Source organism: Pristis pectinata, chromosome 8, assembly GCF_009764475.1.
Source record: "Pristis pectinata isolate sPriPec2 chromosome 8, sPriPec2.1.pri, whole genome shotgun sequence".
NCBI lineage: Eukaryota > Metazoa > Chordata > Chondrichthyes > Rhinopristiformes > Pristidae > Pristis > Pristis pectinata.
Genome location: NC_067412.1, coordinates 85,489,668 through 85,778,025, shown reverse-complemented (window position 1 = coordinate 85,778,025; position 288,358 = coordinate 85,489,668). Strand labels below are relative to the sequence as shown.

The 288,358-nt window shown below is 40.4% G+C and overlaps 2 protein-coding genes across 4 annotated transcripts in view; one reads left to right on the top strand and one right to left on the bottom strand.

Annotated features, from left to right (window-relative positions):
* LOC127573620 (transmembrane protein 164-like) overlaps positions 1-90,492 on the top strand; it is a 91,887-nt gene extending 1,395 nt beyond the window's left edge. Inside the window, exons 2-6 of the mRNA XM_052022005.1 lie at positions 31,384-31,433; positions 39,157-39,223; positions 48,461-48,539; positions 73,646-73,746; positions 86,073-90,492. Coding sequence (XP_051877965.1) covers positions 31,384-31,433; positions 39,157-39,223; positions 48,461-48,539; positions 73,646-73,746; positions 86,073-86,279 — 504 coding nt within the window. The 3' untranslated portion in view covers positions 86,280-90,492. The remainder of the gene's footprint in view (positions 1-31,383; positions 31,434-39,156; positions 39,224-48,460; positions 48,540-73,645; positions 73,747-86,072) is intronic.
* Positions 90,493-97,182: 6,690 nt separating this feature from the next.
* Positions 97,183-253,238, bottom strand: LOC127573621 (nuclear protein AMMECR1-like). Of its 3 annotated transcripts, XM_052022006.1 has the most exons (8): positions 253,196-253,238; positions 232,135-232,455; positions 180,583-180,940; positions 146,779-146,889; positions 124,206-124,320; positions 116,266-116,356; positions 115,920-116,016; positions 97,183-102,045 (listed from the first exon to the last, which is right to left on the bottom strand). In XM_052022006.1, exons 3-8 carry the CDS (start codon positions 180,873-180,875, stop codon positions 101,931-101,933), a joined length of 822 nt encoding a protein of 273 aa, XP_051877966.1. In that variant the 5' UTR covers positions 180,876-180,940; positions 232,135-232,455; positions 253,196-253,238; the 3' UTR covers positions 97,183-101,930. The 3 variants fall into 3 exon arrangements, with proteins under 3 accessions (XP_051877966.1, XP_051877968.1, XP_051877967.1); XM_052022008.1 differs by lacking the exons at positions 232,135-232,455; positions 253,196-253,238 and adding an exon at positions 194,550-194,595; XM_052022007.1 differs by lacking the exons at positions 232,135-232,455; positions 253,196-253,238 and adding an exon at positions 181,288-181,356.
* Positions 253,239-288,358: the final 35,120 nt, after the last annotated feature.

The following is a 288,358-nucleotide window of genomic DNA, read 5'->3' as shown; positions in this document are numbered from 1 at the left end:
TGGTCTCCTGTACTTTATAACGAAACCCACTGTAAGCTTGGCAGCTAGAACAGATGAAGGGTCTCAACCCAAAACACCTATGTTCAGTCCAGATGAAAGGTCTTTACCCGAAATGTCAACTATCCATTTCCCTTTGCAGATGTTACCTGACCCGCTCGGTGTTTCCAGCATTTTCTGTTCTTGTTTTGGATTTCTGACATCTGCAATTTTCAATTTTCCTTTACTATACATAAAAGCAAGCCTGCCTGTCCTTTTTAATAGAAGTCCACTAAGAATTGGATCTTCGGTCTGAATGGGTCAGTTGAAGTTCAATGGCCAGAGTGGCTGTACTTCACATTAGTGTGGGATGAGTCCATCAACTGATTTTAAGTAAGTTTTTTTCCACAGCCTTGGATGCCCCTCTGTGCTTTACAGCCAATGATGATAGGAATAGGTTGAGGCTATTCTGGCCAATCAATATATTAAATCCATCTATGTGCCTTGATTCCATAACAGTTACTTAATAAACTCTATTCAACACAGTTTTAAAATTTTCAATTGAATACATGCTTCAAAAACTCCTTGGATGAGAGTATTCCAGACTTCCACTACCATTTGTCTGGAAAAAGTTCTACCTGCCATCACTCGCATCAGCATAACTCTGATTTTAAGGTTATTCCTTCCTAGCTACTCTCCAGTAAAAATAGTTTCTGTCTTTACCCTGTCATCACCTTTAAGCTCATTCTCTTGATTTTCATTAATCAAGGGGATACAAGCTTATTTTGTTTCCTGGCCTCTTACATCAACTCTTTTGGACCTGTATCATTATCAACTCTGGTCTCCTTTGAGGATAATATTCTTCCTGAGGTGCCGTTAACATAACACTATTATAGCGCCAGTGACCCAGGTTCAATTCCGGCCACTGTCTGTAAGGAGTTTGTATGTTCTCCCCATGTCTGTGTGGGTTTCCTCTGGGTGCTCAGGTTTCCTCCCACATTCCAAAGGCGTACAGGTTAGGAAGTTGTGGGCATGCTATGTTGGTGCCAGAAGTGTGGTGACACTTGTGGGCTGCCCCCAGAACACTCTATGCAAAAGATGCATTTCGCTGTGTTTCGATGTACCTGTGACTAATAAAGATCTCTTATCTTATGAGTTCAGTATTCCATGCAGAGTGTAACCTAGCTCTGTATAACTTATGTCGTTTTACATTGCAGCATTTGAGAAATGGACCAATGTTCTCAGCCCTGTCACTTATTTTGCACCCGTCTATTAGTTTTTGGATCTCTAAAACTTTGCTTGACCAGAGGTTCAAATCTATCATCAATGTTGAAATGTGGCAGCAAGTTTCTACAGAGCGAATATGGCAAGATAATCCCTTCATTGATTTTTTTGGGTGAGGAAAAAATATTGTCTGGAATTTCCCTGCTTTTCAAAATAGTGTCAAAAATCTTATTTGTTCATCTGAAAGGGCAAATTGGAGTCTCAGTTTAATGTCTTATCCAAGACATTGTCTTTGACAGTACAGCATTCCCTTAATATGTGGGTGTAGGACTTGAAACTCTGTATTCTGGAATGTTTTATGGTTAGTATTCATGGACAACCTCGACCAGGTACAGTATTGTACCTTCTAAATTCTTAACACAATCCATGTGTTCTTGCTTTATGAAAACAGTACTTTATTATTGGCAAGCAAAAGTGTTTACTATTTTAATTGTTCAGAACTGCACACCTATAGGTTTTAATCAAGATAAAAAATAACAAGCATTGCAATAGCTACTTGCTCCTTGACAGTAAGATATCTTTATTAGTCACACGTACATCGAAACACACAGTGAAGTGCATCTTTTGCATAGAGTGTTCTGGGGGCAGCCCGTAAGTGTTGCCAACACTTAGTCAAGAGAAGTGAAGGGGAAAAAGTTTGGGAGTAGTGTCTGAAGACCAAGTTAATGTAAGGTATTGAATGTGACCAATGTGAAAAGATTTGGGAAGATCATTCTAGAGTGCAGGGCTAAATCAACCGGATGTCATTGTCATGTGTAGAGGAGGAAGGCAATGACAAAATAGAGGTTGGAATTGGATGAGTGTCGTCCTGATGGGTGGCAGAAGAGGGAGTGTTCCTAAATAATGATGAGGATTTTGAAATTATTGTATTAGAGAAGGATTGTATTCAGTGATGGCAGAGGCAATGACAGAGTACAATGTAGTATGAGATCAATGGTGTTGTTTTGGATGATACACGTTCTCGTTGGTGTAATTCAGCAATTGGTAAGTAGAGCACAAACAACTGAAATAAAGAACTTGAAATACTTAGTGGGAGTATCTCTGGAAGGTGAACCAGTTAATGCTTCAGGTCAGGAATGCTTTGGGGAAAAGGCAATTAGCGAGCTAAAGTTATTCCAGAGATGCTGCTTGCACTTTTGAGAATTTCCTCCTTCTGTTGAAAGCTTCCAGTACATGCAATAGTTCTCTTTGTCACCTCCAAACTTGATTATTCCCACAAAAACAAGATGTAGGGGAGGGCTTAATTGTTAGAAGGGCTGTTGATAGGCCAAGGTAAATATAGTGGTTAGGCCATGGAGTTTGCAGCCCTTAGTTTTTGGTCAAGCAGGATGTACTTGATGCAACAGCCATTTGCAGGAAGTAGTATTGTGCCACATCGGTGGTTAATACATGTTGATTTTCCATGTTAATAACTATGGTAGTAGTTCAGTATAGTGGTTAAGTCACTGGGCTATCAGACAATATTCTGTAGAAGGGATATGAATTTGAATCCCACTATGGGAAATTTAAATAGTTAAATAACTATGGAGTTTAAGTAGTCTTACTAATGCTGTTTTCACCCAACCTTGCCTATGTCTGATTCCAGACCCACCCACAGATTGGGGATAGACAATAAAATCTTGCTTTGCCAATAATATACACATTTTGTGAGTAAATAAATAAAATGTTAGCATTTAAAACATCAAGATGACCTGCAAATACCCTCTCTGCACTTCTGCCTCCAATCTAATTTTACCTTTGATCACCTTCACATATTACCGTGTTTTCTGTAGCCACTGATTGCTTTTGGTTTAACTTGGTAGCAGTTAAATCGCTTGGGGATTAGGCTATTCTCCCAGGAAGTATCAAATTCTCAAACTTAATCCTGTCCTAGACCCAATGTTCACACAAACACCCTTTCCAAAAGAGTACTTGCATAAAAATCGGACATGGATGGGAACAAAAATAACTTGTGCTTTTTCGTTTAGAACCATTGTTACAAGTATTAACATGTCAACTAAGTGCTAATTGAATCAAATTAAGAATAAACTATTGACCACAGTTTGTAATGAAGGAGTGAGAATGTGAGCCAGAGTTGTAGACCAGCGGTGGGGGAAATGCTGAAATCCAACATCAAAGGCATAGTAACGGGGCATGAGGAAAAGCCCTATGATTATGCAGAGTCAACCTTGCATGAAAAGGAATGATATTCAACCGGTAGCTTTTGAGGGTGAAACTGCAGGGTAGATAAGAGAAAACAGAGGGCAGTATACACAAAGTGCTGGAGGAACTCAGCAGATCAGGCAGCATCTATGGAGGGAAATAAACAGTCGATGTTTTGGCAAGAGACCCTTCATCAGGACTGGAAAGGAAGAGGGCAGAAGCCAGAATAAGGAGGTGGGGAGGAGCACACGTAGGCAGGTGATAGGTGAGTTCAGATGATAGGGGGAAAGTAGGTGGCTGGGTGGGGGAGGGGGGGGAAGATGTAATAAGCTGAGAGGTGACAGGTAGAAGAGGCAAAGGTCTGAAGAAGAAGGAATCTGGTAGGAGAGGGCAGTGGTCCAAGGAATAAAGGATGTAGGAGGAGAGGAGATGGGCAGGTCAACAAGGCAGGGGAAGGGAGCCACAGAAATAAGGGAAGACAAAAGAGTTGGGGGGGGGGTGGGAAGAAAAAAGAAGGGTTGGGGTTATCTGAAGTTAGAGAAATCGATGTTGAGGCCATCAGGTTGGAGACTCCCAAGGCGGAATATGAGGTGTTGTTCCTCCAACCTGCATGTGGCCTCAATGTGGCAATAGAGGAGGCCGTGGATAGACATGTCAGTATGGGAGTGGGATGTGGAATTGAAGTGGGTGGCCACTGGGAGGTCCTGGCTGTTGCAGTGGACGGTGCAAAGGTGCTTGACGAAGCGGTCACCCAATCTGTGTTGGGTCTCACCGATGTACGGGAGGCCGCACCAGATGCAATCAATGACACCCTCAGACTTGCAGGTGAAGCGCTGCCTCACCTGGAAGGATTTTCTGGGACCCTGAATGGTGGTGAGGGAGGAGGTGTAGCACTTAGTGCGGTTGCAGGCATAAATGCCAGGGGGGTTATCAGTGGGGGGGGGGGCAGAGTTAACAAGGGAGCCGCAGAGGGTGTAGTAAATTTGGGTTTTCAAGCATTCAGTTTGTTGCACATAGAGCTGGTTGGATAAGGTTAGACTGAAGGGATGTGAAATTAGCATGGATTGGTGAACTGGCAGAAATCTGTAAGAACCTGTTTCAAGGTAGATGGGTGTTCCTAGTGAAGCTCAGCAAGAATCAGTACATAGCCTTCAGTTATTAACAATTGGCATTAATGAGAGATAAGTGCAATATGTCCATGTTTGCTGACAGTACAAAGCTATGAGGAAGTTTAACTGAAGGGGAAAACAGAGCTTGCAAAAAAAGATACAGATTGTGCAAGAAGATAATAGATGGAATTGTTTACTACTTAGGCAGCCCGTCAGAATGGAGAATGACTTGCTTCCACTTTGCTTTTTGTGAGTTCTGAGGTATCCCTTTCACAGGGTAGTTTGTGAGGCGGTGCACTCCTGCCATTTATCCAAGGCTTCTGTGTGCTTCTGATTCATGGACTCCATGTTCTCAACACTATCCCAAATGATATTTTGCAGCCAGGTTGATGGAGATAATATAGTGGATTAGGCAGGGGTCAATCCCACAGTCCGGCATCTGTCATGGCACAGGCAAAATGGACATTTTTGTTGTCCCTTGTGGTGATACAGCCTAACTAGTATCACTGCTTGGATGGATTGTCTTGTGCTTGACCCTCTGATGAAACTGTTTCATTATGACCATGGTTTGGTGTGCATTTGGAGCCAGGGATCAGGAATGTGGATAGGTTTGCGGCTGGAGACGAGCGTTTCCTTAAGAGAAAGAACCTACTGAAGTTAGCCTTCTTACTCCTTCCTTGCTGATCGTGCCTTGCTAGAGGTTTGTATCCCTTCCCATCCTGGTATTGAAGTTGCCCAGATAGGTCAGTCCGTGTACCTTTGGGATACGGAAGTGGATGTTTTATGGTTGGAGCAGAAATCCTCCTTGGCTTCATCGAAAGCTTCCAAGATTGGGTGTATGCACTGATAACTGTAGTGTGTTGAATTTGTGTTGGTGAGACAAAGGATCATAACTCGTAGACTAACTCGCTGAGATGCCAGACTAGTTCATTCGTGATGGCAAAGCTCACTCAGTGAGGGCCACACTTCTCCAGACCTGTTCTTTAAACTGTTGTCTCCTGCCTGTCATTTTTCAGTCAGTGCAGGAATGTCAATAACAAAGCATTTGATTTAGAATCATAGAGTCATGCAGCACAGAAACAGGCCATTCGGCCCAAATGATCCATGACAACAAAGATGCCCATCTAAACTAGTCCCGTTTGGCCCGGATCCTCTAACCCTTTCCTATCCATGTACCTCTCCAAGTGCCATTTAAATGTTGTAAATGTACCTGCCTCGACCACTTTCTCTGGCTGCTCATTCCAAATATGTAAGTGTGAAAAAAGTTGCCCCTCAGGTTCCTACTAAATCTTTCCCCTCTCACCTGAAACCTATACCTTCTAGTTCATGATTCCCTATCCCAGGAAAAAAAGACTGTGTGTGCATTCACCCTCTCTTACAGTGATGATTTTAGATAACCCTATAAGTTCACACCGACATTCCAATGAATAAAGTCCTAGCCTGCTCAAATCCCAAGCTACAGTAGTAGGGTGCCATCCAGGCCTGTAGTGTTGGGATTGTCCATGAGGGTCTTGATATTCCAGGTCCCAAACTTCACATTGTGGAGTGAAAGTTGCCTGTGTATTGTTTCTTTTAATGTGGGATAGCCCTTGTACACCAGCTATTCCACAGGCTTCACAGAGCAAGCTCTTGATCCAGCAGCCTGGGAAATCAAGACGACTTGAGAACAGTTGGTGCTTCATGCTGATTAATGCTCCCAGGTAGGTGGGCACAAGTTTGGTGCCACCTGGCACATGCACTTGCTCTATGGCACCTGCATGCATACATGTGGGCTTTCACAGAGGAACCCTTGTGCACTGCCTTCCTCCTTGCTTCTCACCGACCCTACCCAACCTCCCATTCAAGCTCCTAGCTACACTCCAGTTTGCCCAGTCCCTGGCTCCAGCCACAGACCTAACTAGTGTTCCTAATGCTTGGCTCCAGCTGCAGACCCAACCACATTCCCACTGACTGGCTCAGTATGACGTGGAGAAGGATTAAAATGTCTGAAATAAAAACAGAAAATGCTGGAAAAACTCAGCAGGTCTGCTAGTGTCTGTGGAAGGAGAAAAAGTTAATGTTTCAGGTCGAAGATTTCCATCAGGACCCTGGTTTACTTTCTAAGGTTTAGGAGTTCTGATGAAGGGTCTTCTACCTGAAACATTAACTGTTTCTCTTTCCACAGATGCTGCTGGACCTACTGAATTTTTCTAACATTTTCCATTTTTATTTCAGATTTCCAGCATCTGCAGTTTTTTTTGATTTTCATAAAAATATCTGGTTTGGCAGAAGAAACTGTTTTCTTAAAAAAATGGTTTGAGGCTTGTTCTGGGTGTTTGTTTTACACACATCTTCGCAAGTCAACATGTACACAAGCAATGAGGAAGGCAAACAAATGGAAGTTCACCTTCTTGCAAAATGCTTGCGGCATCAGAGTAAGGAAGTTTGCTGCAGTTGTATAGAGGGAAGTAGATGCGAGCACACCTGGAGTACTGTGTACTGCTTTGTTCTCCTTGCAGTAGAAAGGATGTATCGGTCTGGAGGGAATGCACTGAATATTCACTTGAGCGATTCCTGGGTTGAGAATGGAAATGGATACCCGACGTGAGCCCTGGTTCCTTGGATTGGGTTCAGATTGGGCATGTCCAGGTTGGATTTAATTTTATACCTGAGCAGACCTCTACCATTGAGAACGAGTCAAGTGGACTTGAAGCTTTGTTCAGGTACAAAATTAGTTTGGAAGAAAATTCTTCATTTAGTTAATACATCTTCAATGTGTGCCAGACACTCGTTGATACAGTTTAAGGTAGTCCACAGGACCCATATGTCCAAAGATAAGTTAGCTCGTTTTTATAACCATATAAATCCTATATGTGATAGATGTAAATTGAATGTGGCTTCTTTGACACATATGTTTTGGTCCTGCTCTCATTTGGAAAAATATTGGAAAGACATTTTTAACATTATTTCAAACGTATTGAAGATTGATTTACAACCTCACCCTATCACTGTGATTTTTGGATTACCAAGGATAGAGTCTGGCCATTTATCTGCTTCCACTAACCGTATGATTGCTTTTGTTACATTAATGGCCAAATGATCCATTTTGCTTAAATGGAAGGATCCAATACCCCCTACTACTTTTCAATGGTTTTCTCAAACTATATCATGTTTAAACTTGGAAAAAATTAGGAGCAGTACTGTTGATCCTTCGCTTAAATTTGAAGATATTTGGAGTCCATTTATTCAATATTTTCACATGATGTAGATCCCCTTTCAATAACTTTCCAACTTAGAGGAACAGAGTTGATGACATAATATTGCTCTGTTTCTACTGAGAAATTTTAGCCCAGTTTTTTTTTCTTTTTTTTGTTGTTTTTTTTGAAATTTTTTTGTTTAGTTTAGTTTATATTGTTTACAATTTTTCTTATTGATTTGTTTTTTAAAAAATTTATATAATAAATCTTTTTCTTTCCTTTCTCTTATATTATATTCATTTACTAAGAGATCGTTGGATCTACAGATTTTTTTATATTTTATTGTTCTTTATGATTATCTATGCCATGATTGTTATCCTGATCTCTTTGTATTATATGTATAAATATCGATGCTATATATCAATCTGTATTACTTTGAAAACTAATAAAAAGATTGAAAAAGAAAGAAGAAAGAAAGAAAATTAAAACCTGACCTAATCGTGGCCAATCTGAACCCAACTTAAGCCTGAGGACTATTATTTTGTTTCTCCTTGCACAACCAAACCCAGATGCATTTGCAGATATCCTGCCTTGTTGCTGATACTGAATTGGACTTGACATCCACTCCTGAAAAGGCCTCTGAACCTGGGTGAGGTCCCTTTCTCACCCCACCATGGGTGGGCATCAGTCCTGTCCAGGGCACTGAGGCAAACATGAAGTTGATGCTTGGCAAAGCTCTCCCCAGTCCCAGGCAACGTTCCCTGCCAAGTATCACATCTTGTCACTGACACGATTGTTCTTGAAATTAACACCAGGTATTCTCCCTTCCATACTGGGTCAACTCCCTGGCTGTGTCGAGCCAACCCTATCAACTCTTTGACTCATCTATACCGAGAGGAGCTGACCCGGATAAAGTGCTGAGCAAAGTTTGGATAGTATATCCGAACCTGAGCTGAATGTAAAAATTAAAATGCGATCCACTGGAAACACTCACAGGTCAGACAGTGTCTTTAGAGAGAGGAGCAGAGTTAATGTTTCTGATCAATGACCCTTCATCAGTTTATGACCTAAACCTGTCTAAATTAGCAGAACCTGGACTTGACCTGACCTGATCCTGACACATATAGTCAGAGTGCGTCATGTTCCGGTTAGGTAGCCAAACTCTTACTAGGTTTGTGTTCTAAGGTTTAGAGGAAAAATAAATGATTGCCTTGAAACTTTGTTTGTTTCCTCTGGCTGGAAAATGTCAAATTAAGAGTTGGTCCAGGGATAAAATGTTGGCCTTTTAGGACTGCGATGAGAAGTTACTTCTTCACCAGGAGGGTTGTGGAGTTCTCTACCGCAAAGGAATTTGTAGTTGTGTAGAAGTTGACCATATTACTTATTAAATGGTGGAACAGGTTTGAGAAGCTATATGGTGTCCTCCTGTTTGTTCTTCCTGATCTGTATCCCTTAATATTACCCAAAGCAGTGCCATAATAATGTTTGACCAGATTTATGTGATGTGCACTGTGCCACTTCTCCAGTTCTTGTGCTGAAGACTGCCATAGGCAGAGTTTATAGGTTTAAGGAAATCTTGGTCCATATGAATGGGAATAGAATGGTTTGTTTATGGACACGTGTTCACCAGGGTTGTTACAATGGAGACTTTAGGCACCCCCCCTCCCACGCCCCCCCCCCACCCCCCCACCAGCCCCCCACCAGCAGAGCAAAGAAGTATACAGGAAGTCCCCGACTTACGAACGCCCGTACATACGAACTGACTGTGGTCTTAACGACCTTCGGTTCATAAGCGGGCCCGGCCCCCGATCCTACCATAGCGGCGGTACACCTTCTTTGGCCCAACCCCGGGCCAAGTGCGCATGTGTGGACACTGTTCCGAGTTGCATACAAAATCGGGTTACAAACAGTCTCAAAAATGGAACTCGTTTGTAACCCAGGGACTTTCTGTAATTCAAAGTCCTTGCAAAGATCTGAGGGAAATTTCACTCTTACTGCCAATAGAGAGGATGTGATCCACGTGTTTCTGGGGCAAGAAGCTTAGACTTAAAAAAAATCTTTTAAATTAAAATACTAATTAACACAGAATGTTAGATTTTTCTGAAGCTTTTCATTTTAAAGAGTTAAGAATGCACCAATTAACAAAAAAAATCTTTAGGCATTTAAGACCACATTGATTTTAAAATATTGGGCTAAAGTTTGCCAGGGTACACCTAAATCTGTTGGTACGACGATGCTGTCTGGGCAAATTGGGCACTCAGTTGAACTTACTGCCAAATAATATCAGTGATGTGTGGAACATGGGAAAACCTGGTATCTGGACTGTCTGCTCTGCTGTATGTATGTATGATGAACTAGATGAACCCAGCTGTTGAGTTAGCAGAAGTGCACTTACCCAACAGAATAAGACAATGAAAGGAACATAAGTGTTTTTAATATCTACCCTGTTAAGTTATGAGGAATCTAGTAAATGGAAAATGAAGCCTGCCCTAAGAAATAATCTTGTTGCTTGTTTTACCTGCTCTGGTGTTTGGCTCCATTTCCCTTTAAATGACACAGCTTGGGGCATCCATTATTAAACGTGTGCATTAATAAATACATTATTTATAGTGTCTGTAGTGTTCCTTTTTATTTCCAGGGCCTCTTAATAGTTACTGAAGTGAGCATTCTTTTTTAATGAATATTAATGAGCATGATAGCACAGTGGCTATTTTAATGGCCTAGTAATCTAGACATCTGCAACGAGACTGAGTTCAAATCCCATCATGAAATTGGGCAAATTTTAAATTCGGTTTCTTAAAATAAACATATGAGAATGTGTATAAGGTATTTGGGGGTGGGGAAGACTAGAGATTGTCATAAGTACCTGGTAAGTTTAGTAACGATTCTGTAGGGAAGGAGACTTGCTGCCAGTACCTGATCTTGCCTATAGGCAACACCAGGCTTGCATTAGAATGATAGACTCTTAATTTTGATCTGAAATTTACAACAATATAAATACAGACTACAGGGTTTTGTGGTGAGGTCCCACCACCTTCAGGTTGGACAAGGGACCAAGGTGCATTGATATCATGGTGCAGAATTCTGGCACATTAATAAGATATCTTTATTAGTCACATGTACATCGAAACACAGTGAAATGCATCTCTTGTGTAGATTGTTCTGGGGGCAGCCCGCAAGTGCCACCACGCTTCCAGTGCCAACATAGCATACACAGTGAAATGCATCTTTTGTGTAGATTGTTCTGGGGGCAGCCCGCAAGTGCCACCACGCTTCCAGTGCCAACATAGCATGCCCACAACTTCCTAATCCGTACACCTTTGGAATGTAGGAGGGAACCAGAGCACCTGGAGGAAACCCACACAGACACGGGGAGAACAGACAGTGGCCGGAATTGAACCTCGGTCACTGGCACAGTAATAGCATTATGCTAACCGCTAGACTACCGATCTCCATTTATTGGTGCAGCTCATGTTGCAGCTTTATAAAACTCTGGTTAGGCTGCATCTGGAGTATTGCATTCAATTCTGGTCACCCCATTATAGGAAGGATGTGGAGGCTTTGGAGAGGGTATAGAAGAGGTTTACTAGGATGCTGCCTGGATTAGAGGGCAGGTGCTGCCAGGAGCGATTGGAGAATCTAGGATTGTTTTCTCTGGAGTGGCAGAGGCTGAGGGGAGACCTGATAGAAGTTTATAAAATTATGAGAGGCATAGAGTAGACAGCTGGTATATTTTTCCCAGGGTCGAGATGCCTAATACTTAGAGGGCATGCATTTAAGGTGAGGGGGGTAAGTTCAAAGGAGATGTGCGGAGCAAGTTTTTCTACACATTGTGTGGTGGGTGCCTGGAATGCGCTACCGGGGGTGGTGGTTGAGGCAGATACGGTAGAGATGTTTAAGAGACTCTTAGATAGGCACATGAATATGCAGAGAATGGAGGGATATGGAGCACGTGCAGGGGGAAGAGATTAGTTAGGCATCATTAGCTTAATTAATTCAGCACCACATCGTGGGCTGAAGGACCTGTTCCTGTGCTGTCCTGTTCTATGGTGGGCAGACTTGTGGCATTTGATCCCAAACTTGTCCTTACCCAACATCCACATGTGGAGTGATCCAGATGTGGTGGTTTGATAGCAAGCAGCAGTCTGAAATGGGTCTGATGCGTCCTCAGTGTGGGTCTTCTAAAGCTGATTATGCCACACAAGTACAGTGATTGAGGTCAGCTCATTTTGTATGGATCAGGGATTAAACCCCTACCTTCTCAGTCTCGCTAAACGCTAGGCTGTTCCACAGTTTCAGTGCTTCAAAATAAATGTATAAAAAAAACCCTTTCCCAAAATACTACAAATTTTATGCCAATGTATAAAACAAAGCAGTTTGAAATCAGTATTAGTAAAACAGATACAGATGAATGTGCACCAGTGAAACATGGCTTAAAAATTCATGAAAGGTCTCTTTGTAAATGCATTTGCCAAGTCTGTTCTCAACTTTTTGGAAGCATTTGTGATAATGCAAACCACGTCAGCATTCACCAGTGAAATACGCTAGGTCTGATTTTAAAAATGACCTTTTTTGTTTCTTTCAAGAGTTTTTAAATGAAGATTTGTGTACTTTTTTTATATATTTGTCTGAAAATGTACGTTCTATAATGATGTGATTGGAGTAATCTACAATAGTATTTTTTAACATCTTTAGCAGATGCATTATAGTTTCTCTTGCAACAAGTTTGTGATGAATACCTAAGTGTGAGTTATGGTGTAAAGTTTGAATACTGTTTTTTCAAAATTCCCAAACTTGTAGGAACATAAACTGTTGAACAGTGAAATTTCACAGACCACATACTATTTGCATTTATCTTGCGTGCAGGACGCGTGGATGTGCATCAGGATATAGATCTGATGGGAGTGATTAATTCCAGCCTATTTGCTCCAGTTCCCTCCTCATGTGGAAGCATGCAGTGAATTTGTGTTGTTAACTCCATAGGTTTATCTCACTCTGTGTGATTTTAGGTGTTGGGCCTTTCGAACTGGGGAATATGGCTGAATACTTTAAGCCATTTAGTTCTAAATCTAACACATTTCCATCATATTTCGAATTCGTATTCTTTTAGCAAAGCTATATATTTTTTTTGAAAAGCATGATGGCCAATCATTCTTTGTATCTTGACATTTTATGTGCTGTTGTATGTGCTTTTATGTGCCCTGTTGACAACCATCTATAATTTTGCAACTAGTTAAAAATACTGGGTGTGAGGAGTAGTATTGTGTTCATAAACAAGAGCACAACAGGGAACGTAATGATTGATCTGAAATAAGATGTCTGTTTTATAGAAATATTTCAGATACTGTTTTCCATTAAATGGGCATTTGAATGCTAGCATATCAATATGCAACAGCAGTACGGATTGTTCTTTTCAAGTAGGCGAACAGATGTTATCTCTAGCTGCTTTTTATGCAGCATGAAGTGGTACAAATCAATGAGCAATCCTGATTTTAATGACTTGTAGTATAAGCCCATCATTAAAACAAAAGAACTACTCGGGTCGACTAGTACCAGAGCTATTGTGTTGAGGTTATTACTTCAGTATGGGAATTCCTCCTAGAAGCCGGCAGTTCTGTTTGGAACGACCAGGTTTTTCCTGTGTTACTCTGCAGATGTTTGTGGCTCCCAACTGAAGCTCTCAACCTCAGCACCATTGATGTAGACAGGTGCATGTACCCCGCCCCCTTTCCTGAAGTCAATGGCCAGCTCTTTTGTTTTGTTGACATTGAGGGAAAAGTTGTTGTCATGACACCATGTCACTAAGCTCTCTATCTCCTTCCTGTACTCTAACTCGATATTTGAGATACGGCCTACTACGGTGGTATCGTCTGCAAACTTGTAGATGGAGTTAGAGCAGAATCTGGCCACGTGGTCATGAGTATATAGGGAGTAGAGGGCTGAGGACACAGCCTTGTGGGGCACCAGTGTTGAGAATAATCATGCTGGAGGTGTTGCTGCCTATCCTCACTGATTGCAGTTTGTTGGTCAGAAAGTCAAGGATCCAGTTGCAGAGGGAGGTTTTGAGTCTCAGGTCTCGGAGTTTGGTGATGAGTTTGTTTGGAATTATAGTATTGGAGGCGGAGCGGTAGTCAATAAACAATAGTCTAATGTGGGTGTCTTTACTGTCCAGATGCTCCAGAACTGAGTGTAGGGCCAGGGAGATGGCATCCACTGTAGACCTGTTTCGGCAATAGGCTTAATTGCAGTGGGCCGAGATTTTCCGGGAGGCTGGAGTTAATGCGTGCCATGACCAGCCTCTCGAAGCACTTCATGATGGTGGATGTCAGAGCCACCGGTCAGTAGTCATTAAGGCATGTTACCTTGTTTTTCTTCAGTACCAGGATGATAGTGGTCTTCTTAAAACAGGTGGGAACCTGAGATTGAAGCAGGGAACGGTTAAATATGTCTGCAAATACCCCCGCCAGCTGATCAGCACAATATCTGAGCACACGGCCAGAGACATCATCCAGAAAATTGATCTTACATCCTCGCTGGTGACCACGGGTTCAGTTGCATTGGAGGCTGTTAGGGTGGGTGGTGACAAACCATTCCCCTTCTGTTCAAAACGAGCATAGAATGCGTTAAGCTCAGCGGGAAGGGATGCTCTGTTGTTGACTGTGCTGCCCGACTTCGTTTTGTAGCCTGTTATAGCATGTAAGCCCTGCCACAACTGATGGCTGGTCTGGGACTTTTGAACTGGTATTGTCTCTTGGCATTCCTGATATATTGCTGCAAGACTGTACATGGGTCAATTGGGTAAAGACCTGAGATCCTCATACAGCAGAATGGGGATTAACATATCAAACAGAATTGAGAAATAGCAGAAATTAAAATGTTACAATGCTGCTTACTATATTATAATCCTTTCAATATGAGGTAACTTCTATCCAAAAAAAATAAGGAGCTGGTCATTCTCTTTGTGTGGGTACTTACGGATATTGTGAAATAGCTTATTTTGATTTCAGGCTTTAATAATATGACGTGGGTTTAACTCCTTTGCCAAACAATGATTATAATTCACTTTTTGAATTATTTTTCAGGAATTTCCTTGCATTATTTAATTAATCTGTAAAACTGCCTTTTGGTGGTTAGATGGATATAGAATTTTTGATCAGATCCAATGATTTTATGCGGCCAATATTCTGTTTGAAAAATGTGGCTAGATTTTGTAGCTTGGAGTTATGGTTGTGCTTTATGGACACTGCACCTCAGATGTTATTGAACTGGATTTCCATGTTTGATAGAAAACGTGTCACCCAATGTTGAGGTTGGGTGGTTTGGGGTGCTGTTGGCTGGGGTCTAGATTGGTTTGGGTAACCAGATGGGGGTTTTAGTTGTCCAGGGTGGGTCTGGAAGGAGGAGCTTGGGGGGTGGGGTCAACTAAAGGGCATCAGAGAGCTTTCAGTAGGATCTATGGGAATGACATCGGGCTGGGGTTCGCTGATAGAAGGGTGATGGGAAGGTTGGTAAGGTGTTGGTTGGCCAAAGATATAGTGGATGTCACTGATCAGGATTGAGATAGGGATGTGGAATGGAGATGGGGGCCTTCAGTGGGCTCAGGGTTCTTTGGCGGTTGGTGGATTGGGAGATGGGACTTGGCTCAGGAAAGTGGGTGGCTGGAGGGTTGGTACCAAATTGATGGGGATGGGGGAGATGATTTAATTTAATGCTTGTCTGCTAGGAAATCACATCAGACATGCAAGCTCATGCTAGGAAGGGCCTAGAATTTCTGAATTGCCAGGAAATGACCCACAAATGATTGCTGCAACATTTCACTCCATGGTTACTACATTTCAATGATGCAGCACTTGGAATAGTGCTGTAAAATCTAGCTTCTCCTTGTACGCGTAGAGGCTGAGTGAAAGTCCAAATCAGTAGCCTAATGGAATTGCTTGTTTCCAATATCTTATGGTTTTATTTTATATTCAAAGGCTTGAGGCATGCCTTTCTTTATAATATTTCTTACTGGTTACACCATCTAATACCATGAATTACAAAAATAAGAAACACAGAACTGGAATTGGGATCTTTTAAGAACACACAATTTAATTTAAAAAAACATTTCTTTTAAAACCCTTTTAATGGGATACTTTCCATGATAACGTAGATGATTGTTAACCTGTTAAAGTATACTTAGGACTGTGTGGGAGAACCATTGCAAATAAAGCAGATATAATGTACACTGTCCTATACTAGCTGGTCTCTGGCTGTTGAGTTGAGAAGCGACTGAATGTATCTCCCCTGGGCTACCTGATTACCACTTGCATTTGATTTGCTTGATACCCATTCATCCATTTTAGCAGTTAATTTGGCCCATTTGGTGTTGCAAATCTTCTGAAACTGTGGAAAGACAAGTAACTGTTATCAAATTTCGATGAAGTATTCTGACCGCATTTCATTAGAGCTTGCCTCTGGAGTGAATTGCAAGGTACTTCCATGTAGGATGTGTTCTCTTGTTATTCAAATATGCTGAGATGAGTTAGAATGTATTAAGTTCTTGTACTCTTTGTCCGCTTCACTGATTGATGTAACTTAAAAATGTGTACAGGTTCACACCTTGGATGGTGAATCTAGGGAAGGATCTTTGGCCAAGTACCCCCCAACCTGATTTGCAGTGGTTTAATTATCATTTCACCCAAGAGAGAAGTCTGGAAGTGCACTACTTCCTGATGGTCAGATAGCAGCTTGTACCTGTCACTGCTGCTGTGTTCTGTGACATTGTACTCACTGTAAATTCCATGTCTTGAACAAGCTGATTCAAGAGCAAAGTATTAGAGAGGACCAGGGGAGGAGAGTGGCTTTGGTAAATGGGAGGTTTGAAGGATTTGAGTGGTTGTGTGCCGGGGTGAGTGCAGAGGGAAAACATCTCTGAAGTTAGAGCAGGAATTGAAAGGGTAAATTGTCTCTATAGAAGAGGATGGGTTTGGAACAAGAAAGGGAAATTTGCTTCAAACAATTTGATAATTTGAATTGGGAGGGGTGTCTCAGAGTTGTGAGGAGAGATAAGGAGTGAATACAACTCTGAAGAGTTGTGGAATAGGAGGGGAGAATGTTTCAGTTGGAGGAATGTGGAGAGAGGCAGTGTGAGGAGTTAGAGAGGGAAAATGTCTTCCTTTCGTGAAGGAATTACCTAAAGGTTGTAAATATTTTTGAAATGTACTTGATTTGGAGGGGTAGTGACTCCACCAACCTGGAGGCTGGAAGAAGAGAGTTTCTTGAGAGTTTGGGGTATTTTTTTGGAGAGAGTTTCTGTACTTTGATAAAGCGGTGAGGAAAATTTGACACGTGTTTTTGGATGCCACATATACCATTTTTTTAGCACTCTTCAGGCTCAAAATGTGTTTGAAGCTTGTAAAAGGGTTAGAGCATATGTGCCTCATGTCTCCTGGGGGTATGCAGAGATCACATCAATGCCAGTACTTAAAGTTTGCAGTTCCACCCTCCAGCAAACTCCCCCTCTAGGTGTCCCAGCTTAACACCAGTTCAGCAGTGAGAAAGGTGCTTCTGACCAGCACTGTTTAAACTTGCAGTCTAGTTACTAGTTGGTATTTTTTCCAGTTGTTTCTGAAATTCTGGAAGTTTTTGGTGCTTCTCATGGTCATTTAAAGTTGACCTTAAATGACCCTGGGCACCTACATAAACCAGATGTAACCAGGTGTGTTAGTGGGTGTGTGCTTGGAATTCTGCATGACTTGGAATTTGAACAGAGGTCATTAGTGTAGGACAAACTTTAGGAGATGGAAGAGGAAATGGACAAGGACTTGGCAGGAGTCAGAGCCTCCTCCAGTATTTGGGGAGAAATGTTTCTACTTAAACCTTAGTTAAAAGCTCATGTCTGAGATTCTCTAAGGAGATTGTCACAGAAACAACTCCCAGCTTCAGTGTTGGATGTATAAATGTTCACAGCCATTGCAATGTCCTTGTCCAGCTTTGAAGCTGGGTGATATCAGCAACATCTTGCTGTTGACTCTCCACACCTGCAAAAGGGATGTTCCTGAAGCTTTTGTGATTTTCTTTCCTTGCTATAATACAAGTAAGTCCGGTGGACCTCTTTATTTTTTTGGATGGGAAACCTACAATGGTTGCTTGAGTAGGCCTCAGAATTTGAGGATGTCAGTGATCTGCTACAAAATCCTGTAACCAGATGAAGGAAGTAGAGCAGGGTGCAAGGAAGAAGAGGAAATGGAAGGGGGAGGGAGGCTGCAACACAACCTATTCTGGTAGTCAGTCTGCATAGAAATACTTCCTTTGCAATATCTATAATTTCATCCCATTCACCAACAGTCCTTCTTTCTTGATGAGCATTACATCTTTCTCGGCACCATTAGGCAAGAATATCAGCCAATACAAAATATTCCAAACAAAAAATGGATTTAATCTTGCCTTTATTGCATATAAAATATAGACATTGCCCCAGTGCTCGTCTTCTCAATGCCTTTTCCTGTCCCGAAGCGGAGATACCATCCATCAGCTACTGCCCTGTGTTGGATCCATTGGTGTTCATGCTGGAAAGGAGGGAAAATCTCCATACAAGGCCCTGTGCCAACTTGGTGCTGGAATCATGCATTGAATGTAAAGAATTATTCAGCTTCCTGGTGGACTTTCCATTGCATTACATATTTTGTTGAATCCTCAGAAGCCTTGTTCTGTAACCTGGCTACTGAAGTCATCATCTGAAACCTTTGCAACCCTTTTTCTTTCAGCTTTCCCAGATTTATCCTGTAAATTGGTGCATCAGTACTTAAACTAGTGGTTCTGTGTGTGTGTGAGAGAGAGAAATCAAATGGCTGCATCATCTTCATCATTGTTTTGCTGGCCAGGTTGCTGTTCATGGATATCTGAAGTTACAACCATATCGCTGTCATTTTTTAATGTAAGAGAGGGGAAGTGCAATCCTACATTGCCTGCAGTTTGTGGATCAGAAGGGAAAGTGGGATGTGAGAAGGTGGTTGATTGACAAGTAGATGATGCCTTCTCACTGGATTTGGCACATCATGGGCTTATGGCCTGAGCATTGGCCTTTTCTCCATGAAATTTTGTTTTCTCCATGGTTCTGAGGACACAGTCATGTCTCTCCTCATCTGATTGGGCTTGAAAGTGAGAGGAAAGTGCTCACGTGTTGTTCTTTGGAGGAATGGGGTGGTTTAGTTTGAATGGCTGACTTCTTATGTGCAGGCACTAAGATGTGGGTGTGAGGCTTGTGACAGTGACAGAAATTCCCTTGAACATCTCCCCCCCCCCCAAAAAAAACATCCAGCACTGTTGTCCAGCACTGTTGTTGAAAATTTTGTTCACCTGGAGTGGAGCAATTTTGCACATATTTCTGACTGTTCTGCAGTAATAATGGCTGAAAATATTATCTGATAATATTGCAAAATATTTTTTAAGAGAATGTTAATATTCCTTTGAAGTGACAAGGCCAATCTCATAACCAAATGTAGCCAGAGATATTACAACAATAGAAGTATTTGTAAAGCCTATGCTTAGAATCTAAAGCTGGACCAGTGTACTGTAATTTTACCGTGGTGATACTATCCAATATCTCAAAAATCTCATTGATTTCAGTTCATAATTTTCTTGTTTCCCAATCAACTAACAGTTTTAATCACCTAAAATCATATCTAGCTACAGACCTGCAGCGAAGGTGCATTTAACTCCAAAAGAAACCACAATTGAAGTGGTCAGGCAGATGCACAGTGGCCTTCACACAGAAAGTAGGCAAACTTCACATGCCAGTGTACCTGAGGAACTAAGGGAAAGTCCTCCTTCTGGGGCTATGAAATTATGAATTCCCTTTCATTCACACAATTCAGCAGAAATCTGGAGCACTTTGCCACCATCCGCCTCCCTTGGATTGGTTACAATTTTCAGGATTGGGTTGGAATTATTGTCGTGGTTATCTTAGGGATGTGGAGTCATGAGCAGAATACTGTTATCTAATTGAGCGGTGGGGCAGACTTATTGGCTGAGTACTCCAATATTCATATGGTAAGCCACACACTCCATTATTTGAAGCAGTCAGTATCAAGAATGCAAATCAATCCATCACTGACAAAGGGACCCTCAATGCCAGTTCTTGTACAACAGGCAGATGGAAGGAGTACAATTTACCCAATTTACACCCCACTCGTATGCTTGTGAGGCTCCCAACTGGTAAATACTGTAAAGAGGATACACTGTTGTGACCTAGGAAATTAAGCCAAGCTAGAATTCCCCAATGGAAAGGTAGAAGCCTATTTAATTAACTTGTGTTTCAACAAAAGCATAAAATGTTTTTGTTTGGTTAGGACTTGCACTAATTACAACATCTGGTACCTGAGCTGCTTAACCTGCTCAACAGTGACAGTATTTACCCCTGAGGAAAGTTATGTTTATGATGACAAGAACAATTCTTTCTATAATTAGTAAGTGGCGCTCTCCTGGTGTCTTTAGTGGTGAAGGAAGTGCTTGGCACACTTGCCTTCGGTCAGGGCATTGAATGCAGGAGCTGGGATGTCATATTACAACTGCACAAGTCATCGATGAGACCAAATTTGGAGTATTGTGTACAGTTCTGGTCACCCTGCTATAGGGAGGATGTCATTAAGCTGGAAAGGATGCAGAAAAGATTCATAAGGATGTTACCAGGGCTTGAGATGTAAGGAGAGGCTGGGACTTTTTTCCCCTGGAGTGTAGGAGGCGAAGGGGTGACCTTGTGGAGTATATAACATCAGGAAAGGGATAGATAAGATAGATGGACATGGTCTTTTTCCCAAGTTATGGAGGTCCAAAACTAGAGGGCATAGATTTAAGGAGAAGGGAAAGATTTAAAAAGGAACCTGAGGAGCAACTTTTTGACACAGAGTGGTGGGTATATGGATTGAGCTGCTAGGGGAAGCTGTAAAGAGGGTACAATTACAATGATTAAAAGACATTGGACAGGCACATGGATAGAAAAAGTCTAGAGAGATATGGATCAAACACAGGCAAATGGGACTAACTCAGATATCTTGGTCAGCATGGATGAGTTGGGCCAAATGGGTTGTTTCTGTGCTCCATGGCTCTGTGACACTTAAGTCCCAACATTCTATCTGAATACTGGTGAATTGACTCCGCAATCTTAAATTTTAAATAGTGAATAAGATATCTTTATTAGTCGCATGTGCATCGAAACACACAGTGAAATATATTATTTTTTTTGCGTAGTGTTCTGCAGGCAGTCCGCAAGTGTCGCCACACTTCCGGCGCCAACATAGCATGCCCACAACTTCCTAACCTGTACATCTTTGGAATGCGGGAGGAAACAGGAGCACCGGAGGAAACCCACGCAGACACGGGGAGAACGTACAAACTCCTTACAGACAGTGGCTGAATTTGAACCTGGGTCGCTGGCACTGTAGAGCGTTACGCTAACCACTACACTACCGTGCCTATACTATGCAATACTAAGCAGCACTGGAGAAGAAACATTTTTAAAAATCAAAGTTCCCTCCTGTTTCAGCAGCTGTTATCTTGCTTCACTCACTGGTCACCCTTTGGTATATCACAGTGTTCCTGTTCTTCCTGGACAGTCTTCTGAGGCAGAGGTTGTGGGTCAGATCACTCTCCAGGGGTGTGAACACACAAATCAAGTTAAGGAATGAGGGAGCATGGCATTGTTCAAAGTGCCTCTTTTTTTCTGGCCGAGACGCAAAATCAAAACTCTGCCTGTTTTCTTGGGTGAATGTAAAAGACCCTTTAGCATTATTTCAGAGAACATAATTCTGGTTAATATTTATCCCTTAATCAATATTACTAAAACAGATTGGGACAAAAAAACTGCAGAGACTGGAATCCTGGAAGATACTGGAAGCAGGTCAGGTACATTCAGTGGGGAGGGAGATAGAGTCTGCGCTTTGGATCGAATACACTTTATTAAGCAACCTTATTATCTCTTTGGTGTTTGTGGAATCTTAAAGTGTGCAAGTTCATGACTGATTCCCACATTACAAGATTGACCTGCCTTCCAAAATCTTCATTGGCTGTGAAGTGCTTTGGGATGCCTTGAAAGGGGCGTGATTGGTCCCAAATAAAAGCAGGCGTGTGTACCTTTGCACGCCCATGAGCAAAGCCAGCTGTGTTCACTTTGTGATTGACAGTGAAAGCAAGCCTAGTGTTTATTTTGGCCTCTTCACTCATCTGACTGGCTCAATGTTGCTTTTACAATTTTTATTGAGGTTGGGGGGGGGGGGAAATGTGGTGCTTAAGATTTGAATAACTGTAGAAGTGAAAGGGTCTGTTGTTGTTAGAGTTAACTGCACAAGTCTATTTTTTTGGGAAACCAGGGATGTTGGTCTTTTGGCAGATGGAAGGAAGACCCAGGTTCTTGCCAGCTATTGTGTCAAATAAGATGCAAGGTATTGTAATGATCAATTAGTGCCTGAGCAAACTGCATGGGTCATGGGCTTTGGCTGCAAAGACTGGCATTGATCTCTCAGTACTTCTCATTCAGGACGAGAGTGCTGGTTTGAGGAATTGTCCCACAATGAAGGTGTTGTGGCAGTGGTTCCAAACTTGAATGATGCCTTGCTGCTGGCGGGGAGAAGCTGGTTTTTGAGATGGTCTGTTTTAGGTGATTAGTGGGTGATGTGGGGGAGGGGTAGAAATAGCTTTCTTTTTGTACTTGGGGCAAGATCATGGAAACCTTGATTTTTAACACCGTGTTGGGACTTTGGGCAGGAACTGATAGGAAACGGGTTGAACAATGAGTCGACCTTTGGCTCAATTTTTTTTAAAAACTTGAATTTTTAAACAAAGAACCTAATATTTGCAGGAAGTTGAGGAAACTGAAAATGCTGAATTGGGCAAGAAGTGAGGTTGTGATTGGAGAAATAGTGGAGAGATGGTGTTTCATCTCTCCAAACAATTTGCTCCCCAGTGACAAGTGCTCCAATTTGTGGGTACGGGAGAACTATCTAAACTCCTGACAATGCTTGAGTTGTGAGGAAGCATTGGAGGATTTTGACCATGTGGATATGCAATGTAGTGTTGTTTTCCCCCTTTTCTAGTGTGCTGAGCCCATTCTGTTCTGGATGGTGTAGCCTAATCCTTATGATTGACTTCATTGTCTCGTGTGAGAAGTATTTGTGCCTGAACTCATGCCAAGGATCTTAAGCCAAGTGGTGTGATGGAACAATCCCTCCACTTATTTTGGTTTGGGAGTAGGATGTTATATCTGATGACCGGTGCCACAGATGTCACTATTTGCTTTTACTTTCCAGGAAATGTTTTGAAGACATTCCCCATGGAACAGCAGAAACAGGTCTTTGAAACATTTCCTGGAATGTGAATGCAAATAGTGACATGTGTCACTCTCCCATTCCATTATCCCTACCCTGTGACAGCTATTAGAGAAGTATAGCATTCCCAAGATGCCTGATGAGTTTTTTTTGTGCCAGGCCATGGGATTCCAGGGACAGGACCTTATGGATACCTCGTAGCTAATGGCATGGAACAGCACATGAAGAGTGCAGTTTTTGTAGTGTTTAGATGTGCTTTAGAACCAATGAAGTGCTTTCGCAGTGCAGTCACAGTAATGCAGCTAGCATCGCAGTTTACTTGAATACAGAAATGTGATTATGGCCACACAGTCTGTTTTCGGAAATGTTGATTGCAAAGGAAATATTGGCCAGGACACTGGGGCTAACACTACAAGTAGGAGAAGGTATGAAGCCATTGTGTAACATTGCACCTGGAATACACTATCCCTGACAGGGCAGCACTCCCTCAGACCTGCACCATGGAGTCGCCCTTTATTGAGCTACAGTCAGCAAAGTAGGACTCAAACCAGGAACCTTCTGTATCTGAATCAAGTGTCTCTTCAACTGAGCCACAGCTGATACTTTAAGCCCTGTGGTGTTTGGAATTGTCCCATGAATCTTCTGATGACTTCATGCATGTTTCCACTATGATACAATGGATGTCACCAATAGGCAGAAAGTCAGTGGAAATGGTTAACCAATGCAAGGGCATTCTCACCTCATCGCTCACCTCCTCACTTGCATCCTTCTATCCAGCTGACTACTTTGGATATTATTCACTGTAGTTTTAATCTTTCAAGGACCAAATATTTATACTGAATGATTATCAGCTGGAAATGTTGACACTTTCTCCACAGATGCTGCCTGAGCTGCTGAGTATTTTCAGCATCCTGTTTACTTTTCAATTTCCAGTATTTGAAGGTGTTTTGCTTTATGACCAAATATTTCGGTTGGGTGTTGCAGGAAATGCAAAAATAACTTTTAATAAAATTGAACAGAAGCAGTAAGACAACATCAGGGTGCCACGTGCACCAGGTCAAATAACAATTGCATTTGGTTTTGCACAAGCCTCGCCTAAGGGAAGATCACTGTGGAATGCACAGCAAAATGGTGGCTGGGAGAGGGTGGTCAAGGGGGAAGGCGATCCAGGGATTGGTGGGGATGGATTGGGGCTGAAAATTGTTTGGGAAGTGGGGCTGGGTGAGAACAGTATGGAAATCAGTGGTTGGAAGGACATGAGTGGCAGGTCAGAAATTTTTGGGGTGATAATGTCGAGAAGGTGTAAGTGGGTTGTAGGGAGTGACCAGACAGACGGGTATTACCATGGGTAAGTATGTTATTTCAAGGGGGCCTACCTCAGGTGGTTTCCCAGTGCTGGACTCCATGAGCTGAGATGCACTTTGGCAGGTCCCATTTACGTGCTGCTGAAGTAAGTCTTAAGCATCACAAAAGCCTGTTTCTGATTCAAAATTCCGGACGTGGGATCCAGGGATTTGTCACGGGCTGTTTGTCACCACTGTGTATCTGGGCTATTCTTCGTTAGCAAGTCGGATGTGTAGAAAACCTGGGAGGAAAATCTTGGTCCCTCTTTATCATTTAAAAAAAAGCTCACAAAAAGCTGGTACAAGTGTGCTCCAGTTTCCAGGGATATTGTTTATAGTCACTGGAGCCTCCACCAACTTAAACTTGTCTCCTCAATAAAATTTTAATATAGGTGGGAATGTTGTCTGTCAGTAGATTTCTGGACTGATCCCTCCATGACTCCCTGGTTCATTCTCCAATCTCCACTCCCTTTCTCACAGCACATTCTCATGTAGTCATAGGAATACCTTTTACCTCTTCCCTTCCCACCAAGGACTCAGATATTTCCTCCAGGTGAAATAACGAATGGTTGTACTCCTACCAATTTAGTGGTTTGCATTTGGAGCTCATGATGAAGTCTCCTCTGCAAGCTGGGTGACCCCTTTGCAGAATACCTCCGCTCAGTCCATAAGGATAAGATGTATCTTTTTTAGTCACATGTACATCGAAACACATAGTGAAATGCCACTTTTTGCATAGCGTTCTGGGGGCAGCCCGCAAGTGTCGCCATGCTTCCGGTGCTAACATAGCATGCCCACAACTTCCTAACCTATACCTCTTTGGAATGTGGGAGGAAACCGGAGCATCTGGAGGAAACCCACGCAGACATGGGGAGAACGTACAAACTCCTTACAGACAGTGGCAGAATTGAACCCTGGTTGCTGGCACTGTAAAGCATTACGCTAACTGCTACCTAACCTTCCAGTTGTCTGTCACTTGAATTCTCCATTCCACTCCCAGTCTGATTTCTGTCTTGGGCCTCCTCAACCTGTTCCAAAAAAGCCCAACATAAGCTTGAACAATGAAAAACATGATGATGCTGGAGGAACTCAGCAGGCCAGGCAGCATCCGTGGAGAAAAGCAACCGGTCAACATCTTGGGTCAGGACCCTTCTTCAGTACTGAAGAGAGGAAAAGGGGAAGCCCAATATATAGGAGGGAAAAGCAGAGCAGTAATAGGTGGACAAAAGAGGGGAGGTGGGGTGGGCACAGGGTGGTGATAGGAGGATGCAGGTAAGAGATAGTGATAGGCAGGTGCACGGGAGGAGGGGAGAGCAGATCCACTGGGGGATGGGTCAAAGGTAAGGAGAGAAGAGAGGAGAAAAGGGGGATAGAGGAAAGAGAGGCTAGGGAAGGGGCGTGGGGATTACTTAAAGTGGGAGAGTTTTATGTTCATGCTGTTAGGCTGCAAGGTTCCAAGACAGAAAATGAGGTGCTGTTCCTCCAGTTTGCACTTGTAATTCTCCTGGCAGTGGAGGAGGCCAAGGACTGACATATCTGTGATAGTGTGGGAGGGGGAGTTAAAATGATTGGCAATGGGGACATGAAGATCAGCACCTCATTTTCTGACTTTGTAATCCCCACACCCCTTCCCCACACCCCCCTCCCCAACCATGCTGCTTCTTTTCTTCCCTTTCCCAGCCTCTCTTTTTTTTCCCCACCCATTTCTCCTCCTTGCCTTTCCACCATTCCCTGGTGGATCTGCTCTCCCCTCCTCCCCCACACCTGCCTATCACTGTATCTTACCTGCATCCTCCTATCACCACCTTGTGCCCACCCCGCCTCCTCTCTTCTGTCCACCTATCCCTGCTCTGCTTTTCCTTCCCATATATTGGGCTTCCCCTTTTCCTTTCTTCAGTCCTGAAGAAGAGTCCTAACCAGAAACGTTGACCGCCTGCTTTCCTCCATGGATGCTGCCTGGCCTGCTGAGTTCCTCCAGCATCATCGTGTTTTTCATTTAGATTCCAACATCTGCAGTCCTTTGTTTCTCCCTACAAGGTTGAGCAACAGCATATCTTCTGATTGGCACATTATAAATCTCCGAACTTAATGTTGGGTTCCCCATTTTCAGGTAATCGGTCTTTTCAGTTTATATCCAAGCTGGCCAGTTCCGATGAAAAGTTGTCAACCTGCGAGGTTAACTCAGTTTTTTCCCTTTCTGATAGGCTGGGTCTTTTCAGAATTCAGTTTTTTTTTTATTTTCAGATGTCCAGCATCTGCAGTGTTTTGTACCTCACGAATTTGAGTGTTATTTTTCCTCCTCTCCTCTTCTTTCAAAAATCTCCAGAGATCCGATGTGATTATGAAACCTTCACTGCCGCCTCAGCTAGCACTACCGCCTTTTGTGTCATTCACTCTCTTGGTCTCCACCCTTTCACAGACATTTCCTCAGTTCTCTCCATTCCCCCCCTCCCCACCCCCCCCCCCCCCAACCCTTCTCTGCCATTGAAAGCTCATTGACCTGATATGTCAACTCTGAGCAGACAGCATCTGTGAAGAATATATCCAGCTGTTTCCGCTTTTATTTTGGATTTCCTGAAAATTTAGTTCCAAAGCTATTTTGCATGAAATGATTGACCAATGCTCATCTTGTTTTCTTTTTCTGAGGCCTTTTTGATGGCTTAATTGGTGGACCATTTCAACATCCATAAATCTTTTCATTCTCCCACTGTTGACCAGAGAGGTGGACCATTGGAGGAAGGTCAGAAGTTTGTGCTCTGTGGTTGGGAGTCTAATTCTGATCGCAGTTGTTCAGGGATTTCTGGAGGTAAAGGAGCAGTGACTTTGAATTCTGAATATGTTTGAGGAAAAAAATGTAGTTAATTTCAAAGGGATCTGAGAAATGTTTTGGGCCTAGGTTTCATTCCATCTATTTTTGAACAGTTTGTTGGCATGTGGCTAGGACAGCAGAAGGATAGAACAAAAGATCATTGCATGGAGAAGCCTCTTCTGTTGAGCACTACTTTATTGTCTGTTCATTGTGGTTAGAGCTTTCCATATCTTGCCCCTACTTTCTGCATAGTTGCCTAGCAACACAATCAGGTGGATCAGGAAAGACTTCCTTTTTCTGTTTGCTACCTTTCCAGGCTTATTAGAAATATCGAGTACAACAGCTCTTAAGTTGTTCAGGATGTCACAGGAATGCATAAGTCTTTTCTTTCTGCACTCCCGCTCTGTCTCTGAAAGATGCATTTTTATTGTGGAAGAGGGGAAGATTGGGGATTTCAGAATCAAATCCAATAGCTGAATATTCTTCTGGGTCTTGCTATTCAGGCTCTTGTATAATAAACACTACTGGAGAAATGATGGGAAGGGTCAGGGGAGCAGGATTTGGAATGGGAAACCCCTTCTGGAAAGTTGTCCAACCTGTTGTGAAAGCAGATTCTGAAGTGTGCAAGCTCCATAGTGTTCTAATCCCAGAACCCAGTGAACATTTATCATGGTGACAACAGATGGGGTTTCATTTTGCTATTTTAATTATAGTAATGTTCTACCTCACCAAAATCCTGCCAACAATATTGCAGTCCTGCTTTAGCCTTTTAATTTGGCCAACCATGCCATATCTTATGTTGTGGACTTGTGTGATGGATCAACAAACTTAACCAGTTGGAATGTCATATCCATTATCTTCAGCTCCAAACCCTGTCTTTGTGGGTCTGAGTGTGGGTCTTCAGGCTCCTGTACCACCACCCCGATGGTAGTAACAAGAAGAGGCCATGTCCTGGATGGTGATGGATGCTCCCTTCATAACGCACCGCTTCTTGAAGATGTCCTCTATGGTGGGGAGAGTTGTTCCCTTGATGGAGCTGGCTGAGCCTACAACCCTCTGTAGCCTTTTGTGATCCTGCGCATTGGAGGCTCCATACCAGGCTGTGATGCAACCAGTCAGAATGCTCTCCACTGTACATCTATAGAAATTTGCAAGAGTCATTGCTGACATACCAAATCTCCTCAAACTCCTAGTGAACTAGAGCCACTGGCGTGCCTTCTTTGTGATTGCATCATTGTGTTGGGCCCAGGATGTTGACATCCAGGAACTTGAAGCTGCTCACCCTTTCCACCGCTGACCCCTCAATGAGGACTGGTGCGTGTTCTCCCAACTTCCCCTTCCTGAAGTCCGCAGTCAATTCTTTGGTCTTGCTGATGTTGAGTGCGAGGTTGTTGTTGCAACACCAATCAACCAGCCGATCTATCCTCGTCACCATCTGGGATTCTACCAACAACAGTGGTGTCATCGGTGAATTTAAAGATGGTGTTTGCGCTGTGCTTGGCCACACAGTCATGAGTGTAGCGAGAATAGAGCAGTGGGCGAAGCACGCATCCTTCAGGTGCGCCTGTGTTGATTGTCAATGGGGAGGAGATGTTGTTACTGATCCGTACTGACTGGTCTCCCGATGAGGAAGTCGAGGATCCAGTTGCAGAAGGAGGTGCCGAGGCCCAGATTTTGAAGCTTGTTGATTTAATACTGAGGGGATGACCTCATTGAATGTCGAGCTATAGTTGATAAACAGCAGCCTGTGGTATGTTTTGCTGTTGTCTAGGTGCTCCAAAGCCAAGTGAAGAGTCAGCGAGATTGTGTCCGCTGTAGACCTGTTGTGGCGGTAGGCAAATTGCAGCAGGTCCAGGTCCTTGCTCAGGCAGGAGTTAATTCTAGACATAACCAACCTCTCAAAGCACTTCATCACAGTAGATGTGATTGCCACAGGGTGATAGTCGTTGAGGCAGCTCACCCTGCTCTTGGGCACTGGTATGATTGATGCCCTTTTGAAGTGGGTGGGAACCTGTGACTGCAACAGTGAGAGGTTGAAGATGTCCTTGGAGCCAGTTGGATGGCACATATTTCCAGTACCCTGACAAGTACACTGGGAGCCTAACTCTTTTCGAGTGTTCACCCTCTTGAAAGATGTTCTGACGTCAGTCTCCAAAACAGAGATCACAGGGTTGCCGGATGCCGTGGGGATTCGGACAGGTGTCGTGTTATTCTCCCTTTTCAAAGCCTGCATAAAAGGTGTTGAGCTCATCGGGGAGTGAAGCATCACTGCCATTTATGCTGTTAGGATGTGGATGATATTTTGGATGGAGATTTATCCTTCCAAATTAAGGTTTTGTAACACCTGTGTAAATGCTTGATTTCACACATAGATGACATGAAAGTCAATATCTGGGATTTGAGCGTTTACAGGACATTCAGTGATATGAGCAGAACTGATGATATTGTAAACTGTTCCCTACAAATAAGCTTTTCTTTTGATCTTGTGATCTGAATATATTTCAATTAGGAATGAGGGAAGGAATGCTCCCAGGTAGCCATGTTAAATTAATAGAAGGATCATGTGTGTGCTGGGGAAATATGAAAGCATATCTGTTTTGATTGTCAAACACAGGTGTTATTTTGTGTTAATCTTGTAGCCACTCTTTAACTAACCATTGCGTTGAGAAAACTCGGTGCACTCTGCTGCTTAGGGCCTGGAAGAATGGTTGGCCCAGGACTTGAGTCTAGAACGGTCCTCTACTGTCTGAGCTGCAGTGCTCTGTTCATGTTTGTGTTGCTATACTGTTGTTCACTGGGTCTATCAGTGACCAGTTAAGTTTTACCACTGCCTATGTTTAAGTAGATACATTTTATCCTAACTGTGCATCCAGTTGTCTGCATGAATAATTAACATCTCGGGTGGGAAATGAAAAAAATAGAATATGAATGCCGACTATGGTGCCCACCCAGCTAGCCCTAATTTCCTGCATTCGGTCCGTAATCCCTCGAAGCCCTGCCCCTCCATGTACCTATCCAAGTGCTCCTTAAGTGACGCTATCGTACCTGCCTCAATCACTTCCTCTGGCAGCTCGTTCCATATACTCACCACCCTCTGCATGGAAAAAGTTGCCCCTCAGGTCCCTTTTTAATTCTTTCCCCTCTCATCCTAAATCTATGCCCCCTAGTTTTGGACTCCCCTATCCTAGGAAAAAGACTGTTATGGTCCACCTTATCTATGCCTCTCATAATTTTAAACATTTATAAGGTCGCCCCTCATTCTCCTACGTTCCAAGAAATAAAGACCTAGCCTGGCCAACCTCTCCCTGTAATTCAGGCCCTGTAGTCCTTGCAACATCCTCGTAAATCTTTTCTGCAATTTGGTTTTCTGCAATTCCCCAAAATATCATGTTGATATTTTGGGGAATGTCCTATGCCCTGCTTCCAATCCATGCTGCTGAGTGGCACCACTCAGGCTCCCTGCACCAAGACCTGGCTACCCAACTAGGCCCAACAAGACCCACTTCTGTTGTATCTGGTTTCAGGTTGGGTGATTTCTCTGAGATGTTTGGGGTTGGGTTAGACTATTGTGCTGTGCGATCCATACTGACTTTATCTGGGTCAGGATGATAGATATGCTAAGCATTACCATGTGTCCTCATTTCGTGATCAATATTTGGTATTTCATTCTCAAAATATGCTACCAATGTCTATGTTCATGGCAATGGTTGGGGGCGTGAAGAAAATAAGAAGGAGCTGGGCTTAGATTTGGATTAGCTGTGGCCTGGTAGGGTCTTAGATTTTTACCTGAGCAAACCTCTACCTTGCACTAGGATGCTCTGGAAGATGGGGCCCTAAATGAAATATAAATGCCACAAACCAATTTTAACCACTGTCACAAGGATGTGTCTGAGTGAAAACGGGTCACGGGAGATCCTGACTCCTGCCAGGCAACAGTGTGTTTGGAAGAGGATGTGGCAAGTGTTGTTCAACCTCTTCCAACAACCCTCACTGGCCTTCGTATCATTCCTACTCCCTTCTGACAGGGATGGGATCACTAAACCCCTAAAAGTTAGAATTGGCTCGCTCAGAGTGTGCTGGCTGTCCAGACTCGCTTAGCACAGCACCTGCAGAGTTAAAGTCCATTCCTTAGAAACTGTTCCAGTAAAGTTATTGTCCATAAGGAACAAAAAAGGATTGCTATAATGAATGCTCAATAAGGTTTTAAGAATGAAAGGAACATTAATCACTTTGTTTCAATTACAGATATTTCTCCTTGCATGTCCTCCCTGTAGAATTGCCGTAATTGTTTTCAGGTAAGGAATGTGCTTCACTTACTTATTTCGAGCATTTGTAGCCATGAGTAAAGTTTTAGATGTGAGATGTGACACACGTAGATAAATGTGGAATTATTAGAGAAAATTCCAAAGGTGTACAAAGATAGTAGACTTGAATTAACCAAATAGAATCCTACTAATAATTGGTGCCATTCAAAATGTTGTGAAAAAACGTGAATGAGTTGTAACAAAGTGAACTCCTGCTGATTTTTAGATGTAATTAGGGGAGCATTGTTGCTTTGTTGGACATGTCAGCTGGAGATACTTCAAATTATTATTCCTTCTGTAGGGAAATGGAAAGTTTGCCCCTGCTTCCCAATTATGCTAACTCATTCTGTAACCCTGACTGCAGAAATGTAAACTTGTGCCAAGCATGTTGTGAAACTTTTTTATGGAGGGACTCCTCATGGAATTTAAATTGATGAAAGAGAGTGCCATTCTCTTTGCTTTAACTCACCTTTGTTAATCCTAGATTTCTTCTAGCCCCAGTGTTGTGCAATAGTTTGTTCACCTTGACTTATGTGCATTATACTTGGTCGTTGCTTGCAACTAGCTTCAGGGATAGGTTACTATGTTCTTGAAATTCCTGTTACTGAGTGCAAAAAAGGGACCTCTGTTACATCTGTGTGGAAAAATACTGGTTAAATTTTTGTTCCAATTCCAGGCACCCAATATAAGAGTCCACCCAGGGTGTCCTCCTTGTACTCTGGGTGGAATTGGTATTTTCATTTGTTTCTGTTTAATATTCTATAACTATTTTAAATGTGTAGTTGCAAACTCCCTCTAGCTCATATCGCAAACACTAAACAAATCAGAAGCAGCTGATTGAGTTGAAGGAACAAAATGTAATTTCCTATGGTTACAAAAATGGAATGTTTTAAGTTAAGCTAATGTAATTTGCCTACACAGCCCAAAGTATCCTTATCCCTGCTGCTGCTGGTACAACCACCGTCATTAGCCCCATTAGGATTGATGCCATAATTAAATAGATAGTGTTCCACACAACCATTCTAATTGCTTTCAAGTCAATGTGGCTCCCTCTCTGAAGATGGTTGGTTACATTCTTTTAAGATGGATGTTACTGAATACTTCCAATAACCTGTGGTCAAAGATTTTTTTGAATGCAGCTGTTCCTAAACCTTTTTATTTTGACAAAATAATCACCACAGCAGTAAACCATGGCGGAATTCAGAGCCGTAGTTCGGAGTGTACTTCTGTATTCACCCTGACTGCCTACCACCCTTCGGTTCAATTAGATATAATTGGAATTGACAAACTGCTGGTGTATTTTCTGCACAAGTGACGTTTTGAAATCTCAAGATTGTCGAAAACTGACATGTAATTATACTGTAATCGATTATTCTAAATTTTACCAATTTTGTTAATCAAAGTGCATTGACTTTGTGTAGAGTATTTCTACATATTCACGTAAATAAGTTATGCAGTCAGGTGATGTGATATCGTTGCATCTGTATGTGATGTAAACACCACGTGTAGGCAGTTCTTTGCAGCTAGAGTTGGAATAATTATCATTATTCAGAGGTTCTGTATCCTTTGTTACAATAAGTAGACCTACTAGATCTCCAACAGTATGCTAGATACATCCTGGGATATGTTGCAGTTTATCTTGGGAATTGAAAAGATTTTTAAAAGAAAAGCAGCTTTGGACCTTTTTAAAAATGATTCTTGTGGATCCTGCAGATGTACTGGCCATGAATATTTGTCATGTCTTCTCCTTTGCGGAACAGTCTGCAGACGTGTCGATCCACATGTAGGACGGCTTTTCACCAATCAGGTCAATCTCATTGCAGCCTAGTATGTGCACTTGTATGCTGACACTGAAAATCCCAAGCAGTGCCATTTGTCTGCTGGACACAGCACTTGAGTTTAAAGTCTCAGTAATTACTTGTAAAAGGAAAGCAAGGTAGACAGTGTAGTTTACAAACAGTGGCGAAAGATTGGAATATTACATCACTGCTCTAGCCGGGGAAAATAAATGGGAGCTCAAGCAGGCTTGACAGGCAACCCAGGGGTGAATAGTAGGGAGTGTGGATTGCTTGCATCCTCTGTGGAAAGCTGGAAACATTTCTCTTGGCCCGTGATGTTGTTGAGATGGAATTCAACTCCTGTGCAACTTCAAAGTGCAGTGAGGGAATGGCAGAACGCGTGTTTAGTTACGGATACTGGCTCTGAGGTATGATGCTCATTCACTAACTTAGCTACTCCACAAAAAGCTGCCGGTATCTCATCTGCAGGGGTAGTCTAAAGGTTGGAAGAACTCTTCAATCCATTGTTGTTTGAGTCCATAAATTCAGAACCAAAATCTAGGGATAAACTGAGTGATTACATTATGGTACTCGAAAGACTTATTAAGGATTCAGAATTTTGCAGAGTTTGTAGGTTGGTACACTTGGAGACCAGTCCAAGAGATGAAAAGATCTATTTGAGGCACTGAAGCTCTTGCAATTGATCTGACATTTAGAATTGTGATTTGTATAGAGATGGCAGCCAAGAATACCAGGGGAATTCCATCCTATCCTAGTCACAGAGTAGTAGCCTACAGTCAAAGTAAAACTCCCAAAGTTTTGGTGGCATCGTGTGACTGCCAGTGGTGCAATCACTGTTATAGATGTACCCACGGTTATTCCCCACAAAACTGTTCTTTTAAAGAATACAAGTGCTTTTAACATCGAAAGAAACATGAGAACAAGTAGGAGTATAGCCGTGAATATAATATTAGTTTCTCATGGGAAGTCACAAGTAAAGTCAGTTGTTGCTGGATATTACAACTGTAGATGAGACAGATATTACTTTATACTAGCTAAAATGTGAGGCAATAGGGCTTTTTGACTTGATTGGTGAAAGGCCATCCTGCATGTGGATCGACACGTCTGCAGACTGTTTCGCAAGGGGGACAGACATGAAAAATATGTAAATCATCTTCCCTTAGTAAGGAAATAGGCTAATCTTAAAATTTATTCAGGACAAGTTTTAAAATTCTTGGGACAGATGCAGTGTAAAGCATGTGATGATGGCCAGTGTCTGAAGTTAACCGTAGTTGTAGTGCACTACATTGAACAAAATTGGTTATCAGGATTGGAAATAGATTGGGCAGAAGTGTTTCCCTGGTTAAAGTGATGCCCTGACCAGTTTATATTGATAGTAAAAGTTCTAGTCTTTGCACCATAACCTGTGTTTGAGGATTTGTCGGTAACTGTCACTGAGAATGTTCATTCAACTCAGCAAGAAAATTGTGCTGACCTGCACGCTAAGGGTTCTTGTTCAAAGAGCTTCTAGGGAAATATTTCTTAAATGAAATAAAATGGACTAATGGGAGCAGACGTCAAGCATTGATGGAAATGTCAAGCCTTTACTAGATTTTTAGTATTTGCATAAAGCAATTAGCTGGTTCGGCTTTTATAACACAGTGAGTGAGGTATTGCAAAGATGTATGAATTAAAAATTTTTGCATGACTGCACGGTGGATATGGATTTGCTAACTAAGGAGGGGGGGAATATCTGGTGGTTTGGTTGATGGCTCAGTAGTTCCACGGTCGAGGAATGTTGTGTCCTGTGAGACAGACTAATCCTATTTTGCCATCCTGCATTGATACTTGCAGAAAACGCTCCTTTCTTAGTTTTGCTAAAATCTGGAGAGTAAACAACAGCTAATGAAGGAATTAAATATGCAAATCTATTAGTGAGCACTTAAGTTATGATGAGAATAACCTAACTAACTCGCAAGGAGAGCCCGACATTGACCACTGAGTCACCACCTCCATTGAACTGTAAGAAATAGAGTTATAACACCTGCCAGAGGCTCTCAAACATCTTCCGAAGTACTTTAATGTGGGACAAATGATTTGTGGTGTAGAAACTGAATTGTAGGAAAATGGACAGTGAGTTTTAAGACATTACTTGTTTTACTTGCCCTCCATGTTGAATACCCTGAGAATATGTTGATGGATTGGCAGATCTCCTTGAAAACATTCTTGTTTCCCAGATCAATATCAGAAGATAATGTAAGGGATAAATTGTGTGTTCTACTCTTTTGATCCTTAAACTGGAGAATTTTAACATATATAGACTTATCTCTGTACTGTTAGTGTTTTTACCTGTACTACATCAATGCACTCTGTACTAACTCAATGTAACTGCACTGTGTAATGAACTGACCTGTACAATTGGTATGCAAGACAAGTTTTTCACTGTACCTCAGTACAAGTGACAATAATAAACCAAAACCAAAATCTAAGCTGTTGTATTAGTGGTGGACAAACACCTCTTTGCAAAGGTAGGCCTGAAGGAAACCTGTGGCGATAGAACATGAGAGTGGGATAAACTGGTTAGCGGACATGCATAGTGGACTGAATATCATCTTGCTGTGAGGCATGAAAGGGTGGTAGGTGGCAATGCCAGGCAGGAGGGAGAGAATTGGCATCTTATCTCACCTTTCCCCTGACTTGAAGCAATAGAAAACAAAATTGAGTGGAGTATAAAACAAGCAGAATTACTGTTAAGGACAGACTTTCACTTCGGGGTGGCTTTCTGTCCCAGACGGTTCCTCAGTTGTGCTGATGTATGATGTGATTTATGAGTATACTGGTTCTATTATTAAATCTAGTCACTAAGCCGCTGACCTTGTACTTGGCTTCTGTGAAACTGGTATTTGTGGTGCTTTGGTTGTAAATGACTTCATTTTACCTTTATAAATATTTATTGAGGAAAATGATCCTAAACCTTCCAGTTGATAAACTGTAAAAGAGGCAATTATCTGAGCAATAACCCCCAGCTACTATCTGCAGGGTGTACCATTTCTTCTCTATAGCTCACCTTGACCTTGCAAGCAGAATTTAAGCTTAGTCAGCAAATAGAACCGGTTTGGAAGGAAGCCTTGTGCTAGGAATGCATTTATAATTAGATTTTTTTTGTCATTCTCCACTCATTTCCATCGCTGAGTTTGGGCCATGGTTGTATGAGTCACTGATTCGTGTTCCTCTTGCCCAGAGGATTGCAGAGTGAGGAAAGGGTATTTGGAGCTCTGGTTCTTGGGATTTCCTTGATATTCCTCATCACTTTAGATGAGATGATCAGTAGAAGTCATAAATAACCTAGTTGATTGCCATATGAGATTTCTGTAGTTATCTCTGTTAAAACCCAGCATTCAAGAGAAGGCTTTTTTCTGCTGGCTTGTACCTAGCTGAATTGAATTGCCATACATTTTTAGAGAAGTTGTCATTTCAAAATTCTAATTATTTTCCTAAAGGTCTGACTAGTGTAAAAGTGAGCCCCGATGGTTGACTACTCATGTTGTAGGGCATGTTTATTTCTAATGTGACCTTCCACCATTAACGCTTTGCCCATGTACTGACAACAAAGCAACTCTAAATAGAAAAGCCGTATATAACTAAATCATTCTGCCAATGTTGTGGTGTCTGAGATGCCTTTGTATATTTTTATACAGGCTTTTAGCAAGTGGAGAAAAATCATGGGCATTGCCTAGAAGAAGGGATGGAGTTGAGAATGTGCTCTTTATAATGTTTAAGGGTCCTTGATCTATCTGACCTTGACCCACAATGCCAAGTCTGGTTATTTGGCTTTCTGGAATAATGATGCAGTTGTTGTATTTGGGTGTTGCTAAACCAAACCTCACTCAAGCTAGAACTCATCCTGTCACAGAGCTTGTGATGCAGTGACTTCCGTAAGGAAAGCAAATGGAGCAAATTTGGAAGTTGCTATGAAGAATTATAAGGCTATAATTTTTGGTAGCATTGCATTTGGAAAAAAACTGTTTAATTGCAATGACATTTTGTTGCAAGTTGTTAAGTGTGGGCTGATTACTTTGCAGAAAAGGGGATTCCTGACATTTGGACAAAAATGAACTGGATAAGCACCTTAACAAATTAGATTGTAGGGTTATCAAATGTAACAACCACAAGGCTGAAAAGGAACTGAAGTACGAATTTGGTGATAAATCTGATACAGGAATGGAAATTGTAAAGAGAAAATGGATCAAGAAGAAAGAGGCAAAGGAAAAGTTTTAAGAAATTTGAGGTTATCTAACAATTAAGGCCTTGCTGTAATTAATTTTAGTTTCCTGACAGGTCCATTGGGATTAATATTCCTAAAGCAGAGCTAATTCAGACTTGATTAAATGTGCATGGACCTCAAACGTCATCGAGACAGACTGCATCTCTTCAGATCTGCTCTGACTCTGCGCCAAGTTTGATTTGTATATGCCAGGACATTAGTGACTTCATGCCATTCATTGGGTGGGAAACTGCAAAAAGCAGTGGAGTGAAGAATCTCAAACAACCAAAGACCTGGACTGTTAATCTGCTGAAGAGTTTGAATCCAACCACCAATAGTTTAGCTTCTGGGGGAGGGGAAGGAAGCAGTGGGGGGTGAAGTGGGGGGGGGGGGGGAAGCAGGGTGGTGTGGGGGGGAAAGGGTGAGCAATTGGAGATAAGAAATAAATGCTGGCTTTACCAGTGACATTCTCATTCCATGAACAAACTTTTTAAAATGTGAATAGCAGCTAATCAGAGTGTTGTGTGATTAAGGTGGAATTGCAGACTTTAACGTAAATTTCCATTTCTACATCAAACTAGACGGTTTGTGACTTGAAGAGACTTGCCCAGTGGAACCTTTTTGCTTTGAGGTTTGGGTTAGCAGCACCCAAGTACAACAACTGCATAATTTGACTAGCAAACGTACTTCTGTGAATATTTTGGAGGCAGAGACTTCCTTGTGCAGGCCATTGGGTGTCAAGCACTGGAGTCTGTGTATTTTAATAGACTCTTGCATAGTCTTTATGCCCCTCAAACCCAGGTTTAGCATTCATCTTGACTGAAGGTCTGGCCCACCTATAACTTGCCAAAAAAGAATTTAATCACATTCTCAGTGAATGTTGATTCTATGCCCACAATACCTTTTTAATTGACAACTTTGTACAAACGATGTTCATGTGCACAGAGGATTAACCAGAAGTTGACCGCAAGCCAAAGGGGGAACTATTGAGAGGAATGAGGAAGAGCTAGGTCAAATATGTGGCATCTAAGATGGACCTTAAAGGAAGAAAAAGATGGAGAAGTGAAAGGATTAAGCAGGGGAACTTAAGAGAATTTGACTTCCCTCCATTTAGTTTTTTACTAAGTTTATCTAAACCTTCACAATCGAATTTAAAGATGATTAATGCCCATTTTGTATGGGCACCCTATTTTCCACTTGCAAGGTAGATTGGGTTGTGATCCCAACCTAATCCACCTGGAGTTGTCACAACCAGTTCCAACTTCTTCTCTTGTGATGACAGGAACTGGATTGTGGCAGAGCTCGTATGCAGCTTTTGCACTTGTCCCAAAGCTAAACATGAAGAGGCCACTTGAACTGCTTCCAATTCAGTGTCTGCTTTGTCCAAACCAGAGTAACCGAATGTTGAACATTGTGCATTCCAGGCTTTTTATGAGGAAGAGGAATAGTAGGAAAGTGGTGAGTTAATGGTGGGTGTCTAGCCAAGATTTGCTGAATCACAGTTATGGTACAGAAGGAGGTAAAATATCATAAGAACAAATCAGGAATGCAGAAAACTCGGCACTACAGGACTTATTCACAACTTTCCAATTTAGGAGAATAATTATTGTAAATTAGGTTGGTACTGGGCAAGAAAATATAACCATTCTTTTCTGTTGATCTGTCTTGGCAGGTTGCAGATGCACATGTTAAATGGAGCATTACTGGCATTGCTATTTCCTGTTGTTAATACCAGGCTGGTGAGTATTTTTTTTTTGCCTGTCTGCTGCACTCATAACTGGCTGAACCTTTTGGTCCTTCAAATCACTTCGTAAATATACTTTGTACACTTTAGCAGTGAGGGTGCTACCGCTGCTCAGCTATAGCAAGTAAATCTTATCACTGGCATTTTTTTAAACCACAGCTGTATGTATAGTACATAAATGCATGCATTTTTACCATGTTCTTAAAACACAGTTGTTGTCCTCATGTTTTGCATTAAAGTAGTAGCTGTCAAAAATGTTCAGTTAGTATCCCCAAGTTAAGACTTCTCAGTCTGACCTTTGTGATTTTGATTGAAGTGGAATTTTAGAAAAGGCACTGGGGATTTCTCTGCCTTTCCTTCTTTCAAAAATACCATAACTTAAGCATATTATTAACAATGGGTCATTATCTTACAGGGGAAAGTCATTTAGAGCATGCTGTTGATTTACTTTGGTTATGAGCTTAAATCTTTTGATATGGGTGCTTGAGCCTGCATCTTTCTGATTTGGAGTTGAATGGTATCAAAAGAATCATGATAAGTACAAATATCAAAAGCTTTCAATTTGCCTTGTAACTGGATGGATCTTGCTCCTATGTAATAACTGTATTAGTTTTATTCATTTTGATGCTATTACCCCTCTATTAATACCAAACCAGAATTAAAACCAGAAAGCTAGTTAATCCCAGGAAGTGTGCTCTTTCATTAAATTATATGTATTTCAAAGTGTTTGTTTGTAGCTGAGAAGAATCTTCTCCAAAATATTTAAACCAGTGATGGCTCTGTGAAGATTCCAATTGTCTTTCAAAGAGTGCAGTCACTGTCAGGTTCTTTACCAGGAATGATGTCATTGTGTTCACAATGAAAGCTTGTGGCACTTGATGGAGTAACCACAAAGCAGCACACTATGGTGGCTTTTGAATGTTCACTAAAAGAGTTCCACTGTCACTGTAATGTTGTAGATCCTATCAATGCACTTTAGGGACTGAGTTGAAACTATCCTTTGCAAGTGCTACAAGCCTGTGTGTTTTCTCCTCAAACGAGTATTAACTCCTAACATGCATCGGTCACATTTGCTAAGATTAAAAAAAATGGTATTGCAGAAATGTGAGGCTTGAAAGAATTCTTTACAACTGTCTATGCAAAGACTTAATGCCCTTTGATTCTGTAACTATTTGGTTAATACTTCTTCCTCTTTTAATTAAATTCTCAAAAAACAATGCTTAAAACTTGTTTAATGGCAACTTGACATAAATTGCTATTTGTTTTGATGGAATGAATTTACATTTTTATATACTTTAAAATTCACTGAGGAATTATCTATTAATAACCTAAATCCTAGATTTCTCAAGTACTCTGCTGGTGCATTGGAGTTGTAATTTGTGTCCTGATATGCTGAGCTCCCTCTGCCCCTTGTCATAGAGTTATACAGCATGGAAACAGGCCCTTTGGCCCAACTCATTCATGCTGACCAAGTTGCCTACCTGAGCTAGTCCCCTTTGTCCGTGTTTGGCCCATATCCCTCTAAACCTTTCACGTACCTGTCTAAATGTCTTTTAAATGTAATTGTACCCAATTCTACAGTTTCCTCTGGCAGCTCATTCCACATATCCACCACCCTGTTTGTGGAAAAACCTGCCCCTCGGGTCCCCTTTAAATCTTGCCCCTCTTACCTTAAAAGTTATGTCCTCTAGTTTCAGACTCCCCTACACTTGGGGTGGAAAACAAAACTGTGACCATCCACCTTAACTAAGCCCCTCATAATTTTATATACCTCCACAAGGTCTGGGGCAGTGGGTAGGGGAAGATAAGTTGCTTATCCTTGAATGGCAGAGGCTATTTTTGGGATTGGTCTGAAAACCAGCATTGACTCAATAGGCTATGAACTCGGAAGATAAGGATGGCCCACTTCAAACCTACTCAACACCAGCAGGTAAGCTTACTTTTTGCTCAGGAGGTGGGGAATCCAGCTGTTCAAGTCTTAGTTTGGTTACAGTGGGATAAGTTATCAAAGGGAACAGTGCAAGGAATAAGGAGACACAGCAGACTGCAGATGCTGGAAATCTGGAGCAACACACAAAAAGCTGGAAGAACCCCTCAGTGGGTCAGGCAGCATCTGTGGAGGGACATGGACAGTTGGTGTCTCAGGCCGAGACCCTGCTCTTCTGAATTTTATCACTACTGAAGAAAGTCCAAGTTAATAGGACAAAGGAGAAATGTTTCAGCAGTAGGAACGACGAAACAGTTACAAATTCTACTTTTTAATGTGCTTTTTGACACATGGGTTTGTGGCAGAGTCATTACCAAAAGCTTAGTTTATGAAGCAGACTACCCTGGAAAATGTGTGCTACTTTCTATAACTTGGGGGCCACCATGCAGCAAAGGCAGGCATCGATGGTGAAATTCACCATTGCTTTATTGGTTGTAGTATGACAGGCTAGGGGTCGGATGACAGTGGCAACACTACTGACCCCCATGGTCGGATGATGGCATTGCCCATCAGGTTGGAAGCTACACCACTGTCAATCAAGGGTCCAGCTCCGCCCCCGCCCCACCCATTAAAGAGCACACCTGAGGATTGGCTCGTAACCCACCTTTGTTCTTGACCTTGAATCATTGGCTTGCTTCACCTGAGCAGGCTCCAGCCCGCTACAGCCCTATAAAAGATGGTACACGTGGGCTCTCTTTCTCTTTTCCGATTGCTGCTGGGGTCGAGACCACAGGTGAGAGGGTGCACTTCCTCAGGGGTTTAGGAGCGTCCTGAGTAGATTCCCAGTAGCGTAGAGCCGTTGTTTGCCCCGATTCAGGGGGTCCAGACAACATTTTTTTGTTCGTTCCCTGATCGTTTGTACTAGTTTGTTGTGCGTGTGAGCATGTGTGCACTTCACCCCTGTTGCGACTCCCCCCACGTTTCGTGATCACCCTAGTGTGAGGGTGCATTTGTTCCTTCGCATTCTGTTCCCGTGTCGATCTTTGTGAATAAAATCCTCCTTTTAAGGTACAAAGACTGTGTGTCCAGATACCTTTATCTTTAAGATACCAAAAGAACCTTTCTCATAACATTGGTCAGCACAGGCTGGCAGAGGAAAAGAGGGTTTGAACATCAAGACCTCAAACCAGCACAAAAACTCCTGTTCTACGTGGCAGCAATGATCCCTGCCCTTCAAGTCGAGAACGAACCAGAGCATTGGAGAGAGAGAGATCACCAATGCTGTCTCTGTAAGAAGCCTCCAAATCCATTAGCAGGATAAATGAACTAAGGTTGGTATCTTCTCCCAGACCAGTATCCCTCACTATGGGACCTTGATCGCATTCACTTGGCACTGGTAGGAATCCCAGGTAATTCTCATACCTGACACCAGACCTTGGGCACCCAACTCCAAGCTCCGTAACTGCTGAAGATTATCAGAAGAACAGAGGAAATATTCAAGAATGTGCTCCTTGTGGAAAAGTGACACATCCTTACCGACTCCTGGGAATCCCTGATCTAAGACCCCTCAAAGTGGAGAAGGAGCAATCAGTTGACACTGAGGACTAAAATTCCAAATGTTAGATGCATGTAGAAGCCCAGTGAGGAAGCACAGCACCTCCCATTCTGTCCACCTACTCACCCTCTCCAGCGCCAGTGTCTGCAGGTCCCACATTAACCTCATTCATCACCTTGGAACCCATAGAACTGGAGTGGAGGAAAGTCATCTTTGACCCTGAGGTTCTCTCTCTTCCCTTAAGCAGTCGCTTAATTCAATTCTCATTGTGTCTTACTGTCTGAAGACTCATCTGCTGATGGATGAGAACAGCCATTCTGCTGGTGTTTGTATCACTGTATTGTGATGTAAATGAAAATTAAGGCCAGTCTTTGCTCAGGAAGTCTGACCCAAGATGCATCAGAATTATTTCCTGACATTTCATACTTGAAAAGCATCGGAACCAATTTGGAGAAAGGAACCAGATTTGCATGCATTTTTATAGAGACATTTGTCTACACACAAGCTGACAATCTGCCTGTAAAATTTTCAGGAATTGTCTGGAAGTTGGGTGGGATCTGCTTGTGCTTGGTTCTCGGGAGGGGAATAAAATTCCAGCTGACTCTGATTTGTTAGATTTCTAAGCTTCTAACTTTTCAGACATGGTATTTAACCTTTTCACTTGCGTTCAGTTTGCTTGCATCCGTTTTTTTCCCACTTGTTTCCCATGCACATCCACTTTCCAAAAAAAGGCACGGTTTCGGGTTGCTCATGGTTCTCGGTTGTGGGGTAGGCCAACCCTGCACTGCCACGGTGCTAAAACACTGTCCTTCCTGGGCAGAGCATTAGATTGGTGTGAATAGATCCTACTGATGTCAGCAAGGTGAAGAATAATGCCAGAAATGAGACGTGCATAATGTTGAGGTTTATTTCAGGATCTGGCTATCAGTGGTCATGCCTAATTGGCCTCAAAAAGATGGTAATGGAGAGCCACTGCCTTGAACCACCACAGTCCTTCCTGTGAATGTGCCCCAATTGTGCTGTTGGGCAGGGATTTCCAGAATTTAGACCCAGTGATGGTGAAATAACAGCAACATGTTTCCAAGCCAGGATGGTGTGCAGCTAGGAGGGGATCCTGCCTGTGTGAATTCCTTGCTTTTCATGGTGCTAGGGACTGAGAGTCTGCAAGACACTGTTTCGGAGTATGTTAGGCAAGTAACTGCGGTGCATTTTCTGGATTGTACACATAGCAGCCATTGTGTAGCCAGTGAAGGGAATGAATGTGGAGAGTAGTGGGCTAAGTGCCAATCAAGCTGGCTGTTTTGTCATGGATGGTGTTGTGCTGCTTAAGAAGAGTTAGAGCTGCACTCGTCAAGCCAAGAGTGTGATGGAATGCACTCTTGGCTTGTGCCATGTGGAGTGTGGAAAGGCTTTAGGGCGTCTGCAAGATACGAAGCCTCTTGACTTCTTGTAGCCATAGTATTTAAGTGCCTGGTCTGGTTGAACCTCTGTCCAGTGGTAACTCTGGGATATTGATGGCTGGGGTCTTGGTGATAATAAGGCCAGGTAGGCTGGACCTCCTTGCTGGAGATGGGCATTGCCTGGTACTTGTGGTTCAAGTGTTACTTGCCACTTATCAGTTATAGCCTGAGTGTTGTCTTGATGTTGCTGCAAGCAAGGTTGTGAAGCTATGATTGGAATTGAACATTGCGCCACCATCAATGCACATCCCCACTTCTGACTCTGTGATGGAAGGAAGGATCATTGATGAAGCAGCTGAAGTTGGTTTGGTCTCGGTCATTGCCTCAATGAACTCCTACAGTTGGACTGGAATAATTGACCTCCAACAGCCACAACCATGTCCCTGTGCTTGTGGTATGACTCCAACTCCATCCTCTTGATGTACCTTGATGCCACACTTGGTCAAATGCTGCCTTGATGTTAAGGGCAGTCATTCTTACCTGGCCTCTGGAAGTTAGCTCTTTGATCCAGGCTGCGATAAGATCTGTAGCTGAGTGGTCCCGGTGAAAGCCAAACTGGGCACTTTGTTCTGCTTCCCTTTCATTGGGGGAAATTTCAGAACAGGTTTTGTGAAAGCTGCATATAAAATTGGAAGGGGGATTGTGTGCAGAGGGAATGGAGAAGTGTCAGCAAGATGATTCATACAGTGGGCACATCTGAGTGTCCTAATGGCTGTGTTGTCGAGTAATCTGGAAAGCAGAGTGCCCAAGCAGGAGACGTTGCTAAATAACTCTCAATAAAAATCCTAACTCCCCAATACCCTTCAGGAAAGGAAATTTGGCCCATGTGTTAACTGCTGTGTAGAATGGCATTCTATACCATTCACTTGTATTAAGGGTGTTGTTACATTAAAACAGATGCCTTGCAGCTGTTCAAGAAGCTTGCTTGCCTCTACGTTCCTTTGCCAGCAAACCCAGCTCCTGTAAATGAGTAAAAACAAGCTACATAAGTTTCACTTCCAGTGCCTGTTTGTTCTGTTCCAGCTACTTTTCCCCAGTCTACTTTCAGAGCTGGGCTTCTCACGGTGCCCATTTTCCAGGTGGGTAGGATTGTGCAGCAAACATTGGCATTGCTGGGATCTCTAGCAGGGTTAAATTAGAATGAAAGCTATCCCACTAAGGCAACTGGAGACGCAAGAGTCTGCAGATGCTGGAATCAGTTCAGAAGAAGGGTCTCGACCCAAAAGGTCGACTGTCCATTTCCCTCAGATGCTGCCTGACCCGCTGAGTTCCTCCAACATATTGTTTGTTGCCCCACTAAGGCGACTGTCAAACTGCTCTGGAATTGGGATTAAAATGCAGAGGGGAGTGTCAGCAGCTTCATTTCACTATTTGCTGCTTTAAACTGGCTTCTACTTGCAGTGTTGTGCTCAAATACCCATAAGTCCAATTTAGGCTAAGTGATTTAAGGTAAGATATCTTTATTTGTCACATGTATATCGAAACACATAGTGAAATGCATCTTTTGTGTAGTGTGTTCTGGGGGCAGCCCGCAAGTGTCGCCACGCTTCCGGTGCCAACATAGCATGCCCACAACTTCCTAACCTGTACGTCTTTGGGATGTGGGGGAAAACCAGAGCACCCGGAGTAAACCCACACAGACACAGGGAGAATGTACAAACTCCTTACAGACAGTGGCCGGAATTGAACCTGGGTCGCTGGCGCTGTAATAGCGTTACACTAACCGCTACACTACCGTGCCTGCCCTGTAATTCCCTGTGCATCAAGGGGCTCTGATAAAACTGAAGCCAACGTACATCAAGAGGAAACCACTCTGACAGCTGGAGTCGTTCCACACACATAGGGACATGGTTGTGGCTGTAATTTAATTCTAAGTGATTGAATTTTCCAACACATTCTGCTTGCGATTTCATTATGGATTATCTTGTGGCCATGTCCTTCAAATTGAGGGTTGTCCTCTGCAGACTTCAAACCATTCTTCAATAACTTGGTCAAAATGACAGAGATTTGATTTTCTGAAATGCAACTCAATTTTTCAAACAGTCTGTTTTTGGACTATTTTGATCGGAATGTCTGGATTCAAATTTCCATTTAATGTGTATAAAACTTGTTCAGTGTTTTTCTTTCAACTTTATGGTATTTGTGCTATTGATTTAGTAACAAATGAAAAACAACGCGGGTAACTCCTGTGCTGATATGCTGCCCCTTTTAAACCTGGAGCGTTTGTTCACAAATGATTTGAAATGTCATGGTGCCCTCTGCTGTATTGTGGCAGGAGGCCAGGGTTTGAGGCCCATCTGGGTTGAAAACACCAGTAGATGTCAGCTCATCAATTCTTGCTGCCTTTTATCAGTCTTTTCCTCTGAAACAAATTAACAGCTCTTAGCGGTTATTACCAGGTGCCCACCAGATCCTGTGATTGAGAAACTGTCTTTTGTGTTTAAATTCAGTCAGGTTGTGGAAATCTGACCCTGCTGTTGCCTGATGATCACTTGGCTCGGGCTTTTTGTTCACCATGAGGAGAGGGAATACGGGCCAGTGTAGCACTGCTCAGCTCAACCATATGCCCTTGCTGAGAACGGCTCATTCTGTGCAAGAGAGCTGCTGAACAGGGAATGGTCTTTTTCTTATGTTTAAACATTTGAATCAGCCATAATTTTCCTAGGGCTTTACCCATCTCTGCTTCACTGAAGTTGATAGTTAATGCTGGAGCACAGGTTACATTTACACTGAAAAACTTCTTGTAACTTGTACACAGACCAATGGAGGAGCTTTCAAACTGTGCAGTGAGGCTGCATGGAGAAGTGGCACATATTGGTGTGGAACCTTGGCTATTACAGGAAGGTAGTAAATGGAAGATTATCCACCTCATGATGGAAACTTTTATTTCTTTCTTATGTGCAATGCACTTATTATCTGTCTCCGGCATCCAATCGAAGCTAATATTAAGGAAGTGATACATTGCCAGAGGTGCTTGAGCCAGGTTTGGACGTATCAGAGAGAGGAGGTTGCTGTCTGTTTAGTTTGAGATGTTGTGGGGAATGGGGTATGTGGTCAGGATTACCATTGGGTAGTTGAGGGAACCCCAGAAGGTGCACAGGGCTGCTAAGTTCCAATATCCACAATATACTTTATAAATTTTGCAAATGGATAAGACAGTACAAAACACATTCTCCATGCTGCACCGGGTTGCCATTTACTCGAGATTAAATTTACATTTGCATGATTTGTTTTTTCCTTTACGTACCTTCTATACGGTTTGAGGGGTGATCCATCGGTTTTAGCCCCTCAGTGAGCACTGTGGGAGAGAGGAAAGCTGTGGCCTTGGACACTTCGTGGCGGCTGTGCCAAGCTTCAGTGCATCCCTAGCACGTGTCCTGGTCCTTGGGCAGGCAGGAGGTGCCTCTGGCAGGCGAGGGGTACGGCCATCTGGCAGTGGGATGTCCTGTTCAGTGGGAGTGTGCTACACCAACTGTTCCTTGTAAAATGGTTTGTGCAGAAAAATACCTTTTTGACTCGGTCAATCAGGCAGTGATCTGGACGGATTGGATGGTTTTCAGAGAAGACTGCCAAGGTTATTTGGTGGAATGACTCTTAATGAGAACTTTCAACCAAGGACTGAGATTCCAGCTATGCTTGAAGGCTCTATGTGGTGGGCTCTGACCACCAGCCAAGCCAGCTGGAGTCTCAGTGCCACTGGACACAGCCCTCCAGGCAACTTCACTTGGGAGCAGACCGCCATCCATCTCCTTGCGAAGCATTCGTTTGCTAAGAAAGTCTGGATAAGGGGTGCAGTGTCGAGGTTCACGTCGAGCAGCTGCGTCACACACAGCTCTCTGCTCCATTGGCTGCTCCCCAGGGTTGTGCACAGAGTGCACACCAGCTGTCACTGGAAAATCAGCAACTTGGTGAAAGGTGCACTTTTGGTTTGGCTGAAACTTGTTGGCTGTCTGTGTCAGGAGCTGAGCATGATGGCCAAGGGGAAATTGTTTTTCCAAAAATATCTTACTCAAAAATTGCAAATATTTAACATTGTATAATGTCACTTTTCACAGTGCAAGAAATATCATTCCATTTGCTTACAAGATTTGTGTTGTATCAATGTGACATTAATGCTATCTTGCTATAAGCCTTGTTTTAATGAGGTAGTTTCATGAGTTGTATGCCTTGGTTGAAAGCAAGCAGGGTGATTATTGTCTTGCTAATCTAATGGTTGCAAACTAGAGGTTTAAGTGACCGGGGTAGATAAGAGCATTTTTGACGTCTTTTCTGTTTTCTTTTTTTGACCAGCTTCCTTTTGAGATGGAGATCTACTATATCCAGCATGTCACACTTTATATCGTTCCAATTTATCTGCTCCAGAAAGGGGGTAAGCTAGTGCAACTTTTTATTGATCTTACCATTTTGCCATTGGGAACATTTATTGTTTTTTTTGTAATTGGTACAATGCACACTCCACCGTAACAGCTTTGACAGTGGATTGGTGAGTGAATGCACAGCCTGATAGGGAGATAGAACACACATCCTGGGGGGAGAAAAAACAAGCCTGATCCGTAGACAATCTTGAACAATCAGGCAATAGGACAAATGTAACCAGCTTAAGTGCAGTGTGTGGAAATCTGCAATAAAAACAAAATGCTGGAAGTATGCCGCCTGACCTGCTGAGTAAGTGGAAACAGAACAGCTGAGTTAATGTTACGGATGAATGACCTTGCATCAGACTGGCCCGTTCCATCCCAAACAGGAAAGGCTGGTTATCTGAAATTGTTGAATTTGATATCATGTCCCAAGGTCTGCAAGATCCTAGGCAAAATGTGAGGTACTATTGCTTGAGCTTATTTTTGGGATTCAATGGAAAGGTGTGAGAGGCCACAATCAGAGGGATGGGATAGAGAATTAAATTGACAGGTGACTGGAAGTTTGGGCTCACTCTTGTACATCGGTGTTCTGCAAAGCACTCACCTGTCCTGTGCTTGGTTTCTTCAACACAGAGGAAACCACATCGTGAGCACTGAAAGCAATACACTAAATTGGAGGAATTGCACATGAATTGTTGCTTTATTTGAAAGGACTTTTTCGGGTCGTGAATGGTGTGATGGGGTGAGGGAAAAGGACATGGTTAGTGGAGATGGAAGAGCAAACCATGGAGAGGATGGTCCATTTGGAATACTGAAAGGGAAGGTGATGTGTCTGGAAGTGGAATTTTCTTGAAGGAGGTGGGAAATGGTAGGCTGGTAGGATGGAAAGTGATGACAACAGGAGCTCTATACTCTCTATACTTTAGTTGGGAGGATGGTGGGGGGGGGGGGGGGGGGGGGGTGGTGGTGAAAGATGAAGTGCAGCTGAAAGCCCAGTCAACTATGGTAGGAGAGCCAAGGATAAGGAAAAAGGAATCCATCTCGCAAGCTCTTATGTGGAAAGTCTTGTCATCAGAACAGACACGATAGGAGCAGAGAAACTGGGAGAATGGAATGGAAAATTTGAAACTGTTCAAGTACATGGCACTGTATGTGCATTATGCTTTCACTACGTTAAGTGTGTCTAAGCTCTTCATAAGAAGAGCAACTTCTTGTTTAGAGCCAGGGCAACAAGATCCCAACATAAGTTAGTAAGTAAGTTTTGACAATGGAGGATTTCATATTTGTGGATCATTGGGAAAGGGGTTTGGAAATGAGTGGCTAGTGATGACATGACGCACTTAAAAATACTTCATAGAAACTGAACATTGCACTGGGACTGCCTCGTGGTGATCTCTGACTGGTGGTAAACTGGAGCCATCTCCTGGTGGTTTGCAGCCACTGACATGAGCAAATGATTTTTATTATTTTCTAGACTGAAGAAGCTATATTCATTTAGACATTTATTTTCAGATTTAAACACTTCTTAAAAATTCTTTCCAAATTTTCTTACTGATAAATGTGCCTTCTTAAAATCTCCAGGAGACAAGATAACAACTAGGAGGTAAATTTTAATAACAGGACTCCAAGCCAAGTTAGAACTATTTGCTTGGTACTGGTTTTTATCAAAAGATGCAAAACTTTTGTTAAAATCTAAATATGTAGTTTCAGAGATGGCCTTAAGAAGGTCGAATAACTTCCCAATCACAAATAGTGGATTGAAAAGTGGCATGATTTGCAATTCACCACAAAAGTCAGAACTTGAAGAACTTGCAAGCTCTTGACAATGTGGAACTAAAAACAAAATACTGTACCTTGCGCAAAATTCTCATTGGATCATGCTGTGCTGGCTAACTTGTGAATGAAATTGTGGTTCTTGGATGATAGGTCATGAAAGGAAATGGTGCTGGTGTCATCTGGTGATGGACAGCTAGCGGGAGCTGTTTATATCCATGTGCTGTTCCCACTCTTGTGTCCAGCTCTGCAGGCGCAGCTGGGCTTTGGCGTGTCCTGATCATGCCCCCTCATACCAGGTGATGTGTTCACGGTTCCCAGCTGGTGCCTCTCCCAAGGGGCTGCTCTTCGTGTGTTTTGTGTGTGTGTGTGTGTGTGCCTGGTCAATAAAATGTTGGCCAGGCTTTCGGTTGTAATAGCTGCCCTGGTGCTACAAGGCTTGGAGGGCAGTACTGACTCCATCCATAAGCCAGTAGCAGTCTCTGGATAGTGGTGTGGACTGTGTTCCTGCCTGTTTGTTCATTATGCTGTTGCACCCCTGAGCATTAGGAACAATTGCTGCAGAGGTTGAGAGCAACTCCTTGATCAGATAGTTAATGAAGAATCTGTTCCCTCTGTTGTTTCCCAAACCTATAGTAGGATCCAGGCTTCAGAACCTTGTTTGCCAAGCAGAGTATTATCTTGTGAAGGGTTCATGGTTTACACTCTTTAAGAGGTATGAATGGTGCCGTGACTTGATTGGTGTTCTCCTAAAACAGGAAATTAAAGCTGTTACAGTGCTGAGAGTTGTATTTAACAAAAAACAAATTGAATCAGGGACAGTTGGGAGGAACATTGTGGACTTGCTTCAGAAGAGTGTGTGAGTGTAGTTTGGGAGCTTGGACAAATACGCCACCCTTTCTGTCCCTTTGTTCTTTCCTTGGTTTCCTTTTGACTCTGGTCATATGTACTAGAGCTGATTTGGACCTGGTTAAGTTGCTTCCAAATGAGTATGCTATCTTGAATCAAACCATTGATCTGTTAAGGATGTTAGTGAAGCACTCACCTTGCAACATCTCGTGCTGATGGTAGTGATTGTTTCCAACATTCAGACCTGTACCAGCGGGCCTGGATATGACATTAGGAATTTCTCACATACCTACAAAAACAGGCACACCGTGTGATCCTCCTACACAGTGCCACAAGTCCTTCTGGAACAGTGGTTGGCCTGCTCAAAGACTCAACATGTTCATAGTTTAAGTGTGTGACCTTGCAAGTAAACCACTAACTCTTGGAGTTGTACACACATAATGCCCTTGTGAATATGTTCCAAATTGTCATAGTGGATGATATTTTTCCCATGGGATTGCTGAAAAACATTGAGACTCACTTGGCAAACTTTTGGGAACAGGTAGCTGATTTTCTCATGTACTGATGAGAGTGTATAGGAGAAACTGCAACACTGATTTACCACTGGGCTATGGCATTCACGAAAGTGTCTCTAAATAGAAATGAGACAAGATGGTTGCCCTGACTGGCTAGATCTGGGGTCTTGGCATGTATAATTGATTCTGAGAACCATTCAGCTTGAATGCTGAACAAATGGCCATGTCCTTTAAGCCAAAGAACATTTGGGGGTTGAAGAGAAAGTGATACTGTGAAATCCCAAATCGATTTGATATGAAAATGTACCACTGATGAAGTTTGAACCAGAAATGTGGGTCTACTGATAAACCTTCTTGCACCACACAAGGTGAAAGAAGAATTGTATAAGGACATTGTGCAGAAAATGATAAACTAATTTCAATCAACACCTTTAAATGTAGCTGAAAGGTATAGTTTGGGATCCAGTAGTAGGTCAACAATTAGTGAGTGCATCATTTCATGAAGGAAATTATCCCAGCATTTCAATTTTTGTGCCTTTTTAGATTGTGCCTTATGAGATGGGTTTCTGTATGGACTGGAAGAATAATAAACTTGGTCAAAGCTGTTAAGCATGAAAAAACAGACATTCAAACTTGCATGTAGAATTGTTGTATTAGTGGAAAATGCATCTAAAACATTGTGTGAATTTCATCCACAACTGGTATAATCAGGGAGCTAAAGCAACCTCCAAGACTACAAAACTGCATCCAGTGTGTCCTGGTGAGATCAGTTCAGTTCGTTGCTGTTGTTGAAATGACCACCATTCACCACAGTCTTATTGATAGAGAACAACCAAATATTTTAGTTGCCAGAAGAGATTGCACATTGAAAGCCAGCAGATCCAAGGCCAAGTTGGGCAACACAGACAACTTCAATGTCAGTTCAAAATGACAGCTGGAAGGATGTTGGTTTGAAAAGCTCATTAAGACAATGAGGATCTACTATTGTATAGCATCCTTGCCATAAGCAATCATGGCAGCAGAGGGACTTTCAAGAAAAAGTGTTGATTTAACAGCCATTTAAGTGTGAATCAAAGCTGCCAAAGACTGATAATGTGTTCAGCCAGGTTTTGTTAACAGAAAGCACTATTGCACTGGACAGTTCTCTATTGAGGTTTTGCAGATATTAGTGCAATAAAACAGAGAGCAAGTGCAGTCACCCATCATTTAACAGACTACAAATAAAGGCCAGCTGTAATGGGAAAGGCTGGAGTGAGGGAAGTCCAATGAGGTTGGAAGAATGCTTCTAGCATTGCTGCTTGAAAGTCAGACCTTGACACATAGTTGGTAAAAATTAGGAGCGGTACTGCTGATCCTTCGCTTAAATTTGAAGATATTTGGAGTCCATTTATTCAATATTTTCACATGATATAGATCTCCTTTCAATAACTTTCCAATTTAGAGGAACGGAGTTGACGACATAATATTGCTCTGTTTCTACTGAGAAATTTCAGTCCAGTCTCTTTTTCTTTATTTTTTTGTTTTTTAAAAAAATTTTCTGTTTAGTTTGGTTTGATATATCATTTATAATTTTCCTTATTGATTTGGGGATTTTTTTCTTTTATTTATTTTATATATATATATATATATATATGTATATATAATAAATCTTTTTCTTTCCTTTCTTTTATACTATATTCATTTACTAAGATCGTGGGATCTACAGATTTTTATATTTTGTTGTTCTTTATGATTATCTATGCCATGATTGTTATCCTGATCTCTTTGTATTACACGTACAAACATTGATGTTATATATTAATCTGTATTAATTTGAAAACTAATAAAAAGATTGAAAAAGACAGACACATAGTTGGGAAAATATGACTACATGTTCGCAAATGGCTAGACTGACACAACAACCGTGTAGCACATACATTTGCATCAGATCAGATGTAAAACTGGTCTACTGCAAACCCAGACCAGTCCCATGTGCAGTTTCTGGAATATGGAGCAAAACAACTAACTGGAGGAACTCAGTGGATCAGGCAGCGTCTGTGGAGGGAAATGGACAGTTTACTTTTGCCTTGAGACCCTTCATCTGGACGCCTGTGGAGGGAAATGGGGAGTCAGCGTTTCAGATCAGGACCCTTCATCTGTATTTGATGAAGGGTTTCAACCCGAAATAGCAACTGTCCACTTCCCTCCACAGATACTGCCCGGCCCACTGAGTTCCTCCAGCCGTTTGTTTTTTGTGCAACTTGAGAAGTAATTGGATAGAAAAGAATGGTGCTCAGACCTTTGTATGACCTGTTGGAAAAGAATGTGAAATGGATGTGGGGTGCATGTGAAAAATGCAAGAAAATATTAGCAAGTGGAGTCCTGTTGTTCATTATGATGCGACGTGTGAATCTGGTATGTGATGTGTCAAGTTATGATGAAGCTACAGTGACGGACATAGGAAATGGAGGATGGGCAAGAGGAAAGCGTTGTTGTTGCTTCTCCTGTTCTCACAAAGAGTGAGTGAGGTTGTGCTCAAATTGAGAAGGAAGTGGTTGAAATGGTGTTTTGGAATTGCAAAGTTCCATGGATTTTCTTTTACAAGGCAGATCCTTTGCTGAGAAACAGATCATGCGTTCCTACTGTCAATGTTAAGCCCCAAATTGGCAAAACCTTCTATGGCGGGCGGCATCAAAAATGCAGTAATAACAACCCTTCCAGTCTGGCAATGCAGTGGAGTGCAAGAGGATCAAGCAGAACACTATTGTGGATGTGCCGTTGCAGCTACCACATGAACTCTGTTAGAACCAAATGTGTGACCTGTGTTAAATGATGTTGATGAGGGTTTTTTTTTACTAACCGTCTATGAAATACCAGTTTTAAACTGAAAGTATGGGCGAAATTTAACCGGTATAAAGATGAGGAACAGAAACCATTCCATACTGCAGCAATCGGTTGTCACATGAGCAAGGGTGTGTCAAGTGGAGTCCCAGTGGTTAAAAAGCAAGATACTGGAAATCTAAATTAAACACAGAAAATGTAAATACTTATAATGGGATCTAGGTGGTAATACCCAAGAAGAGTTTGGTCGAATCTCATACTGAACATAGTAGTATTAATATAAAAACAAATGTGAGAAGGTTTGTTCATTGGCCTCATTTGGACAGTGACGTTGGACAGTAAACAAACACAGTATTTGCCAAAATTGTAGGAAGTGAGTTCACAGTTGCAGCCTACTTGGACTTCTCATTTATAGACTTTTGTGAAAAGGAGAACTGGTATTGAATAATAGTCACACAGAATGGATTAAGTAGAATGGAACCAGTTGAGTCAATGTCACAGTGATACTGAGCAGGTGGACGGTAGTTTCAAGCAAAATGACTGCTCGCCACACCTACCTCCAAACAAGTTGAGCTCTCACAAGTGGGGGATAATCATGACAGAGTTTTGTGGAATCAAGAGATATTTGGTTGACATTGGTGATGATCCAAAAGGTTCATATCGCTCAAATGATCTCTGCTGGAAATGAACCAAGTCTGCTGGAAATGAACCAAGTCTGCTGGAAATGAACCAAGTCTGCTGGAAATGAACCAAGTCTGGATTTTGAACCATCCAAGCATGAAGCTGTGTCCGAGTTGGATCCAGTGCAGAGTTCGAGAAGCAAGCCTGACCAGTCCGAATTCAAATCCAGAACCAAGCCACCTAAAAGTGGATTCAGTATCAAAACCCGTAAAGAGATTAGCAAGACCATGAAAACGGGTTACAAACTAGAATTATAGTTGTTCAATTATGTAACATTAAAGTTATTTATCTAAGAAAATAGGGAGGGGCATGGGGAACAGTGTGGTGCCTCTTTGTGCACGGATGCATTCGTACCTGTATATCTTTGTGTTTATCCTGTGATTCTGGTCGTATAGGCAAGTCGTGTGTGGCTGGTTTGCAGCAATGCAGCAATGGAACAATGTCACAATTTGCAGCATCACAATCAATATGTAAATAGATTAAGTATGCTGCCCCACAAATAAACCAATACTTTTTCCTTAGTTAAGGTGTTACAGGAGCCATGCACCCTTCTGCTCTGGCGAGAATGCCAAAGCATCCTGTAGACCCATAGAGATGAAAGAATTTGGCCTATTGTACAGGTGCTGGCTCTCCAAAAGAAATATTCTACTGGAAATGGAAAGGCTATTATGATAAGGTAAGATATCTTTATTAGTCACATGTACATTGTACACACAGTGAAATGCATCTTTTTACGTCGAGTGTTCTGGGGGTAGCCCGCAAGTGTCGCCATGCTTCTGGCGCCAACATAGCATGCCCACAACTTCTTAACCCGTCCGTCTTTGGAATGTGGGAGGAAACCAGAGCACCCAGAGGAAACCCACGCAGTCTTGGGGAGAACCTACAAACAATAGATGGATGGCACATGGTGGTAGGTTGTAATTTCATCAGCGTTCCTCCTAATGTTGTTTAATATCCGTGCAACATTCCTGTGGGAGGTAGTACTTAATGTACATGTAGATAACTATGCCCTGCCAAACAAGTTGTTTAGGTATTTTTAAAAGAACTTGTCGTCAGCAGCATTTTTCTTAAAAGACTTTACAATTCATTTTAATTATGGTTCTTTTAACATTTTCTTTTCCTGGCTTTTATTTTGGATAAGGAAGGAATATTTTTGGAATGTACTAATGACCTAATCAAGGGAAGTACTTGGACTAATAGTGTGAGGAAATGAATTTGACAACAGTTAATTAAGCTGGGCTAGCAGTGAGATTATTATTCTATTTGTCTGTTAAATCTGTTCTTCCTCAATCCTGTGTTCAGAAAAACTTCTAGTTTTCCCAGTGATACTGTTATAAAAACATTTTAAGAATATTGAAACTAATGACAGAATAAAAATAAGTCTGTACTGTCTTCATTTACCAGTGTTAGAGGATTATTTATGTAAATTATCTTTAAACTCTGATGATATGCCATAGTTAAGGTGTTTGACCTTGTATTATAAACTAGCTTTTGTATGTGATGGCAGGGAGTTGGATCCAGTGCTTCACCCAGGTATGAGCCCCATATTCTGCTTTGCTCTTTTCCTGTTGTGTTTTACGTGAACTGATGCTAAACAGCCAGATAAATGAGGAATGGCCCTAGTGCAGCATGCAGCTTCACTCTGGCAAACGTGGGCCAGGTTCCTTTCCTCAGGACTCGCCTCTTGTCTGAGCTTGATGATGCAATTCACCCAATGCTACTGATCAGATGGATGGCAGTTTACAGCAAAATGGCTGCCTGCCACTCCCTACCCCCAGACAAGCTGAGTGCACCAGCACGGCTATTGCTGGATTGAGGGAAGGGGTATTCAGAGATGGAGTCCTCAGATCAGGCACAAAACCTCTCTCTCGCACTACCACATCCTTCCTGTAGTGTGGTGACCAGAACTGTACACAATACTCCAAGTGCAGTCTAACCAAAGTTTTGTACAACTACAACACTGACCTCTGTGGCACCACATCCATTAATTCCTACTATTTGTTTCAGGAGGTTGGTGTCAGGTGTGTGAATGATGTGACCTGCCCAAAGAATCTGACTGAGTGTAATTAGGGCCTCAATGCAAGAGAAGTTGCGGCATTCTGTGCCTATCACCAACCAGCTCCTTGTTGCAAACCTCACTGCTGGACTACAATGCTTTGACTTCCCAGTTCATCAGTGGGTCAACCACTACTGATTCAGGAGCACAGCCTCTGTGCAGCCAACCAGTGCCTTTGGGTCTGTGATTGCAGTGTGATTCAAATACAGATGCACATCATTGAGGAGTGCTCACTGATTAAATACATGGTGGCATCCTGGAGCTCCACCTGGTCACTGATGGGAATGCTTGACCAGGTAGACAGAAGAAAAGGGTTGAGGATCTGCTCAAAGCTTCCGAGGGAAAGGGCAACATTCCCAATGACTCCAGGAGATCTCTGGCCCATGACCATTCAAACTGGAGAGGGAACATTCAGGATAGTGTTGAAAATATGGAGGCCATAGCCCCTGTGTAAGTGGCGGAAGGAGTACCCCACCTCACAAACTACCTGGTCTCCTACCACCTTCCCCATATGCAGGCCTCATTTGGTCACTTCAAAGCCCACAGTGGAAGGACGCCATCTCTGATCCCGAGGGACTGCTGAAGAAGATTTGCTCTCAGTTTATAGAGGAGACACAAGAGACTGCAGATGCTGGAATGTAGCACCTGTAGAATTGGTAGTGGGCAGGCACGGTAGTGTAGCGGTCAGCGTGACGCTATTACAGTGTCAAGCGACCCGGGTTCAATTCCGGCCACTGTCTGTAAGGAGTTTGTACGTTCTCCCCGTGTCTGCATGGGTTTCCTCCGGGTGCTTCGGTTTCCTCCCATATTCCAAAGGCGTATGAATTAGGAAGTTGTGGGCATGCTACGTTGGCGCCAGAAGCGTGGTGACACTTGCAAGCTGCCCCCAGAACAATCTACGCAAAAGATGTATTTCACTGTGTGTTTCGATGTATATGTGACTAATAAAGATCTCTTATCTCTTATCTTATGTGGAGCAAACAGAAAGTGCTGGAGGAACTCAGTAGGTCAAGCAGAATCTGTGGAGGCCATGGGAATTGCAGCCAAGCTTAACTTAATGTGACAATATCAAGATCTGGTTTGATTGTGGTACTCCACATGTGGGGTACAGGATAGTAAGCAGGAGGAGGAACCCTCTGAGCTTTGCTCTTCCCCCTTTGCCCATCCAATCTTCCCTGCATTGCAAATGTGAAAGCCAATGGCAGCACTTCATCCATTGTTCCAAGTGCATCTTATAATCCATCAGGCTTGCCCTTCCCATAATTCCACCATGTTGCAGACTCTCAACTATTACAACAGTCAACAAACTGAATGAGCTGATCTACACATGCCTTAATGTCATCCAGGGCATGTCATATACAGCCTGTAGTAAGAGCTTAAAATGCCACCATACATATATCAGGTCATTCCCCATTTATCTTGACTTTCATTTCTCTTAAACTAAACAAGGCCTAGATGTTCACACAGCTGCATTGAGAGACAATCTTACGAAAACACTGCATTACTGCACCAGGCTGCTTACAGCAAGAACTATTATCTTAAAACATTCCACTGAAAATAGCATTTCTAAACAACCAAGGATTTCTTTTATCCACTAATTGAATAGTTTTTCTAATTTAAACCAAGTTATTCATAGAACTGTCTGAACTAGTTATTCTGTTCATCTTCTCCAGTCTGGCTGCAAATCATTAAACATTAGCATTTTTGTTGCCTTTCTGAAATGGAGTTATTGCTTTGACTGGGTGGGGGGTGATGATGAATTGTGGTTAGCTGGGAGAGATGGTCGAGAATAAACCAGTAATGAGCTGTATAGATGTGAGATGTTTTGGAAATGTTCTTGCCTTCCCTTGAGGTGCTCTGGGTAATGCAAAGTCCACAACATTGTCCAGTTTATGGGAAGGATATTTCTGATGGGCCTAAAGACCTTCTCGTGTTTTGTGCTTTTTGCTTTATGCTATTAAATGTAATAAAATGATCCATTTTTATATCAACTAGATGCCCATTATTCTGATGAAGAGTCTTCAACCTGAAACGTTAACTCTGTTTCTCTTCCCAGAGATGTGGCCTGACCTACTGTGTATTTCCAGCATTTACTGTTTATATTTTGTATCTGTAATTATTGTTGTACTTGGAAGAGTAATTTCACACACATTTAACAAAAGGAACACTAGTCTTCCGTCCTTGAACTCCTTTCACCAGAGTTCTTCTCCTGAGGGCAAATTACATTGCTGGCCAGCACTGTTCTTAAATCCCCCCAGAGGGAATATTCCATCGGCTATTCCATGGATATTGGCTGTCCTTTGACATCTCAATCAATATCCACCATATAGGCGGACATTGGGTGCAGGCAGTTAAAATGGCCGGGCCTGGTCCCTTCCTGATAGCTCCTGATTGCAAGCTATTCCTTCAATAGGTAAGGGGGAGAGCCACAGAAAGAGCTTACATTGAACTTTGTTGGAGCAATGCAAAAGGCCAAATGCAATGAGGCTAGAGTATTAAAATAGCAGGCAACTTCTGAAAATCCAAATACACAACATCCACTGGTTCTCCTTAACTTATTCCGTTGGTTACATTGTCAAAGAGCTCCTGTGGATTAGGTAGACACAGTTTGCCTTTCATAAATCCACATTGTCTTTGCTCACTCCCATTATTCTTTTTAAGCTCTTCTATTATTACACTTTTCATTGCAGAGTCTAGAATTTCTCTACCATTACTGTTAGACTAACAGGTCAGTATCTTTGTCTCCCTGTTTGTCTGTCGGTCTCTCTCTCCTTTCCTACCTCATGGGGTCACATTTGCTATCCTGTAATCTGCAGGAACATTTACCATATCTATATAACTCAGGACGAAGTCACCCAGAACATCCATCATCCCCAAATCCATCTTGTTTAAAACTCTGGGTTGTAGATCATCGGGTCATTGAAATTTATCAGCTTTCAAGTTTTCAAACTTCTTTACTACTATCTTTTCACTAAAAGCTAGTTCCTTCAGTTTCCTCACTTTAATTAGACCCTTGATTCTCTAACATATATGGCTGGTTATGCGTGTCGTCTTCTGTGTAGGTAACACACAGATAAGTGTTTAATTTCCCTACCATAGGAAAGGAGTAGAGGGATACAGGGCTAGCTTGGGGAGATGGAATGAGCATAGATAGGCATCATGGTTGGCATGGATGAGATGGGCTGTAATGACCTGCTTCTGTGCTGTATGATTCTATGATTCAGGAAACCGTGTGTGAGAGGAAGTGGATGGAGATTCAGTACGCCAGCTCTGTGCTTCACTCTCCAATTATGAATTCTACTTGTTCTCTTGAAACAAATTTTGAATCATGTCCTTCATCTTTCTACATGGGTGGTTATTATGAGAGAAATATATTGATTGAAAAACTACATCTGCTGGCTCTGTTTGAAGTTACTTCCAATAATTCTGATCCTGGCTTGGAGTGGAAATGGCATAGGATGCCAAAAAAAAGTCAGATTTCTAGGACCGCTTTTTGCAGAGTTTTGCCACATACCTGTCTCAGCTGTGGTGCTGTAAATTCAATCACTCTTCTTCAATATTCCCATTGCAACTTTAGTCAGCTGCTAAAATTCAGGCCAGCACCAAAACAGTCATCCAGGTCACCCCTTGCACCATTGTGCCTGTTAGGTAGAGCTCCCTCTCACCATATACATGGCTGCTGTTGATGGGTGGAAGCTGAGACCCAGTTAGTCCATAATGGCCTTTTAATGGGCTTAGAAACAGGTCAACTGTGACAGGCATAGTTGAGCACTTTTGCATTTAGATTTCAGGCTATAACAACAATAACTACCATTTACGTGGCACCTTTCACCAGTTAAGCCAGGAGATGGAGCAGTTACATTAGGAGACTCAGATTCCTGAACTCTAATTTTGTATGGTGTTTCCATGCAGAGTTACTAATTCATTGGGAAGGATTTATCCAAACTTGAGCACTTTTCTGCAGTGTTGAACTATAAATTGTATTAGAGCTGACTTGTACATTTTAAACCATGTTGGATTCTGTCCTAAAAAAACTTCATATTTTCTGTAAGAAACATTTGAATTAACAGTTGAAATAATCTTCTCGGGCAGCCACTTGGGATTGAAGGTGATTTCCACTCTGGTCCTGTGGGGATCTGAGGTGACTGATGAGAGCGATGTAGGAACTGCAGAATTTTGTGCAATTGGGACTGGATGTCCCTGATAGAGTGGGTAGTTGGTGAGGTGGTGTGCTTCTTTTGCCATTTATGCAGGACCTCTGTGTGCGTCTGATGCATGGACTCCAGGTTTGCAATATTACCCCAAATGCTCCTTCTCCACTTGGAATGGTACTGGGCCAGAGATTCCCAGAAGTCAGCGGGGATGTAGCATTTCTTCATGGAGCCTTTGAGCTTATCCTTGAATTTTTTCCTCTCTTTGCTTAGTAATCTCTTCCTGTAACAATGCTCCTTGGGAATCTGGTCTTGGGCATGTGAATAGCTTGCCCTATCCAATGGAGCTGACTACGTGTAACCAGGGTGACCTGAGAGAGGACATTGACGTTGGTTCATTTATCCTTCCAGTGAATTTGGAGGACTTTGCAGAGATGGTGTTGGTGGTATCTTTCCAGTGCCTTGATGTGCCTGCATTTGGTAGTCTAAGCCCTAGAAACATATGGGAGGGCAGGGATCACTGCTGCTAGGTCTACCATGACTTTTGTGCCAAATCTAAGGTCTTGATCTTCAAATACTCTTTTCCTCAAATGACCAAAGACTGTGCTGGCGTATTGAAGAAGATGATGCATTTCATCTTCAATGTCTGCCTCTGCTGAGCAATGGATTCTGAAATAAGACCACAAAACATAAGAGCAGAATTAGGCCATTCAGCCCATCAAGTCTGCTCCCCCATTTGATCATGGCTGATTTTATTTTTCCCTCTCAACCCGCTTCTCCTGCCTTCTCTCTGTAATCTTTGACACCCTTACTAATCAAGAACCTATCAACCTCCACTTTAAATACACTCAATGACTTGGCCTCCACAGCTGTCTGTGGCAATGAATTCCACAGATTCATCACCTTCTGGCTAAGGAAATTCCTCCTCATCACTGTTCTAAAGGGACATCCTTGCAGTCTGAGGCTGTGCCCTCTGGTCCTAGACTCTCCCACGACTGGAAATATCCTCTCCATGTCCATTCTATCCTGGCCTTCCAATATTCAGTAGGTTTCAATGAGATCCCTCCACATCCTTCTAAACTCCAGTGAGTACAGGCCGAGAGCCGTCAAACACTCATATTAACCCTTTCATTTCTTGTAAACCTCTGCTGGACCCTCTCCAATGCCAGCACATCTTTCCTTGGATATGGGGCCCAAAACTGCTCGCAATACTCCAAATGTGGTCTGACCAACACCTTACAAAGCCTCAGCATTACATCCTTGCTTATATATTCTAGTCCTCTTGAAATGAATGCTAAAATTGCATTTGACTTCCTTACTACCAACAGATTGGTCAGGCAGGATCTCTCCTTAAGGAAACCATGCTGACTTCAGCCTATTTTATCATGTGCTTCCAAGTACCCTGAACCTCATCCTTAACATCTTACCAACCACTGAAGTCAGGCTAACTGGCCTATAATTTCCTGCCTTTTGCCTCCCTCCCTTAGAGTGGAGTGATATTACTGATTTTTTTTTTCCCGGTCCTCTGGAACCATTCCTGAAACTATTTTTGAAACATCACTGTTAATGACTCCACAATCTCTTCAGCTACCTCCTTTCAGGGGTGCAGTCTGTCTGGTCCAGGTGACTTATCCACCTTCAGACCTTTCAGTTTCCCAAGCACCTTCTCCTTAGTAATAGTGACTACATTCACTTCTGCACCCTGACTCTCTCAAATTTCTGGCATGATGCTGGTGTCTTCCACAGTGAAGACTGACGCAAAATACGTATTCATTTTGTCCGCCATTTCTTTGTTCCCCATTACTACCTCTCCAGCATCATTTTCCGGTGGTCCGATGTCCAATCTTGCCTCTCTTTTACTCTATATATTTGAAAACACTTTTGGTATCCTCTTTTATATTATTGACTAGCTTACCTTCATATTTCATCTTTTCTCCCTTTATTGTTGCCTTCTGTTGGTTTTTAAAAGCTTCCCAATCCTCTAGCTTCCCACTAATTTTTGCAATATTGTATGCCCTCTCTTTTGCTTTTATGCTGTCTTTGACCTCCATTGTCAGCCACGGTTGCCTCATCCTCTCTTTAAAATGCTGCTGCTGCTTTGGGGTGAACTGATCCTGCACCTTCCGAATTACTCCCAGAAACTCCTGCCATTGCTGCTGTACCATCATCCCTGCTAGGGTCCCCTTCCGATCAACTTTGGTCAGCTCCTCTCTCATGCCTCTGTATTTACCGTTACTCAACTGTAATACCGATGCAGCTGATTTTTAGTTTCTCTCTCTCAAACTGCAGGGTGAATTCTATCATATTATGATCACTGCCTCCACAGGTTTCCTTTGCCTTAAGCTCCCTAATCAAATCTGGTTCATTGCACAATGCCAAATCCAGAATTGCCTTTTCCCTAGTGGGCTCAACCACAAGCTGCTTTAAAAAGACATCTGGTAGGCATTCTACAAGTTCCTTCTGTTGGGATCCAGTGCCAACCTGATTTTTCCCAGTCTAACCTGCATATTGAAGTCCCCTCATGACCACTGTAACATAGGATTAAAAAAAATAAGAGAACTGGTCTATATTTCAAGGGTCTCACTGTGGATCTTCATTGTTGGAGGGCACTGTTGTCAGTTTGGTAGAGGACCTCCCTCTTGTGGATGTTCAGTGTAAGGCAGGTCATCTCGTGTGCTTCAGTGAATGAGTGAGTGGATGATGGCTTGGAGCTTGGCTTCCTACTTTGTGCAAATACAAGCATCGTATGCATACTGTAATTCGATAACTAAGGTTGGGGTGACCTTGGTTCTCAAGTGTAGCCGAACAATTTCCATTTAGTTCTAAAGATTAGCTCCACTCCTGCTGGAAATTGTTGGAGATGAGGTGCAACGGAGACTGGAAATAAGTGTTGGGGCAATGATGCAGCCTCCTTTGACACTGGCATTCACTGTGATTGGCTTTGTTGTAGACCCTTTGGTTAGGATCATGGATTCCAGGACGTGGGGACAAACTTCTGTAGACTATTGATTCTGGTTGATGAAGTTGAAGGCTTTAGAGAGGTCGATAAAGACCACATGTAGTGGCGCTGCTCCTGCTAGAGGCAGTTGAGGAAGACCCGAGTGATGACTCTTCCTGTGGCGGACAGAGCAGGGAGATCCCTTGCCACCACAGTTAGACTTGTGACATTTCTTAAAGGTGGCCAAGATTGTGGTTTTGTGACTGAAGCTCTTCTCCACTGAGTTTTAGAACTTCAATAGCAATACCCTCTGCTTTCAGGTCCTCATTTATGTTTTAGTTTTGATGTGGCCTTTTTGTCTTTTGCAGTATCAACCTGTGTAATATTATTAAAATGTATATGTCTGCAATCGCCATTGTCACTGACCAGCACATCCCACAAACAGATGGCTTCAATCAGTTGTGTATGCAAGCATTTTGAAAGTCACCGTGTCATTCTTAAAGCAAATGAATGAAAGTGTGAATTTTGTATTGTCTATATTTGTTGTCTGCATGGAGTATACTAGGTTGAAAATAGCTCTTTCAAACTTTATTGGCTTTCTTATGTTTTATTTTGCTTTTCATCAGTTAAAACTTGAATTTCAAACCCTTTTTATGGCCAGTATAATGTCATGCTCTCATTTCTTTGGGTGTTGAATGGACAGCGTAGTGTATTGGATATTTTGTTTAAGGATTAAGAATCATTATGTTCTAAATTTCCTAAACATAACCTTTTTCTTCTATAAGTTTCAAAATCTCATCTGGATCATTTCAAAATAAACTTGTGTAGCCCCTCTACCCTAAATCTGCAGGCTATCCTTGCTTCCCTGCTGGATCAGAATTTCTTGATTCTGAGTTTATTGGGGAGATCTTCCTCGGGTTAAGCACCTCACAAAGAAGTGATCCACTGGGGTACAGAAGAACCTCAACATGAATTGAGGAAGGCAGGAGAAGTTGCTTGTTGGAATCTTTAAGGAGTAAGCACATGTTAAATGCCTTCATTTCGGAATGTTTGTATTTTACTTATTATGGAAGACTTGTGCTTTGAGTCAGTGTCAAAACAATCTCTGTGTTACTACGTCAACACATACACAGTATTTGTATGAGAATGCCTTTTTATACTTTGTATTTCCAAACAGGAAATGTTCTACATTTTCTTTTTATCCTTTCTGTTCTGGAGATTGCAGTTGTAATGCATTCCATTCAATGGATGAATTTGTGGTGGTGGTTGCTGGTAAGCTTTCTTCCATCCTTGTATTTCATAACTCCAGAGATCAACATATCATAAGCAATGTAAGAAAGAAAATATCTGGTGTGGCACCAACCTTTACATTCCCTGCAGCTGAGCTTGTATCACATGAGCTTTCTCCTGCTCCTCATCATTTCAGCTCTTCAGTGGAGCCTTGTATCCATCTTTCTTTGTGGCTTCGCTTGAATGCATTTCTGCTTTTTGCTGCACCTGTCGTCATGAGATTTCTATGTGCACATTTCTGGTAGAGATTGTCATATGACAATTGCATCCTCTCGCCAGGGATGGCAGGAATGTACCAGCTCATACCACATAACCAGCTCTCCTTGCCAACTTTTTTTCTATTTGACTAGAAATAATACAAAATCAATGCGTAGCATTTATAAAGACAGAATGTAATTTCAAAATATGCACTGAAATAAATATTTATGTTTGGCCTAATTATTCCCAGCAACATCTCCACCACAATTATTCTCAACACTGATGCCCCACAAGGCTGCGTCCTCAGCTCCCTACTCTACTCCCTGTACACTCATAACTGTGTGGCCAGATTCTACTCTAACTCCATCTACAAGTTTGCAGATGATACCACTGTAGTGGGCTGTATCTTAAATAATGATGAGTTGGAGTATAGGAAGGAGATAGAGAGCCTAATGACATGATGTCGTGACAACCACCCCCCTTCAATGTCAGCAAAACAAAGCTGGTGATTGACTTCAGGAAGGGGGGTGGTGCACATGCTCCTGTCTACGTCAATGGTGCTGAGGTCGTAAGTTGAGAGCTTCAAGTTCCTAGGAGTGAACATCACCAATACCCTGTCCTGGTCCAACCACGTAGATGCCGTGGCCAAGAAGGCTCACTAGCACCTCTACTTAGAAAGCTAAAGAAATTTGGCATGATCCCGTCAACCCTCACCAATTTTTATTGGTGCATCATAGAAAGCATCCTATCCGAATACATCATGGCTTGGTATGCAACTGCTCTGCCTATGACTGCAAGAAACTGCAGAGAGTTGTGGACCACAGCTCAGCACATCACGTAAACCAGCCTCCTCTCTATGGACTTTGTCTATTACAACTCGCTGCCTCCGTAAAGCAGCCAGCATAATCAAAGATCCCACCCGCCCCCAGACATTCCCTTCTCCCCTTTCCAATCGGGCAGAAAGATACAAAAAGCTTGAAAGGACAGCTGTTATAAGACAATTGAGTGGTTCCCTAGTACAATAAGATGGGCTCTTGACCTCACAATCTACCTCGTTTTGGCCTTGCACCTTATTGTCCACCTGCACTGCACTTTCTCTGTAGCTGTTTATTCTGCATTCTGTTATCGTTTTACTTTGTACTACCTCGATGCACTGTGTAATGAATTGATCTGTATGAACAGTACGCAAGACAGGTTTTTCACTGTACCTCAGTACATGTGACAATAATGAACCTATTCCCATTCCAACCCACGAACTCTACCTCATCTTTGGACTACCTACTTGGTCTTGACTGTTTCAAGGCCACAGCAGGTCGACAAATAATGTCTGATATGTGAATTTTCAGACAACCCATATCAAATTCACTGTCTGTTTAAAAAAAGTTGTGAAGTCACAGTTTTAGAAAAAAAACAAGATTAGATGTACTTATCCGCTATAAATTAGTGGGCAACCTGCATTTACATTGCAGGTACATGGCATATTTTCCCTATTTTTATAAAATACAATATCCTTCAACTCATCTTGAGAAAAGCAAGGTCAGAAATTCTGATAGTTAATTCTAGATAAAGATGGCAAAAGCTGCTTCAGCAATAGCTGTCTGCAAAGTTTAACCAGACTGTGAACAAATGGTCTAACAATAAGATTTGTATGTGTATTGTCTGTCGGTGCATTATATGTATATGCTGACCTCAAACTAATGAAACTGACCAATGCAATCGAAAAGCTGACGCAGTCCCTGAAAAGCTGACCATGCCAGGATAACCTTGTATGTGAAAACGTGTAGTTTGGAACTTGCCAAGCAGATTTTACAGAACAGTTTTTGCTTGAAGGATAAAAAAGACATGCAATCTAACTGTTGAAGGTTAAAACTGATAGCCTTGTGAACCTTCATGTTTTATTGCACGAGGATTTAGGTATAAAAGGAGAGGCTTTTTGCTCCAATTATATAGAGCCTTAGTGAGACCACAGCTGGAATATTGTCAACAGGACTGGTCTCCCTACCTAAGAAAGGGTATATTTGATAGAGAGAGAGACTGCTGTGAAGCTACTCCAATTTGATTCCTGGGATGATGAATTGTCAGATGAGGAGAGATTGTGCAGACTAAGTCTGTACTCTCTGGAGTTTTGAAAAATGTGGGGCGATCCTTTCAAAGCTAAATAGCTGAAGAGCTGGTTTCTCAAGTCCAGTGCTTTAGTTGTCCAGTTCACAAGACACTCTACCCTTCTGTTCTAGTTCAGAGACGTGACCTATCCCAACTGAATATCCTTTAGACTTTGTCCAGTTTGTCTCGCTCTTCTCTCTTTCACCAACACCCTCCCTTTACCCTCTCCCAAGCACATCGAGCCAGGCATTTTCTCCTTTTGCAAGAGAAGTAGGCATTTCTCGTCCATGCTGCCAAACCACCACCACCCTCCAACATCTCAGTGCACCAGTGAGCTTAATCGTGCTGCCTGTCCCCTTTATTACCATTTTTCTCTGTTGTCATTCTGCTGCCTTCTCTTCATTGCTTTCTATTTCTTCTTTTCTCCCCTTCTCCCCACACCTACGTTTATCCACATCCAGCTCCCTCCCTTCATTGTTAACCATTTTCCACATTGCTTCCCTTCGTTAGGTCAAGTGCTTTGATGACTTTCATCTAAAGGCACATAGAGGGTCATTATCATGCTGCTATTTGTCAGAGCTTGCTGTGCAGAAATTGCCTGTTGTGTTTCCCACATTACAACTGTGTCAACACATTGAAAGTACCTCACTCTCATGGAGCTGTTTGGGACAGTTGCATTTGTATGGGACTGTGAAAGGTGCCATCTAAACGCGACTGTTTTAATAATTCATCTCCACATTATGTGGTTTTGCTAAACCAACAAACCAATCCTTCCTCCTTTTTACCTCTTTGTGGTCACATTAGGAATATATTAGAATATATATTTGCTTGATGCGTCCATCGACACAGTGTTGGACACCAATAGAACAAGGGAGCCCACTGCTTAGCACCTGACCACCTGTGTTATTCTGGCTGCTGTGAGGTTTACTTACAGCATTCACTGCAGCTGGCTCTTGGGCATCCTTGGCAATGTCTCCCCATAGTTGTGATCTCCACCACTGAGCAGATGCTTACAGACACCATTGCCATTGAATAGACATCTTATCTATAGGTTGCAGACCATCCTGACCTAGATCTTTATCACGGTGGTTCTTTGTTGCTGGGTGCACCTTCAGGCACTCTGGCCGTTCAAGAAGGCAGCTGTTCACCTCCACCACTGAAAGAGCAGCCAGGAGTGGGCAATAAGTGCTGGCCTTACCAATGATGCCTATAATCCAAGAATGAATAAGGAAACTTCCCAAACCTGATTACAGTAATCGTGGTCTCCTCGTGGTAGGCATGAATTCTCATTCTCAGAGTACAATGATCCTGTTCACTAGAACTGAGAGCAAAAGAGCCAAACTGTGGGAAGATGCACCCAATCTGTAGTTCCTCTTACCTAATATGATCTGGCTCAAAACTTTTGGGTGACATTAAGGAGTAGCCTGGAATTGTATATCACCTAACCTTTTCTTCAGAGTATATTCTCTGGTGCATCCCAGCTGCAAGCACGTATGAATTATTGAATATGGAAATAGATTTTGGGTCTATAAGGGGAGTTGAAGATTATGGGGAACAGGCAAGGACATTGGAGCTGAGGCCAATCACAACACAATGAATGCCTTGTTCATCGTAAGAAAGAGGAGAGTTGGAATCCAACGTAACACTGCATTAGGTTAAGAATTTTTGACATGGATTCAGTTCTTCTGAAGTGTCTTTAACTAGATTTGAAACACACCGATTGATAGTGTTGCAGCTCTTTAATTCATGCAGTCAACTTGCATTGATGTATTCCAGTGAATACTAAACAGGTACACAGATAGGAAAGGCTTCGAGGGATATGGGCCAAATGCAGGCAAACAGGGCTAGGCAACTTGGTTGGCATGGACAAATTGGGCTGAAGGGCCCGTTTCCGTGCTATATAACTCGGAGACTCTCTAAAGAAGTACAGATGTAATCTGAAATAAATTGGGATTGATAATGAATCAGAATACCAAAGCGGTGGAATGAATTTGGTGTTGGCTGTAGGATCCTGATCTCAGTGAGATCAGAGATTTTTGCTGGGCAATCCAGTGGCAGTGGGAGCAGGTGAAAAGGAAATCAATCAAAATTGATTTAAAATGAAAACAGAAATTGATTTCAGATGTTTATTTTCTGCTGGCAGTTGCAAATTATGTCACTGTACAAATCCAGCGAGCATTTCTCTGCATTTATTGATATGTGTATTCACGTAACTTATAGTTCTCTTGCACATCAGCCATTGAACGTAGTGAAACCCGGTGCTGCTTCAATCAGCTTTGTCAGCTTTAATCTTAAAATAACCATCTGACATGAATTCTATAAGCCAATACCTTTCTCATCAAATCCCCCAGCTCTTACATATAACAAAATAACAAAGTCAGATGATTTGTTTCACACTGAGGAAAAAGGAACTCTGGACTCTAAGGTTGGAACTGCCAGCAGTATCCGGATCTTGAAGAGAGAATAAATAACAAAAAAAAATTTAAGGCAACTGCATATTTCACATCACCTGAAATGATGCTGTCAAATACTTTGATGTATTAGGCACCTCAAAACTGGAATCTCCATGTGTCTCCACCGTTCAGGACAGAGCAATCCTTTTGACTGATGTCTCTGCCATTAAGTTTTACACTTCCACTCTCTTACTGTACACAGCACTATCAATGGAATTCACTGTATAAATTTGTACAATTTAGTGCATGATATTTCCCAGTTCTACGACGGTTACTGGCAAGAAAGGCCATGTAATAGCTATAAAAATGTGTCCTTCAAGCCATACTTGGTCCAGATATGGATTTCATTTTAATCAAAATCCTGAAGTTTGCTAAGTAATGTGATTGTGGGAACAACATTACTGCAAAAGCAGTTCAGGGAATAAGCGCATCAAACCCTTCACATGGGCACAGTGGTGGAGCAGTGGTAAATTACCGAGCCTCAGCTAACAATACGGAGACCAAAGTTCAAATCTCGTTACGTTAGCTGTGGAATTTAAATTCTGTGAATAATCTGGAGTTTAAAAAATTACTAGTCATTGGCAATAATGACACTAAAATTACTGGATTGTTGGGAATTCACTAATGTCCTTAGAGAGGAGATCTACCATTCTTGCCTGGTCTGACCTGTATATGACTCCAGTCCCACTGATGTGATTGACTATTAAATGTCCTCATATGGTTAGGCAAACCACTAAGTACAAAGACAATTAAGGATGGGCTTGCTAGTGAAGCCCAGATCCATAAAAAATGAATGAGTGAAGAAAATGCTATGGTATGATTGAGGTTTAATTTTTGAGGTAATGGCACCAGTTTTGAGGAAAAAGGGAGCTGTTCCATTGAGTTGGGCTTCACTTGAGGCAGCCTGGAACAGGTCTCCTGGTAAGTTGAATAACTAGGGCTGGAGTTAGGACTTCTAAGTAGTCAGAAAGGGGAAGATTCCTGGTGAGTGAAAATCTAGAAAGTTAAATGGAAAGGACAAAGTGATAGTAAAATGAAGAGTGATCATGTGTGTGACAGCAAGGCAAGAAATGTGGAAGTGTAAAAAGAGTAGGAGAAAAATGGTAAAAAGATAAACTTTTTATCTGTATGCACACAGCATATGTATCAAGACAGATAAGTTGATGCTACAAGTATAAATACATCAGTATGATATGTTAGCCATTACAGAGGTGTGGCTGCAATGTGACGTTCTTCTTATAAATTGGAGAAACCAAATTGGCAAAGGTAGCCTTGGAGACAAGTTCATTGAGTGTATTCAAGACGGACTGTTTCTTAAAACAATACATTTATTTTCTCTGTCATGCTTATCCATTTATTTGTCACAAATCAAAATAAAGCATTTATGGTAAGATTTCGGTAAAATGCCTGGACACCAGCTCCACCAAATTTCTTGGCATCGTATGATGAGGATCAACAACCAGCAGAGCCTTGGCATGCTATATGAGTATGTCCTTGGTGGCTTCATCTGGATCTTTCAGGTAGTAAGCCAATCGATGCTTCAGAAATAGACTGACAGATAATATAGAATTGAGCTATGTGACCACCACCTTTCATATAATGTCGATATTGGTATATAACTTTTTGCCCGACAGCAGAAATGGTTCCAACAGCTTGAACTGTGAAGTCCTTGGTTCAGTCTGTTCCAGAGGCATGCCATTCACTGTGATAAGGCTGCTTCCTCCTTTGCAGTGGGATCTGGTCATGTGTAGTGAGATGGGATTAATGAATGATTGGTGAAGGATCCTCTAGGAAGAGTGATCAGAATGTAGTTTGACTTTAGTGGTCTTGACAGGAAGAGTGCTGAGAGGATGTTTCCCTTCGTGGGTGATTCTAGAACTTCACAATGAGGAATTATCCATTTAAGATGGAGATGAGAAGGTTCATGAGAAGGTTCATGAATCTTTAGAGAGCTGTGGAAACTGAATTATTGAATATGGAGATGGATTTTGGGTCTATAAGGGAGTTCAAGACTATGGGGAACAGGCAAGGACATTGGAGCTGAGGCCAATCACAATCTTATTGAATGGCGGAGTAGGATCACGGGGCCATGCAGCTTTTTGCTGCTGTTTCTTTCGTTGTCAGCCAGGGATGATCAGTAAATATCACTGAAAAAAAATGTCCACCTCCAAGAATAACTAAGAAACAAAATGACAGAAATCCAGTAGATTATTCCCTGCACTTAAAAATGGAAGAAAATTCAACCATGTGAAGATTGCTGTTCTTATTTCAAATTCTGCAGATCCCAGATTATGGGCAGGGGAAAGTAAGATTTGTGACAGTTTGAATAAAACTACAACCTGGAGAGAATATTTTGAATTCCTTTATGACTCCTATGAAGGGTTTTTCTCAATGTGTGGAGTTTGTAAAGACAAGTTATTCACAAAAAAAGTTAAATGTGTATAACAAGTTGACATTTTCACCACATATTATTTCAGTTACTTAATAAGCATGAGATTAATTATCATTGATGTATAACCTTTAAGTAAGTAGTTTGTGGGATTCCATTGTATGCAGGTTGGGAAGAGTACTGTGGTTCTACCCCAGTGGCTGCACCATTGCAATGTCTCTCAGCATGTAGTCCACAAAGTGCCAGTTTGCAGCACTCAGTGTGGACAACAGCAGTGTACTGATTTCTTTTTCAAAAATGTACTTTATTCACAAAGAATATATACAGGGAATACAACAATCAGTACATGTCTTTCTTTATGTTCATTGTGCCACCAAATCAATACATTCTATTCACAATGCATAAATGTCACTCGTTTTTTTTAGGCCATATACCCATGAGGTTTTTGAGAGGCTGTTATGCAGAACCCAGTCCCTCAGTGTCCAGTGGCAGCAGGACCCTAGACTGGTCTTTCCGCACAGAACCTTTGTGCTGTCTGCACTGAGCTTCGATGCATTTCTCGGCACTCTGGCACCTTGGAATGGGCCAGTCGGCAGCATTCGCTTACGGACAGCTCCTTTACACTGGAACCAACAGGTTTCAGCCAGGCCAAAGTGCGTCTTTCGACGAGTTGATGATCTACCAGCAGCAGTTGATATTGGTCTCAGTATGCACCCCTGGGAACACCAGTGTACTGATGCTAAAGTGAAGTCAACACTGAGAATATCTTTGGATAAGTTTAAACTGTTGACAGCGATCCCCTTTACAGTGAGGGGTGAGATGATGGGCAGTGAATGACTGACAACCTGAGGAGGCATTTTAATGAAATGAGTGATCTTTAAATAATATGTTTTTGTTTTAGGTGTGTACCAACCTGAACCATTGGGTGACTTTTGGTGGGCCCTTCTTGCTACTGGACTTATGTTCTTCTATCATTTCACCTTTTTGCAGATCCTCGGATTGGTAAGTAGAACAAAATCTGGTGTTCTATTCCATCGCAAGATGTATAGTTGTTCCTGCATCAGCACCAGCTATGAAATTCCAGTAGGGCCCAGCAAAAAACAAGGAATTCGTATAGGTTTTGATTACATTTACTCCTTGTCCCAGTATCCTTCCAGAATCAAATACTGAGGAATTATTTACAAAATGTTGGAACCACCCAGCAGATGAGGCAGCATCAGTGGGGGGAGAAACAGAACCAGTGGGACAGAACAAAGATCCTTCATTGGAACTGGAAGAGTGAGAAACCAAGCTTGTCAAGTGGCAGAGAGAATGAGGGAGTGTAGAGAACAGAGAGGGAATGCCTGTGATAGGGTGCAGACCAAAGCTGCCAAGGTAACTTTCAAACCAGCAGTTGGAGACAGGAAAATAAAATGGAACAAATTGAAACCAAGGTACAGCTACATCCATGGAGAGGGGCAAAACCAGGGTTACCTGAAACAATTAAATTCATTTGGTTCTGAGGGCTACAAAGTGCCCAGATGGAAGTTCAGGTGCTGTTCCTTGTATTAGGCATCATTGGAACGGTGCAGGAGGCAACAAAGAGCTTACAGTGGGAGTGGGATGGAGAATTAAAGTGACAGGAGACTGGAAGGTCAGATTGCCCTTGCTGACTGGGCAGATGTTCTGCAAAGTGAGTACCCCATCTGTGTTTGGTTTTCCAGTGTAGAGGGGAGTTGGTGCCCTGCTGTGCTCTTCCTCCTGAAGCAGTTGGTTGTGGGTTCCACCTCCTCTCCAGAGATCTGAGCAAGCACTTCAGGCTGACCTTTCACTCCTGTTACTGAGGGAGTGCTGCACAGTCAGAAACCATTAACCAGGTGAGACATTAAAACGAGACGAGATTTTCCCTTTCAAATGAATATAAAAGATTCTACAGGACTATTCCAAAAAAAGCTTTCTGAAAGTTTTAGCCAATATTTATCCCCAAACCAACATTACTAAAAGAGATTATTTGCTCACTATTGCTGTAGAACTTTGATTTGTGTAGATTGGCCATCACATTCAGGGGACTGTGGTCATCGATTGAAGCTTGACTCTGAGGGTTAGCAGACCATTTAATCAGAGGGCATCAAAACCAAGTCCAATCCACTCTTTCCAGGCATCAGTGTGCAATTTCTGATTAGTTGCTGGATGGCAATTAAGACCAAAAATTTGGTGGTTTTATTTCTTTGTCCTTCCCTGCTACAGAATGCTAACAGTTTTTTTTCAGTACTTCTGTCCAAACTTTTCCTTGTCTGGGGGAAAAAAAACTAAAGTCTTAAAATAACTTTAAAATAACTGTCCTTGAAGATTTAGCTAATTTTATACACTTGCTGTAAGTTACCCACCCAGGAGCAATATGTTATTTAATTATTCTGGAATCACTGCAATGGAATCACTACAGTGTAGTTCTGCAGCCAGAAATTAGCTCATTAATAATTTACAATTAAAAAGGATTGATTTTCAGCATAACTGATATTCCTCCAGGGCAGTTTCCACTTACAACAAGGGCAGGCTAAACAAAGTTTTCATGGACTACACATGATATAGTGACAAATGGACTCAATCTAGAGAGAAGTCTAACTGGCAAATTGGAGGCATAGAGGGAGTGGGAGGCCGAGAGAAGGAGTAATTATAATGAAGAGTGATAGTTGGACTCTGTGAGATGGAGATCGTGTGTGCTTTTGGGACAGAAGGGTGGGAGATGGGGGATGTAAGAGGGAGGAAAAGAAAAGATGAGCCAATGATAGAGATTGAAAAAATCCTGAGAGACCCTCTTTTTATGAGGCAACTGAGTAAGAGAATTTTTATTCTACATTTTCTGAACCTTGCCAATTAGATATCGCACTCATGTGCAAGAACTTGAAAGGATGCTTTATACACTGGCCGTTTGCAAGATGTTACAACCATGTGTCAAATTCTGTACTTGTGAGCAAAGTAACAGAAGATGTAGTGTGTGTCTGTGTACTTGCATAAATAAAATCTCTTAACCCTTGCTAATTAAATCTTTGCATGCAGGTATTTATTGTGTTCTTATATGCGATGCTGCTGCATAGTATTTCCTTTGTCTGATGCAGATGTACAGCAACAATTAGATTTTTGTGTTCAGGGGTTTAAGCCAGTTCATGATGTTAGGCATAGTGGTGTGTACTGCTGTGGTGCCTCTTCTATATATTTGTGAAAGGGGTATTGAATCATTCTATGATCCATGGTCCATCTAGGGTGTCCTGGAGAGCTTTATGCTTGAACTGTCAACCCCTACAGTTTGTGCTGATGTGGTTTAGGGTTGCCCACAAGCTTCTCAGATCAAATCCTTTGCAATGGGCTTTTACCAGATGTTTGGGACTTTTGTGAAGATAGTTCTGCTTTCCCGTCTTCACCGGATTGAGATTGCATCAGATGTAAATGTGCTCCCAAAACCAAGCAATGTTTTCAGACGTAGTTGTTTAAGAAGGGCACCAGGGATAATCCAGGAAATTGTAGGCTGGAGAGCCTTGTCAGTGGTTGGAGAATTATTGGAGAAGATTCTTAGGGACAGGATTTACTTGCATTTGGAAAAGCATGGACTTGTTAGGGATAGTCAGTATGGGGGAGGTCCTGTGTCTCAAATTTGAATGAGGCTTTTGAGGATGTGACAAAGATGATGAGAGTGGGGCAGCAGATGTTGTCCACATCAACTCTAGTAAAGCATTTGACAAGGTCCCTCATGGTAGATTGGTCAAGATTAAGTCACATGGGATCCATGGTGAGTTGGATACAAAACTGATTTGTTCATAGAAGACAGGGTAGTGGTGGAGGGGTGTTTTTCTGACTAGAGGACTGTGATTGCAACGATCTGTGTGGGGACCTTTGTTGTTTGTGATTATATATGATTTGGATGAAAATGGAGGTGGTCTGATTAGTAAGTTTGCAGATGACACAAAAATTGGTGGAGCAGGTGTATAGTGAGGAAGGTTGTCAAACGATACAGCAGTATACAGACCAGTTGAAAATTTGGTGAAATGGCAGATGGAGTTTAATTTGGACAAGTGATTCATTTTGGAGATCAAATGCAAGAGGAAAGTACACAGTAAATGGTAGGACCATTAGGAGCATTGATGTATAGAAGGATCTTTGAGTGCAATTCCATAGCTCCCTGAAAGTGTCAACACAAGTAGACAGGGTGGTAAAAATGGTGTTTAGCATGCTTGCCTTCATTGGTCAGGGCATTGAGTATAAAAGTTGGCAAGTTGCGTTGCAGCTGTATGAAACTTTAGTTAGGCCTCACTATAAGTATTCTATGCAGTTCTGGTCAGCGTCCTAAAGGAAGGATGTGGAGGCTTTGGACAGGGTGCAGAAGGGGTTCACCAGGATGTTGCTTGGTTTGTGGTGTATTGGCTATAAGGAGAGGTTGGACAATCTTGGATTGTTTCCTCTGGAATGTTAGAGGCGGAGAGGCAATCTGATAGAAGTATATAACATTATAAAAGGCCTAGATAGGGGATAGAATCAGAATTTCTTTCCTCAAAGTGGAAATGTCAAATACGAGAAAGCATAGGTTTAAGGTGAAAGGAGGAAAGTTTAAAGGAGTTGTGCAAGGCAAGTTCTTGTTGTCCAAAAGGTTTGCTACCTTTGAATCATTATTTTCAAATGTCGTTCCTGTTAGGTGCTGTGTGAATTAAAAGTCCCCAGAAATTTCTGTAAAATTTTGTGTAAAGTGGTAAGACAGGCAAACCATTGAAAAGATGATTTAATCTATTTAGTGTCTTTGATTCATCAATATTCTTAATTTTTATAGTTAACCAAAAATGTTATATTTATTTCTTTGCTAAACTGATTCTTGTAGCTGACCTTTTTATGGAATTCAAGGTATCATTGGACAGTCAGCTTGCTATTCCAAACATGGGTTTGTTGCTTTATATTTGACTGGAAGCACTGCACAAGCAGTTAATGTCAGGGAATAACACTGTATCATCTTTCATTCAGCAACACAAACGGTTCTCTTCATTTTACAGTGACTTCACTCCACAAAGATGGCAGAAATGCACAAGGAATTTGGAAAAGATTGGCGTTTAAAGAAGGTGGTGGGGGCAGAAATTCATCCTTGTTTTGTATAAAACACATGGATCCATTTGCTCTTTGTTAATTTGTAAATAGCACATGAAAAACATTTTATAAGATATTTATTGTCACATGTACATTGAAACACACAGTGAAATGCGTCCTTTTGCGTCATTGAGAATGTGCTTGGGGGGGGCAGCCTGCAAGTGTCGCCACGCTTCCAGCGCCAACACAGCATGCCCACAACTTTCTAACCTGTACGTCTTTTGGAATGTGGGAGGAAACTGGAGCACCCAGAGAAAACCCATGCAGACACTGGGAGAACATTCAAACTCCTTGCAGACAGCAGACGGAATTGAACCCAGGTCGCTGGCACTGTAATAGTGTTACGCTAACTGCTACACTACCGTGATGCCCATTTGAATTGATTGCACCCCTTCCCTGCTGAAATTACTCACCATGAAATTCACCTCAATGCTATTTTTATTTCCCCATTGTATTTTATATGTGATGACATCAAATAATTTTCATTATTTAACAATATACCGGTAACTGCAGCTCACATATCTCTCAATCTGTGGATGCAGTGCTGCTGATGCAGCCACCTGTGATCATGAGCTCCATAGTTGAGGGTTTTCCAGTGGGAGACCCATGCACTGTTGTTACTCCCCTACGGAGAAATTGCTTGGGGAAATCTTTTTAAACCCATTTCCTGTTGACACTGTACACAGCATTCACTTAGTATATCAAAAATTTCTTCGGTTCAATTTCTGGTTTACATCTGTGCTTTGTACTCTGATTCCCAAACTCAGTTTCATGGACTTCAGTTGAACTGAATTTTGGAGCTGTATTGTGCACTTAATATATGCCAACAAGGCCGATATCCAAAGGATGTACAGCTCATACAACAGAGTGAGGGGCATCCTTTTGTTTTGTGTACAGTCCTATTTTGTATGTAGTTTAAATGTTATGTGTGTTGACACCTGAAATGATAGTGGTGACCCAGGAAGTACTGCAGAACAGAGGGACCTTGGTGAAAGAGTCCAAGGATCTCTGGTGACGGCACAGGTGGATAAGGTAGTGAGGAAGGCACGTGGGATACTTGCCTTCATCAGCTGGGACATAGAATGCAACACCAAGGACATTATGGTACAACTTTATAAAACAATAAGTTAGCGAGGTAGTGTGAACAGTTCTGTTGCTACACAATAGGAAGGATGTGATTGTATTGGGAAGGGTATAGAGGAGATTCACCACAATATTGCCCGGAATGGTGTGCTTCAGTTATGAGGAGGGACTGGATATACTGGGTTTGCTTAAGAGTGGAGGAGGTTGAGGGGGGACTTGATAGAGGAATATAAAATTCTGAGGAGCTTGAGTGGGATAGCATAGACGTCTAAAACAAGAAGGCATAGGTTTAGCGTAAAGGGTAAGAGGTTTAGAGAGGATCTGAGGGGGATTTTTTTCCACCCAGAGGGTGAGTGGAATGAGAAACCTGAGGAACCAGATACCCTCACAACATTTAAAAAGTATCTTGACAGGAATTTAAATTGCCAAGGCATAGAGGTCTCTGGACCAAGTGCTGGTAAATGGGATCAGTATAGGTGGATACTTGATGGACAGCATGAATGAGATAGGCCAAAGGGCCTATTTCTGTGCTATATGACTCCGTGACATTATGCTTGAGATGTAGCTTCCACTTACTAGAGTGAATGATGCAATTGAACCCACGTTGAGACATTTAGAACACCTGCCTTTTATTTTTCAATTAGTCTTACTTAGTCGTAAAGGAAGTAGCTGAGAACACTGCAGAAGCTATAACCATAAACTTCCAAATTCTTTATATTGGAAAATTGCACATAGACCTTTGCTATTTAAGAACGTGAGAGGGAAACCCAGGAATTATAGATCCAGTTAACCACAAAGGTGAATTGTAAGCAGTATAGTTGGAAGCATAAGATTACAGAGAGGGATCAGTTTTCTTGGTGTACATCTCTCCTTTATCAGGTGCTAGAAGGGAAACCTGGAATGATACCTCACATTCTATATCTTCTGAGTTATGAGCTAATTTTTGAATATTTGCTTCTGTAGATCCCTAAATCATATTAATGCCCTAGTGCAATGTTTTATCAATTTCCTTGAATATTTAATGAGCTTGTACTTGGCTCACACTGCAAAAATACTGCGCTGATTGTATGGAGTTTTTAGCTACTCATATTTAGCACATGCCTTATTTATATGGCAAGTAGAATATGGTTGCATCCTGAGTATTAATCCAGTGATCTGAAAAATCATAGCAAGTTTCAAATAACAGCTGCCTGAAATACAACTATTGCTTGCATTTTTAAATTTATGTAGCACTCCATTTCATCTGCCAGGGACATCCTAACACACCTTGTGTAGAATCAAACTACTTGCAAGTTACAATTATATAGTATCCATGTTTCACAGAAGAAGGTCTTGCAGTGATATCCAGTTAATGGTGATGTTGTTTAAGGGAGATTTGATAGGCTGTAACTCTTTCTCAGATGGTCTTTAAAATTCACCACAGTGGACCAGCTGGGGTCAATGACTAATGTCTCATCTGAAGCATTTCTTCAGCTATACACTGATTTCCATCTAGATTTATGTTGAACTCTGAAATTGGCCGTAAACCCACAACCATCTGACTCAGAAGTGTGTGAGCTAAGCTTTAAACACTAAAATTAAAAGTGAGTGTGGTTAGCCAAGTAGAATTCCTTACTGGTATTTCACTAGGTGCTGCTGTGAAGTAGTTGCAAGGGTTTGGGGCACAGGGAGCCCACTAAAATTGAATTGAAAGCATTCCTGTTGACAATCCGGAGACTGGAAATTTGCTTAGGGATTGGAATGAGGATATCGATACATTATCTGAAGACAAAGATTATGGCTATTGATTGAAGAGAACAGGAGCTTTTCCTCCCCCACCCCTCAAAAATAGGTTTGAATGAATGAAGCCCTTTAGGACGTTTGGATGTCTCATTTCCGGGATATCTTCCTCTATCTCATTAACACACCTCATTCTTTTGCTGAAATGGCATCTAAGGCATGGGCTTGAGCTCAGTTCTTAACAACCTTTTCCAACACTTGATTACCCTTTGTGCAAAGGTCAATTGGCCTTTTGCCAAAATTAAATCTTCCCTTGCTACAAAGGATGCTATTCCTGTTGCTTCAAATCAACCGTGCTCTGCCAATCTAATGTAGCTGCTCTCTCTCCCCCCCTCTCTTTCACTCGCTAGCTTGCTTCGAGCCCTGTACCCACCTAGAACCAGCATCAGTCCCTTCAGCTTTTGGTTGATCATTTTGCCCACTATTTTGTGGCTTGATTTGGTAGTTTGAAATATATATAACATAACTAAATAAGTGGGCCACTTTTACTGCACTTCTGATGATCATGTTGATGGATCCAGAACCACAAAACTCTATTGCAAGCCATACAGTCTATTTAGTAGTTCAACTGCTTACTCATGATTATTTTTGTCAAATACTGACCACCAGAGGTGCATGTTACCCATGACTGCAGTTGTGCACCTCGATTTGTTGAATGCCAGCTGTAGCTAAGCTGGCAGTATTCTTGCATCTGAAACAGAAGATTGTAGATACAAATCCCACATGATAGATGAGCACAAAAATTCAAGTTGACACCCGGAGTCCTGTTGAGAAAGTGCTGCAGTGTTGGTGCTACTGTCTTAAGATGAGCATTAAATGAAGCTTTGTCTGCATTTCCTTGATATTTGTAAAAGGTTCTCTTAATGGAGAACATAGATGCATACATCACGGAAACAAGCCCTTCAGCCTAATGAGCCCACACACTAACCATATGCACCCATTTACAATAATTCCATTTTTTTAATTCCCCCCAAATTCTACTATTCATCCACACACTAGGGACAATTTTTGGTGGTCAATTAACTGATTTTTATTAATTTGAAGAAAAGCAGTCAATTGACCTTTGTAAAATACTTACTTGGTCATTGTCATGCCACTGTTGTTGCTTGCTGTGTGTGAATTGGCTGCTCTGTTTGCTACATTGCCACAGTGAGTACACTTGAAGTACTTTATTGGCTGACTCAAAGTACTCTTGCAGAGTTACTTGTAAACATTCTGTCACTATAGTTGTTTTAGGACCACATCCATATTTATAGAGCATGCACCCACTGATCTCTTGCTATATGCAGCAGTCTAAACATCTATATATAGTGTTTGGATATATATTTGTGTACGTGATGCATGTCTGAAAACCCTAATCAAGGATTTCATTTTGAATGTCTCAATAAATGTGAAACTCTGGTTTATTCAACATTTGTACCAGCTCTTCAGTGATTCATTGTAAATTAGTAGGGTCTTTATATTTTCCAAAGCCTCTAAATGCTAGCTGGAATAATAGTGCTGGTACATAAATTGAAAAGCAGGCTAGAGACTGGAACTATTTTTAGTTGAGTAGATGCATGGCCATGTAGCAGTGTTTGGGATTGCTGGTTTTAGTGTCAATGTTTAGCAGAAAGGGCAATTATTGTTGTAAGCTATTGTGTTAATAACATGGTGTGTTGCAGCTGTCATTCCCCAAAGGGAGCTCCGATTTCAAGTGGATATTAATTATCTCTACAGAGGAGGATGGGCAAAAACCTGCAAGGTCAACTAATTCCAGTTTAGCCCTTTAGGTGTGGGATGGATTGTAGAATAATTCATTTCCAATACCATGACAGAGCTGCCTTTTGCTGGGAAAAAAACCCAAGTTTGGCCAACACCCTGCAGCCAAAAATATACTTGGAAGGTCGGAAGGAGTTCTCACAGAGAGCAGATGCAGATAATGCAGCTTTTTAAAGAATCTTTTGGCATTCCACTGAGATGAGGTAACCCTTTTTCTCTGCCAGTCATGAGTCTTTGGAACTCTCTTCCTCAAAAAGCAGTGGAAGCAAATCTTTACAAAATTTTTAAGAAAGAGGTGGATAGATTCCTGATAAGCAAGTAGCTGAAAGGTTATCAATGGTAGATTGGAATGTGGAGTTCAGACGTAATCAGATCAGCTATAATCTTCTTAAGTGATGGAGCCAGCTCAAGGGGCCAAGTGGCCTACTCTTCCTAATTCATATCCTCAAGGAAATCTGCCATCCTTATCTGGTCAGCCAGACCTACCAGTGGAGTTGGCTCTTAACTGCCTTGTCAGTTCAGGGGCAAGAAGAGATGGACAATCAGTGAAACATTGGTAGTGATGTCCACCTCCCACGAAAACAAACAACAAAATACGATCTCAAGATCTGTGAAATTGGATTCTGAATATCACTGATATGCTATTGATTTATGAACAAAATGAAGAACTAATTGATAGAATGCAGAGCTGGGCTGAGAAGTAGCAGATGGCGTTCAACCCGGATAAGTGTGAAGTGATACACTTCAGGAGATCAAATTTGAAGGCAGAATACAAGGTTAATGGCAGGACTCTTAATGGTGTGGAGGAACAGAGGGATCTTGGGGTCCACGTCCATAGATCCCTCAAGGTTGCCACGCAGGTTGATAGGGTTGTTAAGAAGGCGCATGGAGTCGGGGTATTGAGTTCAAGAGTCATGAGGTAATGTTGCAGCTCTATGGAACTCTGGTCAGACCACACTTAGAGTATTGTGTTCAGTTCTGGTCGCCTCATTATATAAAGGATGTGGAAGCTTTAGAGAGGGTGCAGAGGAGATTTACCAGGATGTTGCCTGGATTGGAGAGCATATCTAGGTTGAACGAGCTAGGGCTTTTCTCTTTGGAGAGAAGGAGGATGAGAGGTGACTTGATAGAGGTGTACAAGATGATAAGAGGCATAGATCGAGTGGACAGTCAGAGACTTTTTTCCCAGTGCAACAATGGCTAACATGAGGGGACATAATTTTAAGGTGATTGGAGGAAGGCATAAGGGGGATGTCAGGGGTAAGTTTTTTTTACACAGAGTGGTGGATGCGTGAAACACACTGCTGGTAGAGGTTGTGGAGGCAGATACATTAGGGATATTTAAAAGACTCTTAGATAGACACATGAATTATAGAAAAATAGGGGGCTATGTGGGAGGGAAGGGTTAGATAGATCTTAGAGCAGGATAAAGTGTCGGCACAACATTGTGGGCCGAAGGGCCTGTACTGTGCTGTAGTGTTCTATGTTCTAATTAAAGACAGCTTTACAGTGAACTTTACAGCCACAAATTGCAATGATATGCTGAGATAGACCACTTTGTTGATATTAGTTGATTAATATTAGCCAGGATGCTCCCCTGCTTCTCTTTGAAAGAGAATAGCGTGAGTGAGCAAACTTGACCTCTGCCTCGCATCTGGATGATGGCACCTCAGACAGGGCACCATTTCTTCAGTGCTGCACTGATGTGTCAGCTTCAGTTGTTGTGCTCGAGTCCCATGGGTTGAATCCACAACCTTCTGATTAGCATCAGAGTACTCCCCATTGAGGCAGGGGAAATACTGAAGAAAAGGTTTTCCTGAAGTCAGATGTTTCAGCTTCATGATCTAGCTTTTGAGGTAAAAGTCACACTTAATGCCACATGCTAGCAAGAGCAGAACTATGTATGAGTGGGTGGCTGGAGTAATGGTGATAGGGAAGGGATTCTGAATCCTGGGATACTGGGACCATTGGGGAAGCTGGGACCAGCACAAACTGGATGGGTTACATCTGGGCAGGGCCAGGTCCTTGGGCAGTGTTGGGGAAGATGGGTTGTTTCCCAGTGCTGTTGAGAGGGTTTAAACTAGGAGGGCAGGGGGAGACAGAGGAGGTGAAAGGAAAGGGAGAGATGAAAGACAGCGAAAGTGGAAGGCAGAGAAAACAAGGGCAAGAGTCAAATAGGACCGCAGTGCAAACAAAAAGCCAAGACGGCTAATAAAGGCAAGGCTAAAGGCTTTTGTGCCTTAATGAACACTGCATTCACAATCAGGTGGATGAATTAATACAGGTTGAAGCTCTCTAATCTGGCATTGTGGTCCAGCAACTCCTGTGGTCTGGCATGTTTTGAATCTAGTACAGATCTATAGTATTAACTAATTCTAACTAAAATCTAAAATTAACTAAGATCTGTACTAGTCTGTAGCTAATTAACCTACCAATGTAACTTTTGTGATCTCAGCCAACACCATTTCCATCTTGTGGAAACTTCGGGTTACAATTCTTGGAATCCTTGCGTGACCTGGAGAGCCCCAAGAGTGCTGGACTAGAATTGCAACCTGTAGTGCAAATAGGTACTCATGATTCTGATTTGGTTGCCATTACAGAGTCACAGTTGCAGGGGGGACCAAGAATGGGAACTGAACACCCAGGGGTATTCAATATTTAGGAAGGAAAAACAAAAAGGGAAAGGAGCTGGGATGGTGATAGTAAAGGAGGAAATCAATGTGCAAGTGAAGGAGGACAATAGCTCAGAAAATCAGGATGTGGAATCTGTGTGGATGGAGCCAAGAAATACCATAGGGCAAAAATCTGGGAGGGTTTGTCGATGGCTCTCCTAATAGTGGCTGTAATATTATGCAGGGAGTCAAGAACATGGAACCTTCCTTCCCTATAATTGGGGTCATTGCTGTATCCAAGGGAACAAAATTCGCATTACTTATTGAAAATACTTGTGTTTGTGCTGCCTGTTTTAAAATTATAAAGCAGCTGTTTTTTTTTCCACTCAAGTCAGTAGATATCACACTCTCAATGCAGGGTCTCCTCTCCTTGCTCTGAAGCACGTCATCTCTCCTTTCTACCACCACCTACCTTTATATTAACACTTTTCTTTGTCCTACTCATCAATATTGCTCCCTTCTTTTTCAAAACAAGCTTTCTTCCTGCCCTGTGGGATAATGGATTACACTTGTTACCTTGAATCCATCAGACCACAATCTATCAGACCAAGGACACCACATCCTAGCTATAAAATAAACAATCCCAAGTTGACAGGACCATTTAAGAAAAAAACAAGGCATGAGAAGTTTTTTTAAAAAAAAAGTCACATATTTTGTCACAGAGGAAAATGTCTTTAAATAGAAGCTATACTCACTGGGTTGGCTGCTTCTCTTAAGTTCCAGTCAAGACTGATGACTCCAAATAAATCTTACAGGAAGAAACTACTGTGTGTTAATAACTGTTTAAAGATGTAAGAGGGGAGTTTCTTCATCTTGCTCCACCAACAAATAATGCATCACCACACTTACAGCCAATGAAATGATCCATAGTCCCTTGAGGACAGTTTCACTGCAAAATATAAGTTTTGACTATTTTGTTATATTTTTAAGGTCACGGAAGTTAACCTGAACAACATGCTCTGTCCTGCGATATCTGACCCCTTCTACAGCTCCTGGTATCGAATCTGGGCATCCGGACATCAAACACTGATGACAGTGACACATGGAAAGCTGGTCACTCTCCTGTTCTATGTTGCTGCTCCTGCTCGCAAGTATGTGGTGGATGTGGTCAAGCTGCCACTCAAGAAATTTGTTTGAAACATTGCAGTAAATTTTCTCCAGCAATGTACATTGTTTAGGCAAATGTTAGTAACTGGAATGAAAGAAGATTCAAAAAGGCGAATTTTTAAAAAAAATTGTTGACAGTCAATGGCTCTGATATGGCCTCAAGGGAGCTTCATCTGAAATAGTTTTATACTTTTTTCAATACATAATGAAAGTGACTCTACGCAAAAATTTAAAATTTCAGATTAAGTGAACAAGTTCAGAAAGGGAAATCATTGTCATACAGAATAAGTTGCAGTGAAAGTACTGGGCCAGATACTTCTCAGTTTTCCTATTTCCATTCATTATCTCAGTCACAAGTGTTGTATCTAGAACATCCCCCACCCAAACATCTGTGTGTGTACATTTGAAACAGATGGGCCATGTACTGATGTCTAACTCGTAAATAATATTGATGAAAAATTGATTCTGTTTTGTGCATATTAACTTTTTTCTGGGCAGTTAAATGAATGAGACTTATTTACTTAAGTATAATTGAAAATGTTGCAAGATCACAGGGTCTGAATGTGAAAGGAGGTGGCATTTGCAATCAACCTGCATTAACTCTCCTGATTGTTCCATCACTGAATTTTATTTTTATTTTCAAGTGATGTGTTGATCACATCCTTGTCAGGGTCCTGTACAACTTGCTGCCTGGCCTTAAAAGACTTGGGATGGCTGTTACTGCGTGGAATTAGTTTGTTCCACTTTACTTGCCATCTCAGGAGATGTCACAACAAAAAATTCTTGGCTGGGAGAAATTGCAAGTTGGGTACATGCTGCCCATTTGAAAACAATAATTTACTGTCTCTTGGCACCCAATTTTAATTCCCTGATGCTCTATTTAGACAAACACAAGTATTTTGAGGGAAGACAATGCCATTGCCACATGACGTCTATTGCCCAGACTATTCATTGGAGGTAAATGCTCTAAGATGGGTTTAGCTACTTTCCATGTACTTTTTAAAAAAAAATGATTTGGATGCTGTGGAGTTACATTTGTTTCCTCCTTCTAAAAATTGAAATGCCCTAAATTTTGGCTTAATAATGATGCTTTGTGTCATTTATGTTATCAAAAATTTAAAGAACCTGATAATGTGGCTTATGCCAGGTTGTATATCCTAGTCATACAAGTAAACCTTGGCTTGGAGTTCAGCAAGCTTATTCTAAAATCATAAATCAATTTCCTGCTACGTTAACAGGAAAACGTCTTTCAGAATGCTTAAGTCTGAAAGAGATGTCATACATAATTTAAAGATTCTTAATGTTTTAGTGATACAGTGGAATGTTATTTTGACCATGAAGAGGTTTGTTTCTCTTTGTTGATTTTATATTTATATGGTATGTGCAACCGGAAGACTGAATGAAGTTGAAATGAAGCTGAGTTATAATCAATCAGCATTTGATATGTTTGATTAACTCATTTCTTGTGCATCTGACTGGCTGCTTGCTGCAAATAATATCGGTCTCCATTACAAGGCATTCATGCAGATTTCTAAGTGGTCTTATTTTGTCGTCCTGAAAATCCCATTTCTACAATCTTGCTGATGCTCAAACTAAACGAGCACAATTGTATAAAAACAAGCCTCATTTCCAATGCAGGGGGAAATACCTTCCAGCGATAATTGGTTTCAGTGATTATAGATAGCTTGAAGATGATAAAATTAACCAGCATCTCATTCCATTTCACCTTTACAACATAATTCCTCAAAAGCAAAAATTAACATGACTTGTTTCTGTATACAAAAAAAGGGTTGAGTTGGAAGCCATTTGTTGGGGAGTACATTGATATTTTTGTATTGTGCTAATTATCAAACTCACCCTACTGATTTGTTGCTTTTTTACTGTACTGTGAGCTTTGTTTTGGTCATTGGGCTTGTAAATTGTATTGAACTTGTCATTGATGCATTGTATTGATATTCTGTCCCTTTCCCACTGTGTGATCCTGGCAGTCCATCACATGAATGTTTCTATGGTTAGTTAATGCTGCTGCTCCAGGAATGAAATGGAAAACATGTTGGAATCTGAGACTGTGCCTTTCCTTCCTTTTCTCCAGGTAAGATTTCTTTGCCACAAATTAGCTCACTGGTATTACTGAAAATGCAAATAGCCCAAAGCTCCAGTCCACAAGCAAGAAACTTTAATCCTGTGACACTGGTTTGTTGATGGGCAACTGCTTTCAGAAAACAAGTTTTTCTTTGCCAATGGTTTAGTGGGTGAAAGCTTCATTTGCTTTTCATCTGTTCTACACACCAAACAATCCCACATCTGATGCAGGGTCTGTGCTATTTCTACCATATTAACAATGACACAATGCATCTGGCATTCTCAACCCCAGACTAGGAAGAGGAAAATGTAGTGGTGATTCATCACTGTTTAATGTGCTATATGTAGTATAAAGATGAGAGCATGGATAGATTAGGCCAAGGTGCCTTCTGCAGTTCAAATGGCTTCCTCACACACGGAGGGCTGTTAGTTCTTAAGCAAAAATGAATAGTAGTTCATCAAGCTTGTTAATTGTAAAGTGGCCTTTTAGAAGGGAAGGGTGGAAAAAATTTAAACCATTCTAAGTCCCAGCATTGTTGTATAATTTTCCTACAACAATGAAAAAATATTAAATACAGGTAGGGATCAGCCCTGTGGTTCCTTGAGCCTTCACCATCATTCTAAATAATGGCAGGTCCTGTACCTCAACTTTACTTCCCCACCTGATCATAATATTGGTTGTGATCTCCTTAATGTAGAAAGTTCTTTTGGACATCAGCCTTGAATATTCTCAATGACTGAACATCTATAGCCCTCTGGAATTACAAAGATTAAGAACCCTCTGTGTATAGAACTTCTACCTGTCCTTAATCCTAAATGGCCAAATCTGATACTGTCTCCCAAGTTCACAATTCTCCAGACTTAGGACTTACCCTTTGTTTCCCTCAGAATCTTGTGCATTTCAGTGACACCACCTCTAAACTCCAGGGCTGTTGACCAACTTTACTCAAACCTCTCCTCATAAAACAATCTCCATCTCAGGAAAATGAATATGAGGAAATTACACTCTAGAACCTATGCCTTACCAACTGTATTTATTAATTAGTTAACCTGGATTCAGGTTTTAACAAAAATCAATTTGGTATTAATATAATGCTATTTGGAACTGTTAATTGCGAAGTAAGGCTTAGTTGGAAATTGAGCTTTTTTTAGTTGAAAAGTCAAAAGCCGCATGTGAATTTCTTTACCGTAATGCCTAAACAATTGGTAGAGAGGGGATGGCACTTTAGAAATTATGTTTGAATGGATTTGTGCCTTTTGGGTACATTTTATAGAATGGTTTCTTTTACACTGCCTTTTGTATAGACCTGTGGGTAAGTGCATTGTGACGATATTCCAAATGCACAGTGCGATCTCTAGCTAATATTAGAGGCACAGCAAAGCTGGAACTTTGTGCGAAGGCCTTATTGCTGAGGGCAACAAAATCCACAAAACAAGAATGCCAGTGTTGAGATGATGATATATGGGGGGTGTAAAAGATCCTAACAGCTATATAAAAAAAATTGAGCTTTGCTTTGTTTCATGTTTCGATAAGATACTTTGTAAAGTTGTTTAATAGCTTCAAGATCATGTGGCCTTCTTAAATATCTCTGCAAACCTTTTAGTAGTATTGATATGACAACTCAGGGAGACAAGGAACTGCCTGGAATCATCCGGTCGGTTATATTTAAAATTAGACGAGTATCTTAGAGGTATTTATTTCCAGGACTTACCATCTTACTGCTTCTGGCTGGGTAATTTCAAGGGGCCAGCAAAAACATGTAATGATGATAATACTACATTTTAATATTTCAAATATGTTTTCAGTTGTCTTGCAAGTTTCTGTAGTTTCACTGGCATCTGAGACTTGTGGCTTTGATCAGGAGTGTGTCTCAACTGAAATGTTTTTTTAATGCAAAACTTCAAATGGAATATTGGGACTTCCAAACTTAAAGGGAAAAAGAAGTTTGCAGCTGGTTTTGGAGAATGTCACTTATTTTAAGTGAGGTTTACCACTTATGTAGTTTTTAAAAAAAAGAAAATCACTTCAAGCTGCTGCTTTAAAAATTATGTCTGCATAGTGAAATTTAAGTTATTATTGGAAGCATTTTATCACAAGCTGCATATTTCTAATTTGCTTTCCATGTTTATAGAAAATTGTTTATTAAAAGTTGTGCATTTTTATATAAGTGTCTTGTTGTTTGTTGTACCATCAAACTCAAGCCAAGACTCCACAGTTTTAACAACAAATGGTACAGATTCTTGCATTTATTTTTAATGTTGTTTGGCATTATATAGAATCTAAAATTATGTGGGCAAACATATACACATGGTGGGAAGATGATTCTAACAGTTCACATTTCTACTACCTCTGTACAGCATATTTTGAAATACACTATTCCAATGTTGGAGTTACACTAAGGAAAATGTGTACTTGCCATAATTTAGGAAAATTAAGGAATATTCTTCTGCTCAACTTCCAGAAAAGTCAAGAATCTATCCTGATCAAGAAATTATTTTAATTTACAAGTGTTATAAATTGTTCTAATTATTTCCATGTGTACTGGTTCACCTCTTTTCAATCTGATGCCTGCCTGTAACATAACACCAGCGTGGCACTAATCAAGTCACTGCTTCTGGGGGTGGAGCCTCAAGCAGCTGAAGGTGTGGCTGTCAGTAGTACAGCAAAGAAAATCAGGGCTGCTCTAAAGGCCAGAACTAGAGGAGTGAAGAAATCCTGAGGAAGAGGGCAAGGCCACAGAGGGATTTTAAAATCAAAATGATATATATTGAGATGCTGGATCAGGAGTCATGCAGCTCAACACAAGTGGGACCATACAAGTTGGGGGGATACAGATTTTGGATAGTCGAGTTATGGAGGGTGAAAGGTGTGAAGTTACATAGCTAAACAATGGACTGGTTGAGTTTAGAAGTTAAGAGCATAAAAGGATGATGGTTTTGAGGAACTGAAGCAAGAGAGAGCCAGAGTTATCTTCAAACCAAATCAAGACATTCATAAACACAGCTTGGTCATCCTTACTGAGACAGGCAACGTTACAGAGGTAAGTGACAATGGAAATGACTTTAAGTTGGAAACAGCTCAGGATGAAGGTAGGAATGCAAGGTTGCAAGTAAAGTTCTCCATCCCTTTCCTTGGCCACTGTCTGAAAGAGTGAGAAGCTAGGGAGCAGAGTTTGTGATGGGGAATGAAGACAATGCTTTCAGAGTTCCCACATTTAATTACACTCCAATTCAGCTTATCCAGTACTGGACATCAAGGTGACTACGTTGCAAGTCAGAGAATGAGAGCTTTGGTGTAAAGAGCTTGGTTGCACAAGCATACACATTACCTGATATTGCCAAGCTACAGCACCTGAATGAGAAATTAAAGGGGTCTCCAAGCGTATGTGGAAGGAGTGGAAAGAAAAGTCACTGCAAAATGTGATAATTCTTACCTAATCATTCACAGCCAGAGCATCTCCCTCCCAGTTGAGAGTGTGTTGGAGGGAGGGTGTGGCATTAGCAGAAACTCAATCCACCAGTTGTAGATTTGGAAAGCAATGTCATGATCAGGTGTGTTCAAGAGGGAAGCTTGGGGTGGTGATGGGAAGGAAAGAGGATTTGTGGAACACTAGGAGGGAGGTGGGGTCAAGGACAGATGTACTATCCAGGGAAAGGTGTTGAGGGCAGAGTTGACATGAAACTAGCAACACTATCAGTATACAGGAGGTTAGTCAGGCAGGAGTTTGGTGGGCCCAAGAGAAGAGCAGGTGGTGAATCATGTGTGAATCACAGAGTACAGATCAAAGGGAAGTGAGAAAAGCTTGTTTTGGGAGAAATGCTGAATATTATTCATGGTTAGAGAAAAGAAATTAGCAGAGGCAGCCAAACAGATGGCCTCGATTTACTTATGAGCCCCTCACACTTGTTGGAGGGAAGGTGAAGTAGGCTTGGGTGAAGAGAAGCTGGGTACAATCTTTACATCCAAGTTTGAAGAGGAGCTGAGGAACATAAAATGCTTTGTGGCACAATCAAACCTGGCACAACTAGGGATGAATAGTTCTGGTAGCCAGAGTCCCTTAAATAGAGGGGAATGTGGAGTGCTATCCTTGGGGTAGGGTAAGAGTGGGAGAGAGCAAGGATTTTAACTGGGACAAAGCAACTGGGGCTGGAGCTTGGGTAAGCAGACCAGTAACTGGAGAAGTGTTTTGATGATGCTATATGCATGCCTGTTAGAAACTGAAAAATTGCCATTATCAGGATTGGTCTCGTATGTGTCACTGCTGACTCATATAATCAAAGTATTGCTTACAAGGACTGCCAGAAACCTTGCAGCTCAACTCTTGTGGTGGATCTGACAACCTCATTGCTAAAAGATTGCAAAGTTTTAATCACAATTCTAACAATTTTCTTTCCCACCTCTTGGACTCAATATTGTATTCTGCAACTTCAGTAACTTACCTTTTTCTTTATCAGAAATAGCCAATTTCACGGATGACTTGCAGCAGAAATGGCTGAGTTTTCTCTCTCTGTTGGCACAGCTTGACTTGCTGGGCAGGTCCTACATATTGCATTTTTTTTCATTCCATTGTCTGTATTATTGGTCTCTAATTACTGCTTTTCACCCACTGACCACAATATATCCCCATAGCAACCCTAGCCTCACCCTACTTTATTCTCTCACCCTATTAATTCTCTCTCCACTCCAACTCGCAACTCAAGTTCCATCACCTTTGCTTCCAATTTCCACCTTGTTCTCACCTTCAAAGTCCAGTTCCTCCTGTTCCCTTCCTTTTCTAGACCTCTATCTCCATCTTGAGGACAAGCTACAGACTTGCACAGCTATCTCCAATGCCTTCCATTTTCCCAGATGCATCTCCTGGAGTCATAGTTGCTCCAGGAGATTTCCTACAAGGGTGATAGAGGTGTCTTTCTTCCTGAACAGTGGCTTCCCCCCGACCAGAGTTGACAAAGCCCTTGACTGCATCCAGTCTATCTCCTGCACCTCTGCTCCACCTCCTCCTCTTCATGGTCAGAGCAAGGATAGAAGTCCCTTATTCACCTTCCACCCACTAGCCTCTGCATTCAACGATTTCCACCAGCTTCAACAAGATTCTATCACCAGACACCTCCTTCCCTCCCTGCATTTTAGAGACTATTCCTTTCGTGACTCCCTGGTTCTCAACAATCACATGCCCTCTGTTAGCACTTTCCTATGCACCAACAGGAGATGCAACATCTATCCTTCCACCTGCTCTCTTTCCATCATCCAGGTATCCAAATGGCAGGTGAAGCAGCAATTCACTTGCACTACTGCATTCAATTTTCAGTGTGGTTTCCTCTATACTGGAGAAGCCAAATGCAGATTAGGCAACAACTTTGATGGTACAATAAGGCCCATTCCAAGCTTGAGGAACATCTTATCTTTCACTTGGACACTTTACAACTTGTCAGACTCTATTTTGATTTCTATGAAAACTTATGGTAATTTGTATTAGAACTGGCTGTTTCCTCCAAATCATCCATCTTGTATATTGGCTCAGTTTTTCCTCTCTCCATTAGCTGGGCATGTCCTGTAGCCTTGCGTTTCACAACATTTAACACTCCTTTGTATTATCACACACTAACTGCTACGATTAAACCATTGACCATTACTTATCGCTACAGCAACCCTGGCCTCAGCCCATCACATATTTCCTCCCCCCCCCCAACCTTGGCAAAATAAAACTAACTTGGAAACAAAAGGCTGCAGATGCTGGATAATAGAGAAACACAAGCTGCTGGAGGAATTCAGGTCAGGCAGCATCTACGGAGGGAAATGGACAGTCAATGTTTCAGGTCGAGATTCTTCATCTGGACTGAAAGACAGAGGGGAGATGGCCAGTATAAAGGGGTGAAAGGTGGATCCAGGTGAGGAGGGATGATTGGGAGATGCAGTCAGGTAATTTGTTTTTCTTTACCCTGGTTCTGATGAAAAGATCTTTTAACCTGGAATGTCAACTCTTGTTTCTCCTTCCACTGTTTTTAATGTTTCCAGCATTTTCTATTTTTAATTTCACTTCTACCTTCCAACCTCCACCCCATGTGACCATTCATTTCCTACTACTTACATCTCTTCTAGATATTTATAATTAGCAACCTTTGCCCACCCTATCTCAGCAGGCAGTCATGTGTCAGTACTATCAGTCTCTCCCCACCCCCCACCAACTTCAATCATGTTTGATTTCTAATCAAAGCATTAATTCTTTCTCTCTACACAGGTCTTGTCTGATATATGCATTTCATTTACTTTTTGGAATATTAGATAGCACAAATGATAATGAAAATTCAAATGGCTAGTTATTATAACAAAGCAAACAATACATAAACATGGTTAAAGTCAACAAATTAAACTAAGGAACTTAAATGTAAAATCTGTAACATCAGTGGCTGGCGTATCCCTCACTTTATCATTACTATTGAGTCAGAGGATCAACCTGGTTTAGTGAGCACTAGATGTACCCAAAAGTGAGGCTGCAATTAGCACTATGTGCATGCTAACCAGCAAAAATAGTAAGCAAACAAAAAAAGCTAAGCAATCTCACATCAGATCAAAGTTCTACAGTCCAATCAGTCATAAATGGTACTGCACAATTAAACTAACAGTTGGTGGCTTCAAGAACATCCCCATCCTCAAGGATGGCAGGACCTAACAAGTGAGTGCCCAACACCTTTGTAACACAGCAAGATTCAAATACAGGTACAGAAGTGGCAAGTAACATTTGTGCCACAGAAGTTCCAGTTAACAACCATTTTCACAATTTAACTTTGACATTCAATGGTATTACCATCCAAGTTCCTCACCGTCAGGGTCACCAGAAACATTCAGTCACATTCAGCCAGGAGTGTAGCATGGATAATCATCTCCAGCTCCCTCCCAAGATCCCCACTAACATAGAGACCAGTCCTCAGCAACTACACTCACTCCACATGATATTAAAGGGCTGTGAGCATTGAATACAGCAAAGACTTAGGATTCTGCCAACATCACAGCTTTAGCTTAAATTCGTGCCCAGAACTAGCTGCACCTCTAGTCACGCTATTCTACTAGTTACAACACTAGTGAGCACAACAAACTTGGAAAATTGCCCAGGTACATCCTGCTTGCAAAAAAGCAGGACAAATCCAGTCTGGCTAATGACAATCCAGTCTACTCAATCAGCAGTAAAGTGGGAGGGGAAGTGTTATTGATAGTGGTATCAAGCTGCACTTACCAATAATCTGCTCACCAATACCTAGTCTGGGTTTCACCAGGGCCAGATGGCTCCAGATCTCACCACAGCCCTGATCTAAAAAGGGAGCAAAGATCAGAATTTCAGGTGAGGTGAGAGTGACTGCCTTGTACATTTAAGAAACACTGGTAAAACTAAAGTCAATGAGCTATGGGAAAACACACCAATGGTTGACATCATACTTCACACAATGGAAGATGGTTGTGGTTGTCAACCATCTCAGCACCAGAATATTATTGCAGGACCTCCTCGGAACATTCTTGATCCAACCATCTTCAGCTGCTTTATTAATGATCTCCCTTTTAAAGGCAGAAGTGAGAATATTTGTAACTGTAACCATGTCCAAGATTTAACATTGGCATTCAATACCACTACGACCCCCAAGTTCCCCATTTGAAACTCAACTGCATCAGCCACATTAATAATGTGTCTGTAAAAGGTGGAACAGAGGCTAGGTCTTCACAGCAAGTGACCCTCATTCTGACATCCACTATTTATAAGACTTGTCCACTTGCATGGATGAGTGCAACTCCAAAAACAAGCGACTCTATACCATCCAGGGCAGTGGCCCACTTAAGCAGCATCCTATTCACCACCCTAATATTCATTTCCTCCACCACCCCCCCTCCCCCCCCATGTGCAGTGACTGCAGTGTACACCATCTACAAAATGTGCAGCAATTACTCACCTAGACAACTCTGGCAGTACCTCAAATTCACTGGTTTCAGGCACATAGGAAATCACCTGCAGGTTTCTCTCCAAATGGCACACCATTCACTTGAAAATGTTTCAATACCTCATATTCACTGCCCTCAAATCCTGGAACTCCCTCCCCAACAGCACCAGAAGGACTGCAGTACTTCAGGATACTGACTCACCACCTTTTCAGGGGCAATCAAATCTGGCTTTGCTAGTGAAACCCAGACCCTGCAAAAAGATAGATAAGTGAAGTTTTATCCCAAATGAAAGCAGAAAATGCAGGGAATACTCAGATCAGCCAGCATATGCAAAGAGAGAACCAGAGTTAATGATTTAGTCAATGACCTTTCATCAGAACAGATGGAAGTTCAATGAAAGGACATTGCTCTGATATGTTAACCATTTCTCTTTCTGTCAATGCTGCCTGACATGAGTTTTTCCAAGAATTTTCCTACAGTATTTCAGGCTTCCAGCATCTGTAATTTTTTTTCCAATTAAAATGACATCAAAATAGATAACAAAATTAAAGAAATCATTTGCTCAACTGTGACCTTTCAGTGTAATCATTGAGAGCAATTTTTTGATGTACTTTAAAAAAGCCAGCGCTCTGATTTGATCCTAATTAGCTTTGTTATACGTCTGGTTTTGATGTACTCAGGATAGCTGGGGATCCAGATGGTACTTGGAAAGTTTTCAGGGATGTACGTCATGGTGGGGCAGCGTATCTTGAACTGTAATTCATCTCCAAACATTCTTCAAAATTAAAGACCAACTAAATTCTACACCATTATAAATTACGAACAGCACAAAGTGTGAATGTATTTTTCAAGCCATTGCGAGTTACTGAGGAAAGGAACACGTGAAGTTTAGTTGACAAAATTTTAATAAAATGGAGTCATTCATTATAACACTTGTATGTGCTTTTATTGGCATTTTATTGATAAAAAACATTGTGGGGAAAATGCCCCACATATTTCACTAAATATCCTTATAGATTCACCCCCCCCCCCAATAATCTTGAGTTTAGAAAAATTCACTGTAGATTTCTATAGATTCTGAAATTCAGGTTGTTCTGATTGTAGGTGGATTCCCTTCACAGAGCATTGGTAGGCAGTCTCCCTTTGCTGGAAGTCCATTAGATCCACTAGTACTGTTCATACTTTGTGAAGTGGTATCTCTCCCAACTCGAGTGGAAATAACTTCAGTGCCTGCTACCTCCACCATCACCTATTGTATAGCATTTAAAAATAAATTCCATTCCATCAAAAATTGCATTTCTAACCTTCTAAACCCACAATATTGTGAGATTTTTCTTGAATCTGTCCATAACTAGTACAATATACATAGGCACGTGAAACACTCATTTCCTGTGTACCAACATGAGACCAATTAATTATTAATATTTTATTGGGTAAATGGTTTAAAATGTAACAATAGTGTTAAAACTACTACATTGTTCCACAATCCATGTCTCACAGACCCACTGATCATTTTATAATAAAGTCCCCCCCCCCACACTGACTTACAACCATACTATAAATGCCCATTTCAACAATCATAACACTAATAGTAATTGTAAAATTTTAAATGTGGAAGAGGATCTAGTCATAATGAAAGGGAATTCTTCACATATACTGTGGTGCCATTATTCAACAATTACTAACAATGAAAACATTTTTGGGTACAAGCTACACCAGGTAGCTGTTATCCCAGCATCACTGTATCATCAGTAGGTAAATCAGTCTGCTGGTGACAGTGTTAACTCATTTCATCTTTAACATATAAAAAAAACCACTAAAATAACTTAGAAACTAGATCCAAAAATTCTGAAAAGAATTGACTTCAATGTACAAAAACTGTCATACATGTGTTAGAAAAGTTTGAAACAACTCTCTCGCTCTCTCAGTGCGATTGACAACCAGTGTAGTTACTGGGTCTAGAGTAAAATTAAGAAACAAGAGTTCAAACAACAATGGCAAAAATAATTAAACACATCTTTGTATAAAGATTTCCTGCTGGTCTCTAAGATACAGATTAAAGAAACCCTTAGGTCTGAGAGGCACACAAGTGGGCTTCTTCGATACAGCCACTGCATGGCAAAGTTACCAGTCATCAATGTTCAACAGTGCTCAGTGAGAATCTTCAAATTAAACTTAATTGAATCAATACTACTAGCAAAACCAGTTACAAATTGTACAAAAATAAAAAACAAATTATTAAAATTTCCTGCAGTAGCCTTGAAGGACTGGAAAGCAGGCTTAATTCACAGCAGCATTAGATCATGGCTGGAGGCATCTTTGGTTCAGTCTGAACGACAACACGATGTAACCTCTACTGCACAACAGTATATAAAAAGTGAACATGTTTAAGAGGTGGCATTTAATGTAACAGCCCCATAAAAATATTAAATATCTAATGCTTCAGTTTATTCATTTTCTCAAAGGAAAAAATTGACCAGCATGGACATACTGTCATGCTTCTATAGCTACACACGACGAGATATGTCCCATTCCACCACGCCATGCAGGGAAGTATTGCTGACCTCGTCCTTACAAGGCTGCAGGATTTTATATATTTGTTTTCATCATTATTACACTGGTAATAAAGTTTTGTATAATATCTGCATATATCAAGATTATTCCGATATGATTTCGGAGTCAGCATGACCAGTCACGTGACCTATTCAGAGTCATATAGCACCATTTTTCTCCCCCCTCCCCCACCCTCCCCTCCTTCACCCACTCCCCGCAACTAGTGGTGAGCTCAGGGAAAGGATGAGCATGCCGAGATGAAAGACATGATGTTTAGAGAAATTCAGTCAACTAAATTCCACTTGGCAGCCAACAAGATTGTTCAGTTTTGTGCTATTTGTGTCAAAATTAAGGCAACACAAGTGAAATTTAAACAATTGCTTTTGGAGTTACTGTGGATGCACAACCCTTAAAATTCTTTCATTGTGACTAATGGAAGGAGTCAACTAAAACTACAACTTAACACACTGAACTCTCTTTCGCAGCATAACGACAAAAGTTCTTTCACTGTCTGAAAGTCCTACCGTTTAATGTCTGAAAAACTTTATTTAAGCTGCCCACTGGGATTTTCAAAAGCAGAATTCATGGTTTACTTCAACTGCTATCAAAGGTGAAATCAGATGGAGACAGTTTTTACAATAGGGTCTTTGAAGCTTAGTTGATCTTCAATGATAAAGCCAAATCTTAAAAACTTTTCAAAAAAGTCATATTTGACTTTAAGGCTCAAATATATAATTCTGGAGTATAATAAGGATCTTAAAAAAGATAGTCATATCGAAGGCTAAAATTTTAAAGACTTATGAAGAATTCCTACAGTTGTGGTCCTCAATTTGATTTGTTTCAATCATGCTTTAATGAAAATCTAATCTAACCTTTCAGGCTAAGAGAAAGAAACATGTCCTTTGGTACCAATAATAATCCCATTTATGCCAGATCTAAACTCTTAATTTAGATAGTTGTCTGCACCCTTTTTCCCTGAAGTGATACAAATTCATTTTTATTTTCTTAAAAGGAGAGCAGACAAACATAAGGCTTAGCAAGTAATACTATGTTGTTAAATTTCATACACGTAACCTGTTTGAAATTGCCCATTTTTGAGAACAGGCATTTAAAATAACCCATATCTGCTTATCCAAAAGCTGGAAATCCGAAATAAAAAGCAGAAAATGGAAAGTACTACAAACATTTCCTGCTTTTATTTTGCATCCAGTCATATCTGGTTCACCTTAATCAGAAAATTTGCAACAACATAATAAACTGTTAATTTAAGCATCTAACACTGACCATAAGTGCCTGAGCAAAATCTTTTTACAAAATGTGTTGGCAGCCTCAGGTTGCATAAAATACTGTGCATTTTAATGCTTCCCTGAGTTATAGCACCATGACAGCCCAGTCACTTAGTCTTAATTCTCTCCTTTCCAGTATAATTACTAATGCTCACACTGACTAATGCAATTATTGGAGTTCTGAACATAGTAAACAAAAAATTGTTAGTCAATTACCTATAATTAAACTCAACTCAAACCATGTTTGTTTTACTCAAAGATTACATGTCCTAGAACCAACGAATCGTCACAGCCTGGCTAATTATTGGAAAAGGCTAAATCAATGTTTATATTTTCCTAGAAGCAAATCCACACAAGTCAATTTTCTCTGCTATTTAAGTCAGAAACCAAGCTGTAAATTTATGTTTTGAAGGAGAAAGTTTACCACTTTGCTACACTGCCAAACCAAAATGAACAAAGGGTGATATATAGTTCAGAAGTTTTGTGATATTTTAGATGCACGTATTGGGTATATTTGTTTGCGAGTAAAGAAACTCCAAAACAAGATATTATAATCAGTAATTCAACAGAGAAAAAAAACGGAGTTACTCCAAAGGGAGTACCTAATACATAATAGATGGTCTCTGGTGGTAGTAAATTTATCCAATAAAAACATTAACCACATGGTATCTTCCCCTTATTCCTGAAGGAGGGAAAGAAACAGCAAGAGAATGGAGACCCAAATTACAAGAATGCTTTCACAATGTTATGCTAGCGATGCATAATCACACTTTTTAAACCATAAACCAAATTACAGTAAATTTCAATTCAGAGTTCCTTTTTTAAGGAAAAAATTCATAGATAATTCTGCACCAGCCCCATGATATACTAAAAACAGTTAACTTTCCCCACAAGGGAAAATAAAACTGAGGAATATTTATATTCAAAAGTAGGTGGATATGAAGCATCTTCTGATTACTCTCTATCTGGCAAGTATACCCAATAGATATTGAACCATGGATAGTTTTGAGGAACATTTTTATCATGAGCACTCTACACATACACAAGTATATGATATGATATTTAAGCAATTCAATTTAGCCCTTTCTTATCTAGCTAGGGAGAAATTAATCTGGTCACTGGCATTAAACACAAGAGTACTGGCTTCCAGTTGTACTCAGCATACACATTTGGTTTTGTTGACTAATAGAACCAACGTGCAAAGCTGAGCACAAGCAGCTGATACTCTCACACGCATTTAGCACTACCTATCCAATATGTTTCCTAATTGCCATTTGAAGGCTGCATTTTAAACCCAAATTTAAAAAAAAATGTTTTATACTAAAATGATTAGTATAAGGAATTTGATGCAAATCAAAAGCAGCAATGCTATAATGATTTTCTTAAACTCATTTAGAGCATCTGAATCAACCTTAAAGAAAACTAAGGAGTTTTATCTGCTCACTGAAGAAATGTAGCCCAAGAACAAAGATATAACCTGAAAAGTCCTGTTCTTGTAATTTAGAACTCAGACAGACTGGCCATATCATCTCAACTCTCCTTCCATTCATCCACAGATTTAAGAAATTTTGGGAATGCAAAAAGCAAAATGTGACAATTTCATTGGAATTTGTTTTTAAAAAGTGTTCTGAACAAAAATACAATGATTCATAATTATGAGGCGTTACCACCCGTTGCCAAATTGACATCAACAAAACAGCTGCATGTCACTATGGCAACGGAAACTATCATCATAAAATGGTACAGTAATAGAGATAGCTAGACCAGGAAGGGGAAGGGTCCCCGGGGAAGAGGTCCGCTGAAAGATCAAGTGACTGGTCATGCAAGTCATTGTCAGGAATAATGGTTGTATGGTGGTAGAGGGTGTGCAATGCCATTCTGGTAGTGGTGATGCTGACGGTGAGCTAGATACTCTGAGTAACTCAGTGTCATCTTTTCACTATGGTACCTGCAAAAAAAGAAAAAGTTCTTTATAAGGTTTGAAAAGATTCAAGAAAGCATATCAACTGCTAATATGGTGAACATCTCCAATAAACATTGCTCGGTTGCAGGATCCTCATTTTATAACAAATTATTGAAAGTATATTATGGATTCTTTGTAAGGTAAGCTAATAAAAATGACAAGCTTGTTACTGGAATACAAAAGCAGGCAAGAATTCAAATATGCAGATACCTACCTCAAATACTTCACTTGAAGATAGCAATCCCAGCTTTGTATTCCCCTCATTATTTATTAATTCCCTGTATGACATCCAGTTGCACACAATGAAATGTGATGCCCTTTTCTATACCTTTATCACTACATTGGAGTGCTAATCAATTTCTCTCAAAATCCAGCTTGAACAAAATCTGGCCAATTCAACGCTGCAAGTCTGAATAAATGATTGGCATGGTTACTAGTTTTTGAAAGATCAAAATGAGACCCAGGTTCAGACAATAGCATTTGTAAATGAGAAAGAACGCTCTTATTGCCAATATTTATCCCTATATCTACACCAAGTAACAGATTAACTGCTCATTTATCAATGTTATCTATAGGACTTGTGCATACAACGGTTGCTATTTTGTTCAAACAACAGTGCCTCCACTAGGAGTAATTCACTGACTGAAGTGCCCAAAAGAATTCTGCAGGCATTAAAAGTACAATACAAATGCAAGTTTTACTCATGAATGGCTGGAAATGAACAGTGAAGCTGAAATTTAATCCAAAAGTTTGGATTAGGTTCAGAAATGACAAATCCCTCAATCATGTTCATGTCTAGTGAACTCAGATTATAATAATCATCCTGTGTAAACATCTAAACACAGCAAAATGAAACAATACTAAGGATCATTAAAGTACCAACAAAACTACAGAGGACTAGGACTACTGTGATTTCAGCATAAAGTCATTGCACAATGCTGCAGCTAGAAGGAATAATTTCACAGTAATTATTACTGAGTTTAAGAATGTTTATCAATGTTTTAAAAGCAGGAAATAAGAGTACAGAATGATTAAATAACTGAATGGCTCTACATTTATAGATGCAAGCTTGATGCAATTCAGTTTCCAATGATGAAATTTGTTTCGTTTCAGTCACAAGCTAAAAATTCCAAACTAAACTGTCTTATTTCACAAATAGCTGATTTTATTTTGTTTTATACTTTGATGCATCACTCAACAGCAGAGACAACCTTTGTTTTTGCACACTTTCCTAATTCAGCAACTTTCTCGACCATTCATTTGCTCATATGGGATGAAACAGAGCATGTGTACGTTGCAAAGTCCTTCCATTCTTTAAATCACAACACTCATACCAGAATTAGACCTCTATAATGTTGGGGACCTACTCGTCTCGAGTCTTGGAGATCATATCCATTTCCTTTGGCTCCTTCCATATGTAAAGGTTTGGGGACTTCACAAGAGGATTTTTGGCCTATAATAATCTACAGGTAATTCACCAAACAAAACCAGCACCATACTATCCTTGCTACTACAACAGATTTATCAAACATTTGGCTTGGTGTTGGCTACATTTAAATGACAACTTTTGCTGAACTTGCAACAGGCATATCACGACTGCTGTTATACAGACCGATTAGATGATACCATCGTTTTAGGCCGTACCTCAAACAGCGATGAGTTGGAGTACAGGAAGGAGATAGAGAGCTTAGTGGAAAGGTGTCATGACAACAACCTTTCCCTCAACGTCAACAAAACAAAAGAGCTGGTCATTGACTTCAGTAAAGGGGGCGGTGTACATGCACCTGTCTACATCAATGGTGCCAAGGTCGAGAGGGGTGAGAGTTTCAAGTTCCTGGGAATGAACATGACCAACAGCTTGTCCTGGTCAAATCACGTTGATGCCACGGCCAAGAAAGCTCACTAGCGCCTCTACTTCCTCAGGAAGCTAAAGAAATTTGGTTTGTCCCCTTTGACTCTCACCAGCTTTTACCGATGCACCATAGAAAGCATCCTATCTGGATGTATCACAGCTTGGTACAGCAACTGCTCTGCCCAGGACCGCAAGAAGCTGCAGAGAGTTGTGGACACAGCCCAGCGCATCACGGACACCAGCGTCCCCTCCTTGGACTCTGTCTTTACCTCTCGTTGTCTTGGTGTAGCAGCCAGCATAATCAAAGACCCCACCACCTGGGACATTCTCTCTTCCCTCCTCTTCCATCGGGTAGAAGATAGAGGAGCCTGAGGGCACATACCACCAGACTTAAGGACAGCTTCTACCCCACTGTGATAAGACTGTTCCCTTATACAATGAGATGGACTATAACCTCATGATCTATCGTGTTGTGACCTTGCACCTTATTGCACTGCACTTTCTCTGTAGCTGTGACACTTTACTCTGTACTGCTATTGTTTTTACCTGTACTACTTCAATGCACTCTGTAATGAATTGACCTGTATGATCGGTTTGTAAGACAAGCTTTTCACTGTACCTCGGTACAAATGACAATAATAAACCAATACCAATAGTGGGAACTAAAGTAAAACAAAATGAAGCTAAGGAACAATCCTTTTACTTAGGCAGTTCCTTGGGTTCAAAGATAACTTGCTTCCACTCCAGTTCGATGGATGAAGTCAGCGCAGGACCTGCAGATTTTGCCAATGAGTTGGGTAGAATTGTGCATGTCAGTAGTTTGCCCTTTTCACCATTTATGCTGAGCCTATGCAAGCCCCATGGATGGGCTCAAGATATTCAGTGCCATACTGAATGCTCCTTCTCAACTTTGAGCAGTCCCAGGCTAGGAATTCCCAGGAGTCCGTGAGGATGTTACATTTCTCCCAAGGAGTTTTTGAGACATTCTTGAATCATTCCTGTCGTCCACCTGGTAATCTCATACAAAGACAAAGGTCAGAATAGAGTACCTGCTTAGTCAGTCTGGTGTCAAGAACATAAACAACATGGCCTGTCCAATGGAACTTAGTGTAATGTATGTTGCGTATATTGGTCTGGATGTTGACTCGCTTGGTCTGCCAGTAGATTTGGAGGATAAGGCAGCGGTAGCATTAGCTGCAACTCCCTAGCGCTTTGAGGTTCCTGCTCTAAGTAGTTCAAAACTCAGAAGCTACTAGTGAAGGAATCTCTGATGCCTAGTTGATCATGGTTGTGCTGGGTTCGGGATCTGATCCTCAAACATTCCTTTCCTCCGGTGGCCAAAGGCTGAAATGGCATACTGAAGCTGAAGACGAATTTCACCACTGACGTCTACCTTCACCGAGAGACAGCCCCCAAGAAATGGGAAGTGGTGCATGTTTTCCAGGGTCTCATCATGGATATGTATTGTTAGACGGTGGAGTTGTACAGTGGTGAAAGGCTGTGCTAGAACCTTTGTTTCGCAGAAGTGCAAGGCCCATCCTTGCATATGCTTCAGCAAAGACAGCTTGGGAGGTCAGCCTACGGACACGTGCGTGATCAAACGTAGTCCGCAGCTCGACTACTGAGGTTGGGAGAGCCTTGGTTCAGGATTGGATGTACTGTAGATTGAATAATTTCCCACTAGTCCTGCAGGTTGATTGTACTCCAGTGGAAACCTTGCTGGAGTTGAAGTACAGCAATAGAGAAAGAAAAATCAGAAAAGGTGTTGGGATGATGATGCAGTGTGTTTGGATCTCATTGGTTAGAATCAAGGCCTGCATGCCATCATGACACGATCTCAATTACGAATTTCTGACGGCAGCCAGATTTGAAAAGGATGCTTCAACTAATTGAGCCAAAGATTTCTGGGCGGTTGAGAAAGGGTATGTATAGTGGTACACATGTGCAACCTCACAGATTAACCTGATGACTCCCAGGCAATACAAGCCACAACATCTGATAATGCCTGATGGCAAGTGCACCATAATTACAACTCATGAAAATACTAAGAACCAGAATTTATTTGATAAAAATGGCCAGAAGATCCAGGATCTTATTAACTGCGACTGCAAAGCATTTCAGAATTAGAAGCTCCACCACATCCCAAGGGAAAATGAACATCTCCACAGGCATCTGAAGGGAAAGGTCCAACAGAAAATCCATAACCTATAGAATAGATGGTTGGTGGAAAGAGAGCAGGAGATCCAGCAATTCAATTACAATCATGACATGTGCAGATTCTTCAGTACTGTCATGATTATCTATGGCCCAAGCAGCCAATTGACAGCCAAGAATGGAAGTAGACAGAGCCTGTCAGCATCTACTGAAAGAAACACTTCAAAGAGCTCCTCAATCATGACTTATCCTTGATGAGGGCCCTTGGCTCATTCCATAGCAAACTATCTTTTCCAGATTTTCTACCATTCCCGATTGACAAGTTGTCAGAAGGCTATACGTCACCGAAAAAAAAAATGGCCTTGGGAATGCATGGAAGTTCTACAATTTCCTGTGAGGTATTTCAATCTTATCCCACACATCTGGGAAGAGGAGAATGTTAGGGGAACTCAGATCCCCTAATTATGGCCATCTTCAAGGAGACAAGTCCAACTATAGTAACTATAGTGGGCTCTCCCTGCTGTTTGTCACAAGTCATCATCAGTTCCCAGCTCAATCTTCTCATCCCAGTGGTCAAAGAGCTGCACGCCAAACTGCAACATGGATTCTGTTCACTTAGAGGCACAATGGATATGACTTTCATTCCAATACAACTCCATGAGAAGTGTACGGAGCAGTACCAACCACTCTGTGGCCTAAAGGATGGAAGGAAACCCTTAAATGGTGTATACTGGTTAAATAGTGCTAAATACTACTGTATAAATAAATAGATTTATCATTACCAAAGGTTTGCTCTCTGTGTAGGGACCATTGATGAAGGTAATACATTTCAAGTCAAGTCTGATTTGCTCTCTCAGTAGCTGCTTGATCTATTGAATTTCCAGGAGTTTTGGTCTTTATTCATTTCCCAGCATCTGCAACATTTTGCTTTCAAGACTACCCAAATTTAGTTGACCATAACTCTTTGCATGCATATGCATTTATTTACTGAAAAGATACTGATGCAAATGAACAAAGAATGGTTTGTAGAAACGTCCTGATGAATTTAATCAACAGGCATTTTCATCAAACCACCAAAATAATACTGTCAAAGCCTAAAAGTTCTCAGAATTGTACAGCACCAAAACAGGCTGTCTCGGCCCACCTCTCTCATGCCAATTGTGATGCCTATATACACTAATCCCACTTGTCTGCATCAGACCTGTAATGCTCTCTGCCATTCCTGTCTAAGTACCTATTCAAATGCCTTTTAAATGTCGTAAGTGTATCTGCCTGCACCACCTCCTCGGGCAACTCATTCCAGATGTGGAAAAACTTGCCCCCCAGATCTCTTTTACATTTCTCCCCCGTCACTGTAAACCTGTGCTGTCTAGTTAAACTTCCCTGCCCTGGGGGGAAGAAAAGACCATCTATCCTATCTGTGCCCCTCAATTTTATAAAGTCACCCCCTCAGTCTCCTATGTTCCAGTGAGAATAACCCAGCCTTTCCAATCTCTCCTTCTGTAAATCTAGCCCTCCATTCTAGGCAACATCCTGGTGAATCTCTTCTGCACTCTCCCTATTGCTACCACATCCTATACTATAAAATGTCCTACAGTGACCTTCCAGCATTTACAGACACATTAGTTTATAATGTCAACACTGAAATCCTGGGTAGAAATTAAGAGCAGCCCATTTGGATGCAACATATAAGCAGGACATGTACTAGGTCCCAAGAACAAAATTATTACTGGGACTGTTTTCCCTGAAGAGGAGGAGGCCGAGGGGTGACCTTATAGTATAAGATAGATTGTCACAGTCTTTTTCCCAGGGTAGGTAGACAGCACAGGTTTAAGGTGAGAGAGGAAAGATTTAAAGGGGACCTGAGAGGCAAGTTTTCCCACACAAAGGGTGCTGGGAATATTAAATGAGCTGCTAGATGAAGTGGTAGGGGTGGGTACAATTCTCAATGTTTAAAAGAAATTTGGACAGGTACATGGATAGGAAAGGTTTAGTGGGATGTGGACCAAACACAAGCATATGGGACAAGCTCAGGAAGACACCTTGGTCAGCACGGATGAGTTGGGCTCAGGTGTCTATTGCCATACTGTATAACTATGAATAGCATAAGAATCCATCAGATTCAAAGTTGGCAGCATGTGAAAGTCTGATGACAACCTTGAACTTGAACAATACTTCAAGCTATGTTTAATCACTGCATCCATTTTAAAATATGTCATCTACTGTGGTAGAGAAAAACTTCCAAGACTCAAAATAAAACTTACACTGGCGTTTTTGTGGAACTAGGACTTAACTACACATGAACAGAAAACACTGTCCTGAAACCAATGCCATTCTGTAATCAGACTGTTGAATTAAAATAGCCCAAATAGAAGCAGAATTGGATCAGGAGTCTCAAGTTAAAGAACGCTTATCCTGCGCTAATGTCGGAAACGTTGGATGGTTTTACCATGCGTGCATGAATTGGAAAAGGAAGAAGTGTACAGTTAAGTTTAAGAAAAGGAAAACCAGTTCTCCTCCCCATCTTGGACCAAAATGAATCACATCCAATCTTAAGATTTTTTTTTGTTATCCTAAAGTCTTGCGGACTGTATCCATTAATTCCCCTGCTCCTACCATGTGTAAAGTCTCAAAACAAAACAACTCTAGTATGCAAACTGGCAGATCCATTTCCATCTGCGTAGTGGATACATTGCTGGTATGCACATACAGTAAAGCAATGAAGGGAACACAGCAGCGTTCACCATTTTTAATACATGGATTAGTCAAGAAAGCAGTTCCTTGGGTTGGGGACCATAGTGTCTGCCAGCTGAAGAAGACCTGTTTCCTCCTAGTCTGTTTTGTCTGATAACAAATTATCAATCCATGTCAGTATATTACCCCCAACTCCTTTGTGAGACCTTATTGAAAGCCTACTGAAAATACAAATTGATTACATCCACTGGTTCTCCCTTGTCTATTCTACTGGTCACATCCTTGAAGAACTCCAGTAAATTAGTCATAATTTTCCTTTCATAAGTCCATACCGACTCTGCTTAATCCTTATGTTTTCCAAAGCCTTTCACAAAATAGAACAATGTACCAATTTGACTCCTGACCAGCATATTAGCCTTCCAAAATACCACCTATTCCTTCCCATCTTCTATAGCTTTGCAGTTTAATACAGAACTTATTTTATCATTGCATGGTCCAGTAATTATCACATAGCCTATCATAGGTCTTTGATCATTACCAGTGCACTTCTTAATTGGATATACAATTGCTTTATATAGCCAATGGAGTATTCCCAATATTTTCCACTTGGACTCTATGCTCTTCCTTTCTAGAAATCTGGTTCATTGAAAAACTAAATTAGAATCAGAATCAGGTTTATTATTACTGACATATGTTGTGAAATTTGTTGCTTTGCGGCAGCAGTACGGTGCAAGACGTAAAAATTACATTAAGTTACAAAACTAAATAAATAGTGCAAAAGAGGAATAACGAGGTAGTGTTCTTGCGTTCATGGACTGTTCAGAAATCTGATGGCGGAGGGTGAAAGTCTGACATCCAAAAACAAGAGTTTTCTCCCCTTCAAAATTCAAAATATTGAAACTTGCTTTCCAAGGTGCTGTCACTGAGGACAGTCCATTTATACAATATCAGGCATAGCTGAACTTTAATGTAGTGAAATGACTCAGGGTGATTCACAGGAACATATTCAGAAAGAATTTAACACTGAGCAGAGATCTCAATTTTTTTTAGGTGGATTACAAAAAGACAATTTCAGGAAGGACGAAAGCAACACCTCATAAACAAGCCAAGTCAAACAAAAATACTTGCCAAGATGTACTTTGTAAAATGGAACTTGGCAAAGTAAAATTATATCCTTAGCATCTCCTTTGGGAAACCAATAGAATCGAAAATACCCAAAGAATGAAAACTAAATAACAAAGCGAGCCATATTGTGCTGGAGCAGGCCCACCACAGTCAAACAGCCCAGAAGCAGAAAGCAATCAAGCTGACATTCCACACCTTAAAATTGAATGGCAAGGTTCAGATGGCAAGTAGGCCTCAAGCAGCATACAGCCCAGGCCCTGTGTCCCAGAACGTATGGACGGCTGTGGGCAAGAGACAGAGCTGGGTCAGACATTAAGAGAATTTAAAAACTTTTAAAATTAATGTTGATTATGGAAATAAAAGTTTAAACATTTTTAAAAAAGTTTAAAAAAATACTTACAACAGACAGATTTCAGCAAAGCATCTGAAATCATGTCACTGTGACCAAAAGCCAGGAAGGAATGGGATTGGTGGGCTTCTGAAGTGGACTGAGAGTTGGTTAAACCAGCAGAAACTAAGGGTGGTTGGCTAATGCAGAAGCACATAATCAGTCATGAGGTTACTGGGTTGCCAAATTCCTTGGTGTTCTAGTCACTGTTATTTACATTACATATAGATAACTGGAAGCAGGGGGCAAAAACCAATGAAAGAATGAAATAAAAAAAATGCTAGGATGGTTCTATGGCGGGTGGGAACGGAAGGGGTGGTGGCAAAAAGTGAAGAATAGAATTGGACGTTATTTCAATAATTAATAACCAATTCAAATCACAGAAAGGTTTAATTCAGAAGGACACTCATTCAGCCCATGCCAGCTCAACATAAAAACAATTCAGCTAGACTCACTCACCCATCCTCTTCCTCAACCCTACAAATATCTTTCAAGGGCGTGTCCAGTTCCCTTTTGATTGCTATGATTGAATCTGCTGGCACTACTTCCTCCATAGTGCATTCCTGATCCTCATTACTCACAATGTAAAAAGTTATTCCTCCAGATTCCTCTCAGCCTCATGAGGGGAAATCCAGAGGTATTTAACATTAGGAGAAGTCTAGTCAGCAAACTCAGAGAAGTTGTTCTCATGTGTGGAACCAATGTTCTATTGGTTTCAATGGAGAACAATGGAGAAGTTGTTCTCCATTGAAACCAATAGAACATAGCACACTACAGCACAGTACAGGCCCTTCGGCCCACAATGTTATGCCGACATTTTATCCTGCTCTAATATCTATCTAACCCTTCCCTCCCATTTCTCTACCATTCATGTGGCTATCTAAGAGGCTCTTAAATGTCCCTAGTGCATCTGCCCCACAACATTTGCTGGCAGTGTGTTCCACGCACCCACCACTCTCTGTGTAAAAAAAACTGACCTCTAACGTGCCCCTTATACCTTCCTCCAATTACCTTAAAATGATGCCCCCTCGTGTTAGCCATTTTCGCCCTGGGAAAAAGTCTCTGACTGTCCATTCGATCAATGGAGGCTCAATTCCTATGCAAAGCCCAAATCTCAGCAAATCTGAACTCTGCTATTGGATTCCATATGGCATCCAGTGGCAGAGCACAGCAATAAATTTGGTACCACTGTCACTCGGTATGTCTCAGACTTCCATCTCACATACTCAGAAGTCCGATAACTACTGTGGATTAAATGTCCAAATGATGGGAACTGGCAACTCCTGCCAGCAAGATTGGTATTGAGAGTTGTGGATCAAAAACAATGATAAATTTCCTTTATTCTATTTTTGAGACTGGTTAATTAAAGTTAACAATTGTCCCAGCATCAAATGGCGATGATAGAAAACAGCAAAAAATTTCTACCACTCACCTATCTACTTATCCGGTTAATAAGCTAAGAACTGATTCTATATGGAAATTGGAGACGTTGGCTTTATTCAGACCAAATGAAGAAGCTTAAATCTGGGATGGTGGAAATATACTGTAGCACCCATATGGTAACAGGCTTTCCAGTTACCTTTCTCAAATTCATACATAGTCAACTGAAACTGCATTACAGAAGAGGTACTGGCAAAATTGAAAATAAAAACAGCTTGTATATTCATGCAAACTGAAACTCTGCAGGTAAAATTTAACATTAGTTATATGTTGCAAGTTCAAGATCTAAAAACAAAGAAGTTTTAAAACACAAATTAAGTCACAAATCATAGAAACCATGTTTGTTGAGAAAAGGCAAAGGATTTACTGCTATGTCAACAAGAATAAGCAAACTATGTTCATACTTCAACAACAAGGTCATTTCTTTTATTGCACAGCTTATTATAATTACTGGGGGCCTTTCAGTTTCAATCTTTTGATTACTGTGCTCCAAACCTCAGTTTAGAATCAACCTGAAACTTTAAATCTGTTTCTCTTCACCTATACTGCTTAACCAAAATATTTCCAAATTTTTATTTCTCTTTAAGTAATCCAAGGTGTGATATTTTATTTACTGGAACATGCAAGCACAATTGTGAAACTTGCTTTTATGCAGGAGCAACCTTTTTTGGAAAAACACTCCAACACATTGACTTTGATATTGAGGAGTCGGGACCAAGTACAGCACCAGATGAAAATACTTCAGATGATGAATGCAGCAAAACCCAAGGTGCTTTAATTAGTTAGAAAATAGGGTTTAAAATATCAGTATTAATCCAAAAATAGCATCAATGCAACCCCAACCTATTATCCAAAGTATTCCAATGTTCAAGGAGAACATAAAAAATTGCTGAATGAGGTGATCCCTTGAATTGCATGGTGAGAATTAATCTTCATACTTGAAGTCTGCCTTCATTTAAAATCAACTCATTAAAGGATTGTGGTACATGTGGCAAATATCCATTAACTGAAAGAACAATAGGGTGCCATCAAGCAAATATACAAAACACTTGTTAAAATATAAATGTGAAAGAATCTGAATGAAGTACATTTTATATCTACATTTCAAGCCTTAGTGTTTGTATTGTATTCTTGGGTTATGAACAAAAGAATCAATTGCTTGAGCGGTATCCTTATTCAAAGGGGCTATTCATGAGGCTACCGAAAAGACTATATATTTTTGAAGATATACAGCAGATGGACAATGCCAAAGGTCAAGGATGGAGGTGATATTACAGCATATTATAGAGCAGTGGATGATGATAAATAAGGAAACAAAAGCCACTAAAGCTGGAACGCAAGTTGTATAGCATCAAGATTGATAAATACAATAGCACAGTAATAATGTGGGAGATCAAGGTCAGACTACATCATGTTGACTTCTATCTCAAACATAGAAAGCCTTATGAATTTTATATACAGAAACCATAAACCGTAAAGCCACAAATGAGACCCTTGTTAATGGCCTCCAGATTTGCTGGAGCAGAACAGACATGACACCCTCCTCTGAGCTGAGTTTCTGAAAATGAACACAACTTTAAATGCAAATAATTTTTAGCATTCTTCCAGTGGATATGGAGAAGCATTCAGAACAACCAGGAGTAATCATGTACCATATATAGTATATAAAAATAACTGGATGAGGAACTGTGCCAAAGAATAGTTAATGAAGAACTTGGGATTGCAAAATTGAATACAATTTGTACAGCTGAGGAAACATTGATATGGAATACCAACTCATAAGAATTCATGATAAAACAGTGGTGGGGATTAAAGAACATTCATCATTGGTGTCACTCCGCTCCACCCAAATCCTTTATTTATGGATTATTGTAAATCTACCATAAATGCATCTATGCTTGGACCATGTTGGGAGCCTTTAAGAAAACCTTTTGAATTAATCAGGATTTCTGTTTTAACATCTCCAATTAGCTCAATAAAAGTATCTACCTGTAAAATTCTCTGCTGGAAGTTTAAAATCCAGATTAACCGCTCTAAAATTAATCCAGCCAAATGATGCTCAGAGCTACAGATTGCTCAAATCTTAGAATGAACTGCCAAATTTAGCAGAATAATTTGAAATGAAGCTACATGTACAACCGAGTCAGCTACCTCTCAGGCCATACATTAAGATAGTATGGTAAAATAAAGAGACTCGTGCAAACCATCAGATGAAGAGGGGTGTTGGTCTTCATCGAGTAGATTATGCCAACTTTCAGTTTAATTTTTTTGGCCAGTGTTTCGACTGGCTAATTACAGAGAATGTATGTCAAGATTCCCAAATGACTAAACTTCACTGGTTACCAAAACTTTGCCTGCATGAAATTATGCTTAAAAATAAGGATTAAACTGCCTACAGTCAGTCTCCATTTCCATTTCTGTAGAGACATCTTTTTGCAGTTCTTAACCTTTCAGCACACTTTACAACATTGTGTTTTGAAAGAGGAATAGGGAACAGCAACCTGTCCACTTTTATCCATTGGTACAGAGTTGTTCTAATAAGTTTTTTATGATCTTAATGTTTCTATGCTAATATGAAGCAAACTTCCAATCTACAACAACAAAAAAAGGGAATACTACATTGAATGTGACAAACAATCCAAGATCAATGTCTGGAGAGCAGAAGTTGCATAGAGTGTGCAAATCATTACCAAGCACTTTGTTTTGCAGCAGACGTTATATACTACATGAAACCTATTTTCTAAACAATTAAAAGTCACTTTTGTGGGTATCCAATGAGAAATTCAATTCCCTTATTGCAGCTCTCCAATATGCACCGACTGTAACCTCACTTCAAAATCTTGTGAGGTACAGCTTCATCTTCAGGAAAGTCTCTTTAAAAATATAGAATATACCTATCTCCCAGTCACCACTGAATTCCCTACCATCACCAGTTACAATGAGCTCAGATTAATAAAAGTACTCCTTTATGGGATATTTTCTCAAGCACCAATCGTTTCCTAAAGTGCTACATATAGCTGCCTTAAAAATTTACAAAAACTCAGCTTCCACCACCATTTGAGGACTAGAGTTCCAAAGATTCATGTCAAAGAAAATAGTTCTCATTTGATTTATGTGAGTGAATCTCTTATTTTTAAGCTGAAACTTTAGCTTTAAATTCTCCCATGAGGACCTATCCTCTCCACAGCCACCTTGTAAAGACTTCTTAGGATGTTATGAAACAAAAAGCCTCTCACTCTCAAGCCTAGCCTGTTTAATCCTTCATCATAAGACAATATGTGTACGCCAGGTATCAATGAAGTAAATCTTCACTGAACTGTTTCCAATTACTTTCTATCATTCCTTAAATAAGACCAATACTACAGACAGTACGGTCTCACCAGTGTCCTACATAAATGCAGCATAACATTTCTATTTTTGAATTCAATTCCCCTTGCCATAAACGATAACTTAATTACTTGCTGTATTTGTAATATTAACCTTTTGCGAACCACGTACCAGGGCATCCAGGACTCTCTGCGTCTCATTTTGCCATCTCTCAACATTTGGACATTGGTTCTCTATTTTTCCCTTCCACAATGAACAATTTCACATTTTCCGCATTATGTCCCACATGCCAAATCTTCAGCCATTCACAAGAGATGACCCAATTTAACAAGAATTTAATGGAAGAAAATGCAAAAGCAACTTGAGTGTTTTTATTTAACACAATCATGCTGTCTAGAGCATAAAGATGCCTTAGAAGTATTATTGTCATAACAAAATTGGACATCTAGACATTGAAATTTGAGGAATATCCCAAGTTTTACATAGGATGCTCGTGTCTCCATCTTATGTAAATAATAATAATAAATCTCTAATCTAGAAGTACACTTTACCCACATATTACTAGAGTAGGGGATTTGTAAAGGCAGATTTGCATGTTGTTCAACAGACTACATAATGTTCATTTTGGAAGGAAAGTATTAAATAAATGGTGAGAGATGGGAGAACTCAGATATAGACCAAGTGAAGAGAGTCAAATGCTACCAGATTTGGAATTGTTTAATTTATAATCTAAATTGACTAATTCAGTACACAAGTAGTAAATGAATATTTAAAGTTGATGAATTTCTAGTATATTATAATTGTTATGCAGTTAGTAAACTTACAATGTTGAGTTGCATATTTAAAAACAGATGCATCTAAATGAAGGTATACATTTACCTGGTCAGTTTAATGGTCTTCCTGAAGTCATTAGAGATAGGAGCTTTGTAGCCACCCTTTCGTAACAAGGAATCTATAGTTTGAATATGGTCCCAACCTGCAATAAAGTACAAGAAAGAGCTATTAAGTAAACCATGGCAAGATGTTACCTTTGAATGCAATTTTTTTTTAAATAGGCATATAGGAGCATCAGGTCACAGGTTGCAACCCAATCGCATTCTTAAAATAAGTATATTGAGTACAATAGTTTGGTTAAATGCAGAAAAGCAGCTACTAAGGAATAATTATTTTAAACTTGGGAAAGAGGGAAATCTGTGTTAGAGTGTACATAAAGTGCAACATTGACCTTGCTCCTTCGCAACCTCCGGCAGGTATGTGGCGGTGCGTTTTGATCCTTTTTCATTGATGAATTCTATTCTAATGCCATGTACACCCACCTGGAAGAAATCGGCAGCTTTATTAGAATATGAGGTATGTAAAAATTAAACTGAGGCTTTAGTACTTAATCTTCCCCATGGTACTGTTTACTTTCTCTCAGGTTTACTTTCTCACTCGAAAAAATTATAGCCCAATCTCAACCCAAGAGCAATCAGTATACCAGGGAAGGAGATTCAAAAATTAAATAAAGGCAAGACAAAATTCTGATAGAGAAAATACAATAATAATTTGAAGGATATCCCAAAGAGTGAGAAAAAGCAGGGAATTGGAAATGGTGCAGAAAGCACAGCAAAAGAGCCATGGTTGGCAAAATAGTGATAAACTGAATTAAGCAGCACTAATACTTTACTACAACCATGAGCTGATTGAATGGAGATGAAAAAAAAAGAGCACAGTCTTCACTTAGCAGTTAAAAAAGTAACATCCAGTAATGTCTGCTCACCATTAAGGGGAATGTAATACTAGCTAATATGCAGCCTATAGCAGTTAAAGGTTACAGAAACTCCAATGTAGTTTACTGGTCTTGTCAAATTCTCTAATGAACACTACTGGAAAAAAAACATTCCATTGACAGAAATTGGCTTCTTTATACAAGAAAGAGCTATTAAGTAAACCATGGCAAGATGTTACCTTTGAATGCAATTTTTTTTTAAATAGGCATAGGAGCATCAGGTCACTTAAAAATGGAAACATCTTGTCATCAGAATTTATAACTGATAAAATGTGTTACAGAAATTAGGCTAGAGAAGACCACCATGCACGTTTAAGATTTCTTTATTAGTCACATGTACATCGATACGCAAAAGATGCATTTCACTGCATGTTGAGTGTTCTGGGGGCAGCCTGCAAGTGTTGCCACACTTCCGGCACCAACATAGCATGCCCACAACTTCCTAACCCGTACGTCTTAGGAATGTGGGAGGAAACCGGAGGAAATCCATACAGTCATGGGGAGATCGTACAAACTCCTTACAGACAGCGGCTGGAATTGAACCTGGGTCGCTCGTGCTGTAATAGCATTACGCTAACCACTACACTACCATGCCTACCCTTGCTGGCTTAGATTCAGACATCAAACAAAGCTTAGTTATTTTTGCTTACAATTCACTTGAATCCTAAAAGGATATGATAAAATTTTATTCACTTTTTATAATAGCATTCACAGAGATCATTTCATTTGTATGTTGATGTTGCATGCAAGCAGAATGCGATTGTTATTTCATTTCAAATTGAAAGAAGCACAATTACATTAAACTGTTAAAGATCAGGTTATATTTACGTAGCAATTTGAATGCAATAAGGTCTTTCAATTCTTTAAATAGAGTAGCAATGGGTTCTGCAGAATACAAGAGGGCATGGCTTTAAAGTAATGGGTGGGAAGTTCAAGGGAGATATCAGAGGAAGGTTTTTTTTTACCCAGAGTGGTTGGGGCACGGAATGCGCTGCCTGGGGTGGTAGTGGAGGCAGGTACATTGGTCAAATTCAAGAGATTACTAGATAGGCATATGGAGGAATTTAAAATAGAGGGATATGTGGGAGGAAGGGGTTAGATAGTCTTAGGCAAGGTTTAAAGGTCGGCACAACATTGTGGGCTGAATGGCCTGTATTGTGCTGTACTGTTCTATGTTCTATGCACAAGAAGTTGAAAGGTGAAATTAAAACAGGAATTTTGGGGGATACTCAGCAGATCAGGAATTATCTATGGAGAGAGAAACAACAGATGAAAGTTTATGGCTTGTGACTATAAATGTGGTAAAAGAGCACGAGGGAATTAGACAAAAGCAGCAAAATAAAAGAATCAATTAGAATTCCAAGATGCAAAAAGCATAAAAGCCTAAAAATGGGGTTAGTGGAATCAGATACAATCGCTACATTTAAGAGACATTGAGACAGAGAGCAAAGTATAGAATAAACGAAGCACAGAAGGATATGGATCTAATGTGGGCAAATGCAATTAATGTAGATGGGCAAAGAGCATGGACATGGTAAGATGAAGGGCCCGTTTCTGTGCAATACAACTCTATGATTAACATACTGATATCACAGTAGGATTTGAGGGAGGAGTGAAAATGCAATAGACCACAGCTGATGGATAGACGTTGCTTTGAGACTCGGGGCTAAGAAGACAAAAGCAGTATGGAGTGAAGCAAAGGATAAGAGGCTTTTAAAGTTATAGGAAGGTTGGTAACAAAGGAAGATGGGTCAGATGTGGGACAGGGTGCAAAATTTTGCAACAAGCTGGAGTTGCTGCTTTTGTATTGTATATCCCATTTTAACGGAATATGACTTGCCTTTATGATTGCTACCTACAAAGGTATTTTCAAGAAATTATGAATTTATCATCAAGTATCTGTTCCTCTACTTTCTTCAACACTTTTCTTTAAATCGGCATTCTTTTTGTCTGAAAAGGAAACTTAATCCTCTATATTAAACTGTATCGACCAAAATGCCCCAACTCTCACCCCTAACTTAGTTTAATTTGATATGATTGCCCTTACATTTGGTACCAATCTAATAGTTGTCTACTAACCTTCAGCATTTGTTTTTCTTGCTTCTCAAGACTTTACCACCTTCCATATCCGATCAGCAGCATCATCTCCAGGCAAGGGACAATTTTTACAACGCGAAGTGGGAAGTGTTGAGCTATTAATTCTGGCTCTTGCTTGCTTAATTGCCAGTAACTTCCATCCTTAGTCCAACCTTGGACTTCTGTTCAACCTTGATCGGAATTTTAACACTAAGACCACCATAACATCTTCACAATGTAATATTCCTCTAATCTATTTTCACCTCTAGATTCTATCATCTCCTAATTCATTTCTATTTTCTCATGGTCCACCCTTTAAACCTGAAGTTGCCCTACTTTTCCAGCACAGATTCCATCTTGCACTGTCACACTAGTTAATCACCTACCTTGAGCTGACTTTCCCATTGTACATTAAATTCAAAGATCTTGTATATAAATCTATTCCTGCTTCATCATATCAGAACCACTTACATGGGGTTCTGGACAGGTTTGTCAGCTGAGACAAGGAAAAAATGGTAGGGTGAAGGAACCATGGTTAACAAGAGAGGTGGAAGGTTTAGTCAAGAGGAAGGAGGAAGCATATTTAAGGTTTAGGAAGCAAAAAGCAGACAGGGCTCTTGAGAGTGAAGAGAAGGAGCTTAAGAAGGGACATAGGAGAGCTAGAAGGGGACATGAGAAGGCCTTGGCAAATAGGGTTAAGGAAAACCCTAAAGGCGCTCTACACGTATGTGAGGAACACGAGGATGACTAGGGTGAGGGCAGGACTGCACAGGGATAAGGGTGAAAAATGTGTCTGTAGGCAAAGGAGGTAGGGGAGGTTCTAAATGAATATTTTGCTTCAGTGTTCACTAGGGAGAGGGACTTAGATGAACGAGAGGTTAGCATAGTACAGGCACAGGCAAATGTGTTGCAGTACGTCAAGGTTAACAAAGAAGCAGTGTTGGAGCTACTAAAAAGCATTAGGATAGATAGGTCCCCGGGGTCGGACAGGATATACCCCAGGTAACTATGAGAAGTGAGGGAAGAGACTGCTGGAGCTTAACGGTGATCTGAGTCCTCCCTGGCCACGAATGGTACCGGAGGATTGGAAGATGGCAAACGTTGTTCCATTGTTCAAGAAAGGTGAAAAGAGGTAATTATGAGGATTGTAGACTAGTGAGTCTTACATCAGTGGTAGGCAAACCATTGGAGAGGATTCTTAAGGACAGAATTTATGAGCATTTGGAGAAGCATAGTCTTGAGAGTTAACAAGGCATTGTGAAGGGTAGGTCATGCCTCACAAGCCTAATGGAGTTTTTTTGAGGCAGTGACAAGATAAATCGATGAAGGTAGTGTGGTGGATGTAGTATTAAAGGATTTTAGCAAGGTGTTTGACAAGGTTCCCCATGGTATGCTCATTCAGAAAGTCAGGAGGTATGGGATCCATGGAAAATTGGCTGTGTGGATTTGAAATTGGCTTGCTCACAGAAGGCAGAGGGTGGTTGTAGAGGGGAGTATTTGACATGGAGGTTGGTGAGTAGTGGTGTTCCACAGGGATCTGTTCTGGGACCCCTGCTCTTTGTGATTTTTATAAATGACTTGGATGAGGAAGTGGAAGGATGGGCTGGTAAGTTTGTAGATGACACGAAGGTTGGTGGTGTAGTAGACAGTGAAGGTGGTTGTCGTAGATTGCAACAGGATTTAGACAGGATGCAGAGTTGGGTGGAGAAGTGGCAGATGGAGTTCAATCTGGAGAAGTTTGAAGTGATACACTTTGGAAGAACGAACTTGAAGGCAGAGTACATGGTTAATGGCAGGGTTCTTAGCAGTGTAGAGGAACAGAGAGATCTTTGGGCCCAAGTACATAGATCCCTCAAAGTTGCCGCATAAATGGATAGGGCGGTTAAGAAGGCGTGTGGTGTGCTGGCCTTCATTAGCCGGGGGATTGAGTTAAGAGCCGAGAGGTAATGTTGCAGCTCTATAAAACTCTGATTAGACCACATTTGGAATATTGTGTTCAGTTTTGGTCACGTTATAGGAAGGATGTGGAAGCTTTGGAGAAGATGCAGAGGAGATTTACAAGGATGCTACCTGGGTTGGAGAGTATGTCTTATGAGGAGAGGTTGAGGGAGTTAGGGTTTTTTCTTTGGAGTAATGGAGAATGAGAGGAGGCTTGATAGAGGTATATAAGGTTATGAGAGGCATAGATACAGTGGACAGCCAGCACTTTTTCCCCCAGGGTGACAATGGCCAATACCAAAGGTCACCCATTTAAGGTGTGTGGAGGAAAGTTTGGGGAGATGTCAGAGATAGGTTTTCTTTCTCTTCCGCCTCCCCCCCCCACCCCCACCCCCCACAAGAGTGGTGGGTGCCTGGAATGCACTGCCAGGGTTGGTGTTAGGGCTAGTACGATAGGGTCATTTAAGAGACTATTAGATAGGCACTTAGACGAAAGAAAAATAGAGGGTTATGGGAGGTGAAGTAGAGAGGGAGATAGATTGAATGGGGATAAGGATAGGTTGGCACAACATCGTTGGCCGAAGGACCCGTACTGTGCTGTACTGTTCTATGTTCTATAATCACTAATTTCTTCCAGCCCCATTTCTCTTCTGAAGAATTTAACAGTAAACTTTCAGACACCTTTTCTAACATTTTGTTTTTATAATTTTTTTGTCCATTTAACAATCCTCAAGCAACAACTTTTATTCATAATAAAGGAAAACATTTCATGGTGTTGCATGGGGGCTGTAGTTAATAAACAATTATTAATATTGAGCCATGATGTATTAGGTCAGATAAAAAATGGTTAAACCAGACTGGAAGGAATTGTTTAGAAGAAAGAACAGAGAGGTAGGAGGAATTCCCAAGTTTAGAACTTTGACAGATGAAGGCATGATTGCCAAAGCAGAATGATTAAATTAAAGAATAATTATTCAGAGAAAATTAGAGCAGCAGAGATATCTTGAAGGGTTTCAAGAGTGGAGAACATTACTAAGATAGAGCTCAACAAACACAGAGGTACTAGATAAATGGGTTTTGTTTCAAGTTAGGATATGGCCAGAGTATTAGATGATTGTAAGTTGAGGTACAGTAGAACAAGAGAACAGAGTATATCAAAACAGTCATCCAGAGATAATAGGCCAAATCACACTGGCTGCAGTCAGTAGACTGAAAGGAAATGCCAAAGTTCAACTGCTCTAAACTAAATGCTGGACTTTTGCAGACCCACTAAATCTAAGACGTGGGGAGTGACTGATGCTAGTGTTTTGGTCACTCCATTCCATTTCTGGACTCCACGTGGTACAGGATTAGAATTTCTATTCACTTTTACAATAATTCTCAGACTTCAGACAAGGAAAAATGCTATTTCAAAAAATAATTTTGGTGTTTTAATTTTTTTTTACATGTTTTAATAGTGTTTTTTCTTAAATTTGAAAACTTAGTGCTGCAAAATCAAAGATGTCTGTTATCTGTTACAAGGTCTTAATTGATTTGGCAGGAGGCAAAGCTCTGATACCAGCATTGCCTCCTATCAGACATTCGAAGGACAGGGTCCTATCAGTATACTAACCAGGGCCTAGTTGCTGCTCAGACCAAGCCATACATTGTTAGACACCTCCCATCAGTGGTGGTTCAGCTCCATTTCTGCTCTGCGTCCAACCCAGCTAAGTGCAGGCTGGCATGGACTATGAGCAAAATCCAACTCAGTTTCGCTCATGTCACAGTTGAGGGCTTCAGCAAGAGATAAACCGAGGCAAGGACAGAACTGAGATGATTTTACTGATGACAGTCCAAAGCTAACCACCAGTTCAGTTATCTTCTTGGAGTCAAATATTACTCCAAGGTTGCTAATGATTTAGTTTAGTTTTGGGACACTTACAATGAAGAGGGATGCAGATAGTGGTTAGGGAACAATTTGCAATTGGGACCCAAGACAATTTTGTACTTTATAATATTCAGCTGTGAGCAAATACACCAAACAAACAATCTGACATTTTAGAGACAGTAGTGGGGTCAAGAGAAGAAATTGAGGGGCAGCTGGGTGGCATCAATGTTTGTGTGAAAAATGACACAATGTTTTGATATTACCAAGGGATAGTAAATAGATGAGAAACAAGGATGGCTTCTTGAGGATCTATACTTGGCCAAGGTAATACAACTGGCACAGTAGTCCTTGCTGACAATTCGCTGGCTATAACTGGACAGTTAAGAATCAAACCAGGTATCATTTCGAACAAGGTCTGTGGGTCAATCATGTTAAAATATGCAGACACATTTAGAAGATTGAGGAGAAATAGATTACCTGCATTACAATCACATATGATGTCATTAGCGACTTTGATCAGAGCCATCACAGTACTGTGACAGGGTTGGATATCTGAATGGAGAGATTCAAAGGAATCCTAGCTAAGGTGGGCACAAATTTAATAGGTTACTACACATTTAAGGACTTTTGAGAAGGAATGTTGCATATGGATGTGGTAACTTGCAAGGAAGGTGTCAAACCCTAGTCTTTCGAGAAGGATGACAGCAGTTTGGACATTTTCCTACATTAAAACTACTAACAAAACCAAATTTATTTTGAACATGAGGTTTGCTAATTATTACTACTTAAATAATACTACAACTTGATCAAGTTTCGTTAATTTTAAAATTAGAGCTAGGCAAGTCCAGACTGAAACCAGGTAGGAGGTTCTCCACTACATCCCCCTCCCCAACCTGGGTCAAAAATTACAAGAGCAAGATTTGATAAATTATTAGGTAAGGAATAAAGAGACACGGAGGAAAAAGTAGCTTAAAAAGGTGGAGGCATATTTCAGCTATGATCCAATAAAAAGATGGAAAAGTCACATGGTGCAGGCTGGCTCCTCTAATATTCAGAGCATACTTTTCAAACTTGTGATATTTAGAGATCAAAATGCAAAGCTGAGATAGCAAAAGGGGCTATTTGAGAGCAAGGCACTTAAACGAGGCTATAAAAAAATCTACTGCACTCTGGAGTATGCCATTACTGCTCACCAAACAAAAAACACTAGAGATCTTAGGTGAAATACTGTGTAATGCACACAAGGAGGACACATGACATGTTAAACACTCAGAATGAAACTCTCCCACCATGTAACATGACCAGACCCCTATCTCCCACCATCGCCCACCCTGCCCAGGTGGGCTACAGTGGCTTCAATTTACCAAAACCCCCAAATTTTCATTGTACCGGTTAAGGGAACCAATTATTGAAATTGCTGCCACAACCTCAGGAGAATGCAATTCTAAATTAACAAGACTACAAATTGTTCAAAAGAGTCAGATTTTACAGGAAATATTTAATAAAAATTACTTGCCTCCCAATCTAAGTAATCCCCAACATCTTCAAAATTGGTAAGAAGAGACACCGAGCAAAAAAGTCGCGGTAACTCTTCCCTTGTCATTGGGGGAAAGCGACTGTCTTTAAGGGCACTGCAAGAGAGAGAAAGTACCTTTTGAAACCATTACAAAGTCACGTATACATTTTGGTAGAGTCCATAGCATAACAGACAAGTAGATTAGTGTAATTAACTAGAACCTTCAAGTCTGTAATAACCTCAGCTTTAGCAGCACACACAAGTGGACTAAACTAGAAGGCAGTCATTTGGCCCATTAAGCCATGTAGACAATGCAAAATTTCTTTGGCCTCTCCCATCAAATAGAACTACCTCCAGTTCTCAAATTGGTCTTCATAACTGAAATCCCTCAGTCAAGGAACCATTTTAGTGAGTATGTTCTGCACCTTCTCTTGGACCTTTGCATCCTTCCTAAAGTGTAGTAATCAGAATTAGATGCAAGTACCTAGTCATGGTATAATTGATGTTCTATAAAGGTTCAAGAATCACCCTACCTTTGCACTATACACCTCTGATTACGTTCTTCCTGCCAAAATGTATCATTGCTGCATTACATTTTACGTGCCAAATGACTACTAATCTAGTACCCTGTGTCTGCTGAAAGTCTATTGCTATCATTCTCATTGCTTAAACTTCCAAGCTTTGCCAAAATGGAATACATCACCCAATAAAAAAAATCAATGAAGTGTATAATATGCACTTATGACTGCTTTCATGATGTATACCGCAACATACAAAATAACTGAAATGCAATCTGTAGTGGATATAGAACGCATAGAGGATCACTAAGTTAGTTGCTATGATCACAGTTAAGTGGCAATATGGGTGTGCAATTCCTGGTAAGGTTTCATTGACTAGAAATGTTCATCAGAAATAATTTATCATAATGGACAGAATATTGCTGTGGCAGCTAAATTGAGCTGGGACGGGTTACACCTGAACTCGAGAGGGACCAACGTCCTTGCAGGCAGGTTTGCTAGAGCTGTTGGGGAGGGTTTAAACGAGGTTGGCAGGGGGATGGGAACCAGAGTCTTAGGTCAAATGATGGAGCAGTTGGTGTAAAGGCAAATGCAATTTGCAGAGAGACAGTGAAGAAGGATAGGCAATGGGTAGAGTATAAATGCAGTCAGTTGGATGGGTTGAAATGTGTTTAATGCAAGAAGTATCAAGAATAAAGGTGATGAACTTAGAGCATGGATCAGCACGTGGAATTACGACGTTGTGGCAATTACAGAGTCTTGGCTGTCACAGGGGCAGAAGTGGCTGCTTGATGTCCTGGGGTTTAGATGTTTCAAAAGGGATAGGGAGGGAGGTAAAGGGGACAGTGGGGTAAGAGTGGCATTGCTAATCAGGGAAAGTATCACAGCTGCAGAAAGGGAGAGCATCATGGAGGAATCATCTACTGAATCAGTGTGGGTGGAAGTCAGAAACACAAAGGGAGCAATCACTCTATTGGGAGTATTCTATAGGCCCCTGAATAGCAACCGAGACTCTGAGGAGAAAGGTGCAAAATTAACAGGGTTGTTGTCATGGGTGACTTCAACTTCTCTAATATCGACTGGCAGCTCCTTAGTGCAAAAGGTTTAGATGGGGCAGAATGTGTTAGGTGTGTACAGGAAGGATTCCTGACACAGTACGTGGACAGGCCATACTGGATCTAGTAGGTAATGAACCTAGTCAGGTGACAGACCTCTCAGTGGGTGAGCATTTCAGAGATAGTGACGACAACTCCCTGACCTTTAGCATAGCCATGGACAAGGACAGGAACAGACAATATGGGAAAGTTTTTAATTGGGGGAGGGCTAATTACATGGTCTTCGGCAGGAACTGGGAGCGTAAATTGGGAACAGATGCTCTCAGGGAAATGCACAGCAGAAATGCTGTGCAGGCTGTCTAGGGAATTCTTGCATGGGGTTCTGGATAGGTTTGTCCCACTGAGTCAGGGAAAGGATGGCAGGGTAAAGGAACCATGGTTGACAAGAGAGGTGAAATATTTAGTCAAGAGGAAAAATTAAGCATATTTAAGGTTTAGGAAGCAAAAATCAGGCAGGGCTCTTGAGAATTACAAGGTAGCCAGGAAGGAACTTAAGAAGGGACTTAGGAGAGCTAGAAGGGGACATAAGAAGGCCTTGGCAAGTAGGATTAAGGAAAACCCCAAGGTGTTCTACATGTACACGAAGAACAGGAGAATGACTTGGGTTAGGTAGAACTGCTCAGGGATAAAGAACATAGAACAGTACAGCACAATACAGGCCCTTCGGCACACAATGTTGTGCCGACCTTTAAACCTCGCCTAAGATTATCTAACCCGTTCCTCCCACATATCCCTCTATTTTAAATTCCTCCATGTGCTTATTTAGTAATCTCTTGAATTTGACCAATGTACCTGCCTCCACCATTGCCCCAGGCAGCACATTCCATGCCCCAACCACTCTCTGGGTAAAAAAAAAGGTCCCATAAAGGGGGAAAACATGTGCCTGGCAGCAGAGGAGGTAAGGGAAGTCCTTAATGAAAATTTTGCTTCAGTGTTCACCAGGGTAAGAGACTTTGACAAATGTGAGGTCAGCGTAGAACAGGGTAATGTGCTGGAGCATGTTGAGGTTAAGAAAGAGGCAGTGTTGGAGCTTCTGACAAACATTAAGATAGATAAATCCCCAGGCCAGACAGGATATACCCCAGATTACTAGAGGAACAGGTCTTCCCTGGCCACAGGAGTGGTACCAGAAGATTGGAGGATGGCAAATGTTGTTCCATTGTTCAAGAATGGTAATAGGGATAATCCTGGGAATTATAGACCAGTGAGTCTTACGTCAGTGGTGGGTAAGCTTTTGGAGAGGATTCTTAGGGACAGGATTTACGAGCATTTGGAGAAGCATAATCTTATTTGGGATAGTCAGCATGGCTTTGTGAGGGGCAGGTCATGCCTCATGAACCTAACTGGATTTTGAGGAGGTGACAAAACAAATAGATGAAGGTAGAGCAGTGGATGTGGTGTGTGTGTACTTTAGTAAAGCGTTTGAAAAGGTTCCCCATGGTAGGCTCATCCAGAAAGTCATGAGATCCCTGAAGACTTGGCTGTGTGGATTCGGAATTGACTTGCCCACAGAAGGAAAAGGGTGGTAGTAGATGCAGAGTATTCTGCCTGGTGGTCAGTGACTAGTGGTGTTCTGCAAGGATCTGTTCTGTGACCCCTACAACTTTTGTGACTTTTATAAATGACTTGGATGAGGAAGTGGAGGGATGGGTTGGCAAGTTTGCGGATAACACGAAGGTTGGAGGCATTGTGGATAGTGTAGAAGGTTGCCGTAGGTTACAATGGGATATAGACAGGAGACAGAGTTGGGCAGAGAAGCGGCAGATGGAGTGCAATCTGGACAAGTGTGAAGTGATACACTTTGGAAGATCAAACTTGAAGGCAGGGTACAAGGTTAATAGCAGGATTCTTAGCAATATGGAGGAACAGAGGGATCTTGGGGTCCAAGACCACAGATATCTCAAATCCGTCATGCAAGTTGATCAAGTGGTTAAGACGGCGTATGGTGTGCTGGCCTTCATTAGTCAGGGGATTGAGTTCAAGAGCTGCGAGGTAATGTTGCAGCTCTATAAAACTCTGGTTAGACCACATTTAGGGTACTGTGTTCAGTTCTGGTCACCTCATTATAGGAAGGATGTGGAAGCTTTAGAGAAGGTGCAGAGGAGATTCACTAGAATGCTGCCTGGATTAGAGAACGTGTCTTATGAGGGAAGGTTGAGCAAGCTAGGGCTTTTCTCTTTGGACTGTCGCAGGGTGAGAGATGACTTGATAGAGGTGTACAAGAGTACAAGGGGCATTGATAGAATGGACAGCCAGCAACTTTTCCCCAGTGTGGCAATGGCCAATACCAGAGAACATCAGTTTAAGGTCAGAGGAGGAAAGTTTAGGGGAGATGTCAGAGGTATTTTTTTGTTATTTGTGTGTGTGTGTGTGTGTGTGTGTGTGTGTGTGTGTGTGTGTGTGTGTGTGTGTGTGTGTGTACACACACAAACAAAGAGTGGTGGGTACCTGGAATGCACTGCTAGGGGTGGTGGTAGAGGCTGATACAATAGGGAAATTAAAAAGGCTCTTAGATAGGGAAGGGTTAGATTGATCATAGAGTAGGTTTATATAGGTCAGCACCAAAGGGCCTGTACTGTGCTATGTTCTAAATTCTTGCCAAGCAAAATGTCATGTCAGATAGATAATTTTATAAAATTTTCATTGTAGAGTTCCAAGGGGAATGCATAGCCATTTGACTTTTGGTTCCTGATCTGGTGATGGTTAGTTGGATAGTCATTCAAATAGCTTTGGCCAAGCCAGTTTCAAGAATGCAAGACACTAACAATTGTATTACCTGAGTTGCATGTAAACTAAATCAATAATTTGACTGAAGTGGGAAGATAACCACATTTTAATAAAATTCAGAGGAAAGTCATGTATTGATTATTCTTAAACCACAGTATTATATAGGACAAGAAATACTGATGGCATAGCACTGAATGACAGAAGAATAATTTAATGCATTTCAGGACACTGGTCTCAGGGCGATTCTGGCAATTGCACCTTTTCCATGGGTGCTTAGATGAGCTGCAGGTCAGTAGATTTCATGTAACAGGCCATCAACTTGTCCCTCTGTTTGAAGGTTTTGTTGCAGGACATAAAACAAAGGCCTTGCTTCACAGTTCTCCAAAAAAGGCTTTCAGGCTGCATGTAATTTTACTGTTCAGTTGAAAATTCTACTTCATTAAATCTCTAATGTCATTACTGGTGATATTTTTGCAGTGGACTGGCTGAAGCACCTTCAAGAGTTAAGTATTTTAAGTGAATTTTGCATTACGAGAAGTGCTATTTTTTTTGCCTGGAATATACACAAGTTCAGTACCATTCCTAATCTGTGAGGATTTAACGGAGAGTCAGAACTCAAGATCATAAACAGTTTAAAGATTAGGATTGACACTGATTTTCTAAATCAGTAGCATTGTTGATTTAACTTCAGAATAATGATTCATCTGGAACATACTTGTGATCCACAATCAAAATGACCCTCTGATGTTCAAAGTCTAAACATTAGTCCTTAAAGCACACAGACAACAGAATCTTGTGGATTTGTTGCTGGGTTTGATGGCCTTGCTTTTCTGGCCATCCACACAAAAATTCCTCCCTAAATAGCTAACATTCTTTAAGGTAACTTAATACTTTTGTTCCAGGTTTTGCTAATTAGAAAAGTTATTCACCCACCTCCCCCTCATCCAACACACCCCACCCCCCTTTAACCAAATGCAGAGATCCTATTTGTAACAGTTATACAATAAACATCGGGGCCCAGATGTCCATTTTTCAGCTTTATCATTTCGAAATACAAGCCATGGATTACATGAAAAGCTCAGCAATTCCAATTTACTGCTCGAAAACTTTTCCCAAATAGCTAACATTCTTTAAGGTCACTAAAATCTTGAAATATTCTGCCTCACCTTCCACTCTCCATAAAAGTATTGCTCAATGTTCCTTTATAAATTTGCACAATGTAGAGCTCATTTCTAAGTTGTGAATGTTGATACCCTGAATCCTTCAAAACCTGCTCTGCTGTAGTACCTCCCACTTGCCAAGAAGTCATGGCATCCATTTAGGACACAGCATTATGCATGTCAGAATTAACAATGTTCTTTGCTCCCAAGAGAGTCCACTTATTTGGAGCATACAACATAAATGGGCCACGGTTTTAGTACAAACATGAACAGTGAATCCCAACAGTGAAGATGAACTATGAGGCTTTATATACAAAGCCTGTGTCCAATTGATAAAACTGTTTAAGTCCAGTAAATTCTAAAGATGCTCATTTTCTTGAGCTCAGCAGGAAAAAGTGTAAGAAAAGCCCTTAGAACATAATAAAATAGTTGCAGGAATAAGGCAGCTGACCAAACCTGCCGCAACATTCAATAGGATCATGTCTTGGGTCTCATCTCCAAGACCCAATTGAGGGCCAGTTCCCCGTGGCCCTCAATTCCCCGATCTTTCAAAAATTTATCCCCCTCCTCTTTAAATATTTCCAATGATCTAGTCTCCATAATCGTCTGGGGTAGAAAATTCCAAAGATTCACCACTCCCGTGATCATCCCTTTAGCTGGTAACAATGCCTCCTCGATAGAGTTTCTTCCACTAGTGGAAACACCTTGACATCTACCCTGTCATGCCCCACTACAACCCTGCATGGTTCAATAAGCTCTGAAGAACATAGACCTCATTTATTTATCCACTCATTCCAGGTAGTGGATGTCTTAATATAACTATATCAGGATGTCCATTACAATCAAACCTTGATACCAAAGATAAGAACACAAGAAATATGAGGGATGGGACATTCTACCCCTTGTACCCACTCCACCATTACGATCAGGGCTGATCATCTCTCAAAAACCATTCTTCTGTATTTTCTCCATTCCCCATTGCTTCCTCTAATATCCAGAAATCTATCAATCCCAGTTTGAATGCAGTCAATGAATGAACCTCCACAACCTGCCAGGATAGAGAATTTGAATAATTCTCCATCTTCTCAGTGAAGAAATTTCTCTTCCTTTCAGTCTTAAATGGCCTATTCCTTATTTTGAGATTGTGCCCACTAATTCTAGACTCTTTAGCCAAGGGATACACCCTTCCCACAAAGCCTGTCAAGCCTACTAAGAATTTTTGTTTTAATGTTTAAATGAGGTCAATCCTCATTCTTCTAAACTCTAGAGGCCTACTTACCCAATATCCCTCATATAACACACCTCTTTTCCCAGGAACTTGTTTGATGAACCTTTGGGGCACTCCAAGTCAGTATTTTCAATGCCTAGAACATCAGTGGTTGCTTTTGTAGATTGTGCTTTGCTAACAGATATTAAGCTTAAGCCTTGAAAAATCCATTTAATATATTAACATGAAAGTTCACATTGCTGAAGGAAGCCAGATTGACAGATGTCTATGCCAAGTTAGAATAATTCAAACTAATTTTATTGCCTTTCCTTATTACATGTGGAAGTGACTTGGAACCACTCACAATTTTGTTTTGTTTAATTTCATCTTCACAACATAATGAGAAAATTAAGCATATAGCAGCTGGTCCAATGCTGTACTGATAAAATTCAATTGCCTGGATAATACAAAATTTGTACAAAATGAAAAAAACAAAGACAGACAAAATGTAAAAATAAAACAAATGTTTACAATTGAGCACTTGTAGAACTTTACAAAACAGCTAGGAGGAAGCTTTTAACACAGCTTCAACATGATTACTTTTTTGCTCACACAGGTGACTGAAATATTCAAGAGGAAAGTAAAAAGCAAACTGATGTTTGATTCACATTGATTGCCCATCTTTTCTTGAATTTGGTTTTCAAAGTATGGCACACTAAAGTTGAGAAATATAGTTAAGACATAGTTAAAACTCCAGTGAGCTTTAATAATACTCAGAATGTGCTGCTAATGCATTGGAGACAAGTATTTCTAATGCCAGTCAGTCATCATACGAAGGTACTGATAAGTGCTAAATTTTAGGACCATCTTGTACCATGCTTCACCACAGGTATGGAGTGATATTGGACAGTAATTTGCCATAGACCCACAATAAAGTCAGAAAAAAAACCTACTGGCATCAAGCCATGAGGAATTTTATTCACAAGGCTTGAATAGATTCTTATGCACTGTCCATCAAGTTCCTCTGTCTTCTCCATACAAGAGCCTACAAAAGGCATGTCAAGACTTAAATCAAGTTAGTTTGACAAATACATTTCAAAATCCCAACCCCAATACCAGAGATATCTTTAGTGTGAAAAGGGGGAAGGGACATGTTCATTTGCTTCACTCAAATTTCTAACAAGCAGTTGGAGCTGGTCTAGAAGTGGCTATGAACCAAATTCACCCAGTCTCTTGGTAAAAGGAATGATTTACTGATAAGAAATTGGAAAATGAGAACACATTTATTAACATTTGTGGGTTTAAATTAGTTTAATTTCCTGCAACAATTGATAGATATCCAAATCTTTACAAGGTGACATGCAATACAATTGTGAAATGGCTGGCATAATTTTTCATTACAAATATAGACAACAGTAAACTATGGTACTTGCATTAAAGACCATGGTTTTAATCTGACATTATATGAATACTTATTACACCAGGTAAGATGGAATTTTTTTCAAGTCTCAACGTTAGACCTTGCAACTAATGTTTTGCAAATCAACAGATGCATAAAGTGTACTTAAATGGACTTTCACATGAAGCACTTTTGAACAAGGAATTGCCTAGGAAAAAAAGGGAAGTCTAAGAGCTGCTGACATCTCACAAAATCATTCTGCTTGTATATTCATACACTTTTTATTCTCCTTTGATTTTGTTTTTAAAAATACTTCACCATTCAAACACCCAGGCACTCTCTCAATGCATGGGTGCAGAGTGACAGCTATGACATTGATTTCTGTCATTCCCTTCAATTAATATGGATTTAACAATTTACCTACCTTATTTTTCCCCCGTTACAACAGCCTAAGCAATCCTTTACTTCATGGCGTGTCACACAGCCAGAAATTTTAAATACTATTAGTCAGCTTTCGCTGCATTTCACCTACAACCAAGGGTGATATTTAAAAGCAGGTCCACACAGTCCTCTTCCTGCCCTCCCCACATCGCTCCACCATTTCATTAGAAACAAGAAATGACCATTACAATCACAAAATCTGAGTTATTTTCTACCACATCTGTAAATAGTTGCATTGTAAAAATGCACTGATTGCTGTATACAAGCTTGATGCATGACAAAACATAGACTTTTAGATGGCAGACATGGCCTCCAATACAACGGTTTTTCATTTGCACAAGACAAACAAAAAGTGTAAAACAGGGAATTGAGGCAGTCTACCCAGTACTTAAAATAAAGATAGCGCAAATTTTCTCCAGGCATTGCTTTTAAAACTTAAGCTTACTTATTGAACTCTGGAAGGAGCTTCACTTTAAAATCAAATCCAGCTTTGCTGTTGGCCAGCACAAAATATTAACAGAACTGCAGAGTGAAATTTGAACTATAAATGGAACAGAGTATAAATCAGTAATTGGAGACTTGTCATCATCAAGCTGTCTCTCAAAAGAGACAACAGCCAATGACTCTTTGTCCTAAAGCTTCAAGACAAAAATCAGGCACCACAGAGCCCAACTCCTCAATGAATGCCAAAATAAAGAGACACATTCTCTAGCTACTCACAGAACTAATGATGCAAATACATTAAATGCAAAAGAACAACCAAACCCCTCCCTCCAGATTTCTGAAAAAGGATCAAACTAGAAAAGCAGACAGGCTGCAAAAATGATCAAATTCAGCTCCAGAACACTTTTTGGCAAATGACTGCAGATTCTTCTGGAAGGGGAAAAAAACAATTCCTATTGTGTTGCAACTCAAAAGCCAGTTAAGTCTTATCATTCAATACACACATTTTCAGAGAGACCTGTCACAGATTCTTAAAAAAAAGGAACATTTGGGGAAATTAATCAAAAATCTTACAACACCAACTGATCTTTCATCTATTTCCTCCTTGTGCTTCTCTTCATTGTGGTTATAAAGATTAAACAGCTATACCAAGCAAAACTTGTAATGCTGGCTCCATGGTTAGGGATAACAGTGAAATACAAATTGGCAAATGAACTTCCAGGAAGAAACACAGATTCTGACATTTGTAAAAATCAGTCTTTTTTGTCTGCCATTTTTCACATTTAGAAACATTGCTTAGCAAGTTAGCTAATCCATCAGCCTGGGCATTGAATGCAATGTTTTCTCACTGAAGATTCACCCTATGGTTTGCAACATCCCACCTTTGGATGCAAAGTCACTCCTCGAACCTCAAAGGGTGGGAATACAGTTAAGGCACATGGGGTGGGAGGGAAGAAGGGCATTGTCATGAACAAAGTGTTTGGAGTGCTGAAGGAAAACCAATGACAACCAGCAGTTTCCAGCGTTTTCTCCAAGTTCAGATTCATCAGCATTGCTTCAGGCTCACTATAATCACAGAATGAATTAACTGCAAAAGGTCAAGACAAATAATTTTGCAAAATATTACATTTCATTCAATATTCTGACAGTATATTCTTACAGTCAAGCCATAGTTCACTTAGATATCATCCACTAGTCAAATCAGGTCAGCTAAATATCCAAGTTTAAATACATTATGTAGTTGGCTTCTGCAGAACAAGCCCTAAACATTGGAATATTTAAAATCAGTTGTTTTCCACGTGCAGCAATTAACTAGTGTCATCAGTTTAGTCAAACTAGTTATTTCTTCATAAAGTAAGTGTGGAGCAGCTCTTCTCCATCAGCAGATTTAAAGAAGTCTTCAATAGGACTAGTTTCATCGATAAGCTGCTACAGCACACGCACTGGGAGAAAAAAAAAATTGGAGCACTATAACCTATTTATTTTAAATGTAAAGCATTTTAGCCATTATGCTAAATAACCGTTTTTAAAAGGATCAAGTGAAATGATTGACAGCCCTCTAAACAGATGGATCTCTTCTAAAAATTAACTGGCAATTCAAGTTATTTGAACATTTGTATGTTAAATGGGAACAGTCATTGATAAAACATTTAATATTTAACTCAAATGTATAAACTGAAGACATTTTCTGCAATTAGTTTGAAAGATATTAAAAGATATCAAAGATATTAAGTTTAAATTTGACTGAAAACCTCCTTAATGAACAGACTAGAAATGAATCAATATTTCAGTTAAAAGTCCAAAATATGCTGCAGTGACAAGAATTTCTCATACTAGAATTAAGCCCAAGTTTAAACAAATGAGACAAAGCAAAATTTAAATGCACAGTTCATGCAGAATTCAGAAAGAACAAATGAAAAAATAGCTTTGGGTGTGGACACCCAATTTATATTGGTTGTAAATCCCATCAATACAAGTCATGACATCACAGCACAACTTCAATAAGGACCAACTTTTAAAAAATCTCCATTACTCCCAATTCATAGATTTCTATTGTTCCCTGCCTTTACCTCTTGATCTTCATGGCTCTTTTGAAACCTGAACTAGAGAAGCTCACTTTTAAAGTTGTCGGTTATATGTTGAGTCAGCATGACACTGCAAATACTCAAAACCAGTATTAGCAATGTATCAGTGAAAACCGCTTTGCTGCAATACTACGCCATGCAAGTACACTTCATTTTGCAACACTGCACATTGGTGGTTCAGTGTGCTACTAATAATTGCAATATTGATGTTTAAAAATGTACAATTTGCAATATTTTTCAATTTGTCAAAAGCCTATATTCTAACTGGTACAGCTGTGATGGCAAACTGCTCCAGTTACATAAAGAAATTAAATGCAGATTTTAAAAAATAACTTAGAATTATTCAACCCAATTTGGCGGAAATCATAATAATGCAAATTTGTAGCATATATCAGCAGTGAAGTAGGTGGGCAAGAGACAAGATGACAAGCTATATTAAAAGCAGATTTCCTCTCATTTCCAAGGTATTATAATTTAATGGAACAGAACTGCAGCTTAAGATAGATATTCCCGATGCTCATGAGCTCTCTGATGGTACTGGTTTTCATTTTCAAAGGACTGAGTATTCTCACCATCATTATGCCAAGAATGGGAAATACTCTGCAAGGAAACTAGGGCTACCTTCAATGCAGCAGAAGAGGCGTGACATTTCAATGACATTTTTAAAATTAATGATTTAGCTACAATAAACAGGGCCAGATTATTTACTCTGGTATGAAGCAAGTAGCAGGTGAGTCAACGTGATATAATCAAAAAGACACAAAGGGAAAGGCTTAAGAGATTGTGTTCTATAAAGAGGATTGCTAGAGAATGCAGTGATTCCCTCCTCTTTACCCCCACAACCAAGTATGGTAAAGGCAGATGTAATTGCAGGGTTTAAGGAAAATGATCAAAACATTTAAATCAAAGATAAAACCAGAGCTTTGGGGTTGGTGTTAATGGTGGTGGTGGGCCATTGGGTGGGTGAGGATGATGCTGTGCAAAGAGAAAAGGACATTTGCATTCAAGATGCCAAAAGCTAATATATAGTTAACTGACATTTATGCAACAGACATCACCCACATTTTGAAGTGTCAACATCTATTCTCTCTAGCTCTTGCACATCATGACTACACTGTACAGCACACATGATGCATCACAGCAACTTTCAAAAAATTTCCAGACATCAATACATAAGTGCCTTGTTAATATCCTGGAACTTCCTATCTTTGTTGGTCCTCCATCACCACAATGACTAAAGCAATTCCAAAAAATAGCCCACCACCATCTTCAGGACAACTAGGGATATGTGTCAGATCAAAACAAAATAATGGAATCACACAGAAATTCAGCAATTGCAGCTAACCTGTGCTTGTATCAGAACTGGTCATTTCTGTAGGTTATCCATCTGTAACATGAGTTTTTAATCTCAGCACTGATACTGCCTGATTTGCTGGGCATTTCCTATAGTTCTGACCAGCATTTTGCAGCTTTTATATGTCCCTTTGATTGTATCCTATTTTGATGTCCCTCATTGATCTATCAACCAAATAGCTTCTTCAATAGGTTATCACCATGGCAACCTTCGCCTCACCCTTTTGCAGATATTAGAACATAACTGAACAGTACAGCACAGGAGCAGGCCCTTTGGCCCACAATGTTATGCTAAACTAATTAAACACCTAACTAATCCCTTCTGTTTATACAATGCCCACATCCCTCCATTCTCTGCACATAATATGCCTATCTAAGAGCCTCTTAAAAGCCTCCATTGTATTTGCCTCCACTACCACCCCTTGCAGTGCATTCCAGGCACCTACCACTCTGTAAAAAAAAAACTTACTCCACACATCTCCTTTGAACTTACCCCCTCTCACCTTAAATACATGCCCTCTAGTATTAGACATTTCAACCCTGGGAAATATCCTCATGTCCTATCCATCCTTCTCCAATCCTCTCCAGTATTTTAAAATGAACTTGTTTTCTCTTTCTCAGTTCTGATGAAGTCTTTGACCCAAAGCATTAACCATTTCTCTTTTCACAGATGCTAACTTACCTGCTGAGTATTGCCAGCACTGTTTTTGTTTCAAACTTCCAGCATCTGCAGTTCCTCCACCCCACCCCATCATTGCCAACTGGCTTTGTTCTTATCTCAAGAATTAAAGAAAAGCCATAGAAAATTAAATCATACACTGACCTATTTTAAAGAACGACAAAAATTGAAAAACTAAAATTCAAATGCTGTTAAGCAGCAAGATTTCAGAAGCAGTGATTTGAAAGCTGCAATAAACCATATGTACCCTTTCACCATTCCTTCTATTGCAATTCAAAAGTTAAATATTTTTTAATCTTGCAAAGCTCTTAAGTAGAAATTACCCAATGCAATCTTTTGCCCCTTTGGTTTTAGCCATTCCTCTTCTTTTTTTGAGGGGGGGGGGCGGAATTTACAACCACAGCCGTGTTGACTTGTTTCAAGAGGTGAGAGATGCAATCCTAGACCATAACTGTTACTTGAGTAAAGCCACATTTTCGTTGTATCAAAATGCTAAAATATTAAAAAGACTTGCATTTCAATAGTACATTTCATAACCTCAGCATGATTCAAGTGCCTTAGAGACAGACTAAAGTGATTCTACGTTAAAAGCATTCACTGCTGGAATAATTTACTTTACAGTTGAAGAACAACATTCATGGAATTTCAAGAGTTACGGAGAAGTCCCTTGGGAAACAAAACTTTTTTTATAAAAAGGTATAAATATTTTCTAGGATGTGGGCACCGCTAGCATTTATTGCCCACTCTAATTGTTCTTGAGAATTTGTTGATAAAACACCTTGAACCACTTCATTCCTTCTGAAGAAGGTACTTCTGCATTGCAGTTGGTTAGCATTTTCCAGGATTTAGACCCAGTGACAAAGAAAGAACAGTTGTACATTTCCAAATGAGGGTGATGCGGTTTGTGTGTGCCTGGTACCCTGCTACTTCTTGATGACTGTGGTTCCAGATTTGGGATGTGCTGGCAGGACCAGCTTCGTTGGTGGCCGTAGTGTATTTTGTACATGGCACACTGCAGCCATGGTGCTCTGGTGGTATAGAGAGTGAATGGGTGCCCATCAAGTGAGTTGCTTTGCCCTAGATAGTGCACCTTCGAGTGTTAGAGTTGCAGTCATCTAGGCAAGTGTAGTATATTCCATATTCCTGAATTGTGCATTGCAGATGCAGCGAAAGCTTTGTGCCACTAGGAAGAGTCACCAGAAGTACACAGTCTCTAACTCATTCCTATAGTTAGAAGATCTGTGGCTGGCTCAGTTAATTTTCTGGTAGATGGTGACCTCCTGGGGGCTTGAACAATGTCATTAATGTCAAGCACAGGTAGTTAGATTCTCTCTTATTGGAGATGGCCATTACCTGGCAATTCTGTGGGGTCAAATGTTATTGTTGTCACTGTTTGTGAAACAAATTTAACTAGTAGCTTTTCCCATCCAACTAAAATCTGAAATTATGGCAGAGGCAGTAAAAAGTGGACAGAGTTGGAGGAATGCAATGTCTCTTGTAGAGTTACAAGGTTAGTGACAGCTACATGAAGAATGGGCAAACCCCCGTGGGATTTGAATTAAAATTTTAAAACCGAGATGTCATAGGACTGGAGGCCTATACAGGTCAGTGCGCACAGGTGTGACGGGTGGGTAGGACTTATGGCAGCAAAGTGTTTTCTTACAGCTTTTGCAGAACAAGTTCTTAAAATAATTTTCTATTTACAAGAATTGGTTACAAGCCATTAGTTGAATAATCTTTCCTGGTCAGCAATGGAGCTGAATTTTGGAAAAGGTGTAGAATGTGCAGCCACTATTACAATGGTGAGTTTAGAGCTACCAACCAAGGATGAATTTCCAGACAAATGTTAATTTTAAAAAGTGACCTTGTCTAAGTAGGAAATAGAAGATCAGAAGTTAATCAACACTTTTGTTTTAAAATTAAAATCATAAAATACATTTGCCAAAAGAAATGAACAAAGTACTCGAGTGAAGCCTGACCAAAGCACAACTTGTGTTGATTATCTTTTTCAAAATATTCAACTATAATTCTGGGTCTCTTTCACCTTCATCCCAAGCCATTTCATCACCTCATATCCATACATTTCCCCTTCCCGATGTGAAAATTAGCCTGCATTAAATTTCACTCACCACTGAACAACACATTTCTTGATTCCAGAGTAGCCTCTTCCAGTTACACCTCTCCTACTTGTTTGGAATCAAGTGCAAGACTGACACTTCTGCAATGAGTTTCCAAATCTAAACCATTTATTGTGAGAAACAGTAGTAGCTTCTGGATCAAACCAAGATTCAGTTAGTACAAAATAGACCACATATATAGAATCATAAAAACAAAAAAAAACTGCAGATGCTAGATATTTAAAGATGTATAAGAAAATAGAATGTCTGTATGTCCCATGCATAGCTCAGTAATGAAACAACCTAGAAACTTGAAATTTTGAATAAGTCTATCATTAGGATGTACACTACACTTGGCTTTTCTAAACTACCACACAGGAGGCCTTCCATAGCCTAAAGGGGGTCTAATTTTAATTTTCCCCACTGAAAATTCAGGAGATTTTCTTCAGATCTATTTTTGAGGTACTAAATATAGGAGAGGACCTGACCCAAGTACTTGTCTCCCTGAACCACAAAGAGAAACTGAAAATTTGTGAACCAAGTTTCTGTGGGAGATAGCTATGATTTAACCCAACTAGACGAATACATCCAAGACAAAGAACCAAGTTTAGTGAGATACCAAAGAAACGTTTTAGATACTATTACAGAGGCTGTTTACAATGATTAAGAATCAGTTTTCTTGGATGCTTCTGTGGGATGGGAAGAGCTTTCCTTATTGAATTACTTTTAGCTAAAGTTTGAAGACAAAGCACGATTGCCCTGGCTGTGGTATGATCATGCATTGCTTTAAAACTTTTGACGGGGCAAAAATTCCCTTTAAATTTGACAAATGTAGAGACTCCAATGTGTAACATTGGTTGGGAACTGCAAAGGAAAAAAATTTAAAAGGTTCTAAACTTATTGTCTGGGATGAAGGTACAATGACTCACAAAGCAGCTACTGAATAATTAGATCTTAGACACAATAATAAATTAATGGAAGGTGTTATTTCAGTGCTAGCTGGAGATTTGTGCCAAATGCTACAATTCCACAGACCCTAAAGTCTGTACTAAAGCATATATTTGGGAAAAATGCTAAACAGTTACACTTGAAAAACCAATATGCGACTGCATTTGACAGGCAATCCATCTGCAAAAGAGTTTGCTTCAAAATTTACTCAAATTGGGAAAAGGGGAAATTAAACAAAGACTCAACAGAAATGATTTTGATGAAAAACTTGAGCCGAGTTATTACATCACTTCATGATCTGTTACAAGCTGTTTTCCTAAACACCACTCAACACCATTCAAATTACCAATTGTTGCATGAAAAAGCAATTTTAGTACCTAAAATGTTATTGTGCAAGCCATGAGCAAAGACATTCTTTCGAAGTTTCCCATACAACCTGTACAATACAAGTCTATTGACAGTGTGACAGACATTGATGAGGCTATACATTTTCTTGTAGAATTTTTAAACTCTGTCACAACCTAGGATGCCATCACATAATGTTGAATTAAAAGGAGCTCCAACTGTGCTGCTCACAAATTTGGATCCATCAATACTATACAATGATAAAGTTAAAAAATTACTACCACATGTAATTAAGGCTACAATAATGACTAATTATGCTATTGGGGAAAATGTTCTCATCCATCAGATACCAATTATCCCATCTGATCTACCTTTTCAATGAAAGCAACTTCCATTCTCTGTACAACTTAGTTTTACAAGGAGCATTAACAAGGCACAAGGACAAATCAGTAAAAGTTGTTGGCCTTAATCTTGAAACACAATGCTTTTCTTGTGGTCAGCTATGTGTTGGTTGCTTCAATAGTAGAGATAAAAATAATCTATACATGTTCACATTGGATTAAAAAAAGTGTATACCAAAGCACTTCAACAATGAACTCGTACATAGGTAGTTAAAGAAAACTGTATGTAATTTTTGTATACATATTTTCAGCATGTTTTGAGGGTTAAACTACATAATTTTAACCCAATTATATTATTCATGGAATTATATACAAGTTAGATTTTATTTCATTTACAAGGAGTGCTGCAAAACCCAGTTGCATGGAGATAAATGCAAACATCATGATTGCCAGCATAATAACCTGAACAATGCCAGTACAGAGGCTAGTCTGAAATAAAAAATGCTGGAGATACTCAGCAGGTCAGTCAGTTTCTGGAGGGAGAAACAACACTTAAGGTTGATGACCTTTCATCAAAACTGCCATTCTGGGGAGGAAGAGAGCAATAAGAATAAAGGAGAGAAGAAACAAACACAGAAGAGTGAAATTCAGAACATACCTATTGGTGGAAACCCAAAATAAAAGGGAATGCTGGATGCAGTAAGCAGATTATTAGCATTTGTGGAGAGAGCTAATATTACAGGTGGATGACCTTCCATTAGAACTGGCCAGTTCCAATATGAAGAGGAAACTTACCCAAAGTTGTCGAATTCAAAAGAGTTCTGAGGGCTGCAATATATATAGATGCAAGATAAGGTGCTGTTCCTCAAGCTTATATTGGCCTCCTACACTGTTCCAACAAAATCCAAAAGGAGGGGTCAGAATGGGAGTGGAACTGAGAATTAATGAATGTGACAGACAGGCAACTGGAAGCTGAGCTTCATTCTGCGGACTAAACATGGGCGACCGCTTTGCAGGACATCCTATCTTGTGTTTGGTTTCTCTAACATTCGAACATCAAACGCAGTACACTAAATTGGAAGTGCAAGTTAATTGCTGCTTCACCTGGAAGGACTGTTTGGGACTGTTCAAAGGTCATTGAGCTGAAACGTTCATGGTGTTTCCCACTCCACAGACACTGTTTGCCCTAACCAATATTTTCACATTTTTTATTCTTACAAGCCCAAGTAGCACAAGCATGCCATAGTCATGACAGTATAACAAAATTCAGATAATCCAATCCAATTACTTGAAAACACCAATGATCCAACACTTGGCTTACTGGATTTCATTTCCTACATTTCTTTACATTCACCAGGACCATTTCGACCATTCCCTTTAAACACCAGGGCCCCATTTCCTGCGTTCTCTTCAAATACACTGGGCCCCATTTCCCAGGACTCCTTTTAAGCACACCAGGTTCATTGAAAAAATATTTAACTGAAAAGTAATTTAAAGAGTAATATCCAATAGTCTGGAAATCTGCTAGTGTACCAAGTGACTGGATTATCAGTTTTATTATATTTTAGTCAATGGAAATTAGATAGGCTGCCCACAATATTATCCCTTTTCTACAACAAAAAAAAACATTATACCATGTGAGCAGAGAAGTTTGAAGGCAATCACTTTGTCATCATATTGGTACTGACAGCCTGTCTGCTGGAACAAACCAAAATAAATTCCATAAATTGCCTACACTTGCTATTCAGCTTAAAATACTTGGATAATATACTTACTGGTTAAACAAACAGAAGCCACTCGACATGGCAAAATACTGAAACAGCCCAACGGTACAAAGTTGGATCAAGGCTACAAGAGCTTTAACATACCTTAAGAAGATGACTCCATAAAGTTACAGGACAATTAGATGAAACAGCCCTTCATTTTGTCATGATGCACCATTTGTGAATGATGCAAATTTCCAGGTTTACCCCAGAGTTTGGATATTTTGCCAGAACTAAAAATGAAAGAATTCCAGAATTTATGTAGTTTCAAGAGTCTCTGTCCACAGTTCTGTCAACTACCCAAGATCAAAGATACATAAAGTACAGTTTTGCAAAAAAATACTAAATATGGCTACAATTTTTTGCAAGGACCCAACAATTTACAATTCAATTTACACCTAGAATAAAGCAGCATCATACCAGCTGAATGCCTCCAGCTTCAATTTACTCAAGGAACATGCACATACACATATGTGCAAGTCAGTATGTAGTTCATTCATGCAGCTACAGGACCACTGGACAAACTCAGGAACAAATTGGCAGTATAAATATTCATTGTCTGAAACCACACGTTTAAGGAATTAAATAGCAGAGCACCTTTTCAGTTTCTATTTTGTTCACATCAAGAGAATATAGATCTATAAGCTGTGCTACTAAGTTACAACCAGGTAATAATAGGAGCCTTCCAGGCTTACTCAATTTACGAATGATTTAACTTTAACATTTTACCAGAGAAAAAGTCTTTTACTCGCTGCAGGTGGCAGCAATGCAAAAGACATTCCAATAATCAGTTCACAATTTTGTAATCAAAGCAAAATTAAGACATTTGACATTTAAAAAAACCTTGACTAAAGGAATGCAATTATATCATTCTGCAAAATAAAAAAAAGCCTCAGAGGCAAGATGACTGAATGGCAACCAACCTTTACAATTGCAATTCTAATGCCATTTGAGTGTCATGTTAGATGTGGTTTTTTTGGCTGCTGCTGCCTGAAGCCAACCACCCAAAGGTATAGCCAAACCCCTTTCAATAGTCTTTCTAGATGCAATTTGACAGCAGTTAGTCAAATGGAGGCAGACGTTTGTGGAGACCAGATTCAAACATATACTGAAAATAATCTTCTTGTATCACTGTGAAAGTTAGTATCAGCGGCCAAGATAAGAAATGCTTTTGTTTTTATTAAAAAGCTCATTTTATGACCTGCTAGGAATTTGCCATAAGTACTTGAATCAATTAATTTTGATTGCTATAGAAAAAAAGATATTTATTTCAACTGCATAACTGGAGGATTACAAAAATTAAATGCATTTAATGGTTGACATACCATACAAGCAACCAAGTGCCAGCTGATTTCACAAAGCATCTGCATTCCCATGATAAAAGCTATTTGCAATTTACAGTGCAGAATTTTATTATTTTTGGTACACTTTCACAAAGATTTCCAGTGGCTAAACAATGCCCAAGATTTCAAGTAAAGTTCTTCCATTTATCATATTTGCAGCTTAACATGAGAAATTCTGTTAAAATACTGCCCAGACTTTAAGATTACAATTAAAATTTACCTTTCTCTTTTATGCACAGTTCTAGCTCTCCATGTTCAAGAAAGCATACACTTTGAAGAGCAGACACTCATCTCCCAATAGCATTTTGTAACTATCCAGTGAAATATGCAACAACCCAAGTTTCTGACAGAAATATAGGCCAGATGCAACCAACAGATAAAGAAGAGGAACATTGCTATTAAAAAGAGAGAGCTATGTACATCAACCCACATTTATAGATTTTGTTTTATTTGGCTTGTAGTTCCATCAAAATCATTTATTAAAATCAGAAGAGGCTAATTTAACATGACTAATGAGATTCTTCTTTACAGATTTGGACTCCATCATACAACTGGGCATTTTGAATTTTTAAATATTCATCTTTGGTATATTGGTGTCATCAGCAAGTCCAGGATTTAATTATAATCACTATTTTCCAAGAGGATGGTAGAAAACTACTTTACACAGAATAATACAGCACTGGACAGGCTATTTGGCCCACAAAATTGTACTGATCCGGATGCCAATATATACTAAATGTCCTCCTCCTGTGTATCATCCATCTCTCTCCATTCCCTTTATATTCACGTGTCTATCTAAAAAGCCTCAAACTCCACCAAACTGCTTGCTTCCACTGCTACCCCTGGTAATCCATTCCAGGTATCTACCACTGTGTTAAAAACTTGCCCCTCACGTCACCTTTAAACTCCCACCCCCAACCTTAAAAGCATGTTATCTGGTGTTTGACATTTCTACCTTGAGGAAAAGACTATCTATGCCTCTCATGATTTTAAAAACTTCTATCAGGTCTCCCCTCAGCCTCTGGCCCACTAGAGAGAACAGCCCAAGTTTGTCCAATCTTTCCTTGTAGTCCATACCCTCTAATCCAGGCAGCATCCTGGTGAACCTCTTCTGCACCCTTTCCACAATCTCCACATCCATCCTATAATGGGGCAGTGAGAACTGCATGTGATACTCCAAGTGTGGTCTGACTGAAGTTTTACATAGTTGCAGCCCGATTTCCTTACTCTAATACTAAACACCCCTACCAATGAAAGCAAGCATGCCATGCACCTTCTTTACCATCTTATCCACTTGCATAACCACTTTCAGTGAACGATGGACTTGGACCCCAAGATCCCTCTGTATTTCAATACTATTAATGGACCTACCTTTGACTGTATACTTTCTTTCATTTGACCTCCCAAAGTGCAACACTTTACACTTGCCTGGATTAAGTTCAATCTGCCACTTCTCTGCCCATATCTGTAACTGATCTATGTCTTTGATAGTCCTTTACACTGTCCACAACTCAACCAATCTTGGTGAAATCCACAAATTTGCTAATCCACCCATCTACATTTTCATTCAAATCACTGAATATGCAATTTTGAAAAAAAAATACAAAACATTGGCACTGGAATTCAATTTTCTCCCCCAATTATACACTTTCAATAGATGCTTAATGATCTCCAGAGTGAAGGATTAGAGTCATCATAATTTAGAAGAAATATCTAGAGTTCTTAACTACTCAATCTGTATATTGCAGTAATTGAGACAAACCCTATTCCTTCAATCAACATTGGATTTTAATGAAGCAAACCACATTTAAATACATCTTTCAAACTACTAAGACTATCTGTATTATCAATTTTCTTCCCCATGTAACATGAGTAAATGTTGTCAAAAGCAAAAGGCAGCTGTTTTGGGGAGAATTAATGGGCCAAACTGTAGCCTTCTGAGTTAAATTAGCATTATGCACTTTTAAAGAACAATGATGACAGTAGCTACTAGAACTTCAGTACTACAACTTTCTGTACTGAGCCTACCAAAGATCTCCAGAAGGAAACACCAATGCAACTGTGAAGAGTCTCTGGTTAAAAAGAAACATTTTGCTTTCACAACATGCAACTATGCTCAAAATACCAGATCACTGCAGGTCATTAATTAGTTAATTCCATGATTACAGGCCATTTCCAGGTAATGACTGGGTTCCGTTTTTACAGATGTCCTTAAATCTATTTTGTCCGTAATTCGGAAGATACACAAAAAAAACCCAAAATCACTCAATATGGTAACCATACATCTGCAGCATCATAATGAATGGCATCAAAAGCATATAACCCTCATAAGACATTTGAATTGAATGATATTACAGAAGCACATTCTTAAGTAGGGGATGTCCATAAACCTGATGTTCTTAACCCGGGGCGGCCTGTATGTATTACATGAGTATTACCCTGACCACCTAAAAGATCAGCTACCTGACAAATTTCCTTTCTTGACAGAAAATACAGTTTTAAACCAATGTACTGATGTGAGCATGCTTGAAAACACTCCCGTTGAAACAATACAGAAAGAGTAAAAGATAAACTCTCTGCATAACTCACCTGGTAAGAGTGTACTCCCTGAGTCCTGAATGCAAGTTCATGGCAGAAAATGTACCTATGCATCCTCGCAACCGCTTATCACGGCCAATCTTCCATGTCACAAATAATGGGCTGGAAAGTAAAATGAGGGCATAAGCACTAGGGTAATAAATGCTATCTGAACAAATTTTATCTCTAAAGCAAAAAACCTGTTTACTTTTCTGCCCAATGTCAGAATAAAACTTTGAAGCAGTAATGGATAGTGATTTCTCTCTTTTTGATAAAGATTTTACAATACACATTTAAAGTTCAAAATACCAGTGCAAGTTATGCAATACAGTTACATTACCATTTTAAGGAAGTAGAAGCAACAGCTAGAATTTATTTAAAAATTTGTAAGTTTACAACCTATAGATAAAAGCATGCCATAAAGTACTAATAATGATGATGCATACATAATAGCATATGCTAGGCAGCTTAACTCGGAGATACAGATGTGAAACATTGTTATGTCTAACCACAATGGAAATTTGTATAATCATGTTAAATTAAGTTAAAGGTATACATGTTTGGTTGCAGTTCCAAGGTATTGATTTAAACATCACAAGTTTATATTACTTTTTTGACATTGATGTTCAATAGTTCTCATCATGATAGAATATAATCAATGCAATTTGCTGCATCTGCTATATTTTCCTTTTGGCTTAGTCTCTGTATTTACCTTAAATCCCTTTACCACCGTAAGGGATTCCATCAGAACATCCCTTAACATTCTGAACACAATGGAATACAAACCAAGTTCATGAACCCACCATCAGAATATAACCTGCAAGTTACTGCATGGTTTTAGTGAATCCATGCTCCGTCATCTAGGTATACCCGACAGATGGAAGAAGATACTTCGACATTTGTGAGGCATTTAGACAGACATTTAAACAGGCAAGACATAGAAGGATACAGTCCTAACGTGAGTAAATAGGATTAGTGCAGATGGACAAAATAGTTGGCATGGATGCAGTGGGCTCAAGGGCCTGTTTCTGTGCTGTACGACTCAACTCTGTGAAAGCCCCGGGACTCTGTACATTAGATGCACAATTTCTGAAATCTAGCACCTTTGAGATAAAGATTATTTCATTTTTTTTAAAAAAGATGTTTATGTGTACTTTGATGCAAATCACGTTGCTCCACCACATCTAATTTCTCGCTGGAAGTATTCTGAATTGTCTTTTTCAGATACAAAGGATATTACCAACCTCCACATTGAACCATAAAACTGCAAGGCAGTAACAAGGAGAAACAGGAGGAGGCCATTCAAGCCCACAAGCTAGCTCCACCATTGAACAGGACCACAGCTGATCTGACATTCGTCAAGTCCACATTACTGCTCCTTGCCCTGACCATTGATTCTCTTACCGATTAGGAACTTATCTATTTCAGCCTTAAATAAACCCCAAGAACTCTATCCCTACAGCTCTGTGGCAAGGAGTTCCAAAGACTCTCAATTCCCAGAGAAATTCTTTTTCATCTCTCTTAAGTGGGGGGGGGGGGGGGGGGGGGGGGGGGAACACTTATTCTGAGACCATGCCCTCTGCTTCTGGACTCACTCATGAGAGCCATTACTTTTCTCAAGTATTTATCTTGTTTAGTCCCCTTACATTTCAATAAGATCACTTCTCATTCTCCTAAACTCCAATGAGTCCCAACCTGTTTGACCTTGTAGGCCAATCATACCTTGGTTCATTCTAGGTTCCTTCTTTTAAACATCTCCAATGAAATGTTTCTCCTTAACGAGGGGACCAAAATTGTTCAGAATGCTCCAAATGTGGTCTCACTATTGCCTTATAGTGATGCCATCCAGCATAGATAAGCCCATGCATTCTACTGCATTTGTAGCTTAGTATGTGCAGTAAATTTATGGTACTACTTTAAAAATCAGACACCATTCAAGAAAATTTATTAGTTTCTGGCACTGTATGGTGTATGCATTAAACTGCATTGCAGAAGTAAAACAAACTGCGGATTTTGATTTCAACTATGCACAATGAAAGGATTGATCCTAATGTCTACAGTATTCAGTTGTTTATTATTTGAATTACATTAACTTTATTTTACTCATTCAAAATACTTCAAATGAGTTATCACACTACAGGGTTTGAGAGCAGTTTATACCATTAATACTTTAGAATCCGAGAGTGCTTGGCTGATAACTATATCAGAGAAATTTGTTGAGACAAAACAGCATATCCAGAACATTCATTGGTTGTTAAAACGATATCCACCAAGGAATGGGTATTCCAAAAAGGTGGGCAATTACATTTCATAACTTTGTCACATTTCCTTAGTCATTCAGTCCACACCAGGTCTCTCAGAGTACATGCATTCTCCCACTTATTTCCCTGTAATCTATTCTCTGACATACTGTGGCATGCAAAAGTTTGGGCACACCTGGTCAAAATTTCTGTTACTGTGAATAGCTAAGCAAGTAAAAGATGACCTGATTTCCAAAAGGCATAAAGTTAAAGATGACACATTTCTTTAATATTTTTTAGTAAGATTACTTTTTTATTTCCATCTTTTACAGTTTCAAAATAACAAAAAAGGAAAAAAGGGCCCGAAGCAAAAGTTTGCGCATCCTGCATTGTCAGTACTTAGTACCACCTTCTTGGCAAGTATCACAGCCGGCTACAGAAAGTGTTCACAAGCTAAGTCTTTCAATTCTTGTTTGGGGGATTTTCACCCATTCTTCCTCGCAGAAGACTTCTAGTTCTGTGAGATTCATGGGCCGTCTTGCATGCACTGCTCTTGGAGGTCTATCCACAGATTTTCGATGATGTTTAGGTCAGGGGACTGTGAGGGCCATGGCAAAACCTTCAGCTTGTGCCTCAAGGTAGTCCATTGTGGATTTTGAGGTGCGTTTAGGATCGTTATCCTGTTGTAGAAGTGATCCTCTTTTCATCTTCGGTTTTGTTTTTACAGATGGTGTGATGTTTGCTTCCAGAATTTGCTGGTATTTAATTGAATTCATTCTTCCCTCTACCAGTGAAATGTTCCCCGTGCCACTGGCAACAACACAAGCCCAAAACATGATTGATCCACCCGCGTGCTTAACAGTTGGAGAGGTGTTCTTTTCATGAAATTCTGCACCCTTTTTTCTCCAAACTTTCTTAAGTCCTCACCACAAAATTCAGCATCAGAAGTTTGCAAGGGAACATCTAAACAAGCCTGATGCATTTTGGAACCAAGTCCTGTGGACTGATGAAGTTAAAATAGAACTTCTTGGCTGCAATGAGCAAAGGTATTTTTGGAGAAAAAAAGGGTGCAGGATTTCATGAAAAGAACCCCTCTTCAACTGTTAAGCACGGGGGTAGATCGATCATGCTTTGGGCTTGTGTTGCAGCCAGTGGCACGGGGAACATTTCACTGGTAGAGGGAAGAATGAATTCAATTAAATACCAGCAAATTCTGGAAGCAAACATCACACCGTCTGTAAAAAAGCCGAAGATGAAAAGAGGATCGCTTCTACAACAGGATAACAATCCTAAATGCACCTCAAAATCCACAATGGACTACCTCAAGAGGCACAAGTTAAAGGTTATGCCATGGCCCTCACAGTCCCCTAACCTAAACATCAAAAATCTGTGGATAGACCTCAAAAGGGCGGTGCATGCAAGACAGCCCAAGAATCTCTTAGAACTAGAAGCCTTTTGCAAGGAAGAATGGGCAAAAATCCCCCAAACAACAACTGAAAGACTCTTAGCTGGCTACAGAAAGCATTTACAAGCTGTGATACTTGCCAAAGAGGGTGTTACTAAGTACTGACCATGCAGGGTGCCCAAACTTTTGTTTCGGGCCTTTTTCCCTTTGTTATTTTGAAACTGTAAAAGATGGAAATAAAAAAGTAATCTTGCTTAAAATATTAAAGAAATGTGTCATCTTTAACTTTATGCCTTTTGGAAATCAGGTCATCTTTTACTCGCCTAGCTATTCACAGTAACAGAAATTTTGACCAGGTGTGCCCAAACTTTTGCATGCCACTGTATGCCCATTAACATTCTACTGCCACTCATTTACCTACACCATGGATAATTTATAGTAGCCAATAAGCTGAGCAATCAGCACATCTTTGGGGATAATGGAGGAAATTGGAGCGCTCATGGAAAAACCCAGGCAGTCAAAAAGAAAGTTCAATTGCCTAGGTCAATAATTGAACCTTTATTCCAGTAGCTGTGAGACAGCTACACTACATACAGCGCCTCTGTGCCACCTAGTTAATTTGCCATCTTGATTCTCAAATCAAGCTTTGCCCCGGAGATATACATATAGGTTCTAGGATCACACTGTTTTAATCAGTTGTACATTCCACACAAAAAATTGCTCTAGTCACTATAAAACAAATAATGGCAAAGTACTAAAATTACACAATATTTTACAGTGTATTCTAATCTACTAAACCTTTTCATACATTTAAAACAGAGGAAACAGGTGCAGAAGTTGCCCAATCAGCCCTTTGAGCCAGTTCCAGCATTCAAGATCATGACTGATCCATTCTTGACCTCAGTGCTACTTTCCTGCTCTTGTCCCACATCTTGACTTCCTTGCAGTTCAACTATCTGTTTAATCTCCATCTGGATTTGGTGATTCCAGAGTTCTCTGGAGCAGAGAATTCCAACCAGTCACAGCCTTCAGAAGCAATTTCTCCAGCCTTGAATGGGTAGCCCTTTATTCTGAAACTATGCCCTCTTCTTTTAGATACTCCCAGAGGGAAAACATCCTCTAAATATCTATCCTGTCATTACCCATCCTAAACTCACATTTCAATAAGTTCATCTCTCATTCTTCTACACTTCAATAGCAAAAGCCCAATCTGTTCAACTTCTTTTCATACATCAACACCTTAATCACAGGAATCAACCAAGTGAACCTTCTCTGCGTAAATATTTCTTCCTTACGTATGGACCAAAACTGTTAGCTGTACTCCAGGTAGTTTCATCAGCACCCCATAAAGTTGCCCTCAAAACCTCCCTATTTTTATACTCCATATCCTTTGCAATAAAGGCCAGCATTCCAATAATCTTCCAAATTAGTTGCTGTAACTGCTCGCTTTATTTTGTTGTGCGTATAGAATCCCAGAACCTTTTGCACCATATTTTGTCTTATCCACTTTAATAATTTGCTCTCTGTTCTTCTTTCCAAAATGGACAACCTCACAGTTTCCCATATTATACTTAGTCTGCCGACTTCTTGCCCATTCACTGAACCTATCCAAATCCCTTAGCAGGATGTGTGTTCTCACAGCTTGTCAACCCTCCCATAACCAAACTTGCTACAGTGCACACAGTCCCTTCATCCAAGTCATCAATAAAGATAACGTATAGTTGAGGCCTCAGTATGGATTTCTGTGACAGTCCACTGATGACTGGTTGTCCATCCATAAATGACCCATTTATCCGAACTGTGTTTTCTGGAAACTCTTCTTTCTATGCCAATATATTACAGCCAGCCCTATGTTTAAGTATTTCTTTACTTTTTAATTTGAGAATGAGACTCAAGTCATTTAACTTGAAAAGAAATTTAACAGGGAAAAAAAAACTAGTTCTAAGAATAGCTGCCAAATCAAGCGTATGCATCAAAAACAGCAAAATATTCTGCACCCTGGAATTCATAGAAGTTATTTGTTTTATTTGGCAAAGCTGCAAATAGTGTGAAAATAAACTTAAACCATCAATGGATTTAGAAGGCTGAGTAAATCTTAACAAAGTGACTGATCCCTGGGAAATTTTATCTTGATATCATAGTACATGAACAAAATTCTGTGCAGAATTCCAGCTTAGGAAATTCCTCAATGAGCAAGTCACTAAGTAATGAATGTAAAAGTATTAGAAATTCAATATGACAAAGTGGTCATTTTCAGCCAACCAAGAATTTAAACCAGAGTTCCCACAACTACCTAATTAAGAAAGAAATGAATCACAGAATTTAATTTTGCTGCTTCAATGCTGACCATCAAAACTTAGAAATCCAAACAGCAAGTTAGCATATTCCTGACGAACCAGTTAGACACAGGTGGTGTAGTGAGATTCCCAGAATCCATTATATTCTCCACCCTTGACCATGTTTACTCTCCATCTGCATCTTCATTTCCTGCCTTCACTCCCCAATTATTCATTGCCATACACCAACAAAATATGAATTTGTTTGAACAATTTTTTTCATTCACATTTAGTCAGCTATTTGACTGAAAATTTCAAAGGCAAATATGATTTTAGTTAATCACCCCGTTCTGTCTCATCAGCATGTGTCATTTTATGCCTAAAGCTAGAGTTATGACACACTAGAGCATCTCCGATTATGCTATAATGCATTATTGTGGCATTAGTAACGTGGAGTAGATAAAGCAGAGGGAAAATGTGAATGCAACAAAAGGAAATACAAGAGCACAATCCAATTAGTTTATCCACATCCCAATTAGTGAATTGTGACTGTCATGCTTCACCTCTTACAAAATGATTCTTTTTCCTTAACTCCCATTTGGCCAATAAATCTGCAGGTGCACCTCTCAAGCGAAATGTAGATACTATTTATTACAATTCTATTTCATTATGTTGCTGCTGTCCTACCTTCCAGAAGGGCTGGTTTAATCTACTGATTTCCAGCCATCTTTATTTCCAAAGCTAGCTTGGATTTATTCAGTTAGTTCCTACTGTCTCAGAAGCCAAGTTCCAAGGATTGAGACTCTGATTATATTAATTAATTACTGCCTGCCCGATGCCAAAATTAATGCTCAGGCTGTATTAATATAGTTAATTCATGGCTGCCTGCCTTCTTCAAACCCTGATTTAATTCACTAAAGCTACTTTTTAAAAGAACAAAGTACAAATGAATCACAATATGTTTTACACTAAAATGGTAAGAAAGTTTGTCAAGCATTCAGCTGTGACTGGTTAAAGCAAAGTAGAAAAAGTTATACAAGGAGGTGTTACGAACCAGCAACAAAAGAAACACACAGAGTCATGATTCAGTGTTAAAAACTATTTTATTAATCACTACTTATGATAATAAGAAAAATAAAAGTAAAAATGTTAGTATGTTAGAATTCAAAAATGTTAAACCTTGAACATTAACCCCAAAAACCAAACTCCTCGTGTGTGTGTGTGGCAAAGTCCCAAACTCCAAGTCCAGGAATGGTTCTTAAAGTTCAGTTCCGCAAGCCATAAGGTGAAACATGAGCAAAGGCTTCTTCAACAACCACCGTTGACTGAAGATAAGACGTAGATATAGAGAAACATAGAGAGAATAATTACGAAGTCCAAATGTTCCACGATGGAACCCAAACAACACCTCAGTGTTGACTCGGTAGTGACTTCCTCACTCCGAAAAGCACCCGAATCATGGTCGTCCACACAAATACCAGTTTCCTTCTACAGGTCAGCAACAAAGTGAACTCCACCGGATTACTTCCAATTTCCATACATGGATTTCAATAGCAGACACAGTTATTGTTTCTCATCCATCGATAGAGAAACTAGCAGGCTAGTGTCTCTCTCCCTTTCCTCTCTCTCTCTCCCTTCGACTTAACTCTTCAACAACGTCATTACGTCCGTTATCTTGTGTTGACGTAAGCACGCCACCCCCCCCCCCCCCCACACACACCTAACTCTATCTTAAAGGGACATTCACTGAGTCCGTAACAGAGGGTTGGAAGTAAAAGTGTGCATGAATTAAAAGCAATATGCATACATTACCTTTGAAATAAGTGCAAGTCAATAGTGAGGCAAAGTGAATGCAAAACAGTATTGGTCAATTTCATATCACATGGGGAAATGAAATGGGGAGTCTTCAAATGAAGGAATGGCAGGGAGTGGAAGAACGGGATTCAGCTCCCCATTCTGAAGTTATACTTGTGTATAATAGTTCTCATTTATATTCAAATAATTAAAAAGTTAATGAGAAGCAGAGCTTGATGTCAGGCATTTCTTTGCAATGCAGGAAGATCTGGATTGTGCAAAACACACAGCACATCACTGTTAGAAAGGGAGAACTAAGGTGACAAATTAGTGTTAAAATGGAAAACACCAAAAATGATAAGAAATGTCATAAAAAAGCCTGACAAATGTTGCCCATGGAGTATCATCTTTTTTCTTGCAGCAAGAATTTTTAAATAAGTAAGTTTTCTCAGATTTCAGGAACAGAACAAATTCTGAACCTCATTAGAATATAACAAAAACTAAAGCAAAACGTTGGAAATGCTTCAAGTCTGACCAAAATAAAAACAAGCGACAGGAAAGAGCATTTGAGGAAGGATCAACGTTTCACTGTCCCCATGCCATGGTGGACAGATTGAATGTTCTAATAACCCCCAGAACCTGTGATGGTGGGGACTTCTGTTCCCACCAAGTTCAACCATTCTCAGTTAGTCCGAGGAGGAACAGACACTGGTTTTCAGCTTAGGCACAGGACAAACGAGACGGTCCTACTGAAAAAAAGTGTTACAGAAACAGCAGTGGAGAGTCACAATGGTGAAAGCCTAACAAAACCCACAGGCACAAAGACTTAAGTGCTCAACACCAAGACAAAATACAATGTTCAAAACAGGAGAGCTAATAAAGTGACAAAGATGAGACATCAAGTCAACAAAAAGAGCTAAAAAACTCGAGTGAAAGAACCAATTGGAAAACCATTGAAAATCATTGAAAATGTCTTGCCAGAACACTGTCCAAACTGCAAGCAAGCAGTTGCTATTTCAGGCCCATGATTTGTAGGACAGGGATTAAAATTGGTTCAAAATACCAATATTTTTGCAGGCAACATTTTCCTTTCAGAATTTCATGCTAAAACAAATCAATAAGTGGCATTTAGTTTTTTTCCCCACCAAAATTACATCATGAAATACATTACCCCTTCTAATTATACAGATTTCAAATCTATACTGCCACTTCTACTTCATCTTGCTCTGAAAATTCACAGGAAAAAGATAAATTTCAAAAGCAATCTGAAAAGCATTATCCACAACATGATTACGATGCATCAAGATAGTTCATCTTGAATAGTTTCATTTAATGCTTTGCTCTATGAACAAGATTATAATATTACCAGCTTCATATTAAAGCGGTTTTCCCCTAGAGATCCAGCAATCTTCTCCCAACGGTGCAAAAGGAATCTTCATTTCAAAATAGGAATGATGTACATACTTAAATCTTTCCTTACTTCACTCACACAACAGAATGTGTAAAAATTAGAGTATTACATTATTGGAGGGTGGCATTCAGCCCATCAAATTTATGGCAGTTGTTATGATGGGCAGTCCATTGTGGCAGCTCCCCCACTCTGCTCTGATCCCTTTTTTTTCCCAAATATTTATCTAATTCCTTCTGAAGATTACAACTGAATCAGCATCCCAAATCCTCAGTGCACTCTGTAGCTGAACCATTTAGAACTGTTACTCCTTATGTTCGTGTCCTTAGGTTACCAACCCTTCAATTTTTGGGAACAGTTTCTATTTACTACATCCAAACTCATGATTTTAACCACTTTGATCAAATTGCATTTTAGACATCTCTGCTCCAAGGGATGCTTTAAATTGGAGAAACTATCCAGGTGTAATTCCTCATCCCTGGAACCATGTTAGTGACTCTCTTCACCAAACCATGTGTTCTTCCTAAAATCCAATTCCCCGGACTCTTGTTTTGAAGAAACTGTCGTTCAAGAGGAGCAGGCAAATCTTTCTTGGAAAACAGTCAGGTCAATTTCATTATGTATCTGTCCACATTAAATGCTGCAACAAATACTGGGCTATTCATACACTCGTTCCCAAACTACAGAAAAAAATTACCTCAAATAAGGATCTTCAGGACAGTAGTGTATCAACACATTTTGGATATCTAACACTAAATCATTCCCCTAAGGATACACCAACTGTATCACAGCTAATAATCTCATCTTTTCATCTCAATTTTGTAGAAGTCTATAACCTTTTACACAAATTTTACCCTATTATATATAAAAATAAAACTCTACAGTCCAAGCATCAGTAAAACAAAAAGATGGACTTAAAGTCAAATATGAAATTGTGATTTTAGTTGGGGAGTACATCTTTGCTTGCAGTGATTTAGTAGTGAATGAACTTTTTGCACAGTAAAGTCTAATACAGCAGCAACCATTCAATTGTAAAAGAGAAAAGCAACTGTTCTCCAGGCACGGTAATAATAAATACACTAAACAGAAGCATCAAGGAGAAGCTGCACTATTAATACTAATAAAGTCACATTTCTTATCGTCTGGGAGCTAATTCAGGTTCAATAAATGATTATAAGAACTTCTTATGCAGGCTAAGAGATAATTAACAGGTAGAACCAATGTGAAAAGATGTCAGTTTGTGTCATGTAAGAAAGTTTTCAATGATGCAGAGGTAAAGCCACACCAAATGTGCATGTGACCTAAAGTGTAAAGGTGATGATGTATTAGTATTTTTTTAAAAAAAAGATAGCTTAGATACAATGTGGTCATTCAAATATCAGCATTAATAAACAAGCTACCCCAAGAGTGATACTTCAGGAATTGATACATTACTATCACTAATTTCTTTTGGCCAATTTCAGTCCTAATAACTTAAGAATGACACATTAGAAAGTTAAATACTGTGTTACGAGTCAGGTTGCTATTTGGTGAATGTTCCTTTAAGGCACCTGGACAATAGAGTCGTCGTGTGTGTGTGTGGTGTGATCAAGACATCATGGATGAAGAACAATAGCTGTGTCTGTCACTACAATCCACGTATGGATTTTTGGAGCAAACAAGTGGAGTCCACTTTGTCATTAACCTGTAGTGGGAAACAGGTATTTCTGTGGGTGGCCTCATATCGAATGCTTTTCGGGGTGGCAGATACTTCGGAACAAAGCAATGGAGATCATCAGTGATTGTGTCGTATGGGTTCCATCATGGAACATGTGGATTTCGTAATTTCTCTCTATATTCTCTCTACATTTTCTCTTCAGTCAACGGTGGTTTTGCAAAAGCCTTTGCTCACGTTTCACCTTATGACTTGCTGAACTGAACTTTGAGAACTATTCCTAGACTTGGGTTTGGGAATTTGCCACACACACTTCAAGTTTAGTTTTGGGGTTAATGTTTAATATCTAACATTTTTACTTTTCTTATTATCATAAGTAGTTATTAATAGTTTTTAACACTTGTACATGACTCAGTGTTTCTGTTGTTGCTGGTACGTAGCAACTGACACTAACTTAACAGGCCATTTAAACCTACAACATCAAAAGTTGCATTAATCAGTGAAAATACAAACCCAATCCAAAAGAAGGAAAAAAAAAGGGGGGCTGGGGGAGGAGCGATTATATTTTGAAAACAAACATGAGAAGACAGTTCAAACCAAGCAAATTCAAATAATTTCTCCACAGCTTTCTTGCATTTAATAATATGTATGTTTGTACCAAATGTAGATGCTCATTGCACATAGATAAAATGAACTTAAAGTTTGAGGACAAGGAGAAAACACACATATTGTATACCAACCAGTTATAAATTTCATCATGCTGAAATTCAATACAAATAGGGAGGCATGTGTACCAAAGGTTAAAGTTCAAATTACTAAAAATGAACAAACCACTTTGTGCATGAAAAGCTGTGCTTTACGAATCTTTCAGAAGTTCTTTTGAAGAGGTAATCATAAGGGTAGATGAGGGTAGGGCAGTTGATGTTGTTTATTTGGACTTTAGCAGGGTCTTCGACAAGGTCCCGCATGGTAGGCTGGTCTGGAGGGTTGGGTCCCATGGAATCCATGGAGAGTTAGTTGGGAGGATTCAAAATTGGCTCGGAGTTAGGAAGCAGGGGGTGGTGGTTGAAGGTCGTTTCTCAGAAATGGAGGCTGATGACTAGTGGTGTGCTGCAGGGGTCAGCATTGGGACCCTTGTTATTCATTTATGTAAATGATTTGGATGCGAATGCACAAGGCTTGATCAGTAAGTTTGCAGATGAAAACATGGTATTGCTGATAGTGAAGGTTATCATAGATTATAGGGGGATCTTCATCAGTTAGGGATATGGGCTGAGAAGTGGCAAATGGATTTCAATACAGATAAATGTGAGGTGATGTATTTTGGAAAGTCAAATGAGCGTAGGACTTGTACTATGAATGGTAGGGCACTAGGGAGTGTAATGGATCAGAGGGACCTAGGAGTACAAGAGCATAGTTTGTTGAAAGCAGCGTCACAGGTAGAGACGGTGGTGAAAAAGGCATTTAGCAAGCTGGCCTTCATCAATCAGGACCTTGAGTATAGGAGTTGGGACATTACGTTGCAGTTATACAAGTTGTTGGTGAGGCCACACTTGGAGTACTGTGTACAATTTTGGTCATCCTATTATAGCAAAGACACGGTTAAACGGGAAAGACTGCAAAAAAGATTTACAAGGATGTTGCCAAGACTAGAAGGCCTGAGTTATAGGGAGAGGTTGGCCAGGCTAGGTCTTTATTCCTTGGAATGTGAGGGGCGACCTTATAGAAGTGGTTAAAGTTATGAGAGGCATAGGTAAGTTGCATGGTGACAGTCTTTTCCCCAGGGTAGGGAAGTCCAAAACTAGGGGGCATAGATTTAGAGTGAGAGGGGCAAGATTTAAAGGGACCTGAGGGGCAACTTCTTCCACACAGAGGGTGGCAAGTATAGGTAATGAGCTACCAGAGGAAGTGGTTGAGGCAGGTACAAGAAGCACTTGGATTGGTACATGGGTGGGGTGGTGGGGGTGCAGGGCTTAGAGTGATATTGGTCCAACGCAGGAAATTGGGACCAGTTGGGTGGGCACTGTGGTTGGCATGGACTGGTAGGGCCAAATGGCCTATATCCATGCTGCATTGCGCTATGTTTCTAATTAAAAAGACATTTTATTTTACCTTGGTACCACTTATCTTTTTACTCAGTGTTTCAGAACACATTCAAATAAAATGCAAAGTGCATCCAGACCCTCCCTTCTTTATCTGTGGACTCAGTAGCAAGACCAGTGATAAAACTGAATGCAGACATGTTGGCATCTGGCCTCCAGCTCATCTCATCTCTGACTTTCATATTTAAATAGTAAGCACAAAGTGAGAAACAGCAAGGAGATAACCAGTGATTCTTCATGGAACTGCTGGCTCAAGACAAATGGGATTTGGCCTTATTGCTCCACTACGAAAGTGTACAAATGCATCCCACGTTGTTTCTATATCCTGATGACAAAGTGCCTGTTTTACTGCATGCATTTGGCATCCTTTTGGAATCACAAGATTAGGACTTTGCCATATGCATGGTGAACTGGCACAAACTCTAATGTCCATTTCAGTTTTACAGTTTCCTCTGTCAGAATTCCACCATAGTTGTCTCCACAACTGCTTCTCCCCAACGTATTGCCCAAATGATTTTTCAGGTTAGCATGTATTGGCAAAAAAATAAATGATACCTTACTGCTACTTTGGCGAAACATGTCTTATTAGTAAGATAGTTGACAATTACTATAAAACTACATATAGATGCTTTTAAGACAAAGGCACGACTAAAGTACATGAGGATATTTGCTGTCCAAAACTGCCAGTTTCTGCAATTCAGACACAACCTGCTCTGGGTCATTTTAGTCCATATTATTTATATAGTATGGAATTTCATTCTGCTGCAAGTTACTCTTTTTAACACAAAAACCTACTTAAGGATAAAATAATAGACAAATGTTTAAATATTTGATCTTACATGTATTGAAGGCAAGAGGCAGCAACTTATTCCCCTCTGGATCAAATTCCCAACTTTGCAAAGTTTAAGGACCCCTCCATTTCAAATGACCATGAGTGGGATGACAGCAAAAAATAATCATTGACTACTTAATAGCCATAGTTACAGCATTTTTGCTACTTGGTCTACAATATTTCAAGTACACCACACAGGAGGCCACCATTTGGCCCAGCATATTTGTACCAATTGAAGAAATGCCTAATCCAACTCCACTTTCCAGCATTAGGTCCACAGCCCTGCAGATCATCACACTTCAGTATGTATTTTGTTTTAAATCAAAGTTGTATTTCTACCTCTACCACACTTAAAGCAGAGTATTTTAGCCTCTACCACACTTTGGGTGAACTTCTCCCCCCCACCCCCCATCCTCCTGCCAATTTGTGCCCCATGGTTTTTGATCCAAACAAGGGAATAGATCCTTCCCATAGATTCTATCCAAGGCTCCTCAAATTTTATATACTTCAATTAAGTCTCTCCTCTGCCTCCTCCATTCCAATGAAAATAATCCTAGTTTATCCTCATAGTTAAAGTTTTACAGTCCAGGCAACCTTTTCAAATCCCTACACCCGCTCCAGTGAAATCACAACTTTCTTGTATGGTGATGACCAGAATTATATGCAGTAATCAAGCTAGTTTTGTATGCAGTTCTAGCATAACCTCCCTGCCTTGGTTAATAAATGAAAGCATTCCTTATGTCTAGTTAAACCACTTTATTGACCCATCTTGCTTTCTTTAAATGGCACATGGACATCCATTCATGGCCCCATTCCTTCAACTCTCTCAGCGTCCTCTTATTTACTGTACAGCTTTGCTTTATTGCACCACCCAACAGCCTTGCCTCACAAATGCCCTGCTCAAATGAGTAATCCTCCAATTCTTTGCAACTATTCCTGAAGCCAGGAAGAATTGGAAAACAATAGTCACAGCAGCTGCAATTTCCTCACTTGCTTCTTGTAAATCTGCGATACATTTCATTCATGCCTGGTGATAAATTCACTTTCATAGATGCAAAATACTTCCTCTTACTGCATTTATTCCAGACAACATCTTATAAGTTTTCCTCCTCATCTACAATGTCAACATTGTCCCTCACATTTGTGAAGAAATTTACCCACAGTCTTTACCTCTTAAGTCCAAAGAAAACCCTACTTTTTTCTTCATTAGCTTCTTGCTTTTTATGGACATGTAAATATCTTTGGGTTTGCTTTGATTTTACTTACCAATAATTTTTTCATGTCCTCTTTAGTTCCTAGTTTTACTTTAAATTTCACCCAAGCTTTCTATACGCGAAGCTGTCTGCAGTTTCATACCCTATTCCCCTCATCCTGTCGCTCAAAGAGAAAGAAATGCAATATCAAAAGACAAAATCAAAAATAAAAGTTCTATTAAAAAAACAACTGGACAAACTACCAAAGCAATTCTAGCCATTAAGTACTAGAAAAATTGTTAAAAGCAATAGATACTTCACACTAAAAGCTGCAGTAAGTAATCGTGTCTTACATAGTTTAACCTTACAATTAGAAGATTACACTGAAAACAACTGAAAAGCACTGGGATTATCCAAGAGATTTCTCAAGTTGGATGTATTTGCCTACAAAAAAGGAGAAAGTGAAGCTTCCCTCAATACTCAAAACAGGAAAGCAGAAAAACCTGAATACTGAACAAAGAATCAGAATCATAAAAATGTGCAACGCATATTCGGTCCATCATGTCCATGCTGGACAGAATGTTATTAAATCACTATAATTAATTGGAGGATTTCAGAGTAACAGCTATAGAATAAGAAAGGCAAGATCAGAATGTAGAGTTATTCTTCCAGGGAATAAGACAGACCAAGTCAATAAACAATTCCACATACCAAGGTCAAAAATTATTTATTATTTGTTGGAGGAAGTTGGGGGAGGGGGTTTCCAACAAACATTGGCATAACTTACTTCAGAATAAAAGTTAAATGCACAAATTTAAGTGTATTTGATTGACAATCCTCACTTCTGACCATACACTGATTAACTCCTGGCTAAAATGACATAACGCAAGGGTTTATTCTACATACAAAGGATTTATTCAGGATAATGAATATTTAGCATTACATGGACTAAAGTCTCTTACAGAACAAATTAGTTCTTTTGCCTCAAACAACAGTATCCACCCAATTGAAACAACAGTGAGTGTAACCAACCACTATAAATGATAATTGTCTGTAATGCAGCAAATGAAATACAGCTAGAAATAATGGTAGGAAATAGCATGCTGCTCAACATTCGCAGTAAATTTTATTAATCTAGAGAGGACAAGTTGCTTGCCAGTTTCTTGTAATAGGAACAGGATAACATGTACGGTATTCATTTTGTCCAGTGGGGGCTCTGATCACCTTAGTTTAATAGCTGATGTAACTACTTCAAAGTGCTGTTATAATGTTGCAATCAATAACCTTCAACTTTTCTTTCTTGCAAAGAGTGTTCCTAGAAGATGCGAACCCAATTTGATTAAGGCATTTCCCCAAAATGCTCCAAAGAATTAAAAATAATCCACTGCACACTCTAGAAGAAATGTTGAACCAAAGTTGCAAAATCCAAATAAAATTTTCCTTGTCAATAAAGTTGTGGGGATACTACAAATGTTCCGACATGGTTTAGAGTCTATAATTATGGCCAAGAAGGAAAAATATATCAATTTATCTATTCCAATTGGCTTTTTCTTCAGATTTCATTTGTATTTTCTCAATGCAACATTATTAAATCACACCCTTGCATATTATGCCTATCCAAACTGCTTAAATCTAATCCATCAATCTATATATGGGTCAACATAATGACAAAAATGACTACGTATTCTGCAATGAAAAATTAAAGTTCATAATTTGAATGAAGCTAGCATAAAAACATGAAGTAATCGTGGAAATGAACTGTAACGGTGTCACCTTGAACTGTTCTTTCAAAATGCAAGTTAGGGAAGCACAAAGTAAAAAAATAGAATGTTCTTGGCCTAAATCAGTTATACAAGTGGTTCCAGCATTCAACCAAAGGACAGTTACAACAATGTTCCTAGGCTGAGGACCAAAATGCCAGCAAAAACAGGACAAAAGGAAGTGGACATTGGGAAGTATAGGTTAGCAATGTCTGGTGTTGGAAAAAGGAATGGGGCCAAATGTTGATTAATCCCCAAAACCTGAAAACTCAAGGATGTAGGTGATCAAGTAGTTGACTATGGATAGTGGGTACACTGGTGATCTTCCAAAATGCCATGGATTCTAGTACACTTCACCACACTGGAAGGTAGCAAATGTAACTCCACTATTTAAAAGAAAGGCAGCAAAAGACAGGAACTTACAGACAACAAGCCTGACATTGGGCAATGTCAATATTAATTTTTGAAAGGGAAATAATGTTAAGGCTGTAAATAACAGAATAGATTAGAGCAAATCCAGAACAGATTAGGGCAAATCAGTGGATGTGGAATATTCAGAATTACAGAAGATCTTTTGATAACACAAGTTACTAAGCAAGATCACTGGAGGTGATAAAGGAAAGGAATTTCCTCCAATCATACCGGAGTCTGGCAAGAACACATCAAGAATATTGTGTAAAATGTCTGGGTCTACTCACCTAAAAGGATAGACTAGTGTAATGAAGGTTCACCAGACTGATTTCTGGGCTGGCTGATTGTATGTAGAGAGAATAAGTACATTGGACCTCCATTCTCAAGTTTAGAAAAATAGGGCAATCTCATTGAACTCTACAAATTTCTTGCAGATCTTGATGGGGCTTACTGCAGGGATAATGGCCCCCATGGTTGGGATGTCTGAAACCCGGCATCAGTGTCAAAATAAGCAGCTGGCCATTCAGGTAACGAAGTTTTCATCCAGCAAGTAGAGTGGCTTCAGAATACTCCACCCAAGAGACTGGTGGAAGTTGAGCCCCTGAATATTTTTTAAGACAGATTGATGGCCTTTTTAGATATTCAGGGGAAATCAGAGAATCAAGGAATCTGGAGTTGGTGCAGGAAAGTACCACTGAGACAAGAGTTTAGCCATGATCTAACTGAACAGCAGGGCAAGAACAAAGGAGTGAAAGGCCTCATCCAGCTTCTAATGTTTCTAAGCCAGTATTTATGAACATCAACTTTATTTTTATTATTTTCAACAGACCCAATTAACAAAACAATTAATTTGCACCATACTCTAAATTTATTGCCATGAACTGTTTCCGCTTGTTAAACCATCATTAAACCAATAGGACGTTTCAGAATGTTTCACACAGGATAGATGTTTGACAATGAGGCAGCATACAGGAGTGAGATAGATCAGCTGGTTGAGTGGTGTCACAACAACAACCTCGCACTCATCATTATTAAAGCCAAAGAATTGATTGTGGACTTCAGGAAGGGGAAGTCAGCAGAACACACACCAGTCTTCATTGAGGGGTCAGCGGTGGAAAGGTGAATAGTTTCAAGTTCCTGGGCGTCAACATCTCAGAGGAGCTATCTTTGGCCCAACACTTTGATGCAATCACGAAGAAGGCGTGCCGCCAGCTTTACTTCATTAGGAGTTTGAGGCAATTTAGTATGTCACCAAAGACACTTGCAAGTTTCTACAGAAGTATGGTGGAGAGCAATCTGACTAGTTGCATCACAACCTGGTATGGAGGCTCCAATACACAGGATCAGAATAGGCTGCAGAGGGTTGTAGACATCGCCAGTTCCATCACAGGAACAATCGCCCCTGCCATTGAGGACATCAAAAGGCCATGCCTCAAGAAGATGGAGCCTCAAGAAAACAGCATCCATCATTAAGGACCCTCACCACCCGGGACATGCTCTCTTTCCATTACTACCATCAGGGAGGAGGTACAGGAGCCTTAAGACCCACACCGTCTCAGGAACAGTTTCTTCCCCTCCGCCATCTGAATGGTCCATGAACATTACCTCATAATTCCTCTTTTGCACTATTTATCTTTGTAATTCATAGTAATTTTTATGTCTTGCACTGCACTGCTGCCGCAAAACAACAAATTTCACGGTATATGTCAGTGATAATAAACCTGATTCTGACAAGAGAATGCTCTCAACCAAGTCATTGTGATGGCAATTTCAAAGTTTAAAGTTGAGTAGCTGGGGCAAGATTTTCATTGTTAGCAAAATTGAAGTTAAAATTCAATATAGCCCTAATGCTTCATATGTAAATAGATTTTCCAAGGCTGTGCAATTATCCTAACAATTTATGCAGAGAACTTTACCCAAGACAAATAAAAAGGCAGAAGCACTAAAAGCCACCATCTATTTAGTACTCCTGACTTAAATGAACTTCTGTCCATAAGAATTTATTTAAGCTGCAGTAAAAGTTTTGTCTTTAAGGAACAAAAGTCTTTCAGACAGAACAAAAGTCTGCGATGGCTGCTAAGTTTCACTTAATTTTCTTTTCATATTTTCCTCTAAATGCACAATTCTACTCTGATATTAATAGTCAAAAATGGTGTAAGTATGAGATATTACCAGTCAAAAATGATGTAAACATGGCTTTTTGTAATTCAAAGTCCCTGAAACAATAAAAATTCTGCAGATGCTGAAAATCTAAAATAAAAATAGAAAACACTGGGTGTGTTTTTAGCAGGTCAGGTCACATCTAAGGAAAGAAAAATAGAGTTAATGTTTTAAGTCATGAGATGTTCCCTGGAAAATATGACTCAGCTCAAAATTTATTGAATTAAAACAACTTCTAAAGAGAGCAGGTCAATTTTGATGAAAATTGCAGTGAGCAGTGGATTGTTATCCCTAAGTTATGCAGATAAAGTTAATCTCAGTGCAGACTTCATGCTTGATTGACAGGGAATTGACTCATCATATTTTTTTTAAACACTGCAGCGTCACTTAACAGAACTTGAAGGGAGGCCAACTGTTGTTACCATGCTCATTCCAACCCTCAATTTCCCAACCAGACTTTAGACAAAACTGACCATTGAAAATCCAAATGTTGCAATGCAAACTGCTGATTATGCTTTTTAGAGTAGCAGTAACTTGCATGCCCAAACAACTATTCAGAATTTAATTAACTACCCTACCTGAAACAAAGGCTTGACATCTTTTTAAAAAATCCCTCATTCTTGTTCTTACATAGGCCACTATTAAAGATTAGTGCAGCTTTAAGAAAAGGCTGATCAACAGTATCAACTCACAAGCATATCACTTACTTCCAAGCTAGAACGTAGACAACCTCATATACTTATCTGGATCATATTCCATTTGCCACCTTTTCCAACTATCTGAAACTGATTATCTTTGACTTCTACATAGTACTTTCCTTTGAATCAGACAGAAGAAACTACTTTTGCATGATCTGCAAATTTCTTAATCCTTCCCCACCCCCATCCAAATCAATTTTGAACAACAAGCAAGGGACCTAGTTCTAGGTCCTGTGGAATACCATCAGAAACAGACTGCCATGCACACTGCCCACCATTACTGTTTACTTCCCGCCAGAGCTAATTTGTCACTTTCCCTTGAAACTTATGGAGTTTTATTGTATTAACCTGTAGGCCATTTGAAACCTCGTTAAAGCCTTGCTAACCGTTAAATTAGAAGGAATAGGCCATTCAGCTCCTCAAGCATGCAGCTGACTGACTGTAACCTTACTTCATTCCTAACTATCTCTAGTAATTTTTCTTGCCCTTGGTAATAAGAAGTCTATATACCACTGTCTTAAGAATGTTCAAAAACTCTGCTTCCACCACCCTTTAACTTTCAGAGACTCACGATCCTCAAAAACTTGCACTTCATCCATCTTAAATGGGCAATACTTCTGTTTAAAAAAAATGCTTCCACATTCTAGATTCTCCCACGAGAGGAAACATTCTCGCTACATCCACACTATGAAAACCCCGACTACTTCAAATGCAACAATAAACTAACAAAAAAAAGATTAATTGTTAACTAGACACTACTGTAACAATTCTATGCTGCCCATAATTAATGCTTTACTAAATAATGAGTAATCTCTCAGTTCTTTGGAGGGGGAGTATTCTTGTGAGCCTCCTGCCCTTGCCTTTTTTTGGTGGTAAAAGTCATATATTTGGGGACATGCTTTCAGGGCATCTTGAGAGAATAATTGCAATGGACTTTGTAGATGTTACACACAGCAGCTACTTTGCTCAAATTGCAGAAGTAACAAGTTTAGGGCTATTGAATCAACCTCTTCAAAATTGTTGGCACTACACTCATCCAGGCAAGTGGACAGTTTTCCATCACACTCCTGACTTATGCCTTGTAGATGGTAGAAAATCCTTGGGTATCAGGACACGAGTCACTTGCTACAGGTCAGTCAAGACTCTGACCTGCTCTTGCATGTGGAGCTAGTCCAGTTAAAATTTGGTTGTTGACATCCCCAGGATACTGATGGTGAGGAACTCGACATTCGATGGCATAAACATTACCAAGCAGTGTAGTCAGATTTTTGTTGGAGATAGTCATTGCTTGGCACTTTTGTGGCACGTTATTTGTCACTTATCAGTCCATGTCTGACTATTGTATAGATCTCGAAGCAGCCATGCTTATATGCAGCATTTGCTAACGAGTTAAGAATGGAATTGAACATTTGTCCATTGTCAGTGAACATCCACACTTCTGACCAAATGATGAAAGAAAAGTCACTGATGAAACAACTGAAGATGGTTGAGCACATACTACTGCTAATGAACTCCTGCAGGGATCGCCTAGCATTGGGATAGCTGAGTCCAATAAACACAACTACCGTACCTTCCTTCATGCATGATAGAAGTCCAACAATTAGAACATTTACCTCTCGATGCCCATTGACTTCATTTTTTTTAAATCAGGAAGACATACTTGAAATTACATTTGATCAAATGATGCCTTGATGTCAAGGATAGTCACTCTCACCTCTCCCCTGGAATTTAGTTCTTTGCTCCAAATTTGGATTGAGGCTACACTGAGTTCTGGAACTGCGTGATGTGAGCAAAACCCTACTTGGTACTGGCAAGTGACACTCGATAGCACTGTTGACAACACCTTCTATCACCTTGCTTATGATTAAGTTGTAATTAGCCAGATTGAGTTTGTTTTGTTTTTTTGTGAACAGGAAATACCTGGGCAATTTTCCACATCATTGGGTAGATGCAAGTGATGTTAGCATGCTGCAACAGCTTGGCTGGAGACACATCTAGTTCTGCAGCACAGGTTTACAGTACTAAAGCTGATGTTATTTGGTCCCATAGCCTTTGCTGTAACCAGTACTCTCAGCCATTTCTTCATGTTACATTGTGCAAATTGAATTGGCTGGATACTGGTTTTTGTATTGCTAGGGTTCTTGAAGCCTTCCTGTTACCAATTGTTCACCATCATTCATGTGATAGGACCACAGAGATTCAACCTTATCTATTGGTTGTCAGATCACTTTTCTCTATCTATTGCATGCTGTTTAACGCAAAAATAGTCCTGCACTGCAGCTTCACTGGTGGCCCTAGCATGCCCTTTTGCAATCACTGAAGCAGGGTTGATCCACTGGTTTGGTGGTAATGGTAATGTGAGGGATATGCCAAGCCAGGATGTTACAATTTGGGAGAAGTGTACATTACTGCTTCTGCTGATGGTCCACAGCACTTCATGGATGCCCAGTTGAGCTGCCACGTCTGTCCTGAGACAATCACATTTAGCACACTTGTTGTGCCACACAACACTGAAGAAAGAGTCATCTGTGTTAAGACAGGATTACGTCCACAAGGTGTGCGCTGTGGCCATTTCCTTCCATTTCAAATAAAGATGTTAACAGTTCTCCAGCACCACTACTATATCCTGAGAGGAATGAAAAATGACAGTGTCTTTGTTACTTCCATTAACAGCCTAGGATACACTTCATCCCTCAGCTATGGCATGCTAAAGCCTTCATGTTTCCTCTCTTGCAATGTTCATTCTATCCAATACTTCACACTCTTCCTCAACCACAATAACTACAGTAACATCCTCAAGTGTTAATAAGATGCAAGGTATTCATTACAAGTCATACCCACACCTTGCTCTTTACACATTGAGAAACATCACTGGGTTTTTGGCAATTTTTACTTCTCATTTCTGAACAGATGTAGGATAACACTTACTGGCCTCTCAACAAATTAACTGAAGATTTGGAAACAAACTGTTCAAGGAATTAAATAAAAATTCTGAACTAAAAGGTGATCCAGGTTTCTTCAAAGATGAAGTACAAAACAGTCAAGACTTCTGCACCACAGGATTCTTTTTATTACTACTCAAGTTATTAATTGCCCAAAAAGCCACATAAATACCTTTCCACTTTCATGTTTAACCTTTGCTACAATTAATCCAGTTTTCAAATTTAACAACCCTTTTAACAGTGAATATGGTGGAAAAAAAAGGATCAAAGGTTACAGGACAAAAGGGACCAGAGTCTGTACTTGCTTTAGGTGAGCAAACCAGCTTTCCACCCTCCTCCACTCAGCCTGAATTTTTTTTTGCCCCTTTCAAGTACTTACCCTGTTTCATTTTGAACGCAGCAATTGAACCCATCTTCTCCCTCCCCCCACCAAATGAATTCCAGATTCAAAATAAACCAAGTGAAATGTGGTTTTCTTTCATGCTATTTTTGGTTATTTTGTATTTCTAGTTGAGTATTTTCAGCCATTTGTACTTCTAAGTAATTCTGGAAACTGTCAAAATCCACTTCTCCATAAATTTCATCCAGGCACAGTGTTTTATTTTCAAAGATGCTAAAGCCCCCTTACCCCACCCAGTCATCAGCAAAGTATTTGCTCTACTATATCACATGCCCTGTTTTGTTAATATATTTTGAATACAATCTTGCTTCAGAGCAAAAAAAATAAACTGCTAGAGGAACTCAGCGGGTCAAGGCAGCATCTCGGAGGCAAAGGAATAGTCAACATTTTGGGTTGAGACCCTGCATCAGAGCATAGAGTTTAAAGAGATGATAGGCAGTATAACGAGGTGGGGGGGGCGGGGGAGGGGATGTGGTGAGGCAGGAGTTGGCAAGTGATATGTGGATTCAGGTGAGGAGGGGTTGATGGCAAATGGAGCCAGGTGGTGGTGGTGGTGGGGGTTGAATAAAGAAGAGCTTAATGTGGGGAGAGTAAAGTAGGGCTTAATGTAGGATTAGTGTAAACGAGTAGTTGACAGTTGGCCTGGACTCAGTGGGTCAAAGGGCCTGTTTCTGTATTGTATGACTCTAACCCCTAGCCAAATCAAACTTAACTGGAATATCAGAAAGAATGATCCAGAGATCTACCTCAAGAATAACTTATGGATATAAAATAAGTTATCTCTGCACACCTAAAAAGGTGGCCAGCAAGCTATATAAGTTAGTATAACTACAATTCAACCATTAAACATTATAATTTGAAGCAAATGATTTCAAGTTAAACTAGCAGGCATCAAGAAAGTTAACGATTTAACAAATATACACGTTTAGTATTGTTTCAAAGCTATCAAACTTTATTGTTAAGAAATACTAACATTTTCCTGTTGTGCATTTACAAATTTAGCATTTGTTCAAGTGCAGAAAAGTTGGACCAGTGGTCTACATCTTGCAATATTCTGTTCACAAACTGGGTTCTAAGAAAATAACTCAGAATAAAAAATGTTTTTAAAAGTTAGCACATGCTGAAAGTGCTCACGCAACCAAGATGTGTTTATCATCATTTTGGGCATCTCAAGTCACATTTTTGAACCCTGAAAGCCCTTTAAACTGTTGACTATAACATTGTTTGGATTTTGCAATAAAGTGATCACTGCTATTAAAGTGTAAGATGACTAGTAACAGTTTGTGAATGCACAAGTGCATTTACACATGGAAGTTATTGTCCGAGTAGATTTTCTTCCCAGGAGTTTCACTATTACATTAACCTATTAATGGACTCTGCACTAAGGCACACCAATGAAGCTGTTGTGCTCATAATCACACACACCTATTAAACTTGCAAAATCTTTACAAAACCGGAAGGTAAAAAAAACACAACTTTTTAAATAATGATCCAAGTCTTAAATCACTGTCAAAACTTTTGCCACTGATAATTTGTTCCCTCAGATTTTAAAACCAGTCAAACTTTCTCCTCTTTGTCCCTTTTTTTTTCCTGCACATAAGCTGGCAATGAATTAATCTCACACACATATTTTGGCTTGGATTTATGCAATACAGTAAAAGTTTTTCCAATTTGATTTGTCACTTTGCTAATACAGATCCCAGATCCATAGAATGTACTGTGCCAAAAATGGAGCAGTGATCATCAGTTCCAATGCAAAAACCACTAGAAAATCTGTGTTTAATGTGATGAATGACTTGTGCAGTTTGTATGCCTCAGATGTCAAAATCCAGACCTTTTGCCATTTTTCTTTAAGTCTCCGAAAACTCATGTTATAGATAAACAATAGAATTTTCAGGTAATAGATTAATCCAAAGTGAAGTGCAGCAGATTTGTGGATATCAATGTATTTACTAGAATAACTAAAGGCAGCAGTAATATACATTCAATGGTGTTGAACCAAGGTAGTTCACAATAAATCAACCACTCCTGCCAGTTAGCATGTACATAACTTGGTTGGTGTTATCCACTGTATTAGGTCATAATTATTTAAAAATTAATCAAGTAGCCTTCTGTATTTATATTTGCACCAAACTCCATCAGTTAAGGATAGCTCTGCAGCTCATAATATTTGCAACAAACAAATATAGCTCTAGGGACACATTCAGCATTTTCATGGTAAGCTCAAAACCAACATCAGCAATTCAGTAGCATGTGACAAAATTATACTTCCTTTGCAGATGTGTCAGAAAAAAGAAATCAGGGAAGTACTTGGATTTGGTCTGCTGAAATTAAACCAAAATACACTGCAGTTAATAATACTTTCACTTCAAAATGCTCCAGTGAACAAACTATGTAATACAATTACTATAGTGACATGATTTTTTTTCTACAAAAGCATGCAAGTCCAAGCAAGGACACATACATTGGCAACATCTGTGGGATAAAAATGACCTGAAGTTCACAAAATTCTAAAATGTTGCAGAATTGGTTCATACACACCAAATGCATTACTACATGAATCACCGTATCACCTGCATCAGTACAAGGTTAGATGACTAAAATTTAGGCTAATTTTATGCCAACTCTGACGCCATTACTATTCTTAAGACCATTTTATTACAATTTCCCATTTTCCCTTTGGCAAGTTACCATCTATATCTGGCTTATCAATACAAATCATTTCTCTTCTTCAAAGAAGACACGGAGGGGCATGGAAAACTACCTTCGGTTAAAACAAATGACTTATGGGGAAATTGGCTCCGAACAATTCTCAGGAGTGGGAAGCCTTGCACAACCCTGGGACTGTCTATATTCAAAATTGATTTATCATAAAAATTTTTTACATCCAGCTGTCTGGATCACCACCACCTTTCAATAACCAGCTTTTAAAGCAGTGAAAACTTAAAACTATGCAGAATCCTTGTTATACCTGTCAGTTTTAGCAACGAAGATTGAAAAAAAAGGATATCTATTAATGTTTGTTCAGGAATTGTTTAGAATTATTAATAGCATTTCAGAACTGCAAGTGGACACAATTAGTAGAAATCAAAGATGATTAAATTGATTTGTGGCAAGGCCATTTTAAAACTTTTTTTTGTTAAATAAAGCAACACAGAAGATCACAACAGATTTACACAAGACATAACACGAAATTCAAATTCATTGAAATTACTTCTGCTGATTTCATGTGATTGCATTATAAACACAAGCATGACCTAGCAAAAATCCCAAACTACAATTTGTATACACATTACTATTCAATAGCTCTATGGCATGTATTCCAGATTTTAGGGTTGGTGAAAAATTCACAATAATCAAATTGGCACACACAACGAAACGGACATGTAGTTTCAATGGCAATTACAGTCAATTTGAGTACCAACATTCAACGTCTTAATTCAAATGTGCATTCTAATAGTTGATGTTAATCCAGATTTAAACAAATGCTTACTTTTATTTACTAGGACTGCCATTCCCAAAGTACTTATAAAGATCTGTGAAAATCTTCATCAATACTTCAACTAAGTAAATAAATTGGCAGAAAGCACTTTCAAGACTTGGGTGCAATTAAAGTCCTCATTTGTATATACAGTTGCCCAATCACACTTCAAAGCTTGTGAACTAAGGGATATTTTCTTGTAAACAATCAATAAACTGCCAATTCCCATTATAGTCAACTCTCGAAGCAAGCTTGTAAAACAATTTTCCAACTATACAGTGATACCTCTTGCAATAGTTAAAAAGAAATCCATCACGAAGACAGTCATGATGAGACAAGTTTATCATGTTCCAACATAACCTGTTATAGCGGGAACTTTATTGCTCCAAAAACTGAGTTAGATATAATACAAAAACTTAAGGCCATGTTATTGGAATTAAGAGAAATATAATTACATTGAGATCAATGTAAAGCAGAATCCACAAATAATTTCAAAAGGCAACTAAATGGTTGCTAAATTTAAAAAAAACAAAGCAAGTTGGAGCATTGGTCCTTTTGAAAAGGGAGTCTGGGGAATTAATAATGGAAAACAAAGATGACAGATGGATTAAACAGGTGAAGACCAATGGAAAATGCTAGCGAGTACGAGTAACAGTCAACAAATAGCTGCAAATCAGGAATTAGAAGTGAGGGAGGAACTCATGAAAATTATGGTCACCAGAGAAGTGGTACAGAACAAATTGTTGGAGCCAGGGTCCAGATCCTCAGATCTTAAAGAGACAATGCTGGTGAGGTAGTTGATACATTGGTTTTAAATTTTCCAAACTTCCCTAGCATCGAGGAAGGTTCCATCATCACACTGAATAAAAGTGTTGCATTTGCTTTCCCTCCTGTCCACCCCACTTCTCCCCTGCCCCCCCCCCCCCCAAGAGACAAAGCAGGAAATTACATATCAGTTAGCCAAACACCTCTGTCATAGCAAAAACATCAGAAGCTAGGTTGGCAGGATGTATCAAATGGTGTGCCACAGGAATCAGTGCTGGGATCTCAAATTTTTTTACACTTACATAAATAATTTGGGTGCATGCAAAGATATAGTTGCTAAATTTGCTTATAACACACATATAGGTCAAAAAGTAATTTGTTAGGAAGACACAAGGAGGCAATGAGGCTACAGGAGGGATATAGGTAGGTTAACTAGATGGACAAAAATCTGACAAATGGGTTATGATATGGGGAAATGTGAAATTGTCCATTCTGGCAGAAAAAATATAAAGGAAGAATATCATCTAAATGTTGAGAGACTACAGAGGGATTTGGGTGTACTAGAGCACAATTTGCAAAGTATGCTGCGATCCAATTTCTATGAAAAATTAAACCTCATTCAAAATTAGGAACTTACTGCATGGAACACTAAGTTACTAAGTTGACTGTTTTTATTCTGATTCTTCTGTGCATTTGGCATGCTAATGAAGTAGGCTTTTGCAAGGCCAGAAAATCCTGCTTCGATACAACTTAGAAGGAGCACTTCCCTAAGGTTACTCATCACTATCCCCTCTGCATTGTGGAGTCACTCTCCTTCACCACAGGATTGTGATCCTTGCCTGACCACCCATCCCACCAATAATACGCTGCCCAATTCAAAATACCTACCAACACCCCAATAAACAACAACCATTTCCTGTTACTGTCTAACTCTTCAAGTCATTATGTAAAACATTACCAACCAGCCCATCCAGTGATCATCAACAACCTACCAAACCCCAAAAGTTGATTCTCACTCCAATCTCTCTAATTGTAGGCCTGATCAAAGACCCTTCTGCATCTCACCCCTCCCACTAGACGACCCCCCCCCCCCCCCCAACAACACAGGAACTTTTTCACCCACCTTTGCCGGCACCAGACAAATTCTAGACTGAGGTGCTCAACCATGCTCCATATTGAAGTCCCTAGAGTTGCTGCAATGCTTCTTTTGGATGGCACATAGTGAACTCATAATGTACCAATGTGGAAAGCATGAAGTATTTCAGCCAGTGAAATAGATGCCCAACCAGGGCTTCTTTGCACTAGAACACTGAGAATATGTTACTGTACCTGCATTTTTTTCTGTTAAGTGGAGACCAAAGCATCAAAATCATGACGTGTGCCTTGTATACTCTGGATTAATAACGCTGTGGAATATCCTAGATATTGATAATGAGGCATTTACAATGCTGACAACACCACTGAATGTTATGAGAAAGTGGTCCCACTATTAGGAAAATTTTAAAAATCTTCAGATGCTGGAAATCTGAAACAAAGACAAAGTGCTGGAAACACTCAAAAGGTCAGGCAGCACCTATGGAAAGAAAAACATTGTTGTCAGAAATTTGTTGTCTGGCACAAAAACCCAAATCTGAATGCTATGCAGGTTTTACTGCAGATGGGCATGGACTATTAACTATTGGAGGAATTGCAAATGAAACTATACACTGTGCACAAAATGAAATTCCCCATTTGATGTTATAGATGTTCATTGCAGCAGCTAAAGATGGTTATGTCCAGGAGATTGCCCCAGGCAACTTAGAGGGTTAAGATGGCTGACCTCCATCAAGTATACCAACCTCTTTTGTGCAAGGTGCAACTCCACCCAGTGAAGAGCTTTTTCTCCAACCCATATTAAGTTTACTGGAGAGGATGTGAATTTAATTTAAAAAATAATAATTTTGACGAGGAAATTTAAGCATTAAGAGAAGCAAGGTGGTCAGATGAAAGGTTACAAGAAACTCAGAAGTTAGGACTTTGCTCTTTCCATTTGAGCCAATAAAGCTGTCAGGTGACTTAATAATGAACTACAAGTTTATGAAGAACTAGGGAAAGATATTCCATTATATAGTGAAATAGTAACAAGGACACTCAAATCTCACAATCACACAAAAGCTTTAAAAAAAATTAAAACAGGATGCAGAACATTTTGCTTTGAACTATTTTGGAACAGAATCTTACTTTCTAAAAAGGGAAACAGACACTTGTTTGAAAAAGTACAATAACATTTTGGAATGGGGTGTGAAGGTCACCCAGCTTCAAGGATTCTAAAAGTTTATGGGCATTAGTGAACTTCAATATTTAGAGTTATAGTCATATAGCATGGAAAACAGGCCCTTCGGACCAACTCGTCCACACTGACCAAGCTGCCTAACTGAAGTAGTCTCATTTGCCTGTGTTTGGCCCATATCTCGCTTAACCTTTCCCATGTAACTGTCCAAATGTCTTTTAAATGTCATAATTGTACCCCCCTCTACCACGTCCTCTGGCAGCTTGTTCCATATATACATCACTCTGTGAGAAAAAGTTGCCCTTCAAGTCCCTTTTAAATCCTTCCCCTCTCAAATATGCCCTCTAGTTTTGGAATCCCCTACCCTTGGGAAAAAGAGACTGGTACTACTCATTTAACTATGCCCCTCATGATTTTATAGACCTCTATAAAGTCACCCCATAGCCGCCAATGCTCCAGGGAGAAAGTCTTAGCCTATCCAGCCTCTCCTTACAATTCAAATCTTCATGTCCCAGTAACATCTTCATAAATCTTTTCTGTACCTTTTCCATTTAATGACATCCTTCGTATAGCATGGCAACCAGAACTGCACACAGAACTCCAAATCTGGACTTACCTCGTACAGCTGTAACATGACTTCCTAACTCCTGTATTCAATATCCTGACTGATGAAAGCAAACGTGCCAAATGCCTTCTTCGCCACTGTCTACCTATGTTGCCACTTTCAAGGAACTATGTATCCCTGGTCTCCCTGTGCTACAGCATTCCCTTAGGCCCTGCCATTTACCATGCAAGTCCCGTTCTGGTTTGTCTTCCCCAAATGCAATACCTCGCATTTATCTGAATTAAACACCTTCTGCCATTCCTTGGCCCATTGGCTCAGTTGATCAAGATCCCATTGTAATCTTAGATTCACTGTAATCTTAGATAACCTTCTTCACTGTCCACTGTACCACCAACTTCAGTGTCATCTGCAAACTTACCAACCATGCCACCTACATTCTCATCCAAATTGTTGATACAAATGTGAACAGTGGACCCAGCACTGATCCCTGTGCCAGATCACTGGTCACAGACTTCCAGTCTGAAAAACAACCCTCTACCATAACCCTGTCTCCTATTGTCAACCTAATTTTGTTTTACAGAAGTGAGATTGCATGTGCTTCAATTCAGAATCTCACTGCAGCTTCTATCCTAGTATTTCTTGTAGGCAAAATTAAATATTGTTTTTAAACAAAAATCATTTGTTATCTCAATTTCAGTCCAGTTCCTTTCACATGTTCCTTGTAAATGGTTATGTAGTTGTACCATTCCACAGTCATTCTATTCAATCCACATTTTGGAATGTTACTTCCACTAGATCATGCCTCAAATCTGCAGAAGTTTTATCCAGTCTTCCTTTGCTCCAATATTACAGACAATACTTCTGAGATATTGTTTTTATGCTGCAGGATCCTGTTGCTGTCCATCTGTGACATTTGTCCAACACTCAGCATCAGAAAACCAGCCTCCCCTCCATGGACTCTGTCTACACTTCGTTGCCTCAGAAAAGCAGCCAACATAATCAAAGAAACCCCCCCCCCCCCCCACCCCAGACATTTTCTCTTCTCCCCCTTCCCATCAGGCAGAAGAAACAAAAGCATGAAAGCACTTACCACCAGGCTCAAGGACAACTTCTATCCTGCTGTTATAAGAACATTGAACGGATCTCTTCTACGATACGATGGACTCTTGACCTCACAATCTACCTCATCATGGCCTTGCACCTTATTATCTACCTGCACTCTCTCTGTAACTGTAACCCTACATTCTGCTATTGCTTTTCCCTTGTACTACCTCGATGTGCTGATGTAATGAAATAATCTGTATGGATGGCATGCAAAACAAAAGTTTTTCCACTGTACCTCGGTACATGTGACATTAATAAACCAATTTCTATCATAATCTCAATTTCCAAATATTGGTTGTACATTTTTCCATACTTTTCATAAAATTATGATCTGTTTTGCATATAGTTTGTGCCAAATCAACACTTCATAAGGAAAGTATACACCTCACTAGACAACAATAGTTTCCACTCAAGATCAAGGCAGCATTTCTCCCACAATCATCCGCTCATCCTTGCATACAAAAAGTTTTAAACTGTATAAATAGTCATGACAGATCTTGGACTAGACACACTCTACAGTGTACCCAAGTTTCAATGATGCTGAAAATTTAAGCTCACGTTTTAAATTATTTCTCTTAAGTTCATGTACAGTATCTGCTCAAAATATAATCTTGGTTCAAACTTGCTTGGAAAGGCATTCCATATCACAATGCATGCATCACTCTATTATAGTTTACTTTCAATGTCATTAAAATAAAAACGCCTTAAAAATTTGATCGAACAGTTTCCTGCTTGTGAAACCGGAGTTTATGTAGGGTCCATAACACACTTGACACAACTCAACTTATAACTGGTAGTGGAAGCAGCGTGCAATTAAAACGCTAAGGAATTGACTTCAGGATCGTATCTCCAGCGCAAATCAGGCGCTTGGCAAAAGGCAAAATTTAAGGAAACTGGAGCAATTTAGTCACGAAAGGAATTTCAATTCATGTTCACTTCTGATCTTCCTTAACATTGTGTAAAATTGTCACTTTTTAAATAAGATCAACTGTTTCAGAAAGTGAGATTTAACACTATTCACAAAATACACCCGAGTAACTAATCTTCAACTCCAGCATTGAAAAAGAATCACATATCCTTTCCGAACATCAAACAAATGCCAGGTGGTCATTCACTTTTACACATTAGGGCACTTATCGATACACTTGTGAACTTCGCGATAGGCTGGAAAATTAAGCACTTTGTAACACGCTTTACATCATGTATCCAAACCTATTTAAATACTGACCATTTTACAAGCTTCATACCGTTAAAATACAAACATCTCGATAATAACAATTCTACAGTTAAGGATGGTTAAACATCGAGATCACTCCAGAGCAATAGGACATTACGTACTTAATACAAGACTCTCAGCGCAAAGCAACTGGCTTAAAATCATTGGTGGCTCATTCCGTAGGTCTCAAAATATCAGAGAACTAAACAACTGTCAAATTGTGCCCATTTTCCCCGGAGATGTAATTAGACAGCCTGATTTCAACAATAGTTTTGCTTAGAAAAATCGTAAATCAACAAATACTTGCGATTTCTCAAATAACAACAGCATAGTCATGATTCCATTCTAAAAAATTCCTGGAACATAACTTGGTTTATCAATAAGATGGATCAATGGAAAAAGATAACACGTCGCTGAACTCTCAATAAAGTAACTAAAAACCACGCTGGTTCATTTTAACTACTTCTGCAATTTTCTTTTATTTACTTACAACCGGATTTGTAACATTGACAAAAGCTAAAACTGATGAGTCTGTAAAACGATATTGCTCAATGGGAATAAACACTATAATGCAGGATGGTTTCGGAGTTTCCTTGGGGAAACAACAAAACAAAAAGAAAAAAAAAATCACTGGCCGGACAACTGTGGATCTCACTTCACTCCGGGAAGCACAAGTTTGGAAAGCAGGGAGGGAAGAAAAATATCTGCATTTTAAGCAGACTGGCGAATTTCACTGAGTAACATCTCCATTTGAAAGATTCATACAAAATCCCCCACGAGTTAAAAAGTGTCTCGAAAAATTAAACTCGAGGTTTATAGATTTAAAAAAGTTGTAGGGACGTTTAGGACCGAATCGCAAGTTTTGACAAACTTGGGTAAGAACCCACGGATTCTGCGAGCTGTTTCCTTTGTTTGTGAAGTTCACACTCACACACAAACCCTCATGAAAATGAGGAGAATGAATCGCGTTACTTAACTACTTGTTACCGGATCAACCACGGGGAACAAATCAGAGCGCCACTGAATTTATTTATTTATTAATAAAACGATGCAAATACAAGAGAGCCAAGAGAGCAGGCAGCCCGGGCTGGGAGCAGACCCGGAGCCATGCGGCGGTAGTGCCAAGAGTTTGGGTACTTACTATGGGTCGTTGGTGAATCGTGGGCTCCGGGGCGGCTGATATCCGTACAGATGGCAATACAGGACGTCGAAGCAGAAGCAGCACATCTCCGAGTTGACCACCATGCTCCTGCCACCGGGGCAGCCGCTGAAGCCGTTGGCGCGGGTCACCTCCTTGCAGTGGTTCTCGTTGGAGTTGTTGGACGAGGTGGAAGAGGACGAACAACTCGACAGCTTCTGCTTCTTCACTCCGCAGCACCCCGCCGCCATCTTGGAATCCGCCGGCGCTTCCGCGAAGCCTCGCTTTCTACCCATACTCCTCCGAGGTTACGGCGGGGGAGGGGGGAGCGGGAGCGGGAGGTGGGGAGCGCCTGGAGATCCTGGAAGGGGAAAGGGAGAGAGAGAGAGAGAGGAAAAAAAAGGAGCATCAGTGGATCCACTCGGCGTGAGCCGCGGTCAGACAGGTCCTGTCAGGACGAACGCTGCAATCTGATAGGCCCGGCCCTTCGCGCCGCTCCTATTGCTGTGGCAACGGGAGAGAGAGAGGGGTGGGGGTCCGGTCCAGGCGCAGTCCACGGAGGGCCAACAGCGAGGGGACCGCTGACCCTGCGGCCGTTCTGTGAGTGACCCCATCCTAAGTTATTCCCGTAACTTGTAACTCATTGAAATAGAGAGGGGGAAAAAAGGGAAAGCTTTTTGTTTTAAAAACAGAAAAAAACAAACAAACCGAAAATCTGTTCTGCCGCACTAGGCCGGTTCGTCTGGCGAACCTGTCAGACCGGAGCACGATGCGCCGAGGTGGCTGTCACACAACACAAGGCCCGGCAGAGCTCTGGCGGTAAACTTCCGTCGGGACAAAAGGCACAGAAATCCGTCAAATGCTGCCATCCACTCAGCGGCGGGTCAATGAAAATAGGACCCGTGATTCCCTCGAACACCAACTTATGAGGCAAATCAAACAACATGTCGCGGACATTGTGCAGGTGAAGGTTTCGTGCTCTTCAGATTTGCAAGATTGATAGGTTTCAAAAATATATTCGAGTAGTTGAGATTTAAATACAGTAGCGATGAATTTGTCTTCAGGGATTTGGCTCCCCTCATGCATATGTACAAAATCACATTCACAAAATTTGAAGATCCATTAAAATACTATGTACTATTTTCATATTCATGAACCAGAACTCAATTATATCACTAGGTCTTGCAGGGAACAGACTAGAGAGCATGTGCCAGGACGAGTTACGAAACTAAATCTGTAATTCACACCCTTACTACAACTCAACTGCTGAAATGTGGCATAGTAACTTAATGGCAGTAGGACAAATAAAAACAGTACGTCTTGGCAGGTTAAAACATTTTTTTAGTAAATAAAGTAAGGCAAAATATGTCAGAAGCAAAACAAAATGGTAATTTTCAATAAGTTATTTTGATATAAGGCCAGATGTTAGCCAAAGCATGGACAACCTGGATTCAGCAAACCATGAGATAATAATTCTCTTTGAAAGCATACAATTCCGATTATCCAGTATTGATGTCATGAGAAAATTATAAGGAACTTAGTTTTTTGTTGGAAAGGAAAACTTAAAGGTTTTATAGACTGCAAAGAGAATTGATAATTATAATATAGGCAAAATGTGTATATTTAAAATAGAATAATATGCATAAAAGGTATTTACAATCTTACTCTCGCTCAGGGTGAAATAAGCTACCCTGAGTAAACTGTCAGTGTAAATACCATCAACTGACATTTAAGTGCCTTTCCAGAGAGAGGGGTTGAGATGTATGGTAATATGATAGGAAGTTGGAGATTGTTTCATCTAGAAGTTCAGGCCCTTATTAAGCATTTTTTTTTGTCCCCTAAAAATGGCATGGTCTTCTGATGTAGAGCAGTCAGTGCAGGTTATCCCAATAAGCATAAGTGAAGAGTATATTCATTTCGCTTTTTTTTCAATTACTGTGATAGGAAAAGCAGGAGTTCAGTTATGTGGGGTCAGAAATGTCGAAGAGATGATACCTTTCAAAGTTTTGTGATAAAATATTTGTAAAACTTGTATGTTGTTTTATTATTGGCATCTACAGGATACCGGTTTCAAGGAAAAATTCCACTATCCCAATAGAGAGAAAGTGAGAATTCAGTTACTGAAGGCTGATACGAGTAATGAAAAGTGTCAGTGTAATGGCTTTTAAATTGATAGGGAGCAATATACAGGAGAAAGAAACAGAGAAGCAGAAATTTGGAGTAGTCACACCCATTCACACAAGATAAAGGAGGCAACAACTGTATACTAAAGTAGGAATATGGCTAGAACTAGAGATTGAGGGTGGAATAAAAAGGCATTAAAAATCTTGAAGCTTTCAATGAAGATAAAGATATCATTTTGGGAAAAACGCAAGCGAAACAGGACTTGTTTGCTGATGCATGCAGAATTATTAAAGCTGTCCCATATACCCATATGCCATCAGCTAAAATATGAACTTATGACACAATGCAGAACCTTTGAATGAATCATAAGAGGGTTTCTAATCATAATTTTCAAAGTAGCTAAATGTGCATTATTCAGTTTTTCTTTTCCCAAGGAGAACCATTCTGTTTAAGTTTTAGGAACTTTGTGTGATTAGCTGTAACACATTGCAGTGTTATCATATATGAAAATAAAGTGCCCTGTAAAATGCTAATAGTAGTAAATTATATAAAAATGTCTGGAAAAAATCTACTGTATTGAAATTATGTTTTATCTCTACATCCAACAGTTTGATTTCAATTAAGAATAAGAAATTGTTTTTCAGTTTATAAAAACGCTTGTCATTTTTTGTTAATATCCCATCTTCAATTAATGCCTATAAAATAATTAAATAAGAGAATCATGCTTTTCAATCTACTACAGATCTAGAGGTTTGTTCGTTTTACTTCCTGGATAACAGGTCAAGGCCGATAAGGAGAAGAATGCTAAATCTGACAACTTGTCTCTGGAATCTCAACTTGATTACTATAAAGGGTATCAAAACAGAATTTTTAAATTGATGTTTTAAAGATGCTCTTTGCAACAACTACTTAATTTAAATAGTTTAGTGTATGTTTTAGAAACTTAATGTAATCCCATTTGTGTAGCTCCATTCACTTTGTCAATGAGTCCAAAATTGCTTTATAGTTAATGAAAGGGTTTTTGAAATGCAGTCACTGTTCTAATGCATTGCAAGCTACAACAAACATCAACAAAATAATGACCAGGTAATGTTTAGTGACCCCACGAAGGAAAGAAGCCAGGAGACAGATTGAAGCTACCATATACCTGGCTCCTTCCACACATTCAGGAGATTGTAATTCATATTTGCAAAGATTTTTTGTAAAAAATGAGCTGGTTTACTAATGGCCTTTAGGGAGGAAAATCTTCCATCCTTCTCTGGTCTGGGTTTTGTGATGTGAATGAATGGTCTAGAAAACAGTTGGATGAAACTGCTACAACAAGAGAAAAAATTGACAAATTACCTAGCATCAACATCAGAAATGGATATGATGAAGATAAAGACACTCCCAGCCTTGTGGACCATGTAAAATCCTTATTTGGAGACATGTGGCAGAATTGGAAGAGCACTCTCAAAGATGACCCAACCAGCAACCTAATATACTCATTCTCACAGATTCAATATCGCAGACTCCATCATGACCACCCCTGTCACACTGGTAGGCTTATTAGACCAGGATATTTTGGTTCCAGAACTCATTACAGACTTGCTCCAATCATAGACAAAAAAAGCATAAAACAAACTGCTGGAGGAACTCAGTGGGTTAAGCTGCATCTGTGGAGGCAAAGGGATGGTCATTGTTTCAGATCGCGACCCTGCAGTCTCGTGTGTCTATAGACAAAATAAGCAATTGCTTTTTACATTAGGGCAGCATTTGACTGAGAATCAAGGAGCACCAGAAAATTAAACTCAAAGGGAATTGAGAGAAATGCTCCACTGGTTTGGAGTCACAATTCTCACAAAGATTTTGTTGTTACAAATCAATTAGCCACAAGAAATCACGGGGTGTGTTCCTCAGGGCAGTATCATAGGCCCAAACATTTGCAAATGCTTCAGTAAGGGTCCTGCCCCCACCACAAAGTCTTAAGTGGGGGAAATTGCAAATAAACTCAGAGTTTAGTTCCATTTACAGTGCTTCAGACAATAACAATGAAGAGCTCCATGCTCACGTACTTTCCGTATGGACAGCAGGCCTGGACAAAAATTGGACTTGAGCCAATAAGTAACAACTGTTCCACATAAATGCCAACAAATCTAACAAACTCCCCTTGATAATCAATGACACCACCATTGCTAAGTTTCCCACTATTAATACTCTGATGATCACCATTGACTAGCTGTGCAAGAACAGGTCCCCCTAGCTGCATATTCAGTGTTGAGTGATTAACCTCCTGACCCCAAGCTTTTTGTGCAGACCAATAGATCGATGACAATTCTATTAAATGGCACTCACCAGTAATTTGCTCATCTATGCTTGGGTCGGTTTTTACCTGGACTATTCATTTATAAGGCACAAGTATGGTGACAAGCTTTCACATTCTTGAATGAATGCAACTCCAACAGCACTTAAGAAATTCATCACTTTCCCGGGACAAAACAGCCTGCTTGATTAGATGCTGACAAACCACCATAAACATTCACTTCCCTCCATCACCAGCAGACCTGATTGCACTATGAATCATCTACAAGATGCATTATAGCAATTCACCAAGGCTTCTTCAACAGCATCTTCTAAACACACAGCATTTCTACCTGGGAGGATAAGAGCAGCAGGCATATGGGAATACCACTGCTTCCAAGTTCCCCAAAACTCACATGTTGTCGGGATGTGAGATACATAGCCATCCCTTCATTGTTGCTGGATGAAGATGCTGGCCTCCTACCATACAGCATTGCGGGAATACTTTTACCTCACAGACTACATTGTATCGGAAGATCACTCACTGCCACCTTCTTTCAAGGTTCATTCACTAAGGTCAATGAATGCTGGCCAGGACTGAATGAATCATCCTGTGTAAGCATAACAAAACCTTTTCAGTAATTTCCAATTTAAGTTCCAAGTCGTGGATATTCTTAAGTAGCTATCTGCAATATCTTATAACAGTTTGTGGGCATTTAATATTTAGGGTAATAAATACCCCATCATTTCATTGAGCCTTTTAAATCACATCACTTTGATTAAAATAAAACAAGACACTAAATATGCTGAAGATCAGCAGAAAATGCTGAAGACATGAATGAAAGTTATCAAATTTAAAAGGTAACTTATTTTCTGTCAGGACTTGTGACTGATATTATGAGTATTTCCGGTATTAGTGTTTCTGTTTTCATATCAACCAACATTGTTTGAGAGAACAGACGACATACGTACATGGATCCTTCATAAGAGCCAAAAAAAGATGAACAGTGTTTAAATAGGAAAATAATAAATAGATGGGGGATAAGCACATGTATGGGCACACACACACATGCACACAGGAAAGAGGAAGCCATTTGCCTTGTAAATTGCTTTTGTGGAAGGAAGATTAAAGTGATGGTGAGACAATGGGGCATTAAGAAATTAAAAACACTAAATGACACTTCACATGTAATAGCTGGTGTGTTGGGCTAGTACAAGGATTGAGGGTTTTGTATAAGGCAAGTCTAATCTAAAAATGTGGAAGAACATGCCTGGGTCCTCCTTTGGACTCCTCTTAACTCTGTCCAAACTTATCTTTGGCAATAGACAACAATCTCCATGTACTTTCCCCAATATAGCTTCCTGTATCTGCTACTCAAATCTGCTCCACATCGGGTGGATTAAACAGTTTCAATTACCATTTTGTTAAGCATTTCTTATTCATCTGCAAGTGCAACCCAAGTATACTGATATTTGTTGCCTTAGTTCCCTGTGCAGTTCCCACACTGACCTCTCTTATTTATGCACATCTGTGTTATACCAGTGATTTTCAAGAGTGACACACTCGAGGGAAAAATTAGTGTTTGGTGACAAGTGCTGAACTCAGAAAAACCAGATTGTACATCTCTGAATATTTGGTTGCATTGATGCTTGAGTTCAAGCAGCAGTAAATAATCTCATAAACCTAATCACCAGAATGCTAAAGGAAACGTCTCCATTTTGTGGCTGATATCATTATCCCACACTAACTTTGGCTTCCATATGACAGCCAGTGAAAGGGTAGGTGCTTTTACAGCATCTTGAGACTTGCCAGAATTTGCAACTGAGCACATTTTGAATAAGAATCCTGTGGATTTAACCCCACACCAAATTTCTGCCCTCATAAAGAAGATGCAAATGCTGACTTAGGTTTTTCCCCAAACCCAGAAACCAAAAGAACTAAAGAACCAAATTAAGTATTGCGTAAAATATTCATGGGAATTTTAACTTATTTGCTGTAGGAAAATGATTCTTTTTAAGTATTAGAAGAGCAAAGTAACAGTAGCACAAGTTCAATTTGTTTTTGAACTGCAAGCTATTGCTTTTCTAATTCAACGTAAAACAAAAAGGTTAATTTCAGAACATACTCAAGGTTATCATTGAATGTTGTCACTTAATGTACTTCAAGGTTAGAGGAACTGTCATTGGAAGTCAGTGGAAACACTGTAAACATTTTTATGGAAGCTAGCAGCAAAAATGTATTTTCTTCATGATCTGCTCTATGTCACAGAGTGGATTTTGTGCATACCTTTAAGAGGCAAAAAATGAAGAGATTTCATTTTATCCTACTTAGTCACCAAACTTCTTGTTCAAATATTTAAAATGTACTGAATTTTTTAGTGTCAACCCAGAAGGATGATTCCAACAAGGAAGAAAGTTCAACGCATTATGTTTAAAGCTACAGTTTTCATATAATATGAATAACTAAAAACATAACCTTTGTTTGCAATTCTTTGGATTATTTTTAAGACACTCTAAGTAAACCAAAGTATTATTTCTGTGTTTAATTCCAAAGACATTTTCTATTTGCATTTATCAAAATAATACTTCGGTAAAAAATGTTATGATTATACATTTCACAATGCATGAATTCACATCTAGAAACACAGGCAATTAAAGAATAAGGCACCGAAGAATCTATCTTTTCATTGAACTGACACTATTGAGTTAAATTTCTGCGAGGCTGGTCGTGGCACACATCAACTCCAGCCTCCCCTTGACTTCCTGACTAACAGAACGCATTCAGTAAGGATAGGCAGCAATACCTCTGCCACGATTATCCTCAATACTGGTGCCCCACAAGGCTGTGTCCTTAGCCCCCTTGCTTTACTCTCTATACACTCACGACTGTGTGGCCAGATTCTCCTCTAACTTCATCTACAAGTTTGCAGATGACACCACCATAGTGAGCGAATCTCAAATAATGATGAGTCAGAGTACAGAAAGGAGGGAGAGAGCCTAGTGGCATGGTGTTATGTCAACAACCTTTCCCTCATTGTCAGCAAAACCAAAGAGCTGGTTATTGACTTCAGGAAGGGAGGGGAGGGGTAGTGCACACCCTCCTGTTTATATGGTGCTGAGGTTGGGAGGGTTGAGAGCTTCAAGTTCCTAGGAGTGAACATCACTAATAGCCTGACTTGGTCCAACCACGTAGACACCACGGCCAAGAAAGTGCATGAGTGCCTCTATTTCCTCAGGAGGCTAAAGAAATTTGACATGTCCCTATGACCTTCACCAATTTTTATAGATGCACCATAGAAAGAATCCTATCCGGTGCATCTCGGCGTGGTATGGCAACTGCTCTGCCCGAGACCACAAAAAATTACAGAGAGTTGTGGACACAGCACATCACAGACACTAGCCTCTCCTCTGTGGACTCCGTCTACACTTCACTGCCTCAGTAAAGCAGCCAACATAATCAAAGACCCCACCCACCCTGGACATTCTCTCTTCTCTCCCCTCCCATCGGGCAGAAGATACAAAAGCCTGAAAACACGTACCACCAGGCTCAAGGACAGCTTCTATCCTGCTGTTATAAGACTACTGAATGATCCCCTAGTATGAGAAAATGGACTCTTGACTTCACAATCTACCTTGTTATGGCCTTTAACCTTTTGTCTGCCTGCACTGCACTTTTTCTGTAACTGTAACACTTATTCTGCATTCTATTATTGTTTTCCCTTGTACTACCTCAGTGCACTGATGTGATGAAATGATCTGTATAGATGGTATGCAAAACAAAGTTTTTCACTGTATCTTGGTATGTGTGACAATGATAAAACCAATTTACCAATTTAATCTAATTCTTCTAAATTGGACCAGGAGTAGGCCATATGGCCCCTGCATTCTGATCTGCCATACAATAACATCATGGCTGAACTGATCTTTGACTTCACAACTTTTTCCTGCCCAACCCTCAATTCCCCTATAACCCAAAAGCTATCTTTCTCAGCCTTGAATACATTTAATAATAGCCCTCAGAGATAGAGAATCCTGAAGATTTAGAATGCTTTAAAAAATTTTAAGAGGAAACAAAATTTCTCCTGGTGAATCAGTCACAACAAGCATCATAAACTCAGGAATTATAATAGATTGTTTCCATATATACCATCCTAGGTTTTTAACTTGTCTGACAACTTCATCTGGTAGAAACCTGACAACGTTGGGTGAGGTGACAGTGGCAAAAATTGGAGTGAATGAGGAGACAACCAAGATAGAGTACAAGAAATAGCAAATCCTTTCTTGCCCCAATTTGGCTGACTGTTAAATTTAAAGTCAACAACACCTGCCCCAAGCTGGTGGGATCCCTTTTAAATATGTAAACAAGTAAAAAGTGATGTAATTCATATTATTAACCTGAAAAAATTTGGCTTTCTACGACAAACAAAAGTCAGGTACAGATGAGGGCTAAGTAGGCAAGTTTATGCATATATTTTTGTTTCCTTGTAGTCCAGGAAGAATAGGAGTGCTTCTCCATGACCCACAAGGGAATCTTGGCTCTTCCCAAGATACCCTGGGACAAATATCTCACTGCTGATGATTGGTCATTTAGCTGTACAATCTGATTTAATCTAAAGTATAGTCCTAAGTTTGGCCATAATGTCTGTGAACTCCCTATCGTGCTGGCTGTCCCCATTTCTGTCTTGTTCAGAGTGAAAATCAAGGTCAAGGTCATTTGAATAAGGAATTCTGTAAATGCTAATCATGAAAGTATTATAATGTTGTTTAAATGATATTTAAACACTTTAAGAGTAAGAATATGAAAAGATATCAGGTAAAGGTAGGTATATAAGCTTAGAATAGATTGATCTAATTGAAAAGTCAGTATGGTGTAAGCAAAGGGCAAGGGGTAAAATGGAAATGCAGTCTGTAACTTGGTTTAATGAATAAGCTCCACAACTATTCATCTGTTAAAAGAGAAGATATAGAACTTATTAAAAGTTGGACACTGATGTTACTATCTTGTGTCTTTGCCAAAACCTACATGGTATGAAAGATATGATCTATCTCATTAATTGATTGAAATATGCTGAAATCTTTTGAAATCAAGGAAATGACAATTGGACATGCATGCTGAGATTCTGTATCATGCAGCACCATGTTTTTCGATGTTACTTAACCAATTTGAGTGAAAAAGTGAACTGAATTAAAAATCAGAGCATACATAACATAGGACATAGCACAGTACAGCACAATACAGGCCCTTCAGCCTGTAATGTTGTGCCGACCTTTAAACCTCGCCTAAGACTATCTAACCCCTTCCTCCCACATATCCCTCTATTTTAATTTCCTCCATATGCTTATCTAGTAATCTCTTGAATTTGACCAATGTACCTGCCTTCACCACCGCCCCAGGCAGTGCATTCCATGCCCCAACCACTCTCTGGGTAAAAAACCTTCCTCTGATATCTCCCTTGAACTTCTCACCCATTACTTTAAAGCCATGCCCTCTTATATTGAGCATTGGTGCCCTGGGAAAGAGGCGCTGGCTATCTACTCTATCTATTCCTCTTAATATTTTGTATACCTCTATCATGTCTCCTCTCATCCTCCTTCTCTCCAAAGAGTTAAGCCCTAGCTCCCTTAGTCTCTCCTCATAATGCATACTCTCTAAACCAGGCAGCATCCTGGTAAATCTCCTCTGCACCCTTTCCAACGCTTCCACATCCTTTCTATAATGAGGTGACCAGAACTGGACACAGTACTCTAAGTGTGGTCTAACCAGAGTTTTATAGAGCTGCATCGTTATCTCGTGGCTCTTAAACTCGATCCCTCAACTTATGAAAGCTAACATCACATAAGCTTTCTTAACTACCCTATCCGCCTGTGAGGCAACTTTCAGGGATCTGTGGATATGGACCCCCAGATCCCTCTGCTCCTCCACACTACCCAGGATCCTTCCACTAACTTTATACTCTGCCTTGGAGTTTGTCCTTCCAAAGTGTACCACCTCACTTCTCCGGATTGAACTCCATCTGCCACTTCTCAGCCCAGCTCTGCATCCTATCAAAGTCCCTCTGCAATCTTCGACAATCCTCTACACTATCCACAACACCACCAACCTCTGTATCGTTTACAAACTTGCCAACCCACCCTCTACCCCCTCATCCAAGTCATTAGTAAATATCATGAAAAGCAGAGGTCCCAGAACTGATCCTTGTGGGACACCGCTAGTAACAGCCCTCCAATCTGAATGCACTCCCTCCACCACAACCCTCTGCTTTCTACAGGCAAGCCAATTCTGAATCCACATGGCCAAGCTTCCCTGGATCCCATGCCCTCTGACCTTCTGAAGAAGCCTACCATGTGGAACCTTGTCAAATGCCTTACTAAAATCCATGTAGACCACATCTACTGCACTACCCTCATCAATCTGTCTGGTCACCTCCTCAAAGAACACTGTCAGGCTTGTGAGACATGATCTGCCCTTCACAAAGCCATGCTGGCTGTCCCTGATCAGACCATGATTCTCCAAATGCCCATAGATCCTATCTCTAAGAATCCTTTCCAACAGCTTGCCCACCACAGACGTAAGGCTCACTGGTCTATAATTCCCTAGACTATCCCTACTACGTTTTCTGAATAAGGGGACAATATTTGCCACCCTCCAATCCTCCGGTACCATTCCCGTGGACAATGAGGACTCAAAGATCCTAGCCAAAGGCTCAGCAATCTCCTCCCTCGCCTCGTGGAGCATCCTGGGGAATATTCTGTCAGGCCCCGGGGACTTATCTGTCCAAATATTTTCTAACAGCTCCAATACATCCTCTCTCTTAATATCAACATACTCTAGAACATTACCCTTACCAACACTGTTCTCAGCATCATCAAGGCCCCTTAAGTCATAAGTTGCACAAATTCCACAATTTTAGTTTGGGCTTACCATGCACCTAATATGCTAACACATGGAGGACCATGGATATGGACAGTGGCATCCAATAGCGTGCAACATATATCTGTCCTCTATTATCTGGAATTTTAGTATATCATGCATGTTTGGCACTTTAGACAGTCACCTTGTACAGAAGCAGGCTTACACTGTCCCAATGAAAACAGCTCTGTAGAATTTTAAGGGACTGTGACCAAGGAGGTTTCAGATAAGTACTGGGAACCTGATTCTAGTGGGTCACTTCTAAGGCCAACTTTCCTTTTAATTCACCCAACTTCCAGTATGGAGAACTGCCCTTACCAGCTCATGACCTGCCCCCCCACCTGCTGATATGCAATCGTCAGCTGCTAATATCAGCAACTGTCAGCACCACATCACTCAACCACTGATTACATCTGCCAACAACTGACTTTTCACACAGCCATCGCATCAATTCATTTCAATCCACTAGAAATGGATACTCCTGATGATTAATTGCACCCCAACTACTGAACTGACACCCTACAATCAATGATTTTCAACCCTTCTTCCCCATACCACCAACAATTCCCAACAGCTGACCTCTAACCATCAATCAGTCGAAATTCCTGACTATCCAACCCCATACTCTGTTCTACTGTCAGAGAATCATAATTGTACAGATGAAAACAGGCCCCTGGGCCCACCACATCTATGCTGACCTTTTTGCCCATCCACACTAATCCCATTTTCCCACAATAGATCCATATCCTTCTATGTCTTGCCTATTTAAGTGTCCATCTAAATGCCTCTTAACTGCATCCATAGCCACCACCTCTTCTGGCAGTGCATTTCAGATATCAACCACTGTGAAAGACATACCCCCAAGATCTCTTACCTCTCACCTTGTTTTTGATACCCTTACTATGGGAAAAAGATTTTGACTATCCTAGCTATGCCTCTCATAATCTTATATACATCCATCAGGCGACCCTCAGCCTCCTTCACTCCAGGGAAAACAAACCTAGCCTATCCGGTCTCTCCCCATAACTCAAGTCCTCAAATCCAGGCAATCTCCTGGTGAATCTCCTCTGTACTCTCTCCAGCACAATCACATCCTTCCAATAGTGCAGCAACTAGAAGTGTACACAATAATACGTATGGCGTAACCAGTTTTCCGTAACTCTGCAGCATGACATTCCGGTTCTTATGTTCCTTAAGCCTTCTTCACCACCCTATCCACCTGCATAGCCACTTTCAGGGCACTATAGACTTGGACCCCAAGGTCTCTCTATTCATCAACATTCCTTAGTGCCCTATTACTTACGATATATGCCCTCCTCCTATTTGACCTACCAAGATGCATCAATTCAGACTTTGGGATTAAATTCATTCTGCCAATGGTCTGCCCAACTTTCCAACTGATCTAAACACTATTACAGCCTCATTCCCCCAAATGTGGCTCTATTCTTCCCTGATTTCTTTTGTGTGTTCCACACTGGCAGAAAGGAAAAATATTACTGATCTTTTGGTGACAGGTTTTCAAACAAAATGATTGTTGGCCTTCCACAATCTAGCTAATGCACTTGATGGGTCTGAGCAAATCCTAGGCACCAGTATCAATTGTCTTAAAAGATTGAGATTTCTGGTTTGGTAGGTGGGGTCATTGGGGATGAGGTTGGTGATCAGGGTCTGATAGACTTGGGGTTGATGCATTGTGGGATAAGGGTAGTCAGAGGAAAGAAAGCTAAGTGTGGAACTGTCTCACAAGTGTCCCAATTTTCCACTGCATTGTGAAGACCTGGTTGTCCTGGAAATGTCCACTAATTGTTGCAATTGGGGTAACAAGGTCTAAGCTCTCCCATTATGCTTCACATACTAGAGGGCATAGGTTTAAGGAGAGAGGGGAAACATTTAAAGGAGATGTACGAGGCAAGTTTTGTTTTTACACAGAGAGTGGTAGGTATCTGGAATGTGCTCCCAGGGGAGGAAGTGGAAGCAGACAGTCACCTGAACAGGTTACATACCAGATGCAGGCAGATAGGAGTAGTTTAGATTCGTATCATCATAGGTCAAAGGCCTGTTCCTGTGCTGTACTGTTCTATGTTAAAAAGTGTTTAGATCTCCCATGATGCTCCAAAAAGAATATCGCACAGCCATCCTGCATGTCATTGTGACAAAATTATTTAAGGGTAATTCATTCCAATTGAATTTCTGGCATGACATGAAACTACTGGAGATAGTCATTACCAGTATTACTCCAAAAAATGTTTTTTTTAGTTCATAACACTGAGAAAGAAACAGTATTATGCAATTCAATTTTCATGCAAGATTACTTGGTCTATAAAAGAAATTTCCTAGTGCCCATTTCTTTTAGCTAATAAAGCCATTTCCAAATTAGTAAGGAAAACTTCTTTCCAATTATTACAAAGATGCGGGTAAACATACCCACTTCCCACTGTGGTAGTACTTATCACAAACACAAAACAACCTTTTGGCTGTCAGCTGGGATGGTTTCTAAAATTTGCCATTCTTACAACTTTCTTCATTAGACAACTGTTTGCAAGTAGCATACAGACACACTATTCTGTTGCCAAAAATCATTGCAAGTTTTCCAACTACATTTACTTTGAGAAGTATCTAATAAAGTAGATGTTTTTAAAAAAACTCTAGGTGTTACCTTTAAATATAGTGTCTGGCTTTGTAGTATGTGCATTAAAAATTTAAATGCATCTTCCTGGGTGTAAAGGGTATTTATTCTCAGGGGAATAGCTGTAAAGCAATAGAATAACTAATTAGAAACGTGAATATCTTAATGTTCTAGAGCTAGGCTGAACTTTTGATATTGTCATACCTTTCACCACTAACTTTTCCAAAAGCCCCATCCGAGTGTGTGCAAAACCAGCATTCCTAAACAAATAAGGAACAGATACTCAATTATTTAAATAAGTTTGCAACTTTAGTTGAACATTTAGTTATCAAGAGGTTGTCCACTGAAACACAAGAATGTAAGCAATTAAATAATGTTTCCACTCCTGTCTAATACACATCCCACCATGGGGTACCGATTGGTCACCAAAGGCTTCATATGGATAAAACTATGGAAGAAAGTCAAACAGCCAGTGTGACCACCTCATGACCAGGCCCAAACGGGATCTGTAGTGGATGGTTTAAAAATACATCAAATAAGCAATGAAGATAACTCAAGAAATCCATTAATTGAAAATCAGAGATATTTAATTGTACCTGTAGTAAAGGTACATAACTATAGAAAAATGTATTTTTATGACTCCTATTAGGATACTGGTGTTTATTTTGTATTCTTAACAAGAGCATGAACAATTGGGTTTGTTGCCTGCATGTTGAGATACTTTTGTTCCTTCCATTTGGCAACATATCAAAGCATTCGCATAATGTCTTCATTTTGTCCTCATTGTCTATGCCAAAGTCCAAATGATCTTGTTTATCCTGTGAGTCCTTTCAGTAGCTTTGTCTGCTGCACTTAATGCTCATCTTTCTTCAGGCCTGTCCAGAGTAATTTCTGTCTCACTGCAAGTAATTTCCACTTGAGTTCTTTCTCATCTATCTGCTTTCTCTTCCATTATCATGTTATTTGACTTGCCAGCTACATAGGCAATAAAGTGACTGACCATTGTTTCAGATCAACTGCTGGAAAATGTTGTATAGAGTACCAGAATGCTACCTTGATCTTCTGTCACCCAAACTGACTGTTTCTGCATACATATTCTTTCACCCTTTTTAACCAGCTTTATCTATCTTGCTTGTCTCAGCTGAACCCTATTTTTTCCAATTGACGGGAAGGTGTCAAGAGTGAAGGTTGAGATGGGTGGGTGGAATATTCCTATTGGTCAGTGAGATGAGTTAGGATAGTCCAAATCTACCCAAGGTACTTCCAGGCTGCTTTTTCAGCATATTGTGAATGCTAAATCAGGAATAGCGCGTTGGATTGTTTATCACTGAAAATCTTTGTCTTTATTTTAGCAAATTAATACAATGGTAGTTTAATTAGGAATTATTTTAAAGTTAATACATCCTTTGGTTTAAAAGTACAAATGCATAATAAATATTAACCGAATTCACTGGTATCAGTCATCCTGTATTGATTTAGATGCTTTAACTTATATGGTAGTCACCCAAATAATAGAACATGATATAGTTCCTCAGTCATGAATGAGGTTATTTCCCCTTCACTTTAAGAGGAATTACTATTTCTATAGGATGTCTAACAGGTTGGTTACAAGATAATAACTCATCCTTACAGATATGCTAGTCACCTTTCATGTTCACCATAGGATTCATCATTTATATAACTTCAAAAAGTTTGTCATCTGTTTAGGTGAGGACCTTTTCTGTACTTTAATATTGGCTTTTCAACAGAACCATCACTATTCAGTTATAAGATTATTATCCCAACACTTACTAAGGCCCCACCCAAAACATAACCAGCTGTATTTGTTTTTTCTCAAAACAACAAACTTTCCAGTTATTCTTTTCCTTTTCCAGGAGTGAGGTTCCAATAACCAGAGATAACGTTGGTTTTTATTTCTTGTTTTTTTTAAACAACACTTACTTTTTCTCCTGGAGATTAGCAGTTCCTATAGTGAGAATTATTTGTGGTTACCTTATACACGGTAGTGTAGCGATTAGCGTAATGCTATTACAGTGCCAGTGACCCGGGTTCAATTCCCGCCGCTGTCTGTAAGGAGTTTGTATGTTCTCCCCGTGTCTGCGTGGGTTTCCTCCGGTGCTCCGGTTTCCTCCCACATTCCAAAGACGTACGGGTTAGGAAGTTGTGGGCATGCTATGTTGGCACTGGAAGCGTGACGACACTTGCGGGCTGCCCCCAGAACACTCTAAGCAAAGAGATGCATTTCACTGTGTATTTCGATGTACATGTGACTAATAAAGATATCCTATCCTATCTTATCCTATCATATTAATTAAACGTAAAAGAAATCTTCAGTTGCAATCTGCTCTTTCAGGGACATGTGTTAAGGAATGTTCTACCATAGATCATCATGGATGATCTAACATTAAAATAAGCTTTGTGTCATACAGAATGCTTTCATAAATGTTGAACATTTCTTGATGGAATTTTGCCAAATGGATCATTAACATATTAACATACAGTTGTGTGTATTCTTCATTTTTCAATATTCACATGTTCTATGGAATTTATTGTCAGAAATCCTCTTGTAGAGCCTGAGTATTCAGGCTGTAAAAAATTAACACTTGCAATGTACTCTTTGTTCCTGAACTGTGGGTTGTTGCTGCCTTTAAATTTAGTTTTTACTGTGCAATTTATATTTGATTATTTTTTTCTATTATGGAGTAAAGAACCAATTGAGACTAGGATCATTTCCATTCTTTAATTGCTTTCAACTGGATGGCTTTTTAAATAAAGCAACAGTTTTCCTGAAATTTCTGCCTTTATAAACCTCAATCTTAGTCTATTAAAGGTTTCAAAGATTCTCTCTGACTCTTATAACATGAACTCTTTGTTCAAATCACATATCTTTTTGGATAACATATGTTTCATTGCTATTTGTATAGATGGACATCACCACAAGTGAATAGTGACAAAAACGCTTGAAACATTTAAGAAATGGATCTTATGATGGAAAGGTGTCAAGAGTGAGGGTTGAGATGGGTGGGTGGAATATTCCTTATTGGTCAATGAGATGAGTTAGGATAGTCCAAGTAATCCAAATCATCTGTACCCTTCTTGCAATGTTTTGTGTATAGTTTTCTATTTATTCCCCATTGTTCAAATTGTTTTGTATGAAGAAATATCGAGCACCGATGCACCAACCCACTTTTATATGGGCACTTTAACATTAAAAAATATGGGATAAGGGATGGTCTTATGGACTTGATGAGTTCAGATTCCACATGACGAAAGGATGTATATTTGAGAATAATATGGCATCAGGGTTAGGCCAGAGCCCAAACCTATGCTTGATGTGCAGTGAAAAGAAAGAGACTCTACAGAAGAGGCTTAGCAGGTAGCTTCAATCTTATTTTCAGAAAAGTCCACAAGCTCTTTGCACTTATTTTTAGAGATAAACACAATATAAAATTATCAAATAGTTGCCTAAAAACATCCAGTAAGAAGTGACTCATTTTTGTAGTACATTTTGTGAAATAAAAGTTTTGAAAATTAATTTTTTCTGAAGTTCATTCATTAGTTTTCCATTTTGTCTATATTTGCATAGTCATATATTTTCAGAAAATAATTGAAGGATGTTTCTTGAAGTATATTCCATGTTCTCTCTTACTTTGTGCTAAGAAGTTATAGAACGCTGCCGTGAAATTTTGTTATAGTTGCTTTCTAATCACTTTCTTTGAAGGTATTGCCACTATTTTGGAAACGTAGCCTGCACATGCTTTTACAAAGCAGAATGCCTATACAAATAGCAGAAGCAGTGTCTACATTTGCACGGTTACTTAATTTATATCCAAGTTACTTAAGTTATAATAAAAGATTTAGAATTTATTCTTAAATGGTTTACTCGTTAGTTTGATTGGCACCCCATCCATAAATATTAATTCCCTCTACCACTGACATTACATGACTGCATTGTAAACCATCTACAAAATGCAATGTGTTCCTTGCCTAGTCCACTCAACAGCGTCTTCCAAATGCATGATCTCTACAAGAAGGATGCGGAGAGCAGATGTATGGAAACCCTCCACCTTCAGGTTCTCCTCCAGATCAGCGATTATCCTTACTTGAAAATATATCACTGTTACTTCATTGTCACTAGGCTTAAGTCCTGGAACTCCTGACTCATCAGCTCTGTGGATGTACCTTCACCAAAAAGACTGCTGCATTTAAAGAATATGGTTCCCCAACACCTTCTCCAGGGCAATTGGAATGGGTCATATCAGTGATGCCCAGATCCCAAGTAATGAATGTTTAAAAAATTACATATTGAATCTGAAACAGAATTTTCAAAGGTGTTTGTTCAATAACTGAGCACATATTATTAGCTTCCCTCTTTAACAGATATAGTAACTTTAGCAGAGGCCAACTACAAGACAAGTAAAACTGAGGTATGCAGTACATTGCAGTACATATTAATACACATTTATGACAGTCCTGAAATGCTATGTTTTTAGATACATTCCCAAATTAATATTAAATTACCTCAATGGTAAATATTATGATTTGACACTACCAGTGTCAAAATTGGGATTTTTTTTTCCATATTTCTAAGAGATTACTGGTGAGAATAGAGAGATGGGTAAGGAATCAGAAAACTTATCAGATGTGTTGGACTTCAAGTGACTGACCAATTTTTTTAATTGTGTCAATTCTATTCATATTCTTTATGTAATTCAAAGATGGGGAAGTATTGAAAAGTAGTTCTACATATTCTTTTAAAAGAAGTTATTTAAGTTTTTATATGTGCAATTACAGTCAGTTGCATAATTACACAATTCTGCTTTCTATTTATATAGGTTTCCTATTTTCCCACTGAACTTTAGCAATTAATTAATAGCTTTTATGCATATTCTGCTCATTTTAGGACTTGGGAGTAAGAAAATAAAATGTAAACATACAAAAGCTGAAAGGATGATATTATCAGAACTAGGAGAAAAATAGCACACAAAAAGCAAAGGGAAATAAAATCACATGAATGGCAAGTCAGAAGAAATAATTATCGCAGGCAGAATTCTGTGTATATATCAGCTACAGTATGTAAACAGACTGTTGATTTTGAGCTCTTAAGTACCAAGTCATTCAGATAAATTGTTACCTCTTCCACACAACAGCAAGTAACTCAAAATAGTCAAATCACTCTTGCTGATTAGTTAACAGCTTTCATTTCACTGTCAACAGGAGACGTTTCTGTTTTCTTGCAGGCTCTAAAACATTTCTTCCTCAGCAACAGTTTGCGGTTTTATAGGTCCTTTGACATAACAAAGATATTTCGTGGAGATTGTTGGGTGATGGAGGTGGGATGGAAGGATGGAGGTGAGCAGAAAGGCAGAACAAATTGGAGTTGTGTCTTAAGATAGAGCCGGAGGGACAGGTTTAAGGAAGCCTTTGAAGGTAGGGAGAGGCAATAAGCCAGAAGCCTTATTCTGTTGGTAAAAAAAATAGTTGGTTTTCACCATGCCCTAAATCTGCCATCATGCTTGTAGCCTAGGTAATGATTCCTTTCTCTCCCAGTCTGATCGTGAGCTACTTGTTAACTGACTGTTGAGAATCACCAATTTTTTAAACAAACCAACAGTTCTGACTTGAATTTTTCGACTGGCAGCCACTGTGATGTCATCAATGGAAAATTCTAACCCTATTGATGTTGTCCACAGCCACCAACAGTATAAGACCATAAGATATAGGAGCAGAATTACACCATTCAGCCCATCAAGTCTACTCCACACTTTAATCATGGCTGATTTTTTTTCTCAACCCTATTCTCCTGCCTTCTACCCATCACCCTTAACCCCTTTACCAATCAAGAACCTATCAATCTCTGCCTCAAATACATCCAATGACTTGGCCTCCACAGCCCTCTCTGTCAACGAATTCCACAGATTCACCACCCTCTGGCTGAAGAAATTCCTCCTCATCTCAGTTTTAAAGGAACATCTCTTTATTCTGAGGCTGTGCCTCCATAAGTGAGGCTGGACATATAATTATTTTTGGGCAGCCCCTTGGGAGCAAGAGTGTCTCGTTTCCATCTGGTTTTGTGGGATCTGTAGTGACTGACGAGGATGATGTGGGAAACGCAGACTCTCATTACTTGGGCAGAAGATGCCCGATGAGGTTGGTGGGTGGTTTTTCATGAGGTGGTGTGCTCTTTTTGGCATTTACACAGTGATTCTGTGTGCTTCCGATGCGTGGACTTGTTTCAATACCATCCTGAACACTCCTCCAGTTTGAGCATCCTTGCCCAGGAATTCGCAAGAGCTGGTCAGGATGTTGCTTTCTTTCAAGGTTTTAAGCACATCCTTGAATCTTTTTGTCTATCCACCTGGCTATCTATTCCCATGACAGAGCTCAGAACATTGGCTGTTATGGGATTCTGGTGTTGGACGTGTGGCCTGCCCAGTGGATCTGATTGAGTGTAATTAGAGCTTCAGCGCTGGGGAGATTGGCCCGGAAGGAGTCACTTATTCTTCCTGTAAATTTGGAAAATCTTGCTGAGATTGGTGGTATCTTTCCAATGCCTTGGGGTGCTTCCAGTAGCTAGTCCAGTTCTCAGAAAAAGGTTACAGCTTGCTAACCAAATGGAAATAACCTCACATGAAGTGAGCTTTCAATCAAAATATTAAATATTCATATGAACCTTTGTAGCTCAAAACAATTGGAGATTTCACATTGTTATGTCTTGTATCATAAAATCAAATTTTCAGTGTTAATTTGCTATAAATACGAGTTCTTCAATAAGCTAAAATTTGTCCAAAGTAGAAGTTTAATTTGCCAGAAACAATGAAAGAATATTAAACAATATGGGACTTAAATTGAATACTCAAAAACATGATGTAGAATTAAACAATTTTGATCATACAGTATTCATGTTACAACATCATTACAGGATTTCAGTAAAAATAGAGCAGTAGCCATACTATTTTAGGGCTTTGTTCATATTTACGGGGCTCAATTTTTTGATTGGCAAGCTAGCTAACGCTAATCAAATCCATGTTTGTTTCTATTAAAGAGGAAGTCCTTTATGGTTGCAGCCAATGGTTGAATTCATTCCAAGGCCTTGGGATCTTTATGTAAGGAATGAAGTTGAGGGCAGTCACCCCAGTTTTCCAATGTGGCTTTGCAGGCCTTAGCTGCTGAGGTGGATAGAAGTATGGAGGATCTTTTCCCACAGAGAACTATCAAGTTCACTTATCCATGTCAATAAACACACTGACAAACAACAACAGGAGGGATAACAATTGATGTCAATGCAAGGACTCAAGTTCCAAGGACATGGATTCACTGTTGCAAGAAATTTAATGGCCTTACACATGTGGGCAAGATTTGTGAATATCTAATCAAACTGTACCTCCCTCTAACTGCGCCACTAGCCTCACAAATTGCTTCATGCAAAACACTCCCATCACTCACTTATCAATGGCTCAACATGCAGTTGCCCCAGAAAACTGTTACACATTTAACACTACTCCATATATCACACCCACATCTCACAGCTTGCACAAAATGGCAGATATTTATTAATGCCAGGCTCATTGAAACACATTGTAAGTGACTCATTGACACTCCTCAATACTGAATTTAACAACTTCAGGTAATTCACTTCTCTGTCGGTAACAGAACTGTTCATTTCTGCTGGAAGTCACCAATCTGTAATATTGGCTCAGTTTTTTCTCTTTCCATTAGCACAACCTGATTTGCTGGTTGTGTCCCAAAATTGATGGGAATATAGGGAGAATAAAAAAAGTGGGATTAGTGTAGGATAATTGAAAATGGGTGCTTGATCATTGGTGTGGACTCGGTGGGCCCAAGAGCTTGTTCCTGTGCTGTATGACCCTATGACTCCTAGACCATGACCAGAGGTGTTAGGGCAGCTCAAACAAATCTTCATTCTAACATCCCACCTCCTGCACATCCCACAATTCCTTTTGATTTGCAACCTAGAAATGGTGTAGGCATGCACCTCTGACTTGCCTCTCCCCCCATCCCAACTGCAACCCTTTCAACCTTCAGTTAGTCAAGAATTCCCACCTTGCTAGTTGTGGGCAGCAGACTAACAAGCGAGCAATGAAAAAGGCAATTTGTCACTCGTTCTGACACTTACAGCCAGTCCTGGGGTACTGAGATCTCACTAAGCAAGAATTGCATGAATTATGGGCAAGTGTGATCTGGAGAGAGAGCAGGAAGAAAATATAGCAGTACTTGTTCTGCTACAGAATATCCAGATGAAGACTTCAATGAGGCAAGCCAGTGAAGAAGGGTGATAGGAGTTGCACAGTAAAATGAATGGTGAAAGCATGTGTGAAACATCAAGGAACATGGTAAAGTCCAGCATAGATTTGCTCAGGGCTTTGTGTCCATTTACTTTTAACATCAGCGTTTGATGGGTGTTAGCTTCACTTGCATTACAATACAAGCAGAAGCCCCCCAATGTCTGAATGCTGCAGTAAAAGGTCGAATATTAGCCATGTGAGCTAAAGCTGCTGTCATCGTGATTTTAGATAATAATGTTCACAGGGGCTCTGAGGGAGCCACTGTACTCTTAACATTCCTCTGACAGAATATTAGGAATACCGAGCAAATCAAAAGGAATTGTGATATGCGTGGGAGGTGGGATGTTAGAATGAAGATTTGTTTGAGCTTCCCTAACATCACTGGTCATGGTTGTGGAGTCATAGAGTTACACGGCCCAGAAACAGGCTCTTTGCCCACCGAATCCGCACCAACAATCAAGCACCCATTTTCAATCATCCTGGAGAAAAGCCACTCTATAGGGAACAAGTAGAGTCAGAGAGAGAGGGAAAGAGTCATATAGCACAGAAACAGGCACTTGGGCCCACCGTGTCCATGTTGACATCATGTACCCATCTATAATAATCCCATTTACCAGCACTTAGTCCATGGCCTTCTATACCTTGATGATTCAAATGTTTGCCTAGATACCCATTAAATGTTCCTGCCCCCACCATCCCCTCAGGCAGCATTTTACAGATTCCAACCACTCTCTAGACACAAAAAAATTCTTCCACAGGTCCTCCCTATATCTCATACCCTTTACCTTTAATCCATGCCCTCTAGTTTTAAACATCTCTGCTATGGGGAAAAGGTTTCCTACTATCTACCCTATCTATGCCCCTTATAATTTTGTATCATCCTTTTAAGTTCTCTACTCCAAGGAAAACAAACTCAGCCTATCCAGTCTCTCCTCATAACTGAAACATTAAATCCCAGGCAACATCGCCTCCTCTCCTCTGCACCCTCTCCAGTACAATTCTGTTCTCCCTATTGTGAAATGACCAGAAGTGCCTCAACTGTGGCCTGATCAATACTTTATTCAGTTGTGCCATAACCTCCCTTGTCTTATGCCCTAATTAGTAGCCTGTATACCTTCTTAACCACCGTATCCACCTGTGCTACTTTCAGGGGTCCTTGGACTTGTACAGCAAGATCCCCCTGTTCTTCAATACTCCTTAATTCCCTACCATTCATTAAGTATGACCTGCTTTTAATAGTAAACCAATGGTGCATCATTTTGCACTTTCAGGATTAAATTCCACCTGCCATTGCTCTGGCCATCTTACCAACTAACTAATAGTGCAAGTCTATCTTCATTATTATGAACATCACCACCAATTTTCATGTGAGTTGTGAACTTACTGATTATACCTCCTATATGCAAAACATTGATGTATATAACTAACAGTAAGGATCCCAACATAGAACACTGTGATACACCATTGGTCACTGGTTTCCAATAATAAAAATAATCATCCATCATGATCCTCAGATTATCAAAGTCAACTTGGAATCCAATTTGCCAATTGTCCTTGGATCCCATGAGCTCTAACCTTATGGTCCTATCAGCAGTCCATATAGACTACATGAATCATACTGCCTTTGAAGAATTCAATCAAATTGCTCAGATAGCATCTCTTAATAAAGTAATGCTGAATATTTTTGATTAATTCCTGCCTTTCCAAGTCCTTTATAGATTTTTTTTCCCAGTAACGTCTCTATGAATGCTGATAGATAACAAGCCTGGCTTATTTCCAGCTCCCCGTCTTGAATAAAGGTGCACATCTGCTGTCCTCCGGTTATCTGGCACCTCACCCATGGCCAGTGAAGACTTAAAAAATCAGTGTCAGGGCCCTGACAGTCTCCTCTCTTGCCTTCCACAGCAGCTTGGGATATGTCTAACCAGGCCCTGGGGATTTGTCCACCCTTGACCTTGCTAAGACATCTAATACCTCCTCCTTTAATAATGATAGCATGTTCTGTAATTTCAATGTTCCCCCTCCCTGAAATCTCCAACTACAATATCCTACTCATTGGTGCAAAGTTTTCACTTAAGACCTCACCTGCATCAACATACAGGTTACCTCTTTGATCCCTAATGGCCCTACTCTTTCTCTGGTTATCCTTTTGCCTTAATATAACTTATTAACTGCTTTGGGATTTTCCATAATCTTGTCTGCCAGTGATGCTTCATGCCCCTCTTCACCCTCCTAAATTCTTTTTCAGTACCATCTTACACTTTCTACACGCCTGAAGGTTCTTCCTCATTTCCATATCTGTCAAACGCTTCTCTTTTTCTCTTTATCCAACCCCTTATATTCCTTGACATCCAGGGTTCTTTGAACTTGCTGTCCTTATCTTTCATCTTTTTGGGAACACCTTGGCCCTGAACTCTCATTATTTCACTTTTAAATGACTCCTACTTATCAGATATAGACTTGCCAGCAAGTAACTACTCTCAGTCTACTTTTGCCAGGTCCTATCTTATGCTATTGAAATCATCTTCTAAACTTTTCACAAAGGTGATCTCAATTAATAATGGTGAAGTTCAGATCCCCTACTACTCACTGGAATCTATCATTCTTAATATTCTCTATGATTTCACTGCATATCTCCTGCTGACTGTTAGGAAAACTGTGGTAAACACCCAGCAAAGTGATTGCTCCCCTTTTTTGTTCCTAACTTCTACCCATATGGTTTCATTTGAAGAGAGTTCTAGGATACCCTTCCACATTACTGCAATAATGAACTCCTTAATCAATATTGCAGTAATACCACCTCCTCTTTTACATCCCTCATATTATTTTCTGGAATGTTCAGTTGCCAATCCTGCCCTTCTTTCAACCATGTTTCTGTGATAGCAACAAATCTGTTATGTTATCTCTGGATAAGCATCCTTTAGTATCTTTGGAACTGCAATCAAAGAGGGAAGCAAAGATCTTCTCTTGCAACTACCACTAGTGATTGTAGATGGTTGAAAGACTTTGAAAAATCAGAAGTTGAGTTCCTAACTGCAGAATACATGGTCTCTGCCCTAGTCTCAGATTCAGTAATTAACATGTATGGTTTAGATCAATTTTCAGATCAATGATGGTTCTTAGATCATTGCTCCTGGAGGAATACTTTTGAAAATAAAAGGAAAATGATGAGATTTCTTCTTGTTGCTGATGGTTATTGCCAGTTTGATGGAAAAATACTTTGCAACATATCATTCCCAAATGACAGCAAGATTTTGCTAGATTTCAGTTGGACTGCTTCTCTGTTTTATCCACCTTTCAGAGGAGTGGAATCCTCAGCTGAACTGCAGGGAAATTAGCTGCAGTCTGACAGCATGTCCATAGAGGGCCTCCCTTCATCATTGCCTGTGGCATTCTTTAGTTTCCTCTACTCGTGGCCGCTGCTGCTGTTATTACTGCTCCTGCACATTGCAGGAAGGCTATGTCCCCATTGTAGCCAAATTGTGGAGGAGGCAGTAGGTGTTAGTGAAGTTGGAGACTCTTTCTTAAGTGCACTGCAGAGTACAGAGGAAGCAGGCATTATGGACTTTCTGAACTTTCAGGGAGCAATACTTTGGACCCATGCAGTGTGTGCACAGGTGAATCTGGAGCAAATCTTCAGCTCTGAAGGTGGTTATTCAGTTGGCATTCCAGATTGTCTGTGTCTACCAGCAAAAAAATGGTTAATGATCGGTACCATGCATCAAGGAAACTTAAATGAAACATTCATTCTAAGGCAGTTCACCTTTTTCTGCATGCTACTCAATCCGACAGTCATGAAGGTTGTTGGGGGAAAGGGCAATCTTAATCCCATTTATTATTTGCTTGTTAAAATTATATGTCAAAGGTGAATTGCTGAAGTGCAGGATTTTCTGTTGACTGTTCCTCAAGGGGGTAAAGGTTAGTTTGCTGATGTGCATTCATAAATAAACATAAAGCTCATTAAAACTAGAATTTTCATATTAAAAACTCAATTTATATGGTTTCCAGGTCAATAAACCTTAAAAATTGGCGTAGTAGATTATTTAAATGAATATGTGCAACAAATAGCAATAGTTGATTGAAATTTTAAATTATGATCTCTTTGACTGCAATTTTTAATTGCGGGTGTCAAGATCAACTGTCTGAAGCCAAGGCATTTTGCTAACTATACAGAGGGGCTTTTGAGAATATCTTCATGTAAATTTTCAACCTGAGGCTTGTCTGATGGAGTAATAGGCATAAAGAGGACCAGAACAGGAATTTTTTTTAAACCTTATAAGTTTCTTTATGCGGCCATGTACCTGATGAGTCATTAAAATTGACATTCTGGTTTTGAAAACACAAATCTTGTTGCTTACAAAATGAGGCTAATTGATTGCCATCTCAAAATGTTGCATTTTATTTGATGAAAATGCCTTTTGGAAAAACACAATTATTAATTAATACAAATGTTTCACACCCAAAATTAAATCTTTGATAATTCCAGTTAATTGTGCAATCTTTCAAACACCTTTCTTCTCTTTAACGTCTCCAAACACACGGATTGGGCTGCAAAATTCTGCAAAATGCACTTCCTCAGAATAGGTAGATGTGGTAGAAAGCTCTCTCAATTACTTTTGGATATAAATGCCCACACAGAGAAAGTTTTCAGTAAAATACTTCAGAGGACCATTCAAATAACAAATTTAGTGCTAATGTAAAATACATTTTTTTAAATAGTACGATTTTATGCAATATATAATTACTAAAGAAAATGGCAAATGAGAAAATAACTTTAAAAAGTGAGTACTTTCTAAATGCTGAAAAGTTAGATGCAGTGGAAATCCAAATAGTCTTGGGGATCCATATGCACAGATTACTCAAATGTTGTGGACAAATACAGCAAGTATTAAAAGTGAAATTAAAACTATTAAAATGTCAGCATTTATATCTAGAGCATTTGATTACAAGTGGGTGGGGTATGCTATAGCTATACACAAAGCCTGAGTACTGTGGACATTTATGTGCAATACTTCATAGGAACAATATACAGTCTTGAAGGTGTGAAGAATAGATTTACTAAAATGACCCCAAGAAGCCAAGGTTTAATTCTGAAGCAATTGCAGAAAAATGGATCATGTTCACTGCAGTTTGGAAGACAAAGGTGTAATTTGACTTAAGCTTTCAATATATTAATACAAACAAATAGGTAGAAAGAGAAAGAAAACCTATGTTTATTGATTGGGTATTCTGAGACTGGGAGTATAAAAATTAGAGCCAGGATCTTCAGCAGTGAAGTTAAACTCGTGCACACGGAAGGTAATAGACATTTGGAACTTTTTTGCTAACTGCATTTGTTGTTTCTTTACTCGTTAATTTTAAATCCAAGATTGAATTATTTTTTGCTGAGCAAAGAAACTTAAGAATATGGGGAAAAACAATAGAGCTGTTCATTGACTTCAGGAAGGGTGCTGCAGTGCACGTGTTCCTGTTAACATCAACAGTGCTGAGGTTGAGAGGGTTGAGAGCTTCAAGTTCCTAGGACTGAACATCACCAATAGCCTGTCCTTGTCCAACCACGTAAACATCTCAGCAAAGAAATCTCACCAGCGCCTCTACTTCCTCAGGAGGCTAAAGAAATTTGGCATGTCCCCTTTGACCCTCACCAATTTTTATTGATGCACCATAGAAAGCATCCTATCCGGATGCATCATGGCTTGGTATGGCAACTGCTCTGCCCTTGACTGCAGAGAATTGTGGATATATCACAGAAACCAACCTCCCTTCTGTGGACTCTGTCTACACTTCTTGCTGCCTTGGTAAAGCAGTCAGCATAAAGACCCCACCCAGCCCGGACGTTCTCTCTTCTCCCCCCTCGCATCAGCCAGAAGATACAAAAGCCAGAAGGCACGTACCGCCAGGCTCAAGGACAGCTTCTATCCCACTGTTATAAGACTATTGAACAGTTCCTTTATATGATAAGATCGACTCTTGACCTCACAATCTACCTCGTTATGACCTTGCACCTTATTGTCTACCCACACTGCACTTTCTCTGTAATTTTAACACTTTATTCTGCATTCTGTTATTGTTTTACCTTGTACTACCTTAATGTACTTTTGTAATGAATTGATCTGTATGAACAGTATGCAAGACAAGTTTTTCATTGTACCTCGGTACATGTGACAATAATAGTCAATTTACAATATAGCCGGGGTTATGTCACAGATCACAGGCCTGAATGGCAGGTCGGCTAGAGAAGCTAAAAGGCTTCCTAATGAAACGGTTGCCTGGGTATGGAAAAACAGGGTAATACAATATTCTTCAGTACAAAATAGCAAGTGTTAACTTAAAAGTTTGGGCATGCCCATTTTTGCAAGAGCACCCTGGCCTTGAATGGTGAAGCCATGATATTGGATCCTGGGCCTCATTTCTATCATGTAAAGGATCTGCTGAAAATAGCAGGCAACTTGCTAAATTAAATGAATCTAAATTAGGCCTCTCAGTTCTTCCTGTGAGTAGCATATATAAATATATTTAATGTTACATAGATTGAACAGTAAAACTAAATACCAAAATACAATAATTTAAAGACATAAATCTTTGGTTTCACTGCCTCAAGGTACAAACTTGTTTGCTGATTGTCACTTAATGCCATCCAGCTTCAATTTAGCTGTCTTTTATAAGTACACTACATCTTTAGAAAAGCTTACATGCAAATTTTTAGTCCAACGTAATTTACTTGAATTCTTAGATTTAGTGACCTCGACATTGCTTGCAAAGACAAAAAGCTGATCTAAAGAACTGCAAAGGTTGAAGAGACAGTATCAACTGGTTAGGCATCCTGGCAGAAGTTATTCACTATGAGAAAGCCACTGCATTGCCTGATTTTTTTCTTTAAAAGTCTGATGATAGCAAGGTTTATAGCTATACTATCTAGAGTATTAAGGACTGAAATAGATTATTGTAAGTAATAGATTATTGTAATAATCTTAACTGCAAAGCACAAAAATGTATCTTATGTTTTGCTTCTGGTTCAGTCTTCAGTCCCCTACTCCCTTAAGAAATTAAAGTACATTGTAAAATTTCCAATATCAACAAATGCAGCAGTAAGTGACAAAGAGGTTTACTGTGTAGGAACCTGCAACTCAAACCAGCTGCACCGGATATACAAAAAAGAAATGAAAAACATGTGCAACACTAAGAGGCCAGGGTTTATTGCTTTAAAATTGTATGTGGTGTTGGTCAGCAGTACCTTATAGTTGTCATACAGTGCCAGATGCTCCATATAATCTGGTGCAGAGGCCTGAGGCCTTCAACATATTGTCACACTCAGATCCCCAAGGAAACCAACCAGCACCATCTGGGAGCAAATGCATAAACTGCACAAACGTAACGAAAGCTGTAGTTAATTTGAGAATTCGGCACCTCCCAAGTATATGTATGGAGCACTTGTGCAATGCTGCAGTTGGTCAGAACTAATTAGGTTAAACTCACATTTCTTGGACAATCCTGAATTTATATATGGGGCAACCAGCCTATTTTCAAAGTCAACATTCTCAAGATCAGTTTTTTCCTCTGGGCACTGTTCCTCCACCATTCCCCACTGAAAATTCTGCCCACCTACTTAACACATTCAAGGGCCATCACATTATTACATGCTGAGGTCACCCAAAAATGATCTAAAATTAAGTAAGCATTGTAATGTATGATCACGTTTGATGAGAATAGTTATAATCCGGAATGCACTGCCTGAAAGTATGGTGGGTGCAGGTTCATCAGCAGCTTAAAAAGTGCACTTGTATTTGATGGTGAGAACTATGAAGAGCAACAGGGAAAGAGTAGTGCAGTAAGGCTTACTGGATTGCTCTACACTGAGCTGGGAAGAACTCTGAGTTTAATGCCCTCCTCTGTGGTAATAATTACATGATTGGTATTGGTTTATTATTGTCACATGCACTGAAATACAGTGAAAAGCTTTTGTTTTGTGTGCCATCCAGGCAGATCATGCCATACATAATTACACTGAGGTAGCAAAAAGAAAACATAATGCAGAATATAGTCTTGCAGTTACAGAGAAAGTGCAATGTAGGGAGAAAAAAGCAAGGGCCACGACAAAGTAGATTGGAAGATCAAGAGTTTAAAAGTTCATTTTTTGGCGTATGAGAGGTCTTGTTCAAGAATCTGATAATGGTGGGATAGAAACTGTCCATGAGTCTGATAGTATGTTCTCTCAAACTTTTGTATCTTCTCCCCAACAGATGAGCGGAGAAGAGAGAATGACCGGGTTGGAGGAGTCCTTAATTAAATTTGCTGCTTTCCAGAATGTGTAATTCTATCATTTTATGCTATTATTTTCTAGTATCATTGCATCAGATTCATGTTAATAAACCTTACATACAGTATATTACAAGATTTAACTTGTTAAAGAGCAAATAGCCTCATGTATATTACCTGATAAATATAATGGAAGAATGACAGCTTTGGTAATAATGTTCTGCTATGCATGTGATGTTAATTAGTTAGAATTTGGTGACTGATTCTTAAAAAATGTACAGATGAGATGATATCTGTTTTGGGTTGCTTGCCAAAGTAAGTTTGGCAACTTATCTAAATACTACATTAATGTAATTTTCTACACATTAGTTCTCAGTACGTACATAGTGTAGTGGAGTTGTACAGGTACCAAATCCAATTTGGATCTTATTCCACACTTGAGGTGCTATGTGCAGTTCTGGTTAATGTAGAGACAGTGGAAAAGATACAACAAATATTTACAAGAACAACAGCAGAACCAAACTATTTAGGAAAGATTGAATGGTCTGAGGTTCAATGGATTGATATTTGATCTTGAAGAAAGAAAACCAATGGATGATCTGATAGAGGTGCGTAAAGACTGAAAAGTGTTGATGGTGTAGAAATTTATGGCTATAGTTCTGGTCTCTCCTGGTTGTTCTACTTCCAGGAGAGACCAGAACTATAGCCATAAATATAAAGTTATAAATAAGTCCATCAGGGAATTTAAGAATTTTTTTAACCCAGAAAGTGTTTAAATGTGAAACTTGTTCCAACAAGGACCAGTTAAGACAACTAAAATAGATCTGTTTTAGTCAAGGCAATTGCTCTGCCTGAGATCACAAGAAATTGCAGAGAGTTGTGGACACATCTCAGCACATCATGGAAACCAGCCTCCCCTCTGTGGACTCTGTCTACACTTCTCACTGCCTCGGTAAAGCAGCCAACATAATAAAAGACTCCACCCACCCCGGACATTCTTCTCCCATTGGGCAAAAGATACAAAAGCCTGAAAACACGTACCATCAGGCTCAAGGACAGCTTCTATCCCGCTGTTTTAACACTATTGAATAGTCCCCTTGTAAGATAAGATGAACTCTTGACCTTACAATGTACCTCATTATGGCATTGCACCTTATTGTCTGCCTGCACTGCACCTTCTCTGTAACTGTAACACTTTATTCTGCATTCTGTTATTGTTTTCTCTTGTACTACCTCAAAGCACTGATGTGATGAAACAATCTGTATGGATAGCCTGCAAAACAAAGTTTTTCGCTGTACCTTGGTATATGTGACAATAGCAAACCAATTTACCAATTTTAAATAACTGTACAAAGGACAAAAAAAAGCAGAATATGTTTGAGGGCTGGGCTGCAGAGGGCTTCTGAGGAGCATAAATATTGAGGCAAACCTTGATGAGAAGAAAAGCATCTCATGTGCTGTAGACACTATGTAAAACCATAATGTGTAAAACACAGAAAATATAGTATTACAAACCAATCCATCAGAGTACTGTTTTTGCAGGTGACAGACATGGTAAAACGGTTTCCCGAGTTTTCACTGAGAAATTCTGCATGTCTGAAGGGTTATTCCAGCAAGAACCTAAGAGGTGTCTTCCAACAGATAAAAGAGGGTCCAAACTATTTCAATTCTGTTTTCCTTCTTAGCTGAAAAATGAATCTTGGGAAAACTGGCACTTGACTAGATTATTTGCTAGCTCAAATAAAGTTCATTTAAAATTACAAATATTTCAGTCAAGCTTTTATGTTAGTTCAACCGGCAACATGAACTGTACAAGATACTGGAACTCATGCAAATGACTCTTACCACTTGGTGGTGTGAGAAAAGGACCATGAGGTAGGATGGCATTAGAAATCATACATAAAAAATTAATTTAATCTGTTAATTTTCCATGGAAGTATGTTTTCCATTGCTCAAGTTAAATACTGATTAGTGAATCACTAGGCACTGTTTTGTCGTGCAGAGGGAGATGTGGTCAGAGAGGAAAGTGCAGAAATCTAGGGTAGTGCCGGAAGTGGATATACCAATATAAAGAATCAAGGAGTATGAGGAATGATTAATGGAAACAATGTGCATTGTTCATGAAGTGAGGAAGAAGTTGGGGAGAACTTCTGGCATGTTATCTAAAGAACAGGATAACTATGAACAGTATACTAGTGACATGCTTCCTGTATTGCATTCTTGGAGTCAATATCCTAATTTTACTTTTGCTTTAAGAAGTAATTTTACTAATTAAATAAGGTGCCTTGACAGAAATTACCATTGTGAGATCAGTACATTCAATAGGAAATCCACTGGCAAAATTGTAACGAAGCTCAGAAATTAAAATATCACTGTACTTTTGTTTAGGTTGTAACAGATAAGCTTTACATGAGGCCAAATGGCAGTAACCAATATAAGGTCAGGAGTTAAAATTTCTGCATAATTTCTGTAAAATTTCATAATATTTCTGTACTGTAAGAATGAAACAAATAAATAAATGGCAACACAAGATGTGACAATGTCATTGTGCTGCCAACTCTGTAACCCTACACTCCCCCATATACAAGCCTGTAAAAGGAATCCTTAAGGGATAAATTCACAGGGATTTGTTAATTATTCAAGTGGAGGATTGTGCCATGATGTCTATCAATTTATATTCCAAAACCTCGACTTTATAAATTAAAAGTAGAAAAATATGCTGCTTATTTGGATTCTTAAGACAAGTCAGGAATAATCTGTCCCTTCAAAGAAAACAGAATGCCAGTTCTCTCAGGAGAAATACTTGACTGTAAAAGAGAAAAGGCAGAATTGGGTGCAAACATTCAGCTGAGTAGTTGCCAAAGAGGTATTGAATATTACACAAGAAAACTTTACACATATGGAAATACATTCCAAGTAACTTTGGAGCACTAAACTGCCTCCTGCAAAAATCATGAAATTGGGTGAAAAGGCATTTGAAATAGCATTAGGGCAGTTTGCACCCAGGAAGATGTGGTTCCCTATATGACCACAATCAGTTGATTGCAGCTTCCAACCTTTTGCTATGTACCAATTTGAAAAGGGCATCAGCCCTTAAAGGCACCCATGGCAGCAGACAGCAACAACAAACACGATGGCTTCCTTGGAGGAAAGAGAGAGAGAGAGCTCCTAGATTTAAAAGAGAAATGGATATTCTCATGAGTGAGATAAATGCCAGGAGGGAGGTTATATGGTGTGGGAGTTGGGTGGTACACCAGAGAGCTCAAGAAGAGGCTAGCAGTTGTGTCTTTTAGGTGCAAGAACTCCCACCCTATCAAGAAGTGTACAAGTAAATTTCATGTCCACCAAAAAAAGGTCAGGGTGACATACGGAGCACTGAAAAAGTTCTAACGATCCATATTCATTTCTTTTGGAATAGGATTCATTGTTTGATGTCTTAAAAACAATGCAGGTGGACCTGCAAAGCAATATGAGAGGGATTATTATGTGTCACCTGGGCTTTATTAGTGTACTATGTTGTTGGTAACCATCAGAGTGGGGAGACCATCACTTGGTTTGTGCTGGGGCAATGATTTTGCAGAATACCTACAAAAAGCAGTTATCAAGGAATCCATGACTGTGGACAGTGCCAGGAGCTGAGGCTATGGGATGCCGTGCAAGGACATATCACAGTACTTTTCTTTATCATCCTGTTCCTCTTGCTCCTGTGTTTTACTCACCCTGCCTCATGTTCTTGGGTCTGGGTCTGCTTGCTGCTCTTCCTCTGGAACTAGCTGCTGATTTCAGTTGAGCAGGTCATGCAGTCTCCACATTGCCGGGTGTTCTTGGACTGATGCAGGCAACAGAATCTCATTTTCAGAAGATTCATGGCATTTCTATTACCACAATTCTGGTACCCAGTGTCCAGCTGCTGTGTTAGACTGCCAGTTTGTATGAGGGATGTGAAGTAGATGGTAGGCTCTTACACCAGCATCCATTCCTACATCCTTGTGCTGGTCACTGGAAAACATGTGGCAATGTGGTCCCTCAGACACTGAAGCCATCATGTGTGCTTCCCAGAAGTATGACATTGACCACAAGGAAATTCTATTGATGATCCATAGTCATCGGCACATTGAAATAGACCTTTCCAGTTGATGTAAAGGTCCAGGTTCTAAATGGGAGCTCTAATGAGCACATGCGTGCAAGCAATGGCTGTCTGGATTCATGGGAAGCCAGCAATGTCGACAAATCCCAATGCCCCGAGATACAACCTGCTCCTCTCTGAAACCAAAGTAGATTAATTCATTTCTCTGCAAATTCAGTGACTGAGTGTCCTCTATGATGCAGTGCGGAGCAGCAAATTGGAAGAGATCTGCTGCAGTCAACTTGGAATGATCCCCTGGCGAGGAAGTTGAGAGTCACCATGACCTTGACGTTATGGAGAAGAGCAGTCTAGGCATGGGATTGTGGCCGAAGACCCCATCCTGCAGTTTTTCACGTATCTCAGTGAGGACAGCCTTGGAAAATCAGAGCCTTCAAATATAATGTGTATCAGAGAGGCCCAGGTAGGATGTGGTGTCTCTGAAGATTCTCTGGCAGTAGGCCCTCGCTGATGGAGACAGGTTTGTCTCCTTCCCTATGATCTCTATGTCATGGTTCTGAGTGCTCCATTGATGGTGCCTCATTGTGCAGCACATGGAGTCCATGCACTACTAATTGCATAACAACACACCTGAACCCCATCAGGAGACTAGCATAAGGCCCCTGGTTTCACTAGCACTAGTTGCCAGAGTATTGGTCAACCTTTGGGTATACTTTGTCTCCTGACTGCTTAGAGTTGTCAACTCTAGAGCAGTCCTGGTTTCACTGTTCCTCTTAGGATATTCAGTTTTTGTGTTGGAACCTCACCTCAGAGCCTCGAGGCAAGATTCCTTCTGGTTGCTGCCTGCGTTTAGTTCTGAGGAAGCATCCTGACTCCAGTCTCGTACCAGTGCGCTGCATTTGGGTTCTCTGTGAGCTTGCTCTTTGCTTGACATTGTGACAGAATGGTTCTGGCCCCCATGAACCCAGTGGACATGAATCCCCTGTATGAAGCCCTCACCAGCCAGGGCTCACTTCTGGGCTGGCATGACCAGCAGCTCTGGGAGCTTATGGCAGACTGCTGTACCCTAGCAGTGAATGTTGGGCAGGTCAGCGAACAGATCAGCCGAGTCTCTGCTCTTCTTACCTCCTCCACTCTGAGAACTCTGTCTGACCAGCCTGGATGATCTGTAGGAGCATCACCCTGACCACCCAAGGAACTGCATGTACCTGACCCAGAACCCTACACTGGGGATCTGGGAAAATGTCAGTCCTTCCTACTACAATGCTCATTAGTATTTGAGCAATGGCCCTCTACGTACACCACTGAGAGATCCAAGATCTCATTTATCGTGGGGTTGTTGCGAGGAAGTGTGCTGGAATGGGCCACTGCCATCTGGGACAATCAGCCAGAGACCTGCTCCTCATTTCACACCTTCATCGAGGAGATGAGAAAGATCTTCGACCATCCCATCAGGGGTAAGGAGGCAGCCAAATGACTACTCACCCTCCATCAGGGCTCCTGCAGTGTCGTGGAATACTCTGTGGAGTTCTGGATGTTAGCAGCTGACTTGGGGTGGAAGGAGGAGGCTCTCCGGTGGGTTTTTCGGCAAGGCCTCTGCAACAGGATAAAGGATGAGTTGGCGGCATGAGATGAGACAACCAGCTTGATCTCCCTAGCTACCGGACTGGACAACCGACTCTGGGAACAGCAGAGAGAGAGAGAGGACAGTTCGTCCAACACCTCCATTTGCCCCACGGGTCACCTTCCCAGCCTCTCTGCTCCTTCTCCTTCCACGCCTAGAGGTGCTCCCGACCCAGCTGATTGCACCACTCTGGGGGAGCAACCAATGCAACTGGGACGGAACTGCCTCTCTCCCTCCGAATGACGTCGACAGTTAAGAGCTGGGAGTTGCTTCTATTGTGGCCAGCCTGGCCATTTTCTTGCCATTTGTACCCTTTGGCCAAGAGAAGAGGGCTCACCAGTAGGAGAGGGGCGGTCTTGGTAAGCCAGGCAACTTTCCCTATGGTCTCCCAGAACCAGGTGCTGATCCCAGCTACCATAAGACACCTCCAACAGTCCCTGTCCCTTTCTGCCTTGGTGGACTCCGGTGCCGAGGGAAATCTGCTGCATGAAGACATAGCCTCCTGGGCTGGGATTCCTCGGGAGCCACTGAGTACCCCTCTAGAAATTCGGGCACTAGATGGCAGACTGTTGACCCAAGTCACACACCGCACACCACCGCTGTCGTTGCTGATCTCTGGAAACCATCGGGAACAGGTCCAATTTCACCTGAAACTTCTTGCAGACGCCAATGGCCCCTGGTTGAGCCGCCACAATCCCCACCTCGATTGGGCCATGGGCAGGATAGTCAGTTGGAGTCCATTCTGTCATTCCACTTGTCTCCAGTCAGCCCTTTCTCCAGTACAGGCTACCGCTAGTTCGTCAGTTGCTGAAACACCAGACTTGTCTGGGGTCCCAGCGGAGTATCATGACCTGGGGCAAGTATTTAGCAAACAAAGGGCTCTTGCCCTGCCTGCACACCTGCTATACGATTGCGCAATTGACATTCTCCCTGGAGTTCTGCTACCTACCAGTTGACTATATAACTTGTCCTGACCAGAGGGAAGCAATGGAGGAGTATATCAATGAATCTCTTGGTAGGCATTATTCGTCCCTCATCCTCCCTGGTAGGTGCAAGGTTCTTCTTTCTGGGGAAGAAGGACGGCTCACTGTGTCTGTGTATTGACTACCAGGGCCTAAATAACATAACCATCAAGAACAAGTACCCACTGCCGCTCATCAATTCTGTGTTTGAACTTCTTCATGGGGCCACCATATTCCCTAAACTTGATTTACAAAGCACTTACCATCTGGTCAGGATAAGGGATGGAGATGAGTGGAAAACAGCGTTTAATACCCTTTTCAGCCACTTCGAATACCTAGTAATGCCATTCAGCCTCACCAATGCTCCCGCCGTCTTCCAAGCTCTGATCAATGATGTCTTACAGGACTTCATAAATCGATTTATGTTTGTCTATCTGGATGACATCCTGATCTTCTCCAGGAATACACACAGCATGTCCGCCAGGTTCTCCAGAGGCTTTGGGAGAACAAGCTCCTCGTCAAGGCCGTGAAATGTGAATTCCATGTCCCCTCCATCAGCTTCTTAGGTTACATTGAGAGTGGACGAGTAAGGGTGGATCCCGAGGAGATCCGGGTGGTGGCGGAATGGCCTCAACCCATGACACGCAAGCAACTCCAACAGTTTCTGGGGTTTGCGAATTTCTATCGCCGTTTCATTAGGGATTATAGTCGGGTGGTGGCGCCCCTTACTCAACTCACTTCACCTAAGACCCCTTTTCTGTGGAACCCCGAAGCTGACTCAGTGTTCACGGACCTGAAGAAATGCTTCACGTCCTCCCCCCATCCAGGTCCAACCAGACCCCTCCAGCCAATTCATTGTGGAGGTCAATGCCTCTGACTCCGGGGTGGGAGCGGTCCTCTCTCAACACTCCGGTTTGGATCAGAAATTGCACCCCTGTGCTTTTTTCTCGCTGGTTGTCCCCTGCCAAATGTAATTACGATGTGGGGGACCAAGAGTTACTGGCAGTCAAGCTTGCATTAGAGGAGTGGAGGCACTGGCGAGAGGGAGCGGAACATCCATTTATCGTTTGGACAGACCACAAGAACTTGGAATATATATGAACAGCAAAACGCCTGAATTCCCGTCAAGCCTGGTGGGCATATTTCTTTGGCAGATTCCAGTTTATGCTAACATGTCGTCCTGGGTCCAAGAACGGAAAGCCCAATGCTCTCTCTCAGCAATACACTAGGAGGACCATCCTAACCCCAAGACCATCCTTCCCTGGTCCTGTGTGGTGGCAGTCCTCACCTGGGAGATCGAGGCCGTAGTGAAGGAAGCCCAACAGACCCAACCTGACCCAGGCAACAAACCACCCAACCGACTTTTTGTACCAGAGTCCGTGCGGTCTCATGTTCTGCAGTGGGGACATTATTGTCGTTTCGCCTGCCATCCGGGGATTGATAGGATGCTTTTCCTCCTGAAGAAACACTTCTGGTAGCCCTCCATGGATGCTGATACTCGTTCCTTTGTTTCTGCCTGTACTGTCTGCACCCGTAGAAAAGCCTCCCGGCTGGACCGCCATCCCTTACCCATACCTAGCTGTCTGTGGTCCCCTATCGCTCTGGATTTTGTCACTGGACTGCCCCCTTCTCACAGGAACACTGCTCTCCTCACCATAGTGGACTGCTTTTCCAAAGCAGTGCATTTTGTGGCCCTTCCCAAACTCCCTACAGCTCGGGAGAGAGGCGACCTGGTCGTCCAACACATCTTCTGCCTCCACGGAATCCCTGCAGACATTGTCTCTGACCAGGGTCCCCAGTTTGTCTCTACAGTATGGAGGTCCTTTTGTCAGGCCCTCGGAACATCCATAAGCCTATCGTCTGGGTTCCATCCACAGATGAACGGGCAAATCAAGATTTGTAAACAGCACTATGCTGCATAATGGCAAACAACCTGTTGACATGGAGCACCCACCTCGCTTGGGTTGAGTACGCCCACAACTCTCTGGTCTGCACTGCCACTGGAAGATCACCCTTCAAATGCTCACTCGGTTACCAACCTCCTCTGTTCTCCATCCATGAGGGGGACATCGCCGTGCCCTCAGTTCAGGACCATCTCCACCGTTGCCGCAAGGTCTGGGAGGACACGCGCAGCCCTGCACCATACTGCTGACCACAACCGGAGATCTGCAGATCGTCAGTGGGTTCCTGCACCAGTGTACCAGCCTGGGCAGAAGGTTTGGCTCTCGGCTAAGGACATCCCCCTCAAGGACGAGCCCAGGAAACTAGCTCCTCGCTGCTTGGGACCTTTTGAAATTGAGCAGATTGTCAATCCCGCAACGGTCCAGCTCAAATTGCCTACGACTCTGAGGATACATCCCACTTTCCATGTGTCTCAGGTGAAGCCAGTGGCTAGCAGTCCATTGTGCCCTCCAGCCAAGCCCCCTCTGCCTCCGCACCCCCACCCCCCCTCTCCCCCCGGATTGTTGACGACCACCCAGCGTACACCGTCCGGCGTTAACTGGATGTACACTGCCGGGGTAGGGGCCTGCAGTACTTGGTGGATTGGGAGGGATACAGTCCGGAGGAATGTTCCTGGGTTCCTTGCTCCTTCATTTTGGAACCCTCCCTCATTCAGGAATCCGATCAGAACCATCTAGATAAGCCCGGTGGATCGCCTGGAGGCTCCCTTGGAGGGTGGGGAGGGGGTGGTCGATTTGGCTCCATTGATGGTGCCTCATTGTGCAGCACATGGAGTCCATGCACTACTAATTGCATAACAACACACCTGAGCGCCATCAGGAGACTAGCATAAGAAGCCTGGTTTCACTAGCACTAGTTGCCAGAGTATTGGTCAACCTTTGGGTATACTTTGTTTCCTGGCTGCTTAGAGTTGTCAACTCTAGAGCAGTCCTGGTTTCACTGTTCCTCTTAGGATATTCAGTTTTTGTGTTGGGACCTCACCTCAGAGCCTCGAGGCAAGATTCCTTCTGGTTGCTGCCTGCGTTTGGTTCTGAGGAAGCATCCAGACTCCAGTCTCGTACCAGTGTGCTGCATTTGGGTTCTCTGTGAGCTTGCTCTTCGCTCGACATTGTAACACTCTAACCCTTGTTGGAAGGCCACTCATGGACAGAACAACACCTTAAGTAACGGAGTGCTGCTCCTAAGGCCGTTATTGCATGAGGATCTTGGCAATTAAATGCTCAAGAAAACACTCCGGTTATCTTAATCCATTTTTATGGACTTCAGGAGGTATTTGCATAGGCTACAGTCAGTCTGAAGCTGCCCAGTAGATTTTCTGATGTCAGCATAATGTCACTTTAAATAATGAGAACTGCAACAAGCAGTACAACTAAGAACACACATGCTAAGACAGTTCTGTGACTGTCAAAGGTTGCCCTCTTGAGCTTCAGGAAGCCAGAAATGGGTGTTGCACAAATGGAGGTTGTTATCTGCACATCCGACACTGAGAAATTTCAGATGTGCTGGTGTGGATTGTGCATGAAAGTGCCCAGCTGGAGACTGGGATATTGTGGAAGGGAACAAGATACTGTAAATTGGGGATGGGAAATTGTTGCTGAAGTGGTGTTTCTGAATATCCTTATTGCTTGGGTATCTGGAAGGGGGCATAAAGGTCATCAAACTGTTTGGGGGTGGGTTTGGTCAGGACACTGGGGAGATGGGGTGAAACTGGCCTTATGTCAGATGGGGCCAGGGGCGTGAGAGTTAGGAGGGTCGAAAGGTCAGTGATATGGGAGAAGCATGGGATATGAATCATGGGCTGGGAGGGGAGCTGGGGTGGGCTAGAGCTCAGTTGATCCACAGTATTCAGTGGAGGTGATGGGGAGGCATGATGGAGATGAGGGAGGAACCATAATTAATAGACTCAGGGGCTGGGAAAGAGATTAAAGACCGGTGATAGGGTGTGGGTGTAGTGAGTAAATGGTGAGCTCAACAATTAAGCTAAGTTATTACAGTCTATTAACATGGTTTTAAAATCCCATTTCTTAAAAAAAACCCATAACATCATCGTTCTGTCTCTGCAGCGTCATCTAGCCCTCCGTGGTCTCTACATTCCTCAAATTTGGCCTCTCACTTATCACAGCTTCCTTTGGTGCAACATTGTTTGACTTCAGTCATCCAGGCATCACTCACTTCCTCTATCTTCACCTCCCCTTAAACCCCACTGCATTTACCAAGCCATCCTTCTGAATGTCTTCTTTGATACAATAAAATTGTCTAGCTGCAAAGAAAAATCAGTTTTACAGGCTGATCCCAGTACGTCTTTGCATATCACCCACAATATTTGTCTGATGACATATCTGTAGGCGCCTTGAAATGCTTTACTTTGTCAATCTGCTATACAAATGCATATTCTTATTGTTTTGGATTTGAATCTCACCATCCCCACCCCCGGCTGCCTATTTCATGATCTTCCCTTGCAGCTGCTTCCTTAGTCCAGACTTGTCTCTGCTAAGGCTCTGAACCACCTCCTTTCTTTTTCCTTTGTTCCCTTCACCTCCCAGTCTTCCCACGACCACAAACTCCCTCCATTTCTCTGTACGACCACATCCATGATACCATAGACCATTGCCTTGCTCCAGTCCCTGTTGTAGCTCCTGCTCCCCTGGCTAATTTTTATAAATGAGTGCAAAACATACGTAAGTAAAATGAAATAATTAGCTTTGACAGCTGAAACATCAGGAAGATCCATCTCCCCTAACTCCAACCTACTTATTTTCTTCTGTTGGCTTCTTATCTTCTGACCAAACTCCACCCAACTCTGCCCTCCCTCTCACTGCAGCCTGTTGTAACTTCCTCCCATTACCTCTTGGATTCAGTGTTGCAAATCTTTATTAAATATAGTATATTTATTCTATAATAATTATCCTAGAGTTGACAACCTTTCCAAAATGCCTAAAATATCCTTTCAATCGTTAGAAAATTAACAAATATTTACTATAGAACCTAAACAGGCTGTTTAAACCCTTCACACACACCTCCTCCAATGTGGTCTATTGCATTCAGTTCTCACAATGTGGCCTCCTCTACATGGGCGAGACCAAGCGTAGTCTAGGGTACTGTTTTGAAGACCACTCGTGTTCTGTCAGAGTTGCCATCTTGAGCTTCCGATTGCATGCCATTTCAACTCCCCTTCCTGTTTCCGTGCCAATCTGTCTGTCCTTGGCCTTCTCCACTGCCACGGCGAGGCCAACTGCAAACTAGAACAACACCTCATAGTCCACTTGAGTAGCTCACAATCTAATTGTATGAACATTGATTTTTCCAGTTTCAGGTAAGCCACAACCCCCGGTGTTCCTTTCCCACTCCCTCCAGTCCACCCAGGTTCTCTCTTTGTTCACCTTTTCCATCCCTCTCACCTTGTTACCAAGACTTATTACCCTCCTCACCTGGTTCCATCTACGCATTTCTCACATACCTTTCCACCTTTGTTTCCTCCCCCTTGGTTCACCTTTCCTATCCCCTCCCTGTTCCCCCACATGGTTACAACTGCCCATCACCCCTCTTATTTAGTTCCACCTACCACCTACCAGACTCTGTCTGGACTCTCCCCCTCCCCTCCCCCACCTGGTTCCTTCTACCTAATCTTCCCCTCCTCCAATCTTCCCCTCTGGTTCTTCCTATCACCTTTCTGCCTCTGTCTCACCCCTTCCCCTCACTTCTACACACTGGCTATCTTCCCTCCACACTCTCAGTCCTGATGCAGGGTCTTGACCTGAAACATCAACCATCTGATTGCCTCCACAGATGTTGCTTGACCCTCTGGGATCTTCCAGCAGTTTGCTTAGTGCCATTTAATCCATTAAGACTATTTCTTCTATGTACTATCTAATTAATCACAAACATTATCCAAACATCCTAGTTTATGGGATGTTTCTGCAAAATATTTTTGCAAAATTTCAGCCTATTTTCAACCTAAACCAACTTGAACTCCAACTTGAATTCAAAGATAAAATAACTTGAACTCCAGAATATTTAATCTTCCTTCATTATTCATCCTTGGCTGCTTACTTTCATCACTGTTTCATCGCATTTCCAGCAGCTCTGAAATCATCATGTTCTGTGGAACATTCAAGCATTGCCCTCCCCAATTTACAGAATAAATTTCTATGTTCCTAACCAATTAATCCTCTGGTTCTTTTTTTTTGAAAGACGCTCAACCACTACGACATTAATTTATATGATACAAACCAGGCAAATTACATCTTAGCAGGACTGCAAGAAATGTCCTTGGAGACGAGCTTTAGCTAGTGCCATTGGAAATGTTTCAAGTAACTCTGCAGAGGGCTGGGAACCTGACAATAATTTTGGATGGAGAGAATCAAATTTGGATGTGGAATGTGGAGATTAAGTAAATGAGTTAGAAAGTAGATGAAACAGCTGGATGGAAAGAAACAAAGAAATTCAGTAATTCCTACTTAAGCAAGGAGCTTTGTAAATAAATGAAATGAAACAAAGGCGTCATGGTATCATGCCATTAGTGAAATATGACAAAAATGGGCAAGAACGACAACTTACATTCCTGGTTCATGGATTTTAGACATGATGTTGGGGTTGGTGGGGGCATTAAAAAGAAAAGTGATCTCTCTTTTTTGGTATGGCATCCTGATATTTAAGGTAAAACAGGTCAGCTGTTGCCTAAAGAAGGAAATCCCAGCATCCTTGTTGCTCAGGTGGAATATAGATCCTGATTGGATCGGAGGGGCCAAGACTGGAAATAGCATCCAGAGGCACTAGTTGCTTGTGAGCATTCTTATTACTTCCTCTGTCATTGACATTTGTTATAGCCATATGAATTAAGGAAGCAATTAAGATATGAACTTAATACTTCATCATTATATGCGCGTCACTCCGTCCTTCAATTTAAAGTGGTCTATGGAGCTCACCTGTTCAAAGACAAGTTATCGCATTTTTATTTGGATTTATCTCCTTATTGTGACAAATGCAATAATGGAGAGGCTTCTTTAATTCACATGTTTTGGTCATGTCTGAGTCTGAAAAAATACTGGATAGAGGTATTTCAAACCTTTACTGTGCTTTTTAAAATAAATTTTAAGCCAAATCCTTTAATTGCATTATTTGGGATTGTTGGAGAAAAAGATATAATTCTGGAGACTTCTGACTTACACATATTGGCCTTTATTTCTCTTATAGCTAGGAGGGTTGTATTGCTTAAATGGATGGAAGTTACTCCCCCCACTCATGTTCAATGGCTATGGGAATGGCACGGTAGCATAGTGGTTAGCATAATGCTTTACAACGCCAGAGACCAGGGTTCAAATCTGGCCACTGTCTGTAAGCAGTTTGTACGTTCTCCCAGTGTCTGTGTGGGTTTCTTCCCACATTCCAAAGACCTACAGGTTAGGAAGTTATGGGTATGCTATGTTGGCGCCGGAAGCGTGGCGACACTTGCAGGCTACCTCCCAAAATCACTACGCAAAAGATGTATTTCACTGTGTGTTTCGATGTACATGTGACTAATAAAGATCTTATCTTATGTCATATCTAAATTTAGAGAAGATCCGTTCAATTTCTGGACCTAATTTGGACTTCCAAATATTATGGGGACCTTTTTTGAACTACTTGCAAAACCATTGATTTGGTGCTTAAAGTACAGATACTGGCTAATACTATTATGTCTTTAGGGCTTTTTTTTGTCTTTTTTTTAACCAAACAGCTTTGGTCTTGGTAGTGGGTTTAGATTTTTTTTAATAATAAAATGATTCCAATTTACTAATATTAATTAGTTATCATTTCTGTTTATCAATATGAGGTATTGTGATTTCAAGTGTGATTCAACACAATGTATTTTGTAACATTTTGTCTTTTGTTTTATGTACTTTGTATTTTCTATCTGGAGTTAATAAAAATATTGTAAAAGTAAAAGAAAGAAGATATGAACAACAGTAAACAATATATTGTGTACAAATGTATTTGGTCAAATTATGTATTTGCTAGGATCAAACATATCAAAAGTAATTTTATGCAAGTGTTAGACAACTTTGAGGATTTTCTCAAGATGTCTTTATGTAAATGATTTCATAAAAAGATTGCACTGCTAATGTTAATATTTAATATTGGAAACACATTAGAAATGTAACCAATTTGTATTCAGGAGGGCTGCGTTTGGCTAGAGGGTATTGTGGATCGGGTACAAGTCACTACAGCCAACTTCACATTATTACAAGGTTTATTGTTTACATATTGGAACATTTTGGACACAAGAACATAGGAAATAGGAGCAGGAGGAGGTTAAATGGGTCCCAGAGGTTGTTCCACCATTCAATGAGATTGTGCCTGATCTGATCCTTGCCCTCAACTTTATTTTAAACCTTAATTCTTTGGATTCCAAAAGGCAGCATTAATTTTAGAGAGTAGGATTGAAATGGATTTCATGCGTTGAACAGTTTTAAATTCTAGCTTAGGTACATTAAGGTCAAAGTAGTGTGGTCTGAAATAAATTCTGACACCATGGCCAAAAATATTGTCAACACCAACAGGGACATGGAGAACAGCCATTGCAAAGCATGCCAACAACCATTTTGGTTGTGGGCCTGCTGCTGAAAAATTCAATAAGGTGTCAGGTGCTACTATTAGTGTATTACAATAAGCTGCACCATTGTGAACCATGGCAAGGAATGTAGCTATGAAGTCCAGTCCAAACTGGGTTGAAGGTGGGGTGTAAGATGAGAGAGAAGCCTGGCAGTTAGAGATCAAGCTGTGGCCTAGTGGGGTGGTGAAGATGTCACTCTGGAGGATCAGAGCCTGGGTAGGATTGAAACTTAGGGTTCTTATTGGATGATCAGGGTCTGTTGAGGATCCCATATTGGAGGATTGGCACAGCTCAAATGCCATCTATGAATTTTCAGATGACCCCACTGTTGTTGGTAAAATCTCAGATGGTGGTGAGGAAGCACACAGGAGTGAGATAGCTCAGCAGGTTGAGTGATGTCACAACAACAACCTCGCACTCAACGTCAGCAAGACTAGGGAACTGATTGTGGACTTCAGGAAGGGGAAGTCAGGAGAACCTCATTGGCGGGTCAGGAAGTCACCAGGCCTCATTGAGGGGTCAGTGGTGGAAAGGGTGAGCAGCTTCAAGTTCATGGGCATCAACATCTAGGAGCACCTATCCTGGGCCCAACACACTGATGCAATCACGAAGAAGGCACGCCTGTGGCTCTACTTTGTTAGGAGCTTGAGGGGATTTGGTATGTCACCAAAGACTCTTGCAAATTTCTACAGATGTACAGCGGAGAGCATCCTGACTGGTTGCATCACAGCCTTGTATGGAGGCTCCAACGCACAGGATCAAAAGAGGCTGCAGAGGGTTGTAGGCTCAGCCAGCTCCATCACGGGCACAACCCTCCCTGCCATCGAGGACATCTTCAAGAGGTGGTGTCTCAAGAAGGTGGCATCCATCACAAAGGACTCTCACCATCCGGGACATGCCCTCTTCTTGTTACGCCCATTGGGGAGGAGGTACAGGAGCCTGAAGACCCACACTCAGTGATTTAGGAACAGCTTCTTCCCCTCTGCCATCAGATTTCTGAATGGTCCATAAACCCATGAACACTAACTCATTATTCCTTTCTTTGGCACTATTTATTTATTTTGTAATTTATATTAATTTTATGTCTTTGCACTGTACTGCTGTCACAAAACAACAATTTTCATGTCATATAAGTCAGTGATAATAAACCTGATTCTGATCCTAATTGTCATAGGGTCACAGGGTCCATGGGTTTGAGTTTGGAGGATCAATATCTGAGGTGTCCCTTTAGAGGTTCAGAGCCTGGAGGCATCACATCAGAATGCTAGATTTGGAGGGTTGGGGATGTTGTTGAGCATTGTATCTGGGCCTTCTTAGCGTTTGAGAGTTGGTTGCCCAAGGGTTATGAGCTTGGCATGAGAATAGACAGAGTAAGAGTGATGGGGATAAAACTGAGAAAAGCTGGTAAATAAATAAGTCAAAGGAGTCCTACCAGAGTTAAATTCCCAGGGTCAGGCTGTGACCCATTTATGGAGATCTCCTTTAGATCATGTTACTGCACTGGCAATGACACCAGTAAACCCTTTTAGTCCTGACAGTGCCCAATGTGTCTCAGAACCACGTGAATTAAATTTCCTGAAACTGGAGGTGCCTGGTCACCTTAGACGTGACTCAATTCAAGCTGGAAAACATTGTAACTAATCTCAGCCAGCAAAAACAATTTTCACTATGCTTAGTTCTGTAGGCCAATGACTTACGACTAATTCAGATGTGTTTTTTGTATCTTTTTCTCAAACAATAATAAAACACTGAAAGCAAAATTAATGCTGATATTTTCTCAACACATTTTAAAATTTGATTTGTGTTTCAGGTATGGTTTAGTCTTATGGTTCTATTGGGAAGGTATAAAATATTAATTTTAGTGAAATAAACACTTATAGTCGTAAAACGCAGAACCAGGGCCTTTGGCCTAATGCCGGTCCCAATATCTAAACTGGTCTCATTTACCAGCATTTGGTCTGCAGCCTTCTATGTCATAGAGTCATAGAGTAATAAGCACGGATACAGGCCCTTTGGCCTGATGAGTCCATGCCAACCACGGTGCCCACCTTGCTTTGGTGATTCAAGTGTTTGCCTAGATGCTTCATAAATGTTGTGAGAGTGCCTGTCTCCACCACCTTCTCAGGCAATGTGTTCCAGATCCCAACTACTCGATGTATGAGAAAGTCCTCTCTCAGATCCCCTCTAAACCTCCTACCTTTCACCTTATACCTATGCCCTTTTGTTTTAGACATCTCACCAAGAGAAAAAGATTCTTTCTATCTAACCTATCAATGCACTTCATAATCTAATAGGTCACCCCTCAGCTTCTTCTGCTCCCAAACAAACCCAGCCTTTCCTATCTCTCCTTGTAACCGAAATGCTCCAATCCAGGCAACATGCTGGTGAACCTCCTCTGCACCATTCCAGCACAATCATATCCTTACTATATATATTTTTTCAATAATTGTGCTCAAATACATATTGCTTTGTAGTCTGTAGTTATTTTAAACTTGACAAATTTTAGGATTTTTAAATTAAATGTCTGAAAGTATGAGTAAAGGCAACAACTCTATCCAGTTATATGTAAAAGATTCAGAAGCATTGTTGCCATTTCCATTGATGTGGAATAATAGCTATGAAATACAGCTGCCATTTCACATGCTCTGGAGTCGCTGATTTTATTATGAAAAGTGGGTCTAGGACACAAGGTTGTTCTTTCTCACCTTGTGAAGGTATATTAAACTGTTCTCAATAGTAAACTCTCAATCATTTCAAAATAATTACAGGGTCATAGCACTATATGAAAAATAGATGATATTAGCAACCAATACTAAATCCCCCTTATGTCCAGATGCTGAGGATTTTTGTATGTCACCCATGTTGATGTTTGCTTTCTGTGCTGGAAACAATACAAACATCAACAGATGTTAAACTGTAATTTGGAAGTTCCTCATCTTTGTCAGAGATATTTGTATGTTCTTAGGACTGGAAAGATATTAATTTACAAATTAGCTTTATATTAAGCACAAAGACAAGGACTAATTTAAGGATAGACTAAAAAGCCACTTATCTTCATCAATTTTTAACTTAGATTATTAGCTTTCTGTCAAGAATGTCAGTGGTTGGCAATGAATATCATGAAAGAAATAATTTGCATTTATCTTAGAGTATGCCAAAGCTGTCAATAGATTACTTATTTAAGATCAGCTCCTGTTGATATGTACAGAAATATGCAGGAAATATAGAAGTGATCAACTGCAACAGTAATTTTCAATATTGTTGCTTGGAGAAATATATTGATCAGGACACATTCCTGATCTTCAAATCACGGGATATTTTGCATCTTGCAAGCAATATGTGGCTTTTATATTTTGTCCAAAAGATAGCAATCCCAACAAAGTAGCAATTTATTTTGGATTGCCACAAGACGTTAGCCTAGATTATGTGTTAATGTCTAGGACTGGGACTTGCCAAAGTGCTTTCTACTGAACCAAGCTCTCACTAATTGGCAGAACAAATATATCAAATTTTTAGTATAACCAACAATCCCATTGTGAATTTTGTTGTATGAAATTTAGCATCGCATCAAATGCTAAGATTTTTTTACTTAAGGAAAGACCACCTTCTCTTTTGATTTTGTATTGACATAATCATTCATTTAAAACTTAAAATTATTAACAAGAAAGCACTGCCTAAATTAACTTTCAGAAGTATTACAAAATTTAAACCTGTTTTATCTTAATAACTTAAAAAGAATTGAAATATACAGAACCAGGCCGCACAACTTTCAGAATGCAGTTCTTTTAGAGAAGCAGAAAATTAAACACTTCTATTGCTGAACCTTAATTTTGTATAAAAAAAACACAAAAGGGCCAAGTTGAAGATTGAGTTTTTTTAAATAGCATCTACAAAAGTAAATGTATCTGTATAAAGATTTCAATGAAGTAAGGATGTTCCAAAGCTTTTTTACAGGAATGTTATTAAATTAAATTTGACAGGAAAACACTTAAGGTAATGATAGGCTAGGTGAGAAAATATTTGGTCAAACAGGTATGCTTTAAGGATCAATGTAAAAGAGGGGAACTACTGAATTGGTTTGGGGTGGATTTTCAATGCTTATGACCCAGGCAACTAAAAACATGGTTCATATGGTGAGCAATTAAAAACAGGAGTACAAAAAAAGATTAGAATTGAACTGGCAGGGTATGGAATCTAAAACTAGATGGCAAAGATATAAGGTGAGGGGGAAAGAATTAAAAGGGACCTAGGGACCTTAGGGGCAACTTCGTTCACACAGAGGGTGGTGGGTACATGGAACAAGCTGCCAGAGGAAGCTGTAGAGGTGGGTACAATTACAATGTTTAAGAGCCATAAGCTACATGGATAGAAAAGGTTTAGAGGGATATGGGCCAAATGAAGGAAAATGGAAGTAGCTCAGATAAACACCATGGTTCGAAGGGCCTTTTTCCGCATTGTATGACTCCAGGAAACCAAAGGTCTTGGTGGATTGTGGGTTGAAGGAAGTCGCCATGGTGAAGAGTGAGGGCATAGGTGTTTTGGAAAATATTGATGATAATGTTGAAATCAGTGTGTTAGTGGAATAAGAGTGTGAGCACAGGTGTGATAGGTGACAGAGACTTGGGTGAATAAGAATATAGGCAGTGGAGCTTTGAATGGAATCCAGTTGAGGAAGGTTCAAGGTAGAAGGTCATCCAGGAAAGATTTGATTGCAAATGAGCTGAGGTGGGGCCAGAAGTGCTACAGCAGTGAACTTAGGCAGTCTGGGTGATGGAGTGGAAAGTATGATTAGAAGTTTAAATTGGGTCAAATCGGCATGGTCAGGGTTCTTGGTGTTGCTTACTCACTTGTGCCCCCTGCTGGAAAGTGACACTTGTGGCTTTTGGTGAATGCTATGAGGTCTTCCACTGTTGAGAAGGCTACCCAGACTCATCCCGCAGGTTTACAAATGAAGAAGAGTCACTTGTGCACATTACCAAAGGTGGAGTTATACCTAATGGAATGCCATTTTTAGTAGAAGGATGAGAATATACAGAAACATAATTAATTGAATTATCTGCATAGTAGTGGTTATTGATCTCACAAGACAATCCAAATGAGAAAGGGGATTGGTTAATCCCCATTCGCCTCGTCTAAACTAACCTCTGCCAGGATAATCGTTGGAGTTATAGATGAAAAAAAAATTGGGAACAGTTCTCAATCTTGATTGATTCCATTGGAACTTCTCTATATGAAGGAGAACTGAGGAAATGATTATGGATGATTTTACAGTCTACATCACGTTTCAATGCAACAGGATTTTTTTTTGTGTGTGTGAACTGGCCAGCTCTCACAGATGTCAAGTCCCTTTAAAAGTCAAAAGAATGAATTAGGGGAACAAAAAAACCCAGTGAACGTCGCGGTGTGCAGCCATGCCTCAGTGACAGAAAGGCGACTGGTTTAAGCGCTGGCCATATTTTCAGCAAAATGGGAAACAACAAAAAAAAAATTAGCAAGAAATGAAGCGGCTCCGATTTTCAGCCATTAAACCAAGCGGAGGGAGAAAGCGCAGCGGATAGTGACAACGAGACAAGCCTGTCACTGGATGTTAATGGATACGAGGGCGCCTTAGCCCCTACTGGAGATGAATGATTTGGCGATGAAATATTGTCTTATGGAGTCAGCGGTAGATATAATCTGCCCACACCATCACACCAAATCTAGGTCGATTAAAAACAAAGCAAAACTGTAAATCATAACTAAAACCAAGCGATCGAGCTGCACACATACAGACATATTTATAGTTTTTGATTTAAATGAACGCCCAGCGATGAATGGACCGTGACTTACCGTGCTAGGCTAACAGTGACAGCGGGAGAGAAAGCCGATGGATCCAGATACTGAAAGTACGAAGGGTCGGTTCCAAAGGAGGAAAGTAATCCGGCGTGATTATAACACAGCGACCAAGTAGAGATAGCTGAGTCACCAGCAGCTCAATCTTTTAACATTCTCGCTGCGTTAGCGTCCGCATCTGCAGCACCAAAATGCTCCCAAAATAGCGCACCCTCCAAATTGCTTGCTAGTGACGACTAGAGAAATCCGAGAAGGTCTTTAATATATACATCGTGCAACGAAGCGATAGGGTCCTTCAGACTTACGGCGAGGCGATACCTATCATTAAAGAAACAGGGGAAAATGTTGGTGTAAAAACATGCAATTACCTAAATATAAATGATATGCCAGCATCCTTAAAGTGGCTTGCTTTATTAATAAACCTATTAAGTGGTTCATTCAGTGTATCTCGAGAGCTATTTGAAGACATATTTATTATTTTTCCACATATTAATAACTGTAAATGATTACTTTATTAATGAGTGATTTTAAAAAATGTCAGCAAAGTATTTTGACCATCGCACCAAACCTCTGGTTTGTTCTCCAGCTGTGCTGTCTGGGATGATTAACTATAATCCTTGCTACAAACTACCTTTTTTTTCGTTAAAACAAGTGCAACCAGCTTTATTCACAAGGAGGGTCCCTTTAAATAGCTAAAGGCCATGCAATCAAATCCCCAATATCTCCGTTGCAAACATTTTCTGGACAAATCTGAGGTGATCCAGAGATCAATGAATATATAGCTACACCGCAAAATGAAACAGCAAATCAAGCAGAGAACTGAATAAAAGTCACGATAAGAGTGATCCATTGATAATCCTTCATCTATAACAAAGATGCCTATACTTTTGAGATGACATACGGCCTAGCAGAAAAATGACATATATTGTCCGAGGTAACGTATAACATTAATGAGAAGGATCGATTCTGCTGCCTTAACTTGTGACTTTCATCTTTAGCAAGGGATTCTGCGACAACTATAGAACTAGCTCAGTCACCAGCATTATATCTATATGTATACTATTGAATGTAATGTCGCTGGCAAGGCCCAGCTCCTCCCTAATTGTCCTTGAGAAGGTGATGATGAAATGCCCTCTTGCACATCTACATTCATGTGGTGAAGGCACTCCTATAATGCTGACAGGTAGGGAGTTCTTCAAGGATTTTGGTCCAATGATGTTGAAGGTATGGTATACATTTCCAAATCAGGATGGCGTGACTTGGAAGGAAACTTGAAAATGGTGTTCCTAAGCACCAAGTGCTCTTGTCCTTCTAGATCGTAGAGATTATGGGTTTTGGAAGAGCGGTTGAAAAAGCTTCAGTAAATTGCTGAACTTCTTCTTGCAGATACTACACATGCCAGGCACAGTGTGTTTGTTGGTGGAAGTGTGTATGTTTAAGGTAGTCAATGAAATTAGATGGGTTGCTTTGACCTGGAAGGTGTCAAGTGTCTAGAATGCTGTGGAGCTGCATTCATCTGCATTTTGGAGAGTATTTCATCAAACTCCTGACTTGGGAGTCAGAGGATGACTCATTTGCCACAGATTAGTGGGTTGTGCTCCTGTGGTCATTTTGTTTATATGACCTGTCCAGATATGTGGGGTGTGGGAGATTTGAAAAGTGTAATAGAACCTTGAGGATGGTGATTGCCTGGTAACTAAGTAGCATTAATGTTACTTGGCACATCACACCAAGCTTGAATATTGTCCAGGTCTAGCCACAAAGAGTTGTGAATGGAACAGAACACTATGCAATCAACAGTAAATGTTCCTGATCTCCATGATATCACACTCAGTCAAGTGCTGCCTTGATATTGTTGGCAATTACTCACACATCACTCAAGAATTCAGCTCTTTTGTCCTTATTTAGGCAAAAGCTGTGATCAGATATTGAATCAATGAAAAATCTATGTTGAGGATCAGTGAGCAAGTTAATGGTAAATAAGTGTCACATGATAGCATTGTCAATGACACCTTTCTTCACTATGTTGGCAAATAGTAATCTGGTTGCAAGCTCATATGTTGGGCTTTACTCGCATTAAGGTGTGGATGCTCTTGAATCCTGTTTTTCTCATTGGCTGTTTTATTGTCCACTGCCATTCTCATATGGATGTGGGAACACTGCAGAACATTAACCTAATCAGTTGGTTGTAGCATCTTAGCCACTTTTATTGTTACATGTGCATTGTTTTGGGATATGCTTGGTACTAATATCCTCTTCTACATTCCTCACTGAACCATAGTTGGTCCTAAGGCATGATGATAAAGGTAGAGTGAGGAATATGTCAGGTCTTGATGAATTGTAGCTTATCATCCAATTGCTGCTGATGGACCACAGAACTGTTTTTGTAAAAGATGGCTGTTTTTGAGCTGTTTTTGACCCCATTTTGCACAAAGGTAATGCCATGGAATTTGATGCTATGCACTCACAGTATGAAGAAGAACATTATCACCACAAAAACCATGCAATTATTTCTCCTACTGCAATATCACAGGTCGTGCATTTTGACTGTTAGATGGCTGAGGAGTGACAGAATGGTGAGGACATTTTGGAAGCACCTCCCATACAGATCTGATTGAATTTGCAAGTATTACTTGGTCATTAGTGATACCATATTTTATGGAATTATAACTTGTTTATGACCTGATCAGTGCACCTTTAAAATGTGTACATTTAGATTAATTTTACTTGAATTTTTTTTTAACTACATGTCAACAAAAGGCTTGTGTTAAATGCAATCATTTGGGGGTGAATATTAGGTTGATATCTTTAAAGATCCTAACTATTAATTTGTAAAAATGTAAATGATCATAAAGAAGTTTAAAGACTGTAACCTTTTCCCCCAACAAAATGATTAAATCCATGTTTTGGACTTTAATTGAAAGCAATATATATTGGGCAAAACTCAACAATTTATCAAAAGGACTGCACACCTCAGCTAAGCCATCATTTTAAGTTAGTTTCTAACACTGGTAATTCTTGGAATTTACACTATTGGTAACAGAACTTTTGAGTTTTTTCATTTGACTTTATGTCAGTGGGGTACTTTTTCCGGCGGTTCAGCTGTTCTTTGTCTCCCTCAACTTATTCACACCAAGACAACATTAAAGAATGTTGCACATCAGAGCAGCAGCATCTAGTAGCATTGCCAGTACATAGAGTAAATATATGGGAATATGTGTTTTTCTTTTTTGTATTTCAAACGCTGCAATATCATTTGTACTCAAATAATGTCGCTAATCTTTTTCTCTCTCCCTACCTTTGACCCATCCCCCGGTGGATCTGCTCTCCCCTCCTCCCCCGCACCTGCCTATCACTATCTCTTACCTGCATCTACCTATCACCCCGCCTCCCCTCTTTTGTCCACCGATCACTGCTCTGCTTTTCCCTCCTATATATTGGGCTTCCCCTTTTCCTATCTTCAGTCCTGAAGAAGGGTCCTGACCCGAAACGTTGACCGCCTGCTTTTCTCCACGGATGCTGCCTGGCCTGCAGAATTCCTCCAGCATCATAGTGTTTTTCAATGTCGCTAATCTGTTTAGATATAGTAGTTTGCAATCGGTCTTATTCTGAATGGGTTAAATGTCAATATAATGGAAATCTATTTAAACACGTGTATATTTTACTGCAAAACGTTCGGAAAAAATCCAAATATTAATTCATGTTAGATTATGCTACAAAGCTATAGAATTCCTTGAGTTGTAGATGTTCTGAGATTCTTTTCCGTTTATTGATTTTTCTGCAGAAAGCTGGTATAATTTTTCACTTCTTTGGGACTAGACAAACAGCGCTTATTCAAGCATCAGACTCAAGTCAATACCAATGTTACGCTCAATTTTGTTCCTGAGAAACCAAGCTCAAAAGGAGGCTTGAGAAGGAGATGTGCAGATTGATATAAACATGTCCATGTTTAAAGTGCACAACTTTAAATTCTGTATTTAAATGAAAGCAGAATTCATGTTCAGTCTGTAATATATACCATTTGATTATCAACTATTGTACGTTCGTAATGGCCAAATTGTAGTCGAAAACCACACCTTAAAAAGGGGATGTGGTTACTGGAGGTTGACAACAGCTTCAAACTCTGGCATTTTCTCATTATTTTAATTACTCTACCTTTATAACCAATATTATATTTTTTTAAAAATCAGCCAGACTGTGTCCGCACGCAAGGAGTTAGATGATTTAGTTTTAAACTTAAATCTAAACCCAATACTTTCATATTCGGTTATATTGATACTTTAATGGCAAGGAGAATGTAATTACAGTGTTCGGACATTGTGTGTAATGTGGAATTGTATTTACACGATGACTGTAAGCAGTCAATACCATTAATTGCATCGGTACCATTTTTATCGTTGGTCAATCTTAATTTCACTTTATTGATTTCTTTTGACTCTTTTCTGTCAGAAATATGTTGTTAAATTTCAGGCAAAAATAACAGATCTAGAAATTTTAGTGCGTTTATTTTTGTTCCATACGGTACTAGTTCCTCCTCTGCTCATACTCGGTTGGCTTGGACGAGTGATTTTCCTCAGCGCTGATCAATCAGAGCCGGAAATCAATGAGTGCGGGCACATTAGGAACAGCGAGTGAATCGACCAGTAATGATTATTGGCATTGTTCATGAACTGGCAGTTTCTACAAGTAATGCAGCCGTCCTACACGCCCCCACTAATAAAGCATTTTTTTATTGTTGACGTGATAAGGAGTAATTTCAAAGCAAATCTATCACAATGTAATAGATGCTTTCTTGTACTCCTAAGGAAACTTTGGACTTCATTAAGACAGTGATTAACCCGTGCAAAACAATGGTTTATTCTTCATTGACAGTTTTCTTTCTTAATCAGAATCTTGGGCGCATCCTGTTTAAAAGGCGAAGAATCACATTTCACGACTTCCATAGAACCATAGACCATAGAACGATACGGCACAATACAGGCCCTTCAGCTCACCATGTTGTGCCGCCCTTCAAACCACACCTAAGACTATCTCACCCCTTCCTCCCACATATCCCTCTAACTTAAATTCCTCCATATGCTTATCTAACAATCTCTTGAACTTGTCCAATGTATCAGCCTCCACCACCACCCCAGGCAGCGCATTCCATGCACCAACCATTCTCTGGGTGGAAAAACCTCCCTCTGACATCACCCTTGAACTTCCCACCTAATACCTTAAAGCCATGCCCTCTTGTTTTGAGCATTGGCAGCCTGGGAAAGAGGCGCTGGCTGCCCACTCTATCTATTCCTCTCAATATCTTGTATACCTCTATCATGTCTCTCCAATGAGAACAGCCCTAGCTCCTTTAGTCTCTCCTCATAATCCATACTCTCTAATCCAGGCAGCATCCTGGTAAATCTCCTCTGCACCCTTTCCAACGCCTCCACATCCTTCCTATAATGAAGCTACCAGAACTGGACACAGTACTCCAAGTGTGGCCTAACCAGAGTTTTGTAAAGCTGCATCATCACTTCGTGGCTCCTAAACTCGATCCCCCGACTTATGAAAGCTAACATCCCATAAGCTTTCTTAACTACCCTATCCACCTGCGAGGCAACTTTCAGTGATCTGTGGATATGAACCCCCAGATCTCTCTGCTCCTCTACACTGCCCAGAATCCTGCCATTTACCTCGTACTCTGCTTTGGAGTTTGTCCTTCCAAAGTGTACCGCCTCACACTTCTCTGGATTGAACTCCATCTGCCACTTGTCAACCCAGCTCTGCATCCTATCAATATCCCTCTGCAAGCTTCGCCAGCCCTCCACACTATCCACAACACCACCAAACCTTGTGTCATCTGCAAACTTGCTAACCCACCCTTCCACCCCCTCATCTAACTCGTTAATAAATATCACAAAAAGTAGAGGTCCCAGAACCGATCCCTGTGGGACACCACTAGTCACAGCCCTCCAATCTGAATGCACTCCCTCCACCACAACCCTCTGCTTTCTACAGGAAAGCCAATTTTGAATCCACACAGCCAAGCTTCCCCGGATCCCTTGGCCTCTGACCTTCTGAAGGAGCCTACCATGAGGAACCTTGTCAAACGCCTTACTAAAATCCATGTAGACCACATCCACTGCACTACCCTCATCAATCTTCCTGGTCACCTCCTCAAAGAACCCAATTAGGCTTGTGAGGCAAGATCTTCCTTCACAAAGCCATGCTGGCTGTCCCTAATCAGTCCATGTTTCTCCAAATGCTCATAGATCCTATCTCTTAGAATCCTTTCCAACAGCTTACCCACCACAGACTTAAGGCTCACCAGTCTGTCATTCGCTGGACTATCCCTACTACCTTTTTTGAATAAGGGGACAACATTCACCACCCTCCAATCCTCTGGTACCATCCCCGTTGACAACGAGGACTCAAAGATCCTAACCAACGGTTCAGCAATCTCCTCCCTCACCTCACGAAGCAGCCTGGGGAATATTCCGTCAGGCCCCGGGGACTTATCTGTCCTAATATTTTCTAACAACTCCAACACATCCTCTATCTTAATATCTACATTATCCTCACCTACACTGATCTCAGCATCATCAAGACAATGAAGAGAAGTACTCATTGAGAACCTCACCCACTTCCACAGTTTCCAGGCACATCCTCCCACCTTTGTCTTTAATCGGACCTACCTTTACCCTAGCCATCCTTCTGCTGTTTACATATGAGAAAAAAGCCTTGGGATTTTCATTAACCCTACTCGCCAAAGCCTTTTCATTTCCCCTTCTCGCTCTTCTCAGCCCTTTCTTAAGTTCCTTCCTTGCTACTCTATATTCCGCACGAGCCCTGTCCGATCCTTGCTGCTTACACCTTATGTATGCTGCCCTCTTCTTCCTAACTAGTTGTTCCACCTCTCTCATCACCCACGGTTCCTTCACCCTACCATTCCTTCTCTGCCTCACCAGGACAAATTTATCCCTAACATCCTGCAAAAGATCCCTGAACATCGACCACATCTCCATAGTACATTTCCCTTCAAAAATGTCACCCCAATTTACACTGCCAAGTTCTCGCCTTATAGCCTCATAATTTGCCTTTCCCCAATTAAATATCTTCCTGTCCTCTTTGCTCCTATCCCTGTCCACGACAATTTTAAAGGTTATGGAGCAATGGTCACTGTCCCCCAAATGCTCACCCAACGATAGATCTGTCACCTGACCCGGTTCATTACCTAAAACTAGATCTAATATGGCATTCCCTCTAGTCAGCCTGTCAACATACTGCGTCAGGAATCAGTCCTGGACACACTTAACAAACTGCGCCCCGTCTAAACCTTTGGCACTAAGCAGGTGCCAATCAATATTTGGATAGTTGAAGTTTCCCATTATAATAACCCTGTTATTTTCACATCCCTCCAAAAACTGTCTCCCAATTTACTCCTCAGTATCCCTACTGCTACCGGGGGGCCTATAGAATACTCCCAGGATGGTAACTGCCCGTTTCTTATTCCTAACTTGCACCCATATTGACTCTAGAGAGGATCCTTCTACATTATCTACCCTTTCTGCAGCTTTAACCGTGTCCCTGACCAGTATTGCCACCCCTCCTCCTCTTCTCCCCCCCCACCCTATCCCTTTTAAAACACTGAAAACCAGGAATATTCAATATCCTTTCCTGCCCCAATGTCACCCATGTCTCTGTAATAGCCACAACATCATAGTCTCATGTACTTATCCAAGCTCTCAGTTCATCTCCCTTATTCCTGATGCTTCTCGCATTCAAGTAAGTGCACTTTAGCCCATCCACCTTACTACTTTTGTAACCTGTACTCTGCTTCTCCTTCCTCAAAGTCTCTCTACCTGTCAGATCTGACTTTTCCCCATCCCCTTCTTCCTCTGACCTTCTCCTCCGGTTCCCTTCCCCTTCGCAATCTAGTTTAAACCCTCCTGAACCACCGTAGCAAACCTGGCTGCAAGGATATTAGCCCCCCTCAAGTTCGAGTGTAACCCGTCCTCTCTGTACAGGTCCCACCTTCCCCAGAAGAGATCCCAATGATCCAAAAATCTAAAACCCTCCCTCCTGCACCAACATCTCAGCCACGCCATCTCCTCCTATTCCTACCTTCACTATCACGTGGTACTGGCAGCAATCCCAAGATCGCTACCCTCGAGGCCCTGTCCTTCAGCCTTCTGCCTAGCTCGCTAAACTCACTTTTCAGGACCTCATCCCTCTTCCCACCTATGTCGTTGGTACTAACATGAACTATGACTTCTGGCTGTTCTCCCTCCCGCTCTAGAATCCTGTGGACCTGATCAGTGACATCCCGGACCTTGGCACCTAGGAGGCAACAAACCATCCGGGATTCATGCTCACTGCCACAGAACCTCCTATCTGTTTCCCTGACTATCAAGTCCCCTATCACTACCGCCTTCCTCTTCTCCTCCCTTCCCTTCTGAGCAGCAGGACCGGTCCCAGTGCCACAGACCTGGCTGCTGCTGCTAGGCCCCAGCAGGTCATCTCCCTCAACAGTCTCCAAAAGCAGAAAACCTGTTACTTGATGGGAACTGCCTTCGGGGTCCTCTGCTCTATCTGCCTGTTCATTTTCTTTTTCCTTTTCCCTCCCCTGACAGGGCGTCTCAAAGCATTACCAAATCTACCTTCAAGGAAGACTTTTTTTTTCCAAGCGTAATCGCTGCTGCAGTAGGAATTATTTAACCATGTTCATCGGTCATCTCTCTCTGCCACATGAACCACAAGGTACACACCTGGAAATCCGAGGGTGCTAATGTAATAATAAAAACTGCACTACAAACTAGTTAGTGCCAAAGAAGGTCAATACTTCATATCTGCCCATCATCTGAAAATTACAGTAATTTGACTTTCCTCAATGAATGCTAACTCAACTGCTGTGCATTTCTAGGGCTTTCTATTTTAATTTCTGATTCCAGGCCAGTTCCTAATGGTGGCAAAAATATTGTGGTAGTGAGTCAGTTCATCAATCAAGATCCCCCTCAAAACTTTCTTAAATCAGAAAACTTTTGTTCACATTGAGATTGCGGTTTTGTAGGCCAATCTTGAGCTAGGACATTATGTTGTGGCTTTACAAAACACTTCTTAGGCTGCACTTGCAATATTTGGTTGCCACACTGTAGGAAGGATGTGATTGCGCTGTGGAGACCGCAGAGGAGATTCACCAGGAGGTTGTCTGGATTGGAGGATATTAGTTATGGGGAGATATCAGATAGCCTGGGCTTGATTCCCCGGAGCGAAGGAGGCTGAGGGGTGACCGGATGGAAGTATGTAAGTTATGAGAGGCATGGTCAGGATCCTTTAAAATCTTTTTTCTCATGGTAAGGGTATCAAAAACATAGTTGTAAGGTGAGGAGGTAGGAGATTTAAAAGGGATCTTAGGGTAAGCCTTTACACTGAGTGGTTGGTATCTGGACTAAAGAGACTAAAGGAGCTAGGGCTTTACTCATTGGAGAGAAGGAGGATGAAGGGAGATGTGATAGAGGTATACAAAATATTAAGAGGAATAGATAGAGTGGACAGCCAGCGCCTCTTCCTCAGGGCACCAATGCTCAATACAGGGGGACATGGCTTTAAGGTAATGGGTGGGAAGTTCAAGGGAGATATCAGAGGGAGGTTTTCACCCAGAGAGTGGTTGGTGCATGGAATGCACTGCCTGGGGTGGTGGTGGAGGCCGATACGTTGGTCAAGTTCAAGAGATTGTTAGATAAGCATATGGAGGAACTTAAAATAGAGGGGTATGTGGGAGGAAGGGGTTAGATAGTCTTAGGTGTGGTTTGAAGGGTGGCACAACATGGTGGGCTGAAGGGCCTGTATTGTGCTGTATTGTTCCATGGTTCTATGGTTCTATGGAACTCACTGCCAGAGGAGGTGGTGGAATCAGATACAACTACTGCATTTAAGAAGCATTTAGACAGACACTTAAATAGGCAAGGCATAGAAGGGTACGGTCCTATTACAGGTACATGGGATTAATGTAGATGGGCAAAAAGTTTGGCATGGATGTGGTGGGCCAAAGGGTCTGTTTCTGTGCTGTATGACATATGACTTTATGAATAAGCATCTGAAGTATATCCCAAGCCAAAATCCACCATTGTCGCTCTGACAATACATTATTAAGTGAATTGTTTGCTGTTTGGGGTCAACTGAATGATTAGCCACTGTATGAAGATCTTATAATCTCAGTTGTAAACCTACAGCTATAACAGGCAAAAATGATTACAATTCTTTGCCAATACAGTTCTCTGACAATACAGTGGCATATTTTTGATTTCTCCATGCCTTCCATGGTCAAATCATAAACATGTATGTAAAGTCATTTGTCATTTCCTTGGCACTTCTCCTGATATTGCTAAGTTTTATCGGCCTTAGCTCCTAGGTTTAATTGACCAGAGAGGCAGCATTCACCTTGCTCTTTTACATTTTTCCTATTTGCTTGGAGCTGACAGTTAACAGTAGGGTGCTTCTTGACTCCACTGCTACAATTCCAGTAGCAGGACTTCCACATCATCAAAGTGTGTTTCTTAATGCTTTGTTATGCAGTTTTATATCAAATTATGTATATCTCTTTACAATAATGGAAGTCAACAGTGTACTCAGTTAAGCCAAAGATTCCCTGTAAGGCAAACAGATTGCATTACCCAATGACTTCTCAGTATCTGCATTAAAGCCCCATCATCCTTATACACATTTTTGAGCACAGAAAAACATTTGTAAAATTAGGAAGAGCTCTAGCATTAATAGAATAACCATTCTAAAATTGTCTTCTTCCTTCTCACAATTGTCTATAAATGGAAACAAATGGCCAATGTTACCTCGACTTTCAACTGAAAATACATAGAGGATAAAATATATTTTTCAAAAGCAAATAGATTGTGTTTTCCTTCCGGTCACTACTTGTTATCAATTGTGAAGAATTTAGTTCTTTATCCTTGCAGATCCATGTTGTTGCTGCACCTTGCCTGTCACTATACTGGGTATTTCTCAATAAAAGGGGCATTATGCTTATGAAAAGGTCTGTAACTAAGCTGTGTTAGTACTTGTTTGCAAGTATTTAATAGGATGTAATGAAACATTAAAATCTACATAGCACAGAATGATTTGAATCCATTGATCTATGGCAGTACTCACTTCCTCTGTATCAGTATATTGAAATGGATCTCATGGTGTTCCAACAACATAACACTACAGTACAAGATAGGGTAGTTTGATTGTTATAAAATTTCAGTTGGTTTGCTAAAGCTCCTTAGGGAAGGAAACCTGCCTGCCTTATCAAGTCTGGTGTATTTGCTACTCTAGTCCTACATCAACCTGGTTGATTATTAACTGCCCCCTTAAATAGCCTTGCAAACCATTCAGTTCTGGGGGAGGACAATGGATTCCGGCCTTGCAGTGACTCCCACATACGGAGATTAATATTACAAGTTACTTCAGTTATTTAATCATAACACATATGTCACGACAGAGAAATTACAGGTGAATATTTTGACTTTACACCCGCTTCAGTACAATCGATACGGCTGATTTTTTGTACGGAATTATATTAAACAGCACAACTAAAACCAAGGCACTTTGGGTGGATCGAAAGATGATTAAATGAAACTCTAAGGCCTTTTAAGAAAAAAAATTCCTTTGAGCTGAAGTGGTGGCACTTAAACGCTATCATCAGGGAAATGATTAGTTATCTAAAAACAATTTCCTGTTGCTGTTTGCATTCATTAAGTGTCTGCAATTTTGGAAGGCCCATTAGAGAAAGGACATTAAAGCCTGCGAGTGTACATATTAATATCTGCGATGGGAAACTCGTTAGAAGGAGAAAGTTAGGAATCCGACTGTTTTCACTGAAGCATACCAAAGGAGATTTAATAGATGCTTAACAACTATGGAGTACTTTGACAAAGCTACTCGGGGAAAGACTCCTTTGTTTCAGCAGTGATCCGTGAACGGTTGTCACGAAGAGTGAGGACAAATTGCAGATAGTTGTTGGAATATAACACACCGTCGCATCTTTTAAGGTACAAATAAGTTCGAAACAAATGTTCATACAGGAGGTTAGGGTGAGAAAGTGAGAATGAAGGTGGGGGGAGGGGGGGGGGGGGTTTGGATTGCTCCACGAAAACCCGACGGGGATAAGATGACAGGAAAGACCCCGGTGATGCGCCGCCTGGTAGTGATAAATTCATTGCATTGAGCTGACATTTACACAGGTTAGTGGCCAAACGCTGACCATGGTGCTTAAAACGAGCCCGGTTCCCGATGGTGCCTATGGTGAACCAAGCGGGTAATAGTCATTAAAGAAGTTTCGATGTGATACCTGATTAATTGTTTTAAAACAAAATATATACCCCAATGGTCATAAGTTGACAAGGTACGACACAATCAATGAATTCTTCATATTTTTAATAGGACTAAAGTTTTGCAAGACAAGTTAATCCTGCAGGGGAACAAACTCTTGGATAGATTTGAAATGGTTAAGAGTCCAGAGGGACTGATGAGAGTTTCAGCAGTAGCTGAACTGACAGGGTAGAGCAGGACAACACTACAGAGGTGGATAAATAGAGTCTTCCTGTGATATCTGAAGCTGAACTTGGAATCAAATATCACACCCTGGTTGTGAACAGATCACTTCAGTTTCAGACCAGAGGGGGGGGGGGGAGGGGGGGGGGGGTGAGGGGGGGGGGGAGGGAGGGAGGGAGGGAGGGAGGGAGGGTGAGAGAGAGAGAGAGAGAGAGAGAGAGAGAGAGAGAGAGAGAGAGAGAGAGAGAGAGAAGCAACCATTCCAAAATGTGTTTGCGATGCAGTCCAAACAATTTCTTCTTAATTTTTAGTTTGAGGAGATTTCTGCTCATTCATTGTTGGATGTTGCACAAACAGGTGAACAATTTAGACAGGCTGGAGGACTGGAGAAAAATTGACTCTCAAAGAACATTTATGTTTAAAGATCAGTAAATATAATTGTTTTACTTTTTCATATTTAGGATATTAATATGTCTCATATATGGCAATCACTAAAAAGAATCTGACCAAACTTTAAGCTTTTTTAAAAAAAAAAACTTCAATATGCCACATCCATTTATTGAAGAAAGCCACATTATGCCTTACTTCTGTGTCTCTTATGTCTGCTATGCAACAAACTTCAGACTTTCTACTGCAGTTCTGCTCTTTAGTGAACTGGATTTTAATTGTACTGAGCTGATGGGTTTTCAACTGATACTGTGACTAATCCATTGTTGAGTTCCCATCATCAATATCCTTGAGATCACTATTGACTGGAACCAACTGGATCAGCCAAAAATATACTGAAGCCACAAGAGCAGGCCAGAGGCTGGGTAACCATAGTGAGTGATTCACCTTCTAATTGCTAAAAGCTTTACCACCCAACTACAAGGCACAATTTAGAAGTGTGATGGAATAATTTTCACCTGCCTAGATGAGTGCATCTCTGACAATACATAAAATATTCAACTTCATACTGGACTAGACTGCTCACTTGCTTTCTACCTCATCCACCGTACTAAACATTCATTCACTCCACCTCCAATGTACCAATACTACAGTATGTAAAACCTATAAGATGCAAGCAATTACTCCACAAAGCTCCATTAACTGCACTCCCCAAAGCTATGAGCTCTTCAATCAAGATGAGATGGGCAGCAGGGTTAAGGGAACAACACCACTTATACCCATCTGCAGCCTCCTGACTTGACATTTCTTTATCATTGGTCCAAATCCTGGGTCTTGCTATGCAATAGCAGTGTGGAAGTATCTTCACCAGAATGAATACAGCACTTTAAGAAGACAGCTCTCCATCACTATATTCTCAAGGTTAATTAGCAGTGGGTAATATACGTAGGCCTTGTTAGCATCACCCACATTCCAAAAATGAATAAAAAGACTTGAAACAAGAAAATCCACTTGATTTATTGAGACCGTCCAAGATACAATGTATTTGTGACAACCTCAAGTAATAATTCTTTTCTTCCGTCTAGGTTCTCTATTCTCTCTTCCATACTTCTTGTAAGTTCAACAGATGAATCATTCCATTAACTTCAAACACTTTCACAGTGGATATAAATCCAATCCCTTTAAATATTCCCGTAATCTTTACTCCAATGGAAATCAACTCACTCACATGCATATAATGAGGTCTATTTCTCAGTCCAGAGCAGCAGTTAAGAAGCTTTCTGGACTCTGGCTAAAGGTCTTACATTCAAATCATATTGAAATTTAAAACAAAACCTCCTATGGAGTACAATCTTTACAACAATATGAACAACTTTACAGATCCAAAATGACTTCCAATTCGGGCAAATGCACACTTGTGGGGTGAACTGTGTTGGATACCTTTTGGTGATAACATTAACTATACATGCAGTCAGAGAAAGCAGATCAATTAATGTGCACTGCTGATTTGATGCAGATGCTGCTATTTTGCAGTTCAACACCCTTGTCAACCCCATGTCTTAACCTTGCATGGCTGAACGTGTGTTTAACAGCAGGAAGGCCTCCTGCCAGTGCCAGTCACAGAGATAATCAACAATTTTCATGTTATTTACTAAGGAGAACAAAACATACAATTAAGAAACAGAATAGAATTTCAGATGTTAATGGCATTTGTATATACGTCTATTGGCAGCAGATGTAATATGATAGAATGCATAACTGTGGAAACATTGTTGGTTTCCTCATTTAGGGAAGGATGCTTATGGATTGAAAACAGTTCTGAGAAGCCTTACCAGACCAATACCTGGAATGAGAGGGTTGGCTCATGAGGACAGGTTGGATAGGTTGGGCTTGTTTGGCTGGAGCTTCAATGAGTGAGAAGGGAGTTGATTCAAATATACAAGGTCATGAAGGATCTTGACAGGGTGGATTGGAGACAATATTTTCATTTGTGGGATAATCTATAATTATAGGTCACTGTTTAAAAATAAGGAATCACCCATCAAAGGCAGAAGGGGCAATTGTTTTTTCTCAGACATAGTGAGTCTTTGGAACTTTCTCCTTCATAGGGCAGCAGGAACAGATTCTTTAAATAACTTTCAGAGGTAGATGGATTCTTGAAAAGCGAGGGGGTTAAAGGTTGTTGGGGTAGGCAGGACTATACAGCTGAGGTTGCAATCAGATAAGCCATGATCTTATTAAATGCAAAGTAAGACAGAGGGGGCTGAGTGATCTACTCCGGCTCCTAATTTGTATGTCAGTGTTGTACATGAAAATAAGAACATTATAGGTATGTTGAATTTTGATTGTTGATCATTTTGCATTAATATTTACAGCAGAGGAAGAGAATAACATCCCAGATGTGACTAGTGGCTTATCCCAAGAATCTGTGTTGGTGCCACAACTGTACAATGCATTTATGGATTACTTAGATGATGGAATGGAAAGCTATATTTGCAAGTTTGGGCTGATGATAGAAAGATGATGTTGTAAACTGTTTAAATGGAAACATTAAATGACAGGAAGATATTAATAGTTTGAGCAAATGGATTTCAATGTGGCAGATGTGAAGTTATTGAATCTGAACATAAGGAATAAAAACAGGAGGAGGCCTTGAGTTCGTTTGCGATTCAGTAAGATCATGGCCAATCCCATGTCTAAGGTCCTAAAAAGGATCTATGAAGGACAGGATAGCATTTTCTCAACTGTGAAAATCTAGTAAGAATTGAGGTCTTCCAAGACTTATGGATCCATGCATATTAATCTTTAAGATTGTACAAAATAACCCCAAAAGGTCAAAGGAATACTGACCTTTATAACTTGTAGACTGGAATAAAGGGGATAGAAGTAAAAATGTAGTGCCATAAACCTTAGTTAGATCATACCTGGAGGATATATTGGCCTGGCAGGGAATACAGAATAGATTTATGAGGTGAGTCCTGGGATCCATAGGTTAAACAATGAGCAGTGATTGCACAAACCAGGGTTGTATTCGCTGAATCTAGAAAGTTAAGGGTGATTTGATTGAAGTCTTTGAGGTAATAAGGGGACTGATAGAAATTATTTCTTCTGGATGGAAAGACTTGAACTAGGGATTATAGCCTCAAAGTTAGAGCCAGACATTTGTAGTGAATTTAGGAGACATTTGTACACACAAAGTGGTGATAGAAATTTGAAACTTGCTCACAAATGGCAAATGATACTAAATTGATTGTTAATATTAAATCTGAATTTTTGTTAACCAAAGGTATTGATATAGAAAAAGGCTTGTATCTGTTTGGGTCACAGCTCATCCACAATCTCATTGAGTGACAGAGCAGGCTTGATGGATTGCTAATAGATTCTTGCCACTTGTGTTTTGGGGTATTGTTGTGACACCAATGTTTTTGCTGCTCTTTATGGTCTCAAATTGCAAAAGGGTTATAGGGAGTGAAATATAACAGGCGATGAAGCTCTTTCGGATCCTTGGCAAGGATGTATCCATTCCTCTTGCAATGCAGTGTGAAGGGAGAGGGCACCAAGAGCAGAATAAGCTGTTGGATAAAGGAAGGCGGTCAATACAGAAAGGAGCATTCGGCAAAAGGCTGTCCACCTAGGGTGCCCGGAGCAATCTTCCAACATGAACCCCACTGAAGATCAAGCAAGTAATCTATTTGCTTTTCTTTTCTGCTGCAGCTATAATTTCAACCTCAGTGTAGGGCAAGTACTGATTACCAGAATCTGCGTAGGTGGCCGTGATAATGAACTTCTTTGTCTCATGTTACTGTAAGAAGCTGGAGTTATTTGTCGCATCTCACATTTTGTTGTCTGCCATTGTACGAGGGTAGTCATCAAAGCTCTCTATTCAAAACTGCTAACTATATTTCATTCTGTCTTACCAGAGAGGGCAGAAAGCTTTGCTGGGATTTCAGGCTGTTCTATGGTGTCAACTAACATTGCTTTGGTGCCATCACTGTCCGATAGTAGATCTGGATGGGCTTCTGCTCCCTTGGTGCTAGTAAGTTCATGATAACAGGCAGTGAGTAACGAAAGCCAATGCACAGTATCCAGGCAGCAGTCCCATTGCCTTCATTCTGCAGCAATCTTTATTTTATATCTTCAAGAGGCGGTGCCTCAAGAAGGCAGCATCCATCATTAAGGACGCTCACCATCCGGGACATGCCCTCTTCTCATTACTACCATCAGGGAGGAGGTACAGGAGCCTGAAGACCCCCACTCAATGATTCAGGAACAGCTTCTTCCCCTTCGCCATCAGATTTCTGAATGGTCCATGAACATTACCTCATTGTTCCTTTTATTTGCACTATTTGTTTATTTTGTAATTAATAGTTTTTAATCTCTTTGCACTGTACTGCTGCCGCAAAGTAACACATTTCACGTCATATAAGACAGTGATGATAAACCTGATTTTGATTCTGATTCATTTACGTTTGAATCAAAGCAAAGAGGTAGCCGTTGACAACATGGCTGATGACTAAGTTCACAATACAATGCTGACTGATACAGCCTGCAGACAGTGAAGACCATGGTGCCAATCAAAATAAGTTAGCAGAGCAATGGCATACAGCAACACCTTCTTGGACTCATGTGAGTAAACCATGCAGAACTCACCAAAAGTCCTTATCTTATTTTCCTCGAAATGAGAAATGAAAGTTTCTCCAGAATAAACATTCTAGGCTAAATACATGAATGAAATCCTGTCATATTGCATGCAAGAGTCAACTAACTAGATAATGCATGCCCTAAGAGCTCCCATATAGTGCTACACTCTTGGCTGCAGCATAGCTTGGAAGGTGTGACAGAAACTGGATATCACATGGGAAACTGATTGCGAGCAGCTCTGAGCCCCAAAGGCCTGTTCTGCATGGTAGCAGTCTGGGCTATGTGGCTGATATGCAAAAGGAAGGACAGTGGTGGTGTAACAGGAGTGAGAAAACCAATGTAATCTTCCTGAGAAAGTACAGAGGTCTGTGCTCCAAGGAACTACTGCCATTTGTAAAAGGTGGCAACTCAGTATTCATACTAATCTGCAGCAGGTCAAAATGGCGGATGCTGTGGCACCTGTGAGCCCTTTTATTCAGTGTAATCCACAGCCATAATGACAGCAATCTGAGCTTGTATGAGAACAAATTGATTTGTATTACAGCAGTCTACAAGCTTCCTTGCAGCACACATTGTGTGGCTTCTACTTGTGATGGCTGGAACCTACAATATTGGTTATGAGAAGCTGCACCATTTGGATCCTCAGGTCTACTATTAAGCTGGCCTCCACTTCCATGGTAGAAAGGATGGTCTCCAGGCTCTGTGCAGTGCCCGGTGTTAGGTCAGTGCAGGGTCCCTCAAGATCCTTGACATTGAACGCAGGCTTTCTGGGAGACTTTGCTGTGCACCAGTCATTTTATGGTGCACACCCATCAGCTGTCTTCTGTAGCCTGCACCATCAAACTACTCCTCTGAGTCATCTGCAGCAAAGTTCACATACAGCCTTGACAAAAAGTGAAATGCTTATATTCTTCTATATGCTCTTGGTCTTACCCTGTGCAATTACAGACTTGAAGCTGTCCTGCAAATTGCCAGTATCTGATTGGTGGCTGTATGAAATAGTGTGACAGTGCATCTTCAAATCCTTCTCTTCTTGATGTTCATCTTCTCCCTGGCCAGGTTGCAGTACTGAAATAATAAAAGGGACAAAGGATAAGTTCATAGAGCTGGGAGTTGGCTTGGGAGATGGGAGAAGGTGGGGTGGTGCTGGAATTACAAGGTGCTGCTTAACCATCTGGAATATCTAAATCAAAAGAGAGAGTAGGTTGAGGTGAAGTGGGATTTGAGGAGGAGTATTAGTTGTGAGGATGGTCCCAGCTCCATATCTCATTCCAACCTTGACAATATCTGGCCCAGTACTAGTCAGTATTGTCTCCAGTTTAGGAAATACAGGCACAACTGTATCTCATTCAAGTTATCTTCTATATCCTCTGGTTTTGAGCCATTTTGTTCTGCAGAAGAGAGCCAAGTATCAATGAATGTGGTACAATCTGTTTGATTGGGTGATGTCATCGCTGTAAAGGTTATCAGTGTGCGTGAGAGGTGAGATGTGGTTGTCACATTTGCAGTGGCGCTAAGTACATGAGGATTCAGTGGAGTATTTGGATGAAAAGTATGAGTCCCTGGCTGATTAAGATTGATGGTTGGTGAGTGATTGAAGCTGGTGAATTGAGCATTGTTTGAGGCTAGTGATGCAGTTGGTAAGATATAGGATTTGAAGATGAGAAGCCACTTCACCTCCTGTATCTAGATCCTCCAGGCTTGACTCCTCATATTGATTCCTGTGCAATTTACTCCCACTATTTTCTGAGTGTGTTTCCAGAGCATCTTCTGACCTCCTCTGAGGCAGGACAGATCTCCTATTTTCCACTTTCTCCACTCTTCCATATTATACTCTTCTTCATGGTTTTATAAATCAGATTCATGCTCAGATTAATTGTGAACATCAGCTACAGCTACAGATCACCATCCTTTAAGAGATGTGGGCTAACTTTAACTAACTTTAATCAGTGAAAGCTAACTTTAACTGATGATAGCCACTCTATGTGGTTTCCTGCTGATATGTCTATTCCGCCAGTAGCATGTTTGTCCCTGGCTGAATGCTGAAACCATTCTAAATTGGTGCACCGCCTGCATGCAATCAACAGGCATGTGCTAATCAGTAGCAAATTTAGCCTCCATTATCTTTGCAGTCTTAGTGTCTCTTGCAGAGAATTTCATATTTCAAGCATCTGTTTTAAAATATAATTGTTTTGTTAGATTACCCACGGAAACATGATGGATAAAAGAGTGAACATTAATGTGTAATACTTAAAATGTGCTCCATCAAATATTGTTCTTGATTTTATACTGCAGATATTTGTGGTGTAGCCCCTGCACTCTTGTACCTTTTATATACCCTTATATGTTCCTTCTTTATGTATTACCTCAATGAAAATAGTTCTCAAATTTATTATATGATTAGACATATCTAAACAATAAATTCTAAAATTTTATCATTAATTTGACAGAGTTCTCATAACAAGACAAAATGAGCCACAGAGTTAAATGAATTTCATCTTTCAGTGAGATTACTATTCAAATATATGCAGATAGAATGAGTGGAACTATCTGTTCACACTACTTGGATTTCATAGAACCCAGTGGTTATTTGTGCATTCACATAAGTAATGCCATGCTACACATGAAAAATGTCTTGGTTCTCAAGGGATTGCTTCCATTTATTTGACAGAGCTTGAAAGGCAGAAGTCACAGTTCACAAAAAGAATGGGGTCATAGAAGCAACTTCAATAACTTTTTATAATGATATTAGAACAATGATTCCTTGTAGGTACCTTTATTTCCTTTTCACAAATTATTTTGCAAACCAGATTCAATTTAGTCTTCTGAATTCCTCTAGCAACACAGCTACCTTGTACTTGATGCTTTTCCCCTCAATAGGCGATATATGTTAACTGGCAAGATAGGGAATTTTGCAAGAAACTTGGAAGTCATTAGTAATCTAATGCACAGGACTGCTGAGACAAAGTTTGCATGTTAATAAGTAAAAATGTAAACACATTCTATTACAGACTGTAAAAACCTTCAAAGAATGATGTAGTGAAAGTTTGGTGCTATCAAGTAATTGCTTTGTCATTTGTCATTTAACTTGAACTTGAACTTGTCATCCAATCATTCCCCAGCTGGTCACAGTTTGACGAAACCTAATGTCCAATCTTACTAATTGGCTTGTCTTCTCCATAAGCTTAAGTATCCCACATTTTCTCATACACTGGCTATATGAATCATAATTGTTGATAATAATTTCCAGGCACTTATACCAATAAAAATAACAAACTGACATAGCTGCTTCTTCATATACAAGTTAATTATGAGTGCTAAATCCTTGCCATACATGTTTGTTTCTCTCTTCTTCTAAACACAAACACAAAGATTGGCAGCTAGTTAAAGTGCAACTTCAACCAATATGTTCTTTTTTCTCTTTGTATTTAATTTCAAAGCTTTATATTTAAATATTCCTTTCTAGCTGTTTATGTAAGGCAAGCATTAACAAAATTCCTACCTTTGTCTTACAGCTGAATTTCTAATGGCTTCACTTTGGTTATTTTTGTATTTGTAGGTAGGTGGAAATGACGTGAATCAGAGAATGTGTTGCTCTAGCAACATTTGTTTATGTTCTCATCATAGTTTCAGTGCATAGTTTAACTGTAACAAAGCCAAGTCACTGTATTTTGGCTCAATGCAGGAAAACAAATCAAGACAGCTTTGTTCTACGGTTGTTACCCAAGGACCCATTATTCATTGTGCAATCAATTTATTTTGTAGATAAACAGGAGCCACATTATGTGGTTCCCATTCTTCTACCATCTGCAGTTCAGATTTTGCACCTGATGATTTTTAGGTTTTTACTGCCCAACCATCTGGTGTTTATGAACTGCAGTTGTTTTAAGTGGTCTGCATTGTTTATTACAGACATAAGATTGAATGTGATTCCTAGAAGTAAAAAGTCCAACTTAATTAAACAAGATCTAAATATTGAGATAAACTGAATATTATTTACTTTCTTGCAATTTGAGGTTTAGGGTTATTTATTTTATTAGTATTTATATTTTTTCATTCAATAATTATAAAATAGGTTGTGTGGAAGCAGGATGCTGCTTAACAAAAATTGATATATTGGAGATGTCCATTAATATATAGGTTATTATAATATTTTAATTCTGTTTACTCAGATAGTATTCTACTCTTAAAATATCTTTGTCCATTTTGTCTAATAATTTGGATCATGTCCAAAATGATCTGGAGGCATCTGAAGAAGCCATTGGCAGGACCACAAATTTGTCTGCTTGACTCTTTTTTATTACCTACCAAGGGCTGTAAGAACCTGCAGTGAATCTGGGGCTGCAGTGAGATGGTATGGACGGAGCCAAACCATGACCACCAGAAGTAAAGGTTCTTAAATGTAGAGCTGGATGGACCAATGCCTCCAGTAGCTCTTTAAGGACCATTGGTCATACCTCTGGAAGACCTGGTAACTTCACCGCATTCAGTGTAAAAACAGTTTCTGCTTTGGACCCAATAAAAGGTGAGATACCCATGATGTCTTATGTAAGTAAACAGTTTCTGCTTTGGACCTAATAAGAGGTGAGATACCCATTGATGTCTTATGTAAGTAGTGTGATTCCTGTCCTAAGAGGCTGCCAAAGGTAACTCCACTATACAATATTGAGCTGTACTTCAACCGCAGGAAGTTCTTTTAGAATTATTTATGTAAAAAATGTGTACAGTGTTATTCAAATTTTTAAGCCAAGCTGTGAACTTTGTTCAGTAAGCTGTACTTTTATTCACAAATAACGAAATTTTTCTATTTAACAGAAATGAACACTAGGACCGAATTTTCTATATATGCAAAGTCCTGAGTGGGATATGCTAGAGTGGCACTTCCTTCTTTCTGGCATCATCTGATCTGACTCCATTGCAGCTGATGGGTAAACCTGCCTTTAATAAATGTGATGATGGCTTAATTTATTAATTAACTCGTAGCTCATAATTTTGCTACAGCTAATTGTGGCTGTAGATAAACATTTATCTCTTGGTCAGCATGGACCAGTTGGGCCAAAGGGCCTGTTTCCATGCTGTATAACTCTATGACTCTAGTCTATGACTCTAATGAAGGCTGCAGCAGTTTACAAAAATATTTGACAATTATAAAGATTGGAAAATGAACTTACAGGTAGGTACATGGACTGCAATATGTTTATAGCTAGCAAAATCTGTGTTTGTGGCCAACAATAAAGCTTGATAAAAAATATTGTCCACGGATTGCGTTATTGGGTTCAATGTTAAGATAAAAAAAATATTAGACTTCATTTCAATAAAGGGAGATAACAAATCTATTCTCAAGCAGTTAGGCATAAAATACACTATCAGGAGCAACCGAGTTTAGGGAATTGCATTTTCTGTTTATAGATGGAAAAATTTTAATCTGGGCAAAAGGTTGAAGGCATTGAGAAATTATCTTTTGGGATTCGTAACTGAATATCCATTAAAACAATTGAAAATGTTGCTGGACAAATTGCACATCGAAAGACTGCAGGAAGATTATAGAATCACAGAAAACTTTGACAAATTACAATACATTTGGCCCATTGCATCAGTAGCATAAAGATGTCACTATCTGAAGTAAAAGAAGATCATGTGAAATTACATGATAAATTCAATAAGCCATACAGCAATGTAAACATTCTCTTCATATTTACAGATGTGCAGGAATATGCAATGTCTATTGGGACTTGAGAAAGATACCTACATGCAATAATATGCAGAACATCCCCAACCCCACCCACACAATCCCACAAAATTAGGTTGACATTAGTATTAAGTATGAGAAAGAAACCTGGATGAAATACCATACTTTTGGTATATTTGGTTAAAATATTTGATCTGGTGTTTAGAAAGAAAGAACGTTGTTTCGTAGTGCTTGAATGTAACTGACATTTCTGAAACAACAGGGGTGGAGATTGCATCTTCTAAACTAAACAACTCCAAGTTAAAAAAGATGTGAAACAAAAGCAGAAATACTGGAAGCATTCTATTTTTGTTTCATACTCCAGCATCTTCAGTTTTATTTACTTTCCTTAAAATGATGTGAAGATGGAGTAATCTCCTTTACCACTATTTGCATCATTTTCAAATTCCCCTTGAGTATGTTGCAAATGAAGGGACTAGTCCTTGGTTAAACTGATTGAAATTCACAGTCAAGAACTTCTGGCAATCATGTGGCACTTTCATACTGTAGTATGAAAGGCCAGGGGTCAGATGACAGTGACAACACTACTGATCCCCATGGTCGGATGATAGCATTGTCAATCAGGTTGGAAGCTACACCACTGTCAATCAAGGGTCCGGCTCTGCCCCACCCATTAAAGAGCACACCTGAGGATTGGCTCGTAACCCACCTTTGTTCTTGACCCTGAATCATTGGCTTGTTACACCTGAGTGGGCTCCACCCCACTACAGCCCTAGAAAAGATGGTACACGTGGGCTTTCGCTCCCTTTTCCGATTGCTGCTGGGGTCGAGACCACAGGTGAGAGGGTGCACTTCCTCAGGGGTCTAGGAGCATCCTGAGTAGATTCCCAGTAGCATAGAGCCGTTGTTTGTCCTGATTCAGAGGGTCCAGACAACATATTTGTTCATTCCCTGATCATTTGTACTAGTTCGTTGTGTGTGTGTGTGTGTGCACTTCACCCCTGTTGCAACTCTCCCCACGTTTCGCGATCACCCTAGTGCGAATGTGCGAGGGTGCATTTGTTCCTTCACATTCTGTTCCCGCGTCGATCTTTGTGAATAAAATCCTCCATTTAAAGTACAAAGACTGTGTGTCCAGATACCTTTATCTTTAAGATACCAAAAGAACCTTTCTCATAACACATATCTGATCAACAACTTGAGGAACATTGCATCTTTTTTGCAGTAAAGTTGTTTTTAAATCAGTATCAAGAAGACCATGGAGTTTTATTTGACACATGATATAAAAATGGCTGTTGCGAGGAACGTCAATCCCTGAATAAAGAAGATCAGCTAACTCTCAGAAATAATGTATCTGTTGGCCTAGAAATAATTTCGTGATAAGGACAGTTAGGACCTCTGAGGTGTTACACTTAAGGCTTGTGAATTGCCAAGACAAATTGTGTGATCATTTTAAATGAAATTTTGTTCTGAATAACTTTATATGCTAAAAGCAAATTTAGTATAAACCTTGAATGCCATGACTAGCTGTGGGTCTCATCTATAATGTATCAGATGTAGTTTTGTATGCAGTGCAATACAGCTCATGCAGTGCACTACTGCTGGCTGATTGCACTTCACAAATTACTGGTTTGCAATGTACCAGAATTACCAGAATTGTAAATGGAAGCATACTTCTTTAAAAAATGTAAATTTATATTCAAGTTAATATGGTAGCTTTCTGAGAAAGAAATAATTAGATTTTCTGATGTTTTCTCAATTGCATCTTAAAATATTCTAAGTTTTTGGACTAATACCCCAGACAAATCACTAGCCTTGGTCAATAAAACATGATACTTGATATAAATGAAGAAGATACAGTGAGAATACAGCTTCAGCACTTGGCAGGGGTGGCAGTTGTTTTTTGTGCTACATGTGTGTCAGGGTTTTCACAATCTCACTTTAACTTTAGCAGAAGCTCAGCAAAAATCCTGGAGCCACCAGTATGGAGCAATTATGTTGTATGCTGTGGGTTTTCATCAGAGTTACAATGGGTGATTGGGTGAACCCCAGCTAAATTCCTAACACTATATTTCCGTACGTTTGTTTACTGGAAAACCAAGGTGAAGAATCAATTCTCCTAAAGCATATCTCATTGAGACCAAATGATCAAGAAGCAGTGATTAAATGATGCCATACTTTGTGTTTAAAAACTTGAAAGTTATAGGAGGCAAAAATATGAGGGAGTTCTCTTTTACATAATAATGAATAACTTTAAGCATTTAATAGAATACATTTAGCATCCTAAAACAGTGCCTCAGAAAGAACAAACTCAAAAATACCATTTGGCATCATAGGCAATTTGCATTGTATGAATTCCTTTCATCTATTTAATCCCTTGAGGGATGTGAATAAGCAGAGACAGATACTTGATAAAAATTTCTCATTGATATTAAAGATTATTGAAGAAAACTAACAATCCAAAATTACAATTTACCTTATGAAAAGGTAAGAAGACTAAATTTGATAGCCCCTTGATATGTCCTTGGAGGTTGCAATTTATGTTGCTTCCAAATGTACACCAATGTCCTCATGCCTGATTATTTCCTTGAGTGCTGTGCACAATCAATGTTAACTAAGCATCAGTGTACTGCCTTAGCAGACGGTCTAATTTCATGAATGGCTGTTGGTCCAAGTTTCTTACAGCCACCTTGTACATTGCAAATGTGGGATGCAATTAGCTTCAGAGCATATGGAAGGAATAATGCAACTCATTCTGATCTGAGAGACATTAAAAAATGACACAACATAGGGGAGAGGAGGAGAGATTTTTTTTCTGCAGAACCTCAAGAACACCTCCAGACTTCCATTGTGAAAGGAGTGGAAGAAGATGGCTTGCGGCAGTCAATGTAAAAAGTCGAAATGAGGACCTGGGTGCATGATTGCAGGAGATTCAATGACTTTGGACAAGTGGCCATGAGTTGTGAATAGAGTCATAGAGTTATGCAGTATGGCCCAACCTGTCTATGCCAACCAAAGTGCCTACCTGAGCAAATCCCATTTGCCTGCAGTTGGTCCCTATCCCTCTAAACCTTTCCTATCTATGAACCTGTCCAAATGTCTTTTAAATGCTGTAATTGTACCTGCCTTTACCACTTCCTCTGGCAGCTCATTCATATCGTCACCACCCTATGTGTGAAAAACCTGCCCTTTTAAATCTTTCACCTCTCACCTTAAATCTATTCCCTCTAGTTTTAGACTTTCCTATCCCGGTAAAAAGACTGTGACCCTTCACCTTATCTATGCCTCTCTTGATTTACCTATGGCTATAAGGTCAACCTTCAGCCTCTTTTGCTCAGGCAAAACAGTCCCAGTCTATGCATTGGCTCCTTATAACTCAAGCCCTCCAGTCCCAGCAACAACCTTTGTATCTTTTCTACACCCTCTCTAGCTTAATCACATCCTTCCTATAGTATGGTGACCACAACTGCACTATTTGCAGTCTCACCAAAATCTTCTTTACTGTCCAGTATACCACCAATTTTGGTGTCATCTGAATGTATCTTCAAATGCCAATCCAATCAATTGCACCATCAGCCTCAGACCTGCCTCAATTCCCCACACCCCTAACACTTCCCTATCAGGAATCCCCATCACTCAGGGCTCAGATGTAACATTCATGATCTCCACTGCATACTCACAGCACTGTTACAAGTCTCACACCCAGACTAGATAGTTTCTACATTTTTCCAGCTATTCATTGACCACAGACATGTCAACCAAACACATACAATTATACGCACTTAATTACACATTTCACTATCTCTTGCATGACAAGGTGGTGCACAATTGTATGCAACTGGATTAAGCATACACAGCTGCAAGAACTTATACCCATGGACCATATGCTTGCCATTATTGGATTGGCCATTGCTGAGAACAAGGAGGATGATGCTGGTCTTGTGTCTAATTGTCCTTTTCACATGAAACTTGGCCTCATTCCACAATCCTTTCGATTTACAAGCTGCATTGTAAATCCTCCTAATCCACTTCCCATCTCCCCTCACCGCATCCCTACCCCAGACTCTCGCTTCTTTCAGATAACCAAGAAAATCTACCTAGCATGGTGTTGGTGGAAGGGCAGGAGGAGAATGAAGACACTTGATTTAACATACTTTCACCAGTTGAGGTATTGAGGCTGCATTGCTAAAACCATATGTGAGGGGTCCCTAACTTGCTGCTGAGTAATGTTGTGTATGAATTCTGCTTCAGATGAGTGATTTGATAGGGCTGGCTGAATAAGAAGGCTCATATGCATGTGTAATGAAATAATTGGTCCATTCGGAGGATTACCAGCAGGTCTGCATGTGATGTCAAGCAGGAGTCCAGCACCAACATTATGTTTGGTTTTATGCAGTGCTTGGAGTTCACCATTAGTAAGTTACTCCATTAGACTTTTTCCCAAGGCGACAATGGCTAACACGAGGGGTCATAATTTTAAGGTGATTGGAGGAAGGTATAAGGGGGATGACAGGGGTAAGTTTTTTACACAGGGAGTGGTGGGTGCATGGAACGGAATGCCGGCAGAGCTTGTGGGGGCAGATACATTAGGGACATTTAAGAGACTCTTAGATAGACACGAATGATAGGAAAATAGGGAGCTATGTGGGAGGGAAAGGTTAGATAGATCTTAGAGCAGGATAAGATGTCGGCACAACATTGTGGGCCGAAGGGCCTGTACTGTGCTGTAGTGTTCTATGTTCTATGACACATGAGATCCAATCACAAAGCGGTGATATCCACCATGTCAGTTTACAAAGCAACTCGAACAGAACCTGCTCAACATCTGGGTTTTGCAGTGGCACCTTAGACCCAAGTACTGCAAGCTCAGATTCGGGTTGGTCGGTTAATTGCCATTGTAAATTGCCCCTAGTGTGCAGGTGAATGGGGGGTGTTGAAAAGAATGTGGGGTTAGCATAGGATGAGTGTAACTTGGTGGTTGATGGTCAGTGTGGACTTGATGGGCCAAAGGGCCTGTTTCCATGCTGCATTCACTGTGACTCTATGCTGCCATCTTTGCTGTGAATGACATCGTTCAAAGGAATTTGTGGGGCGTGGTGACTTTCAGAAACTGCTCTGGAGGCCTTGCTCCAGTCAACTGTCCTCCAGCAAATTTCCAAGATTGTTGACATGCTCCCCAGGGGAGTGGCAGTAGTTCCAGCGAGCACCAACCTGTTATTCTGACGAACCCACACTGCCATTGCCTTTCCTCTTCAACTTTCCAGATTGGACTGATGCCACACATGTCAAAAGGTAGAAACAGAGACACAAAAATCTCTCAACCAGGTTGGACAGTTTTTTGCAAAATAAAAATGCAGCTAGGATTCAGGTTTGAGAAATGATGGAAGCGTGTGTTTTAAAAACCAGATATCAGTCACCTGTTAAATAGAATTAATGAGTGCAGTTTGACAGATGTTGCTAACATCTGGATGGAGTCAGAGCCAAGGTAAAAGGCTTTGACTATAATAGGCAATGTTATTGCTGGCTGCAGCAGTTAATGTTTTTATTCAGTCATTGTCTATCTTTAATTGCCCCTTGAACACAAAGCTTTTTTCAGAGGGCAGTTCTGAGGCCACATTACTCTGGAGTCACATATCAACCAATTAAATGGGAATACATAATTACTGATACCAGTTTTGTAGTACAGACTTATTTAATATTTTCAAGGACAATGGAAAAAGAGTTGTGGAAGGGGGTGGGGATGGGATTACTCTACTAAGAGCTGGCTTTGACTCGATAGGCTGAATAGATTCCTCTTGTGCTATAGCTGCTCCTTGATTCTAACTAGATTTAAATTCCCTGTGAGATTTGAATTCAAGTCTCTTGCTTATCAGTCGGGCGTCTGAATTACTACTCTGATAATCTAATCACTGCACTGTTGCACCCAGACCCTGTCCTTTCTACACAATAATGACATTAATCTGTCATTGTCTCATTACACAGCATATGAACCATTCCACATAAAATAATATGAAAGTCATTGTGGTTCTATAAGCTCCTGCTGTCTTTCTCTTTGCTCCTCTGCCTCTTATTAGAGTTAAAACCTTAGTAAACCCCACTCCTACCATTCAAACCCCACAGGTGCCTGCTACAAAGTTAAGGGGGCTGTGGGCCAAATGCAGGCAAATGGGACGAGCTCAGGTGGGCAACTTGGTCGGCACGGACGAGTTGGGCTAAAGGGCCTGTTTCCATGCTGTATGACTCTATGACATCTACAAGAAATCACAGCAATGTGGAATCGGAGTGAAGGGAGGGAATGGAGTGTCTGGATTAGGAGTGAATTTATTGAGATAGAGTAGGGAAGGAATGGTGACGAGGAAGTGATCAGGTGTTGGGGTAGGGATGAGGAAGCAATTTAGAGAGAGGAAATAAGTTATATGGAAGGTTATCAGCTGCATTCAAGGCTCATAGGTATTATGAACCCTATTTGCCTTTGCAAAATGCCCTTCACATTTTATGGCTGTGAACCCCAGATACCTCCTTGATCTCTATACCAAGATAATGAGCTCCAAATGCAAGCATGTCTGATGTCTGGCATCTGGTGTGCTTTTGCCATACTTATGCACTGGAAAATCCTCTTGGCATCACTAAATTTCTAATTTAACACCTGAACTGAAAAGAAAAAGCTTTTCTTCCAACTTGATCCAATTTGTCATCTCTTTTGGACGTAATGGGAGTGTCTTCCCTCAATGTTTCAGTCTCATTCATCTGTACCATATAGCAGCACTTCCCAAATTACTCTTTCTTTTGCTAAAAAACAATGGAAAAAAAAAGAAATGGAGGATTTCACTTTAATTTGTTCCTCTTTAATTTTATTCGATCATTTTGCAGGTCAATGAAGTAGTTCTTCCAAGGATGGTAGGCAGATCAATTATTTCCAGGCCTTTCACATTGCTGGAGTATCAAGCCATCCGTGAAGAGGTTAATGGCAAAAGATAGAGTTGATTAATTCCTTTATTTTATTCACCTTCAGCTTCTGCCTCAGAGGATAAACTTCACCTGTATTAGAAGATAGAAATCAGCTGGTGAACATTGGAATGATGGCTGTGTAACAGAAATAATCTCATGCTGCTATGGGTGAGTAGAACACTTGCAAAATTAATCCAGACAAATTTTTCACTTGGGATATGTTCAAATATCAGCATGTGCTGTTTAACATTTAGAAATTTTGGTTAAGGAGTGGAGTGTAATATGTTGGCAGGGGAAGAAAATAAAAAAACTGCTGGAAATCTGAAATGAAAATAGAAATTGATGGAAAGACTTAACTGGTCCAGGCAGCATCCGTGGCAAGAGAAAGAATTAATGTTTCAGGTCTGGTACCCTTCAACAGACTGTTTCTCTTTCCACAGATGCTGCCTGATCTGCTGCATTTTTCCAGCATTTTCACTTTTCTGTATGTTGGTAGCAGAGGCTATGTAACAGAGTCAAGACCTATGGTTGGTGGAGGGGTTTTCAGGATCACTGGGATTGGCAGTCGATTCATTTGGGGGCTTCCTGAACTGCACAAGTTACTTGTGGGATTTACCTCAGAGGCTACCTCCCTGTGCCTTGCAATGAAAGCACAGTGGAGATACTGACCAATTTCCACTGCAACAATCCATTGTGTAGAATGGCATAAGTAAGTGCGCATCTTTCATTGGCACCTTCATCAGACATTAAAGCTGGATCCCCATTGGGAGGTGACTGGTCAAGTTTCTGGAGTGACATCAAATGCCTTGGAAATGATTGCTATTGTATTTCATTCTGTCTGAGGCAAGAAATCAGGAGCTAGGATAGATCCACATGCCTAATACCTTCCTGGCAATACCAAGATAAAATGTAGACACAAGAGACTGCAGATGCTGGAATCTGAAGCAAAAAAAACAAACTGCTGGAAGAACGTAGCAGGTCAGGCAGCATCTGTGGAGGCAAAGGGATAGATGATGTTTTGGGTCAAGTCCCTGCATCAGGACTGAGAGTGTAGAGGGAAGGTAGCCAGTATATAGAAATGAGAGGGAGAGGTGAGGAAGAGGCTGGGAGGTGATAGGTGGAACCAGATGAAGCGGGGGGCGGGTGATGGACAGATGGATCCAGGTGGGGGAGGGGAATGAGTCTGGGTAATGGGGGTGGGGGCAGAGAGGGATGGAGCTTCCCTACCACTGACGTAAGACTCTCTGGTCTATAGTTTCCAGGATTATCCCCATTTTCCTTCTTGAATAATGGAACAATGTTAGCTATTCTCCACTCCTCTGGTTTAAGGCCCCAGCAAGTCAGTGGTAAGGAGCTAAAAAAAGGGAGAACCAGTGTGGATTGTGATTGGTGGAAGTGGGACAGGAACGCAGGGAGTGTGGTTTATCTGAAGTTGGAAAATCCGATGTTTCAGGTGAGGCAGATTCACATGCACCTCCTCCAACCTGGTCTGCTGTATTTGATGCTCGAGAAGCTGCCTCCTCTACATCGGTGACACTAAGGATACAGTAGACCACCATTTTGCCGAGCACCTGCACTCTGTCTGCAATGGCCACCTTGAACTTCCGGATGCATGTCATTTAAACTCCCCTTCCCATTTCCACACCAACCTATTTGTCCTCGGCCCTTTCCATTGCCACAGCCACAGTGAGGCCTGATACAAACGAGAAGAACAACACCTCATATTCCACTTGGGTAACCTACAACTCAATGGTAAGAACACTGAGTTTTCCAGTTTCAGGTAAGCCACAACCCCCGGTGTTCCTTTCCCACCCCCTCCATTCCACCCAGGTTCTCTGTTCACCTTTCCCATCGCTTACTCCCTCCTTACCCAGGCTCATCCCCCTCCCCCACCTGGTTCCCTCTGTCCGTCACACTCATACCTACAGTATCCACCTTGGTTTCTTCTCCTTTGCTTTATCTTTCCTGTTCCCTCTCCCACCTTGTCCCCCCTCATCTGGTTCCACCTATCACCTACCAGCCTCTGCCTCACTCCTCCCTCTCATTTCCATTTACTGTCTTCCCTCTACACTCTCAGCCCTCATGCAGGGTCTCAACCCAAAACATCGGCCACCCCTCTGCCTTCACAGATGCTGCGTGACCCGCTGAGTTCTTCCGGTAGTTTGTTCTTTGGCCCAAGGTAATACATTATTGATTAACCTGCTCCGTTGTTTCAGGCAGTTGGAACAGGCAACAGCTTTATACCACCTGCAAATCATTGCACAAGAAAATCCTAGCAACATCACTGAATTTCTAAATTAAAGGCCCCAATTAAAAAATCAGACAGCCGATGAACTCTCTTGAAAATGGTGGCGTGTTCTCCTTCAAGATTTCAATTCCATTCAAGTACACATGGTAGCAGCACTTCCCATAATCTTTTTTCCTTTTTAGTAAAAATAAAAGGCTGTATAAAAAGATAGAGGATTCCATCCCAGGGGCCAGGTCCTTTTATATGCCCTATAACTTTATAAGATCATTTTGCAGATCAGTGAAGTTATTCCCACCAGGATAGAAGGGAATCAATTATTTCCAGGCCTCTGGCAATGTTGGCATCAAACCATCTGTGAGAGAGTTCATGAGAGATGTTATGGTTGATCAGTTCTCTTACTTTATTCTCCTTCAGCACCTGCCTAAGAGGAATCACTTTCCCTGTATTCCCACTTTAGGAAATCAGTGGATGTATGAAATGACGTCATTTGATGTGCATCTTTCATTTAATCTACATCAGGTGTGGAAGCCTGGCTCCCATTGGGAGGTATTGAGTTAAATTTCAGAAGTGAGGACCAACAATCTGGAAACAGGTCATTTTTCCATTTCATTCTATCTAAAGTGAAAAATCAGGAGCTGGGTTTAGCTGAAAAGCCTTCCCCCAACATATCTTCCTCCAATTCCTAAAAGATTCTTGGCTTTACCGCTGAAGTCACATTTCCATCACCAGCAAGGCAATATTGCTGAACAATGCCAGAAACCTTAATTGCCTTGGATTTTGTGGTGATGATGATTGGGAAACGGCTGACTGTATGCTGGCATTATTCATAGTAATGTCCATGCTTAATGTGGAAATCCCAAGAGTAAGTGTTCCAATGCACCTCTATAGGCTGTAGATTTGTCAGATATTGAAACTAACATGAAAATTAGCAAGACTACAGTAACTCAAGCAGATTGCCCATTTATTAAGAAATAGTTTCTCCCTTGATTTTCCCCAGATTTGAGGAAATTCAAGAAGACTTTAATGGAAGAAGCTGGTTGCAAAAGATCCAGATTACAGATTTGAAAGTAGTTCATTAATCTAAAAGAACGTTAACATTTATCCAACAGATTTGCACATGATTATTTTTTAGCTTATGAAAGCTGATGTTTAGAAAGCTTTTCAAATATTTCTATAAATTTCTGAGGACATTTAAAGATCACAGCCTCTTCATTCATAGATGTGGGAAAACCACACAAGAGGATCGTTGCAACAGCAACGTTCAGCAAAGCCAGGTTCAAGCCTTCCTTAAACACTTCCTTTTACAACCTCTACTGTTGTAGATCCAACAGAAGAAGCTATTAGTTAATTATAGGACTGAGGCTGGTTCCAAGGGAGGGCCAACAATTTGGGGTAGAGGAGTTAGGAATCATGGGTTGTCTTGGAGATCAGCTTGGGGCCTTGGTTGGGGAAGTGGGAGTCAGACTGAGGAGTCAAGTCAGGTCCAGAGACAGGTGATTGGAGAATTTGGTGGGGACAGAGACAGGGAGGAGAATCATGGTGTGATCAGGGAGTTAGGGAGGGAGGACGTTAAGAGCAAAATCAGGGAATCAAATGGGGCAGAGTCAGTGGAGCAATCAGGGGCTTGGAGAAGTGAGATTGGTGGAGGGTATTTTGAGGTGTTGATCCTTACCTCAGTCAAACTGACTTAGGTAAATTACCACACAAACTTAATTAATTCAAAGCTCACATTTTATTGTATCTACTTAAATATCCACGTAAATTATGTTGATCCCAGCCCAACAATTTAAGTCCTGAGTGCCATTGTTCCCTTTGTATCAATACTCACTCAAATCACCACTCCAACTTGTTACACTGAAATAGGAATCTCCCATTGGCCAAGCGATTGATCCTTCTCCCTGCCCCTGGCATTTGGGAAGGGGTGGGGGTGGGGGGAGGAAGGGTGGGGGTAGGTGGAGGTGAGATAGTTGAGGTAGTTAGTCTCTGGAGTCCTTACTGCTTTACATTCCAAAATCCTCCATTCTTATCCTCCTTATCAGATCGAACTGTTGTGTATCGATTTCATTGGCTCAGGCTTATCTGGCTAGTCTGTGTCAGCTTCTCATTGGCTCTGGCCCAAGGCTACAAGCAGTATTATTTTATTGCTCTTCCACCAGACTTGTCCCTTTCTTTGTTCTCCCTGAGTCAGACCAATTTGAACCAGTTTAGCCAGGTCAGCCAGTTGCTGGGCTCATGTTACTTCAGGGCACAGACACAGATTGCCCTTTTCATAAGCCTGCATTTTCTATCTTACCAAAGAACATCTTGCAAACAACTTCATATTTGGAAATGATCTCTGGTTTAAAAGATTATCGGTAGGGGGCTCATTGTGTCTACTTTTAATTGCTTCGATTAAGCCATCCCTGAGCAAGAACCAGTTCATGAAACAGTTCACAAAATGGAGTTTGCAGAACAGTCTCACAAAATGGGAGCCTCCATTCCTTCCACCACATGGCAAGAACAAAGACATTTGGTTTGTCTACTTCCATTGTCCTTGACTCATTCCAGTTAGATGTTTTTTCTATATTTTAATTCCTTCATGGCCCACAGAGGTATTTGGTAAAGTGTCCGGGAGGAGAAGTGGTAAGTCCTGGAACCTTCCTGAGAGGGCTCTCCAGCACCATGCTGAGATCTCCCCCACGATGCAGCAATATTAAAAGGTGGTTGTTCTGGGAATGACCAAGCCTCAGAATAATGTGACCTAATTTCCCAGTTGAAGCTCTCGAAGTATTTTGCACTGGCATTCAAATCATCCTATGCATACCTGACATAGAAGTTACATCATCAGCGTGAGCGTAATTTGTGATTAGGTCCTCTGGAATGGTACAATCTGACCTGGAAATGGTCACTATCATGGTCTATCCTGGAAACTTCATACTCATAGCAATGAGGAAATTAGTTGTACATGCCTGGGCAATTTTTTATACAGTGTGATATCTCTACATGTTAGTAATTAATTTTCCATCCTCTTATTAAATTATTGCGTATCATTACAGCCCAAAACAGTTAAACAGGATAAGTAACAACTAGTATTACTTACTTACCAGAGGTCTGCAGCTTTAACAGCTGAGTGTTGATTAGACACATAGTGAAAGTCGAGTTTATTGGCATCTGCACAAGTAAATGTACACACAGGTGCAATGAAAATCTTACTTGCAGCAGCATCATAGGCACATAGCATCAGATACCCAATAGTCACAAGACACAGCATTCACAAGAAAAACAAATTAAACATAAATTATATACAATTTGTACAAGAAAGAATACAACTAGAACAAAAAAGAAGTCCACTGTAGTGCAAAGTGGTCATAGTGTTGCTATACTGAGGTAGTGATTGGGGTCATTTATGGAACCGTGCATGTTTGCTCCTCACACCCACTTCTATTGGATGTGATGTGTCCCTGCAGTGTTTCATGATGGTTGAGGAACTTAGGGAAAGCACATGCAGTTTCTTGGACAGGGCACAGTATCTGCAAGTGGTTGAAGCGGGGGTGTAGGCATTGGATTCTATTAGATGGTTACTCCTTCCTCCTGTTCCATCCTCTGCCTGAACACTTCTGGTGCTTCTCTGGTTTTGGGTGGGAAAACATACCATCCATAAATGGAAATTATCTTCATTTGTATGGATATTAGGTTATTGCCTTCAACACCGAGGAGGAAGAATGTCTTTGGAATGGACTTTGTTTATTAACATTTATGTTTTATTGCTCATTTTAATTTCTATTGATTTAGATAATGTTTAGATAATCATTTTCAAAAGATCAAAATGTGTATTTTTAAGGGTATCAAGCCTAAAGGTGTGGGTGATGAACATTTACTGAAACCCATTATTGTTGTTTTTTAACTCCATCTTTGTCTCATTTTCGTGTTGAATCCAAATATGCTATTAAGCAACTTCTATGTACAAGGATAGCTTTTTGTACTACCTGACTGTTCATGTCAAAAACAAATGTAAAAAATGGAAGACCGGTTTTGCCCCAGTCTAGTTCTAGGATCCCCAGAGTTCTAAACCTGAAACTCTCATCCTTGTATTAAATCGTTGCATCCCTCTGGTACCTGGAATTTCCTCAGGGATATTCCTGATAGCTTGCTGTAATTTGTGATCAAGAATTGTCCTAAGAAAATTTTTAATGCCAATGTCTCCAATGTCTTTCAAGGCTGTACTTGCAGGCAGACTGGAAATTTTTCTATACGTGTGACAATACATGCCATCGCAGTATACCTTAAATTAACATTTATGATGAGAATAGGCACTAAACACACTCCTTCTGTGATAGCTGATGGGATCCCGTTATGCAGGGATCATGGTGGTTGGAATGCCCAGCTAGAGCAGTGAGGCAGTGTCATTGCTCTTGCTGACTCAAGGACTTGGCCAGGGTAAAGACAGTATCTCTTAAGCAACAAGAATGTACATTCACTAGAGGCCTGTTCCTACATTTGAGATTTATGCTGTTCCTGAGAATTTCATAACATCATCATACACTGGTTGACATCACTGATGCATGCCAAGTTGCCTCCTTGTGTAAGTCCACAAAGAACTGTTCTACAATTTCTAAAATGCAGGAAGTGTGCATGGATGCATCAATTGTATTCATCAAATTTATTTCATATCCATATAATAAAAAAATTCCAGCCCACTTTCCCTCCCTTTAAATCGACTGGTAATTTAGAAAATTATAACAGACACCAACATACGTAAAATAATGATGTTGGAAAGGACAGATCAGAGCTGCAGAAAATGCCTTAATAATGCTTCTCAGTTGGATTGTTTGGGTCTATTGAATTTTAATGTACTTTTTGAACAGAATTATGTGAAGCTTCTCTACAGGAGGGGGCAGCATTGCACTATCTAATAACACTGCATCAGAACAGGTTTTTTCCTGAGGTTGCGAGATAGAGTGTGAATTTTGAGAGGAGATCACAACTACTGTACTGTTCCAAGAATAGATTGTGCAGTATGCTTCCTAAGTTTAGATTTGAATACTTCATACTGTTCATAGAATACTTAAATCATAATAAAAACCAAAATTAGAGATATATCATTACCTTTAAGGTGTTCTGTGTTCTGTGGCAAAAAAATAAAATGCATTTCCAAAACTATTGTCAGTTATGATCAGGAATATCGTAAATAAATTATAAAGTAATCTCGTAAAATCGAGCATTTGGTAATGAATACTTTAAACAAGATAAAGACCAGTCTTCATACATAATCTGCAGTGAGTTCTGTCAGTGTGTCTCTGACCTAAAACGTTGGCGTTACTTCTCTTCCTACAGCTGTGGCCTGACCTGCTGAGTATTTTTAGTATTTTCTGTATTTGTTTGTGATGCCAGCATCATTGAGTCATCAACCATCAACGGTCACCAATGACCAGGAGCTTAACTGGAGCTTAATCCGCCTACAAAGTCAGGACCAATATGGATGACTCTGTAATGAATGGCTCAGTCCTGGATCCCTTGAAGCCTCTGCATGATCATCTGAAACTTGCCTGCCCAAAACATGCTCTGGGTTTATAACTGACCCCCGTAAGTGCATTATATTTTGTTGCATTTTATTTCCAGCAGTGTTTCTCTTTTGAGAAATGACTGCAAATCCAAAGAAACCTATCAAGTAACCTGTCATGGATTTCATTGGAGACTGGTTAACTTCAACAAGTTTCTTGTTTAAAATTTTAACAACAAGCAGGCAATTGGATTTGCTGAGTGCATTTATCTCTACTCACACACCTAGGCAGAAATAAACCTCTGTACCTCCATGTCTACAAAAATATCGGAATTCAGTAAGGGAACTATTTTAAAAGTTTATATTTATAATTTCATAGAAATAAGAATCAGAGGAAATCTTTTCACTATTTGAATAATATATTCCAGCAAGATGAAGTTTTCCTCCATTTTTGGGAGCTTTATGTCACATCTGGACTGTTGTTTATTTGACCAAGGAATGCTTGATGCTGACAGTTGTCAAAGTTTAAAAAAAACTTTCGTGTCTCAACACTAACATTCCCTATTCTGGTCAGCCTAGGCCAGCCAGAATGAAAATAAAATATTTCTGTTGGGGTTTCCCATTAATTCTTTTCAACAGTTCCACAAATTCTTTAAGCAAAATCAACAATTGGAGATTGCCGTCTTCATCCATTAACCTTGCAATTTTTAAGATGTTAACAGAAATCTTTCCTTGGGAACAGTTGTCTGCATGCTTTTACAGCCTCTTGTGTGTTTTGGACTGGCAGCAGTTTGTAATTGATATGTCTGTTCCCCTGAGACTTGGCAGTAGCTTCTTCCTGCCAGTACTGGAAGGGTAGAAATGAATTCCAATGTGGACATAGTTAGGGTTTTAATACCAGAACCAGGTGCAAAATAGTATTTGTCCTGTAAATGCCAATCCCTAAAATTGTTTCTTCAAATAGTGAGATGTGCTTGAAAGGACTGTTACAGTTTTAAAATTAAGTTAGGCTCCAGTAATCAAATACTGCATGCAGACTCTTAGTAACGCTTGGCAGAGATGCCGACCATCGTTCCTTATTTGCTGCATGCCAATCTCTCATTTGAATGTTGACAGATTGACAGATGTATACCATCAAAACCTGTGCCTTCTTAACAATTGATAGCTTGTTTCTAGAAAAGACAAAATAAGGAGATACTCCAATTAATTAAGCAGTGCTAGGTAGCTTACCCCTCATTAGCAGCGTGAAAGCCTTTGTACGTTTATAATTGGTTCTGTTTGAAGTGCCGTGGTTAAATCGCGTCCATCATCACATTGCTATTTGTTCGGTTAAGGCAGAACAAATGGCTTCACAAAACAAAGACTTACAGATACTGCAAATACAACATGAGAATCAATGGGAAGAACTATATTATTTCAATGAATTGGGTATTTTTCTCTCTTGATTCCATTTGATGGGATTCTATGTATTTAATGTCATAAACAAAATTTGTTACATGTCAGAATGCTGGACCCTGGATGTTGCTCTTTGGTTTTTCCATACAATTGCAAGTCATTGTTGATCATCTTCCATTTCCATTTTCCAAGAGATGAAATTGGTCTTGGCCATAAATGCAAAACAACCAATAGTGAATTGGCAGACCCTTATATGCCTTGCCCAATGTTGTTCTCTGTTGGCTATGGCCCATCTTGCTCTATTGCTAAAAACTAATTTTACCTCCAAGTTTTCTTGGCAGGCAATTTATCTTTTGCAGTATTTTCTGCCATATAGTCAGTTCCATTGTTATTGAAATAATGATGTCTTTGTACAGTATTAAAATGTAGGAGTGAATTTTAATACTACGCTTGCAATTGATTGCTGCTGGGAGAGATGGTAACACATACTATTCAAGAACAAGTTAATATCTATCTTATAAAGAATGCAGTGTGTAAAGGTTTATGTACAATATTAATGTTAGGTATTGAAGAATGTAAGCATCCTGGTTTTCAATTAAGAAACTGGAGAGTGGCTAGAGTGTTATCTGTCTTGAGATAGTGGGTAAGTCTTTAATTACACTAGCCTGCAATGAAAGAGTTAGAATATACCACCAGCATAACTTTCCTTCGTATAACTGCAAGAAACTGCTTGAGATTTCTTACCAAGGAGAAAAAGCTGTCTGTGCTCTGTTCTTATGTATGAGGAGACTGTATCAAAAAAAGAAGATGCTGGAGGAACTCAGCAGGCCAGGCAGCATCCATGGAGAAAAGCAGATGGTCAGCATTTCAGGTCAGGACTCTTCTTCAGGACTGAAGATAGGAAAAGGGGAAGCCCAATATATAGGGTGGAGAAACAGAGCAGTGATAGGTGGACAAAAGAGGGGAGGCAGGGTGGGCACAAGGTAGTGATAGGCAGATGCAGGTAAGAGATAGTGATATGCAGATGCGGGGAAGGAGGGAGAGCAGATCCACCTGGGGATGGGTCAAAGGTAAAGAGGCAGGCACCCCATGGGGGAAGGGGAGGAGAGGAAAAAAATTGGTGAGAAAAAAAAGAGAGAGAAGGATGAACAGAAGAGGCATGGTTGGGGGGGGGGCGTGGATTGATTTACTTAAAGTGGGAGAATTTGATGTTCATGCTGCATCTTTCCTGCATCTGAGGTCCTTTGTTTCTCTTTCTCTAGTTTCTCTACGAGGAGACTATGTAGCTTTGATATCATAGCCTTGTGGCTTCTTTGCTGCCTCCACCCCAGTGGTAGAAATTTTTGAAAAGTAGCATAAAAGCATTTTGACTCATTCAGCCAAGCATTGCTATTTATTTTCTGCCCTTGAAATCTGTTGCTGGAAAATTCAGTACAAACTAGTTAAGTCCAAATTTTGCCTCTCAACTCATCACTTCTGTTTCAAGTTGGATTTCTACTACTGAATTGTCCAATATTTATTAAAACAAGCTGACCCACAAAATGATTGAACAAACAGTTCTTCAGAATATTGACAAGCACAACTTTTCTCGCAGTGACTAAAATGTATTGCAGCTGATTGTGTGAAAGTTTTGGGGGTAGCAGCCTATCATTAACTGATCTGTTATTTATTCTCAATTAACATATTCATTCCTATGTACTCTGTAATTTGATCACATAAAACTTAAGACTCTTTGAGGAGTTTTCCCACACTACCATTTGGATAACAAGGCTATAGTTGCTTAGTTAATTTTTCTGTCCCTCATGAACAGAAGTGTTACATTGACTGCCATCTATTCCTCTGACTAAATCTGCATAGTTTAAGGCAAATTAACTCACTGCTATGTCACTGATTGTTTCTTTTCTGCATTGACTTCTAACAATTCTTCTGGGTTCCTTTCTGGATCTCTTGACACTGTACCAAGCTTGTCATTAGTTATGTTCCTGAAAGCAAAAATATTTGGGTTTCCTCCAGGTGCTCCGGTTTCCTCCCACATTACAAAGACATACAGGTTAGGAAGTTGTGGGCATGCTATGTTGGCGCCGGAAGCGTGGCGACACTTGCGGGCTGCCCACAGAACGCTATGCAAAAGATGCATTTCACTGTGTGTTTCGATGTACATGTGACTAATAAAGATATCTTATATATATCTTATATATTTAATTTCTATAATACAACAAAAAGTGTTAATATCTATCACCCTTTGGTTGGACAGTTTTTAAAGTAAAACTCAGCTGCAAAATCTCCATCGTATTAGTGGGGTGGGAAAATTCACATAACAGTGAATGCTTTTCCTTGCCACAGTAGAAATGTCCCATTTAATATCACTTAATTTACCAGTAACTATTAAACATTAGATTAGGCCACAATCACTGTACCATTCATGGTTACATTGCAGAGGAGACTTGCTGAGGGAGAATGATTATTATGAGCAGAGATTGACCAAAGGAAATCTTGGGAAAATTTAATCAATGTGTACTTGGTGGGGGTGAAGGATATATTTTCCATTAACAGAGAGGTCAACAGCCAAGAGACATAGATTTAAGGAAATTAGCGGAAGGACTATTGGGGAGTTGGGGGAAATGTTTTCACCCAGAGGATGGTGGAGTTCTGATAAGATGGCTGAGGCAGAAATCTTTATTATATTTAAAAAGTATCTCCATAAGCACAAGATCTACCATAGCCCTCAGGGGTTTGGACTGAGGGCTGTGAAGAGGGATTAACCAAGAAGTGCATTTTCCCCTTGGTATAGGCATCTTGTGCTGAATAGATTGTGCGGTCAGTGTCTATAATTTTGAGGCCAGGTACATTGTCAAAAGAGATAAGAAGCCTGGATTTTCCTTACTTTGGGTGGTCACAGGCAGAATGGGGACATTGTAATTCTGCCACTCACTCCCAGATTCCTCATTTGCTCTGCAGCATGGAAGTGGACTGATTGATTTACTGTTGCTGGTAGTGAAATACAGCCTGGAATAGCCTTTAATAAATTGCAGCCTGTAAAATGCAACACCACTTTTTTCCAAGAAAGCCTGAATCAGCAGCAGCAGCCTTGGGGCATCAGGAGTTGGCAGAGGTCCCGGGATCTCAACAAATCTGAACAGCTTTGACAACAAACCAACAGTGATAACAACTAAAAGGGTTCTGAAGGTATTCAACACATTGTGTGGATGTGTTGTATATCACACATGGGGAATATGGAATAGGGAAGGACAGCCAAGGAGATCAAGGACATCTTTGTCTATTGTGCTTGAAGTTCCTTTGAGCAGAATACGCAGAGAAGCATCTGGTGGATACTATAGTATATCCCTTGCTGAACCTCTTTGGTTTTCTTTCCAATCAAATGAACAGAAGGAAAATCCAGTGGTATATGATACACCCCTAGATTTTCCCTTCTGTGCTACTGTGCTCTGCCAAAGAGATTTAAAAGCCAAGCGTATAAAGATGAAAATCTACCCAGGAGCTCCACAGTTTACGTAAGTATTAAGGCAGGCCTTTGCTAAGTCATGTAACTTTGGTTAGGGTGCAATGGACACTTCTGTTGTTCAGACAGTCCACGTCATGGGTCACAGGTGGGGAAATTGGCCAAGGTGTTCTCTGGTATAAGTATTATTGGCAGGAAGCCACTCTTGCATTGAACAGGATAGGACTGAATTTGGCTGGAATGTCCGGTGGTTACATTGACTGCTCTGAAGCCTCACGTGAGGTTTGGTGATGGGTGGGTGGGGGTGGGGTGGCAGGGAAATGGTGGGAAACAAGAAAGCAGTCATGCCCGTGAATGCATGAAACTAATGCTTCAGGAGAGGAAGTTTAAGAAGCAGAGGAAAGGTCTCTGGCCTGAAATGTTAACTCTGTTTCTCTTTCCACAGATGCTACCTAACACTGAGTGTTTCCAGCATTTTCTGATTCTTTTTAGTAGTAAAAGGCAGAATCCTGGACAAAACAAATTTTTGATTTATGAAGGTTGTTAATTCTTTCAAAAACTTGAGCATTTGGTTAAATAATCAGATGGTTGTGATTAATATGGCCATCCAAAGACAGTTTACTTCAGTCTAAAAAAAATCTTCCTACACTTGTGTTTCTCATAAATGGCACCTTCTTCTCCCTTGCATTGGAAATAACTTGGATTTTGCTCCATTTTGATTAGGTGAGTATAAATTTTGTGACTTAATTTTGGACTAGCATTACACCACAAAGTGAGGCAGCTTCTGTTACAGTTGAAGGTTTTTTTTCCTTCCTAAATCTAGGCTTTCCTCTTTGCTGAGGCAAATTAAATTATTTGTCCCCCAAGCAATGAATTGGCAGCTTTCCATTTGACTGAAGCAAATTCCTGTCCCATTCCCAGCACAGTGGGCTTCAGTTTTCTAGGCCATGAATTCTAGAAACTGGAAATTTTGTAGAAGGGCTAATGTCCTGCTGTTTTCATTTCACAGCTGAGCACAGCAAAAACAGAAGATGTTGAAAATTCTAGACTCTGGAGTGAACTTGAAATGTAATCTTGGAAAGGATAAATGTTGACATGAAAATGTTAAAATCGAAACGAAGATTGCCATATCAAGGCCCAGTCCTTTGTTTCTGTTGGAGACACAAGAGACTGCAGATGCTGGAATCTGGAGCAACAAACAATCTGCTGGAGGAACTCAGCAAGTTGAGCAGCATCTTGGTGGGGGAGGTGGGGGGGAAGGAATTGTTGAAGTTTCGGGTCGAAATCCTGCATTAATCCTGATGCAGGGTTTCGACCCAAAATGTCGACAAGTCCCTCTGCGCCCCCTCTCCCCCTGCTGAGTTCCTCCAGCAGATTGTTTGTTGCTCTTTGTTCTGTTCTGTCTGGAAGGAAATATGCGGGCTAACAAGGGTTCAAATATGGACCCTGGAAGTGAGAAAAACTGAATCATTGAATTGGGTATCTTCTACTACCATTCAGTCTACCAGTCAGCTGATATTAAATAAACGTCAACAAAGCCAAATGATTCAAAGACTCACATCTTTCAAAGTATCTACTCAGAGAAATCGGCTCATAGCTCTGGTTTAATGAAAGCTGTGGTAAAGTATTGACTTGAAGTGGAAGTATTTTAGAATGGAGGAAGATTATTTATTGAGAGGTTACAGGCACTTGGAAAATATTCACAGCTCGCGGAGCAAGAAGATGAAAGAGTAATTAATATATTTTAGTTGTCAGCCTCGCCTCAGTTGAAAAGCCAACATACAAGTGCAGCAAATAATATGAAGATCAATGGTATGTTGGCCTCTATTAAGAGTTTTGAGGTGAGGTGTCTTAATACAATTATATAGGGACTTGATGAGACCACACCTGAACTACTGCATGTAGTTTTGGTCTCCTTACTTAAGAAAGAATATACGGATCATAGTGGGAGTGCAGTGATACACCAGACTGTTTCCAGGGATGGTGGGTTTGCTCTTTGAGTAACAAGTGAGTGGACAAGTCCAATATTGTCGAGAGTTTAGAAAATGAGAGAGGATCTTCACTGAAACTTGCAAAATTCTTACAAGGATTGACAGGTTAGATGCAGGAACAATGTTTCCCCTGACTGAGGAGTCAAGATCACAGTCTCAGAATAAGAGTAGGTTACTTAGGACTAAGATGAGGAGAAATTTCTTTTGCAGTGAATGGTGAATCTTTGGAATTCTGCTTCCTCGAGGCCTCTGGAAGCTCAGCAATTGAATGAATTCAAAACAAAGATTAATGGATTTCTGGATATTAAAGGAATCAAGGGATTTGAGGATACTGCAGGAAAATGGTCCTGTGGTAGAAAATCAGCCATGATCTTGATGAATGTTGGAGCAGTCTCGAGGGGCTGATTGGCCTTCTCCTATTCTTTTGTTATGTTCTTATATGCTACATTGTGTTTCACTTCTGAGGCAAGAGAATGCAGGTTCAAAATTAAGACCTGGTGGTCTGTTGGTGCTGAATGTAGATTGAGATGCAAAGCTGATATACTGCCTTCCCAATCAAGTAGGCAGAAAAGGTCCAATGGTACAATTTTGAAGAAGATCATGGAAGTTATCCCCTGTATCCTGGTCAATAATTATTCCCCAGTCAATGCTGCAAACAGTTTATCTCGTCATTTGTATTCCCTTTAGTGTTCTCCTTGAAACACCTGGGTCTGTTTGATTAGATGGTGAAAAAAGACATTTTGTTTTGAGAATTGAAGTGTGAAATGCTTTGTCTTGTTTTGACAGGTAGATTACAATTACAGAGACAAACTTCAATTCTTGCCTGTTCATGATTTTGCTTTCATATCTGGATCCTATTTTCAATTTGTTAATGATTTCTAAACTTTATTAGATTTGTCTGTAACATATACTATTATAGAAAGATGGTAGGTGACCCAATCACTGACCTCTGCCAGTGCAGTCTGTTGATATTAAGAGATGTGTTTGTGAATACTCAGGATTCCAGTACTCTGACATTAATTATGACTACTGATGCTCTGTGGAAGTTTGTCAAATATAAACTCACCTTTCCTCACCAAACATGTGTGAGATTGACAAATTCAGTTCAATTACAATTATTCTTTTCTGGAGCCATTATTTACATAGTTATTGGTATGATGTCTCATATGTGCAAAAATATATAGAATAACAGATGGTGTGGGGTCTTAATACAAATTCATTTGTGGCCTCAAGTTGAATTTAAGCCAGCGTGTACTTGTCTGAGCAGAACATACAATTCAGTTTCCACATTCCCTGTACCATATCTGGCTCTACTTCATCTGTTCACCATATGTTGCTTTTCGTAATTTATATACAGTTTGCTTTTTCCCTTTGTTCTTTTGCTTAAAAGAAATCTGAGTTGCATTTGTCCACATTTTTCTGTCAAAGAGAATCTTTTATTCAATGCAAGTTTACAATGTGGATCTTGCTAGCTGAGATGAATAGCAGAGGTGCATTTAAGGTGAAGCTAGCTAATTAAAGAGGGCAAAAGGAATAAGGTAGCCGGCATTTTAGATGAAGAGAAAGTGAGGAAGTTCACGCGGGGCATAAATATCAGCACAAACCTCCTGGGCTGAATGGTCTGTCCTTATCAGTAAATCAATGTCTTTTGAATGATTAGGCTTGCATTGCATTAAGTATACGTTTTTAAGACCTCTCAGGATTAATATGAAATTATTTCATAATGGTAGACATTGATTATTACAAGTCCATAATCTACCAGGGCGTGGATATATTCTGGTGTAAGAATTTGCATTTTAATTTTTTATCACCAGTTGGTCATCCGAAAGGTGGATTAGACAGAATCATTTCCATATGGGGAAAGATTTCCTCTCTGAGCCAGGAATGACTAAATTAAGTGCACAATTTTTATGGATGTGTTCATCAGTTCATCCTCTTCCTGCAAAACTACTTACCATTAATCTCTTTACATAAATAACTTTTCATTAGAATTAGATTTCTCGCAATAGGAGTTACAGTGCTGATCTGGACATCATTACCTCTGGAATGATGTGATTAAAATGTCTACTCTCTGATGGATGACAGGGTTTAAGTTGGAGTCATTTTGGAAAATCATAATCAAATTCCTAGGAAGCACAAGTTTGTAGCACAAAATGTCTCATAAGTTATTTGCCATCTACCACTTGGCTGGTGGTCTTGCTCAAATACATCATATAATTGGATAGTGTGGGAAATTAAAATAACATTCTGATGCAGTGATAAATGTATTCTTTTCGGCTGAATGTAAAGCCTTATTGTTGAGGTAGAAAGCTTTATTCCTCTTCTAACCTACTTTATTTATGAGAGCTGCTGCTTTATGATTGGTGCCAAAGAGTGGGAATAATTCATGAGTGATGCAATGGCATTTTGTTGTTATGACATCCACTGAAATTTATTTAAAATTGTTGCCTTAGTTTTATTCTAATTACTCGATTGTTAATTGACACCTTGTCGATGTGTTTAAGATGAGTTTCATGTAATTGATAAAAATACCAGCAATAGGAATTGAAGCATAGTGGTTAAATTATCAGACTAGTGCCAAGAGGGCTGGGCCATTGATCTGGAGATGTGAATTCAAATCCCACTAAAGCAGCAAGGAAATTTAAGGTAATTAAATATGTCTGTAATAAAAAGGCAGCATCAGAAAAGGTGATCGTTAACTACTTGGTTGCAGTAAAATCCCATCCAGTTCACTGATGCCCTTCAGGTAAGCAAATCTACTCTTCTTATGCAGTCTGGACTCTATATGACTCCATACCCACCACTGAGTGAGTAACAATCAACCATCATTGACAATGGCCTCCACATCAATTCATTAGGTAAAGAATACATTTCTGAGTTGGTTTCTGCAAGAATAGAACAAATCCAAAGTTCCCAAAGTTTCTTAACCTGCTGATTCTAATTATTAAAGCATAGTGCAAAAACATTAACCCAATTATTGTTGGTTCACGAGGAGTGGAAAATTGGTTTTAAATCTGCTTGGTCACTTGGAGTGGTACAGTTGAGAGTTAAGATGGTGGAAATGTGGAGATTCACATCAAGTTCCAGATGCGTCACCACCCACCTTCTTACTAGGCTGCAAAATGGACAGTAAGGATAAACTGTCTAAATAAGTTAAAAGCTGACTTGCAATGTTTTGGCTCGATAGCATCACTGACATTGGCACTGGCACTCCATTTTAACAGAAGATCTGGCAAGAAGAAAACAAGGTCTGTAAAACATAAAAGCCCAAGAGCACAACCTGGTGAGACAGCCCAGTGGAAAATTTCAGGAAGTATCTTGTTTTTATGTGCAGTCCTTGAGGGTCAAGAGTGATAGGAATACTTCTTTATTCTTCAAAAGATGTTCTTGGGATTATTTAGTAATTCTCTGGTGATTTATATTTCAAATTGTATTTAAAGATGTCTTGAAGTTACACCACTGACTCTGTTGAAATTTAAGCCCAATGCCAAGTTGTAAGTTTGTGAACAGCAGTTCCAAGAACACCTTTTAGAGTACCACTTAAACTTCCTGAGATATGTTTGTTGTAAATCAATGCGATCGTAAAAACAACTACTACAACTTTGTTTTTCTTTCCATTTTATAATTTTATTGAATCCCCTTCAAAGCATTTCCAAAGCTCTGTTTCTGTTGTCAAAAATTCTGCAAAGATTTTTGTTTACACTTCAGATCTGACTTTAATACAAAAAGAGAAATTTATGTTTGTAGTAGAGATTTTAGTGCATATCAAATGGGTTGTACTGCATAATTACAGAGCCAACAGAAATGAGGCTGAACTGAAAATAAACAAGGAGGCCTATTAGATGCCCGGATATAAAGGTGTAGTTTGTTCTTTGTTGACTGAAGAAGTAGTAATTTGGATCCCAAAGAGCTCAGCAAAATTTAAACCCTTTACAGATTTTGCCTCCATTTCAAAACTACACAAGAGCCTATTGTTGAATCTTGAGTTGCTTTTTTATTTATCATAGCATCATAGAATCCTGCAGCCTGGAAATAGCATACAGCTATTCAGCCCAGCTCTTCCACATTGACCAGTAGTCATTCTTCCATATTAATCCAACCTCCCAGCACTTGGTCCAGATCCTTCTATGCCTGAGTGATACAAATGCTCATCTGGACACTTAAATGCTGTCAGCGACCCAACTTCATCCACTCTCTCAGGTAGTGCATTCCTTGTACTTACTACTCTCTGGATGAAGAAGGTCCCCCATTTTTGCCTATTTCATTTAAAACTCATATTGTAATACATGAGTTCAACACAATTGTCTTTGTGAATAAAAAAATGGTTGAAGACTTAATCCATTTTTCTTTGGTGTTTTACAGTACTATCTGACTGTAATGAGGAACAGTTGGACAGAATCGGTTATAATGATTTAAAACTTGGTATTCTTTAATGATTTTTGCCAGTGTTTCATTTAAGCTCATTAAGGAATTTTTCCTTTCCAACCAGAATCTGAAAAAAATAATAATTAGACAATTGGTTTTAGAAAAGATTTTGAATAAGATAAACAAAGCCTTGCACTTTATTGTCTACCTGCACTGCACTTTCTCTGTAACTGTAACACTTTATTCTGCATTCTGTATTGTTTTACCTTGTACTACCTCAATGCACTGTGTAATGAATTGATCTGTATGAATGGTATACAAGACAAGTTTTTCACTGTATCTTGGAACAAGTGACAATAATAAACCAATTCCAATTCCAAGGTTGAGCTCTTGAACATTACTACATCAAATCTTTTAAAATTAAGTTACTTCTTTTTAATTGTTAGACCGCAAAGAAGACTGCAAAACAGGAACAAAATTTCCTGACAAAAATGTATGGTGAACAGCGCTTTAAGGGAGCAATCAGAGTAAAGAATTAATGTAAGTAAAACAAAATATTCTGCACGGAATAAGAGTCAAAATGTGACATTCAACCAGCTGTTAATCAATGGGAAATCTTGCAGAAAATCCAGAAAGTTTGAAAAGCAATTTGAACTATTGAAAATGTGATGGTAACCGTAATATACATTATATGAGGAAGAAGCATTAGTTATTTGTGTTAACTCTTTCTCTATCAAGATTGCATATGGTATTGCCGCAATATTAAATTATATTTTTGTAGAAGGAAGAAATCTTCCATGTACGGAGGGAGCAGATAAAAGGTTTACCAGTATAGTCCCCTAAGCTCTGAAATGGAATTTCCCAAGCCTGCAACCTTTAATACCAAGAAGGAAAAGGCTAGCAGGCATACAGAAATACAATCCCCTATCAAGTCACGTTCCATCTTGATTTTGGAAATATATTGCCATTCCTTCATCTTCTTTTGGGTTTAAGCCTTGGAACTTTCTTCCCAAAAACAAAGTTGGAGTGCCTCCACCAGTAGGACAGCAAAGCTTTAAGAAATTAACTCATCACCAGCTTCTCAATAGTAATTACAGATGGCCTCACCTGTGGAGTCCACCTCTTGTGAAATGAAAAAAGTATCATTAAAATGAGGTCATACAGTGAGATTTATGAATTTGATAAGATATCTTTTAGTCACATGTACGTCGAAACACACAGAGAAATGCATCTTTTGCATAGTGTTCTGGAGGCAGCCTGCAAGTGTTGCCACGCTTCCGGTGCCAACATAGCTTGCCCACAACTTCCTAACCTGTACGTCTTTGGAATGTGGGAGGAAACCGGAGCACCCGGAGGAAACCCACGCAGACACGGGGAGAACGTACAAACTCCTTACGGACAGTGGCCGGAGTTTGTACGTTCTCCCCGTGTCTGTGTGGGGGTGAATTATACATAAAAGTCACAGTCATTTATGGCGTGTTTAAAAAAAAATCCATCAGGAAGAGATGGCAGTACAAATATGACACTAGACATTACAAGTTCATAGGCCATTAAATTACTTACGATAGATATGTGCAGTAGGGAAAATAGAATCATGCAGGCAGCATTTAAGAAACAATGGGAGAGATTTGTCTTTTGTTACCAGGAAGATTAATGACTACTGGTGGCACATTTGGCTCCTTTGATGTTGTGAGAGGGAGTGTGCCGAGGTGGCAATGCTTTCGTATATACTTAATACTAGTGACCAAAGATTAGTTCCACTCTTTAAGAGAGAAATGTGGAGAACATTCCATGATACTTAACAAAATAATAAACTATACACCATGTCCCATCCTGCATCCAGTATGGACTCCATTCCATGCTCATAGTTTCTCTGTCGCCATTGTATCTGCTCTGAAGATGAGACTTTCCACACCAGTGCCTTTAAGGTGTCTTCTTTTTAACTGTGGCTTTCCCTTTACCAGAGTTGACAGTGTTTCCTCTCCTTCCTGCATGCCTGCTCTCACCTCCTTTCCTCTCAGCCAGAATAGCCTCCACATTCAACTGAACATCCTCCATCATTTCTGCCACTTCTAATAGGATGTGGAATCAAACATATTGCCCATCCCACACCCACACCTCTGTCTTCTTAACATTCAGAAGAAACCATTCCTTCTATGACTCACTGCTCCCTCTTCCACCCCCACCAACCACTCATGATGCGTTCCCATAAAACTGATGGAGATATAACACCTGCTCTTTTACCTCTTCCTTTCCCACCATCTAAAATATCCTTCGAAGTGAAGCAGCAATGCACTTGCACTTCTTCCAATTTAGTGCATTATAGTTGGTGCTGGCAATGTGGTCTCTACATTGAAGAAACCAAAGCAGATTGGATGACCACTTTACAGAACACCTTCTTTCAGTCTGCACAGGGGACCCTGACCTTCCAGTCTGCTGTCATTTTAATTCTCCGTTCAACTCCCACTGTTATCTCCCTATCCTCAGCCTCTGACATTGCTTGAATAATACCAAGGAAAAGTTTAAAGAACAGGACATCATCTTCTGACTGGACACTTTGCAGCTCTTGAGAGTTAATATTGAGATTAACAATTTCAAGTAATTATTTTTATTTCGCAGATATGGATGTACCTTTGTTTCATTGTGTTATGTTTTAATTTGCCTCTGTATCATTTTGCTCCATCTGATGGTTTTTAAAGTAATTGTTGCCTTGATAACTTAGTTCTGCATCCTATGACTATCATCTCCTCTTATCTTTCCATCCTTCTTGCTCTCTACAACTTAAAACCATCTTGTCTTCTCACTTTTCCAGGTGTGATGAAGGGTCCTTGACCCAAAACATCAAGTCTGTTTCTCTCCCTTGAATTGCTGCCTGACCTGCTGAGTACTTCCAGTATTCTCTGTATTTGTTAGTGAACTTTATAAATAGACTGAAATAATGCCAAATCCATGGGAAAGCATGCATTATGTGTTACAAACCAAAACTATGCCATGTGTAATAAATGTAAACAAGCAAAAATATTTGTAGAGCCACATTATAGTTTCAAATAAGATAATCTGAAATCAACAGATTTTTAAAATCTAGTGAATGCAAAGGATTTGCTAATGCTATAAAGCTGGGTGGGAAAGTGAATTGTGAGCAGTTGCAAAGAGTATGCAACAGGATGTAGGCAGTTTAAACAAATATCCAAGAAGGTAGCAGTATATCCTAAGTGATGAAAATGTAGTAAACATTGGTGAACAGAGGGCTCTTAGTGTGCTGGCTCATGAGAAACAGAAAATAAATGTTTAGCCACAGAAAGAAAATCAGTGAAGAAAATGGTATGTGGCCTTTATTGCAAGGGTGATGGACAATGAAAGTGAGGAGTTGAAAGATCACAGACACTTTGGTCAGACTTCATTTGGGATGTTATGTAGAGTCACACAGCACGGAAACAGGCCCTTCGGCCCAACCCGTCTATGCCGACTGTGTTGCCCAGCGAGCTAGTCCCATCTGCCCAAGTTTGGCCCATAGCCCTCTAAACCTCTCCTGTCCATGTACTTATCTAGATGGCTTTTAAGTGTTGCTAATGCTCCCACCTCAACTACTATTCTGGCAGCTCATTCCAAATACGCACCACCCTTTACGTGAAGAGGCTGCCCCTAATGTCCCTTTTAAATCTCTTACATCTGATCTTAAACCTATGTCTTCTTGTTTTCAGTACCCCCTCCCTGGGAAAAAGACTATGTGCTTTCACCCTGTCTATGCCCCTCACGATCTTATATCTTATATCACCCCTTAATCTCCTACATTCTGGGGAATTAGTCTACACAACTTCTCCTTGTAACTCAGGATCCCAAATCCAGGCCTGAGTTACGCTTGGGTTACACCTGAGTTACACATGCACTTGGCTTGGAGGCAATGCAGTATAGTGTCACTAGGTTGATTCCTGGGGGTAGTTGTCCGAAATGACAAGTCTACACTCTCTTTAGGAGAATGACAGTCAATCTCACTGAGACATAAAAGATCATGAGAGGGACTGATGAAAGGTTCTTTCCTTCAGCTGCTGTGTCTACGAATAGGCGACATAAGGGGCTCAGCCATTTATGATGGAAGTGAGATGAAATTTATTTATGCAGAGGGCAGTAAATCCTTGGAATTATTTCCAATGTTGGGAACTTGGTTCTCATTCATTGAGTAAAATCAAAGGTGAGATGAATAGCATTCAGAAATATGGGAAGCATTGGATGGGAAAATGGATTCAAGGTAGAAGAGCTGCGATGTTCTTATTGAATAGTGAAGCATGTTCCAGGGGTCAGTTGGCCTACTCCTGCTTTAGTTTCTTTTGCTCTTATATGGCGATTGGGTAGAAATTGGAAATGGGGAAGAAGATCAGCTATGACCATGTTGTGGAATGGACTTAGAGGTGTTATGGTTAACTCCTACTCCTATTTCTTGCATTCCTGTGTTCTTATTAACGATGCCACGTGGAGGCTCCCTTTGACCAGCAGCTATTGCTTAATCTTACTGTGTTACTCTGAGTCCGGTTGCCTTTTTCTCAAACAGGCCAACTTATCCACTTATTTCCCTCTTCAGGTGTTATACGTACTCTGTGGGGTTTACTTTTCCTTTATGTTACTCCAGATTGTAGAAAGTAAGACGGAAGGGAAAGATGTAAGGTGCTGGAGGAGTGGGGGTTGGGAGGGGGCAGGGTGTGGATAGCTGTACTTCCAACTTATTCCCCATTCAATAATCTGCCAGTAGGCCTTTTAATGAAGTTGCATCTGCCTTGACCTGAGAGCAGATGCTTGGCACAAATCCCATGCTGGGTGTGAACGAATAGTTAATGTGGAACTTTTTAGCAGGTTTGAAATGAGCTAAAATGGTTATCATGTTGGTAAACTGGTAAATTGGTTTATTTTGTCAGATGTACCAAGGTACAGTGAAAAACTTGTATTGCATACCGTTCATACAGATCGATTCATTACATCAGTCCATTGAGGTAGTACAGGTAAAACAATAACAGAATGCAGAATAAAGTGTTACAGTTACGGAGAAAGTGCAGTGCAGGTAGACAGTAAGGTGCAAGGTCATAATGAGGTAGATTGTGAGGTCAAGAGTCCATCTTAGCATACTAGGTGACCATTCAGTAGTCTTATAACAGCAGGATAGAAGCTTTCCTTGAGCCTGGTGGTTTGTACTTTCAGGCTTTTGTATTTTCTGCCCAGTGGGAGAGGGGAGAAGAGAGAATGTCCGGAGTGAGTAGGGTCTTTGATTGTGTTGGCTGCTTTATTGAGGCAGCGAGAAGTGTAGACAGAGTTCATGGAGGGGAGGCTGGATTCTGTGATGTCCTGAACTGTATCCATAACCCTCTGCAGTTTCTTGCGCTCATGGGCAGAGCAGTTGCCATACCAAACCATACTGCATCCAGATAGGATGCTTTCTATGGTGCACTGATAAAAATTGGTGAGAGTCAACAGTGACTTGTCAAATTTCTGTAGCATCCTGAGGAAGTAGAGATGCCGATGAGCTTTCTTGGCCATGGCATCCACGTGGTTGGACCAGGAGAGGCTATTGGTGATGTTCACTCCTAAAAACTTGAAGCTCTTAACCCTCTCGACCTCAGCACCGTTGATGTAAACAGGAGGATATACACCGCCACCTTTCCTGAAGTCAATGACCAGCTCATTTGTTTTGCTGACATTGAGGGAAAGGTTGTTGTCATGAGACCATGTCACCAGGCCCTCTATCTCCTTCCTGTGCTCTGACTCATTGTTATTTGAGATACGGCCTACTATGGTGGTATCATCTGCAAACTTGTAGATGGAGTTTGAGCAGAATATGGCCACACAGTCATGAGTGTATAGGGAGTAGAGTAGGGGGCTGAGGATGCAGCCTTGTGGGGCACCAGTCTTGAGAATAATCGTGCTGGAGGTGTTGCTGCCTATCCTCACTGATTGCGGTCTGTTGGTCAGGAAGTCAAGGATCCAGTTCCAAAGGGAGGTATTGAGTCCCAGGTCTAGGAGTTTGGAGGTGAGTTTGCTTGGAATTATAGTACTGAAGACAGAGCTGTAGTTGATAAACAATAGTCTAACATAGGTGTCATACTGTACAGAGATGAGTGTAGTAACACTGGTACTGTTTTTGTTTCAATGGTTGCTGAATGTGATTATTAGAATATTAAACCATGATATTTTCATTTTTGCATGCAGCTGGTTAAATCACACACCTGATAGGTGGGAAAAATCCCTGTTGCGAGGCTTCATATACTACGGTCGCCTTCTACTTATGTTCTCTTTAGCTTCTTTTCTGTAAACTTTTGTTGCAATTATTCCAGTTGGATGCTTCTCTCTAAGACAAGGCTATTTGGAGCGAAATCTACAATGTTACTGTATACTTTGATAGGTTTACACTGTAGGGTGTTCCATGAGTTGTAGTGGCACTGGAATACCAATAGGATACCCTATTGGAATACCAATAGGATAATCAGAGATGGTCGCACTGGAGGAATGGCCTCATTATATCTGTTCTGAGACTGTTTATAGCAAGACACAGAGCCTAAAGTGCAGAAGTGTGCATTGAGTGCATGGGATGTGTGTTGGTGTTAGTATTTTGCATGGATCTCCTCTCATTCTAATCCTATCCCTTTCCAACATTTTTACTTCTCCCTTGTATACATCAAGTTTCCACTTAAAGATGCCAAAGCTATCTGCTTCAACCACTCCACCTGTCAACTGGTTCCACACCGTCACCATTATGTGAAAAGAACTTCCTCTGGTATGGCTGCTGCACAGAGAGTGGGAGTAACCAACAATGGTAATTGGTATTGGTCTATTATTGTCACATGTAACGAGATACAGTGGAAAGCTTTTGTTCGCATGCCATCTAGATCATTCCATAGGTAAGTACATTGAGGTAGTACAAAAGGAAAAAAAAACTGAATGCAGAATATAGTATTACAGTTACAGAGAAAGTGCAGTGCAGGTAAACAGTAAGGTGCAAGGGCCATGAAGGGGTAGATTGAGAGATGAAGAGTTCATCATTATCATATAAGAAGACTGTTCAAGAGTCTTATAACAGCATGGTAGAAGCTGTCCTTGAGCCTGGTGG

What these genes read in the sequence shown, in the direction of transcription:
- LOC127573621 (XM_052022006.1), bottom strand. Translation starts at nt 180,875, where the DNA reads ATGGGTAGAAAGCGAGGCTTCGCGGAAGCGCCGGCGGATTCCAAGATG. An exon ending in CGATTCACCAACGACCCATA is followed by an intron (nt 146,890 to 180,582) that starts GTAAGTACCCAA and finishes TTTACTTTCCAG; the next exon opens with CCCATTATTTGTGACATGGA. An exon ending in AGGGAGTACACTCTTACCAG is followed by an intron (nt 124,321 to 146,778) that starts GTGAGTTATGCA and finishes TCTCTCTTGCAG; the next exon opens with TGCCCTTAAAGACAGTCGCT.